Source organism: Argiope bruennichi, chromosome 5, assembly GCF_947563725.1.
Source record: "Argiope bruennichi chromosome 5, qqArgBrue1.1, whole genome shotgun sequence".
NCBI lineage: Eukaryota > Metazoa > Arthropoda > Arachnida > Araneae > Araneidae > Argiope > Argiope bruennichi.
Genome location: NC_079155.1, coordinates 91,376,087 through 91,664,444, shown reverse-complemented (window position 1 = coordinate 91,664,444; position 288,358 = coordinate 91,376,087). Strand labels below are relative to the sequence as shown.

The following is a 288,358-nucleotide window of genomic DNA, read 5'->3' as shown; positions in this document are numbered from 1 at the left end:
TGTAGCAAGCACGGATAATGAATTTATTGCTATCGCACAATTTAATATTTATTGTAAAATAAATAATATTGTTACGAAATTTCCGGGGTTCGTTTGGATAGTGGGAGTTATATGGTGTGGAGAACGCTCAATCAGCAGGCGGCAGTAGAAAATAAAACAACGACCTTTATTTACACGAAGACAGACAGGACAGCACAAAGACGACAACTATATACAGCACAGAAGACGATTATCTTCAGCCGAGACGTGCAGCATACAACAAGACTCTACAGTAGCGCACAGCTTAGTTCAGCACTAGCTTGACTCCGTCGCTGAACTTGGAAGGCCAGTTCTTTACCGTCGATTCCGACTACGACGACTACTCAATTCACCACTGGTTCACGACTGCCCGGCAGCTTCGGCTGCTTCCTTTTATAGGTCTCAGGAGGCTGGGCTAGAAGCCTCTCAAACAATCAGAAACTTTCGAGGCGTAACTCGGTTCCTACTGGACGGATCGGGACAATTCTCGATGTTTCGGGTATAATCTATTTTGGGGCCAAAGTCGCCAAATTTGTCGCCAAGTCGCCAAGCTCTGGGACCTCCCATGGAACCAACTATGCTGGAAAGCCGCATCACAGATTCGTAACAATATCATGGTTACAAATATTGTGAAAATAATATACAAATATAGATTTGTTACAAAGTTTATATTATTGAAAAGTGTTGAAGTTTTTAAACAAATCCAAATGTTTGCATCAATTGGCAAAAACTAAAAACTTATATCTGTATTTTAAATATATTTGAAGAAATCGTCTTCAAATATTCATCTTCATAGATTTATTAACAATTTGAATTGCTAATTTATACTATTTTAGATGTCTATTATCGGTACAGAAAACTGTAAGTAAGTGAATCACTTTTTCACACGCCTATCTATAAAATTTTATAATATTTGCTAACACATACAACATATATGATTTAATATAACTTGTATATCCATTTCCACTTGAATGATTGGAGTCAAATTTGAATATTCTGATTCTGATATTAAAGTGAAAGAATGAAGAATAAATAATAATGCAGTTTCCCCCTTGCCCTATAAGCACAAGATTTTATATGATATTCCCACGATATTGTTCTATGTTCTGAATACCTGCCAATGTAGGGAAGATATCTAACAATGTCCTTCGGTATTTTGTGCTAATAGGGTGAAAATCAAATTAGAGCAGGAAACAAACGTACATTAAAAAATTCCAGACAAATAATAAATTGCAATTAAATAATAACTTAATGACACTACGATACTGTTACGAACCTGTGATGCTGCTTCCCAGCATAGTTGGTTCCATAGGAGATCCCAGAGCTTGGCGACCATTTGGCGACTTGGTAACGAATTTGGCGACTTTGGTGCCAAAATAGATTACACCCGAAACATCGAGAATTTTCCCGATCCGTCCAGTAGGAACCGAGTTACGCCTCAAACGTTCCTGATTGGTTGAGAGGCTTCTAGCCCCGCCTCCTGAGACCTATAAAAAGAAGCAGCCGCAGCTGCGAGAGGAGAGTCGTCGTGGTGAATCGAATACTGGTAGTCGAAGAGTCGTGAATTGAGTCGTGGACCAGTGGAGTCGTCGTAGTCGGAACCGACGGTAAAGAACTGGCCTTCCAGAGATTAGCGGAGCAGCGACGGAGTGAAGCTAATGCTGAACTAAGCTGTGTGCTACTGTCTGCAGTAGAGTCTGTTGTATGCTGCTGTTTATGCCGTTTTGTATGCTGTTGTATGCTGCACGTCTCGGCTGAAGATAATCGTCTTTTGTGCTGTATATAGTTGTCTTTGTGCTGTCCTGTGTGTCTTCGTGTAAATAAACGTCGTTGTTTTATTTTCTACTGCCGCCTGGTGATTGAGCGTTCTTCACACCATATAACCTCCACTATCTAAACGAACTCCGGAAATTTCGTAACAATACGTTGGAACTCTTCTTAACTAGGCAAGATTTGCCTTTTAATGAGAGAATCCTGAATATTTGAGTTTTAATTGAAATTAAACGCAACTAATATTCCCGGCGAATTTATTTTTTTAGATCCCCCCTTTATGTCAACAGATTTTTAAGCATGAAAATTATTACAATTTGTTATCCATATTTCAGGCCAACATATCATTTATTTTTGTTTGGTGTTTGCAATTTATAAATGAAATTCAACAATAAACTTCGTTTCAAAAAAATAAATTCAACTTCTCTTCAAAAAAAAAGACAGTTTTCTTTATCAGCACTATCTTTTCATACTTGGTGTAAAAATGTTATGAAATATTAAAATTTTAAAGAATAAGCTATTCCTTTGGAAAGATCTAGACTGTATGAAAAGTATACATGGGTACATTTTAACAAAGAAAGTCGTTTCATATTTGAAAATAAAATGTGATAGTATAGCTCCTGCGCACCAATGGTACACGCGAACATCCCCGGGCACTCTGCTGTAAATCAAATGTGACCTTAGCTCCCAGATTGCTCTGGCTAGACTAAAAAGGGGCCACCTTAAGTGCCTTTCCTTTGAAATTAGTGGAAAAATCCATCCCTCTTGTAAAACCATCCAGCTTTACCGGATCACATTGTGGGTTGCATTGGGGTTTCTAAGGGAGACTTAACACCCCTTATTATTATAGATTTCTTGGCTGTCAACAACCTACTGAAGCAGATATGAAATATGTCAGATCTTTTGAGGTTAAGCAACAGCAACAACAGGAGATTAAGTTTCATGAACACCAGTAGATAAACTTTGTGGACTTAAAAATAATTTTCTCCTTCATCAGTAATTACACGAAATATCTTTGCTTCTTTTTATGCTTGTAAGGTAGCAACCTGGAGAAGAAAGAGTGTCTTTCCAGTGAAAACATAAAGAAATGCCCCTCCTGAATCTTTATTGAAAGAGATAAAGTTCTGTTGTCACTGTGGAAAATAAAGTTAGAGTTACTGAAAAATTTTGATCTAGATTTTTGAAAATTCGGATCCTTGCTTTGGATACATGGAGAGGAAATTACTGGCTTTCTGAAGAGGAACGCTTCAAGCCGGATATTTCGATATCCCTCAATTCATAAACGACTTGATCTTGGAATTCATTTGTTGCAAGAACTTTCTGAGAAATAACAAGATTGAAAATTCTGTGGATTTATTTGACATAATATTACTCCATCCTGTTTCCCTGGTGCCTATAACACTGAGTTATCTAACCAGTTGGATCAGCACAAGATGGAAGGAGGTAAAAAAGAGGAGAAAAGAAAGAAGCAGCAAACAATCCAGGGATCTCCAAAAAGAATCCCATTCGTGTCAAATCCTACATGACTATATTTAATGTTTTGGCTAAGTAATAACTAAATGGAGGGAACAAGAATGCCTAAAAACAAATGGTGACAATGTGTTGAACTTACAGGGAAATGAGATGAGAATTGAAAAGAGAAAAAAATGATAAACAACATTGTAAACATCTATATAATATGTATAAACATATAAACAAACATTGTAGAATCAGAAATCTGTAGCGTCCGTCTGGGTCCTGTGATTTTAATTTCCTTCTCGAAAACGTGGTTCGTTGGTTCTGTAGGGTATTGCACTTATGAGGTAATAATTTCGAATGATTTTGACGAGTGACATTTTAGTCTTAGCTGTTGTGTGGTCTTGAAGAGGTCTTGGTATTTATGAATATGATTTACTATAGAGTGAATCTTGCCGCGTGAAAGGGTATTCGATGCTCACCTGTAACATTCTTCCTCGAGATTTGTTTCTGGCATTCTTATGTGCCATGAGAGAGTCAAAAAGCAGCCGGTGGCATAGTGAACTGGGAATCCTATCTCCCCCCACAGCTACAGCAAGGAAACTTGGCCAGATGGAATCTATGTAGGTATGCCAGGAATGGGCCGTGTCCACTGAAGAACAGGACATCCACTTTGTTCCAGTTGGCAGCGCGGAGAGAAACTTTTAGTATTATGTTGAATGTGGACCGGCCTGTTTTGTCTTCTTCCCATTCCTTTTGCCATTTGATTAACTCGACAGCATCCTTATCAGATACAGTAACCTTGATTGTAACATGAATATGCATATTCATTATTTACACTGTGCAATGTACTTATAAAGAAAAAAAAAAGAAAAAGATTCTGTTTTTTTTAATTATTATTTTCTGAGAAGTTAAAACTTTAAAAACAATCTTATTTAGTTTAATGCCCTTTCATTGTAGAGGGAAATTACCAAAAGGCATAAATTAGATCGAAGCAAACACACACATAGAGTGAATGAAAACGACAAATCCTGAATTGCAAGAGAATAAGACTATAACAAATTATAAAAAGAAGAAGAAATGATCATTATAAAGTCTGCTAATGTGGAGTTTCAGGAGCCAAAATAATTGCAGAAACTGCGACGGGTTGCATAAAAAATAGAAGGAATTCTTAATGAGAACGATTTATCTCACATACATATATATGCGAATAATTTTAAATTATTTTACTATGAATTCTAAATATTACATTTTTACAGTTAAAACATCATTAAAATACATTATAATTAAGAATAATGAAACTGTGTTTATAAAATTAATATTTTACTCATAAAATTACGTGTTTAATAAAAGTGAATTACAAAAGTAATTCATAAATCATTCATAAACTAAAAATATAATTTGATATGTGTATTAATAATAGAATAATAGTTACAATTAGAGATTTACGTTTCATTTGTTTACATATTTTGAGCAATTTTATTAATAATCTCAGCTTTTTTGCTTGGATATTACTTTTGATTAATTACTGAGAAATTGAATTCTGAGAAGAGCAGTTAAAAAGAATTCCGGCAACCAAATTTAAAGTATTTTAATATGTTATGTTTTAACATTTAAATTAAATCAATAAAGCTGAAATTATAATTCATCTATGCTTGTCATTTCATTTGATTCAATTGTTTTATAAAAACAGAAATATCAATTTTCTTCACATTAACGTATTCTCTTATTTCAATAATTAAAATAACCATTTATGTATTGCCATTTTAATTTTTTATCATTTAATTAAAACATAGTTAATTAAGCATAATAAATCATCATGTCATAAAGCATGACAAATTCCTTTTTTCATTCTAGAAAAAAAAGAAACTATTAAATTATACTCGAATTTATCATGTTAGAGAAAAATTGCAAACTTATTGTAGCATTTGAAAATAAAAAAATCTCTCGGGATTTGCATGACAGAAAAAAACACACATTTGAACAGGATAAATAATTAAGTTCTCGAAACTAGTATGCAAAATATTATAAAAACGAACACAAAAAAGCATAAATTTCGCGGGAAAAACTGAGTTATTCCATAAATAATCCATTCTTCATTCGAATTAATTGGTTTTTGTAGTCGCTATTTGTTGATAGCTGATTCAGTGACGGAAATAAGTGTTTTTTTCCTAGCCCAGATGGAATTTGATGGTGTTAAAAAATGTTTTCTGCCAAGAAAAATTTGCAAACAATTTGCTTACTACCATTTGTCGTCATATGACATTCCATGAAACATCAGATCGTTTTTTAACTATCATTAATCAAGTTAAAATATTTTTTAAATTTCTAATTTCCATTAGACCTTTTTTAAGGAAAATAATAACTTCTTTTGTTGTCTGTGATAAAAAATAAACTTGGTGGACAGATTTAGATTTAAATACTTTGACATTTGAGCGTTATGTTCTTAAATTAATAAACTATTTAAATGCTCAAAAAATATTTGTAACGTTACTTACAAAAAAGTATACTATGCAGAAGAGTTTTTCAAAAAATAAAAATAATATTTGGAAGAATGATATATTTGAAATACATTAATACACAAATAAAAATGTAATACGCATTTTTAAAAACTAAAAAAAGATTTCTCATTTCATTTAGAAAGAATACATAACGATTCTTTATCTTATAATTTTAAACGAGAAATTCTTGCATATATATAAATTTATTTCATGTATTTCGGCAACGGCTCCAACGATTTGGATCAAATTTAATATTTAGATAGGGTTTTGTATTTTAACTTTATCTATATAGGTGTCTTTCTTGAAAAAATGCAATTTTACACAAAATAAAAAAAATAAAAAATTTAAATTTTTTTATAACTAATTATTAGAGCCATTTTTTATCTGCTCTCGTGCTGACAATGTCATTTGGCGCCATATTGTAAATTTTTGTGATACTTGCATTGTTGCCATACGATGATAACCTAATTATATTTCAAAATTTAATGAGATGGCGTTACATGACATTATCCGAATACAAATGCGTTCGTCTCACATCCAATAGCAACAATGCAATTATTGGGTTAAAGAATTTGAATAACATGCTAAACTAAGTGCATTCACGATTTTTTTTTATTTAAATGACCAGTTCAAATGTAGGAAAGGTTGAAAAATATTCATATGTAATCAGTACGTGATTCGTACTTGTATATTTTTTCCAAAAAAAAAAAAACGATTTTGCAAAACAAACAAACAAAAAAAAACTTGCTAGTCTCCTAGATATGTAATATAAATATTATGAGAAATATGTTGTTTCATTAAAACGTCGAAGTTTTTCCTCTCTTCAGTCAGTTAATCTGAAGGATCTTTAATAACCATACAATCATCAAATATCAGAATGAATCAATTTCAGAATTTCAACACTCTTCTATTTGCAGTTTTTAACTATAAAATCGACCATAAGACATTTTAATGCATCTTTACTTTAATTTAGGAATAATTTGAGAATCGAGATAGAAATATCATTTTCTATTTTCTTGGATATAAAAAACTTTCATCACAAACTTTGTTTTCAAAAATAATAATTCAGTTTTTAATTGGCTATGAAATGCTTCTTTCTTTCGTAATTTGTTAAAGCAAAAAAACGGATTAACCTGATTTTTGTTGCTTTAACCCGTGTCATGACGAATTAATTGAGACATTTTGCCCAGTGACATCTATCAAATGCTTGATATATCAAAGAATATGTAGGGAATAACAAAAAATATACTGTCGCGGAAATATACTCTCGCGAAGCGAAATGAGAAGATGTGCAGTTTTTTACTTCTTCATTCCATCTCAGACAATCTGTTTTCAAATTCAACAAAAGGAATAGGAAGAACGCGAAAAATGTATTTATGTTGTTTCTGAAGAAATGTTTTTCTTAAGTATATGAAACTTGAATAATAAAAAGAGATCTACAAATGAGCAAAGTATAAATTTTCTGAGGTATTCTCCAAAGTATAAAGAGACTGCATAATTATATTTTCGTTTTTTAGTTGTTGGTTCTTTTTTTTTTTTTTTTTTTCTATGGCCTCGAATATCTTTGGCACATGCGCATTTTGCATACCTCTGCTAATAAATTTATCTTGTATAAAGTAATTACTGCTTTTAAACCATTCGCTATGAATATGCATCAAAGAAAAATTAGAAAATAGTTAAAACACATTCAAACATCGGGGAAGATTTAGTAATGCTATTCAGACGAATGGTAAAGCATATATCTTAGATAATGAAAGCACTTAAATTAACTGATTGTCCAATTAGATTAACTACAAAAGAGTATATTTACTTAACGGACCATTTAGCAGCTAAATTGTCAGTTAGTTAAAAACTTGTTAAATGCCTGCTAATTTAAAGGAACTATTACAGTTGAATTGCTTTCTTTTTATGCTAAAGTTGATGAATATGTCTTCATTCTTGCAATTAGGTCTTCCGACTGAGATTTTCTGCTTTAAAACGTTTGACTTTATCATTGGGTTACAGTGAATATTTAACGTCACATTACTTAAACATTTTATGAGTGGAAAATATAGAGTTAGATTCATGGACAATAAAATGTAAAATTTTAAATAGCGTAGAGTTAATTATCACAGAGTCTTGCACACAGAAATTTTGTTCTTACTTTGTGCTTATTCACAAACTAATATTATTCTACTGCATATTCAACTGGAAATGCAATTCATTCCGCAGACGAACAAAATGTTAAATAAGGTGAACGAAAAGTCAGATCGAATCAGCAGTTATTGAATTTTATCAAACATCTGTCGTCAGCCTATTTAATCCAACATAAATTTTAATTTACATGTTATTGTGGCGAATTGGCGATAAGCGAGGATAGAACCTGGGACCTTGTGGTTCGCAGCCCAGTAACATGACCATAATACAAAAACAAATATTCGTGTAGCGTCGCTGTTAACTGGCTTATAAGCTTTCACCACATACTCTTCCTGCAGTGAATCGGAGGTGAGACGAACGATATGGCTGTTGAGTGGTGATGTATTATTTATTAGCTGTTTAGTCTAATGCGCATTTACCCATTTGAGTAGCGCCAAGTATTATGGTGAGCGTGTGTGGGTGAGTAGTTGCTGTTGCGTCAAGTGAGTCTAACGACTTTTGGATTGCTGTGGGTAGATGGCGCCACAACAACTGTACGAAGGTTGAAGGTTCATCGCCCGGGTCACCAATGTGGGGAATTGGTATGAGCAAGGATAGAACCTGAGACCTTGTGGTTCGCAGCCGAGTAACATGACCACAATACAAAAGCAACTGCTCGTGTAGCGTAGCTGTTAACTGGCTATTAAGCGTTCACTACATTATCTCTTGAAGGTTAAATTCGTTATTTTGATACTTATACCATTTGATGAGAATGAAATTTTTGCATTTACTCTACCTAATATATTGAAAATCAGGTTTAAAACCATCACCAAACCATTCAGATTTAATATATTCAAATTTTATCAGAAACTTCAAACATGCAAATATACTATTTAGTTTTAAATTTCTATAAATGAATATTTTTTTAAAAATACTTTTGCAAATAAAATAGAATATGATTAATAATATCATTAAACAATAGTATATATCCTTTACTTTCAGAAATAGACAATGAATGAACAATACACAACTTTCAGAAACACACAAAGAGGTTGGAAAATTTATGAAGTACTTAAAATTTATTATCTAAGACAAAATTAAATCTTTTTAGAGAAACTTTTTTCAGCCGTCAAAATAAGTTTCAAGTGCAAAAACACAAATAGCATGAGAAATTTTAAGAGTTTTAATTATATTGCCATTTAGGAACATTGCTTAAAGGGATAAAACGTACCTAGTTAACAAATTTTAAACTATTTCCATGAAATAAAACATTTAAAACTACATTCGTCTTTTCCCATACTTTAAAACAGAAAATCAACCGGTATTTTTCTTGAAAGAAAAAACAAAGCATATCTCGGAATTCCAAGTTTTAAGAATATTTAACTTGATTAATGACGGACAGATTTAAAAAAAACTGCTAATGCTTCATAAGGTGTCATATGACGAAAAATGATAATAAGCAAATTCTTGTGGATTTTTCTTGAGACATTTTTTAACCACCCTCAAACGCCACTTGGGACAGAAAAAAAAATACTCATTTCCATCGCTGAAATAATCAACTCCAAAACAGAGCAACAAATACTGGATAGTTCAGGCTGAAAGATGGATTACTTATGAAATAACTCACTTTTTCGCCCGAACTTTGTGCTTTCATAAATTCGTTTTTATTTTGCATACGGAAGTGTAAATTTAATTACTAATTCATATCAAATATATTTTCGTTGCAACAAGAAATTCTCTTGACTGTTTTCTTGTTTTTAATTGCTAAATTTTACCATTTTTCGCTTGTAAGAGGAATTTATGCACAAGTTTGATTTTCTTCTTTTAAATGAAAAAAAAATTATTATTAAACTTTATATCATTGTGATGTATTTTTTCTAAATTAAGATTCTTTATTAAATGATGACAAAGAAAATAAGATAAAATGTTTTCAAAAATATAAATACCTTTGTTTGCACATTGTTTTTTTTTAAATCATATAATCTTGAAGTCAATTATCTTCGTTTTCATACGAAATACTATTTTTCTCTCATGGTTTTACATGATAAATAGTGTGAACTTCAAAGAGTTCACTTGTATGTCTATTCCAAACAGGATAAGAGTCATATGAAGTCTTGAGACAGTGATATGATATTAATTCTTCGATAATTGAAACTTGTTATGTCATGAAAAACTCGTTTCAATTCTGTATGGAGTTTGTTAGGAGTGGAAGGTATGAAACATATCCTTAATATGCTCCACACGTTCAGATAAGATTCAGATCAGTTGAGTGAATAAGTATGTCTATGCTTGATATTTTCTTAGAAAGAAATCGACGATCGAGCTCGGATGGTGACACTGAAAGTTTATATTCTTAACTATAAAGGCAGTGCTGATAGCATTTCGAAATAGATGCACTTAAGCATCTAGAAGTTCATCTCCGTAACTTTTAGCAGTCACAGAAAGGGTTGTGCCGATTTTCGATTTATCAAAGAAAAAAAAATCGATATTTTTCGATACCAGTTTTTGAAAAATATCGATATATTGAAATCATAATCATGAATAATAGTTCACGATAAATCGCGATATAATAAATCGATATTCACAATTAATTTACGATTTCGGTTTGGTTATCGGTTAGTGTTTATTTTCGTTGCTTTTTATTTATTTATTTTTTATCTTCATACATAATTTTTTGTTTATATTTCTATAAATGCTGTGATATTCTAGTATATAAAAATACTTGTTTAAAACATGTTATTTTGGAATAAACTGTTTTCTGTGCCCTAACTAAATTATACTATTATGGAAAAATAATTGCGGTTGTCAGATGGCTGTTGACTGTCCTTTGTTTAATCGGTAAATATTCGTCTTCAGAAATAAAAGCAAAAATGATCAATTCAGATTGAATTCACAATTTCATTCGTAGCTCGCATTTTTATACTTAAGCGTACTAGCATAAATAAAAGAAATTCCGTTATACTTCCACTTTAGCCTAGCGGCTCATGATCAATTGCGATACAATAAATCGATATTCACAATTAATTTACGTTTTCGATTTCGGTTTGGTTATCGGTTAGTGTTAATTTTTGTTGCTCTTCGTTCTTATTGTCCTTCATACAGAATTTTTGTTAATATTTATATAAATGCTGTCATATTCTAATATATAAAAATACTTGTTTTAAACGCAATGTTATAAATTATAACATGCAGACATTGTTTTGGCATTGACATACTTTAAAGGGGTTTTAACAAAATTATATTCTAACTATTTTTATTCAAAAGAAAACGAATATTTTCATTATATAAATTGAAATTTATTTTTGTTTGGAGTCGTTCTGATCAGTCTATATGTTAAGAGATGCAATTTATAATCTCTAATTGCTATAAATAAATATGATATCACGATATATAAAAAATATCGATACTTGTTGGACGATATATCGCGATGATGAAGTTTGGTCATCACCCAGCCCTAGTCACAGACACAGGCCCCATCTGAAAGATTTAGAGATCGATTTAATGCCTATTCTCAATATGATATACTTCTTGACAAAAAAACTATATTTTTTCTTGACATTTCACAGATGAAAACGGGTTTCACTTTCTCACCATATCTTTGGTTGATGACTGTCAGTGTTAAGACGAAACTAAGATTCATCATTAAAACTCTCTCTAGCCCACTGCTCCAAACTTCAGTATTGATGTTACGGTTTCCAGTTTAAATGAGAGTGTTCATGCATAGGTATGATAAGTATGCCCCCTATTGATCATCTGTCATTGAGGCCAAAATGATACAGTCTCCAGTAAACATTTTGTCCAGAAATTCGTAGTTATGTTGCAGCTGTAAGACCTGAATTCAATGAATATAATATTGATTAATATATAATCGATTAAATTATTATTAATATAATCAATTAATTAATTTTTATTAACTGTACCCGATTCCTATTCCAGTCATTAGGTTAATCTCTGGTTTTGTTCCAATTTATAGTTATCTCTCTTCCACGTCCATCCACTCGGGTGTTACGTGGTCTTTTAATCGTAACTGGTTACGATTGTGACTATTTTTAATCACAGTAAAAATTCAAATGTTTGTGGTAGACTTATCAATCGCAATCATTCGCTATTATTGTGATTGACTAGTTATAATTTCAGCTAAGGAAAAACGTACTTAAAAAATTTGTTCGCTACTAACTTTCAAAGAGTCGGCAAATAAGCAATGTTATATTAGAATTCAGATCATAAAAGTTGTTATACCATCAGTATGCAAGATAAACTGTTACTAAAAAGAATAAATTTTAAAAATGAAATCTGCGATGGCAAATTTTAAGTTATCATGTGAAAATATTATTATTTTTTAAATCATTATTTGCTTAACTAATTCAAGTCATTAACCAGTTTAAACGGGTTTGAATCAATCAAGAGACTTCTCTATCGGTCTCTATCCCTCTCTCTCTCTATATATATACAGTGGCTCAAAAAATTGAGAGTACACCTTGCGTTTACTTGATAAATGCGACTTTCATTATAAATAACACATTAACGGGAAGTGTAAACTTGTTTTTATTTTTACACATAACAAATGGTTTAATTTAGAGTAAAAATAAAGAAAAATCAACGAAAAATTTCTAAATTGAAAATTTTCAGAAGCATTTTAAATAAACTTACGCAGAATTTTGCCTCAAAAAATTAAGAACACACCAATGAAATTTTTGCAATATCACGCATAGAAACAAAGTGTCACTATTAAATTGCATGTCTTTTGGCTCTTATAATGGCCTCTAAACGTCATGGTACCGATTCGACCCATTTTTGGTGGTATCTGAAGATATTTTACCCCATTCATCTTGCACCACTTGTTTTAAATGGGTTTTGTTTCTAATTTTTTATTTTTGAACCATTTTTTCGAGTATCCCCCACTAATATTCAATGGCATTAATGTCAGGGTACTGTGGTGGTGCTTGTAACTGTTGTTTACAATGAAAAAGGCATCATATTTTGACGTTACGTGCATTCTGTTTGGGGTCGTTGTCCTGCTGGAAAATGGAATTTCCACCTAAACCCAAATTTTTAACACTTTCCTTTAGATTGTTTCTACCATATGGTTCATCCAACTTGTTGCAGAAACTTTTCAAATCATAGGCAGAAGTGTAAGTGCTGAAACTGTGCTAAATGCCATTAAACAAGCTGGATATAAAAGTAGCATTGTTAGAGAGAAACCGTTCACCAACTTGCAAATTCAGAAAAAGCATTTGAAGTTTTAAAAAAACTCATCAATTGAAGACCAATAACCTTTGGAAGAAATCTATATTTAGTAATGAAAGAAACCTCAACATTTTTAGCAGTGACAACCATTTTACTGTATGGAGAAAGCCTAATACTGCTTTGTATCCAAAAAATTTACGTCCTACAGTTAAACATGATGGTGACTACGTGATGATTTGAGGTTACATGGCTTCATTCGGGGTAGGAAATTTAATTTTTATATGTGGCATTATAAATGATACGGTTTACTTGGATATACTTCGCAGTAATCTAAAGGAAAGTACTAAAAATTTGGGTTTAGATGGAAATTTCATTTTCCAGTAAGACAACGACCCCAAACAGATTACACGTAACTTCAAAATATGGTGTCTTTTTCATTGTAAATAGCAGTTACACACACCACCACAGTACCCCGACATCAATGCCATTGAATATTCGTGGGCCATACCCAAAAAAGAGGTTCAAAGACACAAAATTAGAAACAAAACCCATTTAAAACAAGTGGTGCAAGAAGAATGGGGTAAAATATCTTCAAATACCACCAAAAATTGGTCAAATCGGTACCATGACGTTTAGAGGCCATTATAAGAGCCAAATGACATACAATTTAACAGTAACACTTTGTTTCTATGCGAGATAATGCAAAAATTTCATTGGTGTATTCTCAATTTTTTGAGGCAAAAATCTGAGTATGTTGATTTAAAATGCTTCTGAAAATTTTTCGTTGATTTTTCTTTATTGTTACTCTAAATTAAATCATTTGTTATGTGTAAGAATAAAATCATGTTTGCACTTCCCGTTAATGTGTTATTTATATTGAAAGTCGGATTTATGAAGTAAAAGTAAGGTGTACTCTCAATTTTTTGAGCCACTGTATATATAAAGGTAATTTTTTTAAACTTTCATTTTCAATTTTTCTAGCTGAGAAACAAAGTTTTGGAGCTCGACCGATTTTGAGATGAAAAGAACCCATCGTTTTTCTAAATAAAGACGCATGCATAATCTGAAAACTGGTAAATGACTTAAATTAATTAATACAATTCGTAAGAATTCAGAGAATAAATAATTTGAAAATCAAGTTGTAACTTTAGTGGCGCTAAGTCGCCAAATGTGAAAACCTTTTGCATTATTTTCTAATAACCCTAAAAGCGAAAAATTGATGCCTCAAAAGCGATAAATAGCCAATTTGTTGCATACGCATTTTGAGGCTTCAAAAACTTCAAACCAAAACAACATCATGTTCTCATATGATAAAAAAACCCCATGAATTTCAGTTTATCTTGTAATGATTTTATTTAAAGGAATGTGTTCCAGACAATTTTTATATTTTTTACTGATGTCTTACGATTAATTGACTTATAATCCAAGTACCACTGTCATTATTTTCAGTTGCTTTAATTTCGAGTTAATAATTTATAAACACAATAAAACCAAAGGTTTTTTTTTTTTTTTTTTCTTAAATGAACTTATACTAAGTAATTCACCTAAATACGGATATTACAACTTCAAGTCGAATGCATACGAGTGAATTAGGATTTCAAAATTGGAGATTAAATCGGGATAAAGTCATCCGAATTCACATTCAACCGATTCTAAAAAGCGATTAAACATAGATACTACTCATTCACCAAATAATAGCAACAGAATAATTCCAAAAAGGTTAAATATAATGAATGATTTTTGCTTTCTTTGATACGATGAATATCTCGATTTCCATAAAAATTTACACAATCAACAAAAAACGAGTAGGAGGGGTCTTCCAAAACTTTTTCGCAATAAAAGTGTTATTCCGAATACATCTTGAATAGCTTTGACACACAATAGTTATGAAATATTAATCTTGGGCGGGAATTTAGCTTTTTTTACTAAATCTATTGTGTCATCCTTGGCGAGTTATTTGGCGATTAATCTCTGGAATGAGGTTAGTATCCGAAAATGAATTTGTGTTTTAGATACTGTTACGAAATTTCCCGGGGTCCGTTTGGATAGTGGGGGTTATATGGTGTGAAGAACGCTCAATCACCAGGCGGCAGTAGAAAATAAAACAACGACGTTTATTTACACGAAGACACACAGGACAGCACAAAGACGACAACTATATACAGCACAGAAGACGATTATCTTCGGCCGAGACGTGCAGCATACAAAACAATATAAACAGCAGCATACAACAGACTCTACTGCAGACAGTAGGACACAGCTTAGTTCAGCACTAGCTTCACTCTGTCGCTGCTCCGCTTATCTCTGGACGGCCAGTTCTTTACCGTCGGTTCCGACTACTCTCTCCGATCTAGTTCACGACCCTCGTCTCTGTCGCTTCCGACTAGGAATCAATTCACGACTACTCGGCAGCTGCTGGCTGCTCCTTTTATAGGTCTCAGGAGGCGGGGATAGAAGCCTCTTAACCAATCAGGAACGTTCGAGGCGTATCTCGGTTCCTACTGGACGGAGCGGGAAAATTCTCGATGTTTCGGGTATAATCTATTTTGGCGCCAAAGTCGCCAAGTTTGTCGCCAGGCTCCGGGACCTCCTATGTGGGGAAGCCGCATCACAGATTCGTAACAATACGTTTCCCCCACCAAATTGAAGCAAAAATATGTCCCAAAACTACACTTGTAGTCACAAAATACCATACCAAATTCGATGCATCTAAATAGCCCTGTGTTTGAGCTATCACGTTTACATATTTCTAAAAGTATAGACTGACAGACAATCAAGTCCTTGGTGAATTTGGCTCAAAATTCGATAGATGTCTGAACTATAAATGTTAATTCTACGCACTGAATTTTATCTATCTAGATTTCTTCGTTTTGTCGTTATCGTGTTAACTTCTATTTCGAACAGCCGGTCTTCCTCTGAACGGAAAATTTGAATTTGATAGAAATATACAAACGCGGTATAAAGACAGTATACCAAATTTCATTCGCCTAGCTCAAAGCGTTTATGATTTATCTTTGTCACAGGCAGACAGACATTTTCCAAAAATGTGTTTTTCGAACTCAGAAAAGTCTAATAAATGAAAAATTCGTCAAAATCGCGAGCTCGTATTTATTGAAGATTACTATACTTTCTCTATACCATATTATATATATATATATAACGATTAGTTTGGTTTTGTTATATTAACGTCCCGTTTGAAGCAACACTAGGGCTATTTTGGGACGGACCTCGTAATTTTGAACCTCGGTCAGATGACGAGGACGACACCTGAGCTGGCACCCCCCCTCTCTCCACACCACACCAGCGGGAGGACGTTTGGTCATGACAGATTTAACGTGCAACAGACCCCCTTGCACGACGGTTCTTCGGTGGAATCGGGTCTGGAACCTGAAACCCTCCGGTTCCAAAGCCCAGACCTTACCACCAGGCCACCGCGGCCTCATATATAACGATTAAGCCTCCACATTATTTTTTTCTCTGGTTCTCTTTTAACTATCACAATAGCAAATTATCACTTACAGTAATTTAATGAAGTTTTTCTAAAAGATTTAAATAAATTTGCAGTTGCTTATGAAACGTTCAGTTCTTTTTTTATCAATTAAGAAAAATCGGAATTGTTCACAAATTTGAGAAAAAAGTAAAAGATATTTTTTTCCTTTTTAACCCATGTCATGACATGTCAGACGATACATTTATTTTTAAGTCTAATGACATCTACTAAACAGCAAAAATCAACAAATACGGAAGAAAATGCGAAATAACAAGATATAATGCCACATTGAAGAAGCGAAACGGAACGAGGTGCCGTTTATTACTTCTTTGCGTCATCACTAAAAATCTTAATTTTTTTAATTACGAGGAGGCAAAAAAGAAAATGGAAGAACGAAAAAAATGTATTTAAGATGTTTTTAAAGAGATATTTATCTTAACTATATGAAACTTGAATAATTAAACGGGATAAACAAATGAATAACGCATACATTTTCTGAGGTATTCTTTAGAGTATAAAGAAACAGCATAATAATAATTTCATGTTTTAGTTATTCGCTCATGATTTTTTTTCTATGAACGCGTATATCTTTGGCACATGCGCATTTCGTAAACCTCTGCTATTAAATCACTCTTGAATAAAATAACTACTGCTTTCAAACCAATTGCTATGAACATGCACCAACGAAAAATTTAGAATAGTTAAAACACATTTAAACATCGGAAAAGATTTAGTAATATTACTCAGACGAATGGTGAAACATCTATCTTAGAAAATAAAAGCACTTAAATTAACTGATTGTCCAATTAGATTAACTACAAAAGAGTATATTTACTTAAAGGACCATTTAGCAGCTAAATTGCTAGTTACTTAAAAACTTGTTAATTGCTTGCTAATTTAAAAGAACCATTGCAGTTGAATTTCTTACTTTTAAAGCTGAAATTGATGATGAATATGTCTTCTTTGGTACAATTAAGTCTTCCGTCTGCAATTTTCTGCTTTCAAGGTTTCATCTCACCAACGGGTTACAGTGAAAACTTTCCACTACTAAAAATCTTTGTTTTCTAACTACGAGCAAACACAATGAGGAATGGAAAAAAAGAAAATAAGCATATTTAAGAAGCTTTCAAAAATATATTTATCTTAAGTATATGAAACTTGAATAATCAAAGGGGATCGACAAATGAGTCAGGTATAAATTTTCAAAAATATTATCAGGAGATTAAATGAACCAAATAGTTATATTTTAGTTTCCAAATTGTTGCTTTATGATGTGTGTGTGTGTGTTTTCCCTGCAATTCCGGGATATTTTTATTTTTTTTTAGTTTATATGCATTTTGTACTCTTTCGATAAATTGCTCTTGTATAAAATAAATACTTTTTTCTTACTATGAATATGCCTCAACTAAAAGCTGGGAGTTGTTAAAACTTGATTCAAACAGCCGAAAAGAAGCTTTAGCTAATATTATTGAGACGAGTGGCACAACATCTATCTAAAATAACGAGAGCACTTAAATGAACTAATTGCTTGATTAAGTTAACAACAAAAGATCAGCTTTCTTAACGATCTTAACTAATTGACAATTTAACAGCTAAATACTTAATTAGATATAACATGCTAAGTGACCATTAGTTTAAAAATCTTTTAGAGTTAAATTTCTTACCTTAGATGAGTATAATAATTCCTTTTATTTCTGTCGAATTTTATACGTGCGATTTTCCTATGTCAAAGCCTTGACTTCTTCATTGATTTGCTGTGAATCTTCAACTTCAGAGTAATTTATTACATTATATACGTGGGCAAATAAAGATGGGAATCCATGGACAATAACACATACGCTTATTGAAAAACGGTGTAGAAATAATTGCCACTTAGGATTAGATACAGAAATATCGTTGATGCTCTAAGCCTATTATCAAACATACTGTTACGAATCTGTGATGCTGCTTCCCAGCACAGTTGGTTCCATCATCAGAAAGACTGTTTTACAGTCATCTGTACTTGACGGAGTCCGGGTGTCGCGTCGGAGGTCCCAGAGCTTGGCGATGAATTTGGCGAAATAGATTATACCCGAAACATCGAGAATTTTCCCGATCCGTCCATTGGGAACCGAGATACGCCTCGAAGGTTCCTGATTGGTTGCGAGGCTTCTAGCCCTGCCTCCTGAGACCTATAAAAGGAGGCAGTCTTCAGCTGCCGGAGTGGTATCGGAATCGACGGTAAACAACGGGTCTTCCAGAGATTAGCAGAGCAGCGACGGAGTCAGGCTAGTGCTGAACTAAGCTGTGCGCTACTGTCTGCAGTAGAGTCTTGTTGTGTGCACGTCTCTGCTGAAGATAATTGTCTTCTCTATGCTGTATATAGTTGTCGTCTTTGTGCTGTCCTGTGTGTCGTAGTGTCAATAAACGTGTTGTGTGTTCGTCTACTGAAAGGACTGATCATTGTGTTGTGTTATCTTCATACCATATACAATCACTAAATACACACAAATAAACGAACCCGACGGATTGATAGTGACAGAGGGAAATCCGTAACAATACAAATAGTACAAAATTGTATTATTCATTCACTCGACTGAAATTGTCATTCGTTCTGCAGAGATACAGAGTTGAATACTAGCGAGAGTAATGACAGCACCAAACAACGGTGGCTGAATTTGTACAAAATTTTGATCATTCACCAACGCTTATTTATACCATATTGAGTTCAACCTTACATTACCTTAATTTACAAAGATCTGTTGGTGTTAAGATTCATTATTTTGAAACCTTTGTTAAATAGTGAGAATGAAATATAAGCATTTTTTTTTTCTTCCTAAAATTTAAAATTAGGTTTAATCTCAAAAGGCAAGCGAATATAATTTTTACTTTTTCGAATGCAAAGAGAAAGTAGTGAAAAAAATTACAACAGAGATAATAATAATAATAATAATGCCGATTCACTATCTTGTACATTGAGAAAATTAACATATTAGAAGGTTTCATGTAAGACAAGGTGGTTTGTAAAATCATGTTCCACTATAATTTTAATTCATTTTGATGCCTTCTACCAACACGTTGAATTTGACCGTATATAATACCCTGCATATACCCTTCTTAAAGAAATTGAACCTTCTCAAAGAATCTAAATTTCCAAAGAATATATCAAATTTCATTCATATAGCTAAAAGGCTTCCAGCCTATAATACAAATAGTATTCTGGGTGGATCAGTTAAGTAACATTACTTATGGCGGAACGCATTAAATATAACGGATTTAAATGAATGAACTAAATGAACAAATATTTTATATAAATTTTTTTATCTGACTTCCAGAGTAAATCAAAATTACAATATTCCGAAAGCAGTGATCGAAGAAATGAGTGTTAAAGCAATTAGAAAATTTAATGACTTTCAAGAAAACAAAATTGGCAAGAAAAAATCTATCCATTTTTGTGTGCATTAATAACACAATTGCAATAATCTTGACATAGTGACAGATGTATAATTATGACTATCTTCATTTGAACCTCATTTCATAAAACTCGACATCATGAAAAGGCTCTTGTACTGAAATTGTCTTCTTTCAAAATAGCAGATAATGAAGATCAGAAATTGCTAACTTTCATCGTAAGCTTATTTGAAAGTATTTCAATGCTGGGTTTTCTTTAACTTTTTCATCGACGAAATACAACAATAGGTATTGTAAGCATCAAAGGGGGGAAAAAAGACCGATTTCAAAATTTTGATGGATTTTCTTTTTTCTAACTTCAAAGAGTTTAAAAAATGCATTGTAGGAATTAAGTTTACCCGTCTATAAAACAATAAGTCAGAAACACAATGAAAACATGATGAAATTTGGAATATCGACCCAACACCGAATTCGCATGAAAACAGTGGAAGATAAGTTTGTCCATCGGTATGCGAATGAACACTTTAATTCAAAAAATGCAAAGAATTATGTAGATAAGTTTGTTATGCAGGCTTAGCATTATAATTGTAAATCTTTATAAAACTACGAACCAAATATTTTTAAAATGCATCTCTTGTTTGTCTGCATATTAGCATGCATATGAAAGCAATATCTATAAAAAATTTAATTATTTAAATAAATAAAATTTGACATGCGATTTTGCGGCAAAATTGTAAATACGTGTCAGATTTCGTGTGGAATCGATGGAGAAAACAAAGCATGCAAAATGCTTACTTAGCTTTCTTTATTATATAACTAGCCGCCTTTGGCGACCAGCCGGTTCGCCAATCTTAATATTCGTTAAAATTTTAATAATTAAATATTTTATGCAATTCCAACTTTAATAGATTCTTCAGCAAAATATTTTAAAACTTAAAATTTTGATAGTCATATAATTCACTCATAATACAGGGTGTTTATAAAGTCCCGGACCCATTTTGATGTTTAATAACTCATAAAATAATAAAGATATAAACACACTTATGGCATTTATTGATGGAATAACTCATATATTTTCCTTTTCAGGTTTGAATATTTTTACTTTTGTAAATATCGTCTGCGGGTGTGGTTAATTTCAGATAATTTCATTTTCCAGTCTAAATATCTGTACTTTTCTAAATATTGTCTGCTTATTAATTGCATTTTTCTCTCTTTTGTTTTTGGCAACTATTGCAATGTTATGTTTACTTTTGATGTGTTTGTTCTATATAGTACTTTTGTATGTGATGTTTTATTCGAGCGGATATTAAGGAGAATGCATACACCACAAGAGAAAGCACAGATTTTATGGTGGTTCATAGAAATGAAATCGATAGTGCAAGCACAGAGAAATTTCAGAAGAATTTACCAAAAAGATCATCCATCCAAAAACAGCATCTTGCGGTGGAAAAAGAATTTTCTAGAAATTGGAAGTATCGAAGATAAGAAACGTTCCAGACGTCCTTGCACAAGTGATTTTGATGTTGAGCGTGTCAGAGAGACATTTTTACACAATCCTAGAATATCTGTGAGATCAGCGGCAACAGAATTGGATATGCCAATTTCGACGGTGTACAAGGTTATTAAGAAAAAATTAAGACTGCATGCATACAAAGTTCAAATTGTTCAAGTTTTGGAACCGAACGATAGACCTAGGAGGATGGCCTTTGCAACAGATATGCTAAGGAGGATAGAAGATGCTGCTGATTTTCTGAAGAGCATAATGTTCTCCGATGAAGCATCCTTTCATATTTCTGGCATTGTTAATCGCCATAAAGTGCGCAAATGGCTCTGTGGATGCCGACATGCTTGTCGCTACCTGGCGTGAAATTGACTATCGACTTGATATTCTCCTTGCGACGAAGGGGGCACACGTGGAAGTTCATTGACAAGGGTCATGAAACTTTTTGAGTCTATTTAACCATTTATGTTATTAATTTAAATCTATCTTTATTATTTTATGAGTTATTAAACATCAAAATGGGTCCGGGACTTTATAAACACACTGTATTATAAAGGCCTTCAGTCATAACGTGATATGTATCTCTCTCATTTTCCGTTACCCCTCGTAGAATTTATGCTTTAAATTAAAGGGTAAATGATTAATCTGCAATTAATATAATAATATTTTTTACTGAAACAAAGCATTTTTTTTAATAATATGATTACTGATAATAGAGTCACTGAGCGTTTAAACTTTATGGGCACTAAAGAATATCTTTCTTAATTTATGTAATATCTCAAATATTTGTCAACAAAATTTTCTCAGATTCATCATGAACAGATCGATTAATGAACAATGTTTCATTTTAAATGCATTAAACACTAAGAAAATAAAATGAATCGTTTAAAATAATCGGTCTAAAACCGGTTTAAAAAAACTACTTAAAAAACGATGTACAACTATAAGCATATACAAAAAAATATATAACTAACATAAATACAATTTAATTACAAAAGCATGCAACTAACCTAAAAATAATTTAAATCATTGAAAACAGGTTAAAAAAACTACTTAAAAAACGATGTACTTAAAACTATAAGCATATACAAAAAATATATAACTAACATAAATACAATTTACTTACAAAAGCATGCAACTAACCTAAAAATAATTTAAATCATCCGTTGAAAGTGGTTGTCATGGCAACAATCAGAACAATGCGAATGCGTGAATTTTTCTACGCCAGTTGGGGTAACGCTATGCAGATTATACATTTTTAATTTCCTTTATTCTGTGTTATTTTAATTCAAAAGTACTTCAGAATGAATCTGAAACATGGATTAATTAACAATGTTTCATTTTAAATGCATAAAACATTAAGAAAATAAACAGAATCGTTTAAAATAATCCGCCGAAAAATATTAACCCTAGCCTCATTACTGTTGGGAGAAAAAAGAAACTGAAGCTTTACTCATTTGGCGGTGGGGAAAATGGAAGGTTTTTTTGGCGGGAAAGTTAGTTTTTAATTAATAATTAAAATTTCAAAAGACGGGACCCCAGGTGCACATTCCCGACCTCTAAGGTATACATGTACCAAATTTGATAGCTGTATGTCAAATGACCTGGCCTGTAGAGCGCCAACACACACACACACATTGAGTTTTATTATAAGTATAGAAGAAGCAAAACTTGCATCTTTATATACTGGAATCGGTGAGGGGAAGGACTACAATGACTTTCGCCACTTCTCTCCTATTCGTTTAAGGGATGCAGAGAATAGAAGAAGAGTAAAGAAAGGTGATAATTTTCTAAGAATAAGAGAAATCAAAGGGGTAACAATCCAGCTGATTATTTTATTCTTTTGTTGGGACATAAAACTAATACTATTAAAAAAATTGAGTAAAATATAAAAACAAAAGTAAATCCAACAACCGTTGGATTACATTAATTGGTGTCATTTGATTCTTAAAATAATCTAAAATCTTAGCATCATTAATAAAAATTTTATTAGATGTTTGTCAGTTGTTAAAAATAGAAATTATTATCAAGAAAATCGGCAAGAAATTTGGTATTCCTGATGTAGGTTCTTGTTATTTTGAATTATCGTAATCAGATAACACGTGGATTATAGATCAACTTATAGTTGATCCCAACTTTTCATGGAAAAGAAATCATTTGCAAGTTTTCTATTCATCTAATGCCTTCCGCTTTTAAGTTCATGTGTAGACAAAATATTGAAAACGGTTTTTTGTTAACACCGGACGGTTTAAAATGTAGAGGTCGATTAACACTTCGAGATTCAAAACTTTATTGATGCCAATACTGTTTTTCTATTTATATTTGATATACGAGAAAATGGCAAAAATTAAATAACAATTGAGAATATATATAATTTAAACTGTAAATCAATATTCAAAGGCAAAAACAGAATGTGAAGTTTGCACACAACACATTCATTGGCTCATCAGGGGAAGAAATCAATGCGGATCACAAAAGGAATTATAGTATTTTCAGCAGACAGTATTAGACAATTAAATGAAGTGATATTGTCTTCACTTCGAATGTTATAAAAGACCAAAACTATAGAAATGGGAAAGCGATATAAATTTGTGATACAAAAAAATCATACAAAATAAATAAATAATAAAATAAAATACAAAACAAATAAAGAATAAAACAATAATACAAACGTAAGTATACATTATAACAAGAACTTTTGTTAGTTCCGGTTTAACTTCGTTTTTCATTTTACTTGTTACTTTTGTTCTTATGTTTTGTTTTTACTTTTCATTTTCTGCTTCTTTTTTTTTTTTTATTTTGCTTTGACATACCAAAAATATTTTATCATTTAACAAAAATTAACTTGTCATATTTCCTTGCATATTTGAAATGGCATTTTATTAAGAATTTCGAACATGCTAAAAAATAATATAACATTATTTTCTCCAGCCGGCTATATATATATATATATAGGGTGTTCATTAATTATTGTCGGGGTTTCCGTACCTCGTAACTTTCGAATAAAAAATATTACGCAAATCCAGTTACGTATTCGTAAATTACAACTCAAAGAATTGCCTTCAGCTGAATACCTACAAAGTGCAAATTGTGCAAGCTTTACACTTTAATATTATTAATAAAATTCTTTGAGTTGTACTTTACGAATACATAATTATTTGAGTTGTAATTTACGTATTCATAATTCTTCGAGTTGTAATTTACGTATTCATAATTCTTCGAGTTGTAATTTACGTATTCATAATTCTTCCGAGTTGTAATTTACGTATTCATAATTCTTCGAGTTGTAATTTACGTATTCATAATTCTTTGGGTTGTAATTTACGTATTCATAATTCTTTGAGTTGTAATTTACGTATTCATAATTCTTTGGGTTGTAATTTACGTATTCATAATTCTTTGAGTTGTAATTTACGTATTCATAATTCTTTGAGTTGTAATTTACGTATTCATAATTCTTCGAGTTGTAATTTACGTATTCATAATTCTTTGAGTTGTAATTTACGTATTCATAATTCTTCGAGTTGTAATTTACGTATTCATAATTCTTTGGGTTGTAATTTACGTATTCATAATTCTTTGAGTTGTAATTTACGTATTCATAATTCTTTGAGTTGTAATTTACGTATTCATAATTCTTTGGGTTGTAATTTACGTATTCATAATTCTTTGGGTTGTAATTTACGTATTCATAATTCTTTGAGTTGTAATTTACGTATTCATAATTCTTCGAGTTGTAATTTACGTATTCATAATTCTTCGAGTTGTAATTTACGTATTCATAATTCTTTGGGTTGTAATTTACGTATTCATAATTCTTTGAGTTGTAATTTACGTATTCATAATTCTTTGGGTTGTAATTTACGTATTCATAATTCTTTGAGTTGTAATTTACGTATTCATAATTCTTTGAGTTGTAATTTACGAATACATAATTATTTGAGTTGTAATTTACGTATTCATAATTCTTCGAGTTGTAATTTACGTATTCATAATTCTTTGGGTTGTAATTTACGTATTCATAATTCTTTGAGTTGTAATTTACGTATTCATAATTCTTTGGGTTGTAATTTACGTATTCATAATTCTTTGAGTTGTAATTTACGTATTCATAATTCTTTGAGTTGTAATTTACGAATACGTAATCGGTTTTTGCGTAATATTTTTTATTCGGTACGGAAACCCCGACAATAATTAATGAACACCCTGTATATTAATATTTACTTATATAAAAACAATATTTTTGTAGACAGAAATAATTATTAATTGCATCATAAAAAACGTTCCTTTCTTTTATTTTTAGAAATGCTTAACCAAAGGAGATTTCAACAATTTATGAAATATTTAAAATTTACTATTCAAGGTAAAATTAATCTTTTCTGAAAAACTTTTTGCACTCGACAAATCCTTTTCATTCTCTTCTAGTGGAAAAACACGAAGAATAAGAATACTTTTTAAGCGTTTTAATTAGTTTTTTCCATTCTAAAATGTCTCTTACAATAAAAAAAAAAAAAAAAAAACTATCTAATTTGTTAACTTTAAACTATTTCTATTAAATAACAAGGTATTTAAAACCAAATTCATCCTCCTAAACCTTCCTCATAATTTACAATAGAAAACAACATGTTATTTTACTTTAAAGGGAAAAAAAAAATCTTGTAATTCGAGTTTTAAAAATATTTAGCTTGATTAATGACAGAGAGGGGGGAAAAAAACTGCTAATGCCTCATAAAGTGTCATATGACGACAAATGATAGTAAGCAAATTCTTTCTGTATTTTTCTTGACTTAAGATATTTTTTTATCCGCTTTCAGATGCCACTTGGGACAAAATAATAAAAAATAATAATAAAAACTCGCTTCGTTCGTTAAATTAACTATTACTAACTCTAGAAACAAATACCAGTTAGTTCAAGCGAAAAGATGAAATAAATATTTATGAAATAACTCAGTTTTTCACATACACTTGGTGCTTTCATAAATTCGTTTTTATTTTGCATACCAGCTTGGCAATTTAATTACTATTCCATATCAAATGTATTTTCTTTGTGTCATCAAATTCCCTAAGCTGTTTCCATAATGTTTCTTCTATTGCTAGAGTATAGCATTTTTCTTTCACAGATGGATTCAAGCGTAAATTTATTAAAGTTACTTCTTTATGATAGAAAAAAAAAATATTTAAAGTTGATATTATAGTGCATTATTCTTAATTACGGCTATTTTATTAAATAAGCAGTATAAAAATTAAATGCAATAATGGATTATTTAAGGTGCTTGAACAAATACAAACTTTATAATAGAGATATTGGTTTTTCCCCAAGCGCATTATTAGGTAGATTCCAATAGGGAGACAGGCCGCGGTGGCCTGGTGGTAAGGTCTCGGCTTGTGAGCCGTAGGGTTGCAGGTTCGAGACCCGATTCCACCGAAGAACCGCCGTGTAAGGGGGTCTGTTGCACGTTAAATCCGTCATGCCAAATGTCCTTCCGCTGGTGTGGTGTGGAGAGGGGGGGGGGATGCCAGCTCAGGTGTCGTCCTTGTCTTCTGACAGCGGTTCAAAATTACGAGGTCCGTCCCGAAAATAGCTCTAGTGTTGCTTTACCACGGAACGTTAATATAACTAAACTAAACTAAAACCTATAGGGAGACTATTTATTGCAATGGTTGGCATGACAAGAGTTCGGGAAAATTTCTTCAGTTCTTTACCGATCATGGACCCTAGAAACCAAATCCATCGTTCGTTCAAGGTTGTAACTCTTTGTTCATGTTATCTCGTAAGCAGGATAATTATAGTAATTTTGTTTTGATTTTAACTGATTTGGAATATGTAGTTAAAAATGAAGAAACCTCAGACGAGTTTGCAAACGGCCCATTTCGTTCAAAGGGAATTGAAATTTTCATTTCGCTAACTTTTTAATATTGAAGATAGAAAAATAAATCCAATTAGCTAAATTAGCGCCTCATTAAGACAAACAACTTTTGTATTTAAAGTTTTTCGATAACTGAAAATTTTAGAAGTTAGGGGGTGGTAAATGATTTTCAAGCCCTAATTTTGACTGTTTCTAACAACAACAATTTATGTTCCCAGATAGTAACTCAGATGTAAAAGAATCTACCTTTGCCGTCCACCTTGCAGCGAGATGGATTTTTTTCACCCCCTATCGGACACTCTTGATATTTCTTCGTATTCTCACTAAATATTTTTCTTTTATGATTTATATGTCATGTAGCATAATTTTCAACTAATCCACTTACATCTAAGTTTGATTTGGTTTGGTTATATTAACGTCCCCTTTGAAGCAACACTAGGGCTATTTTGGGGCGGACCTCGTGATTTTGAACCACGGTCAGATGACGAGGACGACACCTGAGCTGGCACTCCCCTATCCACACCAGCGGGAGGACGTTTGGTCATGACGGATTTAACGTGCAACAGACCCCCTTACACGACGGTTCTTCGGTGGAATCGAGTCACGAACCTGCAACCCTCCGGTTCCTAAGCCGAGACCTTACCACCAGGCCACCGCGGCCCTACTTATATCCAGGCTAAATTGAGTAGACTGAAACTTGGACAGTGATATCATGCTAACTTTTTCATTACTGAAACAGCCTTTCTTTGCTTTTAAAAGACGAGCATCTAAACTGCAAGGCTTGTCATTATTGAATTAAACTGAAACAATATAGAACGGAAAGTTATATGGGTTTTTTTTTATAAATGGTTTCTAATTGCCTTAACTTAAAATTCTCTTTACAAAAATATGTCGCTAATAGCTCATCCAACGGTTAAGTGTTAATTTAAATATAAATAAAACAAGGCAAATCGGTACCAATAAAACGATTGGAATAAAATATTTGTCAAAGGCGACTGACATTAAGTTAGATGAGATTCTTGAATTTATTACTTATTTTATCACAAAATGGATAAAAGTTTGGCTTTTCAGGCTTAGAATGTCTATTTAAATTTCCAGCGGTCACGCCCTCTATTTAATCACAAACTGACTACTCCGGCCCGTCGGAAGGCACATGGAAAAACTTGAATGACCGGACTGCCGCAACAGCAACACTGGCGGGACCTGTGGGTGAGTGATAAGCGACATCACCAGCCACGGTACAACCCTTCCCTAAAGAAGTGCATCCCGTCCTCGATGGAAGAAGCCAGACCCCCACCTGTTCGTGCACCCAATAGAGTGGCAAGCATTAACCACCTTACGGTAAGTTTCTCATCCTCAATTACAAGGTGTCCCCGCCCCGTGGGACGTACCCTCTATATAAAGAAGATCCAAGAAAGATCCCGTGAATTAATAAATACGCTATTATAAATTTCTAAGAGTTTAATTATTAAAATTAGATTGCAATTGAGCAAAACTGATGTATTTGAGTTTTTTACTTGATGACACTTCGTTCACCTTTTTAAAATCTAGTTATTTCCTTTTCAACTTTTTTAGTATTAGATAGCTTTGTAAAAAAAAGTAAAGTAAAATTCGTTCAATATATTAATTCGTAAGAACGTTTGCCAGCTTTCATTGACATTTCCGTTAAATAGCTTTTCTTTATAATTTGTTGAATAAGTAATGCAGACGTTGATTTCAGCGTTATTATTTTTAAAACAGAGAAAAAAAGGTATAACAAAAACTTACATCAATGGTCAGGCGTGTCTTTGAAAAACAAATAGGAGATTCAAAAATCATACTTTCATAGCTCCTTGTGGTATAAAGATATAAAATGAGATCCTTCTCATGTGTATCGTTTATACGCGAAAGGTAAAAATTAATTGCAAAGCTTCCTTGCATTCATCAAAATACATTATGTGCTTCACTGTGTTCAAATATATAAACCAAATAAATAAATTACAGGATAAAGAGAAACTAAATGACAATATATACGAATGTTACATTATTTGCACTAACATTTCAAATGACAGCAGAGAAAAATGCACGAGTGTTAAGAATAAGTCCTAAAACTACAAAATCAAGATGGAGTCTTAATGAAAGTAGAAATATCTGAATGCATATGTTACTGTGAAAGACCAAAATCTGGAGAATGTCGACTTTCACCAGTAATGTCCACATTCGCATAGTCGCTTAGTGTATGTCCTAAATATTTGCTAAATATCTTTACTTTTCACATACACTGGCAAATATCGATATTCACCATGCACTAATGGAAAATGTTGAATATTTAGAAGATTTGCTTTTTCTTTTCCGTATTTCAGGCGCGATAAAACGTCACAACGGTGACGTAACTTCTTCACCTCTCCTTGCTGAGAGGATTGACCAATCAGGAGAGGGCATGGGTTCGTCACTCTATAGAGAAGTTCCCATTGCAGACTAATTAAAGAATTTAAATGCCGCGGTAGATATAAAAGGCAGCCAGGTTTTTTTTTTGGTTTTTTTTTTACATGGAACTTTAGATTTTAGCGAAAGAAGAAGGGATGCTCAATGTTACTTGCTTTTTAATAATGACAGCAGTTGCACTTGGATAAATGTTAAAAATTATAATTTAAGTTTAGCCAACAAAGAACTCAGCATTCATACCATAGTGGACTTTTTGCTATAACTGCTCGATAAAGATTCACAGAGAAATAATGTACACAAAATAAAAATACTGTTGCGAAGTTTTTAAAACATATTTTATTATTAAGGGGTCCGATAACCCATATATATATATATATATATATATATATATATATTACTCACTTTTTTTTAAATTCAAACATACACAATAGTTAAGCATAATTGAAAATGCTTTGACAGAAAAAAAAAAAAAGATTAATATGAAACTTAATATATTTCTTTTCTAATTTAAGACAGGGAATGCTAATTATTGCTGCCTTGCCTTTATAGGTGTAAAGACCAGTTTAGATTGGTAAAAAACATCGGATTTAACTATAAGGGATTTAAGGAACAAAAATTACACTGCAGAAATTAATGCTACTTTATATCTATAAAAAAAAACATTTTCAAAAGTTTAAGGGGTTTTTTTTTTTTTTTTTTATTCATCAAGGTTACGGAATAATAGGAATATACAAACCACAGAAAATACACTATGTATATTCTCAGAAAATGAGACAATCTAAATCAACACCTTTATTTAAACATTTTAAATATTCTACAGACCAATTCCACACATTATTACACATTTCATATGAACAATTCAAAAAGCTTTCTTTCTGATTATTTATTGTGAGATCATGACATAATGCAATTTGATAATTTCATTAAGCAAACCAATTATAAACTGAGTATTTTTTTAAAAAATTTTTTATTTAATCACTTACAGTTATAAATCAAGCATCAAAGCTTACTTTTTAAAGAGGTGCACATGAAGAGAGAAAAAAAAAAAACTTTTTTTTTTTTAATCTACATAATAAATTTAAATTATTCAACCTTTATGAAAAAATAATAAAAACAATTATTCATAAAATACCGCAGAGAATGTGTGCATTTTAAATGAGGAATTCTCATTCTCCCCCCCCCCTTTAAAGTTTGGATAATTTAGATTCTAATATGCCTTATGGAAATATCATCAACAAGAATAGGAAAACAACAAGAATTAGAAAAGGAGAATTGCACATTTCTGCTACATTTAGAAAAGAAAAATGTAAAAGTAATTATAATAATGTAGGAGTATATTTTAAATTTGAAATGAATATAAAACAAGCTGTTCTTTAATCATAAGCAGTTGCATTACTGAAAAAAAATTAAATGTGAAAAGAATACTATTAGATACACAAATTTTGCAAATTGACCCACAGATACTAAGTATATAACACGGCCTCATGTGAACAGAATGCTAGTAGAAACATGCTTAAAAATGAAAAAATAAAAAAAACACGACTGTAAAAAAGATTTTTTTAAAAATTTATTCCAGGATAAAACTATAATCCACATACCTACAATAGTTAACCTACCTCCACAAACTTTTAACAAAACTCTTAAATTGCTTTATTACAATACAGCAGTTGTTTACTTTTAAATAAAAAGGGGAGGAATACAATTTTTCCTTTTCTTTCCTTTCATTTATTAATGTTTATTATTGATCCATAGCCTGATAACCAATTTTTAAAAAAAATATTTACTGCAAAATTTTTAAATTTCAGAATAATTTTATTTTACAATATGAGAAGTATTTATAATTTATAATGTACACAGAATTAATTTAATGTAATATATTACATAATTTTTTGATACTTCACAGCTTATTTAAATTAGTTGTCTATATAATAACTTCTACCTTTACTATAATATGCTGGCGATATCGCTGTTATTCATATCACCAAAAGCATAAATATTTCAAGTGCTAGCACAACAACCACCTTTAAAAAAGCACTGCAAAATAAAAATATTAACAAACAACTACTTGGAACATCACAAGAATATATAATAAATAAAGGGAATTTAAAATTCTTTGTAAAAAAAGTGAGGGAAAATAAAAAAAGGATTCAAATTTTTAAAAAAAGAAAGCAGCGGAAATGTTGCAGTTTAATACTTATAAAGCTTGCATCCCAAGTTTAAGTCAACAACTGCTAGATAATAAGAAATATAGTTCAATTATATAATAAAACAAGAACTTAACCACTCTACAACAATGCACAGTTCCAAAATTGCAAAAAAAAAAAAACAAGAAAACAGAGTAGAAATGTCAGTTTTGCGATAAAAATGATGATGAGAATGCATTTTATAACAATGTGAGGTCAGTTTGGTGGTCACATCAAGTCTATTTACATCGAATACAGAATACATTTTGATTCCAGTGTTGTAGTCACAGGTTCAAAATGCCACTTTTGGATGAGTATTTTAACAAAACTGCAATAAAAAAAAAAGAGGGCATTTAATTTTTGAGGTTTTTAAATCACAACTTACACATGCTAATCAATTACATGATATAGTATAAATATTATTTATTTAATATAAGTGTTTTAGAAATATTTAAAAAAAAAAGTTTTCCAAAAAAAAATGCTTAAGTTTTTTTGTTTTTTTTTTATTGCAATGCTACTTAAAAATGTAATGAAGAAATGGTAGATGATTGAATTAATATTTTGAAATGGTATTTTAAGTTATTTCTTCTTCTGAACATATTAAGAATGTCACATGAAAAGGGGCATATATTAATGGCAAGGATCAAACGATAAATAAAGAATGCTATATTAATTATTCAATTTATTTTTATTATTTTTAAATGAGGACTAAATGAAATTAGATATGCAGTTTAATAAGAAATTATTGACTACATTTTTCAGAAGTCCACAAAGCTAATAGGAATAGACAATCTATGGCAATGAAAACTAACATTACATTAAAAAAAATTGTAGATACATAAAAAAGCAATGTTTTAAATAACAAGTAATCAGAAGATATAATTAAGTCACATACAGAATCCTGCTTGTATCTCAACAATCATTTGTATTTAATGCTTATTTATTGATAATTTTTTTCTTTCAAATTAAAAAAGGAACTTTAAAAAATATAATTCATCAATTCATCAAAAAAAAAAAAAAAGAGGTTTTTCAATAAACATTATGGTTTTCATATGGCAAAACTAGGGAGAAGTATTTCAATAATATATGAGCACAAATACCAACATAGCTAGGAACAGGCTACTAAAGAAATGTAATATGCATTACAGCAAGAAATACTGAAAATTTCTTCAGGACAGATGATAATAGCCTCAGCAGAGCAACAACATGTCACTGTGATTAAGGGGATTTTGGAAGCATAAAACATTGTTGCACTGTATAATGAGAAGGTAAATAAGAAACAGAAAAACAAATGTTTTTAGACATGTTTTGTAAAAAAAAATATATATATTTATTAGATTTATTTGTGTATTTTTTTTTAATGGGCTGCATTATTCTATCTGATATTAATCTCATAGAAAAAAACTGCTTCAATTCATTGAACAAGTGTTAGGCATTGTGTGTTGTTACCTTCAGAAACAAGTTATGTTAATTAAGCAAGTAAATCTGTATATAAAAGTAAGTTTTGCACACATATTCTAACATTTTTTTTTTATCAGCTGATAATTAGAATGGGGGAAGGGGCAAGTAAAACCCAAAAATTAAAGAAAAAAATCTCATTCTAACTATTCAAAGATAAATTCAGTTCTATGAACTAGAAACAATTCTAGTTTTGAAAGAAGATGCATATTATTAAGTGTAGATTTAATAACTCTTTATTTAATAACAAGTGATAGCAAGAATTATTTTTCCTGCCTGCAGCATTAGGTTCTGATTGCCTAGGTTTAGCAGTTTACAGCCAAAAACCGAGTCAATGTAAAAGAAAAATTGGAGAAAATGATGGAAATTGCAAGACTGAAATGACAGAAAAACAAAAGTAAACTTACTTTCCACCTATGCCCACACTCATTACAAAACACAAAGGTAGTCATAGGTTCATCAGCACTCCTAGTTTGTACCTGTATTAAAAATACATTCAAATTACTATAAAATTTTCAACACATTTTTTTAACCTTAAAGCTAACAAATGAGCAACATAAATCTGCGATGGCTTAATACATTATCAAGCAGAAATAATGAATCTGGTTTTACGAAATATTCCTAAAATAGTTCTTGCGTGTTTCAGAATAAATCAAACCAGAAACTTGAAAGAATTTTTAAAATATGATTAATAATTTTGAACAATATAAATATTTAAAAAGAAAACTTACTTGATTGTATGTACAATTACTCTTTTTGCACTTTCCACATTTGAGTAAATCCGTTTTCGTTCCTCCTGTGACGGCCATCTGATGATCATTAATAGCTTCCTTGGTAAATTTCTGTCTCAGTCCTTTCATTTCATCACTTGCCATTTCCTTTAAAAATATTTAAGTACAAACATTCAGAGTAGTGATAAATTGGTAACAAAATAAAACAGAACTGTTTATAAATTTTTTTAAATACATATGTCATAGTTAATGTATGTAAATCATTTCAAAAATTGCAGTTTTCTTCTTTTCTGAAATAATGACATTAAACACAAGGCATAATTAAACAATCATAAAGTCAAAATAAAATTACATTAAAAAGAGAATGAAATCTGATTACAGAAGATTACAATAATACTCACATCAGCAGTCATAACGGCAATCTTCTCAGGTGGGATAATACCTTTCAGAACATTAATCCGAAGTTCAGGATTTTTAGTATCCTTTAAATTAGCAACCCTGCTGCGGACTCTGTTTTTGTACTTCATATTTGTATCACCAAATTCTTCAAATATACGTAGTAATGTTAAGGTAATGTTTAATAAAAATACAACTGTTTATCGCCAGTCACAGATATTAAGCATTAAATGAAAATTACAACATAATAATATATAAAATATAGGCCAATAAACATACTTCAATTGAAGGACTTATTAAATAACAATTTAAACATTCAAATTTCAATAAGTTTCATAAAGTGATTACATGTTCATTTTTCCCAAAAGGATATAATCTTCAATTTTAGCTCCAAGTTCATCAGGATTTTGAAAATCATCCTCGACTTCTGAAAGAAAAATATAATTTTTATCTAAATGCAAAACTGCAATGCGCATAATAAGCCTGATTTTAAGCAAGCTACCTTCATGAGAATGATAACTAATTCCATCAGAAAAATAGGGGGGGAAAAACCGAAACTGTTTGCCATAGCAACTTTTCTGTATTTAAAACAAGATTTCTTTAATATATTAAGATGAATTTTCATTAATATGTTTTAACAACAAACGTTGCTTATATATATTCCAGAAGCTAGGAAATTTCAAATTCTTAAAAATTATCTAATCTAATTAATAAAAACAAATTATTATTATTATTTTTTAAATATATTCAAACAAAACTTACGATCCAATTTTAATGAAGATGATATCAATTCTCTACACTTCAGTCTCACAGCATTTGTAGTATCAGCAGGAAATGAAGTTTGTTTTGGAGCTGAAAGTTTGGATGAAGAATCCTTTTTGGATGATGAATCTTTAGATCCATCACCTTTGGAAAATTCTTTGGATGTTGTGCTGCCATTGGAATTTTCTCCTTTAGAATCCTTACCATTCCCATTACCATCACCTTTTGAATTTGGAGTCTCTGAAATAAAAATATTGAATTTGATCAAGAAAAGAAATGCAAGTGCTGATATATTAAAAGTGGAATCCAGATGGATATTTAGCATAAATTAGGTTGAGTTTTAGTTTATTTGCCCAAGAGTCATTCATTGATTATATTGCACCACTAAATATCAAATCTCAAATAGTCTAAAATAAAATTTAAATGAATGCAAGATAGAAGAAATATTAATTTTTAAGTATAATATTAAACAAATGCAAAACTGATTCAAATCAGAAAATGAAATTCAATTGATTAAAAAAAAAACAATATTACATGTGATTTTTAATGATTAGAGCAAACAGTATACCTGAAGTTGTCAGAAATAAATGCTAATAGTGTGTGAAATGAAGAATAAACATTATCAGATTTTGAAAGACATGTGAGGTACAATCAGTTTTCTTAATAATAAATACTGATGTGCAAATGGCATATGGTTAATAAGCAAATGTATTAAAATAATAATATTTTCCTCCACAGTAAAAGAATTCTAACCATTTATATCAGGTTAACAGCATGAAGTTTATTATGCTTTTCAATATTCCCTTGTGTAGGCCAATTTAGAAAGAAAATATTTTTTATCTTCTGTGTTAGTTTATTTTAAGATCACTTGCAGATATGGCTGCAACCAGGGATAGAAACTATTTAAATTCTCATTATATTAATCTGCTTATTCCTAATTTCACCAACATTTGCTAGAATAAAGCAAGATACAATAGTAAATCTTTAAGTGTAAAGTTTATCATAAAAAATCAAACCAGCTAAAATCTATGCAAGGGTGTGATAATACATCGATCTCAATGATTGTAAAACACTCAAAAAGTCAATACATATGACAACATTTAGAAGGTATCTTTCACATCTTTTCCAATAGTATCAAGGCAGAATTGATTTCTGTAGTAAAAATTAAGCACAATGAATAAAGCTTAAAATAGCATGTTACTTAGAGAGGGGGGGGGATATGTTTGGATAGTAAATTTGGATTTATCAGTGTAATGAGGGACAATGCTAGGATAATGAAATCAGTATTCAGAAGTAAGTCTTTGGAGATTATAACTACAGTGTCAGATTTAGAGACATTTGCATAGATTTAGGAAATAAAAACTATCATCTTTTCATGGAAGAAAAATGTTTGTAGATTATGGAATGATAAACAAGTAATTGAAATTAAAATTTTTAAAAAAAGTTTTGCTGAAGAATAGTGGCATGTTTTTGTTGCTTTTTGTAAATGAAAGGAGAAGGTTTGTGAAGTTAGAAAATAGATGGAATAAATAATAAATGAAGTAAATATGATGCAATCTTTAAAAAATAATTCAGAGAGATAATATCTATTATCTCATATCTTGAGCAGGCTTGCATGTACGTGTTTAACTAGTGAAGTCCTACAGTCTACATAATAACTACATAATGTAAAGAGACCAAATTTTTGTAAGGTGCTTTCTTCTGGTAGAACCACAGACCATATATTCATAATCTATTGTAAGACAGATTGAAAACTGATGGATTCAAATCATAGACAGCCATCTATATTCTAAATTGCTGTCTATAAAAACGTCAGAATGTTAAAAACTCTGTTCACTTCTTTTTTAAGGCCATTAATTGAGAAAGAAATATCTTTTTTAAAAATAAAAATGGAAAAGACAAATCCTCCATCAGCATATAGACTGATTGAATTACTGCCAGCTCAGTTACGGTTCTTGATAAATCGACTGCATGTAGACTAATACTTAAATCAAAAACTAAAGGAAAAATTCATAAACAACAGTTAGTTTTAGGAAATATAACAATACTTAAAAAAAAAAAACTATTTTAAAGAATGTATTAATAAATGTAAAGAAAATAAATAAATAATATCACTGCAATTTCTTTGGATATAACAGATGCAGTTAACTCTACAGAATGTTTAAATAACATTTACAAGAGGATAAAGTATGATTATATTTGCAATATATAGCTATAAATTTTCCTAGGAATAGAAGGATTGCCAATAGTAAAAAACAATATAGGTTTCTATCATTCTAAGAACATTCAAGAATCAATCTTAAGGTTAGTCATAGCAGGTAAAATTATTAGAAAAATTGAGTTGTCGCCAAATTGCCCAATCACAATGTTAGCTGATGATGCTATCATCCAAGAACCTTTCTTCAAATTTACTGAGATTTTAAAACAGTCAATTACAGAAAATTGTAAGGAGAATTATTAAAGATTTTATTAATCTTGATTTTTTAAATATGAAGCAAGGATTCATTATGGATACAAATCAATAGATTAAGGAAACAATTAAAAAAAAATTGTTGTCAATCTTTTTTATATATATTATGCTGATAATAAACTAATATATGCTGATATATCAACCAATCACATACTCGACGGTTAACTGACTCATTTTCCATATCCACAAGCTGACACACATATATGAAAGTCTGAAGACATTTAAATATTCTAAAGAGCTTATATGCAGATACAACATTCTATACATAGCCACCATTGATAGATGACATTTTGTTTTTCATACAATTTTTAGTACCCCTTTGTTTAGCAGATTTGGTCAAAATAATTCAAAGTTAAAATTTAATGTAAATTCCTTTTGAAAGAATTTTGCCATAACATTGAAGTCTACTCATATTCTGGGAAATCACATTTCTCCCGAGTAAATTCAGAATCTACATATTAAAAAAAAAAAAAAAAAAAAAAAAGCATTTTTTTTTTATTCCAGTTTTTCAAACTATCATTTAAAAAACATTTTGAATTAACTTTAGAAATGGCTAATTATTTTCATTCAATAAATTAAAAACTCTAAAAAATCACCCTTTAAAGAGAGTGAAAAACTTTTTTATATTTGATCAGATCTTAAAAGTATTTCATCCAGAGAATGTTTAAGAAAAGTTACAAGTTAAAAGTTATAATATGGATAGTCAGTTGTAGAATTCAATAAATAGAAAAGCCAGTTTAGTCCTTTAGTAGGTTAATTAATTCCACTAAAACTTTAATTTCATACCATCTATGCTGTAATCGAAATGCTGACCTCTAAACCTAGCTATACCATTTAAAATATATTCTTATTCATATATTCTGAACCTCTAAGTGCAAAATATATTTCCCATGTACTGTACATATTATTCTTTTTAAAAAAGAAGAAGAGAAAGGAAATTCAGGAATAAGGATAATTTATACATCTTAAGAAAAATTCAAACTACGTATTTAAAATAAACAATATTAAGCTTAATTTTTTTAAATCTATTCTACTAAGGACACAGTTTAATCATTAAGAATGTAACCTATATAACATTTATTCATGTAATTCATTAAATATTTTTTAAATAATTTTCTACTTATTAACCAAAAGTTAATTCTAAATATATATATAAAAAAAAATCAACAGTAGATAATTTTAAATTACAAAAAGGTTTTTAAATTTCACCTAAAGTATAACTTCTTTTCTTTTAATTATTAACATAAAAATACCTGGGAGTAGTTTCTTCCAAGCCTTAATTAAACTCTTGGCTAAAGTTATGACTTCATCATCAGTTGAAGATTTTCTCAAAGAATTGACAGTCATGCCAATTCTTGTTTTCTAAAAGGAGGAGGAACACCATTGTTATGTCACAAAGAAAAAATAGTAAAGGGTATAATAAAATTTAGGCTGTGAAAATCAAGGAATTTAGTATTCTTACTTGGAGTATATCCAATGTTATCGGTAAATCTCGCAAAGCCTTTAATAAATCCAAAGCTTGCTCCTGTAAGAAATATAATTTAATTAATTTCTACAGTTCATAATTACGAACAAACAGTTTTACTGACAATCATATAATATTAAAATAAGAAGCCCATAAATGATATAAAATTCATAAAGTTGAAAAAATCTAATTATTTTCTCAGAATCGCTATTTGATATTATACAAGTAAAAGTCAACTAATGAATTTTTGGAATGAAAACTTAGTTTTCTGAGACAAAATTCTTTGAAATAAATAGAAATTTCTTTGGCTGTTGATCACCCTTTTCAGTTAAATAGGAAAAAAGATTGATATTTCCATCTTTCCAAATCCCAAAGACAAATTATTCAAATATGATTAATTATAGTTGCATGTGTTTCTCCTACAAAAGAGGAATGAAGATCCCATTAATAACTTTTCACAGATTTAAAAAAAAAAAAAAAGCCTAATTCAAAGTTCTAAATAATTAATTTATTCTTTCAATGTACTGTTGATTAATTAAAAAAATCAAACAAAATATAAATGATATTCAATTGATTTGAAGGAATTTTTATAAAATGTAATGTTTCTTCAAAAAGACAATACTCTATGCTTTAATATTTGTTATTCCTGTTAAAAATGCTCCACAAACATTAATAAAAATATTATCAATAGTCATAATTTAGAAATAACAAAAGCAAAATTATTAAATATATAATGTTTGCAATTAGCTTGGTCAAATTGTAGAGATCGTGTTTTCAGTTTTAATGTAAAGTAATAATGAAATCAATCTGATACACAATGCTGCAGTAAAAGGCTATAATTAATTCAAAGAATCTTGTAAATTAATCACAAGATAAAAGTAGTAGTGTATTAACCACATGCAGCAATTAATCACCAAAGACTGTATATTAATAAGCTCTTTCGTAACTAATATTCCTCCTTGGTATGCACTTAATATTAAAGATTGCCAACAGCTTACAGTTAATATGCAAGTAGCCTTAATCTTCTTAGTAGTGGAAATAGCTCTTTAAATTTTAAATGACGAGTTCAAAAGCAGATATTTTATGTTTACATACATATTCTCTGAAGCATTCATGGATTCAATATTCTTAAGAATTTAGTGTTTTGATTGAATACAATAAATGTATTCAGCTTAAAAGCTTTTTATAACCTGAAAATTATATGATGTAAATAATTATATATTTGAGGAATTAAATATGTCGGAGTAATTCTTGCATACCAGCCAATCATACAAGAAATTTTCCTCATTTTTCTGTTAAAAATATTGTTCCACATTTTTTTTTTTTTCTTCCTTCAGTGCTTATTGCTACCATATAATATGGGAAGAAGAAAAAAAGTGTCCTCATTATTAGAATGTTTTTCTCTCTAAACTAAAATAGATAACATTATGATAAGCATTCAATTCGACAATCTTCTGCAAATCATCAAAATTCGAAATTATTCATTTATTCTTTTAGTATGTTGTTGCTGAATCACAAAATGAAGCAAAATATAGGTGGTAAAGAATTTTAAGAAACATTTATAAAATGCTCGACAGTTAAAAAAAAAGAAAAAAGGATACTTTATGTTTTTGTTTTTAAGTATCTCTCTTTGCAATGAAGGCATTTAATACGGTACTCCACCCCAACACCGTGCACGAAGCACATCGTTGGCTTGCAATGAAGGCAGATGGCATTATCATGAACATTTTTAAATTTTTAATGCAGCTATTGCTTTTAATTTTGTGATTTTTCAAGCACTACAGTTTTAGATGTAACAGAAATTAAACATGAAATTAAATATATTAGCATATTCTAAATGAAATGCTTAGATATGTTGTTGAAGTAAAAAAATACAGATTACTCTTTATTAAATGATAATATAATAAGATTAATTTCTAAGATTTCTGATATTTCCAGAACATTGCATATTATCAAGTGAAACAGATTATTGAATTGTGATAATTTAGAACTAACGTAATTTAGTGAAAAACAAAAAGAGTCATAATCCTGACAAATGAAAAGTACTCAAACACTGCAGTAAATCTTTCATCAAAAATAATATGCAGATAAATCTTTACAAATTGAGCTCTTATTCGATTTACTAAAAAAAATCAGTAACAGGAAGTTTTACAAATACATTTTTCCATTGATGAAATGACTGTGTATTATTACAGTTACCATTCTTAGAAGCAAGTTATAAAGTCTAAGTAAACTATAAATATAAATTGAGTAAAAAAAATTATTAAAATTCTTTTCTCTATAAAGGGTAAAACAACATCAAAGATTGATAAATCTTTCACAATTGGTATTTATATATTATTTATTAATAATTATTCCTCAAATCATATGGTAACTTTTAATAATTTTTCGGAGTTATAAGTAACAATGATAAAACATGGTTTTCATGTCTGTGTCACTATAATGAAATAATAAAATGGTTAGATGCTCTCGAAAATCTCAAAAGAAATTAGAATAAGGCTAAAGAGATTTATTTATTTTTGGCTATTGATTAAATAAGTAAAATAAATAAATATATATATATATATATATATATATATATATATATATGGGTCATTTTCAAAATTCGGTGCCATTTGTTGTCCATCTGAAACACATTTTTTTTACAAGATGTTATAAAGTTTAAATGATTTTTCTTTTTACCATGCTTTTTAGCAGGCAATTTCCAGTGAAGAAACAATAAAATTAAAATAATTCATCTGATTTTTTATTTTTTTTTTATAATAAAGAAGTTGAGAGGAAACAAACATTCAGCTGTCCAAATCATAAAACTCAAAATGTTTTTTGCTGCATTACTTTCCAAAAATTAAAATTTTTATTCTGACATATTTTTTTATTGTGAAATATACTTTTAATTATGTTATAAAGAAGGTTTTAATAACCTTTTAAGAAGAATAGATGATTTTTACCAATTAAATACAGCTGTCCAGACATTAAGTCATGTCTGTTACCATACAATATTTTCAACATTTTAAGCAACAAGATTGAAATTTTGAAATGACAACACTTGTATACCAGTGAAACATGTTCTAATAAAGAAATACAAGCAGCCATCTTGAATGTTTGATGTTTGATTGAAGAAGCTGAAGCCTTTTTGTGTTAAGTATTTTTATTGCATGTCATTTCTGTTACCTTAATATTTTGTATAAACTATATTTATTTATTAATTTATTCAACTGATTAATTTATATTTTTAGGTTTTTAATTTTAATTAAAATTTATTTTCATGTTTTTATGGAAATATTTAGTTTCCTTAATTTTTGTACTTTGAAATGTCATGTCTGTTACTGGTCATGTCTGTTACTCTATATAGTAACAGACATGTCAAGTCTGTTACAATCTTGGTAACAGACTTGACATGTTTCAAGATTTGAAATATGGTTCAATTTTTGGGTTTGTTTTGTTTAAATTTTAGTTAATATTTTAGGAAGAATTTTTTAAGGGTGGGGGAGGAGGGAATAAATGTCAGTTCTTACTTTTTAAAAGTGCATGTTTGTTTTTCATTTTTCTCTTATCTTCTTTGTTTTTTATTATCACATTGTATTTACTGAATTGATTAATGTTTGCAATGTTATCAAATCATTTGCTTTATTAAACTTTATTTCCGAAAATTACGTGTGCAAACATGCTACAGAAGTGCAGGCATTTAATTTCGGGGGATCGAGAAAGCAGGCAACTCTGCATACTGGCGTTTTATATCTAAGAAACCAGCATGAACCAATTTCATTCTGCACAGTTTCCGAATGTTACGACCATGGTCCTGCAGCAATTTGGGCTCACCTTCAGCCAATATTCAACGAGCTTAAGAGAATTTCCCCCGAAGTTGAAATTATCCACTTTTTTTCTGATGGCCCTACCAAGCAATATCGGCAGAAGAAAAATTTCTTCCTTTTGAATGAGCATATAGCAAATAATGGTTATAAGTATGGATCATGGTCTTTTTTTGAGGCTGGTCACGGCAAGGGTGCTGCTGATGGAATAGGGGTAGCCATTAAGAGAGCTGCTGACAAAATAGTTGCACAGGGGACAGATATACCCGATGCAAAAACTGTTTAATGTTTTAATAAATAAAAGAAACATTCAGCTTCATTATATCTGTGAAACAGATGTAGAAATGTTTAAAAAAATAATTCCATCTGATATTCCGGTTTTAAAAGGAACGATGAGCGTACATCAAATTTTTTCTTTTGGGAATGACTCAATGTTTTTTAGGGATTTAAGCTGTTTCTGCAGACAGAAAAATGTCTGTGACTGTTTTACAGTTAATGTATTTACATTAAAAGAAAATGAACAAGAAAGCACAGCCATGACAATAAATAACGCAGAAAATAATTGTAAATCTTTTTCTTCTCCTTTATCCAACAATTTTCAACAAGATATTCAAGAAGGAAGATTCGTACTTGTAAAATTGGAGGGTAAACGATCGATAAAATATTTCGTGTCAGAAATAATCAACATCCAGGACAACAATTTTACAGTTAAGTATTTAAAAAAAGTCAGGAATCATGCAAAGTTCTCCTGAGAGGATGATAAAGAATATAATATTGAAGCAGAGGATATTGTAATGAAACTTCCAAATCCAAATCTAACTGGATGCTCTTTTCGCCAATTATAATATTTGATGTGGATCTCTCCAAATATGATGTTGAATAAATAGCATTGTAACTCAAGAAAATACTAAAAAATAAAATGTGTACACATGTTCCAATTCTGTATCTGTGAATTTCAAATAATATATACATATTTTTTTTAATTTTATAGTAAAAAGTTATGTACTAAAAGAGAAACACATTTTAGCTTAATTCTATCTTTCAAGCTTTACATCAAAATTTGGCTCCTGAATTTATGTCATGTCTGTTACTCAGTGTCACGTCTGTTACTTTGTGTCATGTCTGTTACCATTTCAAAATTTTCCTTAAAAAGTTTAAATTGACATAATATTGCTACAATTAGAGTTACATATTAATTGACTCTGCCTAGTATATATAAGAATGACAAACATTTTGCATTAATTGTTTTTTTATAGTATTTTATATTAAAAAAATCCTTGTAAGAATTCTATATTAGTAACAGACATGACAAACAAAAATATAAAAATACCATAAGAAATATTTTTTTATTCAAAAGTCTTTATTATATGGGTAAAATGACTCTATAGTTATATTAAATATAGCTTTACATTATTGTACACTGAACTTAAATACTAAAATTACAAGAAAAATGTCCGGTAACAGACATGACAATTTTAATCATATCTGACCAAAAAAACATCAATTAAAAATATACAAAAGAAAAAAATGTATCAAAAATATTCAAATAATATACAGAAATAATGTCTGTTTAATAATATTAAAAAAAAATTTACTAATTAAATTTTTTTTTATTTTTGTCTTTTCAATTTCCAAATGGCACCGAATTTTGAAAATGACCCATATATATATATATATATATATATATATATATAAAATTAACTATGAAATTCAAGAACAAAAACTTTGCCAACAGCAAGGAATTTTTAAAAAACAATTCAATTGGGTAAATACTTAATTAGTATCAAAGAACAAATCCTTGTTTTCCAACCAAAAATAATTATCAATAAAGATGTGGAATATGTTGATCAACATGTTGGTATCTGAAAAAACATCCAATAATTCACAGAAACGTTTTTTTTAAAATTTAGTATTATAGTTTATTAACCAAAATGACTAATAATATCAGTTGTTTAAACACGTATATTGTATAAAAATATTTAATAAAAAGATTATTAGAAAATAACTGCAAAATCTTTGAAAAAGTAATAATTTAAAAAAAAGTATCTAATCACAAAATTATCTTTTGCAGCAGTTTTTAGTGATATCTAATTTAATCCATAGAAAGCATTATTTCCCATAGAGGCAAGCAAAAACAATAAATATCAAATGTGAAATTGAGAATAAAAAATGCAAGCATTTTATGAAAAGCTTGATATAATAAAATGCATTTCATATTTTCTAAAATATTACACTAAATTTAAGTAAGTAAATTAAGCTAGTAGCATATTTCAATTTTTTTTCTTTTTTGTATTTCCATGTTTTTAAAAATATTTCATTAATAAGGTTTTTTTTTTTTTTTTTTTTTTTTTTTTTGGAAGTACTGTGCACACATTTTCAGTTATTTTCTAAAAAATGGCTCAGTTAATTATTTTTAACACAAAACTAAAACAGTAATGCTTAAAAACACAAGCTATATTCTATATTTTTACATAAATATTAGATAATTAAATCAATCTATTTCAACAATTCAATAAAATATTTTACTTAAACCTTTGTTAAAATTTCTGCATGTTAGAAAATTCATCGATTTCATTAAACTTTTATCAATGAAACGCATATTGTGTCAATAAGAATAGGCTATAATTTTCAAACTAAATATAACAACTATTTTTGAAAAACCACCTATTTTTAAAAAATGTGGGATGCAACAAAAAAAAAAAAAAAAAAAAAGACTGATTGCCAATTTTGCGGAAATTGCAGCTGCAGGGTTAACAATGGCATTAAACATGGGTACATAGAATATCCCTCCCCCCCTCCAACTACACCCAAGTCCACTGCCTCTTATTCCGCAATCTTAGAGCACCCAAGCTAAATCGGAGTTAAAAATGACTTTAAAGAATATTATAGTCTGGGTATTTTCTATAGGCGTTCAAGGTCACATTTTCTACCTCGTTATTCGTTGTCTGGTACCAGTAACACGGTAGAAAATGTGACCGTGAACCGCCTACAGTAAATATACAGGCTATAGCATGGTTTTTATATCCAAACTTCTTATCTATGCTTTATTTATTCCAACAGATTTTACACACTGGCAACAAATTTGAGAGTGCTAGTGAATCTCCAGGTTAAGGTTATTCACACTGAATAGCCTACAATAATTGAGAACTAAAATATTTATGAACGTATATTCAGCAAAACTAATTCAAGTACTAAAAAATTAAATTGTTTAGATTCCTTTTCATTAAATGCCAAACACTGAGACAAATCAGAAATGCAAACTTTTAAAATAATATCGAATCACCAATCCTATTCAAATTAAATCTTTCTCCTCATGATATTTATTCTTCTGAATCTTCAACTTATATTTATTACCTAGAACTATCTTGCACAGGCCTCATTTTGGGAAAGGTAGCTCTTTAGCTTGCAATATTATTACAATTACATTTATCTAACAAGAAATCTTTTTATATATAATGCTTCAATAGGAAAGATAATAAAATCAGAGTAAATGAGGTTTCTATCAAAATGAAATAATTTTACATAAAGGCATCATTAACATTTCATAAAATCCATTTGCTAAACATAAAACAAACACTATGGTAGCAAAATTATCACTAAATTACACATCAGCCATATTTTTTTTAACATTTAATCGGTCATACAAACTATCACATAATGATAGATGTTACCATAATTTTGTCAGAATAGAAATCAGAAACATCTGCTCGAACATTTTAAATTTTTTTGTCTTTATTTCAGTTTTTTACTTTAACATTCTCATAGAATTCATCGAGATTTTTTTTCGTGGGTTTTCTGTAATTATTCAATAAATCTGTGTGTTTTCAATAATCCAATGTCTGATACTGTAGTTGTAATTTGGGATAATCAGAAAAATTATGAGGGATATTGTAGTTGAAAATTTAATGTCTACATTTCGAAATATATGTGGTGCTCGACAGAACAATGTTCACTTCAATAAAAAAGTCTGTTTTGTTTTTGTATGATCCCCCCCCCCTTTATGGAAATAGGTCCCCACTTAAAAAAAAGTCATTGAATTGAGCAAGTATATTTATTCCATCAGACTTCTTCTTAAGAAAAGCATCGCCACCTTCATTTCTTCTTGCGCTGTTCTTGTTATTCTCAAAATCTCTCAGTTTAATGAGGTAGTAAAGTTCACACTTCCAGAAAAGTCAAGTAATTTTTTTTTTTTAAAGTTAAAAATAATCTGCCCAGTGCCTTCTTTAGATGCCAAAGGCATCACATGTTTCAATTTTATTATCTAAAGTATATAATGGCTTAGCCAGTTTGCAAAAGTTCTTTATTTCAGAATTCAAAGGGGATTCAGCAATTGTGACTGATTAAAGTTTAGAAAAAAATGGTCTTATATAAAAATAAATACCATAATTTTAATATTAATTATGGGTAACTGTTTCACAGTACTGTTTATATGGTCTTATACCATAATTGGTGACTTTTTACTGTTGGCATCCTTGGCAAAATAAGGAGCACACTAAGTTAGGATTTTACCAAACAAACTATTACTTTTTTTTATATCCTTTGAAATAATGCATTGAATACTTTCAGTATATATAATCATCTACTGCCATCTGTAATTCTGAGTTCAGTATAGAAAGAATACCTCATTGCAAAGAAACTAAAACTATAATGTTATTATATACTTACAAATAAAAAGTACTGAAAATATTTATTTTTAATATAATTATTATTTCTTAAATAATCTACCAATGCGTGTCACATTTTTATTACAATAATTTTTATAAGTGACAATCTCATCAGCTATATTGTTAAAAAGATGACAGCCATCTAAACAAGCACATCGTTTAGCAATATAAGAATAGCAACAACAAATGAATTCAGTTTTCTAAAACCATTAATCAACAAATGAAACATTTGTATTTGTTAATTCTTGCAGAGGACAAGGCAACTCAATTTTTGGTTTCACTTCCAACTCATAAATATGTTGTTTAATATTTTTCAAAACTTCAGTTTATGTGAAAACAGTTTCAGTGAAAAAAAATTACTTCTTTGCTAAAATATATTTTATAAATTAGTTTCTGAAAATCCTGCAACCAAACTTCTATTATATGCAAAACATAGTCATCTTAGAGACCACTATAGCAAATATCACTGTGAACCACAATTTAAAAATTGATTTTTAAAAACTAAAGAATTTTTTTAATGCATGTAAACTAAAAAGTAATTTTTCGCATGAGTAAAATCTGGATAAAAGGAAAAAGACACTCTAACATGAAATTATAGAAAACATTTCAAACAATCACAATACAATAAGTTAGTGATGAGTTCTCTAAACATCTTCTAAGAAACCTCTAGAATCGAAAGTTTTAAATATGTATAGCAAATAAATAATATGGATCAATAAATGAAGAAAATAAGTAATAAAAAGATTAAGAAAATATATTATGCTTTTATACTGTTTTCATGTGTTAATTTTCTCCCCATTATTTAACTATTTTAATATACATAAGATTGGATTTATTTGAACCCGATTGAATATGTTCTGCTCTTCCTTCCAGATTGAAATCCTGAGAACCAGGATATTTTAGATTTTAGTATCATTTACAAGGCCCAATGTTTAATATATTAATAAAACAAGAATCATTTTGTTAAATATCATGAAGTACAAAACTGTGCAAAGTTTGTACTTATCCCTTTCACCAAGACATATATATATATATGAGTATCTAAAAACAAAATAATTTCACACATATTAATCATTAACTTATCTATTGTAAAAGAAAAGATGAAAAAAATCAAATGATTACATTTGAATTTCATTCAATTTAAAATTTCCATATATATATATATATATATATTAAATAGGCTAAATTTTAACTTTTAAAGATAACTAAAGAAAAAAAACAAATATGAATATTAAAAAAATTTATGTTTTAAGTTTCTTTTTCCAGTGATTTAAATAAATTTTGATAAATAATATTTTAAACCAAAATGAAAAGTTTTAATTTTTAATAACCAAGATTTTGATTAAAAATATTTTCATTCACCCAATGCAATTTTAATATTCACACTAAAATTAGTTATAGAAAAAAAGATTTTTGAAAATATATAAAAAAAATGCGATTTTAAAAAGTTGGAATCTTTTATCGGATAGTTTTATCTTCGCAATTTTAAAATATAATAAAAAATATATAGCTAATTACAATGCATATTGATCAAAGCAAAGCAATAAAAAAAATTATTTTCCAACATTGCATTCATTGCTCTGATTATAATTTAAATTATTTTCGCCCATTTACATATCACGTTTCCAAAGCAGAAAGAATTTTCTTTGTTTTTTTTAGTGTCAAAACTATATGTCAAATTAGTTTCTTTTTCTTCTAAACACACGTGATTAAACATACGTAAATTGACGGAAACAAAACTTCAACTACACAAATTTCAAAATGTTGCAAAGGTAATAAACTTTTACATATTGGGAGAAAAGCACTAACGGAAAGTTATCTAACGCAAAAAGATGCATCATATTTCACAAAATCATTGATGGCTACCTTGATAACATAGGCGGGAAAAGCAGTATTTCGCTAAAAGTAAATACAGGAAATATTTCTTAGTTTGAATAACTGAATGCAACTCAAATTGTGTAACTGAATTAATAACTAAATGTGATTTTTGCCCAGTTTCATAAGAAATGATATTTCGTTTCATTACCGGTAAATTGCCTTAATTACTACAACTAATCACCAGAGAACATATTGTACATTTCCCTTCACAGTGAATCCACATTTAGCCAAATAACATCGAAAAATACAAATGCTTATATATTTACATGAAGAATTACAAAATACATGAAAACAGATTTTATAGCAATGCAGTGTTATCATAAAACAACATTACTTACAAGAGCGCCATTTGCAATCATTTTATCAAGCTTTTTGGCAATTTTAAAAACATCTTCTTCACAGCCCATCGTATATAAGATGATCCACAAGCAAAATATATGCTAATATATCAGATGCAAAAGAAAAGTAACAACAATAATAGAAGATCAGAGGTCAGCAAATTTAAACAACAGAACAGCACACCAAGCCACACGCGGAGTATTCGATACAAACACCTTAGTTCATAATGTTTACACTTAGCAGCGCCCCCTTTGCCGTGTTTAACCTGTAATAGAATTCATCTCATATCGATTATGAAATTCGTATAACTGTCCAACTAGAGCTAGAAAGTTCTGGGCGTTTCTTTTCTTTTATTTCTCCGTCTTTTTTTCTTTCCGTTTTTTGCTCCCATCTAGAAATGAGAGAAATAATTACCTGTTATCATTAGATTCAAATTATTTTTTAATCTTTCCTAAAACAAAATTTTATATGGTAGTTAAATATTTATACTTTTTTTATGAGAATGTTCTCGATTCAAAGCAATTTATATTATTTTTATAAGATCCGATATTTAACGTAATGACTGATCACTTCAAAAGGAATTAAATAATTCAGATTTTTATTTTTATTTTCTTTATTTTTATCTTTGGATACCATTATTCGAATTTTTTAATTTTTCTGCTTTGATTCCATTGAAGTAATGTGTGCAAACAATTCATACAAATTTCAAGTCAATTTTTCGAAATTTTAAACTGAAGGAAAACGGATGTGATGACGCATCACGACAAGGTCTAATTTACGCTAGATTTCAGATGACAGGCACTATTCTCTAAATTTTGGGACTCTGATGGCCATAATATCCATTATTTTATCTGTGACATATCCCAAATCATACAATAACTTAAAATCTGGAAAAGCAATTTTCTATAATATTTCCCTAACATTGAAACGATGTAAAATCTAAGGATTTTATGATATTATAAAATATTTTCTTCATTAAATTGAGTATTCTTATGTTCAGCGTGCTGTATAATATTAATCAACGTGCTGTTCAGTGATGTATAATATTATACCGTATAGAATAAAGTTATAAAGTATTGTGTAATACAAAACAGTATTATTAAATATTAAGTATAATTGCTACTGATTATTTATAATATACTTTTAGGGCGTAGGAATTGAGTTGGCATCTATCTAGGTATCTCGTATTAATCATGCGATATTTTCTTATCGAATCTCTCGTTTCAATCATTTGCCATTTACCTTATGTCTCGAACTGGGGATTTATGGTTATGGTTTAGTTAATTGGAGTCATATCCATTGGAATAGCGAAACTTTGAACAAAATTGGTAAATTATGGTAATGTAGTATCACTGAAGGAATTTTATTCCAAATGAAATAGTATGCAATTATTAAATCTAATTCTATTCCAGTTTTAGTTAAATAAAACCTTTATACTTTTTGGTTCATAACATAATATAAAATAAAAAGAAACATTTTTTTGTTCGAAACTATATGATTTGCTATCCAAGTGAATCAAAGAAATATTTACAAAAGTCACTACTTTTAAAGGCAACTTATTAACTTCGTAAGCATTTACGACATTTTTAGTTTGATTTATTTTATCAACAAAGAATTTTTAACATTAAGTAAACAGTTAATGAGTTTTATGCAAAATAAGGGTTGCTGATCATATCTACTAATGTTAAAATAGAAAAAAACTGAGAGTGTTTAATAATTTCTGAACTTTATAACATGATAATCTCAGGCATAGGTCAATTTTACTGCGCTTTCAATGATTTACTAGATATCTATTTATAATATTTTTCCTGTATTGAAATTGAAAGTCAGCTATTAATAATTATTTTTTAAAAACTAAATATTTATAAATTTTTAAGAAAAATAGTGAAACTTTTCGAAATCTAAACGAAAAGTTATTTCTAAAAGCGAACTTCTTCTTACCAACAAAGGTTAATAACTTATCACATTGTACAATAAAATAAAAAAAAATATAATAATTTCGACATTTATTAATGTTGACCGATATGCTAACTATCTATGAATACAGAATTTATAATATTGTTTTATTAGGTATTGCACAATGACGTAATAAAACGTACCTTGGTGCAAAATCGCCAGGTGGATTTTTTAATTATAATAACCCAAATAACGCAATAGCCTGAATTAAAATTAATATTTTTATTAATTTAACTTTGTGAGGCAATTAAAATAATACTTTTGATAATATTTTTGAAAATTTAGAGTTTTGGTTATATCGTTACTTTTTTAAAAATGCTTGAAGTAGTATATAGTATCGCCTGGCAATCATAATTTTATATAATTGTAAGCAATTACTTTAAAACACTTATGTGCATCTGGAGATTGAGAGATATTTAATGTTAATAATGTGAAAAAATGACGAGGGCAACAATGAACCAACCATTAAAGAAGTATTAAGTAGTATTTGAATATGTATAAGATTTGCTTTCTTATCAAAGAAGCAGCTAAATACTACAAAATTATCGAATTATGAAATACCATATTTTCTCATTTCTACATGCGACAAATTTTTTTAATTACAGATCAAAATTTGTTTAAACAATTTTATTAAACAAATAGATCAATTGATAGAAATTTAAAATCCTTTTTTTTTTCAGCCAAATTCAAATTATTTTATTAATATTTTTCATTTATTGATTTTGAAACTATTCATCCAAACTTTTGTATAACTTTATATATAAAATTTTAATAGTTTTGTATGTATATATACACTATTGTACAGTTAAAAAACATCATCCCATAATATAACTTTAAAATATTCAAACAATGTAAAATACATGATTTTTGTTGCATTGTTAAATATCCCTTTCAAATATTTTCTAACATTGTGTTTCCGAATACATTATAGAAACATAGAAGGCAGGTACAGAACAAGGATATAAATAATATTCATATAAAAATTCCAGGTTGCAATTCATTTCTTTAGCCATAAATACATGTTGTCATATATTTATCTAAAACAAGTTGTTTAGTTTTAACTTTTACATTAGTATCGGCGCAAGTGACGTAGTGAGGCGCAAACACAGGAAAATATATCAAAGGAAAGAGAAATGAAGCTTCTGCTTTTTTTCGTCATTAAACACTTAATCTTTCTTTTCAAATCTTATTTGCGTCACTTCCGTATATACATTCCTGATCCAACAAATTATTGTTTTACATAAAAGCACCACTATTGAAAATTTGTAAAGTAATATCATCCTGTACAGTACTGAAAATTATATAACGCTTTTCCCAATATTGTAAGTATTCTCAATTAAACTAAATTTCCTTAAAGAACATGGGAAAATTTTTGATTTTCCGCTGTCGTATAACACTACTCTTTAATCAAAGATTGATACTATACAATTATCTCATTTTCTCTCCACTTCATACGCCTCTCAGATTCGAACCCGGGACATTTATCATTTATTCGGTGTCTCGGCCATTCGATTAACGTGCCCAATAGGTATAATTTTTGTATATTGTGTCAATTAAGGAGCTCGAATACGTCGTTTTTCACATTCAGTTTTGAATTGTCTATTCAGTTAATTTTTTTTTTTTTTTTTTTTTTTTTTGCAATTTCGAGATATGAAGGCAATTTGAGTTAAAAAAAAAATGCACTTATAACTAAAATTTGTTATTGGAATGAATTTTAGAATTTAAGTGCAAAACTAATCACTTAAAAATATGGAATATTAAGACAATTTTTATTTTTCCAAAAACATTTATTATTTATCATATTTTTGGATTTAATTACGTTTAAAAACAAAAAAAAAATATTGTTAAATATTGAATAACATTTTTCATATTTCATTTGGTCTTTAGTATTGTTAATATTGTTACAAATTTCTCCCAAAATATTTTATAATAAAGTAGTGCTAGTGGAACTTAGCAAGCGTCTATTGAAAGCTTTTGTTAATTGAAATTTTTGAAGGAGAAAGTTATATATATGCACAAAATGTTATGTAATTGTGTAATTATGTTCAAAATATGTTTTGTTTCAAAATTATTTCATAGTTTTGGGATAAAAAGTATAACATAATCAATAAAATAATTACCCCTTCCCCCCGCAAAAAAAAGACCAAGTAAGTAACAACAAAGTATCTATAACTTCGAAATTATATATTTATGCATGGTGTTTCATTATAATATAAAAATAAAACCAAAAATATAAAGCTTCAAATATGACAATTCTGTTTCGTTCAATTTACAGACGAATTTCATGTTTGTCCCCTTGTTGTAAAGAAATGAAGCACACAATACATACTGCTACACAAAATATTGACTGATATACATATAATGAAACTAAGCTGTCAGGTATATCAAATATATTTTTGATACCGAATGGTACGGAAAATTTCAAAACCCCAAAATGGGAATGAAGCTAATGGGACACTAATGCGTTAATAAACGAATGACTTTCAACATAAATAGAAAAAAAATGCTTTTAAGAATAACTAGATAAATTAACATTCTTTATAAAATTCTGTATTATTTTGAACCATTCATCACAAACGACCAGCTGGTTCGCTAAAAATATTGGTTAGATTTAGTCTAACTTAAGTTATCCAGGTATAATTTCATGTTCATGATTCATACAAATTGACTGATTCATTCAGGACTGACGCTAACAACTCACATGCACACGACTCACCGACATATATGGAAAAACATAAAAATACGGATTTCTAAATTAATCTAAGGGAAACATTTCAAGGGTAACTTTTATCATGCACAATGGACATCATCCATCTTCTCTGTCGTTTTCTTGACACTTAATTCAAGGGGTAGCTGCAACTAATTTTGTACTTACACCAAATATACAGATTTCTATCAAATTTTGATTCAATTCTGTTCAAAGAAGTTTGAGGTGGTAACATTATAAGCCAGTTAACAACTTCCGGAGAAGAGTGTGCACTTTTGTCTAGGGGCTTTGTTACTCGGCTATAAACCCTAACGTTGCAAGTTCGAACCTCAACCTGCACAAGTTCATCTGTCCAACTGTTAGAATATAGTACAATAACTAAAAAATGAATAAAACTAGGTAGATGAGATTTGTCACACAGATTAAACATTCATAATGCAAACATCTATCAAATTTTGAGCCAAATCCAATGAGTTGATTTTCTGTTGGTCTCGATTTCCAGAAAGAATATAAGCGTGATAATTTATAAAAAGCAATATCTTAAATATATCAAATTTGGTACGGGATTTCGTGTTTACAAATACAGCTTTGTCTCCAATCATTGTTTCAACTGGTTGAGAAAGGATGACACGATAGAATCAGTAAAAATGCTAAATTCACTTCAAAAGTTAGTATTTCGTAACTATTGCATGCCGATTCCATGCAAGACTTCTCTAACATGACAAATTTATTAGACAGTATGCGAGAAAGCTTTAGGAAAGCATTTTTTTTTTCAAATATAGCAAAGTTAGAAGAATTACAAGTGCAATAATGCATGCACACAGACGCACACATTGCTGTTCACGCAAAAATATGTAATAATTTTATTATGGGCTATGATAACTTAAGACAGAGAATGAGTTTAAAGGGCAAGGAATTCAGGTTTGCAGTTTGATTTCACAGAAAGTCAGTTCTGGGTTCAATCTATTGCGCTTATACGTCTGTTGTTGTTGTTTCCGATGGCACTTGTCATAGACAAGCCCGCTTTCACTAAGTTAGCGAATTCTGTCAACATTTTTACGTCTCTTGTCTTGGCCCTAGTTGGCGCTGCTATAAAAAATAAGAGACGTCCCCCTCAGGCTTAAATCGCTGTCTTCGTAACAGCGGTCTTGTCAGTGGCAAGTGCCATAAGAAACAAACAAACAAAACAAACGTCTCTTGTTTTTCAGTAGCACCATCTAGGGCCAAGAGTACGATTTTAGCTACTGATGCGTCACCCCTTTTTTGCGGGGCGGACTTCATTCATGTAATTCATTCATTCAAATACAGATCGTAATTCAGACTTGAACCAGACAACGATCACCTCTGATCCAATACCCCAAGTGGTATTACTCTTGATATGGAGGACTTTGTGACGACGACAGATTCCCTTAACTGGGGAGGTGAAGTTTTAGGACTTAACTGGGGAGGTGCGGTATACGAGACCACATTTCATTTACACTCAAATTAAAATTTCTAATGAATGTATTAGTATGAAAAACTGCCAATATATTTTGCAGATATTTTTCTTGATATATAGATATGTTTTAGAAATTTTCTAAAATATATTATCATTGAAAAAAGTAAATGCGTTGGAACATACATTTTCTTCTCAAATTACATGTTACAATAAATAATATTCTTGAAAATGCATATTACTTTTTACTTTTTAAATCATATTTATTTTTACAGTATATGAAGGTATACAGAAGACAATATAATGTAAAATTCAACAATGAAAAATAAAAATAAAATAAAAAATGACAATGGGTCAAATTGGCCCTTTTTTTTATCGGCTTGTGTGACTTTCATAGCACTTTTTTCTAGGGCATTTTAAATATACAGGTTAAGAACTAGTATAAAAATCAACCTATAAATTCTGTATATATATTTCTTGGTATATTAATATATTTTATGAATTTTTCAAAATATATTATCACTAGAAAAATTAATTATGTTTGAACATACATATCAAAATCAGTTGAATGTGAACTCTCATCGAAAAACTCTTCTGTACAGTTATTCTTACCACTAAAATTACTTTATTCTTCATTTAAAAGTGTCTGGAGCACTGATTCATAAAAGAATTAGTAAACTGGATGATATTTAGGGGCCCAAGTTTTAGCGCCATCTGCTAAGCCTTGTTTATCACTGGGACACTTACAGGGAGTTGCGGTCTTAGAGACCGCGCTCAAAGAAAGAACTGGATTATTTTAAAAAACATCTGCTGAAATCGGTTGAAAAAGTGCACGTGTATTCAAGGTCATAAAACAGGAAGCTGCAGGGTCAATCCATTCAAGTGAGCTAAAAATAGAATAGGGGTGACAGAAAATCCATCGCTAGCAGTCTCATAGACCGCACGTCCCCAGTTAGGGGTTTTATGTGCGTCAGACACCAACGCACACGGAGAGTCTGCGGCTCGTGGGTTCGAACTCACAACCCAAGGGATGTGATCCAGCGTCCTACTAACCAGGCTATCCAGGCCACTTTATACAGCTTCTTACTTGCATGATGTGATAAACTGGAACGAAGTTTCTATATAAGGTATCGTCATGGTCATTTGACTACACTGGCCTTTGAAGCTACACAAAATGGGACACTAAAGTATCAGAATTAAATTCATTTTTACCGTTGTTGTATTTACCAAAAAAGACGAAAGTTTTGATAAATTAAATTAAAAAATAATATTGTCAGATATAATCAAGAAGGAAGCATATAACCAAAGGTGAAACGAGCATTTCATACATTATAAAAAGCTCCCAACGTAAAAAACAAAGCCTCAAATCTTATTTTCCCAATTTAGGATTAGTGAACATAAAAAAAAAAAAAAAATGTTTTCTCCATATAGTACGGAAATTGAATTTAAAATTAATCTGTTTCATCTTAAGGAAATAAAACATGTTCTGCTGTCAGAGCGAATAAAATCAGATTGCTTTTCTCTACTTAAATATTGCGACGTTGTTTCAAGCTTTACCGTTTTGGAACGAGATAGACATTGTTAACGGATCAGATCCAATTTCCGATTTTGCTGCCCAAGCAGGTGGTGAGATCTCAAAATAACTTGATTGCTCAAAATTCAATTTTCGATTTTCTATGGTTTTTTTTTTTTTTTTTTTTTGTGTGTGTGTGTGTGTGTGAAACTGCATACAAATCTTCTCGATTTGATTTGATTCAATGTTTAATTTAAATATTTATAAGATGAATATTGATCATGAATTCGAATGTATCTGACAGATGGAAAAAGCCATCAACGTAGAAAATGAAATTTTACTAAAACAGTATATTTACAGAAAGAAAGTTTAATATATTTAAATTTAGGTTTTTAACTGCATGCTCTTATTTGTTTTTCAAGAGATGAAAATTTAAACTTGATTTAGAAGAATCTTGCAACGACATATCATTTCAAACTATCCTGAATAATTAGAACACCTTTTTAATTATTTTATTAAAATATCTTTTAACTGCACGAGAGAAAATAATTTGTGCCAAAAATATAGAAAAATTTGAAAGCAACGCAAGATTAAACAAGAATGCTTTATCGTGAATTTTTCGTGACTAACAAAAGATCCAAAATTAAAGCAGAAAAATAATTAAAATATGCTATAGCAAATTTCAAGTTATTATGTGAAAACCTTATTTTTTTTAAGGTGTACGTACACACTAGAAGATTTTTTTTTTTAAATTTTAACTTTAAAAATCCAGTTTTTTTACAGTAGGTCATTAATATATGTTTAAACTCATTTCAGTGAGAAAAAACCATATTACACTAATTATTAATTAATTAAATCATATTTAATGAGCTAATTAGCATATTTTTTTAAACATGGTATCTTAAATTCTAATTTGTACAGACACACAATTCTAGTTGGAAATTATGCCTAATATTAGTCTTCATGTTGTCTGCCTCAATTAAATTATAAAAATATATAGTTTTTTTAACAATTTTTTTATGAATGATGAAAAGAAAAAGCGAGATTTTTTCTGTAATTTTAACTTTTAAATAGCTATAAAAAATTTATTTCTATAAAAAACAACTTTGATTGAGGCACAAAACATCCGCTATTTCATACAGATTATTTTTATATATAAATAATTGTATTTGTTTAATTCCTTGTTGAGTTATGATTGTTTGAATGAAGCAACATAGTGGGAAAATATCATTCTTCATAAAATGATTTTTAAAAAAACCGTAACTAAAGTTTTCAATGAAAGCACCTCAAGAAAAATAGTTATAACTCGAGAAATATTTCGAATATTAACAACATCTTGGTATCGTTTGAAAGCTAAAGGATCAGAGAACATTATTAAGCAATAAAAAAAAATTCGGTATTTTGAACGATTTTCGAAGTTTCAAGTGTGTACGTACACCTTAAGTCACTTGGTATCAATCCGACAGAAATCCGATTGAAACATAAGACTTAATTGAATTAGTTTACTGCAGAATAAAAAGTATCGTCGTTGTTGTTGTTTCTAATGGCACTCATAGACAAGCCAACGACTTTAGAAGTCAGTGATTTTAAGCCAAGGCTGCGTCTTTTGCCTTTTCAGTAGCGCCATCTAGGGCCAATAATACACACACGACACAACCGTTTTTACGGGGCTGACTTCATTCATGCATTTCATTCACTCATCCACAGATCGTAATTTAGACCGGAATCAGAGAACGATCACCTCTGCTCCAGTACCCCCCAGTGGTATTACTCTCGACATGGATGACTTTGTGACAAAGACAGATTTATACGTACGCCAGCTGCCACACACACACACGGATAGTCTTCGATCGCCGCGGTTCGAACTCGCAATCCTAGGGACGCGAATCCAATGCCCTACCAGCCAGTCTATCACGGCCCATTTAAAAAGCGTATAGATTATGAATTAAAATCGGTGGAAAAATCCTACAAATGAATTAATGATTGGTGAAAACACGTAAATGAATATTTTGATAGATGGCTCCATAGCATTTAAAAAGATTATTTCAGATAGTGTATCAAATTGAATTAAAATATTATTAAAGTCAAGTGAAAGCTTTATAGATATGAAATGGATTTCATTAAAAAGGTATTTTTGGCGTTTTAAAATATTACAAAGCCTATTTGTTGGAAAATAATTGTTTTGGAAGATATGAATATCAATTTCCGTAATGAAGTCATAAAGATTACAACTATTTTTAAGATTAATGTATAGTCTCCAAATTTGATATATTTGGAGGATTTCTCAGCAAATGTAATCGTAAAAATTTTTTAATGCAACCTTTTGTTCTCATTTCTGGTATCTATCCGGATGGCAATCTTTAGGCTAGTTTTGGCACAGTTGGCAAAGATTGGCACAATTTTGATGCGTTGTCCAGATGGGAGAACCGGGTACATGGCGGACATTTGCACCAAGTTTTAACTTTTTGCTGGTGATAAGTCACCAATGTTACAAACTTCTTGATCATTTTGTAATAACCCTAAAAGCGAAAAATCGATGCCAAATAAGCGATAAATCTGCTATTTTCTGTCCATTCATTTTGAGGCTTCAAAAAACCCAAACCGAAACAACATGATGTTCTCACAAGATAAAAATACACAGGAATTCCTATTTAATAATATACTTATTCCTAACATTTGATTTTGAAGTTTGAGTTTTGGTTTAGCAGATTTTCTTTTGATGTGTAAGAACATTTATATCGATTTCTAATCCGTAAACAGCTTAATATGTTCCCCCAGAAAATGTAGAAAGAAAAAAGATACAAGAATGGAAACAGTTTATTATAGATCGTATAAAATTGCAACTGAAGTTAAGTACACTTGAGTTCTGTAACCAATTGAATTGGAGAACTGAAGAACATCGATGTTTTCTTATCCTACATTGTTCTTACCTGAAAGCGAAAGTATCCTGTTCTTTTTAAACATGTAGTAACTTTCAATAAATTGCAATGCCTTAAGGATGTCTTTCTTTTTAAACCTATCTTAAGAGTTTCCTGCTGTATTTTAATTTTTAATTCTTTATTAATCTATCAATTATCTTCCGTTTGAGGAATATTTCTTTATTCTTCGATTACTAGACATTCTATTCTTTCATTTCCACACTGAATGATCAAGTTATTCACCTGATCATTCAAGTGAATGAGTAACTTGAGTACCATTTTCTGCATGTAGTTGCTATTTTTCTACTTTAACTAAATCACTGCGCATTTCATTTGTTTCAAACAAAAGGGGAAACAATGTTTTTATGCGTTGGCTTAGCGATGCCTGTTTTTTGAAACACACAAGCACGCACACACACACACTGCTCAGTTTTAATAGATTGTGAATATTATTTACTAATTGGTATGATTTAAATGTATTTATAAGGATTTTGATTAATTAAATATGTGTATTTATTTTAGCCAATCAAATAATTTTACACATTTCGTAATATATAGGAGATGGAAATATCTCAAATAATCGCACAGATGAAATTAAGAAATTTTCAAGCGAATATAAGTAAATTCATTTCAAATAAATTCGCATTTATTTAATTTTTTGATAATATTTTTATGTGGGCAATCAAATAATTTCATACATTTCGTAATATAAAATATTGTAACAGTTTGAGATATCTCAAATAATCGCTTTAAAATTAAGACGTTTGCTTGCGAATATAATAAGTGAATTTGCATTTATTTTATTTTCTTATAAATTTTTTTTGTGGGCAATCAAATAATTTTACACATTTTGTAATAACAAACATTGTAACAGGTTGAGATATCTCAAGTAATCCCTTTGAAATTAAGACATTTGCTTGAGAATAAAATAAATGAATTTGCATTTATTTTATTTATTTATAAAATTTTTCACAAATTAATTTCGATGATTTTAAATATGTTGGTCCGATTTTATTTTGTTATGTAGTGTGCGTGAAATGAAGCAATGTTACACTTTTTGGGCACGGATATTTTTAGAAGACATATGAAAAATAATAGAAAAAAAAACTAGTGTAGCTTATGTAATGGGAATAATATAATTTAGAGCTTGATTGCTTTTAACTCTACTATCTATATATGTGGTTGTTGTTTCTTATAGCACTTGTCATAGACAAGCCCGCTGACAAAATCAGTGATGTTAAGCCGAGAGCGCGTCTCTTGTTTCAGTAGCATCATCTAGGGCTAGTACGTCTTAGCTACTCATACATCACATTCGCTTGCACAACCCCTTTTTACAGGGGGGCGCATTCACACACCTCACAGATAGAACACAGACGAAGAACAACCATGCCCGAACCGGGATTCGAACTCGGGACGCCCAGATCACGGGCTACCCGATCTGGGTAGCCCGTGATCTACCCCTATGCTAGGACGCCGGCCAGTTTAGTACTAATTGTAACAGTCAAATATAAATAAATCATACGGATTTCAGATTGCTTCATTCATTAAACATGTTTATAGCTGTACTAAATCAAACGCGTTGCTTAACTAATTAATGGAGCTGCAAAATATTATTAGATGTGTTCTGAAGAGAGTTCGCCATGTCGCCAAAGAGTGTATTCAGTCAGAGGGAAAAAGATATAAAAAAAATCAAGACATAGGCTTCAAACAAAAAGTTCAACCAAGAGCAAATATAAGCTTCGTAATCCTTCACATAAGTAATCGTAGTTGGACTTAAGATTAATGTGCGATTTCTCGCCAAGTACATCAAAATTGTGCCAAAAGTCCAAAAACTCTCTAAAAATCTGCAATCCTGAATACATACCGGAAATGCTAATAAATGACTTTTAAAATTGCAATAAAAATTTTTCACGTTCATATTTGGAAAGCAATCGCTCTAAAATGTTCCAGTTTTGGTGCCCGTATATTAATCTCAAGTCTAGCCGTAATTCAATATGACTTGCCTGCAGAATTTGATACGCATATCTTTTAAAACAATTATCTTATAAAAATATGTTTTGGCTAAAAAAATTACCTTTTTAATTATATAAATTTCATTTTCGTACAATTTTTCATTTCACTTTGATAATTCGAAACACTATTTGAAATTTGTTTCAAATAGTCTATGTAATGTTTTTAAAGGTTATGATGGAATTCAAACTCTTCATCAAAACATTCAAGCACGTGCAATCTTCAATCGTTAAATCAGTAGTAAATTTTTTCAATTCCGTTTTTATTTTATAATATATACACTTTTTAACTTGTAGTAAACTACTTTAATTGAATTCTTGTGTATTAGTCGAATCAAATTACAAGGAAAAATGTTTTTTTTTTTAAAGAAATACAACCCATATTAATAATTAACAGCTTAAACACCTATTAATATTGGCGAGCCAATTGGTCCCCAAAGCCGGCTAGTATGGAATAATTTTCCATTTGTATGCCACGAAAAATTTTTATTGTAAAGGAAATTCAAGAAAAACAAAGATAATGACTGCAGATATTGATATTTTGGTTAAAAAAAATCCATCCAAATTTAGGTCGCAGACAGGCAATATAAAATTACTCGGAGATTGAAGAATAAGCGTATATATACCTCTTCTCTTGAGCCATTTACTTCGTAAGTTTTGATCATAGACTGGTCTCCAGAATCCATTGAAGAATGCTGTATAGAATGTATTGGAGTTTTTCTTTTCTTTTTTTTTCGGACATCACCTGCGATGCAATCCACAAATAAACCTGCAAACAAATGTTTTTCGCATTCTGTGAAGTTTTCCATCACTTTCAGAACAAAGAGTGCGATTCGAGCATCAGGATTCCTAAGTTCTCATTTTTGGCGTTCCTTCAACTCCGATGATAGAACATTTGTGTGATCAATGGCGGGAAATGATGGGAATGTGAAAGATAAAGGGGGAAAAGAAGAATCGGGCGATTTAATGAAAATACCTCCCAGAAATGTTTTCCCATCATTCCATTGAATGCTATCTCTTCTCTTGATTGGATTTGAACATTCTACTCTAATTGTTATTTGGTTGGAGAGCAATTTAAAATTTAAAGTATGAATTTTAGTTTTGATTGTCTTTTGATGAATTTCCAAAGTTTTTTTGCCTTTCTATCTATGTAGTTTACATGAAAGAAGTACGTATTCTATTTTTCAAAAATTTGGCTACAATGTTTTGATATCCTTCCACGGTCCTCTTGAACTCGAAAAACTATTTCGGTATGTGAATGTATCTATTCAACTTTAAAGTACCAGTATTTGAATTTCTGATTCGCGTGTCAATCAAAAGCACAAAACCGAGATGAATGAAATTATATGGAAGCTGCCAGTCTAAAACTATAGTTCTTTGCCAAGGTTTGATCCGAATTCATCAAATAGTTAGTTAGGAACTGACTCATTTTCCAAATACATTCTCTGATGGTCCTACATAAAAAACAATAAAAATGTGATATTTGCAAAGTTATACAACTTTAGCATGCACATTGCATTTTCACATCCAAGAATGATCATTTTTAGTTATTGCATTTATATAGAACTTGCATTTCATTTTCATGCAATGCAAATATTTAGTATATTTGCATGTATAAATTTCAAATGTGTGCATTATAGAAGTCATGATGAAAAAATGAATTTTAAAAATTGCTAACTTGTAGCTTGTCAAAAATAGTGTGGAAATCAAGCTAGAATCACTGATAATCTCTCTTTCTATATATATATATATCTTTAACTTTAAGATTATGCAATAATAGTTTGCTTTGGATTAGTTTTCTGAACTATAGCTGAAAAAATGGAATGTAATAACAAAATATTAGTTTTGGATAACTTTTATGAAGATCACATGAAAAAGTTTGCTGTAAGGCAACTTTGTAAGTTTTTTTTTTTTACCGAAAAGTGATATTCTACAGTAGTAGATTAAAGGTAAATCAAGAGGAGAATTTTTCTTTATAATAAACAACTCTTTTTATCATATGTACAAGTTTCAATCATTGTTATTTTTCTCTTCAATATTTATCAGCAATTCAGGTCTAATTGCTTTACAATATATTGCCACATTGAAAAGAGGCAGTCGACTCTCCATGGCCGAATGGTCATAGCACTGTTCTCATAATCAAGAGATCGTAAATTTCCGAATCCCACTAGAGACAATGCGATTAATTGTTTGTGTAAATATTTAATTCCTTGATTTTATGTTTTCCTTTATTTCATGTTCAAGCAGATTCTGGAACTCTCTTTAGTTTACCAGATAAGTGCTCTGGATTTTTCTTACGGTCTCCAGAAAAGTATTCTGGAACTTTCCCTGCTAGTATAAAAGCAGAAGATCTGTCAGTCACTGTGTCCTGAGTTCAGAGTTGAGTTAATATATTGGTTTAGCTCGACTTCTTGTGTGTGTCACTGAGTTCCACACTAAAGTACCTATTTGACAATATAATATGCTTGCAGCTACTTATATTTTAACTGTAAAATACATATGAATGGAAACATTTTAAACCTTACCAGCAAATCATTTTTAATACTCAAAAAGAAAATTCGATAGTTAAGACTTATTCAAAAGTTAGGAGATGCGCCTGTCTAATGGGCTGCTAACCTGTTAACAATATTTCAGATATGATTGTCACAGATTAACAAACGAAATTTGTAACAAAAAATCTCATGCATAATGCTAGAATAATGACTGTTTCTTAAGAAATTTAAAAAAAAAATTGTGGAATGCTTTAGATATAAATATGATATAAAAGTCTTGTTTCCAGGAAGTGGCATATTCTTTATTCATAATGTTCATTAACACTGAAACTCAAAGCCATCGTTAAAATCTTATCAAAACAAATATTGATTCTCAAGGATATTCTTTATACATTATTTTCACAAACATTGAAATAAAATTAAAAATTAAAGTCCGACTGAAGAAAATATTGATCCAGCGACAGAAACAAAAATGCAAATAAAAAAAATAATAAAAAAATTAAGTGAAATTATTAGCAATAAACACCAACTGAATTGAGAATATAATGCAACGAAACAAATATTAAATAAAAGAAGATATTTTAGAATTCAATCCAACATAAAAATGTAAATAAATAATGAGTCTAACGATCCCACAATAAATTTTTATTCCTGTTTAGCTTGATTAACATACATAAAGAAAAATATTTGAATTGCTTGAAACTAGAAAAGTAATTTGGGTTTGAACATCCGATAATAACGCAGATAAATGGGGGGGGGTATTTTTAACTCTTCCCCTCCTTACATTCATTGCTGATTTTTTATATTATAGATATAAGAATTTTTCAAGGGACATTCACATAAGCAAAATGATTTAAATTTTTGCAACTCAAATGGGTTTTTGGATTTATAAACTTATTTTTTTTTCAAAAAATATTATAAGATCAAGTTTCAACCTTGTACTATAAAATCAAGTACATTAGTGTATGTGACAGAAGGTTACTTTTCATTAGCAGTTAGGGATGGAAAATACGGTTATTTTATATAAAACATCTATACTTATATAAAGCTCAATGTGTGAGTGTGTGTGCGCGTGTGTACGTTGGCGCTCTACAGATCAGACCGTTCGACCTACAGCTACCAAATGTGGCACATGTATACCTTGGAAGTCGGGAATGTGCACCTGGGGTCCCTTTTTTTGAATTTTTAATTATTAATTAAAAACTAACTTTCCCGCCAAAAAATCTTTTCATTTCCCCACCGCTAAATGAGTAAGGCTTCAGTTTTTTTTACCACGCTAAAGAAGATAGGCTTAAGAAATTTTCGGCAGATTATTTCAAAGGATTCCGTTTATTTTCTTAGTGTTTGATGCATTTAAATTTAAACATTATTAGTCGATCTTGCAGATTCATTCTGAAGTAGTTTTGAATAAAAATAAAACAGAATAAAGGAAATTAAAAATTTCTAATCTGCGTAGCGTTACCCCAACTGGCGTAGAAAATTCACGCATTTGCGTTACCATAATTGGCGTTGAAAATTCACGTATGCGCATTGTGTTCTGATTGTTGACAACTCTATTTTCAACGGATACGATTATCTACTCTATTTTCAATGGTTTTGAAGTTTTAACATTTTTTCGAGCGATTATTTCAAACGATTCTGTTTGTTTTCTTAGAGTTCCATGCATTTAAAACCATACATTGTCAATTAATTGATCTGTTCATGATGAATCTGAGAAAATTTTGTAGGAAACTTCTTGAGATATTACATAATATAAGAAAGATATTCTTTAGTGCCCATAAAGTTTAAATACTCTGCGACTCTGTTTTCAGGACTGAAATTTAAAAAAAATGCTTCGTTTCAGTTAAAGAAATGTTCTTATATTAATTGCAATTTAACCATTTCTACTTTAATTTAAAGAATAAATTCTATGGAATCTAACAGAAAATTAGAGAGATACATATTACGTTATGGCTGAAGGCTTTTATAATATTATGAATGAATTATATGACTCTCAAAATTTGAAGCTTTAAAATATTTTGATGAAGAAGCTATTAAAATAGGATTTTCCTAAAATATTTAATTATTAAAATTTTAACGAGCATTAAGATTGGCGAACCGGCTGGTCACCAAAGGCGGCTAGTAGACTATAAGATTTAAAATAAAATTTGATAAAAATATAGCTAAAAACATAAAGATTATATTTGACATTATTAAACTGGGTGTAATGGAAAATCTTGGAGCTAACTATATTTGAAAATCTTGAATTATCTCGGTAAAAAGGAAATATGTTTTTATTCATTAATTTCATTGATGTTTGTAAAATTTTTAGAAATTTATTTTATTAATACTTACCTAAGATGAAAACCATTGCATTATCGTTATATTGCCACTAACATGAAATACAAATGCTTTTATTTTACCTCATAAATGTCAAATATGATAAACTACCAATATCTAAAATTGCACCAAGTCTAGACACTTCTCTTGTTTTGAATCGCATTGAAAGGAAAAATAGACTTCGAAACTATCGATAAAATAAATAAAATGAAGTGTGGAAAATTTTGCTATAATTCCCAATTTCCTCTTTTTTTTTATTATTTTTAACTCACCTGTTTTACTCAAAGAAAGTTTTCATAATCATTATTGGGTATAATATTTTTTAAGTTTGAATTTTCTAAATGCAACTATTAGGATTTTTCATTGATTTCGGCTTATGGTATTGGTATGCATTGTAATTGCATGAAATATTAAAAATACAGGTAATTTCTTGATTAAATATTGAGGTGAGATGTAGGAATTCCTCTTAATATTCTCACACTCTCGCAAGCACGCACGCGCGCACACACACACACACACACACACACACACACACACACACACACACACACACACACACACACACACACACACACACAATTATTATTTAATATATCTGAACGATACAAAACAGTGAGCAGAATCATACTTTAAATATAATTTAAAATATTTTTTGTGAGATTTCCTTTTTTTTGTTAGTTTATGCATAAAAATATTGATTAGTTTGAACTGTGTATTTTCTTTGGAACACATGGTAATTATTCGATATACGTAATAAAAAACAGCATTTTTGGAATTTGTATTTAAAATATTTGATTCCTAAAAGTCTATGAGTTGAATTGAAATCCTTTTTTTACCAAATATATTGATCCACAAATTATCGATCATTTTAATCTTTAAATTCAAGGATCCATCTATATGGAAATTTATGTTGATTTTTTTTAAGGGGTAAAGTTGTAGAATATATATTATATCTTAAGAAGGGCGGTAAAAATTGAAGACTGTGTGCAATTTAATCAAAAAAATATGAAGTATACATTTTTAACATTTGGGTCCAATTAATACAAAATGTATTCTAAATTAGCACATCTTACAGAAAATCCTTTTTTGTACTGATTTCTATAAACGAATTCTTTGTTCAGAAGTAATAAATCTAACAAAAAAACATTTAATGAATTTCTCATTTTAATATAACGTGTTAATAAATCGTTTTCAACAAAATGCCTCTTTTTTAGTTCTTTAACAAACGAAAAATATCTTTTATTAAAATAGTGCCAATGTATGAATTTAGCATAAATACATTTTTATTTGAAATTACCCTGCGGTTTTAGAAAATTAAAATGTTTCCATGGCAACACTTAAAAGCAGCTGACTCAAAATGATTCCATTCTTTCATTTATTCGAAGTGTCTCTAGCAGACATGTTTTTCTTGGTAATCTCGATGATTTGTTTGCAGAAATTCAAGCATTAATGTACATTTAATTACTTCTAATCTAAAATTTTAAAAAAATTGTTGGAAATTGATATGAAACCTAAAGAATAAATGAAAAATAAAATGCAGAAAATTTTGCAGATGAGAGAGATAGTAAATCCTTTAATTTGTTTTTCATTTTAGGGAGCTAATCTTCTTATAAGCTGGATATATTAGCTGCGATGATTAAATTTCAGACAAATTGGAGAATGATATGGCAAAGAATGGAATATTTATCATATTTTAATGCTTAAAAATAGCTTTTATAAAATTAATTAGGGCAAATATTTTTAAATTTTTCTATTCGTAGTTGTTTGTAGACTATAAGTTTTACGATTGCCTCAAAATCTTTAAATAAATTAGTGGAAAGAGGTAAATCACAAAAGTCTAAATTAAAAACAAAATAAAAGTACACAAATATGATTTTTCTTACAATTCTAATTTTATGAAAAGCAAAACACAAGAAAAGTAAAATAATATTAAGACGGAAATATAAGTATACAAAAAAGGGCAAATTTTAAAGTCTAGTACAAGTAAAGAAAAGAAAATCTGAGGCAAAAATATAAATATGCAAAAAGTCTAAATTTTACAAAACACAAGTCTGATTCAAAAATATTTAATTTGTATGTCTAATAATACAAGAAAGTTCAATAAAATATATACGTATAATTTTTCATATATATCAATTTCATATATATAGATATAAGCATTGAATTTAAGAGAATTACTTTAGATTTGTTTAAATTTGAAAGGATTTAAAAAAAGTGTATTCGTCAAAACATAAAGCTGTATTACACAACTTTAGAATTTCAGAGTACTAGTCAAAACATAAAGCTTTATTATTTCAATTTCAGAATATCAGAATACTTGTCAAAGCATGAAGCTTTATTACCTCCATTTTAGAATTTCAGAGCACTCATTAAAGCATAAGGATTTATTACCTCAATTTTAGAATTTCAGAGTACTCGTCAAAACATAAAGCTTTATTACCTCAATTTTAGAATTTCAGAGTACTCGTCAAAATATAAAACTTTATTACCTCAATTTTAGAATTTCAGAGTACTTGTCAAAACATAAAGCTTTATTATCTCATTTTCGGAATTTCAGAGCACTCGTCAAAATATAAAGCTTCATTATCTTATTTTCGGAATTTCAGAGCACTCATCAAAGCATAAAGCTTTATTACCTCAATTTTAGAATTTCAGAGAATTTGTCAAAACATAAAGCTTGATTATCACAATTTTAGAATTTCAGAGTACTTGTCAAAACATAAAGCTTTATTACCTCAATTTTAGAATATGAGAGCACTCGTCAAAACATAAAGCTTGATTATCTATAAGTATGAAAGGAATGAAATTTCACGAATCTATCCTAGCATGAAGTTAATAAAAAATGAAATTTTTGGAGATTAATACTTGGAAGGAGGTTAATACAAAATTACCCGAAAATCGAAAGCATATTTTAAACGCCTATTTTCCAACCGATTGAAATCAAAATTTGGCATAGAATTACAATTGCAAACTATCACACAACATTTCAATGATTTAAGGTATTAAGTTTCTGAGTTATCTCATTTAAAAGCAGGCAAATCTGTGGACCCTTTGACAGATTGCGTTCCAAATTTGTTAAGGATATATATTTTAGATACTTAACACGCATTCTAAATTTTATTTATCTAGCTCGTTACATTTTGTAATTATCTTGCTCACTTGAAAAACTGGACAGACAGACTTCCTCCAAATAGATTTCTTTCAAAATCTGATTGAATTTCGCAAATTTTCTTTTTAATTCTTTAAATGCGTTTTCGTTGATCCATAATGTACATGTTATAGTGAATTAAAGTACATTTCTGAATATTAGATAAAAAAATAAAGACACCGGATAAACATCTTGGTTGACTGAATGTTTACTAATTTTTTTACTTTTCTATATAAAGAAAGTTATACAAAGAGAGAGAGAGTACTGTAATCTTTAATAAATAAATAAATAGATAAAAAAGGGGCTTTCGAGATTTTAACGAAGTAAGCACTGTAATTAATGCAGAAATTCTGATTTTATAGACGATTTGTATCGAAATAGTGATAGTGAAAAAAAATATTACAAGTGTTTTTTGTTTCATGAATTCAAATCTGCCAATACTGTTCAAAGTCAAATTTGGAGTTACATGAAAGTTTGCAACGCCAGTTGAAGATAGTGATATACTAAAAATTAGAATACAACAAAAACAATATGTATAATCAAAGTTACTTTGTATACGAAAAATCCAAAATAGTAATGAAAAGGAGGTGATAAAATTAAATCATTTATAATAATTTTTCCATTTTACCTAAATAGCTCAGAATTCTAAACTTCAATTTCTTTATAAGATTTTTTGATATTAAAAAAAGCCTATATAGGATAAAATCTATAATTTCATAATCGAATACTGGAATAATATTTAGATATTCAGCTTTCAATACAAAACAATAATTTAGTAATTTTAATATTTTTTTACAAAGCGAATCAAAATTTTTCTGAACAATAATTTGAATATGACTTTGTCAAAATTGTTGTAGTCATGAAATAAGCTTCACTTTTTCATCATAAGTTTACTATAGACGAATAAATGTGTCCAAACATAATTATAGGGAGAAAAATGCTTTGACAGGCTTTTGAACTCAGGATAAATTCATTTGTTATGCCGATATAGAATTTAATTACTTTAAATTAATGCATTTTAGCCATCAAATAATAAGTATTAAGTGCTTTTGTATAAACAATAAACTTATTTATAAAATGATTTTTTTCTTAAATTTGTTGGAATCGAATTTTATCCAGAATCCTATTTATACACCCGCCCCCAGGTTTTGTAAATTATGTCTTTCAAGGTACTGATCTGCCAAGAAACTTAGGAAAATTACGTGAGAACAGTTCAATAAAATTAAATCACTCAAAACAATTCACATATACTTATATCTTCTGGAATAATTCAGATACCATTTGGAAACGACGGATAGCAGTGAAAAGCTATTCACTCCATTATTTGTCCAACGGAATCTTGAATAAAAGTATATAAGTTATCGAAACTTGTTGGAATTAGTATCTTATCAACTTCCGCGTTCCGCCAGGCACAATAATAGATTATCTGAGTTGTACTATTCTACAGATTACCGTACAATGACTGCTGAGAATAATATAAAAATACAAAGCGAAATGCCAGGAAACCTCTGTTTAATCTCATCCTCTATGTACATAAATATTAGAAAGAATAAATGAAAACAATACAATGTAACATTTTAGTAGGCATTTTCTTGTTCAGTCAATGAAGTAAATGGTTGGGAGAGGCTCTCTTAGGACACTGTAACCGTCGTTAATTTTTACTTAGTCGTTATACGGGAGGGGGAGATAATATTTTCATCAGAGTATATGTCAGAAAGGCGTTTTAAAGAGGAGGACATGCCATTAAGTAAGTTTCCAGATTTCCTGGAAACTGTAAAAACTGAGCACTAACTAGCTGCCAGGGGATGGCCGAGACGGTAAGTCGAAAAACTGGACATAAATAAAGTTTATAACAAAATAAAGTTTATAACATTCAAAAACTGTAAAAAAATAAAACAGGAACGATGAAGGAACATTAATCAAGTGATGTACTAATTATAATTAACTAATTGTTAAAGTGCTGTACTAATTATAATAACTAATTGTAAAGAAGCTGTACTAATTATAATTAACTAATTGTTAAAGTGCTGTACTAATTATAATAACTAATTGTAGAGAAGCTGTACTAATTATAATTAACTAATTGTTAAAAATTATTAAGGTGCTATCTAATTACAATTAACTAATTATTAAGGTGCTATCTAATTACAATTAACTAATTATTAAGGTGCTATCTAATTACAATTAACTCATTGTTAAAGTGCTGTACTAATTACAATTAACTAATTATTAAGGTGCTATCTAATTACAATTAACTCATTGTTAAAGTGCTATCTAATTACAATTAACTAATTATTAAGGTGCTATCTAATTACAATTAACTCATTGTTAAAGTGCTGTACTAATTACAATTAACTCATTGTTAAAGTGCTATCTAATTACAATTAACTAATTATTAAGGTGCTATCTAATTACAATTAACTAATTATTAAGGTGCTATCTAATTACAATTAACTAATTATTAAGGCGCTCTACTGCTTTTTTTCACGTCGATTCAACTTCATTGCTTATTATGTTTATTATGAAATTCATTGTTTATTAACAACTTCATAGTTTTCCACATAGTATGAAAAGTAAAAATTGGAAATTTTAATATAGTTTGTCCGCGACTGAATGTAAATCCAGGAACTAGAACAATGAGATGTATTGTTGCAAAAATAATTAAAAATATTTTTAAAAGTTGTTAAAAATTAGAGTAAAGAAGCACTTGGAGAAAATTAGTGTCATTGAAAATTTTATATTAAAAATTTAAAAAAGGCGGAAAATAACTTTTATGAAATAATGCACCAAGAAACTATTCAGGAAATACTTTAACATTTTAACTATCTTTAACTAAAAAATTCAATTAATATTTAAAAATATTTCTTAGTGAATGCCATCTATTAAATAATTACGTATCATATTTTAAACCTCTAGGACATACGGCATAAAGAAAATTTAATGACTTTTTTTGTCATGAATGTGGAATGTAAACAGTTTAAAATAGTACGCCAGTCTATGAACATTGTCATTTTATTGAGAGACTAGCCGCCTTTGGTGACCAGCCGGTTCGCCAATCTTAATGTTAGTTTAAATTTTAATAATTAAATAGGCTGAGCCGGAGTTTAAGCCCCTTCTTCGCCAAGTTGCGATAACGCGCCAAAGCTGGCAATCTTTATTATAGACTATAATTGAACATCTGCTCCTTTGCTTTTGAACATTTCGCAAGGCCGTTGTTGGCGATTTTTAAAAATTGCGCCAAGCAGGGGATTAAACTCCGGTCGTACCATTAAATATTTTACGTAATTCCAACTTTAATAGATTTTTCAGCAAAATATTTTAAAACTTCAAATTTTGAGAGTCATATAATTCACTCATAATATTATAAAGGCCTTCAGTCATAACGTGATATGTATCTCTCTCATTTTCTGTTACCCTTCGTCGAATTTATGCTTTAAATTAAAGTGTAAATGATTAATCTGCAATTAATATAATAATATTTTTTACTGAAACAAAGCATTTTTTTAATAATATGATTACTGATAATAGAGTCACTGAGCGTTTAAACTTTATGGGCACTAAAGAATATTTTTCTTAATTTATGTAATATCTCAAGAATTTGTTAACAAAATTTTCTCAGATTCCTCATGAACAGATCGATTCATTAACAATGTTTAATTTTAAATGCATCAAACACTAAGAAAATAAAATGATGATGAAAATAAAATAATCGGTCGAAAACAGGTTTAAAAAAAACTACTTAAAAAACGATGTACTTAAAACTATAAGCGTATACAAAAAAATATATTACTAACATAAATACAATTTAATTACAAAAGCATGCAACTAACCTAAAAATAATTTAAATCATCCGTTGATAATGGTTGTCATGGCAACAATCAGAAAACAATGCGCATGCGTGAATTTTCTTCGCCAGTTACTTTAACTCAAATGTGTGAATTTTTCTACGCCAGTTGGGGTAACGCTATGCAGATTATACATTTTTAATTTCCTTTATTCTGTGTTATTTTAATTCAAAAGTACTTCAGAATGAATCTGAAACATGGATTAATTAACAATGTTTAATTTTAAATGCATAAAACATTAAGAAAATAAACAGAATCGTTTCAAATAATCCGCCGGTAAATGTCAACCCTAGCCTCATTACTGTTGGGAGAAAAAAAAACTGAACCCTTACTCATTTGGCGGTTGGGAAAATGGAAGATTTTTTGGCGGAAAAGTTGGCGGTGGGGAAAATGGAAGATTTTTTTGGCGAGAAAGTTAGATTTTAATTAATAATTAAAATTCTAATTAAAATTTTTTTTAAAAAAAAGGGACCCCGAGGTGCACATTCCCGACCTCTAAGGTATACATGTACCAAATTTGGTAGCTGTATGTCAAATGACCTGACCTGTAGAGCGCCAACACACACACACACACACACACACACACACACACACACACACACACACACACACACACACACACACACACACACACACACACACACACACACACACACACACACACACACACACATTGAGCTTTATTATAAGTATAGATATAGATGGAAATCGTTTTCACTATAAGCAATGAAAAAAAAATAATCTAAATTTTGTATTTATGCTATTATTTACGAAAGAAGTTGAAGTAATACGCAAGAGTCAAATGCTTTCATTAGTTCTTTCCTTAGAAAAATATGTAAGGAACAAGCCGTATGGATGCATAAGAAGTTCAATTTATATACTAAGAAATATATTGTGTTCGTAAAATTTTTTGGATGGCAGTATTTTTGAGCTGTGATCCATCAATGAAAGCTCAGAAAATAATTTTTATTCATCGCAAGACGAAGGAATGTTGGATTGAAACAAATATATTTTCTCCAAATTAACTGAAGTTGTAAATTTTAAATTCAAATAAAAAAAGGAAAAACACAATTTTTCTCGTTATTTTTACATCATTTTGTATTTACAAAAACATTTTTTCAATACTAAAATTCTACTCATCGGATCCTAAACTAGATTATTATTGCAAGTTTAACAACGGAGATTTAATTATATTTCTTCAATATAAATCATTCACTCATATAGCATTGCAAAAATTTTACTCAAAATTAGACGACTTGAGAATTTTATATCTTTCTATTTTTCTACCAGAAATATTTAAGAATAAAGGAATGCAAAGAAATAACTCCAATCAGATAAATTATCAGAAAAGAAATTTCTTTTCTTTTTGGGCGCAGATGAAACATTATTCACAAGTATTAAACTAATAATTAACATATGGGGAAATAAAACATTCTGTGGTGATTCTATACATACATTCATGACTATTCAGAACCAAATTGATTTGAGATGGTTGCTCTACAATTCAAAGGGTTTGACCTGCAGCTAGCACATTCGGCTCATATATATTTTAAAAGGTAGTTAAGTCAGCCATCTGACTATCCGACCTGCCACGAAGGCACATGGATTTAAACCATAAAACTGAATGACCGGACCGCCGCAACAGCAACACTGGCAAGAACTGTGGTTGAGACCTAAGGGCCATCACCGGCAACGGTACAACCCTCCCCGAAGGAAGTACGTCCCGTCATCGATGGGAGGAGTCAGATCTCCCAAATATTTGTGCACCCTCCAGGGTGGCGAGATACAACCACCATGCCGGAAGCATCTCATCCTCATTTCCAGGTGCCCCCCCGGGGGTTTAAAAGGTAGTAAATGTGTACTTCGGACTGATTTTTTTTTGAAATCTTAAATAGAATTTTAAGGAATTACAAATTAAATTGAAGTTTGACGTTTTTTCTTCCCTAATTTTCGAAAATGTTATTACATAAAAATAAATTTTACACCATTTCAAAATTTAAGAATCTTTCTTTTTAATAATACAAAAATCGTGTAACCCTTTCTTAAATTTCAGTAATTTTCTAAAAAAATTTATTTTTGTCTAATTTTCAACATTAGCTTACATTCTTGCCCTGAAATTTAAATCATTTTCGTTGCTTCATTAAATACTTTATAGCATGCATTTCTTTCATTGTTAAAAACTAAAGAAGAAGTGTTCTGAAAATCTGTGAAGTTAATGAGACAAGTAAAAAAGTAGAGCTATAGATCATCAAAATTTAGATGATACATAATTCACTTAGTTTCGTTTTAAATAACCTGTAGTGATATGCTATTGGTATCAATAAGAAACATTAATATATTCACATTAATGGGTGACAAACTGTTCATAAAAAATGATGAGTGAAAACAAATAAGCCTAACGTTTAAAGACATAGTATTAATGAATAATTTCTTCCTTGACTTCTCACTTATTTCTGCTATTATAATAATAAAGACGAAGGCATGTGAGTATGGATTTTTTTGTTCTGTAAATCAGACCATTAGACCTATAGTTACAAAAACAGGAACATGCATAACTTGGAGGGTGGAAGCGTGCACCTCGAATCACGTTTGTTGATTTTTTTCAGAATTTTTTATTAGTTAATTTTCAGTTGGATTTTGAGGTTTTTTTTGGTGATAAATTCAAAAAAAAAATATATTGCATAAAAATAATTTTTGCATAATATCAAAATTTTCAAAATTTATTTCTTTAAAAATGTCATTTTAACAGTCGCGCAAATTTTTTATGGTTTGTGACAATTTAAAAAAAATTTTTTTTTTGTACAATTTCCGGCATTGTTAACCTAAATTTTAAATAATTTTCTTTGCTTATCAAATACTTAATTGTGTGAATTGAAATATTTTCTTCCATTGTTGAAAGCTAAGGAAGAAAGATTCTGTTTAATATTTGGGTAGCGTACAAGATAAGTAAAAAAGTGAATTCTCAATACATAGAAAGTTGGAAAACACATTGATTGAAAATTATATTTAATGATGTCATGGAAATATTCTCCATTAGGTAAGTCCACATACACAATAGAAGAAGATATATAAGGTTATTAAAATAACATGGTTTTGATTTCTAAAAATTAGACGAAATCATGGACATAAAATTCAGTCCAAACGATTTAACTGAAATCAAATTTAAACTACATTTTAAACTAACCAGCTGGTCACCAAGGGCCGCTAATTTATAATATTAGGAAAGTAGAAACATTTGGTAGTATATGTAGTTTCTTTCTTTTCCGTCATTCAACTGAGAAATGAAAAAAAGGCAGATATTCGAACTATTACGTGTTATAAACTGCGCAGAAATTAGTTTGGACCATCAAGCTGAATCTACGCAGAAAAACAAAAAAGAATGAGAATATATATTTTTAGCGAATAATGTGTCGTGTGTCATTAAAATACTAAATATCTCTGAAATGAAGAGTTATATGTATCCGGGAAATGTTCGTGCTTTTATGAGCAGCTGTTCAAACTATATTTACTATGTGACAGTTGAATAAATATAAATAGAACAACGAGTTGATGCTCATTTCTATTGCCATTTTTTTCTTCTATAGTATTTCCTTATTCCACTATAGTAAATGATGTAATGGATACATTTTTTTTAGTTTTATTAGCGCGGGAAATGCGATGTCAGAATGAAAAAATTATCTTATAAATTAATATAGTTTAATTTTGATTATAAAATAGCAAATTTTAAGGTTACAAACTTTTTTGTTCTCCAGTTATTATAAAAGAAATTTACAGATATTTTGATGTAGTTAATTTATTGTCGGATAAACTGTTTTAGAATGCAGTCAATTTTTGGCGTTGTAGCAGTTATCAATGAATTATATAACGCAACAAGTTTTTCAGTCTTCTTGACATCAAACCCTTTGTCTTAGAAGTAACAGTGAAACACGCTAATATTTTGTTTTATTTTTGATTAATTAAAATTCTATTAATATTTAAAAAATCGATATTATCTAAATATGCTTTACCAAATTTGGCCAAAGCATATTTAGGCCAAATTTGGAAACTCTAGGTAACGATTTAGTCTGCAGAGCGCCGACGACTCCCGCTTACGTATGCACATACACATACAGAAATATTAATGAAAAAAAGTCATTAATAATTTAATCATTCTTCCTTTTGACTTTAATTGAATATTTTGATATGCAATATAATAATTTCCTATTTACTTTTTCAATCTAACTTCTTATTAATTCTCTTATCTTATACAATGTAATCATTTTTTTCTTTTTAAAGCTTTTGAAAATTGTCTACAACGAAATGTCGATTTCAGTTGTGAAATAATGACAAAGAGTTTAATTATTTCCTTGTAATGTAATGAAAAGAAGGATACATTTATGAAAAAAAAAACTAGTTTATATTAAAAATGTATTCTTAATATTTAATTTTTATGAAATAAGTATTTTTTTCAAAGATCAACTCACTTAGGCATATTTTAAAACAAACTGATTGTTAACAATTGATTGTTATCTGTAAAACAGAAATAAACTTTGTACAAAAATAATGAATGTTATTATCAAATCAAAACAAACCAAACCAATAAAAAAATTTTGAAAATAGATTTCAAAGCATTTATTTCAAGGAGAAGTGGAAGAGATTGATAAAAGCTTTGATTTATAATTTTAAAATTAATTATTTTTATTTTATAACATTTTATTTTGTTACTTTATGCATAATTTTAGAAAATGCATTGGATTTTCTTTTGCATCTTTTCCTGCTCTATTTATTTAATAATATTTGTTATTAAGTCTTACAATTTATGATGCACTGTTTCTATCAAAAGAAAATCTAATGATTGATCGCGATTTTTAATAATTAAAATACTCTAATAACAAAGGATAGAAAAAAACTATAAAAATATAATTACATTAAAAAGGAAACATTCTGATTATTGTTGTCATCATGACGATTAATTTTAATGCAGAAATATATACTAATGAATAGAAAGTGTTCGAAAAGTTAAAAAAAATATCATGCTGATTTCAAATTATTATTTTGAAGCCCTACTATAAAAGAAAGTTGGATATCTTTTCTTACCATGCATCAACAGGATAACGCTTCGATGTGTAAAATTATTATGCAGATTCTCTAAAAACTTGTGGTGAAATCTTATAAGCCAGTTAACAGCTAAGCAACCAGAGCAATTGCGTTTGTATTGTGGCCATGTTACTCGGCTGCAAACCATAAGATCCCAGGTTCTTTCCTCGCTCATTATAATTTGCTACATTGGTGACCCGGACGTGATCCTTCAACCTTCATATAGCTGCTGTGTCGCCATCTACCCACAGCAAACCAAAGTCGTCAGATCCACTTGACGCAGCAACAGCATCAGCAACCACTCTCCCACTCACTCTCGCCATAACGCTTGGCGATGCTCAAATGGGTACGAGCGCATTAGAATCAACAGCTACTACATCACCACTCAACAGCCATATCGTTCGACTCACAGAGGGAGAGTCTGTGGTGAAAGCTTATAAGCCAGTGAACAGCTACGCCACCAGAGCAATTGCTTTTGTATTGTGGCCATGTTACTCGACTGCGAACCATAAGGTTCCAAGTTCTATCCTCGCTCAATTTTCAATTCGCCACAAACTCAGTAAAATAGTTCCTATGACATGCCTTTCAAATCATTTTGGAGCGCAATTGAATACATTATATTCTGTTTGTTTGTTTCTTATGGCACTTGCCACTGACAAGCCCGCTGTTACGAAGACAGCGATTTAAGCCTGAGGGGGAACGTCTCTTATTTTTTATAGCAGCGCCAACTAGGGCCAAGAGTACGACTTTGCCACTCACGCATCACTCATTCGCTTGCACAACCCCTTTTTACAGGAGGGCATATTCACACATCTCACAGATAGAACAACAGAAGAACAACCATGCCCAAACCGGGACTCGAACCCGGGACGCCCAGATCACGGGGAAGACGCACTACCCCTATGCCAGGACGCCGGCACATTATATTCTAATTTCAAAAATCATTGAGATGATACTTGACGGAATATAAGAAATAGCATGCAGTTAGAAGAGTGAAAGCAAAGCAGACACTGACTCTATTTCAATGAATTTTTATATTGTTACGTGGGTCCATAAAAAGTAACCAAAAGTGTCAAGAATCAAGAAATTGTTTCAAAATACGCTCACAGTCAAGTCGCGAATGAAAAAATGTTACAATCAAGTTTCAGAACCGTTATTACTTTTTCGTATGCAAAGCGTACAAAGAATAGAGATTGTAATCTTAAAAAGCTCTAGGAAGTTTGAAAAATTTCCATGTTTCAGATCTCATTGAGTCCGAAAAACACATTTCTGTATGTTTTCGTCAGTTTATCTGAATATGATAACTCGAACTAGAATGAATGCTGTGAACTAGATGATAGTATTTTATATATGGAACTTTATATGAAATTTTGAACGAAATTCATTCAGGGGGAGTCTTATTGTCTGAGTACAAGTGAACATGATTAACTATGAGATGTCAAGAGCTACATAAATAAAAGTTAGTATACAGGGTTTAAAGTATATAACCATATAATTTTTAAGTCTGTCAATCTGTAATTTCGCATGGAGGTAAACGCAATGGCAAATAAATGAAATTGCATATGATTTCATTGGAATAAATGAAAGAATAATGATTACAATTACATTTCTATGTTTAATTTTTTTTTCAATCGGTTGAAAAAACTTGTACAAAATACAAAATTTTATTTTATGGTATTTATGCATTTGCCACAAGATGGCAATTAATCGTCACGAAAAATCGTCAAAAAATTCGCCAAAGATAGGATGTTATATGCAGTAAAAACACTAGATTCGCGGACAAGACATTCATTTTGTAACTGTTGTTTATCAATGCCATGTGAAGGATTCACAGTTTTTCAAAAGGTCCACAATTTTATACTGTGGCTATCAACTTTTTATTAGTCATCATGAGAGAAAGTTTTAGGGGTTTACTCTTGTTAATTCGGTGACTTCTGCTATAAATAATAAATGTCTGCTGTTCACCCAGATTGAAAGAAGTTTGCTATACTTTCGAAAACTTATCTATCCTGTCAGGCATTAAGTGACTAGCTACGTAAAAGAGGGTTATTTGCGACATAGCCCTTCATTTGCCTTCTCTAACAGTGAAATGCGCCTTCTGAAGAAGTGTGGAGATAAAACGGATTAGAATAGTTTTCTCTTAACACCGTTTTTGATTAGGAAGCGATTAGAAATCCACTACAAGCTGAAGGGAATGAAATGGCAGAAAGAAAGCTTAAAAAATATTCGTGAAAGGTATCTATGTATATGTGTTTAGTTTAGATTAGTTATATTAACGTCCCGTTTAAAGCAACACTAGGGCTATTTTGGGACGGACCTCGTAATTTTGAACAGTGGTCAGATGACGAGGACAACACGTGAGCTGACACCTCCCTCTCCACACCACACCAAAGGGAGGACGTTTGGCCCTGACGGATTTATCGTGCAAAGACACCCCCTTACACGGAGGTTCTTCGGTGGAATAGGGTCTCGAACCTGAAAACCTACGGCTCAAAAGCCGAGACCTTACCACCAGGCCACCACGGCCTTCGATGTATATGTGATAAAATCTTGGTATGAGTGTCATTATATTAAATAGCCGTACTGACCACCATATTTTTATCAGTGCAATCTAAATATTGAAGTAAACGAATCTTTAAATCAAGTTGATTAAGTGTATAATTTGTTAAGCTTTGCGGCTTCACTGTAGGAAGACGTTATTTGTTTAGTAATATATGCTCTGCATTAATAATAACATTAAGGAAAGAGGAAGTAAGTAAGAGGAAAGCAACAAAAGAAGTAGCAAGTATATCTTCGAGTATAAATCTGGTTGAACATGTGTGGAACGAACTTGGGATAGCGAGTACTCTTTTTATAATGCTTCACATAGCACTCACCTGAAATTTATGAGACAATTCATCGTTATTACATTTATTATTATTAGCATTCCTGGATAATCTTATGTAACTCATTGAAAATCTCAGATAAATTTGCATTTTATTCAGGGAAGACAAGACACTTTATAAATGTTATTGAAACTTTCCCTAGAACATCTTACATCATGTTTTTTATATAATTTTACAATTTATATTTTTGCAGGCACAAGGGATTCTGGTTTTTGAAAATATGACAGCCGCAACAAAATAAATGCGTTGTAATAAATCGAATGTTCTTAATTGCTAAATATATTAAATTATATGAATTTTTATATCTCTTTAAATTTACGACGTCAGATGAGTTTAAGAATTTCCTATTCCACACTTTTATAGTTGTTTCCCATTATTTTTTGATAAGGACACAGCAATATATATATATATATATATATATATATATATATATATATATATATATATATATATATATATATATATTAATTTCAATTTAATTAATTTCCAAGATTTTATCTTAATTTAGAACATTGTAATTTCATTCTGAAATATTCTCTTATTTCTTGATACAATTCCATTTTCTGTTTAATTAATTCCTTTGTAAAAATAATGCGCCATCAGTACTACGTATCGAGTGAAAGTGATACCTCCGTTACCCTTCTCAAGGTCAACACATGAATTCCATTCACACGTGGCCAGAAATCCCATGTTATATAAGATTAGTGATTATTTATTTCGTTCCTTCTTTCTTACTTCTGCTTTTGTGTCGCGCCGCGTCTGCTTGTAATAAAATTGCTTTCACGAGATGGATATAAAAGGGGATTAAAAATACAATGTCTCTTCAACGTCTTCGAACCTGCTTCAACCAAAATAATCCATTATATATATATAGTGGATATGGAACAAGTGATTCGAATCTGAATATCAGCAGCCTTTCTGACGATCTAGTTTGGAATCTTCTGTTCGCAACTCTCTCAGGTTCCATGTATGGGCGTTTATAGTGAAGACTGAAGAGACTCTCCCTTTTTCTATCAGGCAGCTCTCATTTTCCTTGAGCTTTGGCTTCGGATTTCTTCTCCTGGCAACAGAGGTCGGCAGAGTTTTTTGGTATCCAATGTATACGCATGTACATCATAATCTGTAGGATCTCCATATCGAGAGGTCAGTATGACTTAGATCTTGCAATTTTTTAAATTAAATTAATTGTTTCTGTTTGTAAATAAATATTTTATTTATTATCCAGCTGCATCTACTGATTATAAGAGAGTCAGATCATACAAAACACTTTCAGCAGCATAGTTTTGCTATTCTTGTCTTCCCAAGGCATTGCAAAAGTTAATTGCTTTTGCCTGAGGATTGCAGATAATAACTAACTTGAATCAGGATAAAAATGAATTAGCTCGAGGCCTGCTAAAAGTATTATCTTTACTTACAGCTAGTTTAACTTGAAATTTTATTATTATTTATTATTTAAATTAACTTGGAAATTTATTGTAGTTGGGTACGTGGGTTTTTATTCAATGAACAATTCTTGGCTACAGTTTGCTTATTTATTTTTGCAATTCGACATCACACAAACACACGCGCGCGCGAAACATGAATGAAAATCACATAATATTTAGGATAACACATAGCATTTTACATTTAATATTTCAGCTAACAACGAACAAGCTTTGCCTAAGCGAGTTCGCAAATTGGACAGACTAAGTCTATGGCAAAGAATACCGAGGTGCTCTGATTGGTCGATTTCTTTCGCACAGATTTTCTATGCTGTAGCTGCTGTAACTCTGTTGCGTTAGTTGATGGGAAAGTAACAAACGTTCAGCAACAAGTTTCAATGACTGCATAAAATATCGAATAAAGGCACGAAAATCATAGAAAAATAAGAATTACTTAATTGCTGCATAATATGTTGAGTAATTACGTTCATATAGTTTGTATACTTCCGTGCATAAACAACATTAGTTACTTTTATTACTAGTTTCATTAATTAGAAATAGAAACGTTTCTCACGATTGAAATAGTTTTCTATTTGGTTTGAAATAATGTTTCATTAAAAATAAATATTTAGAGAAAATTATATCAATAAAAATTAGATCGTGTTGATATTCACTCGTATCTTCCATAAAACTAATGAAATGTACAAGGTTTGAGCCAAATAAGCGATAACTACACTATTATGAGTGCAAAACCTTGCCAAAAAGATGCCAAGGCTTAAACCAATCAGAACACGTCGGTATCCTTTGCCATAGACTTAGTCTGTACAATTTGCGAACTCGCTGTGCCTAATTGCACTAGTTTAGTCCAAAACAGACACGGGAGTGAAACGCAAATGCTAGCCATTCACTCTCAAACTATACAATTCAGAGCGCCATCTATTAACAATATTAGTTAATAAATTTAGTATATGGATAATAATGCAATAAAAATAATAATTACAAATAACAAAATTACATAAACAACTAGTAGACACTTGTTTAAATTCAATGAATTCCACGTCCACTACATGAGTGGAGAACTCCTTCATTGTTATTTTTGATTTTTTTTAAACGCGTGAATAATATGGTTGCGATTTCATCAGCAAAATATATTGACAAATTTTGACCAAAATTTTCCAGCTTTTTTAAATTTTTTATTTAATGCTGTATACATAGAAACGGGTAATGGATACTTAGCCAGCTATTAGTGCAGTGTATTCAGAACATTATTTCATTTGATCAATATGACGATTGACGGATTTGTGCTTTAGAATCCATGACACTTTTATCATAAATATATATAAAACATTTCTTGATATTTACAAATAAATATACATTATAAAATAGTAATTTCATGAATTAATCAATTTAATTGAATTCATCTGTATAATTATTAGTTATTTAGGTTGGAAACACTAATTTCTGGAAACTGTTTTTTGACTTTTCATTGTAGATCATATCTTTCTTTCCCTAAAACAGATTTTCATTTTTTCTCATTGTTGCAAAAGACAATATGCAATTTGAAATAAATTACCAAAGCACTTAAGAGAGAAAAAAAAACATTGTGATATCACGAAGCTCGACTCCATAAAATGGCTCATGTATATAATAAATAAATATATAGAACAGATATAAGGCTGAAATAACATGGAAAATGTTTGTGGCAATTTAACTCATAAAAATACTTTATTGAGGAGATCATGGACTCATTATAAATAAGAGATTTAATTGAAATCATTAACAAGAGATATACTTGGCAAACCAACTGGGCCGCGGTGGTAAGGTCTCGGCTCTCGGATCCGTAGGGTTTCAGGTTCGAGATCCGATTCCACCGAAGAATCGTCGTGTAAGAGGGTCTGTTGCACGTTAAATCCGTCAAGGCCAAACGTCCTCCGTTGGTGTGGAGATGGGGTGCCAGCTCAGGTGTCGTCCTCATCATCTGACCGCGATTCAAAATTACGAGGACCGACCCTAAAATAGCCCTAGTGTTTCTAATAACGGGATGTTAATATAACTAACTAACTGCAAACCAATTAGTCACTAAACGTGGTTCGTTAATAACAGAAGAAAGCATATGTGTGATTTGTTATCACTTTTGGCGCTCTACGGGTAAGTCCATTCAGTCTATATTCCTAAAATTTATCACAAATATACTTTTTTAAGAATAAATGTAAATCTCATAATGTTTTGTAAAATTTTAAGATTTTGAAATTTACATAAAATTTCAAAGTAAAATCCAAAATTTTAAGAATCCAATCTAACCTAAAATAAATTGATACTATTCGAACTATGATTATTTCAAATTTTAAATAAAATTGGAAAAATATAGTTTGAACAGTATTAATTAATTTCCACAAAATTTTGTTTCTAGTTTTAATTAATTTTTTATAAACTTTTAAAGTATATTTCACTAGATTTTCACATATGAAATGAATTTAAAATCATTACCATTTTTGATACAAATATTTCTTCCTGGAGTTTTCCTCCATTGTTGATGAACAAGTTAAAAAGATTCGGTATATTTTGAATATTAAATAGATTTTTATTTAAGGCATGTTTTAAATAAAATTTAAAAAAATTGATGTCCTTCTGTTTAATGTTTTATTTTGAGAAATAAGCACTGACCAAAAATTCTTGGAGTTCTCCCAATTTAAAAACTCTTTCTTCTTGTGACACATCTGTCTCTATAAAAATCTATTATCACGATTAATTTGAAATTTTTGCATTTTTATTGTTATATACGCTAAATGTTTCTAATAAATGTAAAAAAAAAAATCCCTTTCAGCATTATTGAAATTTTGAAACATATTCGTTAGTACATGCAAAATTTCAATATTGAACCCTCTATTTTCATGATGTTTCGATTCAGCTAGTAAATTACTTGTTTAATTAGTTTGAACATTTGCTAATTCAATATAAAGTTGAAATTTTGCACAGGATAATGAAAAATTTAGAAGCCCTCTCCCCCCCCCAAAAAAAAAATGGACATAACAATATAAGGTTCCAAAATAACATGAGTTAAATGTATGATAAAATTTGAATTTTAAAAATACTTTGCTAGTAAAGTTATTTAGAATAATTTACATATAAAGGATTTAGTTGGAAATCACTAATTTTTCCGAGTGATGCCATCATATACGATTAATTGTATAATTATACTCTAATATATTGTATATGTGTTTTAACTGTTTAATTGTTTGTTCGATTTCTAATCATATGATTTCGAAAACCAAATTCGAGTAAGAATAAATGTTTATGCAAAGTCGAAAAATGATAACAATGATATGAAATTAATAATCATATTTAATAAATAATGTTTGGTACAACATATTTATAAATATATTAAATAATGAATAATTATTTAAACAAAATTTGCAGACTTCGTGTAGGATAAATCCCTCCACACAATTGCTCTCAGTATCTTATATATTAATTGAATAGCTGTTAGTATCATGAATTAAACTTTGTACGCTTTCTTGTATACTTTATCCTTTCTTTATACTTTTTTTTATACTTTCTTGTATACTTTATTTATCCTTTCTTTATACTTTTTTTATACTTTCTTGTATACTTGATCCTTTCTTTATACTTTTTTATACTTTCTTGTATACTTTATTTATCCTTTCTTTATACTTTTTTTATACTTTCTTGTATACTTTATCCTTTCTTTATACTTTTTTTATACTTTCTTGTATACTTTATTTATCCTTTCTTTATACTTTCTTGTATATGTATTATAGAGAAAGTATTATAATCGTTAAAAATAACAAATTTGAGATCTACACGTTTCAGGTATCTGTCCGTTTAATAAACATTTCTTTGGAAATTATGTCTGTCTGTCTGTGAATACGATTACTAAAAAGCACTTTGAGCTGGGCGGATGAATTTTGGTATATGGTTGAAAATTTGTAGATATTTACTGCATTCTAACAAAATCCATTCAGATGAAGTCTGGTTGGCCGGTTGTTCAAATATAAATTAACTCGATAATTATAAAATACAAAGAACTAGATAGATAAAATTTGGTGCACACCAGTGTAAGTATTGTAAACCTTCAAAAATAGTTTCAAATCATAATTGTAAAGATATAATCGATATATATCAGAATTGAAACCGCACAAACATAAGAACACGCAATTTTCACATTCAGAATAGAGTATTATTGAGATTAGTTAAAGATTCATCAAAACAATTTTTAATGAGATAAAACCTCTGATTGTCATCATTTTATTTGAGAAAGCTGTACAAGAAAACTCTTTTGATTTTCTCAGATATGTCAGCTTTTTTGAAGTAAAAACTCTAATTCGATTGGTTAAAAAGCGGGGAAAAAATAAAGTAACACCAACGGAGAAACAAAATGCAATGTGTGTGAAGAATAACATCTGTTCTCACTAAGTTAGTGAGTTGAGGAGAAAAAGATGAAAAGAGAAAGTTAAATATATATATATATACAGGTAAAAACTCAAAGGAGCAAAATAAGTGCACCATTTCAATTATAAAAAAAAATGTTTATTTTTTTAAATGGATAGTTTAAAAAATGATTTGATTGATCATGACCCACCTAAAATAAAGTTCTATGTAATGAAAGACAAAAAGAATAAAGGTTTAGCTAATTTTATTAAATTTAAATTTAAAAATTTCAGAACAGAAAAAAAAAATTGACTGGTTTTTACTTTTTCGTATACATAATATACAAATAAACAGTATCATATTTGTAAAAAATTTGAACTTGAGCTTTTGACGAATCTCCAAATTTCAGTCCTCCTTAAAATCGAAAAAGAAATCGGAATTATATTTGTCTATATATGAATACAAAAACTTAAAACCATTTATTGTTCTATGGATATAATTTTGTATATAGTCTCTACCTAAATTGTAGATTTCTATCAAATGTTTATAAAATTTATCGAAATTCATTCAGATGAAGTCTGTCTGTCCAGCTGTACGAATACAAGTTAATATAATCACATTAAAACAAAAATAACGAGATAGATGAAATTTGGTGTACATATTTACTATCGAAGAAAAGTTCCTTACCAAATTTGAAGAAATCTGATGAGGAACTGACTGTCTGTCGGTCTATTATTTTACATGCATATGAATGCATAAGCCAGAGACGCGATTACTTAGGCAAATGAAATTTTGTGTGAAGCTTCAGCATCTAAATTCCATTAGATGCTATCTTTATTGGATTTTTAATCAATGCCTCTAAAGGTTGATTGTCTATTGGCCTACACGCACGCACACACACGCACGCACACACACGCACGCACGCACACACACACACGCACGCACATATACGGGATATCTCAAAACCACAATTATTTAAATAAGTGAAATTTAATATTTCACCTTGTCATTACAATTTTGTTTTGATTGGTTGGAAAAAAATGCATTCACAATATGCAATCAATTTCCTGGTGCGTTTGTATTAACCGTATTCCAGCGATTAATCGCCAACTATTGGACTCAAATAGGCGTATTCGTAAAGGCGTAGTGGCGTAATATCTCTTCTCGAAAGGCGTAGTGGCGTATTCGTAATAGGCGTAGTGGTAAACAATATACATGTGCCGCTTTTCTCTAGAACACTACATAGTACTTTCATGAGCAGGACATGGGAAATAAAAATCTGAGCATTTCCTCACAGCTTTATCTGAGATCTACATTTTAAGCGGGAGATCCAAAATTTTAAGCAGTTGGAGAGAGGGATGCTATCTTTGTTAGAGAATATGCAAGAATTTTTTTTTCAAGGGAAGGGAAGGAATTTAGCTGTTTTTCATTTGTAATTGCTTTTCTCAGGTTACTGACTTACCCTTTTGTATCTATCCATGTAATAATAAGTTCCTTTTCATTAAATACTTATAATCTACTTAAAATAAAGGTCTTTCCTGACGGTACTTGCAAAGATACGAAAAGTAAAGTTCACATGATAAGCAGTAATGGATAATTAAAGATGGAAGTTACATTCTTTGAATCATTGATTGAATTAATTAAAGATATTTTTTTATTTCCTTGGTTTACTCTTTCTCAATACTTATCTAAATGATGCGAAATGCTTTTTAAAATGTTACTCTTGGAAATTATTATGAGATTTTAAGGGATCGAAACACCTTATTCGTGATGCAGTTTTAGAAGAGATTTTAGAATTTTTTAAGAGACATTTTAGTTTTAGAACGCTTTTTATAAGGATCAAGAAATTATAATATCTTTCTCTCTATGATTTATGGATTATTTTCCTATTCTGTTACTGGTCAGATTATCTGATTAGCAATAGCTTAGGGGCCCTGCAACTTTGTCGAATTTCGAAGTTTCAATTACTTGGCATTATTTTTAACGTGATTTAATTTTATGTCTTCCTCTGATTTGCTAGAATAATTTAATCAAATAAAATCCAATTATCATTTAAAAACATTAGTTTTAAAATTTATTTATCATTACTTGTTTCATATTATCACATTCGCTTGCAAATGAATCTTTCTTCATATGTTTTGAAATTGTTTATTCGATTTTTGAATTAGTAGTAACTATATGTAGTAACTATATGTTAGAATATTTGTTGTTGTTGTTTCTAATGGCACTTGTCAGACAAGTCCACTGACTTTAGAAGTCAGTAATTTTAAGCCAAGGGTGCGTCTCTTTTTTCAGTAGCGCCATCTAGGGACAAGAGTACGACTTAGCTACACACACGTCACAACCCTTTTTACGGAGCGGACTTCATACCTGCATTTCATTCACTCATCCACAGATCGTAATTTAGACCAGAATCAGAGAACGATCACCCTTGATCTAGTACACCCAGTGGTATTACTCACACCATGCAGGACTTTGTGACTACTACATATTTATACGTGCGCCAGCCACCACGCATACGGAGAGTCTTCGGCTTCGGGGTTCGAACTCGCAACCCAAGGGACGAAATCCAACTCCCTACCACCGAGTTATCCCGGCCCTTGTTAGAATATTTAGATTGTATTAATGTTTTGACTTGTTTTTTTTTTACTATTCTATTTGAAATTACTTAAAAATTTAACTTTTTTTTATACCTGGGCTACTGAATACTTGAGAATGATCTCTAATTAAATGCATTATTATTTTTTCAGTTTCTTAGAATATGTATATTGATAATAAATTGAAATAAATTAAAAATCTGATATTGGGGGCGGGGCAGTAGAAAGCTGAAGTTTGCATTGTATATAGACCCTTACATGCCTTAATCCAATCATGAATCTACTACCTTCTTTTGTAATTTGTAGTTCAATACTTACCTCCATCTTTAAAACGAAAAATAATATTCTAAAACAAACATTAAAAATAAAGTCATTTCATCGAACGTTCGTTCGTTCGCACCGTTTCACAGCCAGCAAGAACAACAACTACTGACAGGCATATCAACGTTAAAGGAAAAACACGACTGCAAAAGGACAAAAAAGAATGAATCCTGAAACAGAAACCTAAAAGAAAGTTATTCGTCGCGTCTCGGTCCAATCTCAACCGTATCGGCGGAAAATGAAAATATGAGGGGTTAGGAAAGGACCCGGGCAAGTGAGAGATGAGAAAAAAAGGAGGAACTAAAATAATCTATTGTGGAAACTGTCACGTGCACCAGACAGCATTCAATACTCCTCTCTTTTTCGCCTTCTAAGCCTCAAATAGGAAAAAGGAGAAGCAGAAGAAAGAGAAGAAATGATCGAATGTTTTCAGTTGTCTTCCAGAACCCGAAACACTAGGTGAGGTCACCACCAAACAACCGTAAGAAGATTGACTTTCGATCGATTGAGACTCGAACGATTGCCGATAGATGGCGGTATCTGTCAGCAAAGCGGATTGGCCAGTCGGTTTCCGCGCCGGAGTTTTCAGAGTTGTAATTCACATGGAGCGCGACTGGCCGACGCGAAGATTCAGGGACCGGTAGCTATGCTTGGGATGCTTGTCGCTTTCTGTCTCTGGATAATCTTTGGAGAAGGTATTTGGAGCATTTTCTTAAAATAGAAATTAAGCGCTCTTTTTTTTTAAAAACATGCCATTTTATAATACTAAATTAATAAATTTAGAAAGAGAAAAAATCATGTTTACCATTTTAAGTAACTCGAAAATCTTGCATAAAGATATTTGCGTTTTCACAAATAAACGTATAATGATATATTTGAATATAATAATAATTTTCACATAAAGCGTTTGGTTGCATTTTTTCGTTTCGCTACATTTTATTGTTTTATAATTGATAAGTTAGAATTAAGTAAGCAATTTTATAACAAAAATCGTTTGCTTAAAATAATTAATAAAAATATGCATATTTTATTATTGATTATTTATTTTATAAATAATTTATAAATAATTATTCACTTGATAGAACAAGAGAATTTTTTTAATGAATTTTTTCCACTATTTTATTTGGCTGACCAAACGCTTTGTGGTTTCATACGCTTTGTGAAAAAAAAAAAAATGACATTTTAGTTGAGGAAATTTTCTTACTTGTCATCATTAAATCACTAAAGTAAAATATAGAAACATAATTTATAAAATAATTTCGCGAGAATACGATTTTAAAAATGATGTTAATAGGTAAATTAATTCCTTTAAAGCTAGGTATCTAAAAACTTTTTTTTAAAATCAGAAAGCCAGTTAGACATCAGCAGGTATAACGACTTTTGCATTTTATATAAGTATATGTTTGAAATACTTCACCGAAAAATCTTTTTTTTTTAATCTTTAAAAGAATTTTTTTTTTCATTTTTTATACGATGCCTTATATACTATTTTAAACGTGATAAGGTATGAATCCGAAATTCTTTTTGGACAAATGCTGCTATTTTATATTCCATCAATTTTAAAACGTGCTTGAAAGAAATGAAGGAAGGTTGTATAGTAGAGCCCATACAATAAATGTTTCAATCTACATTTATAGAAACGTTTCATAAAAAAGTAATTTAAAAATTAGACATATAGTTTTCTTTTTTTTTCCTCACTTCAATTCGAACGACAGAAACACAAAGAAAAACATATTTTCTTAAAACGTATGAAAAAAAAAAAAAAAAAAAAAGACGCAAACTTAATATAACACGAATCAATTTATATAAATACACAGGATATAAAATGTTTTCTACTTCTAAAGTAGACATTGACTTTTAATCGCTTAGTTATAGAAGAAAGCAGATTTGTTGATAGATAGTACTAATGGCCATTGCAGTCAAATGTGCAGTGAAAAATTTTTGCATGCTAATTAGAAAACAATTAAAAGAAATTATAAGCAAAATGTTAAGAAATTATAAGCAATTATAAATTTTATACTTAACATCTGACGATTTTATCTGTAAATTCTTTTCTTTAAATTTATCAAAGTTGGTTACCAGATATACATTGGATGATATTCGTTTTGAATTTCTAGATAAGCTTTGAGGAATATATAGGATTTTTTTTTATTCCCCGAAAAAAGCATTCCTTGGCATAATTCCACTTTTTATTTCACTTCCGTCATTTCCAATCATCATTTTTAATTTAAAAAATTAAAATAAAATTATTCAAATTTTGAAAATAAAAATTATTTATTTTTAAAAATCAAACAAGTTAGAAAATTTTCTTTCTTAATTTAAAAATAAACTTTTTCTAAAGGTTTTACTTAATCTGTGTCTAACTTCTGAATATATCTATATTAAATGCAATTTTTTATTGTATTTATTTCTTATGATGTTTTATTAAACTAATCAAAAGATGATATTTTTATTGAATAATAATCGTTTGTTTAAGAAAGTTTGAAAAAGAATGGAATATAAAGATTCTTGTATCAAATGAAATTTTAGAAGTGAAAATTATTCTTCCTGAGAAAACGATTTTAACATATTTTTGTTTTTGTTAATAGAGAGAATTAATGTTTAGTTACGGAATCTTTGAGTTACAAAAGAGATAGTCCTATTATAAAACTTAATACCAATTCTGAGAATATTATTTATTTAAACAGCATTTTGTCATTTAAATAGAAAGATCACTGATTCAAACAGAAAATAAATGCATTAATTAGCAAAATAAACTAAAAATATTTGATTACTTTAATGGAAAACAAGCAAAATACGATATTAATTTCAGTTTCAAATTTGCAGCAATAGCTTTTAAAGTTATTTTATTGTGAATCATATTATTTTTTAAGAGTGAAAATCATTCTTCCAGGAAAAAGCAAATTTAACTTATTTTTGTTTTCTTAATAGAGAGAGTTAATGAACTCTAGTGGAATTTTTGAGCTGAAAAAAAAACCGCATTTATTTTAGTAATTATAAATATGATTTTATAAAGAATCGTGAAAATTCTATTTAATAAAACAACATTTTGCCATTGAAATGAAATCAGCACTAATTGAAAGAGAAAATAAATGCGTATTAATTTATTATATTAATTAAAAATTTTGAAATATTGAATCAAGAATAAAAGAAATATGACATGAATTTCAGTTTTAAATTTGTTGCAGTATCAACTTTTCTTTTAGTTATTTGATGTTAGTTCTTAAAGTTATCATATATTATTTTTTTAACTACAGATTTTTAAATTTTCTTTTTAATGTATTCCATAAACTTTCCTTTTTATTTTCATGGAAATATAAGATTTCATTTTTCACGAACTACAAGTGATTTTCATTTCCATAAAATATTTTCTCATCAAAATTATTTCATATTTACATTTAATGCGTGGCATTAAAATATATTTGCATTATTTTAGAATATCTTAAATTTAAGCCATGAACATTTTCTTTCATTTCATTTCTTTTCATTCATTTTCTTCCTTCAGATATTTCTTTTTAATAGTAAATTAAATTATAATCATATAAATTTTGAATTTAATATGTTCGCTTACGTGAAAATTTAAGAATGTAATAAAAAAAGGAGAAGAAAAATAAAGCAAAAATTTTAAACCATTAAAATAAAGCAAAATAAATAAATTTGTAAATATACCACTTACTAGGTAATATATAATTTTTTTACGAGATTTGTCCTAATAAACATAACTGCTTATATATTTATGATTTCGAAGTTTAATGACGAAAATGCAATATTCGTAATTAATGTAAAATTATAAGAATATTTATTATGAATTTGCTGATAAATACTTAAATATAGTTTTGCTAACTTAATTTAGTTTCTTTCGCATGATAACTTATTTTGAGGAAAAATTTAATTTGAAAACAATATAACTCTTTCTTTGTAGCATTATATTAAAAAGAAGTTTATTCTGTTCTATCATTTATTCACGAAATGATTGCTAAGAAACAAGACGAGATATTTTTAAAAAAGAAATTTTAGAAAACATTTAATGAAGAATAATACAACTCAAATACAAATTCAATCGATAATTGGGTTTATTCTTTTGATTTTTTTTCTCTCAAAAGATGGCTAATAAAATATATGAAATGAGTTTATTTCCGAAAGAAAATTTCAATTGTTAATCAAATTACTTTATGAGCCGAGAATAAATTGTGACGAATTTTTGTAAGAATATTGTAAAATATATAGTTCTAATAAAATTAATGAACTACTAAGAGCTGATTGTTCATTACTTTTGATTTTCTCATTGAAATTAAATTCAATGTTCCTTGATTTTAACTGAGCATTTGTAAAGATTTCTTTTCCAGTTATTATTCGCTCATAAAATGGTTGAACTTTGCATGTCATTTGAGTATGTTATTAAATGTCGAGCTTTTGTGATTCCAAGAATATTCCTTTTATTTAAAATCTAACCTTTTTTTTATTATTTTCCGATAACGTTTTGAGCAGAAAAAGTGCTTTTAATGTATTTAGCAAAACAAAAGGGAAAAAAATGCAAAATGCGAAAAAGATGATAATTGTCATATGAAAATTCCTTTCAAGTTTTCATAATACCTCGCTAAAAAGAATGGGAACATTAGAAAGGAAATTTTTAAATATACAAATTATAGCGTTCTTTTAAACATAAAAATTATCGAATTCGCTTGTGTTTATATTTCTAACTTATTTATGAAAATGGAAAAAATAGAAAAAAAAAACGTCTGATAATAATTTAAAGTATTCATTTAAAAGTTAATTCAATTTAGACCAGAGCTCTGTATTTAAAAGTACTCAAGAATTCAATTGATTTAGAAGAAAATGGTGGATCATATTAAATAAAATAGATTCCTTTTAAGAAAAACAACAAAAACATTAAAGCCAAAGGAAAGATACAGAGTCATATTATATTAAAGAAAATCTGAAGCAAACATATGAAAATATTTATTTGATATAACAACAACAACAACAAAAAAAAAGAACTGATCTTAAGATTATATTTAATAGCCCAATATTTTTTTGACAAAACAATTAAGAAAATAGGCAGCGGAACATCAAATCGCTAATAGTAATCGTTTAACAAATTAACTATTCCGTTGGACGACTTTCAACCATTAAGTATATTTTCAATGAAACTTTCAGTTTTTGATATTATTATCACAATTTAGTGTTATTTTTTTATAATATGAAAACCCATGTTATTGGTAAAAATGAAAAACACGAGACAAATCAGAGAACTTTCGAGACTTAACCTTTAACAAAACTGAATATTGAATGTCATTTTTCATGATACTGTTGAAATAAATTTTTTTCTAAAGTATTTCTTTAAAAAAATCTTTGGCATGATTTCTGAAAGGTGACAATGAGCTTCGATAAAAGAATTGCTTTGATACAATCAGATGTAAGCCAGGAAACTTCGCTTCAATTGTTTTCTTGATTTTTAAGCGCTGCCTGTCAAAAATTTATCTTTGTCTGGCGCAGCAACTGAGATAAAACCTAAATAAGATTAATTAACACCTTTTTTTGAAACTCTATTAACATTCAGTGCTTGATTATTAGTTTATCTTGATTCAAGCGTGTTCTGCTTGAGATTATTTTGACTTCTAAATTTTAAGAACTCTCAGTCAAAATATTATTTTTCGCATAGTGAATGAGATAAACCTGAAAAAGATAAAATACCAACTTTCATTAATATTGGCTCATCATGACGTGCTTGCTATTTTTACTCTCTTGAGTAAAGTGTGTTGTGTAAGTGAGTATCTTCTTTATTAATTATACTGTATTGTTTATTCATTCATCACTAATAAATATTTTCTTTATGAATGCAACTTTTAAATGAGCAAAATTTATTTCCACTCATGAAATTTTTCGAGTATTTTTATATGTTAGTTGATAGTTCATAGAAAATTTCCTATACAGACGAAAGCCACCAAGAAACTGTATTAAGAATGTGAAAATAAAGCATTTGTCTTACTAGCTTTTATGTAATATTGTATACATATTTTTTTTAACGTATATACTATATGAATGTGAACAAATATTCGTGCTTCCTAATTTTCTTATACTCGTATTCGTTTCTATATTCGTATAAAAATATTCGTATTCCTAAAGCTTTGAAAGACTTTCTTGCACTTACTTAACACTATTTTTAAATCTCTTTTATTGCAATTTTAATGCATTTTTTTATGCTTTTAGGTAGGTAGCTATATTGAAAAGTCGATTTCTGGTAATATTATCGATGATTCTTAAGTATGATATTCTTAATTTCTGAACAGTTCTCTTTATTTAATGAATTTTGTTTCTGCGTTTATTCTGTGGAATGTTACATTTTTTCACATTTGCATAATTAGCATCTTAATGCTATTTAACTTTTTTTAAATGCTATTTTTTCAAATTCTAAGTTTGGTAAAAAAATTTTACGAAAACCTTTGTAAACCGAAATGTATTGCATATTTTTTTTTTCGAATTTGGTTTTAATAATTTCTCTCTATGTTTAAAATAAGCAATTCGTTCATTTATAAAAATTTTATAATTGTTTGAATATTTCATAACTGGACAAAAAAGTTGAACATTTCTTATTATTTATCAGCCAGACAACAATAATAGTATTTAAAAATTAGATAGAAATATAACTTATTCACGAGTTTACGATTTGAATAATAAGTTATCTGTGAGAGTTTGTGAAAATTATTTAATGAAATTCGAAACTAAACCGCTTTACCTTATACTTCTTTTTTGAGAAACAAAATAAATATTTCTTTCTATTTTTAAACAATTTTGGCTTTTAACTGATGTATATATTTTTTCATATATGTTTTATATGAAAAAAAAAAACATTTTAAAAATATTTTTTTGCCAAACAAAGTCACATATTTTTAGTTAAAATTTTACTTAATAGAATTTAGTTTAAGTGTTAAACACGAGAACTTTTATAATCTTCTATCGACTCATTTATTTCTTAAACAATTCAAATCTTACACATAATCCTTATCAGATATTGATAATCTATATATACATATATTAATTTAAACAAGTGAATGCTTAAAAGATTAGAGGCTTACAGTTTATTTCTACAATGTTGACAATCATTAACTTGCATATTTCTGAAACTAATTGCTCTGTATAATGTAACACGAGGTATGGAATTTTAAGTTGATACTGGAATTAAAATAACAAATCCATTTTAATAAATTTTAATAATGTAACATGCATCATTCGTTGCATTAAAGTAAAGAATCAACGGGTATTTTAAGCTGATTCGCTTTAAACATAAGCTTCTATTCCTTAACTGATTTTATGATCATTAAAATAAGGCTGTAATGGAATTCTGGTTTATGAGCGCTTCGAGCGAGATTGCGTTTTAAATATTTAAATAATCATGATTTCCTGCTGTTCCATGCAATAATAAGATTGTACTGTGTTATACGTATTTAGTTAATCAAGAAGAATTTTGATAATCTAATCTTTGAGAAATCTAAGGTTCTGAATTTTATATTTAGTTTTAAAAAAGTTGCTTAGTTCATTTTTGCATACAGTTATTACAGAAAAATAGAATAAAATGAGCAAAGGACTATTTTATATAACATATTTTCAAAATTGTTAATTTTCATATAACTATTGCTTCTTTACTATTTATTTACTAGTTATAGTTAAAATCCTGGCGATAAGTATACAGATAACTTATTCTAGACGGATTTGACCAAACTGCTTCAAGTGTGTGTTTTTTACTTGTTAAATTTATCGTCGGATGGTAAAAATGGTTGCATATTGGTATGACATGGGGGTTGTATGTGTTGGAAGCTAATTTAGGTGCTATCCATTTGAAATAATGAATTTAGTGGGTTATATTAGAAAGCTATGAGCTTGTAAATTTCAGGCGGAATTATTTGATAATTAATGGTACATATATGAGAATTTATCAAATAAACTTTGTTATTTATTCTTATTTTTTTTCCTTTCTGTAATTGGAATGATATAGATAAAGATAGAAAAACAAAGATATGTTTATAGTCATTTAAATAATGAGCGGGAGTGGTCTCTCAGATATTTTCTCGCATATTCTCTAGTAATATATTTGTGTATTATAACTGCATGCTAATGGTGTATAATAGTTACAAAAAAGCCTATAAGCATGCGATCTTGGCGATTAATCGTTGGAAAGCAGTTCATACAAAACTTCCAGAAAATCGAATTTAGAATTCCGACCAATTGAAACCAAACCAAAATTAGCAATAGAATTACTATTGCAGTCACATACAAAGTTTCATAAATTTAAATCATTGGTTACTGAGTTATCGCGTTTGCATTCTTCTGAAAGTACAGACAAACTGACACCCTTTGAACCATTTGAAAGATGTGGTTCTAAATTTAATAAGATTGACACTTTAGATGCTAAATTGTGAAACAAATTTTCACAATTTCAAATATATTTACATTTTTGAATCATTACATTTATATGCGACAAAAGTTCAAACCAACAAATGTCCAACCCTTTGACGAATTTAATTCCAAATTTTTATGTACATCTATACTTTAAAAAACAAATTTGTGTACCAAATATTACTCTCTTAACTCGCTTGATTTTGTATTTTGTAGTTAATCGTGTGAAATATATTCATTCAGTCGGGAAGATAGGCTTCCTCTTAAAGAATTTCATTTAAAATTTGATAGAAATATATAAAATTGTTGGACCACATACCAAATTTCATCTTTCTAGTTTATAAAGCAGCTTTGAGCTATCGTGTTTAAAGACAGACAGATAGAGCGACAGGCAGATGTAATTCTATCCAACCGAACTAGTTTCTTGGAAATTTTCTCGAATTTCTCCAAAAAAGGTCTTTTTCCTCCTACCCCCTCTCATCATAAAACCTTGAATAGGGCTTCGAATACCTTGAATTGCATTGAGAAGATTGTGATTACCTTTCGAAGCTACATTCTCTCAAAGATAATTTTATGTAAAAATTAAAATAATAATCTGTAAAAATGTCTGTAGATTGTTTTCTAATGTAATATATATTTTGATACAATGGTGTTGTTATGTTAAATTTACAGCATTTAATTGCAACATATGGATTTCTGCTGTAAACAAATTTGCATGGTTGTGTATAACTGCTGATAATGATTATTTTCACTAACTTAATAACACATGACAACAACCCATTTTTTCTGCATTAATGGTTGCCAAAAAATATATTATATGTAGTATGGCATGTTTAACTTACTGTATGACAAAAAAATGAGAGATTTATAAAAATGCCTTGTCGAAATCTGTCACAAATGGAAAGTCAGAACCTTTCAATGATACTCTGTAAGTTCAATTGAACGATCCTGTCTTTAACAAAAGAAAATAGACGATTTTTTTAATGAAAAAAAATGAAATGGGAAAGTTGAAAATTCTAGCTTGAAAAACATCAGTTTTATTTACAATAATCCAGGAAAATGATTTTACAAACAGTGACAATTGTTAACAAAAACATTTCTAAAAAAAATATTGTTTAACCATCAGTTAAAAAAAAAATTGTCGAACGCCCACATATTTTAACACCTGTAGATTCTTGTTCAAGAGGAATTCCAAAATTATTTTAATAATAATCTTCATTGTCAATGAATGGAAATTTTAAAAAGTTTATTGTTTAACTCTTCAATTTTGAAAGTAAAAATAAATTCAAATGCTATGCGAGTTTATATTGATTGGATGATGATAGTTTATTATCGATATATCATTATAGCATTACTTTTCAATCGATATTTTGAGATGTGAATTTATGTTTTATTGATTCATGTTATTTATTCCTTTTTAAATTGTAATTTTATTTCATTCTTAGTATTGCGCTTAGTAACGAAATGTTTTGTTATTAAGAATGGACCAGCAGGAGTATCTCGCAGGTTCTCCAATAGAAATTTTACATCCACCCTTCCCATGCAGAAAATTGTGGACTTTGGGCAATTCTGTGAATGCATTTACTGCTCAGATTTTTATTTTCATACTTGAGAAATGAGTGCTTCATAGAATAGTAAAGAAAACTAGCACTTGTGTATTAACTGCATGGCGCCAGCAAACAATAATTATGAAACATAGACCTCTGGCGTGAATCTGGCATTTTTACCGACCATGGAGTGTAATGTTTGGCGATAAATCGTCGGTATGCGGTAAATACAGAAGTATCAGAAAGTCGTATTTTAGACTTCTTTTTCCGAATGACTAAAACCACAGTCTACTTTGGAATTACAATTATATTTATAAGATCGCACATTGAATTTCATTTATTCCCCTCATTGTGTTTACATGTTTACAAGAATACAAACCGACAGATTTCATTCCAGAATTCATTCCATCAAATTAATCACCTAAAATTAACATTTTAGATGATTAATCATGTGCACTATTTAGCTCTTTACATTTTATAGTTATCCTGTTCCCTTGTATTCTGACAGTCGAATAGACAGACTTTTTCTGCATCAGTTTCATTTAAATTAGATCAAAATCTACAAATTTGGTCTACAGTCCATATACTAAATTTCATTCACCTAAATCAAATCATTTTTTATTTATCGTGTTTGCAGTCAATATACTAAATTTCATTCACCTAAATCAAATCATTTTTGAGTTTTCGTGTTTACAGTCCACATACTAAATTTCATTCACCTAAATCAAATCATTTTTGAGTTTTCGTGTTTACAGTCCATATACTAAATTTCATTCACCTAAATCAAATAATTTTTGAGTTATCCTGTTTACAGTCAATATACTAAATTTCATTCACCTAAATCAAATCATTTTTGAGTTATAGTGTTTACAGAACACAGAAATAACGTCGAAAATGTGTTCTCTGAACTCAAGGAGGTCTGAAGCGTAGAGTTCAATCAAGATTTCGAATTCGAATTGTTTGATGATTACAATACTTTCTCTGTATATTTCAATGCGAGAAATACCCTACTTGAGTATTACTGTTTGCTGCGACATTTTTGAGTACACTTTGTCGGTGTTATTTCACCTGTGTTTCATGCAGAATAGAGAATAATTATTCATCACTGAACCAGTGGGACTTTTTATCGTCCGGATTGTTTTCGGATATTTTCTGTAACAATATTATGTTTAATTCAAGTATTCTAAAATGCTTTTGGAGAAAGTTCGCGGAATTCTTATTTCAGAATCTCAACTTCGCAACTGAAGGACAAGTGTTCTGCAAGTTCTCAATACCTGCCTTATTTGAGAAAAACATGATATTAAATTCATCATAGATCAAATATATTTCCATTGGCATGACTTGGAACCTTGTAGTGCTGGCTCAGATTGCCTCCTTGACGTCTGATCACATTTCAAATATCAGCACGGTGATTAAGAAAATTCCAATGTATTGATTTCAAACCCTAAGAGAACTAAGGAACTGCTGCATTACTGCTTTAAGGAAGGAGGATACAATTTTTATTGAGTATTTTCAGAAACGTTAAGCAACTTCTGCTTGGTTACCAAAGTACAAAAAATGAATAAAAAAACTCCTTAATGCATATAAATATAATTTAAATGCTTTTATCGATTATCTTTTTATGTTAATTTAGTGATGTTCGTACTGAGATTAATAAAAAAGTGCAATTTTAATTAATGTTTTGATCCCTAAGTGATGAATTCAGCAGAGATATTTTAGTCCTTTTAACATATATTTTTTTAACATATAAATGTATTTTAATAATTAGTCATATGAGAATTTTGAAAGAAAGTCATTAACATTGTTTAAAAATGAAAAGCATAAATTTAAAGAAATAATTAATTTTATTTTCCTAAGAGCTTAAAATGTTTGTGAAGCAACAAAACAATTCTATTAAATTAATGAATATGATAGAAATGTTTTGCAACGTCCACAACTAAGTATGCAGTTTTCAATTTTAAAAAAAATCATTAATTTACCTAACATCTTTTTATATTTAAATCTAAAACATTGTATTTTTATTAATTAAACAGTAACTTTTATTTGTTACAGTGTTCCAACTCATTTTTCAATTGCATATTTAACTCGCAAATCTAAATAAAAGTTAAAAGCTATAAATAATACCAGTTTCAATTATTTCCCGAAATGATTAATTGTCTCGGAATTTGTCATGAAAAACGTTAAAGTATGAATTGATTATTCTTGCATGGGAGATAAGAATCAAAACGAAATGGAAAAATGTATAAAAGCATTTTCCATTTCCATCAAACATTTCTTTTTATTCTGGGACCTGGTAATTAAAATGATCTGGAATTCGAGCTTTTCGGTATCTGCGTTTGTTAAAAAGCGCCGCGAGTTTTTCCTACGTGCTGCTGCTGTTTGTAATTTTATTGGTAACTTAAGAATTCTTCTCTTCGAAGAATACACAAAAAGAATGCGCCTTGTTAGAATATTTTCATGAGGCCACTTTAAATAGTTTACAGGCAATTTTTCAAAATGTTTTGGCACTTGGAAAGCGAAATAAAATATTCTTATGACAAAAAATAACAAAGGCGAAAAGAGGACAAGAACGACAACAAAAATGCCAACTTTTCCCACATTTTTAACAATGTTAAGGTTCTCGTTTCATTTTTTATGCTTTTTCCTTCCCAAAACAGGAGAAAATATTGAAGCAATTTTTTTTTCATAATTTTTTTGTGTGTTTATTTTATACATTTCCTTTGTCTAAAAGCGAGCAAAAATGCGGACTGAGTGTTGCTTATTGGAGAAAAGAAAGCACTGACAATGAATTCTTTGCATCAAAAATATTTTTATCATTTTTTTTTGTGTGTGTGTGTGTGTGCTTAGTTTTCCACCCCAATTGCTGGAAACGTTTTAGCAGAATTTTGAAAAATAAAACCACGCAAAAATTGTAACAGTTTTCTGAAGAAAATACGTCGTGGTTTAGGCGGAAGAATAACCACCCGAGTATTTCACGCTATATTGATTTTATTGCCTGTTTCGCTGGGAAAAACTTACCCAGGCATTATTTCGGGATTCCAGTGAATTGGAGTGAACTTAGAAAGGACCAGCTGTAATCCACCTAAAAAGCTTGACAAATATTGCCTTAATTCTTGATGAAGTTTTGGCCGCAGTAGCAGAATCATTACCACAAAGAAGAGAAACAGTATTGTTGCAGCAAATATTAAGGTGTACGTACACACTTGAAGTTTTTTTTTTTAATTTTAACTTTAAAAATCCAGTTTTTTTACAGTAGGTTATTAATATATGTTTAAACTCATTTCACTGAGAAAAAACACATATTACACTAATTATTAATTAATTAATTAATATTTAATGAGCTATTTAGCTTATTTTTTGAAACATGATATCTTAAATTATAATTTATACAGATACACAATTCTAGTTGGAAATTATGCCTAATGTTAGTCTTCATGTTGTCTGCCTCAAACAAATTATAAAAATGTATAGTTTTTTTTAAACAAATTTTTCATCAACAATGAATAGAAAAAGCGAGATTTTTTTCTGTAATTTTAACATTTAAACAGCTATTAAAAATTTATTTCTATAAATATAACTTTGATTGAGGCACAAAACATCCGCTATCTCATACATATTATTTTGATATATAAATAACTGTATTTGGATAATTTCTTGATGAGTTATGATTGTTTGAATGAAGCAACATAGTGGAAAAATATCATTCTTCATAAAATGAATTTTAAAAACACCGTAACTAGAGTTTTTAATGAAAGCACCTCAAGAAAAATAATTATAACTCGAGAAATATTTCGAATACTGAGAACATCTTGGTACCGTTTGAAAGCTAAAGGACCGGAGAACATTATTAAGCAATAAAAAAAATATTCGATATTTTGAACGATTTTCGAAGTTTTAAGTGTGTGCATACACCTTAAAATGAAAGACTATTTTTAGATTTTCAAAAATATTAAAAAATTATGCATATATTATTTGGTTTTTTAACCCTTTCTTTATTAACCTTTATTATCTTGCCAGTTTCTAATTCATACGAGGGGCTTAGAATATGAAACAAAGTTATTTTGGTGATAACTCGCTTTACATCCTGTATTCCTCGTTTGAAATAGAAACTGGTCCGCTATTACAGACTTTGTCTGACAGGTTGGGCTGGATCTGTATTGAAAGGATTAAAGATAATTCAGAAAATAATTTGTTAGTAATTATTATAGGATCTGTATTGAAAGGATTAAAGATAATTCAGAAAATAATTTGTTAGTAATTATTATATTTTGCTCATTGAAATAAAAGGCGGATGTTTAGCTTTCTAATATAAAGTTAAGGAATCTTCACCTTTTAAAAAAGATGAAATTCTGTTTCTTTTCGAAAGTTAAAAGCTCAAATTCTACTTAAAAAAGCTGAATCCATAAATAGTGATTGATAATGAATTGTTATAGATTAAATTTTTTTGATGAAATTTTCAATCACTGTAATCTAGACAGAACCAAAACAATAAATAATGCAAGAAAAGATCAAAAGGAAATAATGATCCAGTGACTACACTGATTTATACAAAAAGAAAGTGATTTATACAAGGTAGTTATATATAACTAGGGAGTGCAATATCGGACCAAAAGTTCAATACCAGTATTCGGTATTTTTTAGATCTTAATACCGAAATACTGGTTTTAATACCGATAGTATAAATTTTAGAAAAAGAAAGAAAACACAGGTGTTTCTTTGTTTTATTTGCCAGTTTTATTATAGAGTGTAAATATCGCAAAAAATAATTTGTAACTTATAAATTTTAACAGTATATAAAGAATCACAAAAACGTAAAGGAACATCTTATTTAAATCACAAAAAAGTGTAAATATGACTATTCAGTCTGTGGTACTATTACAAATTTCTGAAATGTGATCTTAAGAAACATAATGCATCAATTATACTGTCATTAAGCCTGGAACGTAATTTTGTGCAAAAATTACCAGCAGTCGAAAACGCTCTTTCGGCATCTACGCTAGTCAGTGGTACTGTTAGCAATGCGCGATATACTTTTTCCAAGTATTTACCTCTAAATCCCTCATCTTCAAATAAATCGATTTCTCGTCGGATGATTTTGGATACAGCTGATTTCTGTATTGTATTTTGGTTCTTTGAAATTTTTTTATTTATCGCTAATTCTAATTTTTGTATTCTAAGCTATGTAGAACCTGTTTTGGTTGATACATTTCATTGAAAATTGCTTAATATGTTATATGAACTAATTGTAAAAAGATATTTGGAATAAAAAAAGTAGTTTCAATTCCGACTGCCAAATTGCACGTTGTATTCAAATTGGACATTTTGTACATTGGATAAGCTTTACTGTTTGGCACTGGGATTCAAGAAAAATGCATAGAGAAACGAATATCTGAGTTAACCAAGATACGCTTAAAAAGGCCAGTATTTATTAACCACAAATTATTAATCATTGCGTTGCCATTTTTTTTAATCAAAGATGCAGCAACACGAGGAAAACGACTATGAAAAGGCAAACGAAAAGTATCTTTATTGGAAAAAAACAGTTTTTGAAAAGAAGATTGTTAAATTTGAAGAGATTGGAAATTCAAAGGAAATTGCGTAAGAAATCGCTTTTGTTTTGGTTGGAAAAATTCTCTGCCTATTATATTTCTTGACAAGTGCTTGAGCGATGTTATGTGAATTCTCTCTCTCTCTCTTTTTGTTAACAGCAATAAAATGTCTGATGTTTGTTTTAAACTGATCTGCTTGTATTTGTACGATAATTTTTAAATATTTGTAAGACCTTCTTGTGTGCAAAAATTACACCCCTTAGGTATTACAAGGGCAATGATTTTACTTGTAGGTATTTTTGATAAGAATAGCCCTTAAAAATCATGGTGTTGGGAAAGTTTTTGGTCAGATGAGATTTATTTTTACCTAGATGGAAGAGTAAAAAGCCAGAATTGTTGCATATAAAGTACTGTAAGTTGTACCGTATTATTGCGCATGAGCAGACCATGCTTTGTAATTAAGTGATGGTGCTGGATGGAAGTACTTCTAACTTCTTTCAGTGTTCTTTTCTAATTGGAGAGACCACTCTTCAAAGTCCTAAAAGCTAATACGTCGCGAGCGTACTTTACTGTAAGCTTTATCAGGAATAAGAAATTTGTGCCGAATGCGGATGTTTAGATGTTGCCGAATTTTTAGAGAAATTGCTTTTAAAATAATAGTACCAGTATTGTTCGCAGGAAAGTTCCAACGTGCCATTTTTCCATTAATTAAAAAATCCCCCTCCCATGGTATAAATTTATAGATTTTAATATATATTTGTACACGTTTTGAGGACTCCAGGTAAAAACCAACTATTCTTTAAGTGTGTCATTCATACTTCTGAATAGTTAAGAAAAGAAATAATAACACAAAAAGTCTTTTGTGTTGTTATTTTTTTTTCATTTCCAGTGATCGTGAAATAGCTTATTTACACGCACAGAGCGCATGCACATGCACAGAAACACACAAAAATCGAGGGTGAGACAGAGACGGATAGACATAACTAAATGCCTAGCATATGAGCAAAAAGTTTTCCAAAATTCAGAAATTACAAATCATTCCAAGTTTCCAAACGGAGGAAATATTATTATTTTTATTTGGCTATAAGTTACACTTAGATTATAAATGTACAAATAGAATTTCACAACAATAGCACAAATTCTTATTATATTTATCTAAGTGTTAAAGAAATGACTTAGAAATAAAAAAAAAACTTTTAGAAAAATTTCCTGATGTGTTTGGGCATTTATAACAACTATGGAGATTCTTGCGAACGCTTCCAGCATTTTACTATGGCGTTCATTAACTATTTGACTTCTTAAAATGCAACCAGAAATCAAAATTCTTACTAGAATTCTAGTACAAAGAAGGAAAACAGTGCCCTCTGTCTCATCCGGCTGGTGTTTCTAACCATATTTTTCTATGTGAATTGGATTTTTTTTTGTATTTCCTAATTACTTGAAATAATTTGTATATTGAATTGTAAATCACTCTTTTTATCTTATATTATTTTTTTTCAAATATGTATCTTTCAGTGCACAGAAAAAAAAAGGAAGAATAATCATAATTTTTTTCACATAATTTCGTAGGAAACATTTGTTAGTTACTCATTTAAAAGCAAAAGATATGTATTTTAATCAGAAAATGAAACTTGTGCTCTGAGAAGTTGAATTTAAATTCAGCGAATGATTTTAAGAAAATAAAAATATCAATATTTTAGAACTAATTTTTATCTTGTAAATAAAAGATCATAATTCAGCTTTTATTAATTACAGCGTGATTAATATTAAAAGCATTTCGAAAACATTTCTCCAAAACACTTTTTAACCTTAAATTAAAGTTAAATAAGATGTAAAAATATAATTATTTTTTGTTATTGTTTAACTGCTCTAGAGCAAATTAATATCATATTATATATAAATAAAAAAAACCCTGAGTGATATCCTATTTTTATGTATTTTATTCTGTTATTTTATAAAATACCCTCCTTATTCGATCAACAAGGAAAGTGAATTAAATATTGATTTGATAAATCTATAGCTACAAATAAATAATTCTAAGCAATATCAAAAACAGATTACATTTTCAAACGCGGAATAAAAGTGAATTATTTTATTTATCGGAAGAAAAATAAATTAATTTTCAAGCTATAAAAAACCCCCACTAATATGTTTTCATTCAAATGTATGATTATTTTCGATATTTCAATTTTCCAGTATATTATTTTTATTTTATTATTTCCTTTTTCGTTTTCAATGATCGTGAAATAGCACATTTTGAAAATGAAATGGTTGATTCTTTTTTGCATCTAAATTCAGTTTTACACCATTTTAAGAAGAAAGAAAATATTTTGACAAATTACTTCATGCAAATTAAATATATTTCAAAGACTAGATAATTTCAAATTATCTTGCAAATTAATTATTTATTTATTGCATATAGATACTTAACTTTTTATTTGTTATCTGAATTTCTCAGTAAATAAATAATCTTTATTAATAATAAATAGCACTATAAATAGTTTTTATTGTAATTTAATTACAATTCAAATTAAGAGTAATAATTCAGCGAATTTTTTGTAATGTAGTTGAACAAGTTTGTCAATATATTATTTTTATAAAATATTTACGAATATTTGGTTATCATAAATGTAAGCCTATTTAATTTTTCTATTTACTCTACATAAACACACGCAGACGCAGACGCACGCACGCACGCACGCACACACACACACACACACACACACACACACACACACACACACACACACACACACACACAGTAACATAATAAATTTATCATAAAGGGGGAATTTGTAATTAAACTTTAAATTGTTCCTTAATTTGTTAAATTGTTCTAATCCAATCGCCCCCTTCCTTCTTTTTTAATTTTGTCTTTCATCTTTTTAGAATCTGGCAATTACTTATTTTAGAATTTCACCTCTTGAGTTTCATTTATGTATTGTCGAGCGATTTGCGCTTATGTAATTGTCTTCTAGTAGCTTTAGAGTCTATACTAAAAGTTTTATAACATCCTGTGTACAGCATTACCAGAGAGAAGGTTAATTACATTTTTAAAGGAAATTCAACTGGAAATTTTTCACAGATTTTCTTAAGGAAGAGCAAATTTAAAAGCCTCTTAATTAATATGCATTTTTTTCAATTTCTGAGAAAAAAGAGGCGATTCTTCTTGTATCAAAAAGAAGAAGGCTTATGGTTTTTTCTACAAATTTTCGCTAGGACTGAAGATATAATGTATGTTTCATCTAAACATTAAAAAAAACAACTGAAACTTGGATTGAACCATTAGTTCACAACCATTAAATTTGCAACAAAAATAAAATCTAGCGTTATCAATTAATTAAGTATGATAACATTTTCTGTGACACTTTATGTAATACATCCTGCATTTTCTACATGATCATCCCTATCTTTTTCAGTATCGTTCACTTAATTATTGCTGACTAAATATGCAAATCTAAATAAGGGAAACAGTAGTCTAATGCTCAGTTTAATGCTTGGAGAGTCGCGGATTGCAGATGCAGTTTCATAAAAAACCTTCTGAATCGACCCTCATCATATATGCATCATAATCAATGCTAAATCTATTGAGAATTAAATGTCCTCCTATTGGTTCTGTAGATTTAGAGGAAGAAGTGCTCGGGTATAGTCTAAAAATCATCTTGACTATCTCATAATAGATCTTTTGTAGCTTTTTAAAATATGCATTAATTCCCACAAATTAAACCTTTAATGGAATTATCTGTAAGAAAACAGATGACTATCTTGTAAATCTGGTATAAAACTATCTGTAATCAAACAAAAGACTTTATCTGGTAAATCTAACGTGACACTATCTGTAACTAAATAGGTGACTTTACCTGATAAACCTGGTATAAAACTATCTATAATCAAACAGATGGCTCTATCTGATAAATCTAGCATGAAACTATCCGTAACTAGACAGGTGACTTTATCTGATAAATATGGTATAAAACTATCTGTTATCGAACAGAAACTCTATCTGATAAATCTAGCATGAAACTATCAGTAACTGAGCAAGTGACTTTATCTGATAAATCTGGTATAAAAATATCTGGTATCAAACAAATGACTCATTTTGGTAAATCTAGCATGAAACTATCTGTGACTACTCAGACGACTTTATCTGATAAATCTGATACAAAACTATCTATGATTAAACATATGACTCTATCTGGTAAATTTAGCTTGACACTATCTGTAACTAAACAGATAACTTTATCTTATAAATATGGTATAAAACTATCTGTAATCAAACAAATGACTCATTCTGGTAAATCTAGCATGAAACTATCTGTAACTAAACAAATGACTTTATCTGATAAATCTGGTATAAAACTATCTGTAATCAAACAGATGACTCATTCTGGTAAATCTAGCATGAAACTATCTTTAACTACTCAGACAACTTTATCTGATAAATCTGATACAAAAATATCTATGATTAAACAAATGACTCTACCTGACAAATTTAGCTTGACACTGTCTATAACTAAACAGATAAATTTATCTTATAAATATGGTATAAAACTATCTGTAATCAAACAAATGACTCATTCTGGTAAATCTAGCATGAAACTATCTGTAACTAAACAAGTGACTTTATCTGATAAATCTGGTATAAAACTATCTGTAATCAAACAAATGACTCATTCTGGTAAATCTAGCATGAAACTATCTGTAACTACACAGACTACTTTATCTGATAAATCTAGGATAAAACTATCTGTAATCAAACAGATGACTCTATCCGGTAAAATTATTTTGACACTATCTATAACTAAACAGATAACTTTATTTTATAAATATGGTATAAAACTATCTATAATCAAACAAATAACTCTTAGCATGACACTATCTATAACTAAATAGATGATCTTATCTGATAAATCTGGTATAAAATTATCTGGTAATCTTGACAAAAATAAATAGATATATTTGTTTCATTAAGTGAGCTTGACGACGGAAGTGCAAAAGTGTATGAAATATTCCATTTTATATTTATAAAAGAAATTCCTTTTTTTTTTACTGATTTGAAATTTTTTTTCCTACTATTTATCACTTTTTAGTATTATAGGATATTTTAATTTTCTGATAAACAATAATTTGAATATGTTCTTTTCTAATTATATGTTAAGTATTAAATTATATTTTAACATTGATGCCATCGTTGCTAAATCAATTGATTTTATTGATTTGCTCCGTTTTCCCATCACTATATGCAAAGATTTAATTCTCTAAACATATTATTCAAATATTTGCCAATTGTCAGTTATTTAGCAGAAGCCCATTTTGAACAAATAAGATAAATTAAGTCTTCATTTATGAAAAGTGCTATCGGTAAATACTAAGAATTTACAGTCAAACACAGTAATAATTTACAGCTAAACACAGAAAACAATGCGAATCAAGTTTAACATTTAAAGTCAACAGCAAACAGATATTCACTACTATTTAGAAAATTTCGCTGTAAATATTTATTTATTATTCCAGGTTTCAAAAAGTTTCTCTTTTAACTGCCAAAATGAATATCGTTTGACAATTCAGTAATATTAATTAGTTCTGTAGAAAGCGTATCAGTTTACATTTTTAGCGAAGTCACAGATATTCATAATCAAAGTTACGCGACAAATAAATATAATTAGCAATGCGAATGCAAAAGCTAATTTGCTTCAAAAGACTAATTAACTGTATTACATCAAATTATTAATTAACATAAGGGAATAAAAGTAGGAAAGTGAGCGACATTGCTTTTGAGTTTAGCAGAAATCATAAGTATATATTTCCATTCATAATTGAAATTTTAATTTGTCTACAGTTGTGTTCATTTTGGATTCTGTCTGTACAAAAACGTATGGCAGTATATGAAATTCGCCGTTAATGTTAAATATTGTTAAATGAATTATTTGTGCAAACACAAAATGTCATGAAACAATGAGTTTTGCTATGAAAGAATATTTTGCGATTGTCAAAATAAATTTAAATAAAATCAAGGTTTAAAGCTGCATAAAGGAGGGTGTTGCTCCTTTGACCGCTTGTATCTTTAACCTCTTCTATCTGAAGTGGTAAATGGTGACGAAGTTGAAAAAAGTTTTGTTTAGTACATATATTAATCGCCAATTACGTAATTTAAGTTGTTACTATTGTGCAAGGTTAAGGTTCGAACCTGCAACGTTAGGGTTCATAGCCGAGAAACAAAGCCACTAGACAAAAGTGTACACTCGTGTCCGGAAGTTGTTATCTGGCTTATGAAGTTACCACCACAATACTCTCCCACCAGTGAGTCGGTAGAGTTAATCGCGCCAGTTATGGGAGCGACGAATGTGATTATCGAGCCAGGCGTTATGGCTGGCGACGAACGTTGTTATCACGCCAAGCGTTATGGCGGGCGACGGCGAGCGTGTGTGAGGGGTTGCTGCCGGTAGATGGAGTCACGACGAATGCGGTGGTTCAGAACCAGGTTCATGCGGTTGTTCAGAAGGATGCGGTTGTTCAGAACCAGGGTCACCAATTTGCAAGGTTAAGGTTCATAGCCGAGTAACAAAGCCACTAGACAAAAGTGTACACTCGTGTCCGGAAGTTGTTATCTGGCTTATGAAGTTACCACCACGCTATTTTAAACAAATGCTTAACTTGACGAATAAAAGTATTTATTTGATTACTAAATTCTTATTACTAAAGTATTTATCTGATTACTGATTCTTAATATTAAAAAGCAAGTAATATAAATATTACATTTTGTCTCATAACATGTTTTGATATAATTAAACATGACATTAGTATATGCATACTACAGATAGACTAATACTTTAATTTTGAACGAATGCTGGCTTTTTCTTTCACCTAACCAAAAAGGTTTCATAGAAGTTTAAATATGAAACTATACCATGTTGTATCTTTGACCATCATATAGCATTCATTATTTCTTTGCCCAGATAATAGATACAGTATTTATTATTACTTGAGATACTTCATCCAATATCATTTCTACATGTAAACTGACAGATGTCAATTTATGTGCGTCATTTCTATTTGATGGTTGGTTATACAGCCTATCGTAAGAGATTTTCCATTCCTATCCGAAGCAGCATTGTAACGGCGGATGGATAAATATATTTTGGGATTAAATTTTCTCTTTTTGTTGTTCTCTGGGTGGAAAGTTTACTCTATGAGGAATGATTAATTATTATATCAATGAGTTTCAAGCGTGCATCAAACTATAATTTGATATATGATATTGGCCAATTTCATAATTCTAAGTGATTTAATATTGGAATTACCTTCCGTCTGCAATTTTTTCCTTTCTTCTTTTCATTTTTTAGTAGTTTGTAAAATTTATTTTCAGCAATTACTCAAGAATTTTATCGATCATAATCTACCAAGTTCTTTTAAACTTTCACTGTTACTCCTTGACAAATACGAAACTCCATAATGATTCTGTTATTGAGATGACAAAAATTAGTGTGAGTGTCTTCTTTCTCTCTCTTCACAATAATCACCTACTACATATTCCCAAAAAATCACCGAATGAATCACAGAACATTCTCGTTTGACATTTTTTTTGTAATTTATTCACTGCTTTCTATATGAAATACCTTAGCAACAATATGTGGCCTATTGTTTCAGTATGATGAGTATTTGAGCTCTCCTGCATATGGAATAATCCGAATTCTGGATTGAATTTGGAATTGTGGCTACCACGATTGCCAGATCTGACACCTTTAGATTTCTTCTTATGAACTCATCTGAAAGAATCGGTCTATCTAGATATAGACTTAGTTGCTTATCTCCATGCTGCGCGTATATTTGTGGACACCACGCAGCTGTAACGTGCATAGTTAGCCATTCAATGGTGTGCGCACATACTCTGATATGTGCAATCACCTATGTTTATGTTGTCGATAAATTTTATATCATACACCGGTTGTGACACCATACTGTTCTGCATTTTCTCAAAATCTATGGGTCGTAAATGCATTGAACTGTGAGCAGTTTTTATGTATTCAAGGTGAGGAATCTGTTTGCGCAGAGTTTAGACTGGCTTAATCGACATATTGAAAGATATTGTTAATTGCTTGACTGACTCTATGATTCAATTCAATGGAAAGTTTTAATGTTATACGTTTGTTCTCTTTAACAAGAATGGCTATTGATGGATAGTTTCTGCTTTCATCTATATCTGGCAGGCCAAAAATTCTTCAAGATCTCGTTAATATAGATTCACACCCAAAATTCTCTCAATTTAAACATACCATCCATCTCTTCATTTGTATTACATGAGACGTTAATGTTTTTGCCTTTCCCTAAGGCATAGCGAGGAATTGAAAAATTGAAACAAATGTAAAAAAAGATCGAAAGTTAAATCATAAATTAGCACGGGCAATCTTGAAAAATTAGTTTTACAGACATTGAAATCAAATGTAGCTCCCCAAACTAAAAACAAAACAAAACATGGGACAATTGAAAAGAAATTCTACTCTATTATTAATAAAGGCTAAGAAAAAGACGAATTCAGAAAGTAGTAACGCTTATTTTTTAAACATATTTTCATGTGTTAAAACGTTGAATAATGAATATATTTTAAATAGAGTATACTAGTTAAAAATTATTGCAATTAATTTATTTTGATTCATAAAATTGGGAATTTAATCAAAAATGAATCATTTATATCAAAGTCAATTATTCATTTACATTTGTCTTCATAAATTCAAGTTAAAGGTACAACACATGTAGAAACACTGACCATCATGCAAAAACTTGTAAAAGTTGTATTAAAAGTGAAAATTTTGTATTTTTGAAATATATAACAAATGCGAAACCAAGAAGAGTCAAGATCATCATTCACAAAAGAGCAGTGAACTTACTTATGAAACAATTAAAAAATTAATATCGAAAATTAGTCAAAGGTATAATATTTTGAAATATGAATAAATGGGAATATTGGAGCTTTTGTATTTGAATCTGCTAATCAAATATTCGAAAAAAAAATCAAAATCCCATTTTTTTTTAAAAATGAAAATATATACTATGGGGAGGTTATGAAATGTTATAGAAAGTTTTTTTATAATCATAAAATTAACTTTTTTTTATATCAAAAGAAATTTTAAGTAAATTCTGAAAAATTTTCTCTACTAATAACGTATTTGGGTTAAAATAATTATAGAATAATTCAAAATGCTTCATTATGATTTATTCAAAAACTTTTAACTTTCAGGCAATCGAAAGTAATATTTCTCTTTGCTCTTTTATGTATGCATGTATGTATTTAAAAGATCTTAAATATTCTATTTTTAATGCAAAACTTTTTCAATTCAAAACCGAATTTTCCTAAAAATGCTATTTTAAAATAATTCTTTAGACTAGGCTTAAACTAATATTGAGCTAAATATTTCGAGCAGTTTTATAAAAGTAGATACACAAAAAAATTCTTATGGAAAACTTTTTGTTGATTAACGTTCTTAAACAAGTCTAATGGAAAAGCACCCAATGGAAAATAAACAATTTTTATTTTATTAAGCTAAATTACATTAAATTTTTTGTAGTTATTTTATTAGGTTTTATCTGCGTATTATTTCTAAACTCATATTCTTTTTTTTAATATTATTTATATATTTGTTTTTTAAAACATTACTCTTTCTATATTTTCCTTCTTTTTGTTTATTATTTACTTCTTTATTATATTAGATATAGTATAATAATTTTTAAAATTTATTAAGTATATTGTAATGCATATGAAAATTTGAAACTAATTTCTAATTTAATTAACTAATTTCTAAACTAACCAATTTTTCTAACTTTAAAAATTCTGACCTTATCTTAAAATAAGAAGCACTATTTAAAAACTCATACATCTTGAATTATCCGTTTTTTAAAAATCTGTCATTTTTAGTAAAGCAATAAAGTTTGACATTTTTGTAACCCAAAACAACACAAGATAATTAAGCTGCTCAAAGAAAGCAAGCCAAACGTGAAGTCACTTCACTTCACCTATCTTTTCTCAGCCATGGAATTTTATGATCCGTGACATATTTAGAAACGATGTAATCGTAACTCGCGCCAGGAAAAATAGTGACATTACACTTAATTTAATCAACACAGAGGAAAGAGAGGGACCTCTAAAACTCAATTAAATAACCATTAAAAAGAAGCTGGAACGATGCAGTGAATCAAAAAATTCCGCCAGTAAGTGATTTTGCTATTTGGAGTTTATTCCATGGAGTTTACTGAATTAAATGTTGGAATCAGATAGATAAATCAGCAGTACATAACTAGCTGTTTAAACTCCACTCAAATCTGATTTTTATTGAGTAACTAATCCCACGTGATTTATAAAGCCTGTGATAAGCATTTTATTAACTGTACAACGATAATAGGGACTTGATTTTAACCTTCCGTTGGAAATTAAAATTCTGAATTTCTATGGAATCTGATAATTAATGAGTTATTAATTTTAAAAATAAATGAAACTTATTTTAGCCAAAATTTAAATTATTATTTATCAAATAAATTGTATAATGCTTTATTAATTTTTTTTTATTTAACTGATTTATAAACACTTCAAAAATTGCGAAGCTATGAGCAAATAATGATTATATTATGTATTAATTTAACCTAAATGATGCAATAATTATTTTACGAATCGAAAAATAAATATGCTTTCCAAATTCGACTAGTTGTTAATGAGCAAATAATAAAGAGAAAGAATCAGTTATTGTGGGGTAAATTTGTAATCATATAATATAAACAGTGAGATGTTTTCTGTTTTTTGAAATGTTTGTAAAAATTTAATTTTGCTATCGATTGCTTTACTTAAGATGTTAATTCTCTTCTTAATGAGCTGGAGGCATGAAATTGTATACTTAGGTGTGCTCTTGCTCTATACTAAGTGTAATGTTTTCCGAACTAAATTATCTATTTATTCATTATTTTTAATTAACTTTCCATAAATGATGCAATTTAGAAGAGAATTTGAGAGAAACAATTAATTTATTTGAAAAATTATAATTCTAATATTTATAACATGAATGAGGAAATGTATTACAAAATAAAAATAGAAAATAAATAATATTAAGATGAAAAATGGTAAGTAATTTTTATTTTTACTGGGAAACTAAAAAGCAAAAAAATAAATTTTTATGAAACATCTAGATACGAAAACAACAACATAAAATCGTGAGGTTAAAATAAAAATTCTTACACATTCATTAACATTAAAATATAACCTAAGAGTTATTAAAATTCCTGTTTATTTAGCATTTCCTTCAATTCTCAATACTTCTACTGCTTTTGTGTTGACCCTCAGAGTTTCAATATATTATTATTTTCTACTTATCAGAACATTAATTAAAGGCGTGTTTTTTAAAGGAAACAATTTAATAGTTTTATTTATTATTTAATGGGATAAACTTATGAATCGTCTGCGTTTTTCCTCTTTTTTTTCATAAGCTTGAAATAAATATTTTTATTGACTGAAAAGATTTCTGTATAAATTTGGATGATTTTATAATTATTATTTCTGCGAACAACTACGACTTTGACCTATTCTGGAAATTGGGTTTCAGTGAAATGACAGAATGGTATTACTGCAAAGTTTTGTAATGCTAATTTGAACATGAAAAATACCAATTTATATTTTAAGAGGAGAATATTAAATTTTTATTTTACTGCAGCATTTTTAGCTAACAATTTCATTATTTTTGAGCAGGCTTTATTAAAATTTTATGATTGATTTTATTCATAAAACCAATTTGTATCCGAAGAAAAGTGGCTCGAAAAATAAAAATCAATTTTCATCTGCCAAATTAATGTCAAGTAATAAAAATCTTAATTTTATAAATAAATTCATTAATTCTTTATATAGGATAACTTATATACAAATTGACTAATTTTCTAAACTCCCCCCATCCATATTATTCTGTTTTAAAAGTATTACTTTAAATATAACAACTACTTTGTTTTCATAAAGTTAACAAGAGAAGCCTTCGGCATCTAAGACATCTGTCCCTTTGTTACTACTCTATTTTTCAAGTTAATGGATTTAATATAAGAAGAAATTAAAATACTTAAATTTAGATTCTATTTTCTTAAATGATTTTTTCAAATACTTGCATATGAATCTTGGGGTTTTAATTCATTAATCTATCAAGAAATTTGGCTATATATTAGAATAAATGACATCATGAGAAAAAGGGTCTTATTTGGTTTCCTTATTATATTTTTCTTAGAAATTAAACTAAATACACAAGCAGTTTCGATTTACACCTCAAGAAAAGGCGCCCAAGGTATCTTTGTTCTTTCTCCATATCCAATACACCAGTGTTTTATAGAAATTAAATTTAATTAAATAGCAATTACTTCCTGTTCGGAATGATTTCTTTAACATGATTAATCTGTTTTCATTCACATGGAATGGTGTATAAGATAGCAAAGTTATTTAACTCCGGATCCAGTTATTAATCTTTCAAGCAGAATTTGATATTTTCTCATTTTCATTATAAGATAATGGGTTGATTGATTATTTATTTAAGACTTCTGATTTTTTTCTTAGAGAAACCAAATAATGTTTGACAATGGATTAAACAAAGGTTATTTATAATGAAAATATTTCTCTGAATTTGTAATATTGCTTCCCTTCCCAGTTAGGCTTCTGCTAAGGAAGAGAGATTTAGATAGCTCTGATGAATACTAAATGGATTCCTGGTCAATGATTACATGCCTTGATGACAAATTTGGTGAAAAAAAAAGGAGATATCCAGAATATTTGAGAATTTTGATGATAATTCTATCAGGACTCGAGTTCCAGCGTTTTATCTAGTATATTCGATGCCCTATCACAGGAGGTAAAAAAAAAGAGGGAAAAAATGGAGCCGAATAGAGTCGATAGTAATAGAATTAAGAAACATGGGTAATGGATTGAATTCTGCTTTGAAGTTTTGTGCTCTTATGATTTTTAGAAACGATTTGCCGATTATTTTTTTATTGATTTCTTCAAGTGTTGTTTTGATACGCTTCGTGTGCGTTTTTGTTATTTCTTCGTATTAACATGTAGAATAAAGTCCCGTTATCCATCACTAAGCCTATTGGAGTTTTCACCATACACCTACAAAAGAAAATTATCCATAATATTAAAATTTTACTAATATTCAGAGAACTTTCGTATGAATTTGTTAGAAACCTGAAGGAGAGGTTCTTATTTATTAGCAATGGAGTAGAGAAACTGGCGAACAAGAAAACAAGGCCCTACTTCTTCAGTGTGTGGGAGGGGAGAGCGGATGGTGAGTCGAGTTATCATCATTCCCCTCATGGAAGGTACTTCATATGGATATAGATTAGGCCTTAACCGGTGGTCACAACGACTATAATCCAATTTATTCGAATCTAAGTAGTGTGAGGATAGCCTCTTATTGGTTATGTTTAAATTTATTAAAAAGCGTGCAACATAATAAAATTGTGAAGCACATGTACCATTCGATTGATGAGTGCAAATATAAATTGCATTCACCATTCCATTGATGAGTGCAAATATAAATTGCATTCACCATTCGATTGATGAGTGCAAATATAAATGGCATTCACCATTCGATTGAGGAGTGCAAATATAAATTGCATATCATAAATATGTTTTTATAGAACCAAGCTAATATCTTTTGTGAAGAATACAATAAATTGCATTCACCATTCGATTGAGGAGTGCAAATATAAATGGCATTCACCATTCGATTGATGAGTGCAAATATAAATTGCATTCACCATTCGAGTGAGGAGTGCAAATATAAATTGCATTCACCATTCGATTGATGAGTGCAAATATAAATTGCATATCATAAATATGTTTTTATAGAACCAAGCTAATATCTTTTGTGAAGAAGTGATGAACGCGAAGAAATATTACTATTATACCATAACTTTTGAAATTGCATTCTTTATGTATAAAAAGTTAAGAGATTGTTAAAATTAGAGAGCATTCACTATATATATATACTGTAATTATTACTATTAAATTTATTCATACAATAATTTGAAAATAAAAATACACGTGATAGTGCATCTTAAATGGTGGTATAGGAATTTCTGAGTGGTTGAGGGTGGGGAATCATTGTGCCTTATTATTATTAACAGGTATTAAAAAGAAAATGAATGCAACGTCATCTTGAATGTTTTCAATACAATTTGTTAATAAAGTTGTACTGAAAATTAATTAACGATATATTAAATCTATTATCAATTAATGTCAAATAACTTACAAAAGTTTTGCGGAAAACATAATTTTTTGGAAAAATATGGGAGTGCGATTGTAGAAATTTAAGATACAATATTTCATAAAGAGGCTAGTTTACAACTTTCCTTCCGTTGAAATAGGTAAATTTTAAATTTATTGTAACTGAAAAATTTATTGATATTTCAATTTTTTTAAAACATTCATATCAATGTGATATTTGTAAATCAAATTTTTCCTGCCTGATTTTTCCCATATTTTCAAATTTCTGCTGGAACTAAATATTTGATCAATGAAGCATCAATTATATAATTTATTACTTAATAATTTCGGAAGTAATAAAAATCTTATATCTATTTTTTTTGGCTCTAAATTATAAACCAAATTCTCTACTTCATTAAGCTATTTATCCCTTTAAGTTTAAAAAAAGGAATTACAAATATTTTCCTTTTACCTACACAATTTAAAAATCAAAGAAAAACTTTTCATTCAGAAAAATGCGCAAAAGACAGAATTTTCTCCTTTTCAGTAATAATGTTTATATGCTTTAGCTAAATTCAAAGGAAACTTTACGAATTCCTTTTGAACTCATTTTAAGTAATATTTTTAGAATTATTAATGAAAAATCGGAATTGATTACAGAAAAGCGAAGGACAAAAATCTATCTCTTTCGGAAAAAGATAAAAGGAACGGAAAATGTAACAAGGATTTTCAAATCCACATTTAGCAAAACAAGATTTAAAAACTTTGAAGGAAGAGGACTCGAAAAATAGAATAATCATCAAAGCAGGTGTTCAAAGAAGCAAACGATACTTCATCGCTGCTACCAAACGATATTTTATTTGCTTCTCGTACAAAACGAACGCTTCGACGGAACTAGAAAGTAAGAAAAGAGACAAAAAGCGTCTCAATTTACAAACTACCTCGCTTCAGAAATTTGTAGAGTAGAATCTGACGGTACCAAATGAAAGCCTCTGTTCCCAGAAGAGAGATATCTGCCTTCAAGTCAATTGGTTCGAATGGAGAATAAAGTTTTTCTCGGATTGGTGGTGTGATTTAAATCGAAGGAGAAAAAAAAACATCGAAAGTCTAGACGAAACATTTATTCCTTATTCTTTTTAGTCGATTTTTTTTTCCATTGATAAGGCGTATTTCCACCTGAAAAGGGTGATTCAAAAGCATTTCCAACTCATAAATGGTTTTATTTTACCGCTGTTTCTGTCAAAAGTGGTTTTTTGTGAGAAAAAGTTCCGAAAACTGAATGAAGAATGGTTTTGGTTGCGAAAATGTGCCGATTTCAATCATACGAGAGAAAAGTTTGAATGCTAGGACGCTTCAAATAGCTAGCCTTTTGTTGGGATGACGAAAGTTTTCAAAAATAATTTATTAGTTTATGAACAGTTTCAAAAATGAATTGAGTGCCTTAATGGAATATATTACAGAAATTTTCTGTCTCTTTTGATCATAAAAACAAGGAATCAGAGATATTTGTTTTGAAATGCAGATTTGAATATTTCTTGCAACATATCTGTTATGGCGAAAAGCAATTCATAAAATATCATTTTAATATTTGTAATTGCATGTTCAATAGAAATCCGTTTGATTAATAAAATGCATTTTTCGTTCCTTTTATTAAAATGCATTTTTTATATGGATGTTTATATTAAACTAAATATTAAGATTATGAATTGAAAAGCAAAAACTTTATTGAAAATTTAAATGATTTCTTTCAGTAAAATTAATATTCCTAAACTGTTAAAATTTAGATTGGTTTATTTTTTCTAAATTCAAAAATTCTGAGGAAAAATGGAATATTTATTTTCAGATTTATAATTGCTATCCTCCGCTCCAATAAATGAACAAATAAACCGTCTTATGGTATATCTAACCAACGAATTCAATAGTATTAAGCTTTCATTTTAAAAATAAACATTGATTAAATAAAACTGAGATATTAATATTACTGAAGAAATATATTATACTGAAAAGTTTCCGTAAATGATTTAACTAATAAGAGTTAACGTCGAAAAAAATATTATATTCATTCTTACTATGGAAGATTACTAATTGTTACACATAATGTGATGAAATATTAATAATTACAAAGTTTGACTGGATGTCTGCGTAAAACCATTTTAATCAAACTCTGTCAAAAGATTATCTGCAAAATGTAATCTTTGTACAGGATTATGTTGCATTAATTTAATAAACAACACTTTCAAAAGACTTAGATTTGAATAATTTGGATTATTTATAAATATAATTAAAATTAAAATTAATTGTAAATTAATAGTGTAAAAAATATGGAATAAATATTTAGGAATTGAAATGAAATATGAGAGAATAATTTCCGACTTTCAATAATCGAAAGATAGGTTTCTCTATCATATAAAAATGAATACTAAAACTGAAGGCAAAATCTCCGGTCTTGAATTTTTTCGATGTTTACAATAATTTTTCTTTGTTCACTTCTATACGAGAAAGTAAAAAATGCGGTAGTGTTTAATAGATACCAAATAGAAAAGAACTGAGAAATTATCAGGAATTGTTGACATATATATATACATCTTCTTAATGTGAAAAGTTCGAAAATTTATCTTTTAAACCAAAAATACATACCTCCATTTCGGATACTGATCTGTTGTTTTTTGACATTAGCTATATAAATAATAGAAAATTATCTTTGAGCTGGAGTAAGATATTTTCCCCCATGTTTCAGAAAAATAATTTACGAACTCAAAAATCCACTTTTTTGGCACTACTTTTTGTAGTTATAACAACAATGGCATACAAATGGTTTTTACGTTATGTTATCGTACCATTTTTATAGAATAGGGTGATAAGATTCATAGGATTCTAAAAAGATTTTAATCAAAATAAAAAATATTTTAATCAAAGTAAAAAAAAAGTGAATAAAAAAACAGCATAACGTATTCTAGAATTAGAATCAGGTGTCCAAAATTAGAATTTAAGGTGTAGAAATGTATGAAATGCAGTTCGGCGTTAAGTATTTTCCTAACATTTTATTCCATTCATGCTGTGACAACTTACAATGACTATAATGCAGTTAGAGTTGATCCATTTTTATAGTTATTGCAAAAAGAAGATTAAATTTTGCTACACTCTTTATTTAACCCTTATGTTCATTTTGTGTAGTATACCATACATACAACTTTATAAAAATATACTACCACTATAAAATAATTTTTAACTTAGTTTTATTAAACACATGACATTTCTAGACATTTATTTATACTTCAAAAATAAAAATAATAGTTTATCTGTCATAATTTTAAATCAGATGTGAAAAATAACCGTCAAGATGCACCGCTCAGGTTTATCTAAAGTAAGTTTTATTTTATTTTTATGTTTGTACCCCTAAATATATATGTTTATTATAAAATACACATGCCTAAATGTTTGTTCTTACACATTATTATTTATAAATATCTATGTACATTTTTTTTTTTTTTGCTTTTCTTCAAAAAAGCAATCTTGCCACGATAAGGGTTAATATAAAATTTCGGTTTCCATTTCCATTGAATACTTTGCAAACAGCTTTTGTTGCCATATTGAGAGTACATGATTCTCAGAATTTCGGGATATTTTTTAATACATTCTTTCATCCTCTAAAGTTATTATTGCCCTATTTCATAATTTCAAATGCATATACAAAAAAATGATCTTCCATAAATATATTTACATAAAAAAACTAGTCTTGAAAAATATTTGTACACTTTTATTACAGAAAAGTATCAACATGATTAAGAATAATTCCATTCAGCATAGAGATGATTATATTTAATCGTTAATGAAATTAAGAATTGAAATAGTCGCCTTGATGAGCTTAATTTCAGTAATAGTTACCGTATTAGTTTAAGTCGACAAAATTCTTTTTCTTATAGTTAGGAATATTGTTTGAACAAATTTCTTTAGTCGTCACGAAATTAGCATTCAAATCCAAAAGCACTATTATTGTTTAAAATAGTGGCTTAACAGAGATATCTAGACGATGTTTATGTCAACTTTATCTTTTCAGAACAAAAGCATTTTGAATTGTTTGACAAAAGTCATTTATAGCTAAACATTTTATTCTCATTGCAAAAATATCAGGATTTATTCCTAATTTATTAGAAACTTTTCATTTAGTTCCCAATTTTTAAATCCTTTACATTCATTAAATCAGATTTATAACAATACATTTAAAAGGTATCCTAAATAGATGTACAACACTTCAATAGTTGTTTACTTGTAGTTTTATTTAATATATTTATATGAGAACAAAATTTCCTATTTATCTATTGATGAGATTCGTCTTTCAAATACAAAGAATTTATTTCCTATATGTATTAATAGGCAGTTGAATATTAGTATACAACTTACATTAATTTATTTATTAATGTTGACATTTTAGTATCTGCATATTGTTTAGAAAACAGATAATTACGCTTAGTATACTTAATTATGTTTTAATTATAACATTTGATTCAAAGCTTAGAAATATTTGACAATTTTAGTTTGCAAGGCAATTTATATTAGGGCATGATATGTCAGGAGATAACTGTATATAATTTATATTTATACAATAATTATTCAACTTAATTTTAAATTAAAATGTAAAAAAAAAACATTTCCACCTTTTAAATTTTGCCCCTTCCCATGCCCAAATATTGCTCAATTTAAAGATAAATTTCTTAAATTGAAATCTACGTTAATGTACACTTTGAAATCGCCAAGAATCTAACAAATTCCATGTAACTCGAGTAAGAAATGAAGATGACTGTAGGTAAACAATAAAAATCTAATCCTCTTCATTTTTGGGTTGCCATATTGGCGGGAATATTAAGAGGCAAATTAAATAAGTATTAACGTATAACTTAAATTTCATTTATTCAAAAAAAAATATTTAAACTTTTTTCACATTTTTCACTTCATATTTAAACTTATTTAAACTTTTTTCACTTTTTATTGGTAACAGATCACACAACTCCAAAATTTTAAGCCTTGCATAAAATAGTCAAAATTCCTAGTTTTCTGTTTTTTGAAAACTCAAGAAAAATAAATAGTTCTTCATTTTCTAAGGGAAAAATATTTTAATATGCTAAAGCTTGTAAGCTGGATACTATCTATAAGTTTCAAAATACATAATACAAAAAAAAATAATTCAAAATTTTTTATATAGATGACTATTGTGTCTTGAGCTCCAAAGTTAGCAGCCAAAGGCTTCCTGGGTAGTAGGTACTTATACAGAAAATGTCAAAACAAATTTGATTTTTAAATAGAAATTAATCAAAAATTTAGTGTTTTACTTAAGTAATGTTCATCTTCTAATATAACTATTGAGCATATTATATACAAAAGAAATTTCTCACTATATTGAAATTCAAAATAAAAGAAAAATTGGCATTTAGCAGCACCACTTTTATTTTTGACAGTTTTTAGTTATTTTGATTAATATTTCTAAATGTGTTTACAAGAATAGTCTTATTTGTTTTAGTTACCGCGTTTGAGAAACTCATGTTACAATCTTTATAATACTTATTTCGTGCACATACAGTGGCTCAAAAAATTGAGAGTACACCTTATTTTTACTTCATAAATCCGACTTTCAATATAAATAACACATTACCGGGAAGTGCAAACATGATTTTATTTTTACACATAACAAATGGTTTAATTTAAGTAAAAATAAAAAAAAAATGAACAAAAAATTTCTAAATTGAAAATTTTCAGAAGCATTTTAAATAAACATACGCAGAATTTTGCCTAAAAAAATTGAGAATACACCAATGAAATTTTTGCAATATCACGCATAGAATTAAGTATCACTATTAAATTGCATGTCTTTTGGCTCTTATAATGGCCTCTAAACGTCATGTACCGATTTGACCCATTTTTGGTGGTATCTGAAGATATTGTTCTAATTTTGTGGTTTTGAACCACGTTTTCGGGTATGGCCCACGAATATTCAATGGCATTGATGTCGGGGTACTGTGGTGGTGGGTGTAACTGCTATTTACAATGAAAAGGACACCATATTTTGAAGTTACGTGTATTCTGTTTGGGGTCGTTGTCTTACTGGAAAATGAAATTTCCATCTAAACCCAAATTTTTAGCACTTTTCTTTAGATTGTTGCGAAGTATATCAAAGTAAACCGTATCATTTATTATGCCATCTATAAAAATTAAATTTCCTACCCCGGATGAAACCACGTAACCTCAAATCATCACGGAGTCATCATTATGTTTAACTGTAGGATGTAAATTTTTTGGATACAAAGCAGTATTAGGTTTTCTCCATACAGTAAGATGGTTGTCACTGCCAAAAATGTTGAGGTTTCTTTCATTACTAAATATAGATTTCACCCAAAGGTTATTGGTCTTCAATTGATGAGTTTTTGCAAACTTCAAATGCTTTTTCTGAATTTGCAAACTGAAGAACGGTTTCTCTCTAACAATACTACTTTTATATCAAACTTGTCTAATGGCATTTAGCATAGTTTCAGCACTTACACTTCTGCCTATGATTTGAAAAGTTTCTGCAACAAGTTGGATGAACCATATGGTAGCAGCAATCTAAAGGAAAGTGGTAAAAATTTGGGTTTAGATGGAAATTCCATTTTCCAGCAAGACAACGACCCCAAACAGAATGCAAGTAACGTCAAAATATGATGTCTTTTTCATTGTAAACAACAGTTACACACACCACCACAGTACCTTGACATCAATGCCATTAAATATTCGTGGGCCATACTCAAAAAAGTGGTTCAAAAAAAAAATTAGAAACAAAACCCATTTAAAACAAGTGGTGCAAGAAGAATGGGGTAAAATATCTTCAGATACCACCAAAAATTGGTCGAATCGGTACCATGACGTTTAGAGACCATTATAAGAGCCAAAAGACATGCAATTTTATAGTGATACTTTGTTTCTATGCGTGATATTGCAAAAATTTCTTTGGTGTATTCTCAATTTTTTGAGGCAAAATTCCGCGTATGTTTATTTAAAATGCTTCTGAAAATTTTCAATTTAGAAATTTTTCGTTGATTTTTCTTTATTTTTACTCTAAATTAAACCATTTGTTATGCGTAAAAATTAAAACAAGTTTGCACTTCCTGGTAATGTGTAATTTATATTGAAAGTTGCATTTATCAAGTAAACGTAAGGTGTACTCTCAATTTTTTGAGCCACTGTATATCAACTTAACAATGAAAGAAAGATTAAATTTTTTAAACAAAATAGAAAAGCAAGGCAATCAAGTCTGAAACATTAACATGTTATAATTTTTCTAATTAGATTCAAATCTCGTAACTTTTTTTATTATGCTGAGTAGTACAATAGCTAAATAATCACGAGTTTTTTGTATTTGCAACAATAATAGATCCGTGTCAAAGAAAGTAGCATATTCTTATTTAGAGCAAACGATTGTATAAAAATATTGAATATTATTAAAAAAACTCAGATGCATGTTAATCTTTATTATTGAAGCAAGCGAAAAATCAGTCTGATCAAAGCTAATAATTAATAATCTTTTCCTCAAATGACAATAAACACTGCAATATTAAGAATTTCTAGATATGTTTTATGTGCTTTTAATTTTTCTTTCCCTCCATTCAAAATCAGTCATTAAAATTATATTTCTAGAAATGCAAATATTTTTATAAAATATTCTTAGAATTCTCTTATTCTAATTTTAATATCTAAAAAGAAATTTATCTATCGTATGAATGAATTATTCATAAAGCTCGATAAACAATATCTTTTAATTTAAAAATATGTTCCAACAGTCTTTAGACGAGTAACTTTTTTTCCTTACTTTTAATGAATATTAAATGCATTTTGAATAAGTAATTAGGAGTCCTCAAAATTACCAAACGATTTTTTTTCCTATTTCAAGTAAGCCACGAGTTTTTTTAAATCTTTTTAATAAACTCACGGGACGAAAATCAATATTACTTCTTTTAAAATCGTCTGACACAATTTAAAGAAACATAGCCTGCCATAAATCAATTTTCTTGTACTTTTATTTGTTTATAAGTATTGAATCTATCAAAGGATCCTTTCAACATTAATTTCACGAATAAATAAACCATCTATCATCCGATGTCTTTTAACTTTTTTTGTATTTTCTTCCTTTCTGTTCTAAGTGGAATTTTGCTTTATTTATTATTCGTATCAACATTTTATTCAGTTATATAATCTAAGGATTTTTCTACGAATGCAACATCAATCTTTGGTGCAAGAAAATCACTTTTCATATATGCACTGTTCTTTTTGTCTGAATATTTATGTCTTTCATATCAAGAAAAAAAAATTAGGTACATAAAGGAATTAATAGAAGACTGATATTGGGTATCTGAGCTGGCAGCGCAGTTTCTTCAGTTTGCTCATTATTAAACGGCTGCATACTATTTTTCATTTTGATGGCAAGCATTTTTCCTGTTTCTAGAGTTGTATTTTTAGATTTTTGAAATTATTTCTTTTTGCAATTTCATGAATATTATTTTGTTTGTCATAGAATAATCTGCTTTTTTTATTTAAATCAAGAAGAAATTCTATGCAATTGAAAATCTTTTTATTTCAAGTAACAAACGATATAATATCTGTTTATTTATAAATTAACAAAAGAAGCGTTTTACTTTCGATTCTCATATCCTTAAACAATATGATATTTTTTGAGTTTATGTTTGTAGTAAAGTCAGAAAAGCCAAGTAAATCTTTGAGACCTCTATTTTTGCTGCTAAGGTATAAAATATAACAGGAACACATAATTTTAAAACATAATCGCTCATTCTGTATCAAAAAATAAAGCTAGTTCGTTTGTTTATTGGTAATTCTGACCATTTTTTCCACTGACAAAAACCAGCCCATGGATGGATTCGCTCGAAAATTTGACACATATTTATAATTTTAGTTTTAAAAGAACAAGAAATATTTCGCCTTTCTAAATTGTTGTGTTTTTGACCTATCGGATTCGTATTCGCACGAACAGTCTGTAGAATTGAGAGAAAGACATAATTCTAAAAATGACTTTTCCGAAATCGAGCATGAACGTCAAAACTGTGAAGGTTCTTTTGATGATTAAAAAGTATCTTTTTATATGTTACAATAAAGAAAAATCAATTTTTTTTAAAAAATTAAATTCTTTGTGATTGATATTATTATGTATTTATCTATAATCACTTCATTGCTCAGAAAAAAAAAAAAATGTCACATTTTTGTTCAATGGTGTGTGGAGTAAGAGCAAATGTTTTGAAAGTCATATAAGTAATATAAAATATATATATACTTGAAATGAGAGGTAAGGGTTTATTAGGTATATTTATGTAAATTGTATTAATTTTTACTAATAATCATCTTTACGGCCTTGTCATTTCCTATTATTTTTTTAAAAAAATATTTGAAAAAGGCAATTATGCAACAGTAAAAATTTGGCAGCAATCATGCTTTTGACGACGAAAAAAGAATTGAAAAAAAATAATTTTGAAGTGTCCTTTTAATATTCGGTGATTTCAAAGGAAATTAAATAATAGAATGTGTAAAAGAAAGAGAATTCCCTGAAAGGAGAAAATAAATAAATAAGCAACTTCGTGGTATTTTTTTAAAAATAAAAGTTTCACAAGGCTGTTTATATCAAAGAATAAAAGCCAGCTGAAATATAACTTAAATGATTTTGACTGATATTTTTTCCTAATAAAATGTTTATTCGTGGTAAGCGAAATACATTTTAAATCTTTCATTCTAGGATATATTTAGAAGAGTACAATTAAATCTATTTTTAATCAGAATTATTTTTTTCTGTAATATAAATTGTCCAGTATCATAAATAACAAAATAATCTTTATAACAAGATTAAAAATAGACTAGAAATTAGAATTTTGAATATATTAATTTGTTAAACACTTCAAATAGTTTATTGAAGAATTATTAAATAAAAACCAACCAAAATGTCACAAGTTATTTTACAAGAACATTAGATTTAAAATCAGCTGTATTCAAAATCTTCTAACAATAAACAAGTAATATATAAAAAAAATTAAGTCAATTCCTACTTTCGCAAGAATTGAACTCACATTCTTCACCTTCACGTGAAAAATACTGAAATCCTTCCATTTTACCGATTGAGCTACTATCTGTTGATTTCAATTTTCACTACAGACTGCTAAAACTCTATTTAAAGTATTAAAAATTATAAATTTAATAATTAACGAATTAATTTTTGACAAACTGTTTTAACATCAAGTGTCATCCACTGCAAGTTTAAAAAAATGTATTTGAATTTGAGTGGATAAATAAAAATTATTTTATTAACGATTGAAAATTTGAACAATATATATAAATATACATAGGGAGAGTGTGAACTAATACTAGGAATCGAAAAAGAAAATGTATGTAGGTGCTCCAGAAGCCAAAAGGTTTCATTTAGGGATAATAAAAATGGTAATATGCAAAAGTAATTGGAAATATTCTTTCTGGAACAATTTTTTTGAAATTGTAATTAGAGTATTTATGAATTAAAAACCAATCGAGATTTTGCCGTTTATTTGAGGTAAATTCTAAAAGTATTATTTTTCAGAAACAGTTTAAGCGTCATATTAAAATTAAATTTTTATTGATATCAAATTTACTTCAGTACTATTCTTTCCACAATTTTAAGATATTTTTGAAAATTGTTTTATGCAAAGTTAGAAATGTTACTTTTCATTGTTGCAATAAAATTTCAAACGTTTTCTTTGTTAACTGAATATTCAATCGCACGAATATCTTCCATTGTTAATAACTAAGAAATGAAAATTCTGTTTCTGCTGCCAATGTCATAAAGACTTTCTACTTGCTTTTTTGGAATATATAAATACAGCTCAGTAAGCAGTGAAGTATACTAGAAAACAAATCCTACATGCTGAACATGGTATTCTTTAACTTTTTATATATATGGTTCAATTCAATTAAGATACTGTTAAGCGAGTTTAATTGATACATGCTATTTGAATTGCACTAATTTAATTTTGGAATAAACAACACATTAAGAATATGCACATGAAAGACAACATGCAATTATATGTTCTATAATGCAGATAATTTCCTTTATAGAAAGATTCTGACAGAAATAGGCATAATACAGAGCATAACAAGAATAATACTGTTATTTGTCGGAGTATAAATATAATTGGTCAGTTATTTAAAATAGTGCTTAAATATAGATTGAATGGTATTTAAATTCATATCTGAATCTGAAATCTAAAACTGTTTGATAAAAAAACCCCATAAATATAAAAATATGCATAAAAGAGTTTATCGAAATCAAACACAGTCACTAGGTGAACCAGCAGTTCGTCAGTGGCGGTTAATCTAAAAATTGATACAGATAAGATAAGACCTTCTATAATGATACATATAAGAACCTTCTATAATGATGAACTTTCTTCCTTTTTCAAATTTATGATATTATTTAAAATTTTTTGATTTATAGTTTTGCATACCATTATTAATGATAAGTCGTATGAAAAAATATTATTCATTTTTGATAAATATGATCATTAAAAAATTGTTCTTTATTTTAAACAGAATATTTCTTTCCAAGTGAATATAAAAGAGTAAAAGATGGTTTGAGTCACAATTTAATTTACCATAAAAGCAAAGAAAATCAGAATTTTCAACATGCAACACTACAAAGTAAAAACTAAAACACCAGATTAATTGATATTTTCGTCCTGGTGTGGAAAGCAAATGCATTATATATACGATAATAAATTTCTTCTAACTGCATTTCTTCAATGATCATACAGACATAATCGAATAATAATAACAATAAATAAAATCTGGTTATTTTGCTCTTACATTTTTTTAAAGAATAAGAAATAAGGTCAAAAGAATTCTATAATTCAAAAATCGTTTCTTTCCTAAACGGAAAGAACAAAAAGATGAAAAAAAAATATTCTAGAAAGTATAAAGAATAAAGTGAACGCAATCTATTTTTGCCGCGTTAGTTGGTTACATGATTTTTGAGCATAATAATCATTAGCTGGTATTAATTGCTGTCTTTTTTAAACATCAGAAAGAAAGCAAATAAAATACCATCAGCTTTCAGTTTTATCGAATTAGCTCGAAGAAAGAGACCAGTAACAATTTTTTTTGATATGGAAGAAGAGATTTTTCTAATCAACTTTTTATTTCTTCTTTTACTTTGTATTTTTTTACGTATATAATTATAGATACCTGATTGGAAGTTTTTAGTACAATGAAAGAGCTGATACTATATATATAATTCTTTTTCTATTTAATTTGATATATTTTCTGCTTTAATTTTTTATTTTTAGAGCCTCTTTATAAAAAGACTATGGAAAAGCAATTAAGATTTTCCGACACTTAAATTTCTAGATTGTCGCTGAATAAGTGATTATATTAAAGAAAGATTTGTACAAGCTTGTCTAAAAGAATAAAAAGCGACATAAAAATTAGTTTCTCATATCATTTTTCCATTATAATAAAATTAGTTTAGGGTTGGCTTGTTTGGTATTTAAATAGGCACGTTAGAATAAAGTTTTATTTTCCACAAAAATAAAATAAAATAAATTATCTGTAATTGTATTTTCTTACATTTTTTCCGATAGTTTTATGTTTTATTTTGAAACGAGAAACGAGAGTTATTCATTTTCAAGAATGTCAAAAAATAAATAATGTGTAACTGTACCTTTTATTTTATATTATTTCCGATAGTTTCATGTTTCATTTTGAAAAGGGAAATGAGCATTACAAAAATTCAGAAAATTATTTTGTTTGATTTGGAAAAGAAAACGATTTTTAACATTTCGAACAATAGCAATTAATGACAAATATAATTTTTTATGCATAAGATATGGATGAATTGATTTTTAAGAGCTGCTTTTACCTTTATTCAAAAAGAATATCTTGTTAATTGTTATTTACAATGAATTTAATATTTTTTGAAATAGTAATTATCCAATTACAGATATTCAAAACTTACGAAAAAGCGAAGGAGACATTTTATTAAAATGCATAATCAAACATGAAGGTGAAAATACAATGAGAATTTTTTAACTCTTTTATTTCGCAAAAAATTAACATAATTTATAAAGCACCTTTTTTATTTATTTATTTTGGATGAAAAATGTATGAACACATTTAAACGCTTATGAATATTCTTGTGACGTACTTGAAGATCATTCATTGCTTATAATTCTTTTTTATTTTAGAATAAAAAGAAATACGGCAACATAATTATTAAAAAATAACTTATTACTATCAACTACTTTCTTAGAAAAACAGCTTAAAGATATGGAAATTTGCTATTTAACTACATTAATGGAAATTCAAAACTTGTATGATGAAACTTAAATTATTTAAGACTCTTTATTGTTATAAGTATTCATCAGAATGCTAATTAATTTGGAATGTGCTTATAAAGAGTTGGTAAACATATATAATATTAAAAATATGTTGCAGAGTTTCTCTCCAGGGAGCTCATAATCAAATCAAGCAATGCAAATTTTGCAAAGTACTTATGTCTGCTTTCAGAAGATAAAACTGTGCAATAAAAACTTTCTTTTTAGTGCTTTTATTAATGGAAAATTAACATAAATTTCACAATATTTAGCTTTAAAATATAATTAGTCTACCATAATGGCGATTTTGGGCCGAATCTTTGGCGAATATTTTGAAAAGGTTTAATTATAACCAAATGATTAGTAGCTAAGGGCAAACTCACAATCTTTTCTATTCTGGAAATATCCGATAGATGCTTGTCCTATTCACGAACCAAATATCCTCAGAGTACACATTCTATGCAAAGTTGCCAGATATTATATAGATTAAAAGACGGTATTTATTTGGTGATACATTTTACTTCCATTGTATTCATTATATATTCAAATAGATCAAGTTGCAGATAATTGGTAAAATAATACCCGAATATTCAATATTTAAACATATTTTTGGCGCATTTTTGAAGAGAGTATATAAATTGCTAATAACTTTCTGATGCACGAAATTTGTGTAAAGAAACTAGACCGCTTTATATTTTTATTTGAAACGAAAGAAAGAAATATCTTTTTATAGCAACCATTTTAATTTTTCATAATTTCTTTATTATTGAATTTTTATAGTAATCTGACTGGAATCTTCCTATTTGAGAAATTTCATGCTAATTATATACCTTCATTCCATTTTTATGATAGAAGTTCATAATTTTTAATGGTTTTATTTTTAATATCAGAATAATTTTATTAAATAATAGCGGAAAACAATAAACATTAAATTAGCAATTGAGTTAACAACCGATATTGAATTTCATGATTATAATTAAATCAAACGATTAATTTATAGAAAATATTCTTGCTGTAATTATTATAATAAAAAAATCAGGAAACCTATGAGTTAAAAGGTTATTAATATACTTTGATAAATGTTTAAATATGCATTTTACAACACAAGCAAGATATCTCTGGTATATATTGGTGTATCATTCATTCAATCAATTTTTTCAATGAAATTCCTGAAATATATTTGGAAAAGGAAAAAAAAATGTTAAATAATGTTAAAAAGGAAAATATGAGAAATAAATGTTTGTCATTTTTAAAAAGAAAACATGCTATACCATTTTTAAACATGAGGAATAAATTTAAAAATGTAATTACATTGATCTTTAAATGCAGTTGAGTTTTTTAAATGTAGGTGAAATTTTATGAACATTCTGCATTAACTAATTTAACTTTTCAAATTACTGTAATTTTGATTTTTTATCTTTCTCTTAAACATTAAAAAACAATTACAAATGGCAGATTTTTAATATTTATAAAAAAAAGAGATATAATTTTTTTTTAATATAATATACGATTATTTTTCATATCATAAAATTTAATAAATAGTGGTAAAAATAATAAATTAGTTATCTTTTGTAAAATATTCGAGTAATTCAAAATACATCATTGCATTTATTTAAAAAAGCAGTTTGGTGATTGGAACTGTAATTTAAAACATTACATTTTTTGTCTATATATGTTTGATTAATCAATGCATATGTTATCAATAATTACTATACTAAAAGTACACGGATACAATAGCAATTGCTCAAAAATGAATACCATTTCTTTCATAATTTTTCTTTCTTATTTAAAACGGGAAGAAATATCTTTCAAATTTTTTCGGAAGCACACAAATGCAAAATCTACAATTATGTTTGTTTGCAAACGTAGTTAAGAAAATAATAGATAAAGCAAAATCTAAAAATGGAAAAAAAGGGAAAAACTTAATAAATTCTTTGTTTTTGCTTGACATGTTTCTTTCTATATTTATAGCGTGACACAAAACATTCCAATGGAAGACACTTGCTTTATTTTAACTCAAACGCCGTTTAACCGTTTATTAGACATACAATATTTTATTTTATGAAAACAAATAGAGTTATTTTCAAAGATTTATTCTTATGTCTGATATGTGAATTAGTGCATATTGCAAGAGGAATGACACCGCGAACTTATTTTACTTGATAAATGGGAATAAAAGGAATTTAATTAACAAGAAATGTATGAACAAATAATTTAAATAGTTGACATTTTAATCTTACAAATGAGAACCCTTGTTATTTTCTCAGTAATAAATTCCTACATTTTAGACTGTCCAAAATTATGTAGACGCATAATTTAAAAACACACTCCTGTCTTTCTGCAGTTGAAGAGGTAAAAGAATGTTTGAAAATTGTAAAAACATTATCTTATCAATGCATTTGGTTTTTGAAAATAAAAAAATAAAATGAATACAGAAAATGAAAAGAAAAGACATTTGGACACAGTACTTTATTTTAACTGAAATACTTTTCAGTTAAGGTAAAATATATGGTAAAAGATCATTCAGTTTAAACAAATAACGTTATTTGCAAAGATTTATCATTATGCTGGAGGAACAAATCTTAAAAGTAAACATGCAGAAATTAAAAAAAAAATGGCTTAAACATAAACCTAATTTATCATAAAAGTAAATAAAGTCAAAATCTTTAACACGTAACCTACAAAAAATTGTAGATAAAATAATTCTTATTTTAATCTTGTGTGCGAGAAGGAACGCTATTTACTTAGTAGTAAAGTATAATTAACCTCATTTTTACATTGACCAAATAGATTTGGGGGATGGATATCATTATTAAGTGTTTAAATTTTTTATTAAAAAAGACATTAAATGAAGTTAATTATGTCATTTCAAGAACATGTTCCGTTAGCACAAAAAAGAATACGTAAAAGAAAAAAAATCTTTAAAAAAAGGAAAAAAGAATTGGAATGAAATGTAATTTATTTTTGCTGGATCACCCAGTAGCACAACTTTCCTGCTTATTTATAACAACCTTGTATTAATAAAAAGTTATTAGTTTTACAGAGATAATGCAATGAAATAGATTTGTAATTTTTAGAAAAAAAAAGTATATGTCAAATCTCATTTCTTTATTTTTACATTTGTTTACTTATTATTTTCATAATTATAAATTGGAATTTTCCTAACTGATATAAAAACTAGACATTATTTATCTACCTTTTTGTTTTATAATTTCATTACCTTTGCTTAAAACGTAGGAATGCAGCTTTTATGAGAAATAAATTTCTTGTTTGTTGCTGAATTCAAACATAATCTGTGGAAATTTAATTAAAGAATGATATGATGAAAATAACTTCAATAACAATTGCTCCAGTAAAATCATTTTTTTTCTTGAAATACGATTTTAAATAATACTGCAATTGTTTTCCGTTTAAATTTTAAACAAGCTTTATCAGAACAGAGTTTAATTATCATAAATGAGCAATCAAATAAAAGAAAACCGATGGATGCTTACATTTATTTTAAATGAAATCAAGAGTTTACTTGAAAAAGAGAAATTTTTTAAATATTCAGAAACTATTTAAAATAATTTATTTTGAAAGCAAAAAGATTATTTTTCTCTATTATTTTATCTGCAATTTAATTTAATAATATTCTTTAGAAAATGCATTGCTTTAAAGTACTATTTATATATTGTTTTAGGAAGTTATTATTTTGTTCTTTATACTGTCTGTTTTTTACGTTATATTCGATGTAAAATTGTCTAATTTTACATTTAACTTTTGATATTTACAGACCACTAGCTGTAAAGGAATTAAAATATTACTTTTTATAAAATATAAAAAGATGAAACATTTAGAAATTTTAGTCAAGAATAATTGTCAGTTGTAAGAATTCAGTACACTTATATTTCGATTAAAATAAAATGCCCAATGATATTCAGACTATCAAATGACATATATACATTGCTATATGGTCTATAAATCACATCAGACACTTGCACACTTTCTTTTACATGTAATGTTTACACACCAAGACTAGAATTCCACAAAACTTTTCCTAAAAATTGGAAGGTCGAAAATAAGTCTGCAGTTGGAATTGCATTTTTGGAGTCTGCATTTTTTTGCTCCTAAAACTCATTTAACCAATGAAAATGTCATCCCCTCAAAGGAAAGTGTTTTGCTTTAAATCATGTTGCTACATACAAACATCATAATACACATGCATGAACTTAATTCATTTAACCCTTTCTAGGGCCGTGGGAAGTATGCTTTCAACCAAATTTATCAATCATTGTATGAGATTATGTAGGTTGGCATAAGTTCTGACAAATTTTTTTAGTAAAACAGGAACTAAGATGCTTTGGTTCTTTATCTCACACAAAATGATGTGTCTTGATTTGTTACTTAATTATTAATTAACCAAATTAATTAATTAATTCAAATTAAATGTATTTAATAAGCTAAATGAATCTCTTTTCTTATTCTAATTTCAAGCCTAAAAATATTTTAACATAATATGACTTGAAAAAAATAGCCCTTTAAAGGGTTAAAGTAACAAAGCCATTTTGAAAGATTTATCTTTTTGCTGGAACAGCAAGTAAGCCTAAAGTATACTTACAAATGTGAAAAATAACTTAAACATTGTTTATTATAAGAGAAAAAGGAATCAGAAAATATTTAACATATAATGTATGAAAAAACAAACTAAAGTGATTGATTTTAATTATAAGGGAGAAAAATAAACCTATTTACTTAGGACTAAGTTTTCTTTTATCCCCATTTTTATGCTTTACAAACAGATTTTGTCAAGAAAGTATAATAAAAAATGATTATTCTTCGTTTAGCTTTTTTAAGAGGACTAAAAGATGTTAATAAAATCACCTGAATAATGCGTTTCCATCGTAAAAAGTTAAATATGAAGACAGAAAAAAAAATCCACAAAAGAATAAAGAATAAATTGAAATTCAGTATGTTTTTGCTTTATTAGTCTATTACATAATGTTTGAGTCCAATATTCATTAGATGGCATTAATTGAACGTTTTTTTATGTATTAAAGTGAAAGATGAAACTATCCTCAGCTTTCTTCTGCATAAAGTTTATTTTAAGAAAAGAAATCAATAATAATTTCTTCATAGAAATTTTTTTTTATAATCATGTTTTCTCAATTTTTCGTCTTTGCTTTTCTTATTAATAATGCAAAGAAAAGAGCTTAAATAGAATTTTCTTTTGCGATATAAATAGTTGGCACTATTCATCAATTTTTACACATATCTTTCAAAAAAATGTTGCTTATTTTTATACGTCTTCTATCTTTTACATATATCTACAAAAAAGAGTACTTTGTGGGAAGCTGCCGGATTTTCTAGTCTTCAAATTCATGTACTGAATGGAATACTGATAATACTGAGTAAAAAATGATTTTTCACTCTTATCGACAGAATTTAACAATTAGAAAAAAATTAACTGACTTGTTAATACCATCGATTTAAGAAAAATAGAAGAGTTGTATGTCAAACATTTATTTCGATTAATAAAAAAAAATCCATGCTTGAACAACGTAAATTTTCAATCGAAAAAAAAAGCAATGCGTAGGTGTGTCAATTCCATTAACTTTCTTTCAATTAATTTTAACTCTTAATATTTAAAGAGAAAAAACATCATTTCAGATACAGTAATATCTGATGTTATTTTTATTATCAAATGAAATTAAATTTATCATTTACAATGATTGTATTCAGTTATGTATTTAATTCAATAAGTAAGTAGCATTAACATGAAGATGTTGCAATTTCCTTTTTGTAACCTCCCTTTTTTAAATTTATGATTACCTTTAGATAATAAGTTTATTAAAATAATAAATAAGAAATACTAATGCATATAAACGAATACTGAAAACTATTTATTCAACTGAACTCAAAGATACTTATTCAAAATAAAAAAGGTGTCAAGATATAAAAATTGTTCTAAAAATTGTTAACAATCGTAGTGATTTATTTTACAAAACTATCCATCTTTGACGACCAGGATGTTCGTTCTGATCGTTGGTTTCTTACGCTGTTGATCAATTAATCTGGAACGTATTAAAAAATTGTTTTATTATTTGCACGATTGAAAAACATGTAGCTAATAATTTGTCCCTAATTTATATAGATAAATAAGACCATTTGGTATCTGGCAATGGTTAAGCCTATTTTTGCTTTCAATTAAATTTGTTGTTTGAAGTCGATTTCTTGATTTTTTTCATATTTTCTATCGTTTGATTAAATTTAATTCTTGATGATATAATGATTCCTTTCCAGATTTTTGCTAGTATATTTCGAAGCTTCACTAAGCAGCGAAGTGTTAAATTTAATGAAGCTGAAAACGTTCAATAAAGTAGTCTGAATCGTTCGTATGACGATTTGTTTACATTTGATTGCTACCATTTAACAATTAATAACAATATTTTTTAACAATTCTATGATTGGCTTAAAAGTATATTGATTTTATATGTTATAATTCTTTTTGTTGATTTATTTATAAAGGTAAAATGCGCTTAGTACAATTGTTATGAAATTGCACGCTTTTTATTTTCCAGAACAGCGCTTGAAAATTTGACTTTAATGACTAATGACTTTCAGTGATTATTTGACTAATTAAAAACTATACGAAGCAAGCATTTTTAAACTAATGTAAATCTTGGGTAAAAATTAAAATGCTATTACGGACTATTTAAACTAATGTGAATTTTGGTTGAAAATTAGGATAATTTAATATACAACATGTAACCTGTCAAAAATATAGAAATGATTAATTATTTTTCATGCTGATTACTTTTTCTAGGAAAAAAAACATACTATGTAACAAACATTATTTCAAGTTTTAAAATTAAAGAAATTAAATTAAACTACAACAGGAACTCACAAATATAGCCGAGGGAAACATGTCAAGAAAATTGAAATCTCCAAATCATCTCCAAATCACCTATTCAATTTTGAAAATTGAAATCAATATTGAAATCTCCAAATCACGAAAATCAAAAATTTCAATCATGATATATTTGTTTTTACTCTCCTTCTTTTATTATTATGGCATTGCTTAAAATTTTAAATTTGATTAAAATATTTAATTTTAAGTGACATTTTGCTACAAATAGGATCTATCGTGGCAATATTTACTCATACAAATAAAGCCAAATCTAAATTTAGAAACTGCAATTCTTTTCAGCAAGAACATAGAAGTGATTAGGATGAATTGAATTTCAATATAATTTATTAAAATAAATAAATAACTAAAAGAAATAAAGACAAAAAATTATTTAACCAATCGTATGCTTGAAATTATGCTAATTAACTCATATATTATTAATAGCAACGTATTTTATTAAAAAAAATTTATATTGCAGAAACTTAATTATTCAATAAAAATGCTGAAACATTCAGATTGTTCTACGTTTAAATTTTTGAAGAGCAAGGGAAACAATGAAAAAAAAATTAGATCATCTAAAGAAAGTATTTTATTCGTAAAGAATATCAAAATGACAAAAATAAAATGAACCACAATTTATTTATTTTTGCTGTGTCAGTCAGTTATACGATTTTTGCGCATAATAATCATTAACCAACCCATTACTAATCAACCCATTTTTTTCTGATATCAAGAGAAAAAAATACCATCAGTTTTCTGCTTCACAGTATAAGCGAGAAGAAACAATTGGCGCGATTTTTTTTGCACCAGAAGAAAAAAAAAATCTTTTCTAATCACTTTTTAATTTTTCGCCGTCGCTTCGATGTTATTTATGCAATTATAGGAACCTGATTGAAATTTTCCTGTGCAATATAAAAAGTTTATCCAATTCATTTACCTTTATTTTTCGTTTACGTTTAAGTTAATAATTTCTATTCTTATTATTTTTATTTGCAAAATCTTTTTATGCAATGGATATACAATAGAAAGTAAGATTTTCCGACATTTAACTTTCGTTATTGTTGTTGAAGCACGTAATTAAATTAAATAAAGATTTTTGCAAGCTTGCCTATATAAATTAAAAATGAAACATGCAATAAATAGTGCCAGGTATATTTTGAGTTAATGAAACAAAATGAATAAAAGGAATAATGAATCAGAGGCTGATACATTTATTTTAATTAAAGATAACGTAAAATTATTTGAATATTTTTTTGAAATGCGATTAAATAAAAAATAGAATTTGCGTACTTGTATCATTCATTTCAATATCCTTTAAATTAATTCCGTGATTTTATTTGAAATGAATTAATGTTTTTAAATATACAGCAATTGGTAACTTTGTATTAATTTGCAATGATAGTTATTTTTATTTTTCATAAATGTTGCATTCAAATACGAATCAAATTTTAATATACGGAACAGGTAGTATATTAAAAAAGCGCAGTTTTTTTTATTTCGTGCAGAAGCTATTTCTCGTTTAAATTCCTATGAATATGGAGTTTATTAAAATAATAGGAACTGATGTTTAACACATTCAGAATTTACAAAAGAACATGCAGCAAACGATTTCTTGATGCACAGATGTCTTCCTTATTAGATATTTTTTGGTATATAGATTTTTTTATATGTATTTATTAATACAAGAAGTCATTGATTTAAATCTTTTTTTATTTTTGGGATTTTTTTTCTTTGTAGAATAAAATATTTATTATGTTGATTTTTGTTTATTCCCTTTTATGTTTGATTTGCTAAATATTGCGAACATTCATTTGCTGTAACATTTTATAAACGCGTAAGATATCAAGCAAGATTTTCCATCAGCCATATTTCTTGATAATAATTGAAGCAAATAATTGAATCAGAAAATAATTTCAGCATGCATTTTTAAAGATTTTTGGGATTAAGCCCAAAAACTATTTCAGCATTAATTATTCCAGCAAAATAAAATTAGTTTGGGAAATAATTACTTAAAAGATGCTATATTTATTTTAATAAATGTGTAAATTTGTGCATTTAGAGTATTTATGGAGTAAAAAGAATGTGATGGTAATTTTCATATTTGATATAAGTAATAGGTATTAATTAACTATAATTATTCAGTTTTCGATCATTAATTAATAATTTTTAGGCTCTTTTCCATTAGTATAATTGCTTTATATAATGATACAGCTACAGTTTTTAGGATACAAAGCCTTTGAAATTTCAAGATTACTGCTTATAAAAACGATTGAAAAAAGAGAGATTTCAGTCAGCTTGCTTATAGAAATTTCCTACTTAATAATAATATGGTTAATTAAATGCTTAATTGTTTGTTTTATCAATAAATTACTTGTTAATAATGATAATAGAGTTTTCCAATGCAGTTATTTAATTCTGTGTAATAAAATTGGAAAAATAGTAGATATAAAGCTACTTTTAATTACAATCTAAATATATGTATGTACAATATCTTATTACAAGAATGAAGTAAAGAAAAGGAAATTAAATCATAGGCATGTGTATTAATTATTTCAACATTCCTCCAATTAACTATTATGAATTATTTTGAAAACAAAATCACACTCTTAAATGTACAGAGATTTCTAATATTATTTCAATTAGAATAGATTTTTTGCCATTTAAAAAAAAAAACTTACATTGTGACTGAAATATCTTGAAAAGCGTTGTTAAAAATGTATTGCGTTGATGATTCTTTACTTTTTGAGGGCTGGAATTTCGGATGCCAAATTAATTTGTTAAACTAATTGGTATATGCTTATAATATATTTATTAAATAGAAATATTTTAGAGAAAACAATTTACTTGGTAAACATGATTATTTTTTGAAAAAATATTGATCATTATTATAGATTCGACCTTAAAATATATATTGCATGGATGTGTAAATTACTTAAATTAATTTCAATGGAAAGACAAATTACGTACTATGCTTAAAGTGCTAATAAAGGAAAAGAATTCGTTCAAGGCAATATCTAGTTATTAAAAGCTTAAAACTTTTTTATTTGCTATAAAACTTTTTCCATAAAAAAATAAATAAATCGCAATTTAGATTTTTAGGTACTCATAAACTTCTGTTTGATTGTAAAACAATAAAGCTATTTTTAAATAAAACATCTCTGGTTACGCTTACAGCTTTTCTTTTTCATCATCCTGCCGAAATTTCAATTCTGTAAGAAAAAAACATTCAATGGTTCATTCATGGCTTTCTTATATTAAGGTCATAAAGCCGTTTTGCATGAGAAAATATATATGAATTAGGAAGCAAAAAATTTCATTTTATAAAGAATTAATTATTTTTAGATATTAAAGGTTTAATCGCGAATTCAGAATGTCAAAATCACGAATCTGATAAAAGCTGAAGATAGTAAAAATTTATACTGTATTGTTTCGCAATTATTTATTTAATAGCAATTCAATTATTTTTTATCTTATAATTTCTGTTTCGTGAAGTTGAGGTTGTTTTTTTTTCAATTCGGGTTACGTAAGGCTTTTGTGCTTTTTATTTTTTACAGAATTTCCCACACTTTTCCATTATAAAATTTTAAAATTACAAAAAATACTTAGAGAAATAAAATGCAACTAAATATGATCATCCATATATGCCTAAGACTCTGTTTAATGAAACGGAATATTTCGGGTAGTTAAACAATCAAGAAAAACAAATTACTTTAAGACGTTTTTTTTCACAAGATGAAGTAAATTTTTGAGAAAAGTTTAGGTTATTTTAATGAAAAAAAACCCGGATTGTTTTTTTAAAGCAAAAGTGGGTGCAAAAAACTATTTTTTCCGTCATGAATCCTTTAAATTGAAGAATTGCTTTTTCTTTAGAAGTTCACTTATAATTTCTTTTGCAATTAGCATTCGAAATCATTCTTAGTTTCCGGAAAGGCAGTTTCCGCGACCGAAAACTCATAAGTAGAAGACAGTTAGAGAAAGAAACGCAATAGCAGCAAATAAAGTACCTTTCGGTAACCGTATTTTAATTTTGGACTTTCAAATTTTAATATAAGAGGCAACGAATTTAAAACTGTGCTTCCGGTAAAGGGGGAAAAGGTAAAAAGAAAAAAAAAAATCAATATCCCGACGTTGTATGAAGGTATTAAAATAGAGTTTTCTTGTTGTTTTTAGAATTGCATAACTTAATTTGAAATTAGTGTTTGTAAAAGAGAGGAATTTGAATTAGTTCGATATGTGTACTTATTTTAATAAATTAAAACTCTGAAATTATTTAGTTCAACATTTCTTCTTAGGTCAAAAACACTCAAATTGATTATTTAACTATTTATTTAATGAAGAAATATGTAGTAGCAATCTCTTTCGAATTTCAAATGATCAATTACACCATAAGGTATTTATTTCTTATTTCACCTTTATCAAAAGTTTATAATAAAATATGTCAAAATATATAAGTTAATTTGCCCAAACTTGCTATCTAATTAAATATTTCTGTTTATAAGTGGAAGGTAGATTATATATATATATATATATATATATATATATATATATATATATATATATATATATATATATATATATATATATATATATACACACACACACTATTCTCAGCTTGGGGAATATTATTAATCGGAATTCATACACTGGCTTTTAAAAACTTAAGCAACAATGCAAATTTTAGTAAGGGGTTATTGCGTTCGGAACAATAAACAAGCAATTCATTAGAAAGGCGATGCCTATGCAAATGTCAGGAACAAAATGTTATAAGTGACGTAAATGTACGCAAATGTACGTGTAGTCAGGGCGCGCAGCTCTAGAAAGAAAGAATGAAAGCGCAACTAAAGACATTCTCTGCAAGTGCAAGTGAGTTCTTTCGTGAAATATGGCTAGAAGAAATCACCTGGACAACTTTACATGTGGAAGAATGATCGGAAAGTTGGAGGAGAGGAGTAGTTTGACAAGTGTAGCTAAAGAGTTCTGAATCAACAAAAGTATCATTTCGCGCCTTTGGAAAGCTTTCTAAACCATAGGTACAACTGCTAGAAAGGTTGATGGTTGCTGCCCTAGGAAACAAATGCAGTGGATGACTGATATATATCGTCCTGTAGGCGAAAAGAGCCCGGAACCAGTCAGGAAGTCCTATTGCCTAATAACTGTGTACAGCAACAGGGCGACAAGTGTCGCCGTTTACTGTGGCCATTTGCCTTCACAAAGCCTTCGAACACTGCATCCCTTTCAAATTTGGCCATCGACGGCATAGTTTTGAGTGGTGTAAAGAGCAAAAAAACTGTACATCTCATTAATGGAGTCGTGTCCTCTTTACTAATGACAGTCGTTTCAGTACCAAAAGCGATTCTCAACGCCAATTGATTTGGAGAGAGCTCCGGACACGGTTTCATCCCTGTAACATGACGGAAAGAGACCGTTGCGATGGTCCTGGAGTTGTAGTCTGAAGAGGCATTATTTTGAACGGGTGGACTAAGCCCCACGTTTCCGCAAAAGGTTCTATAACCGAAGATCGCTATTGTAAGGAGATGATCTATTCCGACCTGCTATTGGATCAGACTTCGTTTTTATGGATGACAACGCGCGACCACACCGGACTGCTGATGTTCAGCAGCTACTAGAAAGTGAAGATATCACTAGAATGGATTGGCCAGTCTTCTCTACTGATTTAAATCCCATAGAACATGTGTGGGATGCTTAGGGGAGATGTCTTGAGGCACGATTACATCCTCCGGGGAACATCCAAAAAATGAAACAGATACTGACTGAAGAATGGACACTCTTACCTCAAGAACTGATGGAAAATCTGGTGCTGTGTATGGTAAGAAGCAACCACTGCAATAAAGGGAGGGCATATTCCATACTAAGAAACATCTGTTTTTTGTTCTTCCTCTTGGAACAGACAATCTTGTATAACGATACTATGAGTTCAATAAAGCATTTTTGTGTTTAATTCCATACTATATGCATCGATTCAATTTTTTGCAACTCTGCTTTCGTCATCGTCAAAAGTACAAAATGCTGTCTGCAACATGGCGTTATTTAAAAGAAAGATAAACATATTTTCAGATTTTTAATAGCGCTGTGATGTTATGGCACTGTGTCCAGTAGAAAAGTTCAAGTAGACAATAAACAGACAATAAGTGAATGAAAATAGCTCGTATTTAATGCCAGACAATTTGACGCAATCATGGATATAAAGCTGTATTTAATGATTTATCTAAAATTAAATAGAACTAATATTCCGAGATCATCTGAGGTGGTTAATGTTTTACAACTGTTGGCATTAACAATTCGCCTTATTTCCATTAGCTAGTTCGAGCTCTATAATTATTGGAATATAATAATATTAATTCTGGGTATTATTTTGCGAATAATCAGGAAATGTTTGAAATTGAAGAACATGGTAAGTCTGTAAATTAATGATTTATTGTTTGTTTTATCCAATATTATTTTACATTATACTGATCCATCCCACCAGAGGACAACTCAGAAATAAGGACGAAAACCTTCCGGTATGATGGTCGTTACTCGGCACCCTAGTAGATATAGAAATGTTAGGGGTCGGCTACCTCCTATCGATAAAGAGACGTACTTCTCACTGGAGGGGTGTACCGTGGTCGGTGATGGCCCTTTGGACTCAATCATAGTTCCCGCCAATGTTGCTATCGCGACCATCTGGTCATTCGGAATTATCCGTGGACCTTCGGGCGGGTCGGATTAATCGGTTATGGTTTAATATGGTTCAAGGAATGAAAATCAAAATTCGAATAATTTTTCATATTTTATTGTTTAGTAAGTTTTAAATGGTTTGGTTAAAAAACGTGAATACCGTGAATCTATAATTTAGCTCAGTTCTTTATTTTTGTTTTAAGATGTTTTAAGATAAAGAGAGTAAATTAAAATTTAAATTTCCGCTTCCATTAATATGATAATTTCTCAACAGTTTTGCACAATCATATAAAAACAATCATTTTCAAAGAAAAATTCTGAGAAAAGTCTAGACTATTTTAATGAGGGAAAAGTCCGTTCCTTTAAACGCAACACAGGTTGAAAAAAAATTATTTCTTCATCATAAATTTACAAAATTGAAGAATTGCTTTTTTCTTCTACGGGAATTCACTCCCAATTCCATTCTGCAATTAGCATTTGGAATCATTCGTAGTCGCTCAGAAAACAGCTTTGTCGACAGAAAACTCATAAATAGAAGGAAGTGGAAGAAACTTAATAGCAGCAAATAAAGTACCTTTCACTAAACCGCATTTTAATTTCGGACTTTCAAACTTTAATATATGAGGCAACGATTTTAAAACTGTACGCCTGGTGAGGGAGAAAAAGGTAAAATGCCTAAGATCTTGTGAAGCACTCAAAAATTTCAATATCCAAGCGCGGCTCAGGGCATGGGGTTATTAAAAAGCTTTTTCTTACTTTCCCAGTTGCATAATTTAGTTGAAATTAGCATTTGTAAAGCAGGGGATTTTGAACGCTGGTTTTACTTACTTACCTAAATCAGTCGAAGCTTTCCTATTGAACATGTAATGATATATTTGAAGAAGTAATCTGATACTAGATAGGCGATCGAATTTAAAATGGCCTCTGTAGAATAAGATATTTATTATTTATAGGTATGCTATGACTTATTTTAAATTTTTTTCTAAGATTTTCGAATTAATAACAAGAATTTTGAAGGAAATATTGATGTGAAATTTTATTTTTTAATAAAGGAAATGTATTTGTAAAAAGGCGCAATGGCTTTAATAAACTTCAAATTGTCTTATATGAACGGTATTTTCAATTTTTAAGAGCCCAAAATCTTTCATCATTAATTTCAAAATGTTTTTGCTTTAGAAGCGGTTGTCATGATAGAAGCGAAAAATGAGAAGGCGTCATCTATTTTTTGGCGTCAGAATTTTAAGAAACATTTGCTTTGTCTGAACAATTTATTTTGTAAATAAAATTTAAATAACTTTAATTAAATTATTTCTATAAAACGAAATGGTAGTTCTGTAGACTGTTGAAATAAGAATGCTATGTTCTATAGGTTTTATCGTGAAATAAAATTTCAATTCATTTTACTGCGTAAACCTATTATTATAGTTATAATTCTATAATCAAGCAACTTTTTTATTTATGTATGACAACTGTGTGTATCTGTATTATTATATATTCTCTCATATTTTAATATTCCCCCATATATTATATTCTGATAGACATATTGGATTTTCCATCTTCATTTTACGTATGACCTTTAACAAATACTTTAAAAAAACTTATCTCGGTTTCGATAAAGTTGCTGCAGCTGTACATGCTATGTATATCTATTAATTTGAAAATAAAGAAATTTATATAAAGATAAAACTATTTTTAAATTACTAAAAAAGTAAATATATTTTCTCACATTATTATGCATATTTTATCAGAGAAAAAAATCTTTAAGTATTACAAATTAAGGCATTCTAATTGAAGTATATAAATATTTACTACAAACAAGTTTTTTAAATTAATGTACGCTATAAACTTCCAAAATATCCTTTATAACTTCTTCGAAGCGATGGAAATCCAATTTTTATTTTTTTGGCTATGCCTTTAAACAATAATTCTCCTGACTTTAATTCGCAGACGTCGCTACCTTTTAAAATAAAACATTCTTTCCATACCTCAACTATACCTCTCCGAAACCGTTTAATAAATCCGAGATCTTTTAACATTGACAAACCAACAATATTCAGGTTTTTAATTCATAGACCGAATGACCTCTTAAAATAAAACATTCTTTCCTGACAATAACTGTACCACCTTACCACCTCCAAAACCTTTCAGATCAATCTAGCAGTACATAGAATGCATGTACTGCTAAGTCAGTATAAGTTAACATCGTATACTCAGATTTTTAAGGATCTCTGATGTCTCTGTAGATAGTTTTATGATGTGTCCTCTTGTATTATCAGATACCGATGGACAAGATTTAAATCTAATGAAGGAAAATAGGAAATAGCAATTTCACGAACGGCTGTTTTAGAGAGATATTTAGACTTCGAGTAACTACATAAATAGGTAAAAATCTTTCTTATATTCTTCTCATATTCTTATTTCATGGAAATATTTTATCTTTTAACTTAATTTTGTCCTTAATATATAGATTAAAAAGCGGATAGTAGTAGATAGTAAAATTTAACTTAATTATCGAGTCATTACTTAAAGCTATAATCGATATGTGATATTGACACCTAAGTAGTGACTTAGATGAAGTTTTTAATAGTTGATATGATTTCAAAGTTCAAGATAGCGAACAAATATTCATTTGAAAATCAACGTTTATGATATTTACTTAATTCCCAAGAAAATGTCAAATGTAATTCTCATTTATAATACAACAAATACAAAATCTGAAGGGTATTAATTCATCATGATAAAATTAATTTTCTTTTCCTGAACTAAAATGTTGCTTTTCCAAAGCAACATTTTAACATTTCCAAATGTTCCATTTTAACATTTCCAAATGTTCCATTTTAACATTTTCAAATGTTCCATTTTAACATTTTCAAATGTTCCGTTTTAACATTTCTAAATGTTCCATTTTAACATTTTCCAAATGTTAGATATCTTATTATTCAATACAAATTAAATTTTAATGTTCAAAAACAAAAAAAGATTTCGAAACATACATGCTCTTTAAATACTTGAAAGTAACGCGGATCATTTGTTCAATAGTAACTCAAGATTAAGACAGCAGTTTACTGCTAGAACTTATAAAAAACAAAGAACGTAACACATACAACTTTAGTTGAAATAAAATAGCATGATAAATGAAACTGCAAACTCCTTGAATAATTCATCTATGTCAAACTAGAAGCTCAGTTAAAACCTTCTGCAAGCTGAAACGCCAAATATTTGTATAGGATTTAGATTGCTTGGTGTTTGGTATTATGGCTTTTGTATATTCGATAGCAGGGAAAATCCGAAAACAGTCGTCACAATGTCGGGATGTAAGCTAAGGTTTTGAATATTTCGACAACAAAACTGCGCATCTTTAGAAAATAGTCGTATGAATTCAATTTGTAATCCCCGACGTGAGTGCCATACATTTGTAATTTTGCATTAATCCTTCGATAAGATTTATCACATTCGAATATCTTTTCTCAAAATGATTGTAAACTTAATGTTGTTTAGAGTTATTTAAGATGTAGTTTCTTGTTATACCGTGTTTAACATTTTATTAAATGAAAAATATCATTTCTATAAATTTAAGTAATGTGATTTGATTTAAATTTATTTCTTGTATTCCGTTCTGGAGGCTTTTTATCAGAGCTCATGAGAATTATAGTTTCGTTTGGAATAATATCCTGTAAAGATAATATTTGCGACACAAATTAAACAAATAAAGAAATATAATGTAGGATTTTAAGTTTTATGAAAGCTAATTAATAAAGCAAATATTTTAATTGTCATCTTGTACAAAAATGTACTAACTTGAGCTGATTATAATCAAGGATACAATACACTATACAAGATTATTCAAAATTAAAAAACAGATTTAAATAATTATTTCTAATGAAGAGATTAGATGGAGATAAATAAAATACATCTGTGGTTTGAAGAAAATTAAATGTCTTATCTTTTACAATCTGATAATCCCCGTAAAGGGTGCAATGATTTAAGTTTACAAGAAAATTGTGATTACCCAGGAGCAATCGTTTTGTATGCTGCAGTATACAAAGAATGAATAAATTGTTTCTTTTCTTTGCAATTTCAACAAAGAACCGCCTCCTTATAAACACGTAAATAGATGGGACAAGAAATTCGTAGAAAATGATTAGGGGGAGGGTCCTTGTCCTCACATGTTAGAGGAAAATGTTGAGCTTATCCGAACTGCTTCGGTGCGTAATCACAAAAAAAAAAAAAAAAAAAAAAAAAAAAAATCCCCTAGAAAAGAATTAAGCAAACACAATCTTAGAGAATTTAAAACCTGCTTCCGTCAGAGAACGATCACCTCTGAACCAGCAACCTCAGTGGCATTACTCCCGACATGGAGGACTTTGGGATCACGACAGATTTATACGTGCGCCAGCCACCACACACATGGAGAGTCTTCGCCCGGTGGAGTTTGAACTCACAACCCAAGGGATCCGAATCCAACGCTCTACCAATCAGGCTATTCCGGCACTAGGTTTATAGTTTTCGATGAGCTAACTTCTTGATTAATATTCTAATAGCTTGACAATTCATTGTGTCTCTTAATTTAAAGTATTTATGATTTATACTATACCAGTGATATTTAAGATAGATTTTGTGCGTCATATCTTATACGTCAACAAATTTCTTTTCCTAATTTTTATATTGAAAAGGGCATCTTACAATAAAATTTTTTATATAGTTTATACTAGAGACTTTTTTTAATATATAATTGAGAATATTTTAATTTATATAAGATGTTTATCAAAATTCCACAGTCAGTCATGAATTAAAATAAATTTGGGATAATATATTGTTGAAATAATATTATATCGTAACACTATATAGATGCACTCAATAACTTGGAAATGAATATATCATAACGATGCATGCCAAAAGAGAACGTTATGAAACAGGCTGAAATCAAAATGTTTACGGAATGAACCATTATACCACATACCGTTATATCATATACCACAAAATAAATAAAATTCGTTGTCTTGATACTTATTTTATTCTAATATAAAATTTAATAAATAACATTATGGAAAAATATCTGTTACATGAATAGAGACATTTTGCACTAATTGTTAGTAGCACAGTAGGAGTCAAAAATGTTATAAACACCCAAAATATAATTGGGGATACTTTACCTTAAGAAACGTTTTAAAGTCAATAAATTTATATAAAGTTTCCTTTTCCACATACTGGGTTTTAAATATTAAAATCTGATTTTGAATGTTAAGTGTACTTACTATCCATAATATATTATATAAAATAGCATAAATAATTTTAAACGTTTAATTTCCGTTCATTTCAAAGAACGATTTGCTTTGAACGTATCAGATGTTTAATAAGATAAGGAATATACATTTCTTTTTTTCAAAGAATATATTCTTGCAACAAATATTTATCTAATTTGAATTTAATGCATAAAACGCTCTTTTTACTTTTCGAATGATATGTCAACCTTCTTTGACTTTACGCATTGGATGAACTAAAGATTCCGAAAGCATCGCTGATTATAAAGAAAAAAATCGGATTGTAGACTTGGAATTAAAATGAAACTTCATTGACGAAAACAAATTAAAAAGAACGTATTTATTTGAAGTGCTCTCAGTAAACTTTGCTTTAACTATTTGCTTATCGATGTTACCTGAGATCAGTCAAGAAATCTACAATTTTCTTCAGATTTGCTTTAAAAAAACGCTAATGAAACTCGCAAAAGCAAATCTAATTGAATATTCAACTTTTCAACTAAATTTATCTGTCAAAATGTATTTTGTATTCCTTTAATTTCCTATAACGTTTTACACGAATAAATATCCAAAAACATGTTTACACTGAGAAAACTCTATTGAAACTGAATGGCTTCTGAAAATGAAAAACTTTAAAATATAAAGTGCATTTGGATAAAGAACGCTTTTTTTAAATTATTGTTTCACGATTCTTTGATCATCTTTGCTTTGTAAACACGCGCAAAACAACAACAACAAAAAAAGCACAATAATTAGTGAATGAAATTTTAATTTGAAAGCTGTAGTTATTCGTAAAAAGGTGGAAATTATCTAGAATAAAGCTACAATACTATTTTGACTTAAAAACTTAAAAGATGATACGAACTATCAACAAAATAAATCTTAAATAGCATTTATAGAAATTTTATTTCCAACGTCATATAAAATAAAGTAAGCCGCAATGATCGCATGACATAAAAAAAAAAAACTTCGAAGATGAGGCAAGCTATAAACAAAAGACATCTGAAACAGGAGAAAATGAAACTTTATTTCCGATGGTATTTGAACCGAAAGAATGTTTCTCAATGCGTTAGTTGACTGATTTTGTGTTAGTGGTGCAACGTATACATATTAATTGGAAAAATCACTACTGTGTTTCCTTTTTGGAAATATAGAGGTCAATTTAATACTTATTCTAAGATTAGTTTATTTTGGAAATATTGAAATATTTTATGTGGACAGGAAATAAAAAAATTTTTTATTAAAACAATTTTATCATAAGTTTATGTTTATTTTAAATTGCATTAATAAATACTACATCATTCACTCGCTGTGACGCGAAGAAAAGAAATGTTCGCGAAATAGTTGTCAAATATGACAATCATATTTGACTTCTCTTTGTTATTTCATCTAATTTTCTGAATGGAAAAAATTTGTTGGTGACTTTCGGGTGTTGTCAGTATTTTTGTTTTTATTTGACTCATATGGTTCGAAAAGTTACCTTTAAAAATCGATCCAGCATCATTTACAAAATTTGGCATCTAGTCCTCACTTGACTAAAGATTTGTAGATAATATAACTAGAATGGTGTATTTTTCTTTCTTTAGTAGCAGGGAATTCGCCATGATAGTCGCCATGACTTCACGCTTCTGCTGTAGAAAATATAAAAAAAGCAAGGAAGGAAAATGGAAGATTCCATTAAATATAATTGAAATACAATTAACAATTTTTGTTTGTAAAATTTTCATTGGAAATGTTTGTTTTTGATTGAATTTTTCAATCATTTCTACGGTTCAATAATATAAATAAATTCCCTTCAGTAACTGGAAAACGAATTTAGATTTATTTTTATTTAAGATTATTAAATTAACTGAAATCATCATATACAAGCAAAAAATTAATGGAATACATTTGACAAGATAAGAGGCATCTAAACTTATTTGAGTAATGTGATGCTCTTATCTTCAATTAGAGAAAAATAACCCATTTTAATAAGAAAATATGTATACATTCATTAAAGAGAAAAATAAGTTATTAATAATTATAGAAATTGAATGATTTTCCTGTGAAAGTATATGGAACTTATATTAGATCCTTGATTTTATAAAGCCACATGCGAAAATGTCTCAAATTTCTGCAGCCATTATTTTAATACATTTATTATTCATTCTGAATTGTTAATCTCAAGCACAAGAAAAATGCTCTGCTATTTATGCTGCCATTTCTATGTATTTAAATTTAATTATATGCAAAGTTTATCAGTCATAAAAATCGCAACAACAGTTATTTGAAAGAACAGAAAAATTTAGGCATATTTAATAATATGCAGTTATAATAATATCATTTCAAATTAAATAGTAGGACAAGTTTAAAGAAAATTTAAATTAATGATGTGTTTCTATATATTTATAGTAATATTAGTCTAAGTAAATGAAGAAGTTTTTGTTTTGTATACTGTTACCAAAACAATTTTTTTTTCTGAAGTAATTACTACTCATCATAATAGTACTTTTTTTCTGAATAGTCTTGTAAAAATTTCTTTAATGTACAGGATATTTTGTTAAAAATCTTTAATGTACAGGATATTTTGTTAAAAATCTTTAATGTACAGGATTTACCAAAATCTGAGAAAATTGTAGGCAGGCATCAAAAAGAACTAAAATTGCAATGGAAAATGGTGTTGACGATGACAAACGACGCTGAGATGAGGAAAATCTCAAAAAATTGAGTGGAGGCTTTTAAGTTCATAAAGTATTGTTAACAGATTTTCTGCCGGCGTCCTGGCATAGGGGAAGCGCGTCTTCCTCCTGATCTGGGCTTCCCGGGTTCGAGTCTCGGTTAGGGCATGGTTGTTCTCCATCTGTGTTCTATCTGTGAAGTGTTTGAAAAAGTCATTCTGTAAAAAGGGGTTGTGCAAGCGAGTGTGTGAGTGTCATCTTCATATTAGCTAGAAGTCAGACTTCTGCCCTTGGGTGCTCAGGGGTCTTTACCCCAGAAGCTACTGCAACACCTTTCCGTGGTATCGCGGACACGACATCACCATCATCAACAACAGATTTCTGCACTCATTTGGGTGACGAATAATCAATTTGCTAGAGTACCGCAGAAATCTCAACAAAAATTCAATGCCAACGAATGAGCAGGAATCCTCGGCGATTATATTTTAGGGTCACACTTACTATTCGAGTACCTGAATGGGGCAATATAACCTATTTTTCTGCAACGCGACTTTTTGGAAATGATGCAGAATTCCCGCCGCAATGCTACGAGGCATTATGGGATATCTTCATATTTTCTCGAGAAGTGCATTATCACCTAGATGTTACATACTCAAAGAGGTTGACTGGAATCGTAGAATCTATTGCTTGGCTTCAGTTTGCCGGATCCCAATGCGCATGACTTTTCCAATATGGTTGCTTTAAATCATTCGTTTATGCAACGACTATGGACTCACATGAGCGTAGATTGTAATTGCAGTGACATATTTCATAACTTTACCTGGCGCGTTGGGAAATCGTAATTGAGTCTTTATAAATTGCGCAATGACGTCAGTAATCTCAGCTTCCAATAACTCTGTAATAATTAATAAAGTGATTTTTTTTACAGTTACATTGTATGCATACATAGTATGCATTTTCCGCGTTTTTCACTTTCTCAACGTGATATAAGACATCATGTTTCCGTGCACTTTTTGTTCCTATTGATTTCTATAAACAACCCTCTGAATCTATTTGTTCATTAACAGAACACACGGTATACACTTGTTTAGTTAACAACCGTTAAATATAAACATCGTAAAATCTTAAGTTATTAAATAGACTTTCATAAAATAAAATTGATTAGAAAAAGTTATTAATTTGAATAAAGAATAAAAAAAAAATAGCTACATAGTATCAAATTTTTATGTCATATAAAAAAAATCACGCTTTAGTAATAAACAACTAATAAACCTTTCAAATCAATCTTTTGTAATAATACAAATAAAAAGTAAAGTAAATTTTAAAAAAAAATTAAAAAGCTGACCAGAAAAAAATATTTCTATGTCTCAAAAGTTATTACTAATCCATTTTTCACTTAAAATTTCTGAGAGAAATTTTGATGGAACTAAAATTTTTTTCTTTTTAATGTAACGAAAAACTTCCAATTAATATCTTATGATGAATATTATGTTAGAAAATTACGTAATCGATTGATGTATCAAAATAGGTTGGGTTTTGTTTCAACTTTCCTTTCCTTTGGTTTCAACTTTCTTTTGAACATTTTTTTTAAAAAAAAATCTTTGTATTCTTTTTATTCAAGAAGGAAATATATTCTTTAGATCATATTATTCCCTTCTTTTATTCCTTCTTTTAGTTTTTGTAAATCAAAAATAGAATAATCAGATCTTTCTTCTAATTTGGTTTACTTAGAAAAAAATGCGGTTAAAAGACAATTTATTGCTGAGCAAATAATGTTACTTTTCACGCAAAAGATTAAAGTAAAAATTATTTTCAGCTACCATTTTTCGCAAGTTACGTGTTAAACAATTTGATTTTGTTTACTTTTATGATAAATTAAGTTAACGTTGAGCCTGTTTCCCGCTTTCGCGTGTTTACTCAGAAGAATTTGTTCATCGACCATAAAGATAAATCTTTGCAAATGGCGTTATTTGTTTTAACTGAATGATGCTTTACACTATGTCTTGTCAGTAACTAAACGGCATTTGAGTTAAAATAAAGCTCTTTAATGCATCAAAGAATCTTAAGCAATTTCATGAATATGGAAAATGGAAATGTGAAGGTAAAGCGGAAACAAAGATGACTGTAATTTCTTAATTTTTGACAAAATTTATTCTAGCTTAATTTTTGATTTTGATATTTTGGGGTGAGTGAGTGTGTTGGATTGTGAGCGGGTGTGTGTGTAGAGTGTGAGTGTGCGTTGTGTGTGTGTGTGTGTGTGTGTGTGGAAAGAGAGTGAGTGAGAATACGCGCACGCGCGCGCGCGCGTGTGTGTGTGTGTGTAAAAATATTTCAGCTGAAACTCTTGAAATTTTATCTTAGATTTATTTCATTATGAGAGCCATAACTTGTCCAAAGAGAGGCGATGATAAGCTCGCATCTATTTATATCGACAAATAAGAGCAAAGTGACAGAAATGTTTCCCTTCAGTGATTTTACTAAGAGATTTTCATAGAATTTTCCTTAACAAGTGTAGGCTCAGGAAAGGTATTCTTAGGTATTTTTAAAAGAATATTGTACGCATTTGGAAATTTTACCCCTTCGTCCGGAACACGAGAAAATTAGTTTTCCAGAGCACGTGTTATAGATAATTAAAGGCAGTAAGATAACATTTTAGAATGAACTTATTATGGGATAAATTAAGATAAAAATTAAAATTTAAATTAGGTTTAAAATATGATTATATATATATATATATATATATATATATATATATATATATATATATATATATATATATATATATCTGTGTGTGTGTGTGTGTGTGTTATTGTTGATGTTACTTATGCACTTGTCATAGAAAAGCCCACTGACAAATTCAGCGATTTAAGCTGATTTTACGCAATAGTTTCAGAGGGTAAAGACCCCTGAGAAGCCGGGGGGGGGGCAGAAGTATGGTATAGGCCGAGCAAGTTATGGCTATTAAGCACATGACTTTACAATTTAACGCTTCCTAATATTTTGTTCAGGAAATAATAAACATAAATCCTGTATAAGATAAATTTATTATATATAATTATAACATATTTAATTGGATATATTTACAATTATTATATATACAATTGGATAATATATATAAAATTATTAATATTCCCAGCAAACAAATGTTTATTATATATACAATTGGATAAGAATAACCAATATCCCCAGCAAGCAAAAATGTCACTGAATTATATTATGTCGAATATTTTACAATAATTTTTCGTCCGTATAAATCTTAAGAATTACAATAATTTTTAAATAGTTATCCACAGAGATCTGCTTAATTTTTCAATTTCATAAAACTAAAGAAAAATAACATCTAAAATTTCTCACCATATGAAGAATCGAATCATTTTGAATCTACTATTATTCCTAATTCTAATTTCCCTATGCGACTTCATTAAAAATAACAGCGGTTAAATCTCAGATATTAGATTAAAATTTCTTACAGCATAAATTTGAATCTCTAAACAACTGAATATTTTAAAGGATAAAATTAAAATAAAATTATTTAAATCTAAATATATTCAACATTACATATCTACCCACGCATAGCTTTGCATACCAAAACTTCCACAAGACAGATATAACTATAAATAGGAGCCGCCTAATTATTGAAGTTTCCAGCCGAAACTACCGAGTTTGCATTAGCACTTCAAAACCCTCTCATAACCAGCTCATTCCAATAGGAATCCATCCTGTTGGCTACAGATAGTCCTCCAAGAATGTACACACTTCTCATAGTTGCAAGGGCATTCTGCCTTATACCTAATTACAGTAACTAGCTTCATGATAGTAATGTACTTACTACTGTGTCCTGATGAACGGTCACTAACAGCCCATGGCCACTTAGCATAATAGGCAGACAATGAGCGGAGCCGGCTCAGGAACGCTTTTCGCTCTCCAGCCCTCCCTCGTGAGAGTCAAAAGGAAGGGCTGGTCCACGATGAAACAACTCGATTTGTCAACTGTACTTGAATTCAATTGAATGTGGGATTGCACTTAAAGCAATCAATACATCCTTCTTGAATGTTTGGGGCTTGAAGGGGATGGGGGAGAGGGGGGTTAGGACAGATGGAATGAGATAGTTAGATAGAAATTTCTAGAGTAATTAAATGGGAATCTGCTGCCGTGGTTTTGGAAAGATTTTTTTTTTCGTATTTAATGGGAATTTAGGAATAATTTGATAATTTCCAGATTAAGGCTAAAATGAAATCAATATTTTGGAAATTAGAGATTTCTTTAAAGAAATGTGCAAATGATTGCTTTTTGATGGTTAAGTTTTGTTAAAGTTCAAAATTCATTCGTTATGTTTACCATTGATTTCAATGTCTGAATAATGATGAAAATATGCTAAAAATACTTATTTTTAAGGCTAAAAGGAAATCAAGATTTAGGAAATTAGAGATTTTATTGAAGAAATGTTCAATTGATTACCTTTTGATGTTTAAATTTTGTTAAAACTTGAAACTCATTGGCTATGATTACCATTGATTTTAATGTCGGAATAATGAGAAAATATGCTAAAAATATTTAATTTTTGAACTAAAAATATTTAATTTTTGAATTAAAATATTTAGTTTTTAAGGCTAAAATGAAATCAATATTTTAGAAATTAGAGATTCGTTTGAAGAAATGTTCAAGTGATTGCTTTTTATGGTTAAGTTTTGTTGAAATTCAAAATTTATTGGCTATGATTATCATTAATTTCAGTGTCAGAATAATGAGAAAATATGCTAAAAATATTTATTTTTTGAACTAAAAATATTTATTTTTTGAACTAAAAATATTTATTTTTTTAAGGCTAAAATGAAATGAAAATTTATAAAATTACAAATTTATTTGAAAAAATATTCAAATGATTGCTTTTGGATGGTTAGGTTTTGTTAAAGCTCAAAATTCATTGGTTATGATTATCATTAATTCAATGCCAGAATAATCAGAAGATATGTTGAAAATATTTTTTAACAAGATTGGAATGAAATTATCTGTTTATTTTTCTTATTAATAAGATATTATCCATTTAATTAACATATTCATGCCAAGACTCATGTTTGGTATCCAGACTATATGTATAATTAGATGATCAATTAGAGAAGAGGTCATCTAATGATATAGATAGATCAACGCAATTAGATAATAGATATGATCCTAGGGCGAGTGGTATGGTAGTGAACATGTTAATTGTTATAAAACTTCATTAAAACCTAATTTATGCTTTAATACTTGTGAACAAAATCATACATTAATTATTTATACTATTTCTGAAAGCTGCCTAGTGTTTCAAACCTCTGAAATTCAAATTATTATTTGTTATTAATAAAACAATTCAGAATTATATTATATTTTAAATTATTATTTTCTCTAGATTATTATAATTATCCGTTCATTATTCATTTGCGTTTTTGAAGATAATATAAGCGCAATTTATGAAATTTGCTAATTATTGAGGCATATTATAGACATTACTGGCAGGAAAATGTTAAAGAGTAAGATATACGAAAAAAAATCGTCTGAAAAGATGTAACGTTGCTGAATATGGAAGCAAATTATGTTTTCAGTAATTGATCTTGTAAGTAAAGCCAAGATTTTAGATCCAAAATATGAAATCAACATACAAAAGTTTTTTTAAAGTACATGAATTGTTTTGAATACTTGAAATATAATATCAAGTTTCCTAAGCAATTCTTACATTTCAAAATTGCAGAACATGGACATTATTTCTATAACTTCCATTATCTCCCTAAATTGCAGCATTCCAAAGATATTAGCGCAAAGGAACTGCACCATTACACGTCATTTTCAAATATATTTTAGCCAAAAATGCTTGAATCCAAAAACAATTTTGTGGCAGGCACGATAAAATTTAAGAAAAAAGAAGCATCGCCTGGTAATCTCAAACAGTTGTTAGAACTTTATTCCTGAAGACGCCTCTCGTTTATCTCTCTCTGTCATAAATTACTTTTGTCCTAACTTCTCCAAATAAAACTTTTTGTTTTCCGTTCAATTTGCCATATAAGTTGGCGGAATGCATTCAGAAAAAGACTTTTTTTTTGTTTTCCAAACAATAAAAAAGCGAAACAAGTTATAAAAATAACCGTCGTCTCCCTTCTTCTACCCACCCACGATTCACTTCTGTCTCTATTGATATTTATTTTACAATTGAAACATCTGTCCCTGCGACAGGAAACAAAAATTCGTAAAGTCAACTTTTCCCTCCTTCAATTAATCAGTGTCAAAGTTGAAATGAAAAAAAGGGAGAGCGAAATAAATAAAGCAAATATAGATATTTTTCTGTTTTCTGTTGCTTTTATGTATAGACCTTTTCCAGAAATGTCTTCAAATTCCTCTGGAGGCCCTTTCCAATTTTTCTGCTTCCAGAATTTTTTTTTATGGAAGAATTCTGTAGTGTGTATGATAGAGCAGCATGCCTAATGCGATGGCAATTTCTGCCCCTTGGGGAATAGAAACGCTCGAAGAAGAAAAAGTATTATTGTTATTATTTCAGTTTTATCTCCATTTTTTGACGTATGTACTGCTACACAATATTTCATAATTCAGACGTAACTTGAAACAGTCAGTTTATGTTTTAAAGCAAGAAAAATATACATCAAACAAAGAATGAATCTTAAAGGTTGAAGGTTATAAAGACATTTTGGTAATTTCCTCGAATGCTGCTTTCTTGAATTGTTCACTTATAGCTAATGTTATATCATAAATCTTAAACATCTGAGGTTTCTGTTATTGTCAAAAATTTATATAATTATTATCTCGCAAAAAATTTGAAACAGTTAGACGTGCTATAAGCCTTTTAAAAAATTTGTTCTTCATCCTATGAGAAGAGGTGTAACTATATATATATATATATATATATATATATATATATATATATATATATATATATATATATATATATATATATATATATATATATATATATATATACTGTAAAGTATAAGAGTCTTATGATGCTTTTAATGTAAGTAGGTGACTATGAATGAGGAATTAAGGTAGAAAAATTACGTAGGAAAATCAATGAATTTTTATAGAAAAGCTCTAAAAACATCTGAGCTTTAATTACGTAGAGATCTATGTCATAATTTTTACTATTATTGTTTTGTTATTTGATCAAGAAAAATATTCTTTCAATCATAATATAAAAGCTAATCCTACATTCTAAAGAGCTAACAAATATTGACTTATAAGAAGAAAAGACTGATATTAAATCATTTTTCATTCATTAGAATATATATATATATATATATATATATATATATATATATATATATATATATATATATATATATATATATATATATATATATATGTTATTTTTTATACAAATAACATAGTTTTCATGTTTATTTTAGAATGTTATAGTTTCTTGGTTGAAGAAAGATGCTTTAAAAATAAACATCTGTTAATATATATATATATGATTTTTAATTTTCCTTTCGATTTAATGATTTTTGTTTTTTATTAAGCGTTGAATAAAATGGAAAATATTTAAGAAGCAAATTTTTGATTCGTAAAAAAATCCCCTTATGTTGGCCTAAAATACATCTTCTGAGTTTATATTACCATATAGAAATAAGAAGGAAAAATGATTGCATGTAAAGGATTTTTTTTTAGAAGATTCACTTAAAGGAAGTAAAGCAAGCAAAAGAGAGAAAAACTTTAAAATGAAAATCAACTTTCAGAATTGTTGATGACTTATGGGAAGACTAGTCTACAATTCAATCCAATCAGTTTAGAAACACTAAGGAATTCTGGGATGATAGAAGATTACTCTGCCATCCAATCAGTTTCTTTCTCTTAAAATGGAATTGCTTATATCTACTCTAATGAAAATTTTGTTTAATATTTATTTGTTTTTATCAAAAAATACATTAAAAATATATTATGGGTTTGAACTTCTAGAAATATTATAAGCCATGATAATATCATCTCCTTCAAACTTAAATTATTATATAAATTTTTACTTTTCCTTGTTTTTTGAGCAATTTTCAAATAAATTCTAAATAGATAAATTTTGAAATTCCACTCAATGAAAAATAAAGCACCGTTTCAGAATCCTGCTGGTTTTACTTAAAATTTTCAGACAACTGTTATTATTAAACAAAATATATTTACTTTCTAATATATCCTTTTTATATAGCTTACTTTAAAAAAAGAATTATTTTGATTAAGTAATTAAATATTATGTTTTTTTTCTCAATAACTTTTCTTACTTAAGTAAAGAAATTCTTTACTTGCTATTACTTCTCTATATTCAGTTTGTAATCTCCGACAAATCAAAAACCATCTGAAGTTTCGATATATCTTACTTATTGACATTTATTCTATGAGATTTCCAAAGTATTATAATATGAACATTTCATATTCCAGATCCACTATCACAATTGGTCTAACAATTTTTATATTGCTTAGCAGATGATTTTTTAGGTTTTTTAAACAAGTTTTAAGATTACAAACAAATAATTTACATTAAAATTTCACAAGGTAACAAAATTACTTTCATCGTAGCTTCAAAATTCATTACATTGTTACTATGAAGTAAAAACAAACAAGATAGTTTCTTCCATGAATACACTATACACGGCTAGCTCTATTTCCTTATCAACTATCATTTAACAGGAAAAAATGAAATTATAAATATACATTTAAAATTTGCCCTTTTCTAATAACTTCCTTTTATTAACCTCTCTGCCATCTTGCCATAGCAAATGATTTTTTTGAAAACAAAATGTTTTAGAAATTAATGATTCACCGGTTTAAAACTAAAAGTGACTGAGACAAATAAAAATAGAAAAAAAAAGTTTTAAGAGTTCGTTCTCTATTTCCTTAAATATCATCTCTGTAATAATAGAAAAAAATAAGTATATAAATTTATCTGCAGCGTATATTATGCTTAAGATATATTACATAAGCGATTTTTTTCTATTATTGAAATTACATTTTAAAATAACTTGGATAATTTTAATAATAACATAATTTTTTCTTTTCTTTTGATCTGATTTTCAGCTGGAAATTGCTACAAAATCATTGCTGCAAGTGTAAAAATTTATATATATATATATATATATTAGCTAATATTTTCCTGCATTACTATGAGAAAAAAATAATTAAATATAATTTAATAAACGGGTGGAGATATATTGATGACCTACTTTTGATTAACTTCGACAATACTAATATTATTACTAATTGCTATCCAAAAGATTTAATTCTAAAAGATACAAATATAAATCAACTTGAGGCTACCTTTCTGGATTTAAAAATCGAAATTGCTAATGATAAAACAATAGTTGGTATATACGATAAAAGGGATGATTTCAACTTTAAAATAACAAAACTATGTAACTACCATTCCAATCTAAACTCTAAAATTTTCAAAAATCTAATTTTCTCACAAGTTAACAGGATCAAAAGGGTTTGCAATAATAAAAATTCTTATATTGAAGCATCAAATATCCTCCTTAAAAATTTAATTAAAAATGATTTTCCTAGAAATTACTGTAATGTCAATTTTTTAATTAAACAAGGTATGGTTTGGGATCAATCTTTTGGCTTAAATAAAAATAGAACTTTACTTGCATATTGGATCACTCAATAGATGGCGCTGGGTGCCTACCTCTGTTTACATAATTTACCGTTAACTTTTAAAAACAGGAAATCACAATCGATTGTTTAAAGTTTCCTTCACTGTTGAATGGTATGTTCTGGCCTTTTCGTTTTTAATTTTAATTTTAATGCTGTTTTAGTTTTTATTGTTATTGTTTTTATTGTATTTTTACTTTGTGGTTTTTTTCTAATTTGTTATTTTGTATTTCCTTTCTGTTAAAATGGTATGTCTCTTGAGCATAATTTCAGGGGATTTTCGGGTCACGAGGAATCATTATTAGACTTATGTCTGTATGTCCTCACAGAAAAAATCCCTTTATTTGAATCCCTGCCTGAGGGTGACCCTTGAAAAAGTCTTCAGGCCGGATTCTTTTTTAATTTTTTTAATAATTTTTTTGGTTTAATTTTTATTTGATTTTTGTTTTTCCTATTAACTTGATTCTAATACTTTTGTGTGTATATATATATATATATATATATATATATATATATATATATATATATATATATGGTGAAACTATATTTTAGATTCATATAATAAAATTTCTGAATTAAATTAAAAGCAAGCATATTTCAACAATTGACATAATATCTTATTTAGAAACTCTGTTGAAATATACTATGGGTAACTCTATTTCTTATTCAAATACAGAATTATTCAGGTATATTTGTTGTAATCATTATTTAAGCAACACTTTTCAAAAACTAATCACATAATTTTCAAATAAATAATTCTTGCTAGAAATTATCAGCATATTATTGAATCCAATATAAAATTAAAAAAAGACCTATGAAAGTAATTTCCAAACAGAATAATGCAGACATAATTTAGATTTTGAAAAATATTGTGGAGTGTTTTAGTAGTATAACGAAACATAGGAAAGATCTGTTTCAAATTTAATGCATATTGCTTGATACTAAACAGTGAAAAGAAACAAAATATAATTTTAATGAAAATTATTAAAAGATGCAAAACAAAGAATAAACTCAATTATAAACGGAGATTTCTCTTATGAAATAATTCAAATTGTTCTTACTTTAGCTTTAAAAGTTAATAAGTATATATGGCATATTTGTTTCTCAATAATGCGCTTCACTGGATCCCAAAATAATCTCTTTTGATTATTTAAGCAAATATGGAAAACACACAAATGTCATTAAAATTTCATCTTATTTATCCTTATGGAAAATATGAATTTCGAAGGCTTATTTAAATGCCATTCTTAATCTTTTCATAACATCATTGCCCTCTTAAAATTCCAACGTATCATCTGAGACACAAAAATAAATGATATAAACCCATCCTATTTTCTCCTTCTAGGAATGAAGCAGATTAAAAGGCATAGGGCTGAATCAGCGTCTTTAATGCAGCATAAGAGAATGGAAAATTCAAAATTCATAAATAAGCCTTTACGTTTTCGAGAAATATGTCTAAGTGAAGTAATGCACATTGTAATAATATTCGTAGAATCTTAAATACAGAAAGACATAGATTAAAGCATTGTAAAGAAAAGAACAAATTGTACTCACGAATCTAAACAGCAAAGGGGGGTACCATTTCAATTTATTCCTTAATAAACAGCTTATTTGTTTTTGCTATATGTCTTTGTTATTCGTAAATCTTACCTACAAAAAAGTATTGGGATACACTATAAGTTCACAGATTTTATCATAATATTTTACTTAAATATACAAATGAAACCAAAACAAGAAGTAAATATTATTTTTATATACACAAATCATAATAATTCAAACAAAACTCTCATATTAATGTAATTATTGGTATAATTAAAAATAAAAGAAATCAAGTGAAAACAAGTGCTCAAAAAATATTGGGATAATTCCCTAGAAATTAAGAAAAAAAAATTAAAAATTAATATCTGGTTGGGCCGCCCTTTTTATGACATCTGGTAGTCTATTTGGCAAGAATTGGAACAATTTTTTGTAAAATAATCCATAGATTTTGGCCCACTCTTGGAACAAATATTTTCTTAAATCCTTCTTGTTAAAAATTTGATTTTCAAACAGTTTTTGCATAAATAATACCACACATGCTCAATGGGATAAAGGTCTGGACTTTGTGTAGGAGTCTTAATAAAACTAGGACAGTGGCAGAAGACCCATAACTTGTAAATATCAGCATAATTTATAAATATGTTTCAAGTCATTATCTTGGTCTGTCTTAAAATGTCTTGAGATTTTTAGTTTGCTCGCACTTTGCTTTAAATTTCGCTTGAGAATGTCAATATAGACACATTTATTTGTTGTTATATTAATAAAATGTAAGTACTGGAAGCAGTGCTTGCCATAGAACCCCAGACTATTTGATTGCCACCTCCATATTTGACAGTTAAGCAGTAAATTTTTGACATGCATTGCTGTATTTGATTTCCAACAAACTTTTTGCTTGCCATCCGCTTCGAAAGTGTTTTATTTGCTTTCATGAACCAAAATTACATTTTTCCAAAACGTTTTTGGCTGCTTTACATACTTTTAGCAAATGCCAGCCTAGCTTGTATATTATCTTTGCTAATGTAGGGCTTCCTTTGAGGTACTCTGCCATGGTATTTATGTTTTCTTAAAACTTTTCTGACAGTTTAAGGATTTACAGATTTTACGTTTATAATGCAGACTCAATTTTACTGCACTAGTTTTTGGATTAAAGTGAATTTGTTTCGCAATCCACCTCTCTTCCCGTTCATTAAATGTCCTTGGAAACCCTGATCTTTGCTTATTTTTAAACATTTGTTTTTTTGAACCTTGAATAATGTTAAAATTAATAGACTTATTTAAGATATGTATTCAACGAATACAACTAACTGTATTTCCATACAACGAAATGATTTTCCATTTAATGTTAAAAACTATAGACTTACTCAAGATATGTATTCAACGAATACAACAAACTGATACAACGAAATGATTTTCCATTTAATGTTAAAATTATAGACTTAATCAAGATATGTATTCAACGAATGCAACAAACTGATACAACGAACTGTATTTCCATACAACGAAATGATTTCCATTCTTCCAATGACTTATTGTAAGATTTCGCACATTAATCGATATATCCTTGTTTCTATACTTTTTTCTATAAGTAATCTTATTTGTTGAAGTTTTAAATTATAATCTAAAAAAAGGATAGTAAATTCAGTTTTTCATTGATGTGCTATATATTTGTTGAGTTTCTCATTTCAAAAGTGTCCAAATACTTTTTTGACTCCTATTTGCTTTAAAATTATATTTGAAAAGCTATAACAAATTATAATTCTAAAATACCAATTAAATATTCCTTACAAACTGTACACCAAATGTTACAATATTTCTTGATTCACTTTGTTTTTATTTTAGTGTCATAAACAGTTTTATAAATAGCTTTGCAGCTATTCAAGCCGAGTGTCCCAATACTTTTTTAAGTGATTGTATATCTGTGAATCTACACATGGACTTTCTACTAAGCCACGTTGAGATAGGAAGTCAATATGGCTTAGTAGAAAGAACATATTAAGCATTTATGAGTAAAACTCCATTCTTTAATGAAAATGAATTAATTTCTGAAAAGGATTTTCTGCAGCATTATGATAGGGATAAGTCTCTGGAGTTGATTGTTGCTATAGTGGCACAAATTAGTTGTCAAGTTATATTAATTACAATAGAACTTTTCTTTTCAATGGATGGAGTGAATTTGTCAAGAGACCGTTAGTACTGATATTAAAATAAATTAGTGATTGGAATTACGAAATTAATATGGCAGTGATTATTGAATCTTTCATATTAGAGAAGGGAAATTGTTCTCTAGCATAAAATATTTAAATTTTGATCCTTCAGTGAATTTTAAATAAATGTGCATTATTTCTCATTCAGTAGGAAATACAAATTCTAAGAGTAAGTGTCAATTTCTCAAATAAATTATATAAGAAAAATGAAAAAAAAAAAATGTAAGATTACGAAAAATTTATAAGCTTGAGGATGAAACTTATTTAGAAAGTTATTTTTTTTTAATTATCGAAATAAGCACAATTTACAAATGTACAATTTTTAAAACCATTATTTTTTTTTTGTAAAAAAAAAAATCTTTTGTTTGTGGCTATATAGTAAGGTCAATGATTTTCTGTTTTGCAACACCTAGCCTTAAATCTAGCCAAAGGAAGCAGAAATTAGAAATATAAAGGCGTCTTCTTTTTCATCGTTTCGGAGTGATACGTTTTTATTAAAAATAGAAACTTTTGAAATTCATTCAAAATGTTACAGTTTATATAATTGATAACATAAATAAAAAAAATTATTTGCTGTAATTTAGAATTTCTTAATGACAATTTCCTTGCTTTCGTTCTCAGGATATCTGAATTAAAAATTGATATAGTTAAAATATAGCAACTTAAAAGTTTATCAGAATTTTGTTACAATATTGTAATATTTATATCAATGAATATATTTATTTTACAGTTGACCATTGCTGTATTATTGCACTATAAATAATTACACAGTAACAAAACCACTACAAATATGATAATTATACAAGACGTTTCTAAGATCATGGGGCAATAATAAGTTAATTCAAGCTTACAGATAATTCAATTCAAGTTATTTCTTAAACAAGACATGGTTCAAAGGACAGCAGATACAGGGTGTTTATCACCAATAAAGGAATAAAAGAGCGCACCGAACAAAATTTACAATACATGATTTGGTTTACTCACTCAAATATAATTTTACAATAAAGCGCCAACCTTAATACTTGAAGGATTTCATTAAATGTCTATATTACATTTTAGATACAATAATTGTAATTAGGAAGTAGTATCAGCAACATATTTTTGGAATACTTATAGTGAGCGAGTTGTTATTGTTACTAATCCCAGTGAATCTATGAATCCAACCCCTTCAAAAGTTGGAAAAGAATGATTCGTGATTGCGAGAGAGAAGCCGCAATTGGACCGGAGACCTAGACGGTGAAGGTTGACTTAGTTCAAGTGACTGCTCGGCTTAGTTTGGCAAAGTGCAATAATTGCCGCATCTTGAAGGACCCTACCATGAGTATACACTCCTGAAGTTCTTAATCCATTAAGTTACGACATAATCCATTAAGTTAAGCCGACATAAGTTACACACGCTTTACTCCCTTTTTTTTTTTCGTGCGAGTGGATTGTTATGTTGTTTTGTAAATTTGTATTATATTAATAGTATATTGTACAATTTATTTGGTTAGTCCTTTTACCATTAATTATTCGCTGGCTTAGTTCCTTTTGCGAGCCATCTTCAATTAAAATATAATTTATTTTGGAAGCTCGTTCTATGATTTCAATATATGTCCTACATACCAACTTTACAGATAATTCTAGACTATTGTAGAAAAGTTTGCCTACTACTAAAAATAAATGTACTTGTTTATTTTTACTCCCCCACTGCTATAAATAGCCAAAAATTCAAACTGCTCTCATTGAAGTCGCTAACCACCTTAACGAAATGTTGGCATCTTATGCATAATGCAGGTTAATGAGCTTGGCTTTATCTCATGGCGTCAAGTCAAAAAAATGCCCCCCAAAAAATTCACATTGTGCCTGTATTGCCAAGCTGCATGTAAATACTTAAAATGCTGAAAACTGCAAAGAAAATATCTAAAATCAATTAGGTTATTCTTGAAAGCTTATTTAACGAGCAAATATTTAATTAATTCCATCATGCTTTGGTAAAGTAATCTTTGTGACAATATATTGAAACTATTTACGTTGCTTCACTCTAATAAGAGTAATTTATTGAGTTCCCAACAATTTAAAAATAGAAAAAAAAGAGAGATTATTTCAAGGTATATAGCTAGAAACCTTTAAAATTAAGAAAACTGAGAAATAGTCAGAAACTAATTAGGAAATGTGAGAAATTAAACTAGATTATTCACTCTGTTTGAAAGTCATTTAAAACTAATTCTTTTCCAATTTAAATATTTAAAATAGACCAATGAGAACAGTTAACAATAACAATGATTTAAATTAAAGTGAGTATTAAATTAATTTCTATTTTATTATATAACAGCTTGCGAAATTTCTGGAAAGTAGGCTGAGAATTTTATTTTTTGGTTATACTATAAAGTGTTGTGGTGGTGGGAAACTTTTCTTGTGATGGTCGGGACGACGTACCTTTCGTTTCCTCACAAATTCTTTTCCGTTGGGCCCCACGTTGGGCACCAATGTGGTGGTATGTAGATTATTATGATCCATGCAGGAGGCAACAGGACGAATGTTTTTTGGAACATTTCTTTTAATAATCACATTCACACACTAAACAAACACAAAGACAAGACATTCACGCGCGCGGCTTCACATTTCAGCATCACATCTCATTCTAATTACAATCGCAATGCACTATGGGATGACATATGGGATGGCCTAATCAGGCATCGCCAGCTAGTATTCAAAAGAGAAGATAAGAGTAATGCAACTGCTACAGTGTTTAATTGAATGAAGGAATTTTTATATTGAAAAATGAAAAAAAGTGTAATATTTACAAAAGAAACGAAATAAGTTCGTCGCTTATTTTGTGCGCTTTACTGAGGGAATATTTTCATCAACATATTCTTACAACAATCTTACTTTAAAATACCAGAACAAAGAATTGAAAAAAAGAAAAGAACATAATAACGATAATTCATTTGTAATATTATTTAAATTTTGATACAACCGAAAGCTATTGCACATATATTAATTTACATCAAGATATTTTATATGCATTAAAGATTTCCCAGTATTTAATTCACGTGAAAAATTTCCGTTATATTAAATTGATAAAATTAAAAAAATTTAATCAATTTTAATTGTAGGACTTTTTAATTCTTTACAGGTACAGAATATTAAACCTATTATTTCATTTATGTTCCTTTTGAAAATTTTTTCCCTATTTCTATAAAAACATATTTTTTAAAAATATTTTCTAGATTTTTTATTAACATTTTAAACTAAAAAAATCTTATATAAAGACAGTTAATTTTTCTTTATTTATTAAATAGAGAAACAGAAGTGGTTCACTTGGTAATTTATCTAAACAAAGATTCTTTATGAGAAAAAAACTTAAATATTCTATGAAATTCTATTAAAATGTTTCGAAAAAATTAATTCTCTCTAGTTCTTGATACGTTTTATTTCAAGCAATAGTCCTGCGTCAGATTAAAGTATCCTTAATCAGAATTTTAAATTAAAATTAATTACTTAATTAAATTTAAAAAACCCTTGAAAGTACTTACTTTAATATGTTATTCGAAACCATCTGCTATATTTCAGTATTCATTTTACAGTTTATCTATCTTAACTTATATTTTTGATCTTACACTCAGTTTTACCATATTTCTTTACCATTGTCATCATGAGAGCAGATAAAAAAAAAAGGCTTTATTAGTTATAAAAAAAGTGTGTGTGTGTGTGTGTGTGTGTATGTAAAATCTTGCTTTTTCATGAAAGACACCTTCATAGATAAACTTAAAAAGCAAAACCTTATCTAAATATAAAATTTTATCCAAATTATTAGAACAGTTTCCGACATACACGAAATAAATTTTTATATATATATACAAAAATTGCTCGTTTAAAGATTCACTAAGTTTTAAGAAGGTTCTTTTTTTTTGTTCTTAAAAATTGAAATTCTTACAATATCCCATAAAGCAGTAAGATCACCATTCTTTTATAATGGCACAATCCTTCCACTAATATATTCCATTCTTTTCATACGCATAATCCTACAAGAATTCAAACAAAACCTAATGGAATGATCTTTCTCCTTTAAAACACTTATGTCTACCAGAACAAAGAGGCCTTTCTTCTCCAGCAGCAACAAACCTTCGTCTCCAGCCATCATCATCATATCAGTGGCAATTTGCGTGCACACGTCGAAAAGTCCTCCCCCATAGAGTTTTGACTCGCATTAAGAATGAGGGATCAAAGGAAACTGAGATGAATAATGCAGCACGGCAATACAATGGGAAGGCTTTCACCGGGCAAAATTTAGGATCCTTCTCTTTTACCCTGAATATCCTTTTGCCTGGGGAAGAATCCCGGGGGATTCTTCCCCAGGCCTGTAGTACTTGGTTCCGTCGAGAGAGACAGACATAGTTATGAAACTATGACGAAAATGTTGCCACTTGGCAAAGTAGAAAGTTGGGAAGGCCTGGTTTGAAGACGCTTATGGCGTGAATTATTGTGTCGAAGGAAGGAATCTCCAATGGGATGGATCGTTCAAAAGCATCGTTTAGGGCTTGGAATATATATGAGGAACTGCTATCGATATTTTATGGTATTCACCGTAAACGAATGAGATAAGTAATGAGGAATGGCTTTGAAGAGTTAAAAGCTCTGAAACACTTTCCAAGAAGTAATGTTTCAAGACAAAGTGCAGTTCTGTGTAAGTGACAGTTGCATTTGAGCCCTCTATTTTGTCTTTAACAAGACCTCTGTTTACTGATATTTACTAAATTATCTTTTTAATGCTTTTTACGGTTTCGTCATTTAGGATAATTGTTCCAGTAATATTTGCTAAATAAGCAAAGAAACATAGCTTAAGAAATTATCTGAAAAGTGATGCTAAGTACAGTATAGCATAGGAATTACTACTTGCCAATTGAGGAAACAGATATAATTTCTATCTCGATATTTTTTCAGAGAAGAACGTTCTATTTTTATCCAATTTGCAGCATTTATCAGTAATTTCATGTGAAGAAGAATTCATTTTAAAATGCAATATTCATGTGAATTCATTTGCCAAAGCAGATTCTTTAGAAATCAGTTTTTATTATTTAATCAACTTTGTAAAATATATTGAAATATATTTTGTTAAGCTTAATTTCCTGTATTTACAAAAATAATGCAAGAATTATGCTTTACATGGCATGATTTTTATGAAGTATCTGCTGAATTCTGGCACTGAATTTATAATCTGCCTATTGCCCTAAGCTTTCTTAATTGGTAACTTTAATCTGTAAGTCATTTATTGATTATTTCATTTACAAATGTTGTTAAAAATGCCTTAAACTATTTCATTTAATAATTCAAAAACTCCATATTTTCTTAAACCTACTGATTGTTTCCTTCTTTAAAAAAAAAGCGATCTATGTGTATCAGTAGTTTATTACACGTTTCTGCTTATTCCATTACACAAGAAAATGCATAATGAAAACAAATTACCTTAATTTAATGCGCTTCTTAATTCTTTCTCGTGCACTTTAACCACCGCAGTCCCTGGGCTCGAAGAAAGCAGTTAAAAAGGCGCTTTCAAGAAAATAAACTTAGTTCTGTTATCTAATTTTAGAACGCCCGCAACTATCTAATCTTGCTTTGTTTCAAGCAACTGGCTACTCATTTAATTGTAATAATACTTCAGCTGCAAATATGCAATAAATTTAATTAGAGCCAGCGAAAGTAATGCCCTCAATGGCCTGCGGTTGATTTAATTTTTGCCGCTTTCTTCTCTCCCGCTGCGGTGCTTTTCCCGAGGCAAAAACAGCAAGAACAAAACCGGAAATTGCCCCTGGAGTTATATGAATTGCGAGTGGTGCATCCTTTAGTTAATAACAAGGAAGTGAATTCCCCCTACAACATCTTTTTTTACTCCATGGCGCGCTTTTTTTTATTTTTTGGCTTGATTGGCGACAATAAAAACACCAGGTGTACTTCATTCGATGTTATCTGTTTTTCGTTGGTACTTCCCCTCTTTTTTTGAGATGATGCCAGAAGAAGAAGAAAAAAAATATGCTAACGTTTATCTAAATGGCTGCAATTAATTCAGGAATTCTGCCTTTGATGCTAACTGCATATTAGATATAATTTTCCTTTTTCTCATGTTAGTTTTTGGCTTTACGAATCTTTGTTATCCTCTTCTACTTTTGATTGAAATTATTGCTTTATCCTTCTTTATTTTCCTCGCAGCTTCTTGAGATATCTGTAATTAATTTTAGATAAATAATAATAAAAAAAAATGCTACAATTATATATAAATCCTTCCTCCCAAAATTGGAATTACTATTTTACGTTTTTCTTAAAATGTGAATGATAATATACCGATTTAAAAAAAAAAAAGATTTTCACCGTAATTATAGAACTTTACAATGTATGGTTTTATTAAAACAATTCCTGACTGCTTTATCTTGTCAATATTCGTAAATCATTTAAATGTAAAAATTTTAATGGAAATAGTTACAATAATATTGCATATATTATTTATCCACTCTAACTGTAGTCCAAAGGCTAATTTCTAAATTGTTTTAGATAGATGTATACTTCCTGTTTGAGAATTGTTTTAAATCTTGTAAAGAATTTTATTTTAAGACATTTAAGTAATAATATGTGTTATTGAGATAATTGTACAAAATCTTTTTTTTTTTTTTTTTTTTTTTTTTTTACATTTTCCTAATTCTATTAGTAATATATCCTAAAATATTCTTGACGCACTTACATTTTAACCCTTTCTAGGGCCGTGGGAAGTATGCTTCCCGCCAAATTTATCAATCTTTGTATGAAATTATGTAGGTTGGCATAAGTTCTGACAAATTTTTTTAGTAAGTGAGAAACTTAGATTCTTCTGTTCTTTATCTCAGACAAAATGATGTGTCTTGAGTTTTTAATTAATTATTAATTAATCAAATTAAATTTATCTAATAAGCTAAATGAATCCCTTTCTTATTCTAATTTCAAGCCTAAAATATTTTGACATAATATGACTAGAAAAAAAATGGCCCTTTAAAGGGTTAAATAAAGCATAATAAATAATAATAATAATAGTAATTCCTTTCTTCTGTGAATACAGCCGATCAAATAATGAATTGTTATTTCAGACGATTTCAGCAAACGCTTTTAGAAAAAAATCCTCCATAATAATGTTACATAAGAGGATAATGTTACCTCCAGATACTGATTGAAATAATGGAATTCAAAGCAAAATAACTCGGTCAGTTTTGATTTCAGAATAGCAGAAAATTTTAAGAATATTAGAGTTCAAGAATATTTCGATAAATATGTTAACTATATAAGAGTAGGAAATAACATAAAAATTTAGACTCTACAATTATTTTTGTATCCCATTTATTATTTCAAACAACAAAGTATTTTATTATTCATATTATTCAAAGCAATTTCCAATTAGAGAATTATGTTTCCTTAATTGTTTAGAAACGAGACACGATTACAGTATGTGCATTTTGAAATCAGTTATTATTTTTGAAATAAAATCTATAGAAATGAATTGTTTTCAATACATTTGAAAAAAAAAATGTTAAAATTTAAGTAAAAATTGAGTTATATGCAAAAGAAACGCATGAAATATTTAAAAATTTCATATGAAGTTTTCAATCTCATCCAGTATATTTCGAGGAATTAAAAATGAAAATTTCATTTTGTACAAAAATTCAAACTTCTTATTTTGAATAAAAAAAATTAAAATGAAAAAAGCTGTTTATTAAATTTAATGTTGAAATGTTTGCACTGAAAGTAAAGTTTGCGAAATATTTGCATAAATTTTTCTCTACTGTAAACAAAATATTATGCATTGAAGAATACGGTATCCAGCTTCTTTTTTAAAAAAAAATGTAGCAAAGTTAAAAAATACTTAACACAAAAATTCTTTCAATGTAGACAGATGTTTTAAATGAAAATGTCTGAAGCGACTGTGTTGTGTAATATTTTCATATGTATCTTAGTAAGATTTTCAAGACATTGTTCTATGTGTTCTTCTAAAGGTGAAACATAAAAAAAAATTATCTGAAAAATTTGATGTTTTGAGAATGTATTTCTATCTCTGAAAGTTTATTTTAAAAATAACTTCCATTCTGTTTAGAGAAGTCTGCCAGGCAGTTCGTGATAAAAATTCTGGAAAATACAACATTTCTTAAAAAATACAAAGCTTTGAAACAACCGATGAATGTTGTATTTTCTGTTACTTTCTGTGGTACACTTATTCCCACCTGATATAAAAAATATAAAAATAATTTAACTTTCAGATGCTCCAGGTATGCACCATATTTTTTACATGTGTCTGTTATTTTAGTGTATTTTTTTTTCTATACTTCATAGAATTTATGGTATAAAGTAAATATTTTCTTCTAAAACTTCAACATCTTCTCTCTTTGTACACTGTTTTGTTACTATATGGTATATAAAGTATACATTATACAGTATAAAGAAAATATTCTAATATCCAAAACCTAAACTCCAAGGTTTTGATGAAATTCAAGTTTTATATACCTTTAAATCAAAAGATTTTCAATGGAATTATACCCATTTCTCTGTAAGACGATGCGTTTCGGAAGAAAAACTTTTACGATATGCTAACAAATAATTAGAAGCTTTTAATATCTCGTAATGTATGAAGTTCGGAATTTTTTCAGAATACCTTGTCAAAGCATGGGATGCTATTTTTAATTTGAAAATTTTACAAAATTCTGAATTTTTTTGTATAAAATGCTTGCTATTATCAGGATAATAATTAGTAATTATTTTCAAAGCAGAGGTTGGTTAGAATTAAGGATTTCTGCTATCAAGCTCTGATGAGGAAAATCAAAAAAAATATTCGTTAAAAAAATCACATTTTTAGGCATTTGAAACGTGGTTATATGAAAAAATATACACAAAAATTCCGATGAAAATAACAAAATTTCTATTTTAAAAATTCTTTTAATTATAAAGATATATGAGGTATTGTAGTCTGTTACTAAGTTTTCAGATCCGAAACCTGGTTTAGGGTATTCGATAGCAGAAATGAGTCTCATTGTAGTTGCGTTGAGGGTACAGATATCCTTCTTCTGATGTAATGTGAATGTTTCGAAAGCATGACATCCTCTATGGTATTTTTCTCTATTATCTAACCAGGATTTAAAATTATGAGTTCCAAAATACTTGATGATGATGTCGTCTCCACGTTATTACGGGAAGTGGGTGCAGTTGCTTATGAGGGCACAGACCCCTGAGTACCCAAGGGCAGAAGTCTGACTTCTAGCTCATATGAAGATGAAACTCACGCATTCGCTTTCACAACCCCTTTATACAGGGGGACCACGAGGAAGATGCGCTACCCCTATGCAAGGACGGCGGCTCCAAAATACTTATCACACTAGTTAAAACATAGTTGAACTGTAACTAATCTATAGATGTTACTTTAGTTTTTTTATGTTTTTTTTTGCTATAGTATAATGAATGTAAGTAGCATCTGAAGTAAAATATATATTTCGCATTTAGCCATCAATAGTATATTAAATGGATAAATGGGGTTGTGGATTAGATATAATACTTTGGAATCCCTTTATATTTGGATTTAAAAATTAATATAAACTCACTGATATTTTGTTTCTATGACTTGCACTTGGGATATATATACCATCCGGTTTCTACGCTCCTGCTTTTGGGTATTCATGATGTATATTGATATTATTACAAATTGGTATTACTGCTACCTTGCGTCTACGCTAAGGAAGCTATTATACGAAAATTAGAATCTTTACTACATGAAGATTGATGAATAATTTCTTATTTTAGAGTTTTTTTCTTCTGCCTTACCATTTCCTTTTTGAAACTTATTCCTCTTAAATTCAAACACTTAACCGTTGGCTAGACTCCGTGAGTTTCAACAATTTGTGCGAAAGGTATTGAAGTAAAAAAGGATCAAGATTTTACCAAAAAATTGGATTACAATGTCTGAACTTCTATACTTTCAGTAAAATGTTGTATTATTTTAGCTATACCATATTAAAAAAACAAAGCATATATAACAGCTTCTATATATTATTTTACATTAGGTGATGAGGGTATTATCTCATAATATTAGAATAAAAATAACATATTTCAGTAAAACGGCTAATGCAATTGACTTATCTCTATACGTTATTGAAAGATGAACCTTCGATATAAATTAGGAAATGATTACGGTTTGCATTTTAAGAAACATAATAAATTATAGCAATAATATAAATTATAGTTCTTGAAATGAGTCGAATAAGTATAATATAAAGGATGAAATACAAGTAACAATTATAATATTTTACAAAACAATGAATTATGCAAAACCTGTCTCGCCGCTAACAAAATAATGAAATAAATATGAGAACCCAATTTAATTTAATTATTGGCAAAAATTTCATTGATGTTATCATTAGTTTTGATAAACAATCTATTTTGGTTAAAGCAAATTCAATTAGAAAAATAATGAAGCATAAATTTGAATGCTTAGCCACATGTTCAAAACAAAGGAACATTCATTATCCTATTGAAATGTTTTTATAACAAAGATTTTTTAAATAAAAATATGAAGTTTAAATAGAGCTAATTCTTTTTCAAAACAGCTTATTACTGATGTAAATAATTATCTTATTTATCTTAAAATCATATTACAGCAAATTAAAAATGAAAAATAATTTGCGACATATATATTCAAAGAATGATATTATGAATTAAGCCAAATATGGTGATTATATGCATAGATTTTTTTTAGTTTATATAACACGAAACAGAAGCATAAAAAAAATGAGCATTTATTGTAAAACTGTTTCCAATTTCTTCTTGCTACACTAATTATTACAAAATTCATTTTTTTCTTTATAGTAATTTTAATTTACTATTCTTTAGTGCTTTAATATAGATATTCTTTCTATTTTTATCATCTCGTAGACGAAATATAGAAAAAGTGTTGTAATAGCTGAAGAAAATTCGAACTCGAAATTTTGATGAATCTTTACTTTTCAGATCTTTTTGCTATTATGTCTTTCCATCTGTCTGCCTGTAAAATTTGATGTAAGGAATTAGATCAAATTTGTGGATTTCTGTCAAATTTTGAACGAAATCCTTACTAATTTTTGTCTGTTCAAATTCAAATGAACTCGATAACTGTAAAACCTGAATATATAAATGAACGAAATTTGATAAACAGGTTTAATATCTAGAACGCAGATTCGAATTAAATTTTGAGTCAGATTTATCCAAAGATTACCGTCTGTCAGTCCGTTCAAAGAGTTCACCAATATTTAACTACTGAATTATCTGAACTCATTATCAACCTGTTTAAGCATGCAGGTATACTGATATTACTTCTAGCTATAATAGAGTTTGAAGATCATATCAAAATACTTCCTAAAGCTTCGAGTAAATCTTCAGGTGGGACATTATCAGTTTCCGTCATCCCTTAATTTAACCCTTGCAATTGACATCGTTATTTCCCTCCTGAAATGTATTAGTAAAAGACACAAACAATTATCTAAATGGTTTCTTTTCTTTTTTTTACGATTAAATATATATTCAAAATCAACTTCAAAAAATACTTTTCTTAAACAATGTATTTTTTGAAGTTGATTTTGAGCATATATTTAAAGACTTTACCTTTAAAATTTAATACTATTACCAGAATATATTTTTATCAAAATTAGTAACAAATATTTAAGAAATAATTTCTATAATTAAAGTGCCATTACGATGAAACTGGCTTTAATGTCAATGTTTCTACCGAAAATTTCTGTCTTTAAAAACAAACACAATCAAAACAAGTTGGAGTTTTATTGATCAATAAAAGAATTCACCAATATTGGAAGAACTCATCATCAGGATTTCTAAGCATGCAGATCCTGATATTTCCTCCTAGCTATAATAGAGTTTGAAGATCATATCAAAATACTTCCTAAAGCCCCGAGAAAATCTTCATGTGGGACATTATAAGTTTCACTCATTAAATTTAAACCATGAAATTGACATTGTTATTTCCTTCCCAAAATGTATTTGTCAATTCCACAAACAATTACCTAAATGTTTTTTTTTTTTTACGATTTAATATATATTCAAAATCAACTTCAAAAACTACTTTTCTTAAATAATGTAATCTTTGAAGTTGATTTTAAGCATACAAAGACTTTACAGTTAAAATTCAATACTATTACCAGAATGTATTTCATCAAAATTAGTAACAAATATTTAAGATATAATTTCTATAATTAAAGTACCATTAGGGCGAAATTGGCTTTAATGTCAATGTTTCTACAGAAAATTCCTATTTTTAAAAACCTACACAATCAAAACAAGTTGGAACTTTATTGATGAATAAAAGAATTCACAAATATTGGCAGAACTCATCATGAGGCTGTTTAAGCATGCATATCCTGATATTTCCCCCTAGCTATAATAGAGTTTGAAGATCATATCAAAATACTTCCTAAAGCCTCGAGTAAATCTTCAGGTGGGACATTATCAGTTTCCCTCATTAAATTTAACCCATGCAATTGACATCGTTATTTTTCCTCCCAAAATATACTCTCCAATACCACCTTAAGGAATGTTCTTTGACAAACGCCCACACCTCATTAAAGCATACGGGTCTTAAAAAGCACTAATCCTGCCACATAGAACCGGTTTCAGAATGATTCCATAAAAAAAGTTTTTTCTTTTTTCTCTCTAGATAAGGTAGGATTTAGCAAGCAGTTTGGCCAGTGAACGGCAGTTTTATGAAAGCGCCGTAAAAAAGAAAGGTTGGCGTCAACTGAAAATGATTTTCCTTTGTGTGTCGATGGTTTATGGATCAAGATAATGTCTCCTATTAGGGGTCGGAGCGTAAAAAGTCTTGTTTCGGTAGGGGCATCTTTGAGTTATGAGCTGTGTTTAGATGTCGATGGCGCTGAGTAAATATTTGTTGATGCTGGCTTTACTCAGGGATTGAATGGTAAACTCTAGCTTCGAGCAATATCGGCATTCGGGAGTTATTTGTATTGTTTATCTTTGCGCGTATGATGAGAAAAGATTTTATTTTGTTTATAGCTTTGCAATCCATTACTTTTGATACGAATCAGAAAATGCGTTCTCGTAATAATCATAACAAAAGAAAAAAAGGGAGTTATCGAAGATGGCTGTTGATGGTGGGATAGGCTGTAAAAGCATTAATGAATGAAATATATTCGTTTGTTATGGTTCTGATGCTTTCAAATATGGCTAATTTGGTTTTTGTTGTTATGTTAAAAGAAAAATAAAGTGGCAGATGGTTATTGTTACTTTGCAGCTGGGCTTTGTAACTCATTTTGATTAATCTGTTTTAAGGACAGAGCTATTTGTTAGAAATTTATGATAAACTGTAATTTTTTTTCTCTTTCAGGAAAATATAACTTAAACTAATAAATGTTGCATATTTATAATTAAAACACTTTACATTTTTCTAATGCTATTCGTTTATTGTGTTTATATATCTATTTTTTGAAATTGTAAAATCCAGTGAAAATGACTGAAAATTTCAATAAATTATTATATTTTTTAAAAGACATACCCACAAATCTATTATGGAGTTTAGATTTTCGTTCACGATTTTATGATATGGAAGATCCTAATATTTAACAAATCTTAATGTTGAATAAAAATTTTTGAACAAATTTCTTACGGATTCTAGTATACTAAATCTATGTAACATTTTAAAAATCGATCATTATGAACGATTTTTGAAAATACAAATATGTTATTTTTACAAACAAATATGAAGAAATTGGTTTTATGTTTAAAACCATTCATTGATAATTCTCATTACGTACATTTTTATCCTACTTTTAGATTTTTCTAAAATTCTTTCGGTATTAGTATCATCATAATTAGAAGTTAAATTTTAAAAAAAATAATTGTTTTTTAACGTTTAAAATTTTAAAACTGTGTCCATACAATTATAAGAATCATATTTGAATACAAAATTTATAAACTTTTCACCGTGAGGTTTTAGCTGATATAAAAAAAATAAAAATGTTAAAATATAACAATTGTTATGATAATGCATTTTGTCTTATTGGATATTGTAAAGAAGATAAAACTCTCTAATATTTACATTGTAGTATATTGGAAACAATTTACATTTTCTGAATAAATTGTAAGTAACACAGCTGCAGAAAAACCCAAATAAAAATTCTCTTTTCTAAAAGATATAGAAAGTTTCGCTTTCAAGTACTTTAAAATGCACAGATTACTGTCAATATCCAATAGTTTCTCATGTATTGTGTATTTATACTATCATTTACTAGTCGAAGATTTAAAAGTTTTTCAATTCGTAAAAAGGAAGCGCTTTTCTTCTGTATCGCAAGAATGGAAGGAAAAGGCTGAAAAGCGTCTATTGTAGTAGCAATGCATTCTGATTCAGTGTATGCATTTTATGCATGAATTCCACTAACATATGCAACACGTTACCGGGCTTCCTGGGATATCCATCGATTATATCGATTGAAGTTATTCATCATATCGGACCAAATGAAACTTCAGTGCTTGGTCTTGAATAAATTCTATTTATGCGATTGAGTATATCACACACTGCAACACCGGGGAAAGTCTCAAACATCATTCGCCTTTCTAAATTCACCCTTTCTCTAAAGAAATCGGAAGAAAAATTTCATAGATATTTCTTGCTTCGCGGAGCTCTCATAATTCATTACGTTTCCTGACTGTGATTTCAATCTTTCTCACACATATTGGAATAAGTATAGATTTCATTTTTTTCTTCTTTTTCTTTACCATTTTCTTTATTTTTTTTTCTTACCCCTTTTCCGTCATTTTCCATTTGCTCTGTCGAGATTTTTCTTTCAAATTTCTTTTCTGTTTTTTTTGTTCGTATTATTTTTTCATCAAACTTTCTGAACCACGCATTGGGTTTCGGGTCGATATAGTCAAAAAGGCCCGCTCGCCTCTACTGTCTCAGTTTTCGAAATTTCACTACTGTGTTAAAAAGTTTCGATTCAAAAAAAGAACTATAAAATGAAATAAATGAAAGAAAAAATAAAATACGGTCGGAAGGAATTTTTTCTGAAAGTTTTGTTTATCGTATATTATTTCTGTAGTTATTATTTTGTTATCTTTATCAACCTTTCCATGGGACTCTCACACACACTCTCTCTCTCTCAATTTTTTTTTCTATCCATCCGTTTTTTGCTTCTCGACAAGTTCTACAATCTACGAATCCCTTTCTACAATCTACGAAAGAGCTTCTACTAAGTAGAGAACTTGATAAAAAAGAGTTTGGCGAAAAATATTTCAAATGAAAAGGTTCTTTCAATGATAGAAATTGAATAAGAAGCGCAGTTTCGAATTTTCCAATTATTGCGTAAAGATTAAAGGACTGAATTTGCGCGCATAAAATAAGTGCCGGAAAAATTTTCTACATGAAAAAAATTAATATTCATTTAATTCAAAAGTATTTGTAATTTATTCAAAGGAATATCTAATGATGATTTTATTTATTTGTCGTTTTAATTTGAAGAAAAAATATATTTAAATCTTAAAACTTATTATTTTTGTTACACTTAGGAATTTTTCAGATTTTTTTAAGTCATAAAAAATTGGAAAGATCGCTTAACTTTTTGAAGCACTCTTTTTTTTGGGGAAAAAATAATAATAATAAAAAAATGACAACATATTTGCCAACCATCTTCACAATGCCGAAAAGTAACAATGAGTAAAAATAAATTAAATATAATAACAATAAATAAATAAAATAATAATGAATATAAATAATTTGAATATAGTTACAACAATTAAATAATATAATAACTAAATATAATAAACAATAATTAAATAGAATAGTAATGAATTAAAATAATATAATAACTAATTATAATAAACAATAACTAAATAGAATAGTAATGAATAAAAATAATATAATAATTTAAATAATTTAATATAATAACCATTTTTAAATAAGATAATAATAAATAAAAATAACTTAAGAGTAGTTTCTGACAAATTTGAATAAGGTTTTTGAACCAATTATTTCTTTCATTTCAAGATTTGTTTTAATTTCTTTTTGAATTGATGAAATACCAAATGAAGAGTGTTTGTAAAATTCTCAAATTCATATTATTAATTCCAATTTTTTAAAACCTGCTGCGAAAAATAAGAAATTCTGTGTAAATTAAAATTTCATGCTATAGATAAGATTATCACAATTTTAATTATATATAGATTGTGAGGCAAAATTAAAAAAAAATGTATACTGCCAAACAGATGTTAGTTAATAAGCCAAATGTTTTGAGCAATTTTTCAGAACAATAAGCAATTTTTAAGTATCCTATTTAGTAAATAATCAGCTGAATTGAACCGAATTTATGAATCATACCCTCTGATTCTGCTCTGACTGGTAAATTTCGTTTTAATTTGATTGAGTATCTCAAGTAAGATGAAATATCTTTTTAAGGAAAATTGCATAAACAAATTTTACCAACCACGTCAAACAAAAAACGTGCATTCTAAAATCATCAATAATGTGATTTTACTATTTGATTTTAATTTTGCTTAGTTGCAAAAACCAGATTCATTTTTTGGAAAAATATTGATGTGAAATGGATCAATATTGGGAAGAAATGGCATGGATTTATCATTTAAAGAGCAAAATTGGATAATGAATCCAATATCTTTTAGATAATGGTCGTTTGATTCATTAAATAAAAATGATATGATATCAGAGGTGTATGAGGTGGGAAGTCAGCCATCTAACTCTCCGACCCGCCACGAAATCACACTGATTTAAACCATAAAAACTGAATAACCGGACCGCCGCAACAGCAACACTGGTGGGAACTGTGGTTGAATCCTAAAGTCCATCACCGGTCACGGTACAACCCTCCCCGAAGGAAGTACGTCCCGTCATTGATGGGAGGAGTCCCCCACTTATTTGTGTACCCTCCAGGGTGGCGAGATCCAATTACCATGCCGGAAGCATCTCATCCTCATTTCGAGGTGCCCCCCGGGGGTTTATATGAGGAGGGAAAATTAAAATTAAACATATGAGTAATTTTTCTCATGACAATTTTTATGATCTTCCTCAATTAATTCTCCATATTAATAATTAAATGCAAAGAAAATATTTGAGAGATATTTAAAAATATTTTTTCATAAAGCAAAATGCGTGATTTAAGGTTTAATTCAAAGTATTTTTGAAAGCTTGTTAGCATTAAATAAAGTGTTACACATAGCACTTTATAAATTTTTTTTTATATCTAAATCAGAGGAAGTGATTTTCCCAAAACTTTCTAGCATACTCTGTAATAAACATGTCATGCCAGGAATTCGACTTTCATGGCATCGGTATACAATGGCTACGAATAATCAATCATTGGCGAACTTTGGCGATTATATTCTGACATTCGCCAATAGTATTCAAAAATCCAATTTGTATTTTAGATACATTTTTTTCAACCAATTGAAACAAAAATTTGACACACAACTTCACTTGCAGTCATAAATTCATATACCAAATTTGATATATTTAAGTCATTACGTTTTTGAGTTATCGCTTTTACATGTTTCTGAAAGTACAGTTTTACAGACGGTCAAAATCTTGTTGGATTTCGCACGAAATTTGCTAGGCGTCTATACCAAAAATGTTAGATCAGTGTACCTAATTTCATCTATCTAGATCTGCCTATTTAGTTATTTTCGTGTTAACTTATATGTCTAACAGCCGGACTTTCTCTGAACAGATTCTACTCAAAATTTGATAGAAATCTGCAAATTTGATATACAGAGCGTGCACCAAATTTCATTTGCCTAGCTCAAAGCCTTTTCGAATTATATTTGTCTCGGACAGATGGATATTTTCCAAAAATGTGTTTTTCGAACTCTGAACGTGATCCAAAACGTGGTGATTCGTTAAAATTTTGTATTCGAATTTTTTGACGATTACTGTACTTTCACTATACCACGTATACGAAAAAGTAAAAATTATAATATTAAAATTAAAATTTAAAAAATTATGTATTTTTTTTTATTCATCAGTTATAATTCTACTCTTTTCTTCTTTTTTAAATTTTTATTGCAACTTAATCAACTTTTCTGACAGGCAATCCTATCATGTAAGAAATCATTTTATTCAAATAGTAAAGAAAAAAAAAGCTCACAGTAATTAATAGTTCTTATTGGATGTTAGAAAATAAATTAAAATGCTTTAAAGATATTGTCATTTTTTTCTAGTACAATAATTTCTTTTTACTTCAAAAATGGCAAAGGATTGTTTTACGACACCAAATTAATAAAACATTCAACTTTCCTTTCATTTTCTGCCAAAGTCTTATCCCCCTGTTTACGAAAGTAATACTCAAATTTTATTGAAAACAAGTTTAGTAAGAAAGAATTTTTTTTTACTTAAAAAAAAAACAAACACCACATACTCTTTGACAAGACTTCATGCATGTATTATCAAATATCTGCAAATTACCTTCTAAAACAAATCCCAGCCATCTATTAAAAAAAAAGTACTTGGACACGCACAGGTTAAAACCATAAATCGATTACCATTGTACGTATAACAAATGTCTCGCCTTTTATTTGAATTCATTACCAAAAATGTCTCGCAAAGTCTTGTCGTTGGTTTCTATCAGTCATTTAATGAATAGCAAAGCATTTACTGTCATCGAAGCTGCTTTGGCAGCAAAAAGAACCATTCCATTCTTCAAACATTTCATTTCTTTTGATAAGTTCATGCGTCTTCCTTTGTGTCTGTTTGATGCGATCAAACTATTTGTACGTTCCAGTGACAATACATCTTCTTCAAGTCTAGAAATAGAAGTGTTGTCATCTTTATTAAAAGAACTTCATCGGTTGCTTGCTTCTGCGTGTTGAATATTAATAAAAAGACTGATTGTCATTTTGCAAATGGGGCATATTCAGGAAATTTTTTTGAAAGGCAACTGGAAAAACTGTTTGACAAGAAGTGCTAATTGATGAGAGTTTTTGCGTGGATTGGACATCTCGTCATTCCGGACGCATTTAAGAAAATGACAGTAAAAAAAGAATTGATTGTTAAATTAAACGACGTTAATAACTTGATAAACATTTACATTAAATCATTTTTTTATATTTTCATTGTTTTGCATGTTTACCTAAAGTTTGAATTTTGCATTCATGTTCGAAACATGTACTACTTTCGTTTTTTAATTGAAAATTAATTAATTTACTATTTAAATCATAATCAGTTTTGTTAGATTATTAAAAAGTTTTACCATACACTTATCTTAAAATGTAATTTTTTTCCCTGCATAGCATTCGTACTAACGTTTCAGTTTCTTTCGAGAAATCAATTTGTAATTTGATTTTGCTAATTATTTTCTCAGCCACCTTATTACTGTTGCCAAAACTAATGGGGTCAATTCATGTAATTAAACCCATATTATTTAAAGTTCCGAATCAATTATCCAAATAATAATTGTTATTTGCAATGCATAAAGAAATTTTAGCTGATTGAAATAATTTATTGTTTAATTTGTGTTTATTGACATAATATTTATTCCTTTTTTTATGAATTTTTGATAGCATAATTTTAGTTATTATTTTAAAATTTTACTTAAGTTTTTCTTAACCTTTTAATTTTATCTAATTATAATCGATTTTTGAATTTTATAAAAATGGTACGTATTTTACAGCATCAATCCAGTATATTTAATTTAATGACACTGACTCTTTAAAATTATTAGTTGTTCACTTTTTCGATTAATTTTATTGTTCAAACTTAAGTGAACAATATATATATTGATATATTTTTCAAATTTATACAATAAAAATTTATACTAACATATTGTTTAATTATATATACCAGGAGAGGAGGTGCATCTTTAAGCATAAAATGTTATTAAATCTTACGATATATATTTAGAATTTTCCCTTGGAACTTTGAAAGCCGATGATTTTAATAATTCAAGATTTCTTTACTCAAGTTGTGCAATCCATTTCAGAAATAAATCGTTTTTCCCTTTCAAATTATAACATCCAAAAGCTAATTATTAATCCTCTGGCTGCGTAATTCTTTAAAATCACTATTTTGCCGCGATGTTTGGAAATAAGTTCTAATAATTTTCAAAGAAAGGGAACTGATACTATATGTTACACGATAATAATATAATATAATAAAAATCTGTAATCGTAAAAATAAACTCTCTAAACCAAACGAAAAACACGGGATCCAATAGAAAAAATGGACTGATTGCCAACCCACGGAAATCGCGGGATATGCAGCTGGAGAGTTCATGCATCTTTTTCATTTTAACAATTGCTAAAAATGTAAACAGAGGACGAACCATAATGCAGCACAAAATTATTGGAAGTACTCGTATGCGGACAGTGCAACAATCAGCTACTTGCAGCGACGGCATACTTACGGTGGTATGCTGTTACGAATCTGTCATATTTTTTCCCTCTGCAGTCTTTCTCTGTAAGGAAAAATATGTACTACTAACGGATGCTGAATAGATATAGGTCAACGACCCCGGCCATGGATACGAATACGGCGACTTTGGAAAGAAAAAAATTGATGGTTCTTGAATATGAAGAAATCTCTAGACTCTTAAATCTTTTAAGATCCAGCATACGGGATCAGCCTATATTTTTCGATGTTCCGTAATGAGAGCTATAAAAACGGAGGCGCACATATGAATCGTCTCATGAACAATAGTGATTTCTCTAATTGAAGTATTGATATTCAACAAAATACTTTTCAAATGCTTTGTATTGCTAGACTTACTGAACAAAGATCTGCTATTGCGCTGTTGATATCTGCTAATGCTCTCTTTGTTTTCATTTCAGTTGGATTTTTCTTTTGTATTTATGTATTCTTTCGAACTGTATTTATGTATTCTTTTTATTTTCTTATTATTTTGCTTGTTGTATTTTTGATCGTACACTCAGCAGGCGGGTTTTCTGTAAAAATATTATATAACTGCATCGTCACCTCAATTCGTTTCTTTGATAGAGGATGACGTCAAAGATGACCACTAGCGAGTGGAGATAACAATTGAGAGATTTAAGTTTTGAGCACTTTGAAATTAAGCAGGAATTCTTTGTTTCTTTGTCCAATACTTTATTTTCAGAGCACGTCTGAGATTTTGTACAGCTCTTGATCTCTATATAGAATAAAAATGAAAGTATGTTATGCATTGGTACGATACAGTCCATACTTTTTGACTTCGAACTACCAAATATGACTCATATATATTTCGAAGGGTGCCAATATGTACATCGAAGATATTTAAAATTTTAATTAATTAAAAATAAAGTGGATTTTTGGCGCTTTTCTCGATAAAACTTTATAAAATATTACTGCATAAAAATCGTTTGACACTATTTTAAAATTAAAAAAATAGTTTTAGTGATACTGATTTAATTTCTTCTACGGTTTGCGAATTTTTTTAGATTTTTGGAAATTTTTTAAAAATATTTTTGTTTTCAAATTTCCACAATAAATTATAATGTTGCCCTAAAATTTTAACCACATTTATTGCTTCATCAAATATTCAATCTCTTAATTTTCTTCCAGGCTTGAAAATTAAAGAGGGAGAATTCTATTTAATACTTGTATGTTTACAAAAGAAATAAAAAAGAAATGAAACTAAAACATCACAAAATTTAGAAGTTAGATTAATTGGATATTAATGATTTTAATAGAGCTATAAAGTTGTGGAACTGTTTCCATCAAACAGATTGAAATACGCAATAAACAGAACTCAAATAAGACAATTAAAATTACGCAGCGTTAATGACAGATTTAATACAGGAATTACGGATATGAATTTATATGTAAACGATTTATCTGAAATCAAATATAATCAATATATTCAGTGAACTAACTTTTCACTTGAAGCGATTCATATTAAAATAAGATTGAATTAAATGATTTTTCTACACTTTTGCATTCCTTAAAACATTCTTAAAAATATATATTGAAAGAAGGCACAAAGATTATACACTTCAATCCATAAATTTAATGGTGGGATTATGTTGAAAGCGATGAAAAATCACATTTGAGATTTCAGTATCGGCTTTTTTAATAAGTCAGAAGTTTTTATAAATCATTTTAGAACAATCCAAAAGTTAGAAAAATTCATAAAATTCAGGACAAAGATTTAAATAATTATTGCTTTTTCAAGACTTTTTTGTATGCTTTATAAATTGATATCTGAATGCATAGAATTTAACAAAATGAACAAAATTGAATATCCGAATTCGATTATTTACTATTCATCCTATAATTGATAAAATTATTTTTATGACATATTCAATGAATTACTTTATAGCCACTTATATCTTAAATAGCTTCATGAAGATAATTTATTTGCTTTTCGTTTCAATCAACAGAAACCAAAATATTCTGTTTTCATAACACAGTACTTGGAAATGAAAATTTAATTGGTTAAATTACTTTCCTAAAAACTGAATACCATTTTATAAACATAATAGATCTAACTCATGAAATAAAGTTTAGATCAATTACAAAACATTTTGAATTAACAAAACCATGCAAAACCAAATCTACATTTAAAACCAATGTCTTTTTCTGCCTATTGCATAAAAACTTGAAAGTTGTACTAATGAAGGCAGGGATTTATTTAAAACATTTTAACTTAAATTATTTCCACAAATAAATAAAATAATTTCAACGAAATACATATTTTTAAGGCACAAATAAAAAGTAGAAACAAATTGGATTGGCATTAATATTTACAATTTGAATGGCATTTTATTACCTTTTCGTTTTTGTTTGATTTAAAATAAATATCCTTTATACTAGAAAACTACTTAATTATAACATTGAAAAAGAACTACTTTTATTATACCTTTATATTTAAAAAACAAATGTGTAATAAAGACTCATTAAAGCGTAATTTTAATAACTATTCAAAGAGTTTGAAGCAATTTCTGTGGAAATAAAATCTCTAACTTTAATCTCATTTCCATATTTCATCTTTTTTTCAAACTTTAGAAGTTGTAATTTTTGTGTATAATACTTATATTAAATTCAATTTTTCCACTTATGATTGGAATGATTTAAAAATTCTAAAAAGTTTTATTCCTTAATTTAATTTTTTTTCTTTCTTTAAAGTTTATTCATTTTAAATAATACTAGGTACGTTTAAAAAATTAATATTTTTAATGCGTGCTGACTTTTTATTGCTATATATTTAATGAACATTAAAGCATTCCTAATTTGAGAATGTCGAAATTTAAACATAAAAAATTCAAAACTATTTAAATTTTCTAAATTTAATACATTTCTATTTCTATTTTAATAAAAATATATTTAATCTCCTAATACTAAGCCTTTTAAATCAACTCTTCATTTGAATTGAAATGTGTATAAACCGAAATATGTAGATTTTTTCTCTTTTTTTTTCAACTTTTGAAAATAGTATTTTGAAAATTTACTTATAGGTATTATACTAGCAACAAGAAATAAATTAATCATTAGAAAGAAAGTCTTGCCTTTTATTTCTGTATATTTTAAAATTTGTTCTATTTTGTTTATTTTATAGAAATTAGTAATTTATATTTTCTGTAATATAATTATCTATTTTTTTTGGTTACATCGGATCATAATATATATATGTATTAACTCTATTTCATTATGCATTTATTTGTTAACATTTTTTAAAAAAAAGACTACATTAAAAAGTAAATTAGCTCAATAAAAAGTAAAAAAAGTACAATAAAAAAGGCAAACTAGTTCTTTAAAAAAATAAATGATATTATAAATATATATAGTACCTGATAAAGAGTGTTGTAGTTCTATTTTCAGTAACCTTTCTCTTGTTGGTTAAAGTACAGTACACTCCCGATTATCCGCGGAATTGGGTGGCGCGGCAGCCGCGGATAACAAAAATCGCGGATAATCCGAAAAACGCTCAATAAACGTAAAATAAACAGCAGAAAATATTTAATTAACGTTTAATATTTTAGTATATCACTCAAATCTAACCTAAAATGCATTTTGTTAATGAAAACAGAAAAATGTTTTGTACTTACGAGAGGCGTGAAGGATACACAAAAAAATGAATACATATGTACTGTTTTAATACTGTAATGTATTATGTAATTACAAAATCATAACTGTAAAACTGCACCTTTTTGAAGAAATCAGTCAAAAAAAAAAAAAAAAAACTTTGTGAGGCAGGCGCGGATAATCCGCACCGCGGATAATCCGCACCGCGGATAACCCGCCCGCGGATAATCGGGAGTCTACTGTATAATAAAATTTACTAATACTTTCTAATGTAAAAAAAAATACTCTTTGATATTTTTTAATTGGTACTTTCAAGAATTTATTCCATTTTATAGAAATTATAAAAATATGAGTAGTCATGAAATATGAGTCCAATAGTCATTGATAATTTTTTGACTTTCCGTCGTTTAGCATTTTTATTAATTCCTATATTATTCATAACAGATTTAGTTCATTATAATTCTGACTATTTCTGAATGTCCTTTTTTTAATTCAGCTATAATAATTTTCAATAATATGTAAGGTATTTAAATTACTATTGGCATTATGAATAATCTTCTTTGAGAGCTTTCATCAGAAATACCTGATAATTCATGTATAAAGACGAATAATATAATCTGGAATGAATCTCAACCATACCTTGTGATAATCGATATTCAATAATACCTTAATACTTATATAAAACCACTATCAGATGAAACACAAACTGATAACATATTAACTAATTTTGATTTCTATCGGAATAAAGTTCGATGCTGAGGGAACTGATAATTAAGGAATCGTATACCATTATTTGACCGTTGTATAATCGTGATCAAAAGTTCAATATACATCCTGAAAGGATGCCTGGATTATTTATCACACTTTTGCATCATGTCTTATAAAAACCAGAACATTTAAGATAAATTTATTTCACATGTAGTTCATATATACGGAAAAATATTTGATTAAATCCTGCATAGATCCTACTAATCTTTAATTTTAGGATTTCATTTACTAACATAACACGTCTTCACTGTTTCAAATGGTAATGTTCATTTTTATTAGTAAAAAAGGAACATTTGTATTTGCTCGCGCTCTTTAGGTGAGATTGTTTGACATGGCGATACAAAATTTTGAACAAATATATTTTTAGGAGTAAAAATACACACCCTGGGGATAATCTTTTAGATCTTAATTAGTTAAAGATTTTTATACTTTTCCGCGATAACTTCTTAAGATGTTTAAATCTAAATATAATTTTAATATAATTTTTTATTTTAAAAATATCCTTCTTAATGATAATAATTTAGTCTTCATAAAATATTTTGTTAAATTTTAATAACTTATAAAAAACATGCTTTTTAGATAAATTTCAATAATTATTGCACAAGGATTCAAACTGTTTGCACTGTTTTATGAAATGTTTAATTCTTCCATTATTGAAGCTATTATTTTCTGTGTAGATTGCTTTCTATTCAGAAAAAGTTAAATTATCTCGAAAAACTTACTGTATATTTTTGTTGATATTGTTTTTAATCCCAGATGCTATGACTTTCTAAACCATTTATAAGAATCTCAGAACTCTAAAAAGTCGATGAATAAAATGTATACATATTACATGAAATATTGTGACATTCATACGATTTCAGATATATTATGGAATAAAATTTTCAATGACACTATGGCATCATGAAACTCGATTCCCTTAAAAGAATGCATGTGCAATATAATTAACATAATTATTATATTATAATTAGTATTACATATATTAGTAATTGACTGGTATAAAGTTGCTAAACACATGGCTGTAATGTAATGAGGGAATAATGAACATTTAATGACTCATGTGAGATGTAATTGGGTCTAAGCAAAATCAATATTGCCAGAAAAAGTAGCAATTTACGCAAGTTCCTAATTTAATGAAATTACAATAATAGTATGCCCATTAAATCTTATTTTCCTTCTGGCTGGTTATATGTCTAAATAAACAAGTTTCCAAATGTTTAAGTTTTATAGTAGAGACACTAATGATGAATCAAAAGAATATTATTATATGGTCACGGAGTAGGGCCGTTAATGCATCAGATAAAATAGTTTCTAAATGTTCGAGATGAAACAGATGTTATATCAGAAGAATACCTCTGAAAGAACTTTATAAGTTCAACTATGTTCCATATAGTTATATTAAGTCATTAAGATTTCGTTCCTTTTTAGCATCAATTAGTTTGTAATGGCTAAATTTATTATTAATTAGCTGGTACCCTGCGTCCTGCTGCTGCAGGAGAAATACTTTTGGGCATATTGCTTGAAATTTGAAATAGCTATCTTGCTTAATTAGAAATGATGGAAAGAATGAAATTTACTTACTTGTTGACAATGAATGCATACATCAAAAATGGAGGATATATAAAGTAAAAGTATAAATAATATTTATTCTATTTTTTGTCTTTATATATAATAATTGCACGTTTGCGCAAGTGCAAGCAATAAGTTAGCAAAGTTTTACCTCAATCGGTTGAACGATAAAGCAGCGCATAAAGTAAGAATGAGCAAAAATTCATTTTTATAAATTAGATAAAGGAAATCAAGAACGGCTAATAAAAGAATTGGGCATACATACATTGGAATTCTAGCAATAAATGGGTGATCGAAATGTTAAATATATTATGAATTTACTATATATTTTTTTGATTTGTTAAAGAGAAAAATAATTTTCTAATGCATCGAAAACCCTTTTCAAAATATTTTTTTTTCAAATTTAACCAACGTAGTCTCTAGATTAAAAGTGAATTTACCACCCAATAAGCTTACCGAAAAAAATAGGAAGAAAAAATATTTTACAAGATAAGAATCAAATACATCCACCTCAAACTAACAGAAACAAATAATTTAAAACCATTTTAATGGGCATTTCGGTACAATCCCATGATGATTCAGAATATTCGGTGAACATAGTAACAGATAAAAGCATAATAGAGGCAGTCCAGCACGCCAAACCTTCAGTCTCACGACTTGCATAAAATTGCATAAATGTATCCTGTAACAGATCTCCACGCTGGCCAGAGCCTGCATTTTCGCGCTTGGCTGTTCCGCCGCTTCAAGGAGCATAACTACTTGGAGCGAATCAGTGCTATATCAGTTTAATATCCGTGCAGCTGTTTACACTCTGTCGGTAATGTTTCCATTTAAGCTTAAATTACTGGAGTGGAACGTTTGTCCATGAGCGCATATGATATGCGATCTCCGAGACAGCCCAGATCTGCGGGGATATCTTGGAATTAAGGATGGCCCTGCAACCCTCTGAATTTCAAATTTCTGATCTCAATGACGGTTCAGACGTGATACGAAGGGAATTACTGTGGGCTCTATTTATTCATGGACAGGAGATGGTCCGTTTAACATAGCCGTCATGCCAGAAATCGGATGGACTAAACTTGCCATGACAGGGGGATTCGTCAAACAGTTTGCGTTAGAGGGCAAAATAATGATGTCTGTCAAGGAAACCTACCCATGCCAGGTTTGATGTAAGTTATACATACTAAAAAAATCCGATATATATTTTAATTATCAGAAGTGCTTAATATAAGATTAAATGCTGAAATAATTAGATTTAATCTGGTTATTTTAATGTATTTGCAAACATTTAATATGTTAACATTACTAAGATTACAATCGCATTTCAGTCACAGAATGTTTTTTATATAGCACCAATAATTACTTATTTCTGTTATTTCATCGTTTTAAAATTTTATGATATTTCTATACCCTAAATAAAATTATTATTTTAAAATTAAATATAAGTTTTATACTTTATATTTGAATTCTTATACTCTATAACCGACAGAGATATTATAAACTTAAATGACTAGAGAAATATTAAATGTGTTTTTAATTTATAATTTCAAAAATATGATGTAATCTGTGATAAAAATACATTTTAATTAACTGTGAGTAATTTTATATGATTATATTTATTCGTATTATATAGAAATATTCTTCATATGATAACATTTTAAAAATGTGTATTAAATTATACAATTCTTGAAATCAATTTACTGGAATGTATTGCAATTATTTTAAAATAATTCTATAAGCTTCAACCATCAGAGTGAAAGATATGTATATATCGTTAAGTTCTTATTCTTATTTTTTTTCACATGTTTTTCTTGTTTGCCATCAATTGGTATTTAATTAATTAAAGTGTAATTATTCAACTTCTGATACTTCAACACATTAAGTATGCATTTTATTGCTATTTCTTTTCTAAAAAGTTTGAATTTAAATTTTAGTCCAATATTCCTATTTTAAATAATTTGTGGTTATACAGAAATTTAATTCAGTCTCACGAAATATTTTAATTTTATAATTTTTTGATAAACTTTTATACTTTAATTCATCTATTCAGTTTGAAACCATTGACATTTTTTCTTTGTTGCAATATATAATTTTACGAAACTTTCATCAACTAAAACTGTCATTTAATTTTTACAAACCTGCAAAGGTAAATTTCTTAATTTACATAGAAGCATTGTTATTAACAACTTTGAAATGTTCTGTCTGTTCAAATTGTTTTGAAATCACAATCATTACTATATATATATTCTAATGTTATATTAATGTAAGCTCCAAATTTTTTCGAAACTTAAAAAAAAAAAAAAAATGCTAGATACACAATTGAAATTAAATCCAATTACTATAATTAATTTAATTTTGTTGTCAATTATTGACAATACAATCAAATTATTATACAATATTAATTTTTCACTATCTCAAAATTAATATGTTTATCTATGTAGCCGTGTTAATTGAACCATTTTTATTAAAAAAAAAAGACAAGCAATTGTATTCAAACGCATACATACACACACTTGCGCGAGCACACACACCCAAACACAAAATTTTTACAGACAGAATTCACAATATTTGATAAAGCGCAAGCACGTTATACAAATATGAAATTACAGATGGAATAATTATTACAGACGAGAAAAGGAAGTGAAATTTAATTAACTTCGGTAGCTTTCAAGGAACAGTAAGGCATGTGACACTAATAATGTGCGTTAGGCATGTGACATTTTTTTTGTCTTGTAACGGCATATTTATGTAAAAACTACTACAATAATCTATGAACTGAAAATTAATCATTATGCATTTTTGCATTTTTCGAATTTAAAAAAAGGAAACTACAGACATGAACTTGTTTCTGAAAAATGTATACAATTTACTCAATAATGCTTCTCAAAAATGTAATAATCGTTTAATAGTGATAATAATTATTATATTTCTTTTATTTCTTGATAAATGTCAAGTGGTAACTAAGTTAAAATTTTTTAGTCATTTGTTCTTAACACGAATAATGTATTACTCATATTAAACTTTTAATAAAATGATTTAGGTTATTAGTAATTTTTTAATAGTAGATATGATATAATTATAGATATAATTATGATATAATAATAGATATAATGATAGATATAATTTTTCTTTATAATTTGAAATATATTTTTCATATGAAAAATAGCAAACATTTATATTTTTGCAACATATGCAATGTGTTTACTAAAAAAATATTTACTAGAGACTTTAATTCAATATATATATATTGTCCATTACTTACTTTATCCCGCAACTTATGCGTAATTTGATATTATTTCTATATTCTCGTTTGCATCTTTTGTCTTTGCAAAAGAAATAATCACAACTTGATCATTGCTAAATTTGATAATTATTAAAAAAATAATTAGCTGAAGAATATATAAATTTTACACGGTTGTTAATTCAATAGTTTAAATGCCACTTTTAATTCAATAGTTTAAGTATATGAAAAATTATATGAAGAAAAGCAATAAGAAGTACATTAGGATTATCTAAGAATTTGCATATTTTGTTTGGAAACATTAAGTTTTCAGGATGAATCTATTCCGTTCGTCCCCATTCATTAGCATATTCACCTGGAACGCCGAAGACAAATAAAATCCCCGTGATAAAACAAAGTATTGATCTATCTACAAGCAACCGAAATCACGCCCGTACAAAACCCATTTATGACTAATAATAAAATTTGCATGTCTGGAGAAGAAAAGCTTGTTAGCGATTTTCCGAAAGAAATAATAGAAATATCGGAACGACGTCAACTGAAAGTACAATATGTGATTTCTTTATTCAAAGGAAAAATGTCGAAAAATTCCTTCTGGAAGACAAACAGCAGTAACGCAATCTCCATCTCAAACAAAAAAAAATGTACTTATATAGTTTTCTTGGGCTTTATCCTTCCCCTATGAATATTCAAAGTAAGTCAACATCCAATTTCTAAAAAAGCGAAACACAGAATAAACACTTTCAATAAACGAGAAAGCCTTTTTTTCCCTCCATCCGTTGAAGAGCAAAGACGGCGAACGGCAGGAAAAAAAATGTTAAAGGGGTGGTTGATTTTTGAATTATTTATACCGTCACCGAGAGTTTGAATTTTTGAAGAACCATTTCCAAAATCTCTTCTTGGGGAAATAAAGTATTTTACCTCTCTGGATCCAGCAGACAAGTGCGCAAATCAATCAAGTGAGTACCGAGACACTTTAGGAAAAAATTCAATCTTGAGGTTAGTCTTTTGTGAAATGTCGACTTTGTCGTAGTTACGAGTCACTCATATTTGTATTCCATATCTTTTGCGTGGAGGTTCATAAATCTCGAGACGTTTTGGCTCAAATGCTGACTAATAAATTGGATTATTTCATACACTTTTTTAAATGTATAGCATTAAAATCTATACGAAATCTTACATATATTGATGATTGTTTCTAATTATTAAACATTAAATTGCTATGCCTGTAGTAAATACTGTTACACACTTTGAATAATGAAATCATTTTAACTTCTTGGCGAGGTTACTTTGTAACTAATTCCGAGAAGAGATGAAAATTTCATGACATCTTTGGCGATATATTTGGCGACTTAAAGTCATGAAATTTTTACAGTTTTTTCAAAAACGAGAATTGATGTTAATATAGAAATGGCTGCAATTTCTGATGTAGGAACAGTTGCAACTGAGTAAGGCTGGCACGTAATCGTCGTTGTTTCTGACCTTGGTGAAACTGCTGAACTTGACCGAGAATATATGCTGATTAGACACGTAACATCTTCAGTATTTCCCATGCTCTGTGAGTGAACTAGTGATTTGCAGTTGGATTGTTTGTATTTTATCAATATTACGTATTGCTGTTAATCAGTACATATCTGATTAACAGTACAGCAAATAATTACTGTAAGTAAATTTTCGTTTGCTCCATTTTAATTAAAGTCCAATGAATTTACGAACTCGATCAATACACATCAAAATATTTCTAAAATTGAGTTTTTTTTCTTCCGATCTTGGATTATTTCACATAAGCTCATCATGAATTAAAAATCATAAATTGATAACTTTTAAACTGTTTTAACTTAGAGGGTATTTGCTTCGTTTTCTTTTTAGAGTGGAAAAGTCAGATAGTTCTTTAATTTATGGGTACCTGTAGCTTATATAGATTAACTTAAAAAGAGGTCAAATTTTGCGAGGTTAAACTAGAACATATGCTATTATAGCAGTATTGAAGTGTTTTAACAGTAAAATAGAGCTCCTTGTATAAGCATTAGTCTGCCACTGGGATAAACTGATAACCAAATAATAAACATCTGTAATAAATAAATAGAATGAGTAATTTCCTACCATCTGTACAAAAAACATTTTATTGATATCAATTGAAACCGTTGGTAGAAAGCTTGTTTATTCAAACTCAAATCTAATATCTTCTTGTTATATTCGAATAGTTCTAGAAATTATAAACACTGTATTAGGCATAGAATTAATTGAATAATTTTTCGTGGAAACACATAGTAATCTAAGCAAACAAAAAAAGTTTGTTTGCAATTCATATGCAAAGTAACAATAGTACTTTAATCACGATAGTTAAGTAACTATTAGTTTAGTTTTAGTGATAGTTTAATAAAGATATACTATATTATAAATTTATTTAATACATACAATATTGACTTCACTTCTAAGGCCAGTCGTGAATGTAATTCAGATTTTATTCCTAAGTAGGCTTCATTGAGTCTAAAGTGTTAATATTTCATAATTTTCTTCTTACTATAAAGGCGTTTCTAATGGCGAAGACCTGCCAGAGTTTTGAACCCTTTCTATGGCGCAGCATAGTGTGTCTTTAACGACAAAGCACCCAATTAATCTATTAGCTGAAATGATCCGCATTTGGGGATTTTGGAATTTTAAGTAAACTACTTGGTACCAAAAAGTATTTGCTACACCTGGCGATTTTATTTTATTCTATATATATATCAGTCAATATTTTGTGCACCAGTGTGTATTCTGTGTTTTGTTTTTTTATAGCAAGCAAAAATATTTGAAATTCTGTTGTAAATTGAACGGAAAAGTATTGTCATATTTGAAACATTACATTTTTTGTTTGGTTTTTGTATTATAATGAAATGCCCCATATAAATATATAATTTAGAGGTTATAGTAACGATCAGTTACTTACTGAGTCTTTTATTTTTTAATTGAAATTATTTTATTGATCATTTTATAACGATATCCTCTTTTAAAAATATAATAATATCAAATATTTTCAAAACAAAGCATAATTTGAATGTAATTATCTTGTAACAAAACTTTTTGTGCATATATATAATTTATCCAACCGCACATTTTAGCAGTTTATGGGTTAATAATTGATAAGAATTTTGGATTCGATTGCCAGATAAGGTCTTGGATGTTTTATTTGAACCAAATTTCGATAGCCAAGCGACTTTTTACAAAGTGAAACAGCACTTTCTTCTTTATGTAACATAGAAGTCTTCTTGATGTTTATATATTTATCTTTCTTCAATCATTTATCATATAAAAGTTTGTTAGTATTCATAATGATCAACAACGACATTTTCTAAGAAGACATTTCTGAACTTATCTAAATTTCGAAACATATCAGATGGTGATATTTAATATATGATTTGAAATCAAAACGCTCATTTAAATGTTATTAGTTATTCATTTTGAATAGTTATTCGGATTTTTTCAAATATTGATATAAAAAAGCATTATAAAACGATAGTTAACATTTTGTTCCTATTGTTGAAATTTACATATAATAATAATAAATTTTCAAATTTAATCTTCAACAGCTATGTAGAAATCTCAACATAGCAAAAGGAATATTTTAATCATAAGTTTTAACATGAATTTTCATTGAATTGTAAGACTACATTTGATTTGCATTTCAGACATAAAAACAGTGAGACTAGTAATTTTCTTTTCTCAATATCAGAAAAACGAGTTTTAGATATTTCAATTATATCATATGATACGTATGTGATCTCTTCTAAGAAATTTTAAAGAGAATTGAGAAATGCGTCTGTATTTAAACTGTACTGATTATTATAATTAATCTTTTTCAAAAATCCTTTATTTCTGCAAGAAATTTTAGTCAGAAACTTTAATCTTTGGAAATGAAATTTTAATTTTTGAGATTAAAACTTTAAATTTTAATCTCCAACAAGTCTTGGTGGAGATTGAGATATAAAAGAATTTGTTCTTAATCTAAATATTTTGCAGATTCAGATCGAGTGTTATTATATAGGAAATCGCAAGCTTTTTATGTTTTTAACATAATGAAAATCTTATCGCTAAATAGCGTCAAGTATAGTTTCAAAAACAAATTATAATTTTTTGATTCTGCATATTTCTACGATAGCGTACACTTAGTCATTATATTTTTAATGCTAAGATTAATCTTTCATATTCAAGCAAATTACTTATTATAATTGTTCATTTTATAATGAATTAAATGTTTCTCCCTTAAATGCGAATTCATCTTTAAAGAATATTGCTATTGATGTCACCTATAATTAATTAATAATACATAAAATTAATATCAATGATTGACAGGATTAATTCATATTAATGATTGTCAGGATTAATTCCAATCAATGGTTGTCAATGTTAATTAATATCACTTGAAGATTCAGTTATAAAAAATCACAAAACTAAAAATATATATTTCTAATGTTCTTTTGTTTATTTCTATTATATATCAAACGGTATTCTACATTGTGTAATACACAGTTCACATTGTACTTTTGATATACACAGATTGAATACATATATGTGATTATAGACTAAATACTATACTATAGACTAAATACTATGAAGTTTTTTTCCTGTTCCTTTTTTGGTTTTAGTTTGAATAGGAAATAGTTTTTAGTTACGATTTCGAAACTGTTTTGTTTCGTTTTCATTTTAGTTTCGTTTTCAAACTATTTCTTACTTTAGATTGGTTATATGTGATTATAGAGCTACAGGACAGACCGTTAGATTTAGAGCTGCTAAAATTGGCACTATTATATTTTACAGTTTGGGAATATGCAACTCGGAGGGAAATTTTTAAAAACTTTTCATTAATTAAAGATTAAACAGAATTTTGATATTGGGTTGTCCATAATTTCAAGAAATCTTATAACACAATGATGTTTTTTACATCGCATTGAATTAAAAAAAATATCTTTGGAAAGATAAGATGAACAGATATGTCATACGTTTTTTGCTATAATTTTAAAAAACGTTTGAAAAATATCTTTATGCATAATTTACATGTATAGCTTCCATTGCTGCTCTGAAATTCAAACTGTTCTTATTGTATTTACAAATATTTGATTGCAAGACGAGAGTTTTCTTTCTCGTATTAAAAGTTAATATGATATGCCATGTGTTTTTTTATTTCATTAATATTTCAGCAAAATCTGCAAACAAATTCATCTGAGATATTAAATATTTAATAAATATATCTAGTAAGCATAAAAACTATACTGTAGTTCTGAATTATTTAAACAACACGTTTTAATTCTATTAACATGAGCTCTGCCATTTTTAACTTGGCTGTCCTGCTTCTGGACATAAATTCTCCTTTTCATTTTCTTCCCAATTTCATTATAGGCTGCGGTGGCCTGGTGGTAAGGTCTCGGCTTCGGAACCGGTGGGTTTCAGGTTCGAGACCCGATCTCACCGAAGAACCGTCGTGTAAGAGGACCTGTTGCACGTTAAATCCATCAAGGCCAAACGTCCTCCCGTTGGTGTGGAGAGGGTGTGCCAGCTCAGGTGCCGTCCTCGTCATCTCACCTCGGTTCAAAATTACGAGATCCGTCCCAAAATAGCCCAAGTGTTGCTTCAAACGGGACGTTAACATAACTAAACCAAACCAAACCCAATGTCATTATCCACTGGGAAGATTATAATGTAAAGGAAAATTGGAAATATGATGAAAACAACGGCTAAATAACCATCAAAAATTAAAAAATTAAAATTACTTTATCAGAGGAACAATGAATATCAAATTAATGCATTAAGGATTTGATTAAAAGTATATAAAATCCATATTTCAGGTGAGAAAGCTAATCATTGAAAGAGAATAATAAAATTAATAAATCTAAAAAAGCGAAGTAAACATAAAACGATAATTAATCTAAAGATAAAATTTATGAAATCGATTAGTACAAAATCTTTTTATGGCAATCTGTACCGATTTTTTTTTATATATATTCCTATTTTAGGATTTTTCATGTATTTTTGCTATATTCTTTCAGATTTTTCTTTAATATGCAAAACGCTCATAGTGTATTTATTTAGATTATTTTCTTTTATCATTGCTTTCTCTAATTCAACGCCCGTTTCGTTTCTCAAATGACCAAGATGCGCCTTGATCTATCGGGTTTTTTTGCTTTGCTATTTATTAAGTTTCTGAGTTTCTCGTGCTAATACTTGTTGAAATAGTGAGATCTTTATCGGCTGGATTTTTGAAAGGCTTTCTAAACATATTTTTATTAGATGCATATTTATTTTGAGATGATGAATTGCTTCCCTTATTCTGTCAGTTCAGCTTAAAAAAGAGTTTTCAGAGCTGACATTCAAAAATTCTCCGGAGTGAAATTTTCGTCTCCGTTGTTGAAGATGCAGTAAATTCCACTAGTACTCTTGTCTGGTTTGGAGTCAATTGTAAAATTTTTTATATAATTAACTTACTTATCAATTAATTTTGACTTCGTAAGAAAAATTCAGATGTGATATTTTTTGTTCGGTTAATTGAAAATCATATTAATTTCCTAACCTTCTGTTATTATTGGTTTTCTCTTTATTTGAGGGAATTCTATTATCACAGGATATTTTACAACATCTCCATGATATTGCTGATTATTTTGAATGGCATAAAATACCATGCTAATATTATTTTTCTTTTCGCCTCATAATGTTCCTGAACTGAGAATATCTAGGATTCCCTGTCAGTTGAATAGATATACATGGAAGGATTTAATATGAAAAAATAGTAGTAAAGTTTACATAAAGCACACAAAATAACTACACAGCAATTATACACAATACAATAATTAAAAAAAAAGAGTGTTTGGTAGGAAATATGGGTTCAAAAATGTGACAATGTTAATATCTCTTAGAGATGGACTTGATTGAGGAAACTGCAGAAGATTTCTAGTTTTGATTTCGGAATTTCGTTTCCCATAATGTCCACCAGACTCGTTAGAGGTCGTGGGTGGGTTTTCTAAGATGAAAAGATGTGGTGAGAGTGCATTCTTTTTTGTGATTCATTCATTATTAAGCATAATGAAGTGGATCGCTCAATTCACCATAACCACAGTGATCCGATCCTTTTAATATGGAACCATTTGAAGTAAGAAGGGAAAGGGCCATGGCCGATTGCAAACATTTTTGCTGATAGCGAATTCGTCCGTTTATTTTTTTTTCCCCTCGCTTTTCGCAAGAATATGAAGGTCGTCTTGATATTGAATTTTCTAGCAAAGAGGTGAAAATCCCTTTAATATGTTAGATACTTCTATATATTTCAGTAATTTTCGTAGGGAATTTCCTTTGCATGGAGGATATTTTTTTTCCATTCTTGTTTTTGATTAGGACTCCTATATCTAGATTTATTTTAATGATGTCTGTAAACAGAGTAAATTTTAGTCCTGTTCTTTATAGCTGCCTTTCTCTATAAAACTCTTGCCTTATCACGCACATTATAGAGTTCACTTGCTATTAAAAGGATAGAGTATGCCGAATTTGTATCAAGATGCATACTTTTGTATTACGAAATCTTACGTCTTAGTTCTCTTTATACGATGTCCTTAAACGAAGTAAATTTTAATCCTGATCTTAATTACATTTCGCTATAAAAATCTTGCTTTTCCCCGCATATTATAGTCACTTGCTCTTAAATAGGGAGAAAATATCGAATTTGTGTCGAGATGCCTACTTTTATATTAGGATACATATCAGGCTACTTAAGGCCTTTCAATAATTGAACACTTATTTTCCCATTTAGTTACCTATATTCTTCTTAACTTTCGTAAATTAATATGTTAGTTTTCTTATTATTATAAAAAGACTTAAGCTATGATTATTTGTGTAATAATATAATTTCGTGTGGATATATCTAAACTTTCCATTCTTTAGCATAATTATTAACGGGGTGATACAATTTTCAGCAAATGTTAGTATGTGAACTTCAGCTATTTTGAAATATTTTATACAAAGATTACTATTGCATGAACACTGAATATTACTTTTTAATAGAATTCCTGGATTTTCCCCTTATTTATATTGCAACTTCTCGAAAAACTAATTTGTTTTCTCTTTCAGGAAACGGATTGCTGCTAAAATATTAAGTTCTAGAAAAATAAATCTATATGCAATGTTTCATGTAGGTATTTTCAATTTCGATAATTAAAACAAATTTTAAAATATTCCGAAATCGATATTGCTAAGCTTAGTTAAAGTAGAATAAGCTAGAAATGTACAATATTAAGACAAATCTACTTCTTAAAATTATAATTTTCTAACATGATATACTTTGATTACATCGAAATTAATTTCATTGTAAGAATACTGAATAGAGTGACATTTGTAATATTCATCTAAATTCATTATCCAGATTATAACAATCATTAAAAGAAAGGCTTAATGCAAACAAATAAATGTAAACTATTTTATGTAGAAATATAGATTTATGAAAAGTCACACAAATAATAATTTTTTCAAAACCAGGATAAAAGCACAGCTATTATGTATGTCCCAACAATATTACAAAGAATAAAGTAAAAACATTAGAAAATCTGCAAAATGCATCATCCACTTAAAACTCTTTTAAAAATGTGCAATAATAGGAAAACAAATCAAAAAGGGGCTCTATTCAAATTTTAAGTCTGTTATATGATCTAAACAAAAGATCAGACATTTTTAAATATAATTTTACAATTTTCATGCTTAGTAAGTTTAAATATTTGCTATTTAAAAATGCTTTTCAATATAATGCTTCGAGCTAAACACTGAGAAAACAACATCGCTTCAAATACAAATAGAAGATCAATTCAATTCTTATTTTACGATAACATACTCTTTGCCATCTGGTTTATTCAGCAGACAAATACAATAAGTCGAAAACAATGCCATTTATGAATACAAACTGTTACGATTATAAAGGCCTTTTCCTTAATTGAAAGAATAAATATTATTCAAAACAATGTAACACTTCGACGCTTTGTAAGCCAGTCCTTTCAAACTTGGAAGATAAATTCAGATTAATTTCAAGTGCTCCGTTTCGTATCTCTAGATTACAATCCGCAGACGAAACTTTATCATTCGGAAATCTTTTGTTTTTCGCCGGCTGACAACATGGAACGTTTGACTCTGCTTTAATACAGGAGCAAGGTGTCACAGATTACACTTTCTGTCGTTCCATTCCGCAGAAAAGACCATTATCGCTTGAACTGCATCGCAAATATTTAATTACATTCGAGATTATCGCTTTCAAATGAATCTAATTAAGTCGCTGAAGCTTTTAATTCGCGGTTTAACTTCCGGACAGAACAGTTCTGCTTGAATCAGCAGTCGACTGACTGCTAGAGGGCGCTGCTGGATGTTTACGCTTTCACAAAAGCGCTGCTGGTTGGAAATTTCTAATTCGAAAAGGCTGAGAAATATTGTTATGGGTTTGTTTAGTTCGTAAATCTTTGAGAAGTTAATCTTTGGGATGGCATGTCAGCATCGTAAAGTGTTTAACTTTTCAATATTCTTAGCGCAGTTGTCGCCATCTATCTTGGAATTTCTAAGACCGTGTCTTGGCTGACAACACGGGATTCTGAAGTTATAGAAATGTAGTGTAATTATAAGGATACAATCTAAGTTGGGGAAAATAACAAATTAGATATTCCAAATTGGGATTAGATGGTAATTTATGCTAAAGTTTGAATAGTTAACATGCACTAGTATGCTTCTCTTGAATAAAAAATGATTTTACATGCGGCTGTTGTGAATTCTACAACTTCTGTACATGGAATTATCAAGAATGTTATTTAAGATATTTATTATTGCCATATATATTAAAGATATATATAGTTAAAGTTAAGTGTAACTTTTCATGTTTATGTATTTCTGAAACAAATACAATTTAAAATTCCTTTCATAAACCAATACTGCATTTGGCATTTCAGTTGTATTTAACTGTACGTATCCCCAATCTTTTCAAAGAATTTAAAGACACGAAGTGTTTTGAGTCTTTATATTTCATGTGAATTTAGAAATTCTTTAGAATCAGCTAACTTGTTATAGTTTTTTTTCTTTCAATTAACCTGGCGCCAAATATGGCTCTTGCGCCAAAAAAAATCCTAAACCAAACTGAACTTTCAATTAACCTGTAATTTTGAAAAAAATTTGAATAAAGAATTTAATACTTTCTAGAAATTACGTATGTTTTAAATTATTTGAGTTTATATTATAAACGCTAAGGCATTGTGTGATTATAGTAAGAGAGGAATTATTCTTGACATTGAGATCGCTTGACTAAAGAACAAAGAGAAGACTCTGATTAAAGGATGTTCTAACTGCCTGCCTCTGATATCCTCTGGGTTAGTTGTACCAGCAATGATGGATGTTTATTGCATGGACTTAATCATCATTCAGATAGGGATAAGGTGCTTTAGCAGTGTCAATCTTGAACAAAAGCTATTGAAAAGACTAGACTCCTTTTTTTTCATTAGTTTTTGGTGAAGGATTCATATACAAAAAAGTATATGTCATGCTAAAAGACTATCATGTTAAAATATATGTCATGCTAAAAGACTATCATGTTAAAATATATGTCATGTTAAAAGACTATCATTCAAATTCATTTATTTCAAGTAAGGCAGAAAAAGATTTAAACTCAAAAAGATTAAAAAATAAATAAATAAATAAAAATAAAAGCATGGTAAATTTAGACAGCAGTCTTGTCCTTCAGAGATTATTTGACTTAAAGACCACGGAATATTCGTGTAATATTAACGTTTAAGTTCCAATTCAAAGCTCAAATTTACAACTGCTTTATTTCCAAATTATATTAAATCTTAGTTTATTTTTCTGCACTATTTTAGCGATTTGGTCTAATTTAATTTGTTTCAGTTAAGACATTTCAGTTTGTTATATAATTAGTTTCAGATCAGTGTTAAGGATCTGACATATCTGAATCATAGTTGATGATACAGTTGAAACTTAAGATGGCATATTTCTTTGCAAGATTCCGTACTACACCAGGAAGGACCCCCGATGATTTCACATGGACTGAGTTAAAATAAATGACATATCTTTAGATCTCTAAACGAAAACTTCTACCTTGTTATGTTTTATAACAGCAGATAAAGTATTTTTTGTAAAATTTATATTTTAAATATCTATTTAACATCTTTTAATGCTATATTATTCACTATGTTGTGAATATTAGTTGAAAAATAGATTAACAGCTGAACTTTCGCTTATTTTACTGGAAAATTAATTATTTTTTTTAATTTGATATATGATGATATTTTTTTAGTAAACCAATATTTGAAGACTAACGCGATTTTCGAAAAAAAAAAAAAAAAAAAAACAATGATACGGAAACACAAATTAATAATGATTCTGTCCTAACATAGTTCAATCCAAAGTGTATGTTAAATGTTAGAAATGAGGAATTGCTTATGCTATTGCTGAATTATGACATAGATATAGACATGAATCTAAGACATCTGAAACGAAGGAGCAAAAAAAAAAGATTCTGGGTTCTCTCCTCTGTAGTACAACTATAATACATTATTCAAACTGATATAAATTTTAGCAACTGATATAAATTGTCAAACTGATATAAATTTTAGCAACTCGAGGGTGTTCAAAGATTTTTTAGATTTTAAGCGAAACAGAAGTGGGTCATAATATCATTTTCAACTGATATTCTTCCAGAAAGGCACCGTAACCCACATAACGGAGTCAAATTAGATTTTTATTTAAGGGAACACATAAGTATTTTAAGGTCACCTTGATGAGAAGATCTCACACTTGTTTCTAATAATAACTTATTTTTTTATATCTGTCGCAATGCCATCCTTAATTTACTAGATCAAATGCGATTAGTAACATCATCATTGTTTTTTCAAGTGCTGAAAGTTATGAAATGCTTAATATTAAACTTCAGTCGAATATTAAAGTCTTTTTGTACCAAAAATGTACAGAAACTAACTATAAACGCTCAGGAATCGTAAAAACTTGTATCGATTGATGTTAAATGTAATTTCAGTCCCTTATTTCTTTATATTTCGAGACATTAAAAGTAATTTTTGATAAGTTCATGTCTCAGTAATTTAATACATATGAAGTCATAACAGCGTTTAATTCACTCTATATCCTCAACCTGATGAAATGCCCTTAAAGTCAACAATTTAAAATGATCAGCGTCAAATTACTTAAAAAATAAATATAAAAAAACTACTCCTTTCTAATACGTCAACAGAAATATATGACTCCCTTAAATATTCCTCGCCACGAACAATAAATCTTGTCTCACTTAGATATAAAACGGATGCAAAAACAACAAAATCGCAATACAAATTATTAGAAATAAAAACTTTTTAGTGTCGGGCATCAATTTTACATTTACTGTTTTAATTTTCGCTTGCGTTTACAATTTCTCCGCTACGAGCAGGTTAGCCGAAATTTCATATTTGAGTGTGCTTCGAAGTTGCGGAATAAGTGAATGAAATAAAAGTTTGATTTACGCGGGTGTAAAATTTTAGAGCCGCATCGTAAAGTGGAACGTGGAATTCCACCACTCTTGGGAAAGGGGCGAATGATACTTCCCAAGAACTAAAAAGTCGATGTTTTCGCCTCGCACTGGATCAATGTATCGTATCGAAATGTATAAAGCTGAAGATGAGTTTCCAGAAGTAGGGATTGGGTTCTTTTGCCGAGACTTGCACCTTGGCTGGGGCTTCCGGGCTTTGATTTCATTAGGGGATTGCATGTGTCTTGTGTATTTCCACTTTGGGGAGCAATACAGCGAAACTCATGGAAGACGGTCTGTAGTATTTTAAAAAAAATGTTCTTTTGAATATCTTTTAGTAAGCTTTATATTTTGGGATTTTAGAAGGCATTCAACATGAGGCAAATGTTATCACTTTATTCAAGTTTTCCCACTCAAACTGCGATATATAAAAATATTTATCTTACCAAATTTTATAACGATTAAAAGGCATATTTTATATCAGGCACAATGTTATTAACGCTTCAACTACAGAAGTTTTAAAATCAACATTTAAATGTAACGTACAGAAACAGAAACATGAGAAATAAATTTAAGTGCTTTTTATAGGTCGTCTATAATAATAATGCATTTTAAAGCTATTCTGATAGGAGTATTATACGTTGGAATATGCTTCATGGGAACAGCGAAATGATGCAGAAAAATAGGTTAACTTCTAAATCTTGTAAATCACAGGATCGTGAATTGAATATGTTGGACAAATAAGAAAAACATGAGTATTCCTCATATAGCATGAAGTTTCATGCAATACGTCTTTAATTATGCTTAGTTAATCTTCATTTATCACTTGAAGATAGAGAATGATCTTAATAGAAGACGGCGTTATGATTGTAAGATTTCATTAAAATGCTATTCAAATATGTCGGTTTCCTTATCAGAAAATAAATTCTTGAAAATTTATAATTCATTAAGTTATTTAATAATCATTTTTAAATTATCGTTTATCAATTGAAGATATTGTTTGTTTTTCTGTCAAACTACGCCATGATAAAACAGAGAAAAAATTCGTCACAACCTGCAGCACGGATTCATGACAACATAGCTTTTACTTTACAAGACCAACTTGAGCATTCCTCATTTTCTGTGACACATCATTAATTCTGTTGATCTCATAAATTTTCATTTATCACTTGATGATGTAGATGAATTTACTACAGCATGGCATGCGATTGTACGGTTTGGATACACCGTTATCTAAACATGCCAAGATCCCTGTAAGAAATACTATTCTTGAGATTATTCCTACAGTTATGTAATGACCAAATTTAAATCTTCATTTATCAGCCGAATGCACCGTTGATCTAACTACATCATGGCATTAGGATAATAGGGTATAAATATCGTCACTTTCAGCATACAACATCATAACAATATGAGTTTCACATTATAAGACATACTTGAGCATTCCTCATTCAGCATTAAGTTTTCTGTGATACATAATCTGTTCTATTAAGCTTATTAATCGTCATTTATCAGTTGATGATGTAGATGAAACTATTAAAGCAAGGCATGCGATTGTACAGTTTCAATATAACATTATATAAACATGCCAAATCAATTCAAAGAAATCCTATCATTGAGAATGTATTATTCACTCAGTTATGTAGTTATCAAATTTAAAATTTTATTTATCAGCTGAAGATATCATCGATCCCCCTGCCTCCTGATATTATAATAACAGTATATTAACCCTTTAAAGGGCCATTTTTTTCTAGTCATATTATGTTAAAATATTTTTAGGATGGAAATTAGAATAAGAAAAGAGATTCATTTAGCTTATTAAATAAATTTAATTTGAATTAATTAATTTGGTTAATTAATAATTAAGTAACAAATCAAGAAACATTTTGAGTGAGATAAAGAACTGAAGCATCTAAGTTTCTGTTTTATTAAAAAAAATTGTCAGAATTTATGCCAACCTACATAATTTCATACAAATATTGATAAATTTGGTGGAAAATATCCCACGGCTCTAGAAAAGGTTGACTTGTAATATACTGTATATAACAGTATATAACTTGGTATAAATAAGTAATTGATAATAATAAATTGGTAATAAATTAAATAACAGTATATAACTTGGTGTTATAATGTAAATATTCATCACGTTCCATATAATAGCATCATAACAACTTGGCTCTTACATTCCAAATCTAATTTGAGCATTCCTCGTAATTCATACATTTGAAGTTTTATATGCTAAATCTGATTTTCATAGGCTTATTAGATTCAGTTCCTATACAAAAGAAAATTTGGATTGGAATCGAAATACAATTTTAATTCAACAAAGAACTAGATTGCTCTGCTCATTTTGGAGGATTGAGTGCTCTAACCAAAATTACTAAGACTTTTTATCTGAATCTGCTACTATTTTCTTAATTGCTAGAGACCACAACTCACATTAAAAAGAACATTTTAATGTCTTATTTACCCGTACAAAAGTGTTCACTTAAAAACTCAAGACGATCGAGAAACGAGAACGAAAGACCAAATACACTCCTTCTCTCTTTTCTCCAACTCTAAAATCTAATTTCTTCCCAACATTAAAGAAAACTTTTCATCCCGAAAAATAAAACCCTTTACCAGGCATTTAAGGAGATCGAAGTCAATTTTTCTATCCGGGGTCATTTTATTTATCGCTATTGCATGCAGAGATTAAACAGGGTGTATTTTTTTCTTTCCCGCGCAGCATCCAGACAAGCATGTTTGGCAAACCTCCAGGCTGAGAAGTTGGTTTTTCCTGCAAATATAGTATAAATCCTAGTTTTCCGTGTTCAAGCCAAATATATCGACTTCTCGTTCGAGATGAAAAAGAATAAATAATAAAAAAAGGTTAAATACCCTTCTATAAGTACTTGAAGATAACGTATTATTTATTTACTCCAACCAAAAGACGGAGAGAGAGGTCAATCAATAACAACGTGATCGTTTTATCAATAACTTCGCTTCTTATCTTGGAAAATCGCACGTTCGGCATTAGTCAAGTTATAATTTAGGCAGTGACTCTCCTGAAATCTGGTTTTAATGAGGAATGAGTGTTTACTCTCTGAAAACAAAGAAATTTAAACCCACGTTCGATAAAAACAAATGGATTCGGATATTTAACTATAGTGACTATTCGGAAGTTTGTAGTTGGAGAATGCTATTATTTTTTTAATATCGTATTATTTTGTATTCGCATTTATTCATTAAAGAATCGTTTTAGTTTGGTCATTAAGTCCCTTTATTTATTTGGCTTAGTGGTTAAATTTATATATTTTTCGTTTAATGTTCGATAACTCCTTAAAATCTATAAAGCAGGCACAAAAATCATTTAAGCTAGAATATTAGTAAAATAGTTTTGGACCCTTTTTATAAATTAAATTCCTTAAGGAATTCTAAGGGCTTGGATATATATGCTCACTTTTGATTCTAATCGTTTTCTTCTGTTCTACAAAAAGTGTTCTTATATGAATCTTATCATATTTATGCATATAAATATATCTATTGATACATAATTAAAATTGCAATAATTAATTGAGATATATTAATTATTGCAAATAAATTATTGAGGTATAAAAGGATTATCATTAAATTTTTAAAACTATTTAATTAGTTATTAATTGATATACCCGGATTTGCAAAGGATCAAAATCCTTTCAAATACAATATTTTTAACAAAAATTACTTTTGCAAAAAATATTACAATGATCAGATTATTTTATCGTCTGAAAGGTTTTTTTAATGAATATTAGAAATCATTTGATTATTTTAAAAATACGTTGATTGGTAATATCTTTTTTTTCTTGTTATTTGCTATATTAGCACAAAAAAATGTAGTTCAAAATTATTAAAGTATAAAAAAGGTTGTATTTTCTTGAACTATTAATCATGTATACAAACATGATTAAATAACTAATTTAAGAACAAATAAAACCATTCCCAAAAGACGTATTAAAATAAAAAGATAAATGTACTACTCTACCTTTATTATTTTAAAAAGTGTAAAAAACACCTATTTTTTGTTAATCTCTAATTAATTTAATATTGAATCAATTTTTGTACTTTGAAAATTAGCATAGTTAGTTGTATTTTGTTATAGAAGTTTTCAAAATTTGGTTGAAACGATCCAGTTATTACATATTTTATCATACATACGTAGTTAAATGTCTTTTACTTATATTAAGATAAAATTCAAATTTGAAGACAAATATAGTATTTTTTCATGATAGCAAAAACAATTATTTCTTTAAAGTGACATACACTTTTTATAGCGTCTTTTACTAATTCTTTTTTATATTCGAATATTTTTTAATAGAATACGCATCCACGCGCACGTGTACGCACACAGGAATGCTACCTTTTTTTAAAGCATAGAATGATCAGTAACACTTGCAATGGCTTAAGTTTATCATTCGGATCATCTATCTAATTAAATCACCTCTTCTTTACTGCTACTTATCTATTTAAAAAAAGCGAAACATCTAATTAGAGAGTATGTGTGAGCTAATTTCATAATATGTGCTAATTACAGGCCAGTCACATTGCAGCCAAACACATTTTGAAGAAGAATTATTGCAAGTACTTAAAATTGATAAATAAAATATCACTGAAAATAAGATTTTTCTAAAAAAGAATACTTTTTTTTTTGCTTTACTAACTTCTGAATATTTCGTGTTCAAGAGTTTGTTGAATCTCCAGTATTTATGCACCACTGAGTTCAGAAGAATTTTAATTTGAATTATATCTGTTCGTATACATGATAACGCAAAATAGAGTGACTTAAACAAATGATTTTCCATATGTAGCTATTTATACCAACTTTTGATCGAATTTTGTGAAAAGAAATCTGCCCATACACGTACATCTGAACACAACAATTGAAAAAATACTACATGATCGAAATTTAACATAATAATTTTATCAACAGATTTTTATTTTTCTTAAAATTTGATCCGATCTATTCTGTTTGTTTCTCATGCGTATGTGAAGACGATAACTTAATATTTACTCAAAAAAATTTAGATCGATATCTGAATTTAAGAATATCTTGGAAAGGAAATGCTTCATGTCCGTTTGTTGGTTCTTATTCGTATGAACATAGGTAATATTTAAAATGTACTACATATATTGGTATTAAATTGTTTATCATTAATTATTAAATTGTTATTGATAGGTATTTAAAGAAATAAATTCTTTATCATTAATTATTAAATTGTTATTGTTAGGTATTTAATGAAATAAATTCTTTATCATTAATTATTAAATTGTTATTGTTAAGTATTTAAAGAAATAAATTCTTTATCATTAATTATTAAATTGTTATTGTTAGGTATTTAATGAAATAAATTATTTATCATTAATTATTAAATTGCTATTGTTAGGTATTTAATGAAATAAATTATTTATCATTAATTATTAAATTGCTATTGTTAAGTATTTAATGAAATAAATTATTTATCATTAATTATTAAATTACTATTGTTAAGTATTTAATGAAATAAATTATTTATCATTAATTATTAAATTGTTATTGTTAGGTATTTAAAGAAATAAATAGTTTTTCAAGTTTTAGATCGAATCGGTCAGCATCTAAACGTTTAAAACATATTCTCAATTCTTTTTTTTTATGTATCAGATTCTGGATCAGGTCGAGTAGTATTAAGGAGTTCAAATTAAATTTTAGATTCTTTTCGTTATATATCGCATTATGGATCAAGAATGTTAAAATGCACTCGATTCCTTTCATTATGTATCAAATGCTGGACAAAGTCAGGTATCTTTAAGAGATTCAAAATATGTAATTTATACCTTTCATTATATGATAAATTAAATCATCATATTGTTTTTCCGTAATATTTCATATCTTATTATTATCAATGTATATTTGGTTTCATTAATTCAATAATAATAATAATTTACAAACTAAATACTTTTTCATTTTAATAATTCTAAGTAATAAAAGCAATTTAATCAATTTAAGTAACATGGCCTGAATTGAAAATAATTTGCTAAAGCATTTATATAAAATGCATCCAATTTAAACTTATCTTCAAAGACGAAGTTATTAAATTAATAAAACACTTTTATTTACAATATGCTTAAAAAAAAGTTTTATTTTAATTTAATATATCTTACAACTCATTTCGTAAATATATTAGATTGGAGCTAGAAGAAATGGCAACATTTTATTTTCATCCCATTTTTGGCGAAAGAAACAAAATAAATATCGAGTCACTTATTTTAACCTATATCCAGTTTTAGGAAAAATAAATGAAATTATTTAAATAAAATTACTATAAAATTATTTAAATTAGATTTCTCTTTTCATGAAGTGCAGAAAATTTTTACAAACAGAGAAATTTTTCAAAAAAAAAAAAAAAAAAAGTGTAGCAGGACTTTAAAATAATTTTTTAAACTATTTTATTAAATTTTATGTAATTTAAATTTATTCTTAGAAATGAAATTATTAAATTAGTGAGGCTCTTTTCTCTACTATATTATCTCTAAAACGTATTTTTAATTTAATATTACAACTAGCTCCGTAAATATTTTGGATGATATAGCTATAAGAAATGGTAGCACTTTATTCATCGCTTTATTGGCAAACAAAACGAAAGAAATAAATATTGGATTACTTATTTCTACCTATAACCAGGTTCTGGAAGAATCAATATCTACTGTAAATTCAAAATGAAATTATTTAATTATGCAATTATTTAAATTAGGGTCCTTTTTTTTAACTATGTCGCATCAGTATACTTCTAATAAATAAGTATACTTCTAATAAATAAAATTTAAAATATGTATGAATACTATATATTCTTATTAAATAAAGTGATTGATACAAAAATAAAACCAAGCAGCTATAATAACAAAGTTTAATAATATAGGACATTTTTTAAAGTACTTAAAATAGAATCTTAAGATAAAGTTGGATTATTTGGCCTTTTGCATTATTTTAGTTTAATATTCCTGTTTATAAATTGAACTTACACAATGTTGTTATTTGCGAATAATCTTACTATGAAATTGTATTATGTTTATGTTGGAAAAATAATTTAAATAAGTTTAAGTTTTTACTTTATGCTAACTTTTCAAATTTTATTAGCTCATTATATCTACAGACATATTGTGTTTTCATAGATTAAAGGAAATTTTAAGTGATTTTTCTACTCTAATTATAGAGGAGCCTCTAGAATAAAGAATAAAAAAAATCTGTTTAATTCTAGTCTCAATTATATTATTAGTGAGAAAACCATTAAATATTTTAACGTTTACATAGAACTTCATTGAAATACTAAGATAAATCTGGAAGTTAGGCCTTAAACTCTTTAAAAACGTATAGAAATTAATAAAAAATAATTGATTTTAGAACCACATTTCATTTAATTTTGCATTAAAAAGTATTCTAACTTGCAAAACCGAATCTATCAAGTCAAATAATTTACCATCAGTTTAAAAGTGTTGAAAGTGTCAGTGAGTATTCATTTAAACTGTGCATTTACTTTGAAAAAGATTAAATAAAAAAAAAAAGAATCAATACTCCCTCTGGAATTGGACGGGAAGCAAAATTAGAGCTTAAGTAAACGGATTTAAACTTCATTAAATACCTGTTTAATAATTTCTTATACGAGGATAATCATTTAAAATTCTAATTAAGTAAATCTTGGAAGTACAAGGTATACTTAATAAGATATTTATCATATCAGAAAGAGGAAAAATAGTGAATGCTGACTTTACATTTGGAAGAATGAATTAAGATTTCACTTAAACAAACGAAAGTTTAATACAGAAATGTTTAAAGAAAGATTAATGGTTGAAGAGGATTTAAGATATTTGTGTCTTTATTAGGGATATTTATATAGTTCAATACATATTCCTTCAGTTAATTAATTTCCCATGAATTATTGCATAATGATACATGTAAAAGCCTTTATTTATTTAATTCTTATTCATCTCCCATAAAAGTAACATTTGTTCTTATGCAGTATTGCTTTTTTTATTTTGTAAATTGTTTACATGTTTTCAAATTAATGATAGTGGCTCAAAAAAAAGTAAAATGGCTAGGAATTTCCGTCCTCATTAGTCTACTTTCTTCAGAAATATGTCCAAGGACAAGTGCTTCTAAAACAGTTTATTGTTAAATTATTCTAATTAAATTCTTCGACAATATTATTTTTTCAAAACGCCATTGTATGTGTCTGTATGTTTAATAGTTAGCGTTTACATAGAAGGACAACTTAACAGAATAACGAGCGAGCACGGATATAATCACAGTTTCTTTCACATTTCTTTCAAAACTTAATGACATTGTATCTATTTTTATTTTATTTTCGACAAATTGTTACAGAAAAACACACACATTAAAACAGCTAGAGATCATTAATGAAATAACGTTGTTTAGTATCCCGTGCTGTTTACAGGAATAATGCATATAAATATTTCTTATGCTCTGAAATTTCTTTTAGCTAATGAACACTCATAAAAAGTACCTTAAATAATTAGACAAAATCTTAATCTTAAACATGAGAAAAGGACAACGATCGCAGCTCAGCATTTTTAAATATTACTTTCGTTATTTTCTATAATTTATTTTAAAATAATGGTGAAATCTTTTTCACCATTCTCATGTTAAACTAATTTTTGTGGAGGGAAAACGAATGATTTTCAATAGTTAATTATTTAAAATGAGGAAATATTTGTTCAGAATACATAATTTCATTTTTTTAAAATAAAATTACGCTGTAAAACCCAGCTTATTCCGAATAATTTCAACTCAACATTGCCGCAGGAGTTAGATCCTTCAGAAAATTCTGAAATAAAAATTTCAATGGAAAAAATGAACACTGCATAAGAGGTTAATTTTTGAGTTTCCTGCGGTTTTAAAGATTCCTCAATTCTTCAAATAATTTCGTTTATTTTTTCCGAATATCTAATCAATTAGATGTTTACGTTCCATAAATCAAAAATTTTATGTATATTACTTTCCCACTTTGATTTTTTTCAGAATGAATTTCTATTAATATTGTTTTGTAAAATCAAAAATAAATGAAAATACATTTGTCTACGAAGTATTAGATTAAAAGATATATAATATTAAACTTATTTATTTTATTTGGATGCAGACGAAGATGAATTTTTTTGCATAACATTGCTTCTACTTTGCCTATATTCTTGTTCTGTTTTTATCTCTATATCTATTGTTTGCTGAGTTATATCCTCTTTCCAGAAGTATATGGACAGTTATTATGTTATGTTATATTTACGAAATTTGTTTCACAATGCTTTTTAAGGTGCATGAAAATACATGAAAATATTTTTGTCAGTGGATAATTTTTCAAAACATACATTATCTACATTTATATATGCAGAATCCATTAGTGAGCTATAATGTTGAAGTATATCTGGGCAATATGAACAGGAAGAAGAAGCTATGGGTTTTATACTTTATATTTTAAATTATTACCATTACCAAACTGATGCATTAACGTTTTAACGAGGTGGGTTTTAGCAACAATAGGTTTTAGCCCTGAGGATGATTTGTATGATGGAAACTTTCTTGGTTTTCGTTTAAGTAAAAAGCGATGAGGGAAAGCAGTTTCTATGGGAAGATATCGATAAAAAATAAAATAACTTTATACATCGAAATTGATTTAAATTTTTTACTCTATTGATATCTACTTCATGTGTTCTTTGTCTGACATGATACACCAATTTCCATCATGAGTCTTTTATTCGCAGATTTTATTTAATGTACTCGAACAGGTGCCATCGGAAGCTTTACTACATATCGGGAAAAAAAAAATATAGGGAATACCGGACCATGCATACTTTCTTTCTGGTAGCTTATGTGAAACGTAAAACTAATATTAAGAGAAAAGCTATGCATCAGAAACCACCAAGAACGAATAAAATATTTTTCATTCTACCCAACTTGAATTCTTTTGATTGGATTATGAGATGTGTTCTCTTCTCTTTTGGTTGGGTTATGAGATGTGTTCTCTTCTCTATTGGTTGGGTTATGAGATATGTTGCGTTGTCTTCTCTTTTGGTTGGGTTATGAGATGTGTTCTCTTCTCTATTGGTTGGGTTATGAGATGTGTTGTGTTGTCTTCTCTTTTGGTCGGGTTATGAGATGTGTTCTTTTCTCTATTGGTTGGGTTATGGGATGTGTTCTCTTCTTTATTGGTTATATTATGAGATATGTTCACTTCTCTTTTTGTTTGGTTATGAGATGTGCTTCTATCTTCAAGAGATAATCAACTGGTGTATATCATGTTCTTTTAGTATGGATCTGCTCCTCATAAGAGGTTTTGTAGAGTTCTATTCAATGGAATCATTAATGGAGATCGTTTTTATCGAACAATTTCATACTTATGTGTTTATGATTCTATATATTACTTCGTTATGTAGTTTTAAAAAGGTAGCATGATATGTCAACATTTCGAATTTCGAACATATGGGGGACATCAGAATCATTAATCACACAAAGGCAAAATGAATATCAACTTTAAAATTTAAATAACTTTCGTATATTCTATTCTTTTAATATGGATCTTCTAATAACGTGAATTTGGTAGATTTTAGATTTCGATTGAAGGGATTATTCAACGATCTTTTCATTGAAAAATTTCGCACTTATGTACTTACGCTTCCGTATGTTACTTCTATACGTACTTTTAGAAAGGAACATCAGTTGTCAAAATTTCGAATTTCGAAAATATTCTCATAATCATTAATTACACAAACTGTAGATTGGAAATCTACATAAAAAAAATTAAAGATTCTAGTGGTTTCTCTGAATATAATTTTGTATGAGGTTAAAAACACAATGCAAAACATGGGCTATTAATTGCTAAAATAACGAGTTCATGATTAAAAGTTTTACTTCCACACGTAGTTTTAGAAAGGTAACATGAGATGTCAACATTTCGAATTTCGAAAATCTGCTGAACAAAAAATTATGAGAGTCATTAATTATACAAACGCAAAGTGCATATCAGCTTAACATTATTGATTGGAAATCTACATCTAAAATGAATTGCAGATTCCAGTGAATTCTCTGAATATAATTTTGTTTGAAATTAAAAGAATGATGTAAAGCATTCGTTATTACTTGCTAAAATAATGAGTTCATGATTAAAATTCTTATTTCCATATATAGTTTTAGAATGGTAACATGAAATGTCAACATTTCGAATTTCGAAAATATACTGGACAGATAATTATGACAATCATTAAAGACACAGACGCAAAGTGCATATCAGCTCAGAAATTGTGAATTAACCCTTTCTAGAGCCGTGGGAAGTATGCTTCCCACCAAATTTATCAATCTTTGTATGAAATTTTGTAGGTTGGCATAAGTTCTGACAATTTTTTTTAGAAAGATAGAAATTTAGATGCCTCAGTTCTTTATCTCAATCAAAATGATGTGTCTTGATTTGTTACTTAATTATTAATTAACCAAATTAATTAATAAATCAAATTAAATTTATCTAATAAGCTAAATGAATCTCTTTTCTTATTCTAATTTCAAGCTTAAAAATATTTTAACGTAATATGACTAGAAGAAAATGACCCTTTAAAGGATTAAACTGAAAGGTATCAACCGACAACTCTTTATTTTTCTAATAAAACTAATTTTAAATATGTGCTGCCAACTGTGGAACTAAAATATTATATATAATATCGTTCCCAACAAAAATTCCTACACTATTGATTTGAAATCTATATCACAAAATAATTAGAGATTCCAGTGAATTACCTGAATCTAATTTTGTATGAAGTTAAAAATATGATTAAAAAATATACATTATTGCCTTCTAATAAATAAATTTGTGAATTATATATTTAAAAAAAAATCTCATATGAAAGAGGTTAGCTTTATCAATTTAAAGATGGTAATTCTTTTAAAGAAACAAAATTATTTCTTACCTATTGTTTCTTATCATTTTCAAAAAGTTATAAATTTTCTTTGTTTACATGCGAACAGCATAGATCTGAAGGGATAATACATTAAGAATACTTCATTATAGGCATATATATTCAGGTTCTTAATCATTAAGCATGGAACTAAATATGCAAACATATTAGACGAGAAAATTACGATTGGGCTTAAGCCAGGCTCAAACCTCTAAATGTATGACAAGATTTGGAGAGCGCTGATTAAATCAGTTAATTATTCTTAATTCAAAGTATTCAGGTAATTTAGGTAATGTTTTAACATGAATAATTGTTCTATATATCTAGATAAATATTCAGTAAAGCCTAGTAAATTCAGATCAGTGAATGTAGATTGTCATGTTAATTCATAATATGAATGATTATCTACTACCATAAGATAAGTGTCTTCAATAACTTAATTACTTAAGCTTTCGCACTTCGTGTGAAATGAATAATAATTGTTGGGAGTTCTTCAAAGAGAATAAATTAATAGCAGGGTACATTGGTAAAATATTTTACACTTAATTCTGTATATACACAGGATTCAAAATGCATTATTAATGAGTCTAAAGGTTGTCCAATACAATCGCAGTTCAATAGCTAATTCCTAAACATTAAGAGAGATGCAAGATTACAAGTTAGAAAAATATTTTAATTAACATAAATAATTATATTTTACGTAGTTAAGTAAAGAAAAAGCCTGTTAAAAAAACTGCAAAATAAAAACTGTTTTCTGAAAATTCTCCACAACCGCATTATTTATCCTTAGTAAAATATTGATATAATAACATTTTTAATAAAATAGAATCTATTCTTCTGCGACCAAAACGACGGACTTCTTGACATTTTTTTGCATGTTTTCAGTAAAATATGCTTAAAATTTTAATATTCTAAAGGGACTGAAAGCGCTTGACACCGAAAATTATCGAAATTTGATTCATATACAAATTTAAATATCTAACCGTGTTGTTATTGTATTTGATGTAAAATATAACATATATAGAAACAAAGAAAACTACTTTTAATTATTTGATTTTTTTTTAACTAATTACCAAACTGAAAATGAATTGATGTGATCTTAAAACCGGTAAAGAATTCTGCATAAAATCGCTCTAAAATTGTTATAGTACTTGGGTGTAGGTTCAAAAATTATAATTTATTAATTTCATCTTAATGTGCTTAAAATAAAATTTTAAAATGAAATTGAATGCCATGTAACTTAAAAATCAGAAAAAAGAAATATTATTTTTAATAAAAATACCTACTTAAAATATATTACGGTTCAGAAAGAGAAAAAAAATAGACTTGAGAGATGCACAATACCTGAAATTTCCATAATATAAAATTTGTATGAATCCATTAAAATAATTATGCATATATATTCAGCCAAAGTTGAAAAAAATACATGTATTTCGAAAAATACTGAAAATTTGTTATCATAAAATTTCAGTCTAGTTATATTTTAAAAGGTAATTAATAATCTTAATATTTCCAAATCTGGAAATATAAATTTCCGTCATTGCTGAGATGTCCATATTTAATGAGGCTAAAGATGTAAAATGAAGGTACAAGCTGTTCTCCAAATCAAAATCTTACATTCTTCTGTGATTAAATTTGAACGTGTTATCTGACATTTGAATATCACCATTTTAAACAATTACGACGAAGAAGTTTCACCAAATAATGCTCACATTTTTCAGCAGATTGTCGTCGAATGGTCTTTGTTCAATTTTTTCTCCAATTTTAAAAAGCATTTAAAATATTTTTAATGTATTTTATTATTATTTTTTACCTTACTCCTTTTATATTCAAGCTTGTTGTAATGATCTTAGAATTGGTTTTCAATGCCAGTTATTGTTGCCATAGTTAAAAGTGAATTTTAAAGGTTATATTAAAAGAGATGAACCGATCCTACAAGATTATAATATTATGATACTTAGGGTAAGGGTTCTGAATCTGATTTCAGCCTTTATATATAGGCAGCCATGTTGAAAAGATTTATAGGCTTCTCATATTTCTCGATTTCACTATCATCTGAAAATTCTGTATTCCTCGTCGTTTTACTGGAACTTCGTTGTTATCAGAATCATTAATATAAATATTTTGAAGACAACCATTATCACTTTTCATATTGCAATTAATGTTCAAAGTGTTAAAATCAAATTCTCATGGCTACTTTCAACTTTTCACGATAACATTTTTTTTCGTTAACACTCTTTCTGCCATTTTAGAATATTATGAAATATTTTTTATGAAGTGAAAATGCGTAATCATGCTTAAACACAATATATAAGTTATTTTTATTTATATGTATCTCAGAAGCTTGTTGAATGATAATATAAGCAAGCTCTTAATTGCACCAAATATTCAACGATATTATTAATATATCTACGATATTTCCCAGCATTCAGAAAATCGAATAACATCGTGCAATGTTGTACAATATCATCTGATAATAGGAGTAGGCTGAGAGCAAATGTATGATTGGAACGGTGAGCAAAGTAATTGAGAATATGTTGTTGTTTCTTATGGCACTTGCCATGGACAAGACCGCTGTTACGAAGACAGCGATTTAAGCCTGTGGGGGAGCATCTCTCGTTTTTTAGTAGCACCAACTAGGGCCAAGATTACGACTTTGCTACTCACGCATCACTCATTCGCTTTCACAACCCCCTTTTTACAGGAGGGCACATCTCACAGATAGAACAACGAAGAACAACCATGCCCAAACCAGGACTCGAACCCAGGACGTCCAGATCACGGGGAAGACGCGCTACCCTTATGGCAGGACAACGGCGGTTGAGAATATACATGAGATTGGAAAGGAAAAAAAATACGTTAGGCATATGATCGCAAAAATTATTTTTTAGAATTGCCATTTTTGACATTTGTTATTTTTTTAGATATTTAATTAAGTTGAAAAAATATTAACACAAATTTAGATCTCTCAAACACCTTGTTTTCTTTAAATTACAGTTAGCCTGAGCCTAGCGGCTATCCGTATGTTGATGATGGATGTACCGAGTCCAACAAACCAGGGAGAATCCGTCGAGTTGATCTGCAGCTACGAACTGGACGAAGACAAACTCTATTCCGTCAAGTGGTACAAGGACGATGTTGAGTTTTACAGATACGTCCCAAACGATTGGCCACCTGGGCAATTCTTGCCTCTTCAAGGCGTGCGTGTGGATGTAAGTAACATTTTTTTATTCTTTCATTCTTTCCTATCTTCTTCGCCATTCTTTATTTTTATACTGTTTGTTTACATTTTGACGCTTTGTTCCATACTGATTTAATAAAGTATTAGCCTTATTAAACCGGTAGAGATTTAAACTTGTTTGTTTATTTTAATCAATATTTACACATTTATTGAAAAATTCACTGCACGAATGGTGGCAAATTCAAATCTTACATTATTTTTTAGGCACCTTTTACATATAGTTCTTTTATGCAGTTTTATTGGTTTGTCGCTAACACGATGAATTTAATAGGCAGCACGTTTTGTGAATTGTCGTCTACAGCTTCATTGCCTCACGATTGCTTTTTACGTCTAGTGTTCAGACGTGTAGCGTTAAACACGTTTATCTTTTTACGTCTTGTGTTCAGACGTGTAGAGTTAAACACGTTTATCTTTTTTTGGGGTGAAGGGGGTTGTCTTTCTAAACGCTTTTTGTGACATTCCTTTAAAAAGCAGTATTTGATCCTTCCTTCGTTGTATATAGTTAATTATGTAATTCCACGTACTCTTTCATTTTTATTTATTATATGCCTTCGCTTTTTTTAGCATTTTTTTTTCCTTCTGAAGATCCTTCAAAGTGTTTTTTCATAGCTGCTATCCGAAATATCTTTATTACTTTCTCGTATACATATTACAGAGAAATTATACTATAATCGTCTCAAAATTCTAACTCACTATTTTGACAAATCTCCACGTTTCTCCCTGAGATCGAATAGCAAATTTTCGGTAAATGTCCGTCTGTCTGTGACAAAGATAATTCAACAACGCTTTGAGCTAGATGGTTCAAATTTGTTATACTTTATTTATACCAAATTTACAGATTTTTTAAAATCAAATTTTGATTAAAATCTGCACGGGGAAACTGAGTCTCCCCGGCTGTCCGAAGACATGTTTATATGATAATTACAAGACGAAGAGAGCTAGATAGATAAAATTCGGTACACAGATTTAACATAATATAATATAGAATATAATATAGACATAATTTAATAACTATAGTATAGACGCATGTGAAATTTTGAGACAAATCCAATGACGGGATGACTGTCTGTCGATCTGTACTGTCAAATTTGGTATGGGATTTTATGAATAAAAGTGCAGTTTTGAGCAAAATTTTTGTTTCAATCGGTTAAGAAAAACATGTCTAAAACACAAATTAGCCTTTTGAATATTATTAATTAGGAGAGTCCAGGAATTAAACGGCAAGGATGACTCGCCAGATTCAGTGAAAATACTTAATTCTCGCCAAAGGTTAACATTTCACTACGATTGTACGCCAATGCTACGACAATAATTAAAGCCTTTATTTTAGATTATGCGAGGACGTTTTGAGGGGACCACGTCCGCTGGCTTTTACTTTGGACAACTTTGTGCTCTATATCGTAATATATACAAAAATTTCGGGTACATTTGAAAATGAATTTTATTTTTGAATTTATTTGCGTCGTTTAATATCTTAATAAATAGTTTCTTTTGATTGTTCAAAGACAATTGTTGGATGAGAAATAAGTTCTAAAATGTCATATTCAGATTTTATGTTATTACTTTTCATATGTTAAGAGTACGATCCCATTCAACGTTATAGAATAATGACAATATTCATATTATTTCAATCTTGGTAAAATGAATCAATTTATATATTTTCTTTAAAAAGCAGTTTTTATAAAAGTAAAAACATGGATGATTAAATACTTACCGTTACAAAGAATGATCAGTAAATGATATTTTATTGTTTCTTTTGTATTACAAGGACAAAATGCTCTATTTTTAAAAGAAAAATTAACCTTTATCACCTGAAAATATTAGTCAATAAAGATGTACTGGAAGAAAAATATTATTTTTTAAGATTTTTTTTTTAGTTTTGAAGAGTAATAGTAATTAAATTCTGGAGCATTTTGTACATTGATAATGAAACAAAAGCCACGAAAAAATGTTAAATAATTGCTAGATCAAAATAATGAAATCGCGAGTGATGAGGATTGCAAAATTGCAAATAATACAAATTAGCAAATAAAAAGAATAAAGGTTCCTGTCCATTTTTCACAAGTGTAGCTAACTGTTAAAAGCAAAATAACAATGACGAAAGACTAAAAAGTGAAAAAAATAAAAGTCTATTCGCTTTATGTTTAATATTCTTCAATTGAAAAAATCATAAACATAAAGCAAATGCGCAAAATAAATGCGATCAATAAGGATTGTTCCTGTCTATTTTTGAGAGGAACATAGGAACAATCTGACACAGATCATTGTTTACCTATAAAATTGTTACTGTTGTTTACCCATATTAAAATTATATAATTCATCATACAATAACTGTACAAATTTCAGATATAATTTATTTTCAAAAACTGCCTATTTTTTTCGAAAATGACGAATGTGTAAAGATAGTGTTTGGAGATGATGCTGAAGTCAGGAAAGAAATTTTGATCAAAATGTTAATTCAGAGTTTGTTATATGGCAGCTTTATTTACAAAAAAAAAAAAAAAAAAAAAAAAATCTGAATACCTATTAAGTTTCTACATAACATTTCACAAATATCTATCTTTCAGATTTCTATAAAAACAATACAGAAATCTTTTAATGCATTTCTACGATTTTTTGAGCTAAAAGAATACGGTTGTGAACAAGATGTGACATATTATCTCTACATCTTTTTCCCAAATACCAAGAAGTGAACTTCCGTTAATGATACTATCAACTAATAAAAAAATCCATAATTTGATTCTATTAGGGCAAAGTTCTGCCTAAAACGTTATACTTTTTCTCTATCACCCCATAATACAAATAACTAATTCTTTATTTATTTTCTGTTGTGTAATATTTCGAATGTTGCCCGGTTATCGGATACTTTCAGTTAATATCTTCATATTTCACGTGCATCGCCATTAATCTTCTATAAGAAGAAACGGAAAGCACTCAGATAATTAATTTATTGACTTAAAGAAATGGAGTGAAGTTCCTCTTACAAAATATATTATCAAGAAAAAGAAGCAAAGTACCCTGTCCACTTCATAATTAATCCCTCTCTAGGCAATCTATAAATTTTAAATGCTGTTAGAAGGTGCGCGACGATGATTAATCTTTTACGTTGTAGAACAATTTATTTGGAATTTTGAGCCATTTATCAGTGCCCATGGTTGTGCGTATCATTTGTTTAACATTCAGTAAAATTCCCTTATCTTCAATTAAATTTATTGAACAGGAATTATTCTTTGCATATCACTTATAAATTTTGCACATTTACATTTATATATAACTATTTTGAAGTTCGTTATATGCACATAAGCAATACAATCATGAGTTTTTACCTTTTTAGAAATTCGTGTAACAGCTCTGCAATTAATTAAACAACGCTCTTACATATGATTAGATTGCATACTAAGTGTACGGAACTAGTTATTATTTAATTCTTCACAGTATCTATGAATTACATCAAATGTTTTTAGTACATAAAGGATTTAAATAATGAATTATTACTCTATAAATAATTTAAATTTAGTTTATTAATTTAGCAACATCAATTCTTAAAAATGCATTTTCCTAAGCTTATTAAAAAAGTAGAAATTTTTTAAAACTACATCAAATTAACATGTAACATTAACCGAATGTTTAAAATAATACTGCAAAATATCTCTAAAAATGTTAAATCTTTATTTAATATATTATTGTAATAAAATTATAGCTGTCGTTTATTGATAAAGATCACTTACGCTATAATTACCTGAATGAAAAAAAAAAACTTTGGTATCTAAGTGCCTTTAATATTGAATTATAGCTTCTATAAACAATTTAAGTTTAATTTATTAATTTAATAAAACCAATTTTTAAAAACACATTTTTCTTAGTTTATTAATAATATTAATTTTTAAAAATTAAATTAATATGCAAATTTATTATTATATTCTACAAATATTAGAATGAGGTATCCTCACGACAATGCACAAGTGAACGAAATTAAAAAGCCTGCTTAACAGGTTAATGAGATAAAATTTGAGAACAAAATTCAATTTTTGCAAATATTAAACAGATTAAATTAAGGGGAGTATATTAGGAAATGCGCGATAACAGAATATTTGAAATAAAAGCTGCAAAATATCACCAAAATATTTAAATCTTTCTTTAATATATTATAGCAATATAATTATAGTTTATCAATAAGGATCGCTTACGCAATAAATATCTAAAAGGGGGGAAAAAACCTTGCGTATATGAAATGCAGCAAGAAGTGAATTTTTATTATTCCGTTTGTTATTGACATTTTGACATTTCACCTTTATATTTGAAGTCCATTTGAACGCCTGCAGATAATAGCTATCTAACGCACTTGAACTTCAATCTATACTTTTTATAGCTACATCGTAGTTTAACTTAAAATTTATTGTAGATATAGAATAAAAAGTATATGCCATTCACTTCTGCTGTGTATCGAGATAAAATAACATCATAACTGTGCATCGTGATTATAATTAAATTTCCTCTACAAACAGCACCCTACAACTCAAACGGGTGAACGGATTGAAACGACATTTGTTTTATAAACTATACACGAAATGCGCTCACGGAATTTCAAAAAAAAAGTTCAAAATGTCGACCAGAGGGTGCCTTTTCCAGAAAAACATAAAATTTAACACAATAAACGACCAAAATGGAATATAGAAAGAATATTAACATTTATTGACTAGTTTTTGATCACCTTGTCATTGAACCGCATTACGTAAAAGTAAGGAAAAAATAAGAGTACGCTGCTTGAGCGAAAAAAAAAAAACCAGTTCAGTCTGCAGAAACAAGAACAAATTAGGACGGAATTGTACAAGAGGAGCAATTGCTAATCGTATACAGGAAGATGTAGGGAAATGTGCTTCATGTGACCACCCTCATTCACCTGCAAAATTTCAAGTTGATGGACATTGTGTTCGACAGTAGATCGTAACTGATCAGTTGCGATGCTTCGCACATGAATACTTTAAGTTATTCAACGTCACGACTTCTCGACGATACACCAGACATTTAAGTGGCCCCAAAGCCAGAAGTCGCACGGATTTAGAGCCGGCGAACGTGGTAGTCATTAATTACGAAAGAGGCGACTGATAGCCTGTTCGTCTGTGGAGTAATGGCACCTTGGTGGACTCATGGATATGTGGGTGGCCCACCATCCTGCATGAAAATGGTTGATGTAAGGACCTGCCCTTGCATTAACGACCCATGTGATAGGATCACGTGCAGTTATTTCCTCAAAGAAGAATGATCCAAGCATGAACGTCGCTGTAGATCCACACCATATAGTCACCTTTGGTGACTATAGAGGAGCATCAGTGTGCATCCGCAGATTTTCCTTACCCCAAATGCAGCAATTCTGTGTATAGACTGTCCCATTGAGGTAGAAATGAGCCTCATTGCTCCACAGAATATTCCAAGGCCTGCGATGGAGAGACGTTGCTCCACTGCGATGGAAAAGACGTTGTGGCTTGTCCCTATCAAGAAGCTCTTAGGTATGGTGGATCTTGTATGGGTAGACGTGCATTATGTTTCTGAGCACTTTTCAGACGTTGCTATAAGAATAGCCTGTCTGTAGAGAAACTGCACGTCCACTCCTGCCCCCAAACTCTGATGTCAATGCGGTGACAGCTGCCTTGACGGCGTCAACAAGTACCGGTGGGACAGGTATATGGCATTTTTCAAGTTGAATTACTAATGTCCACATAGCTTCAAATCTCTTAATCATCACCTGGCTACCTTTAATAGATACTGGCCCACACCTTAGGTTCTTTACACGACAAAATTCACGAACTGCAGCAGAAACATTCCCCTGGTTTTTGTACCAATAATGAAAGATGTCGTCATCATTACAGCCGGAAACATCGACATAAAACATGACAACGACTGCAAACGTTTCTTCTTTCCCTAACCTGTTTTGCACAAAGCTTCCTCTTCTTCGCAAGCATGTAAATCTCGACATTTGTTTTCCTAAAACGGACAGCTTTTTTCGGTTTTACATTTTATTACTCATAATTCTTGTTCAGGATTATTTAATATTGTTTCTGTATTCCGTTTTGATCCTTTATTGTATTAAATTTAATGTTTTTCCAGAAAAGATGCTTTCTGGTGGACATTTTGGAATTAATTTTTTTTTTTAATTTTACATCTTGTTTGTAGTCTATATAACAAATTTTGCTGCAATCCGTTCACCCGTTTTATGTTGTAGGTTGCTTTTTATAGGAAAAGTTTAACTATACCCACCCTGCACGTTAATTTCCTACTCTAAAACCAAGTCTCAATGAATGAGATTCTTTCTTTTTTTAACCCGTCCTGGACTGGAAATGTGACATGAAAGATTTCAAAATACAGAGATGGACAATTATTCTAACATCGGAACTCACACCTACCGCTAATCATTTCTTTAAATGTTAATCGATGTGTCTTACTGTCTTTTATTCAGAATTATTGAAAACTTAAAAGACAACTTGTCCATTATTTTATAAGATAAATCATAAGTTTTAAAGCCAGAACGTTATTTTTAGATAATTATTATCGCATTTAAGAGCTTATGTACATAAAAATTGCGAAAAAAAAATAATAATAATTTCTAAAAACATTGTTTTTTTATCTTTTACATTTCAAGTTTTTTTTATTGATTTCATAAAAAAGAATTTACTTACCTTCTGGATTTTGGCTCATTATTTCGGCAACATTTCTTGAATCCAAAGGGTTATAAGCCTTTAAAAAGAAAAAAAATGTATATATTAACCAGATTATTTTTGAAATATATACTAAATAAAATAATAGTCAAACAGTCTTTTCTCAGAAGAAAATAAATCATATGTTATTTTCTTGAGAACACATGTAAAAGGTTTTAAAGAAATTCATTGAATAACGCAACAATTCCAAAATTCCAAATATTTTTGCATAAATGATAAAATAATTTGATTTTTTTTTTATTTTTTAATTAATATGAAAAATTTATAAAATAGTATACGAAAGACAACATAGAACTTGAAAAATTCAAAATACAATTTTTAATTTTTAATTCTGAAATACAATTCCATCTATTTTGTACAATAAAAATGCTATGACTAATTAAATGACTCATTTTCTCTATTAAATATTAAGATAATAGCGTCTATATAAAAATGTTTTGCATTTAGATTTAAATATGAATCCATAGATTATTAGAGATATTAATGGATTCCGAAAGATTTTTCTAAACTATCATACTTGGCTTAGTTGTTGTTTAAAAGTATAAATAGTAGATAAATCGATACACGTGCAGCAACTGGTAAACTGGTCAAAGGGCTCAATTAGAAAGTATGGATCACAGTTTCAATAAATGTACTCATTTCCTTAGGTCTCAGTAAAAATTTTGAAACTAAACACTTTAAAACGAACAGAAATGTTTTTCCAAAAACTTTCTTGCAATAAAATATTATTCAATTAATTTCTCTAATAACTTTGTTAAGGCGAGATATGCTTTGCATCATTTGGTAAACAAGTTATGAAATATAGATTTTTTTTTTGCTTGAATAACATTTTTATTCAACCCAGAGAGCGATCTTGGCGAATTTTTGTTCTTTGGCGATTAATTGCTGACATGCAGTTAATACACAAGGACTTCAACATTGAAAATTTTTTATCCGACTTATTAAAATAAAAAATTTAACATAGAATGTTATTGTAGTTGCAAGATCACATATCAATTTTCATTTATTTAACTCACGGCTTTTGCATGCATCCGAAACTGTGGATCTACAGATGTCAATTCTCTAACAGATTTGTTTTAGAATTTGATTAGAAAATCTGCTTTTATAGATGCTACAAATAAGAACCAAAATTCATTTATCTAGCATTTATTGTTTTGTGGTCATCATAGTAACGTATGAAGATATTCCCAAACTACTAAGATATTGTAGTTGTCGAAAAACTTTAAAAACCAAAGTTGCTCGTCTTAATGCAGATCTAATTTCTCTCTCTCTCTCTCTCTATATATATATATATATATATATATATACTTCTGAATGAAGAGAGGGGTCGTTTTATGTTTTCTAAGGACCGCCATCGACGAAGAACTTATGAAATATTCCCGAAAACTCCTCATGAGAACCATTGCAATACCTAGTCTTCGTATAAGAATCTACCTAAAATATGTTTTCGGAGAAGCCTGGAAAGTCAAGATTCGTCAAAATTTCGAGTTGGAATATTTGGAGAATATCTTTCTTCTATATGCTTCGAATATAAGACAGTAAAAAAAGAAGATATGATAAATTGTATCTGAGATACTCCTGTATATTGATATGCGGATCTACTTAAATAATTGTAGATACATTTTCTTATAATGTTTATGAATAAAGAAGTTAGTCTGTTTCATTTTATTCAAAACCGTCGATTTTAAAATATTTTCAATGATTTACGTTGTACACATTCAGATAGTTATATAGAATTTAAAGTATAAGTTAATTATGTGTCCGAAGATAGATTTTTCTTTCGTGTTTTCACCAACTATTCTCCAAAAATATAAAATTAAAAAGGCAAAAGACATCTAATCTAAATTAATTAGGGAACTCTTCACCATTAAAGGAATGAGATGAGATATTGAATGATATGCTCTATTTTATTCAAATACGGAATTTATGCATACAAAACGATAAAAAAGAGGTTGGTTTCTCTTGTGCCGATGGCAGCGATCAGTTTGTTTACATTACACATTTCTTTATACAACTTCTTTCTTTTAGCTTGCATAAAATTGTATAAAATTTATATATAATCTTGTATAAAATTTAGCAGACATAATCTCCTAGAACATAGGTTATTCAATGAATAATTATCATAATGAATGAAAAGTAAGTTACCAGCACTTAAAATTTTTATGGTCTTTCTCAACATATTCCCCAAACATACAAATTGTTTTCATTTCACATTTTTTTTCTCTGCCTTTAAACATATGCTGGAAGGAACATTTTGATAACTTCTTTAAAATGACCTATGTAGCCTCTAACGATGAAACATTCTTACCCCGAAATGTTTCTACAAATTCGTGAAAAGAAAAAAAATATATTATCTTTCTAAATAAGGTCTATATATAAAAAAAATAATTAGGAATTCTATACATTTGAAGAATTAGGAAACCATGTGACACTAATTTTCGGAATAAAATGATGCGTTATATAGGAATCCTTCGAGCACAGATATATGCCGTTTGATGCTTTATTATGAATAGTGTCAAAGCGGATACAATGAAATATTATTTTTATAATAAGTGTCTTGATAGTTTCGATCGACGATCTTTCTTCGCTATTCCAAAAGCGGTATTGATATTTATTTCTATTAGAGCAGTCACTCATCATCACCTCCACTTATCTTTGAAATTGATCATTTATCATCTCAAAATATTTAAATATTTTCTTATAATTGTGCTATACGGAAGAGACTCTCTCCCTACATTTTCTACAGAATACAGTTGGCAATATTTTAAGCACCAAATAGACTTCTGTTGATAACATTTTAAGGTGAAGCAAAATTTAAATACGATTTTCGGGTGCCGCATCCACTTTTGTTGTAAGCGAAAATGATACAATATAAACTTTGTTGGCAATGGCGTCACAACCATGAAAAAATTATTTTGTACCACCTATTTTATACTATACATATACTATGAATTTAACTTTTATTGAATTTTTAGTCACTATTAAAATCTTTTGATTCTTTTTCTTTATTGAATAGGATTTGCACATTCATTTTAGTGCAAATAAAATGTTTCAATATAAATATGAGATAATGACAAAGTTTTGACACTTTTTCTGTCAATAAATGATGAAGAGAACAGATTGCAACTGAAACTTTGGAAGGAAATGATTAAAAAGAGATTATAATACAATTATAAATGAAGCAATTAGGCTTATATATGGCCGAGAACATATTCATGGTAGTAAACACTCATTAAGTAAGTGAAGTGCAAGATCATATTAATTTACACACTAAATAGAACATATCTGTGAAACAAATAATTGAGGCATGCGATTTTTTTTATTTACCTTTTTTTTAAAGGGTTATGAATTAAAATGAAATGAAATACTCGCATCATCGTAAAGGTCTAAAGATCTGTACATTTATGGGTGAGATGTTATAATTTGTAATTTGCAAAGTAGTATTGTTAAAGAAAGATAAAAATATCCAAAATTAGCGAAATATTTACCGTACTTTGAGTATTACATATTGTATAGTGTAACACTTTAATATAAGAAGTTCCCTATTTATTAACTTTGTATATGTCTATAAACAAAACACAGGGTTAAACGTTCAAAAATATTTGACTTAATTAGTCAAAATTAATTTTTTTGACATGGCTAATCTTTTACCCTATTAGCAGAAGATATTGTGGAATATTATACATAATATTGTCCGATATTGCATATGCCGTCTAACATCATTTATATATTTTAACAATGCTGTCTGGCATTTTGTGCGAATTGAGGTATGCGGGTTTTCAAGAATAAGATTCTTTTGATTCTGTTACTGATTTTCTTCAAAGTTTTTCATACAAAATTGTGTATACAGGAAATTTATGTGCTTCTAATTTAAAAGATAACTAATTTTATAACTAATAATAGTCAATATTTTTTATAATACGTGTGTATTTTGAAATTTCAAAGAACATTTTATGGTAGTTTTATTTATTTATAATGCTGAACTACATAAAATATGCTATCCGTAACATTGTATATTGTCTGATTATGTCTGTACTTGGTCATGGCAGAAACAAATAATTTATCAGAGCCCTCTAAAATTTGACAACTTTTCTTAATCCTGAATTAAAAGAATTCCAGCTAACGACTATTTTCACCTTTCTCGAAAATTCCGTTTCAAACGTATAATAAAATATGAACACAATCACTATATTTATGAAAGTTGTGCTATATTACCAAGGAAGAATAAGAAACAGGAGCAATTAACTGAAGCTATTTCTATAAATATTTTCATACAAACATAACTAAACTTCAGCGTGAAGGATGCTTGCTCTCGAATTTATTATGTTTTAAGAATTCCAGTGGAGGCACAGACAAAGGTAATTCTAGTTACAGACGGAATTATTTTATATTTTAAATTGCGTTTGTGCATTCTAGCAGTAAACTTTATCTCTTAACAAATATAACAACTGTGAACCATAAATTGGTACTAAAATCATTTCAAAATGTTTATCATTTTTCGGACAGAAGATTTAGTCTAATATTTGTTAGTTCTAGTAAGGGAAAAGTCTATTATTTGATAATTTAAGATTTCAACAAATATTTAAATATTTTTCAAATCTGCACTATTTTTTTTTGTCTGTGACAAGTTATAGATGCAAATACCTAAAAAAGGGGGAAATATAGCATTTTTCATTATTTTTATTATTTGTAATCACAAATTCAGAAAGATCCATAAATGGAATTTTTTTAGATTTGGAATCCTTGAAATAGAACAGAAGCTACAAGAAAAACTGAATCGAAATTCGAATATTTATTCCCAAATATATTAGCATGATATTTTTTTTTTCTATATTTATTTTATTTCCAAAATTTGCTTCAGATCATATAGTTGAGAGATATTGCATAAAAAAATGTGTACTTAATACCCTTAATCTAATGTATAAAAATGAATTTTTGTTTGTCCGTACCTTATACGCTGCCGTCCCGTTCAACCGATTACGATGAAACTTGGTCAACTATTGTTTACACCTGCGCGATGGTTATAGGCATAGTACAATTATCTAATATTTAAATTTTTTTCGGATCTATTAACCGCATTTATTAACCAAGGATTCATCTACAAATAACACACCTAGGAGACACAACAGATCCAGTAGAAATGCTAAATTCAAGTTAAAGGTTAATACTTCGTTGTTATTGTATGCAAATACCATGCAAGTCGTTCTCTGATTTAACTTTATTACAGAGTATGCGAGAAAGTTTCGAGGAGACCAATCCTGCATGTTTGAAATTTTAATTAAAAATTTAATAACAGTTTAGCGTTTTTAGCAGAAATTTCCGAAAATATTATAGTATAAATAATGTTGCACCATTTTGATTTTTAAAAAATTATCTTTTTAACTATATCAATGATTTTACGGATAAATATAATTTCTATGTTTAATCCATTTTAAAAGAAAATATTTTAATCACATTTGCTAACATTAAACTAGAAAATTCTGAACGAATATTAAACAAATAACGAAATATACAAATAATAGCTTCTTGCACTCTGAAAGAACACCAAACAATACAATTCTAAAAGAATACACAAATCTAATATAAAACAAGTAATATATATAAAAAATTAAGCCAATTCTTATTTATTTTCTTATATTATTTATATATCTCTTTTATTATTTATGATCTAATGCCGTGTCAGTAATCTCAGAGCTTGGATACAAATTTGACGACCATTTGGCAACGCGACGACGGATTTGGCGACTTTGGAGACCAAATAGAAATTACTGGACACATTTGATTAATTAATTAATTAATTGAAAAAAAACTGTATTAACATCAAGTGTCATCCACTACAGGTTTAAAAAATGTATTTGAACTTGAGTGGATGAATAAAAAGTACTTTATTAGCAACTGGAAATTTGAACATTTGTATATATATATACAAAAGTATTAAAATCAAATTAATAGGAAAATCAAATAAACCAAATAAAAACGAATCCGGCCTGAAGACTTTTTCAAGGGTCACCCTCAGGCAGGGATTCAAAGAAAGGGATTTTTTTCTGTGAAGGAAATCCAGACAAAGGTCCAATAATGATTCCTCGTGACTAGGGATTGCAATACCGGACCAAAATTTCAATACCGGTATTCGGTATTTCTTAAATCTTAATACCGGTATTAGAAATTTTAGAGAAAGAAAGAAAACAGAGGTGTTTCTTTGTTTTATTTGCCAGTTTTGTTAGAGAGTGTAAATATCACAAAAAATAATTTGTAACTTATAAATTATAGCAGTATATAACCACAAAAAAGTAAAGGAAAATCTTATTTAAATCACAAAAAAAGTGTAAATATCACGATTCAGTCTGTGGTACTATTACAAATTTTTGAAATGGGATCTTCAAAAACATAATGCATCAATTGTACTGTCATTAAGCCTGAAAATTATTTTTGTGTAAAAATTACCAGCTGTAGAAACTCTCTTTCGGCATCTACGCTAGTTGGTGATACTGTTAACAATGTGCGATATACCTTTTCCAAGTATTTACCTCTAAATCCCTCATCTTCAAATAAATCGATTTCTCGTCGGATAGTTTTGGATATAGCTGATTTCTGTATTGTATTTTGGTTCCTTGAAATTTTTTTTATTTATCGCTAATTCTAATTTTTGTTCAAGAGACAATTCCTTTTCACTATCGACAGTAGTGACATCATAATCTTCGATAATTGAACCGAATTCTTCTGAATGTGGATAGGTTTGTGGGTAAAAAATGTTGAAAAAATTTACTCTAAACTTAATCAGATTTGAACAGGTTGTTTTCTTTTCTTCTTTTCCATCTTCATTTTTAAAATGATTATAATTATGTAAATACCATAAGACATTTTCTATTTCGGTATGCCTTTCTTCTGTTCGATTTTTCAATGTAATATATAATTCTTTAGATAATGATCTGTGCCGTTCTTTCAGTGACTGCAACATGAAATTTATTGTTGCATTAGCTGTTATTAGAATCTCTCCGACATAATGCCTCAATAGTCAGTTTTATTGGAAGTACAGCTGATATAGTTCTGGATATTAAGTCGAATTCACTATCTGAAAAAATAATTTACAGGTTTAAGTCGATTATTGCTTTTTGGATTGGATTTCTCAGTTTCAAAAACTGTTCCATCAATAGCAGTAAACTTTTCCAACGTGTTTTAGAATCTAATATTAACATATATTCTGTTTTATTTTCAGTTAGTATATATTTTAGTAAAATATCCTTTTTATAGGGGAACGTTTAAATATCTTAACAATTTTTCCGAACTTTATAAATTATAGGAAGCAATTCTTGATAGACCAATATTTCATCGTCATTAGCAGTATCTTCTTCAACAATTACATTGTCATTATCTTCATTGTCAATATCACTCTCACTTTTACTCGCTTCAAAGTTGGAATCCGAAGTTTTTATATCCACTGTATTTGGATTCTTCTGTTCTTTATTTTTTTGGTATAATACATTTATTACTCCTAATTGAATTCCATGTGCATAGCACAACTGATGATTTACACCAATCAACTTTCCAACTTTTTTCATAATTGTTGCTCCATTATTCGTTATGGATACAATATTTTCTTTCATGGATAATCCATGTTTCGCTAATTTAGATATTATCAATTAATTAAGCCATTAATTAACTAATTAATTTCGCCCGTTAAGGAGGCATAAAAACAAAAATGTATACTATTTTGCTATGTTCGCGATCCCTGAACATATAGTGGTGACAATTTAAAAAATTTCTAGTAAATACCGAAAAACCGGTATTTAAACTTGTGAATACCGGTATTACAAAATTGTACAAATGGCACAAAATACCGGTATTCGGTATCCCGGTATTGCAATCTCTACTCGTGACCCGAAAATTCCTTGAAATTAGGCCCAAGAGATATACCATTTTAACAGGATGGAAAATACAAAGCAACAAATTAGAAGAAAATAACCACTACAAAGTAAAAATACAATAACAAAAATAACAATATAAACAAAAATATCATAATTTTTAGTTGCGATTTCGAAACTGTTTTATTTCGTTTTCAAACTATTTCTTACTTTAGATTGGTTATCTATATATATATATAGGGAGAGTGTGAACTAATAGTAGATATTGAAAAATGACTATTTGTTTTTTCGTATTTTATGCACTGTCGTACCATTCATACTATTTCAATAAAACATTGTGTAATTATTGATTGCACTTTGGCGAAGGTTATAGATTTAATCCAATTATTTCATTCAGAATTTATCTCACACGCTCAAAATAGAATTATTATTATCAATGACGAATAAGTGATATGCAAGGAAAATTTCCCAATGCAAACAGTAATTTTTCTATTTATTCAATGAATAGTCAAACCATATTTTGGTTATAAAAGCGTATATCGTGTTAATTACTTCGTCAAAAAATATGCCTTTAAAACGTCCATCACTTAGTAGATCTACCAGCGCAGTACGTGGAAACAAGCAAATTTGAGTTTCGCAAACAAACGATGAACGACAAGCGAGCAATGTTTCGTTTACGAATTGTACGAATTCGTTTAAGAAGGAATCAAGAACGTTTACGAATTGTAATTGTTTCAGAATCTCAGGATCAATGTGTGGCAAGAACAAAAGACAATGTTCTTAGTGCTACCCGATCACACATACCAGAAACGGAAGACCAACATGCGGCAAGAATCAACAGAGAACATTTACGTTATACCAGATCTCAACGAATAGTATATGTTGATATGAATCTTGATGCATTTTCATATGATATTAACTGCGATTACAATTTGCACCCCAGTGTAAAAATATCGGCAAAATGGATAAGGTCTCTGGGCATTGCAGTTCATTTAAATTCAACAATGAAACAACAGGAATGTGCTGCACGAACGGCAAAGTTAAATTGCCGATATTGCATCCACAACCTCATCCATTGGTGTCATTGTTTTCAGGCGCCTCATCTAATTCCAAACATTTTTTGCAGAACATTCACAAATACAATTCAGCGCCCCAAACAGCATCTTTCGAAATTGACAAAGCTTTTCAAGATCAATACATGTTAAGTTTCGAAATTCATGGACAAATATATCACCGTGTTGGCTCATTTCTACCAGTTTCGGACGCTGTACATACATTTTTACGAATATATTGTTACGAAATTTCCGGGGTTCATTTGGATAGTGGAAGTTATATGGTGTGAAGAACGCTCAATCACTAGGCGGCAGTAGAAAATAAAACAACGTCGTTTATTTACACGAAGACACACAGGACAGCTCAAAGACGACAACTTTATACAGCACAAAAGACGATTACCTTCAGCCGAGACGTGCAGCATACAACAGTATACACAGCAGCTCTACTCCGTCGCTGCTTCGCTAGTCCCTGGAAGACGAGTTCTTCACCGTCGCTTCCGACTATTCTTCGACTCCACTGGTCCACGACTCCAATTCACAACGACCGGGCAGCGGCAGGACTGCTTCCTTTTATAGGTCTCAGGGGCGGGGCTAGAAGCCTCTCAACCAATCAGGAACGTTCGAGGCGTAACTCGGTTCCTACGGGACGGAACGGGAAAATTCTCGATGTTTCGGGTATAATCTATTTTGGCGCCAAAGTCGCCAAATAGTCGCCAAGTTTGTCGTCAAGGGATCTCCTATTGAACCCAATATGCTGGGAAGCCGCATCAAGGATTCGTAACAATATTTTATGGGTGACGATGATGCATAAGTTGTCTAACGCTGCGATACAGTTCTAAGCACCGAACGCCACATTATATTACAAACATTTTTATACTAATGTATTTCATTGATAAAATTATTACAAAACTTCAATCGACAACTTACCGGCGAATAACTACACAATTCAAATAGAGCCGACAAAATACCACTCTTATAGTATCCCCGAAGCTAAAACGCTCTTGCCATCAATGTTGTGACTGTCATTGTTGACGAAGGACGTGATACACGTGATATAACTCTTCAGCGACGGAATAATACAATTCAACGTGTCTCTGAATCATATCGATGCACTGCAGAATCCCATAATTTTATGGGAAGAGCAAGACGGATATCATTTTAATATTATGCAAACTAATCCAATTACAGGTAACTGTAATATACTATTTCCTAATAATTAATAACTGGATACCCTTATTTTTTTCAAATGAATATAAAACTTTTTATTATCCGTAAATGTAGTTTGCGTTCTCATATCTTTCGTTTTCTTTATTCTCACATGCGAACTATGCAATACATTTATGCTCATCAACAGAAACGTATCAGCGATTAGTTATTAATCATACCACATAATGATACCTCAAAATGGAACAAATCATGTTCTACAATGCCATCAACTATTCCATCAATACGTGGACATTTATGCCAAAATTGAATCCGAACGTTTGCTAATCATTCGATTAAATCAAAAATCATTGCTTTCAGAAGAAAATATTCATGTACGCGATGCAACTGCAAACGATGGAAATGTTTCAGACATTGGAAAAATGGTCATACTTCCAGCAACGTTATTGTATACCATACCATACCATACTGTAGCCCACGGCATATGCATGAACATGCACAAGATGCCATGACATATGTACATTCAAATAGCTGGCCCGACTTTATTACATTTACATGAATTGCATTTTTTCATTATAATTATGTTGCTTCATTATTCTCTTGCGGAACATTTATCCACCCAGATTCTGTAATGGAACAAGACACGCTTTAAAGAAATTGATGCCGAATGTCACCGAGGCAACTATTCTTAACGGAAACTCGAATGGGGAAAATGTGCTCATTCCAGTATTCCCATTATACCCACCGACATGCCTTTTGATTTCAAACGACTGCAGTTCCCCTTTCGACTTGCATTCTTTATGACCATCAGCAAGGAGCAAAGTGAATCACTTCATGTGTGCGGATTGACCTAGAAGATCCGTGTTTTCCAGACGGCGAGTTGTATGTTGTATGTTCACGAGTCGGTCATCAAAGAAATTTGTTTTTGCTGAAGACGGGAAAACAAAAAATATCGTCTATCCTAAACCACTTGAATAAGAAATTTAAAAAATAGAATAAATATTATTTATACTTCTTTATACATCATTCAATTTCAATGAATGTATTCATAGCCGATAAGAAAATAAATATCATTTTTCCTATCATTCCTAACTAAACAAAATAAGTATTTCAAATTCCAAATGATATTTCCAAAATTATTTCTCCTGCGGCAGCAACGCGCCGGGTACCAGCTTGTCAATTAATAAAAATACAAACCAACTCGGAATATCATAGCGCTATTAAAATCACAAATATACAACTTATTTAAGATCCAAGGTGTTGTTACTTCACTTTTTTATTCGTCATTAATTAGACACCTATTAAACAGAAACATCCTTTTTTTAAGCTTTCAACCATTAAAAAAAGTTACGTGTTAAAATATTTGATGAAACAATAGAAACAATTTGAATTTTTTGGAACAATGTAATCTACTGTTAAAAATTAAGCATAAAACATTTTTGGGAAATTGCCGAAATTCCAAAAAATTGGCATCAATAAAAAAATGTTAAATTCAAAATTTTTACATAATAATATTAATAATAGTTTAAGGAAGTTTTTGAGGGGGAGCGCGGAAATTCCGATTAATTTTTAATTAAATAAAACTACAAAAAATTTATTATCAGATACATATTCTCACTTCCCTAGTATTTATGTAAGAAATATAGTATTTGTGGGTCAGATGGTTTGGTCAATACAAGCTTTTTAAGAATTTGCTTATATTTGTGCTATTAAATGCCAATTTTCGAAAATTATGAATGTTTATTTCAAATATTGATTTTCTATTGCTTTATCTTCTATCTTTAATAGTCTTAAATCTAGAGATATGGTTAATGTATATCTACACCAAGTTTTTCTATAAAAGTGCTCCAAACGTGTTCGGATAATGATTTTGATTTGCATTAAAAATGTATCCACTACTGTAATTATAAAAGAAAACAAAGAGTCTTGAGAGAATAAAAGTTTTCGATTCTGAGAAATAGTAAAAAAAGACATTAACTATAAACTTTTCGAAAGACTATGTCGGAAAAATATATAGATATGAAAAAAATAATTTAATGCAATCATTTCACATCACATTAACTAATTGTATATTTATTTTTAGGAAATGATATCTTTTTAAACAATCAAAATTATAGGATAAGGGAAGTACAGAGAAAAAAGAATAATAATTTCAATTTTCAACAGCATTTTTATTAATAGAATAAAACGATTTTCCACTATAATAAATTCTATTTTTCCATCAGAATTTAATCTTCTTCATTCTCAAAAACAGAATATTAAAATAATTTTTCTGTTATTCTATTCCGCTTTCAATTTAAAACGCATAATTTGAAAGGACATTATTTTATTATTAACAAAACCAAAGCCAATATTTCGTAGACTTTTTTTATGTATCACAATTTATTAAAGTTTGGTAGAAAAATATATTAGAATATTTTATCTTTCAACAATGTTTGTTTGTGAAATAAAACTATAGATTTCAAGTTTGTTTATTTTATACTTTTCTATTAACTGTGAGTTTTTCTAGAAAATTTCGAATGTTCGAACATAGATATCTGAATATGACTGAATATTGTAATTTTAAAACGGGGCACTTCATAGAAGAATTTTACGGGTAGATTTTATAAAAATTGAAAGGAACTGTTTTTATGGTATTATCGTTTGAATGCCTTCGTTATCATTTTAATCATTTAATCATTTAATCATTATCACTCATCTATTAATGTTTTCTTTTATACCATTTCGTGGAAATTTCAAATTTCCCTTCAAATTTTGATAAGTCATTAATATTTCCTCTATTTTTATTTTCTGTTTTTCGATCAGCTGATTTTGAAAATTGGAGCATTTGTTTTACATTTTGTAGTAGCTTTAAAAACAAACAAACGATAACCCGATAAGAAAACAGAGATGAAAACATTTACTCGTTGAGTTTGCGATGTTTAACTTATGATTTGTGAAATGAGATAGGATATTTTTAGGGGCTTTTTACATTTTTGACTCGCCAGGATTATTGCATCATTATCACAACTATCTTCATTCCCTTGAAGTATTGCGCAAAGTATACCTTTATGAAGACTGCAGTACAAGTTTGGAGAAAGAACTACTTGCTGTTTCACATTTTTTTTTCAAAACAGAATCTCATCTAAAATAGATTTATTTCTCGGAAATGCAAGCTTATTGTTAACATATACAGGGTGTGGCCGAATCTGACTGAGAAATTCGGAAGGGTGATAGTAGGCATCAAGAGGATAAAGAATCACCATAAAACATGAGTTGCAAACGATAGGTAGCGTTTAGGTAGGTAGGTAGGTAGGTAACGTTTTGCAATGAAAATCGCAAATCGGGTGGAGTTCGCGAGCTGGATACTTGGTTCCACACAGGAAGATGCACACTTTTCTGCTAGAGTTTTATTCTCAGATGAAGCCTGCTTTATGACAGAAGGTGTCTTCAATGCGGATATTTGTCATTTGAAAATCCTCACGTCGCTATCTCATCGAACGTACAACACAAGTTTGATACTAACATCTGGGCAGAGTCATCTATGGGGACCTATTTTCTGCTCGAACGCCTCAACAGCACGATGTACTGGTTTTCGTTCAACACTTTCATCCGGATTTACTGCAGGGAACACCGACAAATGTGCGCCGGAACATTTTGTTAATGCATGATGGAGCACCAGCTGCACCAGTTGTACACTGCACTGCTGTACCAGCTTTTGGAATATTTTCAAAGCCTGTGGAATAGCATTTTTATCAACGAACTCTCTGAGATCACTTGGGGAAAGCGCTCATTGTCCAGTTTTCCAATCATCCTGATTTGTAAAGACGTTTTGATAGCTTATTATAACTATTTTGAATATAGGATGTCACTTTCGTTTGAAGAGAATGTTTAGAAATGCAAATTTCCTGCTTCTTTTTAGGCTTTATTGACTTACGCTATTTGAGCATTCTCGCATCACCCACAATGTCATAGTTTTGATATTTCTATATGCAACACATTTCTGACAAATTGGCTTTTTTTGTAATGATTGTGATGATTAATGACTAATTTTTTATTAAAATATATGAATGTAAATTGTTACTTCAGTATTAAATGTAATTGCTATAACTAATAACGGTGAAATAAATTTTCGTTCTTTCTATTATTCATTTTTTATGGTGATGTATAGGAAATATAAAATCCATCTTTGATTGCTGCTGATTTAATCAGTATACTCAAATACATTTGTATTCACTTGCTTTTTGATTGAACTTTATATAAATATCTTTTTCTAGGTAATAGTTGCTGCTAAACAACTTTGCAATCGATTTCCCCTAAGATTTCTTGATAAGTTCGCCAAATTCCTCATTACATCGTTAAGGGATTTTAAATGGTTTTCATGCGTCTCGCATAAACACAAGTTATCTACCTGCAATTTTATACTTCTAGAAAATACACGCTTTGTATTCCATACGAAAAGTATAGATATAGTTTCGTATGGAATATTTTATAACATACAGACATTTCTTACTTTGTAATAAATTCAAAAGTTAGGCTTTCAAAAGTTAGATTTGATAACAAAACATTTTAAATTTCTTCATTCTTAAAAAAAAAAACGAAATAAATCGACTGGATTGTAAATTATTTTTTCTTTTCGTTTTAGAATCAGATAGAGCAAACACTTTATGAGCGAATTGCTTTTACTATCTGGAAGCAATATATCGAAGAAAAATAAAAGAATACAAATGACGATTGTATGTAAAAATTCAATCCAACCAATTTTCCTTATATGCGATTTTTAAGTATAAATATCATACAAAAAAAGAAGCATATTCTCAAACAAAACCTTTCAGTATCGAAATTCCAAGTAGGATTCAAACATAATCTCATACACTCAAAAAAAAAAAAAATACTCTTCAGTTTTCTCAATAGATTCAAGTTTATTCACTTTCTTCAGACACAATATTTGTTTCAATTTGCATATTTTAGAAATTCATAACGAAAAAAAAAGATTTATACTTTCCATTCAGGTAAAGCAATAAAAGAAATACTTAGATCATAATATGAAAGGCAAGACAATGAAATACGCATTTGCAAAAAGAGAAAGAAAATCCATGGATTTGTTCTTTTCATTTTTTGAAACACAATTCAAAAATTTTTCCTCAGTCTCTGCATCTGTTTCAACTGCAGCACGTTTCGAATTGTTCAAGGGGAAATTTGAAACGATCCTAAAATATAGGTTGTAGGGAGGGAGGGGAGGGGGTGTAGGAGGGAGGAAGTCAATATTTTTTTCTTCTGGGGCGACAGCTACTAAAGCTGTATACGCGTGACTTGGCCAGCTTGGACCAGCGTGTGCCATTTCGCGGCCAGCTCTAAAAGCGTGTCACGATCAGAGCATTTGAAATTTATCCCCAAAAGGATCCAAAAAAAGTAAAGAACCTTGCCAAAAAATACGATGGAAGACAAAAGAACAAGAGTAAGAAAAAGAATCAGTTGTGCTTCTAAGGGATTGCGTCAGGTTGATTCTGCGCCGTCATGTTTGTAAAGGATTTGTAACTTTCTTTCCTTTTACTTCTCCACCTCCTCCCCCTTAAAAACAGTCGAAAATCGCAACCTATTCAAAACCTCTGGGACTTTTCGGAATAGGTTTGTTGTTCAGTAACTCAGTATGAAAGGCATCGTATTTTCTTTCTCCTGCAGACTTCTTTTCCCTTGCCGAACGCACGTTCCGGCACAAGGATTGCTTTCTTGAATCCCAAATAAAGTAAATTGCGCAAAAAAGTATTTGCTTCACCGTTATTATCCTCTCGTTCAGTGTGTGCATTGGAAGAGTGGAGTCAACATTCTCAACAATTTCGAATTAAACTTTTTTTTTTCTTCTTCTTTGCTGTGGTCGGTTGTCCTTTGTTGCTGAATGAATCCATGATGTGAAAAGGGTTAGTGGACTGTTCTACGCACCTCTTTGGGATGTTTTGAAAGAGCAGTTGTGACGAGATTAAGTGGATATATTTCTTTATGCTTGAATGCTCATTCATTGTTTTTCAAGTGTGGTTTGAAAAAATGTTGGATGATATTTGTTTTTGGTAGCTTTTGGTATTGCAGTTCTTCAAAGCTGCATAATTATTTTTTTGGAAAGGATACATATTAGCTGTATAGTTATTTTTTCGGAATTGAAGGATTTACAAAAATCTTCAATTTAATTTGCTTAAAACATCTATAACTGAGAATTACAATGAAATGAGAAACAATATATGAGAGGATACTGTAATTTTTACCTCTGTTATATCTAGAAATTTTTAATATTAACTAAGTACGGACTATAATATTATTTCGCTTTCGCTCTTTTAGAGGAGCCAAAGGAATAGTTATGTTAATTGTATTTATTAATTATAAGTTTTTTTGTGATAATGTATTAATTATTTCACAAATGCACATTATTAATATTATACAGTGTTTTGTACTTTTTCTGAGTATTTACCTGAAATAAACATTCATTGTCAGTGAATTACTGATTTTACTTCGTTTTTATAATTCTGTTTCTACACTGGTTTAGAGAAAGGTTGAAAGATATTGCCAATACGTTCTTTGATTTTTTTTTTTTTTTGTGCATAGCAAATCTTGAAAATAGCCCAAAATACAATAAATAATTATTCGTTGCATGAAATATCAAAATTTTAATTATTCCAGATAAAAAAAGCAATTACTGTTTTCTACCAATATATGTAATCTAAAGCAAATATCAACTTGTTCCTCATTCCATATGCATTCTATTTGTCTTCCAAGCTCATAAATATTATTGAAATTATGTTCATCGCCTTCAATTGAAACCATGGTTACTGAAAACATTCATGATTAATTACAACACGACTTTAATTTGAAATATTCGATGCGAATATTGTTGAACACATGCAATTTCATTAACTTGAGTATTGTATTAAAGTGTTATCTTAGGAAGCCTGAAAGTCTATTACTATATGTCATTTCAAAACGATAAAAAGGTACTTGTCATTTTATACACTATGTGACATTTGGCTCTAGTATATTTTCCCATTTATAAAGTTGGAAGAAGTTAGGAATCGATACATTCTGAACTATTTTTCTTGCATAAGTAGTACATTTAATTAATTCTTTGATAATTAATACAGTAGACTCCCGATTATCCACTGGAGGGTTATCCGCGCCTGCCGCACAAAGTTTTTTTTTTTATTTTTTTTTTACTGATTTTTTCAAAAAGGTGCAGTTTTTACAGTTATGCTTTTGTAATTACATAATACATTACAGTATTGTAACAATACATATGCATTCATTTTTCTGTGTATCCTTGACGCCTCTCGTAAATACAAAGCACTTTTCTGTTTTCATTAACAAAATGCATTTTAGGTTAGTTTTGAGTGATATACTAAAATATTAATCGTTAGTTAAACATTTCCTGCTGTTTATTTTACGTTTTATTGTACATAAAACGATTTTTCAAAGTTGGAATGATTGTTTTCTTTTTTGCTATACCCATTTTTAGCTTTTTTCGGATTATCCGCGATTTTTGTTATCCGCGGCGGCCGCGCCACCCAATTCCGCGGATAATCGGGAGTGTACTGTAAATGAAATGTTTTTAATTTACATTTAACGAAATAAAAAAAAATGTCTTTAAATACGGAATGAATATTGCTATCTTCGGCTACCATAACTAACAAAAAAATGTTAATTAATTAGTAAAAAAAAATAATCGTAAGAAAATAGTGCCTATAAAAGGCTTTAGACATGGCTATTGAATATTTTCTAAAATTAGCATTAAAATTAATTTAATGCTAATTTTTCTAAAATTAGCATTAAATTAGTATTTTTCTTAAAACTATTAAGAAAAATACTTTGCAATATATATTGATAATCTATTCGGAATTTCAAAAATCATAATAATTTACGTTTTTTAATATCTAATTGTGATCCCTCCGAGGGCACCTCGAACTGAGGATGAGATGCTTCCGGTATGTTGGTGGTTGGATCTCGCCACCCTGGAGGATGCACGAAAAGGTGTGGTCGGTCTCCTCCCATCGATGACGGGACGTACTTCCTTAGGGAAGGTTTGTACCGTGGCCGGTAATGACCCTTAGGACTCAACCACAGTTCCCAGCAGTGTTGCTGTTGTGGTGGTCCGGTCATTCATTAATTATCATTGTGCTTTCGGGCGGGTCGGAATGTCAGTGATATGACTATACCTAATTGTGTCCCACGGGAGGGGCACCTCGTAATTGAGGATGAGGAGCTTCCGGCATGGTGGTTGGTTCTCGCCATACCCTTGTGGGTACACAAAAGGTGGAGGTCTGGCTCCTCTCACCGATAATGGGAGCACTTCTTTAGAGAAAGGATGCACCTTGGCCGGTGATGGCTCTTAGGACTCAACAACAGTGTTGCTGTAGAGGGGGTCTAGTCATTCAGGTTTCTACGTGTGTCTTCCGGAGAGTCGGAGTAGTCCATTTTTGATATACCTAATTGCGCTTTTTGTTTACAATTTACATTCATTTTTGTCTTTCTGGATTAAGCTTTTGTTAATGAGCTATATTTAATTAATGCAATTTGTAAACTTATTTAGTCTATTTTATTGAAACAGATGTTTGACACAGTTTGATTCTTCTGCCTTTCTATTGCTCTGATCCATCCTGCCTTAAGAAATTATTTTCTGATAATGGTCAAGTTATACATACCTGTAATATCACCACATGTCTGATACAGCAAAAGAAAGCAAACACCATCTTCCTAATTCGTTAGAATCGATATATATATACTTAATGGGTTATCATGAAAATTACATTAATTCTTTTTGTATTCTTTGGGTATAATAAGCATAATCAGTGATAATTTTCACATCATGAAGATGACGTATTCTTATTTCAAGGTTTTTGCTCTGAATCATATTCTTCTGACATTATTTTTATGTAATTGTGTTGTAATAATTTTTTTTTTTTTTTGATCTTTGAAAGATTGAATTCTGACTGACTTCAAATCGACGCAACTTATTTTTTTCCGCATTCCATTAATTTTTTTCTCTGTGACTTGTCGCATTTTATTTGTACTTCCATAAATTACAGCTGATACCAATAAAATATGCATTATATCTACTTTAAATATTTTTTATAATATATAATCTTTAATAAAACCAGCGGCCGTGCTCTTCCCATAACCTTCTCGCATTTGGCGTATAATAGTTTTGGCGTGAATTTAGCATTTTTACTGAACTTATCGTTTCATCTTTGGCGAATTATTTGGCGATTAATTCTTGGCATACATTAACAGATGCCAAAAATCGAATTTGTGTTTTAGACATGTTTTTTCACGACCAATTGAAACAAAAATTTGACATAAGACTGAACTTGTAGTTACAAATTCCCATACCAAATTTTATATTTTTAAACCATGGCGTTTTTTAACTATCCCTTTTACATGTTTCTGAAAGTGCAGACTGACAGACAGTCAACTCATAGTTGTATTTGGTTCAAAGTTTGTCAGGTATTTTCACTATAGATGTTAAATCTGTGTACCGCATTTCATCTATCGAGCTCTCTTGTGTTATTATCGTGTTAACTTGTACTCGACAAACAAACTTTCTTTGAATATAATTTTCTCAAAATTTGATAGAAATCTAGAAATTGGTTTAAAGTACGTGAATTAAATTTTAACCATCTAGCTTAATGTGTTTTTTGAGTTATATTTGTCACAGAGAGACAGACAGACATTTTCCATAAATCATTTTTTTTGAAGCAGGGAGGTATAAAACATGGAGATTTATCGAAATCACGAATTCGAATTATTTGCTTATTATTATATTTCCTCTATACTACGTATATGAGAAAATAAATACGTTTTCCATTTTTGGATATATTAACTATAATGAAAATTCCCAGAAATTCCAATGCTGTAATTTATTATACAGCTGACCACAACTTCATAATGCAATGGCGTCGTAAAAACTGCAAACTTATTATATAACTCAGATTATTCCTTTTAACCCTTAACTGGGGACGTGCGGTCTGTGAGACCGCTAGCGATGGATTTTCTATCACCCCTATTCTGATTTTAGCTCAATTGAATGGATTGACCCTGTAGCTTCCTGTTTTATGACCTTGAATACACGTGCACTTTTTCAACCGATTTCAGCAGATGCTTTTTAAAATAATTCGGTTATTTCCTTTAGAGCGGTCTCTAATCTGTTAGCGGTTTCTAAGCTCCCTGTTAGTGTCCCAGTGATAAACAAGGCTTAGCAGATGGCGATAAAATGTGAGCCCCGAAATATCATCCAGTTTACTGATCCTATTATGAAGCAGTGCTCTTGACACTTTTAAATGAAGAATAAAGTGAATTTAGTGATAAGGATAATTGTACAGAAAAGTTTTTCGATGAAAGTTCGCATTCAACTGATTTTGATATGTATGTTCAAACATAATTAATTTTCCTAGTGATAATGCATTTTGAAAAATTTATAAAACATATTAATACACCAAGATATATATATATATACAGCCTTTATAGGTTGATTTTTATACTAGTTCTTTACTTATATGTTTAAAATGCGCTAGAAAATCGTTCTATGAAAGTCACACAAGCAGATAAAAAAAGCCCAATTTTAAGAATTGTCATTTTTTATTTTTATTTTCATATAATTGTTGAATTTTTCATTATACTGTCTTCTATATACCTTCATATACTGTAAAAATAAATATGATTTAAAAAGTAAAAAGTAATATGCTTTTTCAAGAATATTATTTATTGTAACATATAATTTGAGAAGAAAATTCATATTCCAACACATTTACTTTTTTCAATGATAATATATTTTCGAAAATTTCTAAAACATATCTATATATCAAGAAAAATATCTGCAAAATATATCGGCAGTTTTTCATACTAATGCATTCATTAGAAATTTTAATTTGAGTGTAAATGAAATGCGGTCTCGTAGACCGCACCTCCCCAGTTAAGTTCTAAAATTTCCCCTCCCCAGTTAAGGGTTAAAATGCATCTAGTTGTTTGGTGTTCTTGCCAATAAATCTTGAATTCCTCTTTTCCATTTTAAATCAACGACAATTATAACAAAATATTTTATTATATCTCTTATAGATATGCTTCATTGAACAATAATACATTTAGATGTTAACAATGCAAATATTAGGGTTAAATAAGAAAATATTCATAAAACATCTGCATAAAATCAGTCTCTGGCGGCAACCATTAAACCAGTATTCGAATATCGTTTTATCACCAAAGTCTCCTATTTTTCTAGCTGTATTTTTCATTTTTAAATAAAAATATGAAAAAAAAAAATCCAGTTGATTGATGCCCAACAATTCCAAGAAGCAATTCAAAGCTTGCCTCTGCTCCTATATAAACATATTGCGCTTTCTTGGAAGAATCGAACTAGAAAAGAGTCATTTCAAGGAATTTCTTGCAGAAGTTTTTACGTAAAAATATCTTCCCGAAAAAAAGAACAAGTGTTTCTATAATTTATGTTGGATTTTCCCCTGGAATATAGGAATTCAATGGAGACTTTACCATTACTTTCGAACGTAGGGTTTCGTACAGGAAGTTCAGATATTATTTATCTGCATCCTAACTTTCAATCCAGACGGTAGAAATCGATGATTTTCTGATAAAGCATTGTTCGCATTACCTTTGAACTCAACCGCATCGTAAAAAAAATGGATAGGTTCTTTTGTTCAAAGGTTTTATTTCTTTTTTTTAATAAACTTCTTTGCGCGGGGTTTGAATTGTTATGAAATGGTGACTTTATGTTTTTACGATTTATTTACTGAAATATTTCCAGTAAAAAACAAATAAAGTACTATCGTTTTGCTATTATTTTCACAAAAAGTAGAAGAAGAACAGAATTTTATCAGCGTTACACATTAATTTTTCTATATTATACTGGAATATTTAAGCATTAATTGTTCTTCTTAACCATTTTTTTACATTTGTATGCAATGTTTAGATGTTAATAATACTTTTTTCAACATTTATATGTAATATTTAAACAAGAACTGACATCTTATTGCCATACGTATGTTATAACAAAGAACTAAATAGGGTAAAGAATTACTTTTATGGATAATTTGTAAATTCCTCATCAGTATATTATTAAAAGTAAATAAGTCTAAGAGAAAATAAAACTATTCATTCATATTGCTCTATTGCCTCAAAGTATTATTTCAGAACAGAAGTATTCATATACATCAATCAATCTCTGTATACAATATATAATATATACAAATATTCAATTTGTACAATTGTATTGAATATACAATAATTCAATATTGTTTCCCTTGCGTAGTTAGTCTGATAGTATTCAAGAGAGATTTATAGATATTTTAATAGATGACAGGTCAGTGGTAATTGTGACCTTGGCCACCATTTTTCGATCTGGTAATTTGCATTATTAAAAAAGAGGATTCTAGAAAATACAAGAATAATGTCTATATTTCTATTAGCAGCCAAGATCCACATAGTATTCTAGAAAATATTTTGCCTATTTGAGAAACTATAAAAGAAGAAGCGGTAAATAGAGAGGAGTCATTTCTCCATTTGTAAAGTTACATATAGAGACCGATTTTTAACAGTACATCGAGCGTTGTTGTACTGTTGCGATTGGTTAATAGTGATTTGCTATTTCTTTATTTGTTATTGTTTTTGCAATCGCTGTCTCTTTGTATGGTTCGGATGTGTTTTGTGTTTTCTTCTTTTCTTTTTGTTGAATAAAGTATCGTTACATTTTATTAAATTTATCGACTTTCTTATATGGCATACAACGACTAGATGATTTTTTGGAAATATCTACATTTCCAAAAAAGGTATAGAGAGATGTTTTCAGGTATAGAGAGATGGCTATTTACAGCATAAAGAACACAATTTTTTTTAATTTGCTTCCGATTTGGTACACAGTACCAGTTACTATTACCTGTTTTATCTGCATGCATTTATCCATTTCATCAAGACGAAAGACTTAACGATTTAAATTTTTAAACTCCTCTATAAGAATTAATGGAACGAAATTTTCACCTGATTTCTTGTTTATGTAATGATGATTATGAAATAAGTAAAATTTAAACCCCTAGATAGCTAATCTATAGGATATCTCATCACCTTATACATAGTTTCTCTCTCTTATTTTATGATTTTTTATGCAAAGGAAACAATTATTATTATTATGAGAAGATAAGGATATGCAGCACAAACAAAAAAAAATTAAAAAGACTGGAAATTCGACAAAATGTTAGTTTTTAAAATATACTTTCAGATTGCAAAAAAATCTCGATAAATATTTTCTTTTGAAGAAGCATTCTTATCCCATTTCAATTTCAATAATCAATTTTTTAAAACTGTGTCTTTTTCCAAGAATTCTTTCATTCTTAAGGAACCATATCTCACAGATTGAGAATCATCGTAATGAGGAATAAAATAATAAGCTCATAAGAGTTCCAGGAAGCTCAGAAATCTACTCTGTGCTTATCGTATTTGGACGAAGGAGTCTGTCTGATCAAAAAGAAGGGCTAAAGCTTTTCTCGTTCAGCCCTTTGTTCAAGAAGGTTTGTTTAATATCAACAGTAAGCGCGCAGCTGGACTTTCTCAGAATCTGATAAGAATGTGGATGTTGGGATTTTATATGCATCTGGTTTAGTATCTAATCTCAGAGAATTGTTCAAAGTGTACTAAAATAGATGCATATTTCGTAATTTTATTAATAATATCCAACATTTTTATGTGTTATTTATTTATATTTTTTCCGGAAAACCAACTATGCGAGTGCTTTAAGTTTCAAAAAGATGAGCATCTTTAGTCTTATTTAAAACTGAAAGGTAAATGAAGATGAATAAAGCAGCAGCATTGTGTTTTGTGATGATTTTTTTTTATTTTTAAATTATTTTGTTTTAGTAACCTACCAAAAGACAACTGAAGCGTAAATGATATTCGTAATAAATCACAATGCATAGTGACTTTAAATCAATGTTTATTACATTTTTGTATCATTGCCCATCGATACTCTTGTATTATTTGCAATATACCATAAGTTCACCCCATTATGCACATTTTATAGAGTGTTACTTTTCTCTAATACGCAGTGATGCCTTTCTGTACGTTTTAGTTTAAATTTCCTGTTTGTGACGACTGCATATTTTAGTCATTGTTTTCCCTCTTAGTTCGTAATGACTTTATTTTGTTGTGTGTTCTCGATGAAAATGCTATGCTTTTAATATCATTATAATCTAATTACCAATAATACCTTTATTTCAACTAAATTTATGTTTCAAACAAATGGTGCCATCTAGCAGAAAAAAATGAGAAAAAAATTGTGATAATTATTTACAAAACATTTTATGAGCTAAAATAAAGTGAACAATTAAAATTAACTATTTAAAAAAAACACATTTTTATATTCAAACAAATAAAAAATCATCATCTTATTTCACAAGCAAAATCTCCAATTATAAGGGAATTTTGACAATTTGCCTGAAAATTCGAAGGTTTGTAATATATTTAGCAAAAATATAAGTTTATTTGTAACAGAAAGCCTTTCAAAATTGAAATTTTCAGATAAAAAAAATCAAAGCATTACATTTGAAAATACTGAATAAGAATTAATAATCAAAATTTATGTTGATACCGCTGCACATTTTTTCATTTAATTTGACTTATTTTATGTTTCTAAGCATAATGCTTTAAAATCGATTTTCCACTTACATCCTCGCAGAGCTCTGAAATTACTTTCAGTGATATTTTCTTAATACAATGATTTGGTATTTTGAAAATTCAAGGCGATCTCAATATTCATGGTCTATACTTAAACACTGATAAAATGCGCAGATATGATTATTTACTATAAAAGGATGTATAGTAGCAAGATAGCACGGTACGATGCAAACTAAAAAGAAGAGATGAAATGAAAAATAAAGTATTTATTGACAGTCTCTTGAAAAGGGCAATGTTAAAAAAAAAGGTTCAAAATTGCGTTCATCTACTGTGATGTATGTCTGCAGAGTCGGTGGAATAATTTGTGAACACGTTCAAAAGATGCCAAGCATTACAAACCACACCTGCAGCAGCTACGAATATTCGAGCAACAAAATCTCCATCTGAATCGAGTCACATAAAAAAGGATCTTTAGAATCCCCATAAGAAATAATTGAGACTATGTAAATCAGGAGATCAAGGTGGCCATGGGATGCTTCTACAACGTATAATCCATAACCTTTTAGCCATCTCTGCTCTCTAGTGAAATGTAACCAAACTATAACTCTACTTCCTTTCGTTTGATCTTTCCCTTCCTTACTCTACCACTTGCATCTATAGATACCTATACAATAAATAATAGTTAGAATGCCCTGTACCATGAATTCAGGACTGCAGGGCATAATTATGAAGAAAATAATTACTTTTTGATAAATTTTGAGGCTACATGAAAAGCGTCATCATTAATGAATTTTAAGAAAAATAGTTATAAGTTTCTTTAGTATTCAAATTAATAAATTATCATTAATTATTTATTAATTAAACATATGAAGGGGTAATTTGTATAATATTCAAATTATTAAACAAAAAAATGAAACACGGTTTTATTTGTAGTAAAATGGTATATCAAATCTATAATTGCAATAGTATGAGACGCTGCAAATAGTAAGTAAAGAGAATGCATGTCATAGAAATTATTATGTTATTATTTGCATTGTTCAAAAATTAAAAAAAAGATTTTTCAAATGTAATTCAAATTCCATTTTACTTTGACTATGCTTAAGAGCAAGCATCTTTGGTCTTCCATATGTTTTTTAATAAAAATTTCCTTTTTTTGCTCATTACTAAATGTGTGTTTGCTAAAATTTTTATATTGTTAACAAACACCTTCTATATTTTTTTTGAAATTAATTATTTAAATCTGCATAATTAAAGATGGGGAAAAATATACCGCGCTCTGTAAAAAGTTAAATTTTATTGAAGGTCATTAATAGGCTTTGTGAAACAAATTGCTTTGAAATGTTACAAATATGTATATTTGCTAAAAATTTTATATTGTTAACAAACACTTTCTATATTTTTGTAAATTAATTATTTAGATCTGCATAGTTAAAGACGGGGAAAAATATACTGCGCTCTGTAAAAAGTTAAATTTTAATGTAGGTCATTAATAGGCTTTGTGAAACAAATTGCTTTGAAATGTTACAAATAACGAAATGTGAGTGAATGAACTTCAAAGGCTTGGAATTTATAAACTGAATTATCAAAGCAACTGAGACAGTTTATCCAATATAAATAAGTACTTGACAATATTTATCTTTGCAACGTTTCAGTTAAATTATAAATGTTTCCATATTTATTTGAAAAGTGAATAATATGCTCTTAAATTGAATAAGTTATATTATGTAATTAATATAAAAGGACAATTAAGAAGGAAATTGACTCTTTAGATATGTTGCCAAATGTTAAATATTCAAACATGTGAATAAGATAGATCGATCATTTCTTAAAAGATATGGATATTTAGTTTCTATCCCATTCTTCTTAATTTCCTTTTACGATTTGAATGCGAATGCGATTTGAAAGGAACAATGAATAATGCAAATAAAATATCACATTCTCTTACAAGAAAAATAATTCATGCCAATTAAACATGGAAATATTCCTTAAAGAAATCATTTTCCCTATCTCCCATGCCATCGCTTCTGGTGTTTATTAATGAAATGAGCATTGAAACTTTCGTTAAATCAATGGTCTGAAACTTTATTTAATGAAATAATTTACTCTGCTTTTGTTTTCTGGAAGAATTCCGGCGACTCTCCAATGATGTAATTAATCAGGAAAATGCTGATTAAGGTATCTCCGTCTTGTTGATTAAAAGTATCTTACACCCATGCGTCTCCGTCATTGGGTAACTTTAATCTACTTAAGACTAACGCCTTTGTAAACCAACTGAAGCCACCAAGATAGGAGATTGTGAAGGAATAATTTAATGCTAAACCCACGGCAAACAAACCGTACATAATGCTTATGTGTACGAAGCCATTGTGTTGTGCAAGATTTTTAAATCTTGATGGCTCAATTTATAGCAAAGGCATAGAGCAATTACTGGAGCGCTTTTCTTTAGCGGCCTCCTTAAAGTGGTAACGTTTAGCTAGATTGTTAAATATTTACCACTCAAGCCCCATTTGAATGGGTGGGACAACAAAGAAGGGGCGGAAATAATTAATGACCCAGCAAAATGAACCTGAGCAACCACTGGGGCAAATTTGTTCACCAGCCTTTGAACAAAGAACGAATTAATTGTTGTTTAAAAGATGGTCTCCAATACACCTTTTAAAAGAGTTTTGTTCGCTTAAGAGGATAAACTTTTCGTTTTTGTTCCAACTTAATTCGTTTATTTACGTTGCATGGGAAATTGATAGAGGCGGAAAGTAGTTTCTGGGCTCTTAATTTCAGTAAATAAATTTAGAGTGTCGCTCTAAACACAGGCTTTTGCGTCGGAGGGGGGAAACATTTCAATCTAATTGTTGGGAGAATTATTTTAGAAAGGGTCGGTCGTTTTAACTATCACTTGCAGTATAAATAAAAAGTACTGTAATTATAAATAATCTTCTCAAAACTGCCAGTTTGCGCTTGCTAAATACTTTCCAAGATGGACGGATGCTAATTTTAATTGGCATCTGTTTCAGAGTATTCAGAAAGGATACAGCTTTCAAGTGAATAATTTAGTTGTCTTTGCAGTAACAATTTTAAGTTTGTCAGTAATTTTACAGTGTGTTTATGGAAGAGTATTTATATTTCACTACATTGTTAGATGTGTTTATTATTATATATACACAATAGAATTTAATATGCTATTTTTATATGCTGCTAATTAACTATTTTCAATGCTTAATAAAAATCCAAGATAATATATATAGTTAACATTGGATTTTGTCAATAAAGTACCTTTCGTATGTATATAATAAAGCAAAGTTTTATCTCGATAACTAAATGCATGCATAATCACTGTATCAAGATTTGGCCTATGATTAGCTCAAATGAAATTTTACTAAAAAATGTATCTTTATTTAAATTAATGTCTCCGAATTATTTTTAATTTATTAAATTATTTTAACTCTATTCTCTTCTTGACTGTACAATTTTCTTCTTTTTATTTTTTACCAAATTGTTTTTGAATATTCCTAAGCCATTATCAACTATTATCTTTTTATTTTGTGTATTCTTTATTCCCTTATACGGGGAGACCACCTGCCTCTTCTTTCAAGATATATTTCTTTGTTGATTAAGTAGAAAGTACAAAATCATATCAAAGAGTGATTTAGATGTTTGATAGTATTTAGTTATGTATTTAGGAAAAAAAATCTTACAATGTGGCTACATTTGCCAAATGTCATCAAATCTATTTATTGAGACATTTTTTTAAAAAATAAATATTATATGAGAATTTCACCAATGGATTGAAACTATATCAATAACATGATTGATTGTAATTAATTGGAGAACTGCAACCAATTTTTCCACTTATTTGCATGTATTTAAGACTGGATTAGACGATTTTTTTTCTAGCTTATATTCTATTTTAAAAATTTAAATGTTAAATAATGTTTTCAAAAGGAAGTTATATAAGAGGAAAGGCATAGCAGGAATGATATAAACCAGCGAAAGTGGTCTTCTTACAACTATCTCGCATACTCTTTAATAAACTTGTTATGCCAGAGAACGTCTTACATGGCATTGGCGTACAATAGTTACAAAATATTAACTTTTGGCATAAATTTAATATTTTTACGAAATCTATCGTGTCATAATTGGCGAGTTATTTGGAGATTTATCCTTGGCATGCCTTGATAGTATTCAAAAATCGAATTTGTGTTTCAGACACGTTTTTCTCAATCCATTGAAATAAAAATTTGTCATACAACTGCACTTGTAATCATAAAATCTTATACCAAAATTGATAATCATCGAGTTTTTAAATTTTCGTATTTACATCTCTTTGAAAGTACAGATTGACAGACAGCCAACCTTTAGCTGGATTTGGTTCAAACAGTTATAGTGTCTACACTATAGATGTTAAATCTGTATACCGAATTTTACCTATCTAGCTCTCTTCATTTTGTGGTTATCGTGTTAAATTATATTTGAACAACTGGACAGACGGACTTTTTCCGAACGGATTTAACTGAAAATTTGATAGAAATCTACAAATTTGATGTTAATATTGTGTACCAAATTTCATCTATTTAGCTCAATATGTTTGGGTTTATCTTTGTCACAGACAAACAGACAGAAGGACGGACATTTACCAAAAATAATTTTTATTGAATTCAAGATGATCTAAAATGTGGAAATTCATCAAAATCTCGAATTCGAATTTTTTGACGATCATTATACTTTCTCTATACTCCATATACCAGAAAATATAAATTGCTCATTACTGTGGAAAAATGCAGTTTCTCTTTTGAAAGCTGTTTTTTTTAAATTGACAAATACTCGTGTTATATATATTTTTAAAACTTTACTTCATATTGATTTCTAGAAGAATTGAATAACTATTCGATGTCTTCAATTGTAAGCTACACAGCCAATAAATTCAAAATTTTCTGACTAATACATTTTTGCTATCCTTTATTTTCAGATGATCTTATAAAATTATTTTTTTCTTTGGTGAATTATTGATTTTTAAAGTTGCTCTGAATTACCAGAACATTCTGTATATTTTTTAAAGCAAAATATCACCATCCCTTCATATTTTCTACATCATCCCTATCTATTTCTATTGTTTTCAGCTGTCCAAATCAGGAAGTCAGAGCGTATATCTCCGTAATGTGGACTTAAACAGTGCAGGAATTTACAGATGTGAGGTATCTGCTGAAGCTCCGGAATTCCAGACTGTAGAGGCCGAAAAGGAAATGAAAGTATTAGGTAAGTTACCATAAGAGTTTAGAGTTGCTAAAAACTGAATTTTATTTCAAGTTTTAAATGTCTAACGAGCCGCCATTGGCGACCAATTTTTTCAGCGGGAATAGTGATTGTGCTTATTTCATCTTTAAGCTTAACTTGATGTCATGATTCTCGTAGTGAACAATTTTAATCATGAGATTTGTTAGAAATTTAAGATGCTTTTTTTAATAACCTAACACCCGTTCTGTTTATGGCGAGTAAGAACATCTCGAGCTGATTCGATTCCCATGATGCTACAGGGTCATTTCAAACATAGCTACTCAAGTGATGGTCAGTTTTCATATTGGAGGTTGTCTTTTGCAATAATGTAATAAAACTTTTTATTACTCATTTAAATCAGCAGAATTTAAATAGAAAATTCATTCCTTAACTCTTTTGACAGAGGAGGAATAACTACTAAATACATGAAAACGGAGTGAAAAGGTTCGAATTCTAATGCAAAAATTATAATTTTTATTGAAAATTATGAAAAAAATGAAACAATTAAAATTCTGGGAAAATGTTAAATTCAATACTATAATCAAATCAACATTGAAAAAAATTAAGCTTTTGAATATACTAAAATTTTTTAAAAATATTTTTTGCGCAATAATGTTTTTGTAAACCATCTCCGATAACTGGTAAAATCTCGTTTCTTTTTATATTAAATATCTGATAAAAATCTCCCACCCCACAAACAAAAAGAATTGCTCCAAGTTGTACCTTTCCTCCCTCTGAACTATTCTTTACCAAATTTGTAATAATAAATCAATCGTTCTATAATGTAGAACGAAAACAGAGACAATAATCATTAGAAATAATTCCAAATGGGCAACTCAAGATACCCTTTATCGAATCTATGATTTTTTTCTCTTCTTTTAAGAAACTGAAAAATATATTGCAGAAAAATAAAATGTTATATTGCAATGACTTTAGGATAAGAATGAATATATGAAAAAAAATGATAAGTGCAATTTTAATTATATGGATGAAATACAGTTATCCATCTTATAGGTTAATGAATCTAATATATAAATACTATTCTTATGTAACTCCTCATTATTCATTCATAAAAATGCATCTTATTGAATCGGTAGACCATTTAAACTTTTTTTAAATAGGTTAATCAGAAAATAAAAAAAAATATATTTCTCTTTATCTAAATATGCTTAAATTTATTTAACATTTAAATTTATTATTAACCCTTTATTTGGCACGGTTGCTCAGAAGCAATGTGTTTTCGTTTGCTCATATGTGAACTCCATATACTTTACATGAGTGCTATAAACATAGTTTCGTAGATAAACACCGGCATAATAATTAAAATAAATTAATTCACAGAAATTTTTAAGAAATAATTTATAAATAAAAAATCCAAATATCTCGTAAATATATCTATGCATAGGATAAAATGAAGTCTCCTGAAAGCATCTGTATGTTTGAAAGAGAAAACTCGATAAATACTTAACTGATATTGGAGATATTTGTACCATTTTGTAGGGAATTTATTGGGGAAGTTTTTAGTATATTGAAGATATATCAAAATAAAAAAGGGAGTTTTAAAATTGCTGCTTTAATTATTTTCCATCTACGATTCACGCATGAGTAAAACAGCAGTATCGGTGGTTTGCATTTATCCACCCATGTGCGAAAACCCATTATCCCCCCATTTGCGCATGCACAAATAGCAAGAGTTGTGGTATGCATATGCGATACATTTCTTTGTTTATATCTGATTTTAAGCATTATTTTGCCCCAATAAAGGAAATCCAGCCTTGGCCGGAGCATATTAAATGCCAAAACGTTTCGTTTGTTGCCCGATAATGAAAATGTAGAGTAAAGAAACGTTCGGTTATCGAATATCAGAGAAAAAAAAATGTCCACACTTAGCGAACGACAGTCTTCTGTTTAGTGAAGTAACCGTCTCTCTTTAAATCGAATGCGATTGAATCAGACTTAAATTTAAAGCTAATTTTTGCTCTTGGATGTTATGCCACGGGCAACACTGTGCGGGTACTGCTAGTTAATATATGCTACTTACTTATTACATCCACTTAATTTTTTAACCTAAATTTCATAATTTTATCCAATTTAAGAGATAGATATATTGAATGCAAGAATGATAACCAATCTAACATCAACTAAAGCAAAATTAAATTGGGTTATTCTCTGATAACTTAATATTTAAAATTATCTTTACAAATTATAAGAATGATAATCCTTCTAATTTAAAACAAAAAGTAATAGGATGAGTGTCTGATATTTAATAATAAAAACTGCAATTATTATTATTATTAATTGATCTTTAATACTAATATTGATAATTTTAACATAAAATAATATTTTTTATAAAAAAATGGATAGTTTTCTGGTATTAAAATTATCTTTAAGAAATTATTTTTATTGACAATGAATGCAAGACATATTACCATAATCAAAGAATGATTGACGTATTGTATTTTCACTAATAGTTTAATGCAAAGAGAATATTTTAGAATTTTAAATTCTTAATACTCTACAATTTAAGCACTAGATTATACATGATTTCTTATTTATTTATTTTCAATGGCAGTTTCTTTTTTTCAAGTAAATTTAAATAATTAAAAAGATACTAAGAGAGATTTTATCGAATATTTTTGCTCAATATGGGGAATTTTATAAAGGAATTTTAAATAATCTTCTTAATACATTTATTACATGGTATTCTGTTTCATTTTTTTTTAGTATTACTGAACCAATATTGAACATATTATAATGCTGTAGCAATAAATGGCAACTTTGGATATGAACGAAAAATATACAATATTCCTTTTGCGTTCATTCAACATAAAGTCTTAAACTCATTTCTTGGAAATAAAATTAAGTGCAACTAAACTGGATTTATCCCGAATATTGATTTCAGGTATTTTCTATTGCAAGTACAAGTTCGTAAAATAATCTAGAATACGTAACGGTTCACATTGGGAACGCTATTGCATTCACTATTCTTGCATCAAATATTTGAAAATAGCGTGCATTCTTGAAACTGAATGTTGATTCCCTGTAAACGAATTCTTTTGAAGAGCGGAGCTTTCCTCTTAATTCTGTAATTTTGAATAATTCAAAATAAGTTGTATGATAATATATAGAAAATGAATTCATAATGTAGTTAAATATTCAAAATCATAACGTAATTTTTAATACTTATCTAGGTACAACAGACAAAGGAGTTGATATTCAATTTAAAGATTTCAGGATTAATTATTCCTTATATATCAGAATTAATCAAAAGTCATATAAAGAATAATATTCTGATTTAAGTTACAAGTAACGGAAATTCCTTTTCAGAAAATGCAGAACTTTCAGTCTATAAATTTTAAATGTAATTAACTGTATCATTAAAATTTTAAAACTAGAATTATTTTTATAAAACAACTTTCTTTAATAAGAATAATTTAACTATTGGAAATTAGTGAAAAAAAAAGAATTCTTTTAAGTTTAAAAATGATATTGGAACTGATATTAAATACTGTAGATACAGTTTGCGAGTAGTTAATGGAATTACTATTTTCTGTCGATTCGAAAACGAAATTTTAATGATAATGCATTAAAATATAAAGGAAAAATTTTATTTTTCTATTCAGTGGCATCATTGAATTCATTAAAAAACAATGAGAAATTATCCTTCTGATGAGATCAAATGTTCGAGATAATGAAAAGGAAATAGCAAAAATTCCCCCCAAAATTATAGCTTATAATTTAATAATCAGTTTTAATTTACATTATTTCATTAAAAAGCTGAAAGCAATATGCGAATTTTTAATAATAATAATAATAATAATAATATAATGTCGCATGCATGAGCGATATTGATTTTGAGCATTTGGATGAAGATACTCTAATCAAGGTTAATTAAAACCCTTTTATGTTTGGGCTAACAGCACACGGAAACACCACATCACATGAATACTTATAAGAAATACATAAAAGGTATATTTCACACCAAACACACACAATAATTAGAGGAGGGAATTTTTTTATTAACATCAACGCCACACCAGGGGGAGTTAACAGTTCAGTTAAAGTTCAAGGGGACTGTCACAATAAGTTGAATTACTTTTTAAAAAAAAATCAGCCTATTAATTGAATTTTAAAAAGCATAATACGATTTATTGTTTAATACATGCTTCTACAATTTAAATTCTAAAAAAATAATTTAAATATATTTTTAGCCAATTCAATAAAAACCTTATTCTATTATTTATCTTCATTTACATCTAAAAGCAATTAAATGTTTGTCTTTTATTAATCCATAACTATAAGCGCTGATGTATTCAAATTTGTTTGTAGAGGAACTATCCTAAAATCTGAAATATTTAAATAAAATGGTAAGCACCTGGATTAATAAACTCATTATCTAAACATGTTTATATACTAAAAAATTGGTTTTTGCATTTACAAATTGAGGGCTAAAACTGATTTTTACGTGAATAAATTTTTATTCAAAGCATGTAAGAATAAACTAGGAAGCAAATAAATAAAATGTAAATATTTTTCACTCCTGAAAAATAATTAGATCCTCCAAACCAAAATGGAGACTTAAGATGCTGTTATAATTACAAATTCTTTACACGCGTTTTATATATTTGTGTTCAGATTTTCAATTAAATAAGAAAATTACTTTTTAATCTCTAATAGAAGAAATATGAAATAAACAGATTGTTCTTTTTATTTTTTTATTTTATTTATTCAAAGGCATCGACAGCCATATGTTTGAGATCCGAGTTTTTATTTTATAGTATAATTATCCTAATTTAAGATATTTTCCATAATTTACTATTATAAAAAAAAATGTGCTTCCCTGTAAAAAATGCAGCATTCATTGTGATGATGAATTAGAAACCTGAAACTTTGTATTAAATAACTAAAAAAATTAGCAAGGATTTTTCTGTAGTAAAAACTTACAATTACATCGATGCGAATAAATAAAGTCGATATTTTAATTTTAAATTCCTAAACATTATCAATTATTGATAATCAGTTTGTTCGCAATAAATGTTGGTGCTGTTTCCTTAAAATACACGCATTATTTGTATTTTGTGCTTAAAGATTTTTTTTTCAACAAACCAATACTAAAATTAAAAATAAGGATAATATACAACATGTACTATGTTAGAAAAATTACTCTTATTTGGTTTTTCTCTTTCATGATAATCTCGGATTTGTACAATTATTGCAGATCTTTCATATTCTAAAAATTAGAATAATGATACAAACGAGATATCAGTAAAATTTAATCTAATTCAGAACCGCGGTAGTTGAATTAATTTGTTCATTAAAATAAAAACAACAACCAAGAAGTAATGTCATGAAATATTAGGAGTTATTGGGAAAAATAGAATTTCTTCTAAATTTACTTAACTTTAACTTGCGTTTACGTAATATTTTAGATATGTTATTTACTACTTTATTACAAAATTAGGAAAAAAAAATGTTCCCAATTTCATGGAATAAAGGTACATTTTAAAGCTCCAAGCTATATAACAGGAATTTGTAATTAATAATAGAAAAAGATTAAACGTTAGAGCATTTTTAAAAAACTTGCGTTTTCAGGAGAAACTTCGATATTTAATAAAATACTCATTTAAAAAATTCAAATTTTATTTAATCTTAAAATGAAGGCTTCTCAATGTAAAAATATGCGTATGAATGTAGCATCTTCTATTCACTATTGGAAATAAAAAAAGGAAATTACATGTTTGTCGAAATGATGGGAAGAGTTTAAATTTCATTATAGAAACGAAATGTACTATAAAAATTCTAATTAAAATATTTTCAAAATCAAGAAACGATCAATATTATAAGCAAACCTTTAAAATAGAAATAGCAATCTTCTGAAGTTATTGTAAAAAAAATTGTTTGTATTTAATTTATTTCGAAGTTATTATTATTATTAAAACTGTTTTAATATATATTTAAAATATTCAAAATAAAAAAAGTTGAAAAATAAAAACTCACGCTGTTTATCGATCCTCGAAAGATTTTTTAAATAAATAATTTAGCAGAAAAATGTGTAGATGATGCCGATATTTATTGTAAACTTTTATTTTGACTATATTCTGAAAAAAAAAAATTAGTTTCACCTTAAATATTTGGATTGATGATGAATCAATATTACATCGAACGAATAAAATTGGCGCGTATATAATGCTTAATTTATTAAACATTAAATACATATATTTCAGAAAGAAATGTGATTTTAAAGTTAAAAGTATTTGATTAATTACTGTTATGTGTTTGATTAAATTATATGACTGATACTTAATTGCTGTAAAAATATATAGCTTTCAATCTAATGCACATTAATAAAAAACTATTAAATATTAATTATTATCCTGTTCCGTGTTCAACTATTTCGGTATATTTTTTTGCGTGAAAACCTCGCTATTTTTAATGCATGATTTCTGTATATATAAATTAACCTATTCATTTCTAGTAAACTGTAATTTCTGATATGAAATGAAATCGATTATATTCTGATTCTACAATCTTTTTAATCATTAATATTGTTCCCTTAATTATTTTAATATTAAAAAAAGAAATAATTATAATTTTCTCAAGCAAATAGTGATAAAAACACTAATCTCTGTAATAAAGGCGGTCGATTAACAAATTTAATTGTAATATGCGTGTTACGAGAGCATCAGAATGAAGTAATTGATAAATTATTTGAGCTATCTCCTACACTAAATACAGAGTAAATTATAATTATCTAATATATCAGTAATTGTTAGTATCGTCAGAAATTATTAGTTACAATATAATAGAATATAATCCCTGAGAAGATAGATCACTGATTAAACTGAATAAACTAGGCATATCTAAAAAGAATTATTCTCTAATTATGTTATGAAGATGTTTTTAATGAATCGATAAAAAGATTTATTGAATATAAAAGATGATGATGATATGGTATTATTCTTCTGTAAATGCTCTTTATTTTATAATATTTCCCTTTGGTGTCCAGCTGGTTTATTGGAATTAATTAAAATTTTCAATTATATATTTTGTTTAACTTGATTTTAACGGTATTTTTAGCTAAATATTTTTAATCTTTTAAACTTTGATACTCATATAACACACATTATTAGAAAAGCCTTACACCCTTTTATGCATTGTCATGCGCATTTTCTTTAATTTCTGTCGGTTTTCCTAAAATTTGATCTTGAATTTGAAAAGAATATATGCAGGAATACTTTAATACAGGAATTTGCAGTTAATCGGATATTTACTTCTATCTTTTTGCAAAATTCGCATTATTTTATGTGTTGATAAACATTACCTATTGTCTTTCCACATTGACATTTGTCTTCTTTACCAACTTTACTTGATGAGTTTTAATATTATGATATTCTATAATGATTTAATTGAGAAAAAAGGACGCCTTCTGTCAACATTTAGTAATTTTTTTTAAAAATATTCTTTTGTTTTCGGACCTTTTTTAGTATTATTCCAAGGGTATTGACATTCTTCTTTAAATCTATTTCTACCTTCTTTAATATGCATAGTAGATATCCTTTAGCGAATATCCATTTCATCTGATAGAAAAGCTGATTTGGTCAATGAATCTATTCTTTCATTTTTTATAATGACCTAAGTGAGCTATCATCCATAATAGTAGAAAATAACCCTATTTTTACACCTTGAAATTTTTATATTTGCCAATTGCTTTCCTAGTCTCATTCATCGAATTTAAAGCCACAAATGTTGAATGCGAATTTGAAATAATGCTAACGTCTTAAAATCTATTTTATTTAACCAAGTCATTTGCTTTTCAAACTGTCTTGGATGTATAACTATATGGATGTCTATATGGATGTATAACTATATGGATGTTTTCAAACTATATGGATGTCAACTTCATCCATATAGGATAGGCGATGGTAGGACGATGGATTCGCATCCCTTGGGTTGTGAGTAAATCCGTCGTTGCCACAAAGTCCTACAAGTTGAGACAACACCATTAGGGGTACTGGTTCAGCGGTGATCATTCTCTGATTCAGGTCTAAATTACGATCTGTGGATGAGTGAATGAAATGTATCCTAGCTGTGACGCATAAGTAGCTAAGACACACTCTTGGTCCTAGATGGCGCTACTGAAACAAGGGATGCTAAAACTCGGCTTAAAATCGCCAGCGGGCATGTCTATGACAAGTACCATAAAGAACAACAGACTCATTATATCAAAGATATAAAATACATAATAGATTGTTAATAAAAAGATAAACACAGAATATAACATATTGTGTATATTTTATAAACTTATGAATAATTATGCTGTGACTGTTGGCTAAACTTGTAAAGAGAACTCTCTTATTGATACTATTTTGTTTTCAACCTATTTCTAAAACATTTTTATTCATTATCAATTGCCATGTTTGATAATAAAACGCTCTACAGAGAAAATAAAAATAATATGCTACAGACAAACATTTTACTTATTATCAATTGCTATGTTAGGTAATAAACCGCTCTGAAGATCTGATATAATCTGTTACATAACACCGATCTCACGTCAATTTTCCCCCCGTAAGTACACACTTTCCCACCGAAACTATAAAAGTGCTGCAGACGTGGAATAGGAAAGGGAACGAGCATTCCTAGAAGTCTAACACTTTTTCATCCATCTGTTCTCGGAGCACGTCTGATTCCTGCATAATTTATGCCGCGTCACTTGTCACGAAGTATTGAGTATTCTTGAACTCTAAATAAGGAATAGCAACTAGGGAGATGTGGAATCGCATCGAGAATTCAGGACAACAGTCTAGCTGTGAAAGAAAACGCGCCTCTTCTCGTACGACTCCTAATTTTTAAAACTCCCCCTCATCTTAGATCTTTCGTCTTTTATGAACCTGTCTGAGACGATTTTGAGAAACATGTCATGGAAATAAGTTTCCATATAATTCCTGAAAATTCAGTTCGGTTATTTAGTAAAGAAAAAGTGCTTCGTACCATGACAATTTGCAGCTCGTTTCCTGTTTATTAGCATTCCGTTCTCGAAACTCAATAACTTTTTTTCTTAATCCAAAATGCGAATGATTTATTTATATATTTTACAATGATTAAAATGTTCCAGATCTTATCTTATTAAGAATGAATGAATGAATGCAAATGAAGTATGCCTATTTGGTGTTTTCTTTGTAGTAATTATCCTGAGCGATCATACGTTTCTGTCATGGCTCAAATAAATACGAATTACAAGCCTCCTTTTGCAATACATGTTTTCGGAATTTGAAGGATTTTGTCAATGAATCATATTCTTCATTCCTTTTTAAACATTTTCTGTGATGGAATGTTTTTTTAGATATATGATCAAGAACTACACGCATGCGCACGATGTATGGGGCCATAAATAATCTATTCTGACTATTTAATTGCATAATTGATTATCACATATTGCTGCAGACATTTTTTGTCCATAAATTGCATTTTTAATGAATAAGATTCAAAATATTTGAATTCATTGCTTTCAAAGAATGTGATTAAAAAAGTTAAGATCAGATTAGCATTTTCTAATGTTAATTTTTTATTTCTAATGATTCATATTGCTGTAGATGCAGCTACCATTTCAGGAGGAAAATTCGAATTCCAGATACCCTAATAAAGTTTTATGCTTACATATTTCGCTACAATATTGGCCAATATCACCACGATGTTATTCGATATTCTAAATACGTAACATTATAGTGAAGATATGGTAACACAGTTGGTGGGAATTTTGTATGAATAAAGTAATACATATGTATATATAAGTAATTATCAAGAATAAATATTGCAATATCATGCATGTAAGAAACAATGAATATTTATATACTTTTACAATACATTTTACACAATTCCATCTGTAACTTAATGATTTGTTTCAGTTTTGCCTACGGAAGGACCAAGAATCATTGGAGGTCTTCCTAAATACAGAGTAGGAGACACTGTATCAGTCAACTGCACATCATCCAGCTCTAAACCAGCTGCTACTCTAAACTGGTTCATAAATGATGAGATTATTACTGGGAAAAAAGAGGTACTATTGTTTTTTTCCCTTTATTGATTGTTTGCATTTGTTTTATTGTTTACTGTAATCGTTTTTAATCGTTTCGTTAATTGCAAATTTTTGCAATTGCAATTTCGTTAATTCCACTTAAAGAAATGAATCTATCATGATTTATAATTTTTTGTGATGAGAGATTTCAAATGATTTTATTAAAATTATCCGAATTAAAAGAAATTTTCTTTTAAATGAAACATTACAAATTGTATAAAGCGCTTCATATTACATTAAAATGCATTCTTCTACAAATTATGTTAAGTAATATGAAAAAATTGACTCATAATTGTTATTTCATCTTACTTAAATATCATATAAGATCTCTTTAAAAATTAAAGTGTCATTTCTGAATAATTTATAAACATTTTTCAAGTTGTTAATAGATATACTTTATGGAATTTTCTCGATAAACAATTATTTCCAAGATGTTCATTGATTTTGGTTTATCTCATTTTAATTAGTTATAATAAATACCAAAGATCTTTTGTGACTATAAACAAAAGAACATTTTAGAATTCCTTAAGATGTATTTTTTATTAAGACGAATGTTTTATTTTATATTTAATCACATTCTGATTAATGAAATTTGACAGATACAAGTAGAAATTTTCAAGTACTACCAAATCATTTGAAGGTTAAAGCAGTGAGCATTGTTTAATGTTCCAAGACGAGATTCCAATTATCTTTTGTTAATACACGACTGCAAGAATTATTCAAGTAAATATATTGTGAAAAAATACACAAATAGAATTAAATTACGCATTAATTAAGAAAAAGAAAATTAGAAAACAATTATGTAATTACTGAACCATTTCTACATCCTATAACAAAGTCAGATACTAAGTCATCAGGTAATAACAAAGGCAGAAAATACTTGAAAAATTTGCAAATATAATATATCATTTAAATATTTTGATAATTGTTTATATAATGAAAAAAATATGCAGATTAACAATAATCCAAATATAAAAGATATTCTTTACGAAATGTATTATTAACATTGAAATGAAAGTTCTTTGTGTTTTTAAATGTGAAGTAAACAGTATTGTTCTAGGAGTTTAAATAATAAGACTATTAAAATATATTACCGATAAATTATTCGTTGTTTTTCTGGCAATCCAATTATGAGATTAAATACTCATTAAATTCCAAGGAGACTTCTGATGAAAAATAAAACTAATTATATTTGCAAATGAATGATTTTGCTATTCCCCAAACAATACTTCTAAAGGAATAAGACGTCTCCAAAACCGAGTAATTGTAACTGAAAACCTAGTAATTGTAAAATTAATAAATTTCGAACGAAGTTTATTTACATTTTAGTAATTATTAGTCGCACTTGGAATAAAATATTTTAATCAGATAATGATATTTGTAATTTGTTCTGAACTCAAGGAACTTAATACAATAATTAAATTTTCCCATCAAAATATGAATTTATTCTTTTCGAAATCTTACTCTTCTTCTGCAAGATCAAATATAATAAAATAACTTATTCAGTTAAGCAGATAAATATATGATAGCTGTACCATAATCTCATAACGTAATTTACATACTATTATTGAAATAAATTCTCATTTACGTTTCAAACCTTCTTTCTTAAAGAAATAAAATAATAAATGTAATAAATTTTATTTTCATCTTAAAGTACCTTTCCAAATTAACAATAAATATTTTTGTCAAAAATTTCACTGTATGAATGCTTCGCTTATAAAAATAAATACATTTTAATTCGTATTTATTATATTTATAACTGATTCAAAGAGCATTCATTTGCATTATCAGAATTCATTTGGGAATAAGGGAACCTCCCCTTTTGAATAAATCGCTTTCCTCTGTTATTTTTTATTCATTTTTACTCACTTGATATCGAAAGGGACGATTGTCATTTATTTAATAACAAGTGATTTATATTCAGTAAATTACGTTTATTATGTTCCGACCGAAATGCCGTTAACGGTGGGGCTTTAGTGTACACTTGCCGTAAATAAGAATTTAGCTGAGTACATCGTAAAAGAAAATAACCCAATTCCGTCATAATTCGCCAAAACGACTCCGATTTGGCGATGGCGCTTAATTATTTGGCGAACGTAATCTTTATTGGCGGCGAAGGTGAGATAAATTGCTGCATTAATGTCAAAGAGAAAGAGGTAGCTATTATATAAGAAGATACAGAATAGGCTGTGAGGGTAATAAATACCGTAGCCTTATAAAAATGAAAGGTTTAATTTTTAAATAAAATGTAACTAAGGAAAGAGAGCTCAGTTTTTATTTTTTATAAAGCAAAATGAAGCAGATATTTTGATCAAAGTCATAAAGTATTTTGATATCTTAATGTAACACTGTTAATTTGGCCTTTTCTTGAATTCCTTACAAAATGAAAAAATATATATATATATTTAATTTTATTGCGTATATAAGTTTAAAAACTGGTATCTTAAATATTAATGTTATTGTTGCAAGTGAGGAAGAAATACTCAGAAATTTAGTGCGAATGCATTTTATTCAGAAATTTGTTTTTGCAGCTAAAATTATGTGTAATCAATAAATTACTGATCCCATAGTTGTGAAATACTTATATACCAAAAAGTTGAATTTGACCATGCGTGTTCTTATCTTGTCTATGGAGTAAGTGTTCACATTGTACTATCGGTGGCCAAAACAGGTATCATATGCATGAAACAACATCGAAGGTGTATAGTGAATATGAGAAAACAATTAAAAATTTATATCTTAATATGAAATATTTATAACTAACAAAGATTATCTAAGAATTCCCTCATAATACCCTTGCAGTGATAATACAGATTATAATTTTTTCTTGTAGTATTTTTACCAAACAAATTTGACCATAAAAGAGACTTCAGGAGATGGCATAAATCAAGAAATTCTTTCAATTTCTTACCAAGAAATTGCAACACATTTTATTCACTAGATAACGACTCAATCAGAAATATAAAGCATGTTTCTAATTGAAATCATGTTTATTTTTAATATACTTTCTGCAAATAAGAATTCTTCAATTTTATTTCAAAATTAAAAGAATTCAAATATAAATACATATAAATAATAGAAAAAAGATTTTTATATTAATTATTCGAAATTATAGAATTAATTTGAGTAATATGAAAAATCTTATTGATAAAAAAATAAAAGAAACTATGAAATTTAATTTTAGTTTTACTTTCTGTAAGACTGAGAATCGTTGCAACAAAGTTAAAAGATTCCAAAAACATTGTAATTGTAAAGCTTTATCTTAATATTTTTTTAAGTTTTTTGTGATTTCTTAATATACGTGTGTATAATCTTCCCGCTTTTTTTAATGTCGAACTTTTATGTTTATATATTTTAATGTTTCAGTAAACTTAGATCTTTGTTTATTAAATTAATTTCTAAATGATGTCAAAACCCAAATTAGAATAAATGAATGTTCCGATATCAAAATGCACTACACACATTTGAAGCATTAGGTATTCAATAAGAAAGTTCAATTAATTTACTGTCGAGAAAAATTATACACTGCATACAGCAAATTGATTGACAAGCATATCAAAACCGTACCAATTTTATTAAATTAAAAATACATATTTTTGAATTAATTTTCTTTAAGTTTCAGTAAAATGTATTGCATTTAATTTCAAGTACTTAATAATATCATTTCATATTTAAACTCTTCGAGTCTGCTTCTCAAATACATGACAATACGATGAATAACTTTCTGAAAATTATTTAACCTAAAAGTTTGTTAATCTCATACTCATACATTTTCTTTGTGAAATTGTTTTTTACATGATCACAAGGAACTTAAACTCTAAAATTATATTAATCAAAATTTCATCTTGCAACAAGTTATACAGAAACTTTCTTGAAATACATAATTAATTTCCTTATAAATCATTCTTCCCTCTTTGTAATTCTTTTAAGCCGCTCTTAATTACAAAATCCAAGAAAAAAAAAGCATCCACAGTCAAACAGATTAATTTCTGAAACTGTTCCTGCCAGTTCGAGAGAAGCCTTGCTGTTACGCTGTCGAACACTTTATGGGATTTTCTAATGAAGAGTGACATATTTATTTCTTTTTCCAAACTTTCCCCTTTCCTATGGAACGGTAGAACTAATACCACCTTAATCCCTTGAACTGTTCTTACCTTTAAACAACAGGGGGAATGTCAACGTTTATATGTTGATCATCGATCAAATTTGGGCCAAACTGTCAACTTCTGCGTTAACACAGGACAAATGACAAATTAATTGATGTTGTTTGGACTAGTGCATAAATTTAATAACGGAGCATATGTAAAGCATTTGTGCTGAAACTAGAGACAAGGAGATTGCAAGAGTTCGTGCAGCTATTTAAATTTCGTTACAATTTTCCAGCTGCAGATGTATGAAGTAATTAATGTTGGATCTGATCAATTTAATTTAGCGTAACCCTTTAGCGTAAAAATGGATCAGCAGTCATAGTTTTATCAAATAGTTCTTAACTGTTCTGAAACATACTTTTAATTTTTGAAAATTGAGATTGATAAAATCAGAAAAGTTGGATTTGTAAATCAATCTAAATGTTCATTAGTTGACGTTTTGATATGTGTTGAATTGTTTTTCTGTTACTCTTTTATCCTAGACAGTTTGGTGCGCTGTACAAATGATGGCATTAGGAATTTGTTCCAGATGCATTTAAACTATATAAAGAATGTGATATATAAAATTAATTTATGAAAATCTATTCATAGAAGCTTTTTACCATATTGAATAAATGTTAAGGTTTGTCACTACTTTTGGAATGAATTTATTAGAAAATCTTGTATGTAAATTTTTTGCGTCATATAAATTAAAAAAAAAAATGCCTATTATATTAGTTAGTGTTCTGAAAGACCAAGAAAAGACTTTTTCTCCTTAGAAATAAGTATAAAGTCTAAACTTTCTAGTTTAAACGTTTAACAAAGGATTTATTCAGCATTTTACGAATAATTTAAGGTGTACGTACACACTAGAAGATTTTTTTTTTAAATTTTAACTTTAAAAATCCAGTTTTTTCACAGTAGGTGATTTATATTTGTTTTTACTCATTTCAGTGAGAAAAAAACCATATTACACTAATTATTAATTATTAAATAATATTTAATGTGCTAATTAGCCTATTTTTTGAAACATGATATCTTAAATTCTAATTTGTACAGACACACAATACTAGTTGGAAATTATGCCTAATATTAGTCTTAATGTTGTATGCTTCAATCAAGTTATAAAAATATATAGTTTTTTTTAACAATTTTTTCATCAACGATGAATAGCAAAAGTGAGATTTTTTTCTGTAATTTTAACTTTTAAATAGATATTAAAATTTATTTCTATAAATATAACTTTGATTGAGGCACAAAACATCCGCTATTTCATACAGATTATTTGATATATAAATAATTGTATTTGATTATTTTTTTATTAATTTATGATTGTTTGAATGAAGCAACATAGTGGAAAAATATCATTCTTCATAAAATGAGTTTAAAAAAAACCGTAACTAGAGTTTTTAATGAAAGCACCTCAAGAAAAATAATTATAACTCGAGAAATATTCCAAATATTGACAACATCTTGGTGTCGCTTGAATGCTAGAGGGTCAGAGAACATTATTACGCAATGAAAAAAATATTCGATATTTTGAACGATTTTCGAAGTTTCAAGTGTATACATAGACCTTAAGAAATATATTACTGCGTTCTTGAACAAGGAAAAACGACTTGCATTTCTATTTAATTTCTATCTATTTAAATTCGGTAATAACATGATATTTTTAATTTTCTTCATTATAAAGCATTAAAACAATTGTAAAATCATTTGGAACCAATAAATTGCTTATTCTGTAGTTCAGGAAATATTGAATATGGTAAAAATTATTATAACCAAATTTGAATAAAAAATGTGAATTGGATTTTAATTTATCCGATTTTTTTGTAAGAATATTATTTTGAAATTCGAAATTTGTACGTAGAAAATAATATTTAAAAATGTAAATGGCAATAAAACCTCAATTATGAAGATATAAATATCAGTGAATTCAGTATATTCTCAACCAATCGAAACTTCTAAAATAACGAATGCAAAATAAAATTTAAACATTTATATACACATGAAAAGAAACTTTTAGAATTTAAGAATGTTCAAATTTCGCCAAAAGCCGAAATTCTAAACATAATTTACCTTAATGTTTAAATCCTGATGTTAAAATTTGGTTCACAGCTGCATCCTTTAATAATGATTAATGTCTACTTAACACCTTTAATTTAATGCCTTCAAATTGAAAGAAAAGAAAGTTTGATATTATTATATGGATGAAATAAGGGTAAAAAAATTTTTATGCACTTAAAATGCAGCAAATAGTATGTTAATTTACTTCCCATTATTTTATCCTTTAAAATATTTTAATGACATAATTAGTTATCTATATTTAGCTTATAAATACATGGTTTACGTTGTGGTGGCTTATATATGGTTCACGATAGACAACTCATTTACTTCTCACAACTTGAATTAAGAGTTAGCTAAATCCTAGAAACCTAAATCTTACCGGATAGTTAAAAGAATATTTAAGAGAATACAGAAATATAATTAATTCTACGTTTTCTCTTCAAGAGTGGCTACCAGACCGAGCACTTCACTATCCACCACTCGAATGGTCTCGAGTCATCCAGTCTGAGCTTGAAATTTGTCGTGAGAGAACATCATTTCAGAGGAGGCAACATGAAACTAAAGTGTACGGCCACCATATCCAGAGTGTACACAATGAGTAATGAGGAACTTGTCTTTCGACAACAGAATTCAGGGCTACACATATTGGAAAATGCGAGCCGTGGTAAGTGAAGTTTTATTCTGATTTTTTTAATGGAATAGACTTATAAGTTCACTGTGAAAAATATCTATAAATGGTAATTGCAATATTTTGTTTTCGTATAGTTAAAATTTATTGAATTTCGTTGTTTGCAAGTTATGTGATATTGAAAAGGGATTGACTATCAGCTATGAAATTTCAATAAATGTATAATGTGGGTGATGTGTTTATGAAAAATATAACGGAAGCGTTTAGGTAATATTGAAAATAAATTAACTAGATAATATATGAAATATTCATTCATTATATACAACAGCAGATTTAATTTAGGGAAAGTTTAAGGAGAAATATATAAAAATGAAACTTATATAAAATTAGAATTTTTTTTATTGAAACAAAATTAAGAATCAATCTATGAATATGATAAAAATTAAGAATTAAGAATCGAATTATTATTTTTATTAGCATTTGTATACAGCGAGAAAAATGTTTTCTTCTAATCTTGCAGATAAAACATTTGAAAGAAAGATAATACTATGGCCCTCGTTTAAGGAGTCTTTATTTACTATGCAATAAATAATTTTCTTTTGAAAATTAATAAATATTTTAAAATAATTTTTTAAATTAGATTTGATTTAATAAAACTTCCAAGAATTTAAAATAAATGACTCTTTTTATTGCAATAACAAGAGTCTATATTTTTTTTTACCTCCTGCTAAATGAATCTTATAAAAATATGTTTCTAGGTTACTATTTATTTATCTTATCTTCTTACGCTTGTTTTGTTACTTTAAAATCTGATGCACGGACAAAACAAATGTAGGTAAACACAATCTAACTAATTTCAAAATCAGACTTCATTTCCTAGTGTTGGTACACTAAAAATGTACAACTGGGCTTTTAGTTGTTCACATTTATTCACATTTTTTACTAAATTGTTGTCTAGGATTTAAATTAGAAGTAATAAAAGATATCCGTACCAGATTGAAGTTAGACTATAAAACAAGCTTTTCCAGTACACTGATCAAAACCAACATTTGAATCAACTGGTAGGAGTTAGAATTATCACCTAACCAAGATACAATGAAAGATTTTCCTAAAATGACACATAACAAGGTAAAAGGTCATGTAAAGTGACCTTTCTCTAGCGATGGAAACACATATTCGGCAAGAAGAAGTAACTAATATGGGACTAACATTGACACACAGCTATTCTTTAGGATGATCTTTCTTTCTAGAGACAATTTATAGTGGCGGTAATTCATTTCAAAAGACAACCGCTTCGTGGACGAGAATAAATAATAAAGGGACCTTTAACTCTTCGGTCTGTGTTGTTTGACAGTGTACACTTTGTCACCAGAATTCGAAAAAAGAAATAAAAGAACAGATGAGTTGATAACAGGGGAAAATTCTAAATCACCCATCCTATTTCCCTATTATGAATTTATGCGATTATTTATTTGATTCCAAAATTAAAAGAATCAATATATTATCTTGTCTTACTTATTATAGAAAACATTCTTTTTTTGATTTGCAGCACTCAATAGGCTTTATAATAATTTCTTCCAGCTAATTTATTCCTCCCAAATATAGTCAAATGTCACAAAAAGGCCGTGGCGTAGAAAAAGGCAAAAGGCAGCAATGTTGTAAAAAATATCGATGAAGAGTTTAGTTATATTTACGTCCCGGTTTAAAGCAACACTAGGGCTATTTTGGGACGAACCTCATAATTTGAACCGCTGTCAGATGACCAGGACGACACCTGATCTGCCAACCACTCCAATCTTCCGCACCACATCATTGGTTGAACTTTTGACTTAGATAAATTATCATGCACCAGACCCGCTTAAACAGCGGTTCTTCGGTGGAATCAGGTCTCAAACCTGAAACCCTCCGGTTCCGAAACCGAGACCTAGCAACCAAGGCCCTGTCTATGAAGAAATTATAATTTTAAGGGAACATACTTTACTCATAACCTTAAGGTATTTTTTTTATTTCAATACCAGATATGAAGTGTGTTGTATTTCGAAAAAAACTAAACAATTAGTATATCATATAAATTTCTTGTAGTTTGATCAAAAACAAAAATTTGGAAGTGATAATTAAATAAATAAAAAAATCACAACCTCTTCAATGCCCACTTCTATCTTCGCTCTACCAGTGCGATAATTCTCGTCAAAAAATCAATATCAATTAAGAGGCACATATGAAAAATTCATTGTTTCTCACATATAAATAATTAATAATAGTTTGTATCTTCGTATAAAAGCTTCTAATTTCCTTCGATATCCGAATTCAGTTTTACCACCAATGGTTTATTAACCTTTACAAATATTTTAAAGACAAGGATAAAGTACAAATAAACAAAGCAATTGATGCAAAGAATAGAGCAGTAATGCAAGAAAAAAAAAGAAAAAAATAAGAATAAAAAATCAATTATAAATAAAAATTAATTTAAAAATAAACAAGAAAAATAAAATAAAAACAAAAAAAGTGAAAAATAAATATAAAAAAAACCGAAAAACTAAACAAATGAAAAAAGAAAAATGAAAGAAATAGAATGCTACATACATCAGTTAAAAAGTAGCACAAAGGAGCAAAACGTTCATTTGAAAAATAAAGTTGACACTTGTTTATATGACCTATATATTCGTTGTCGCATATTACTGGCGTATAAAACAATTTCATATTTTCACGACAAAAAGAATTAATGAAATTTTTTAAAGTAAATTTTATACAATGCAAAAAAAAAAAAAAATACGGTTTGTTTATTTAGAAAATTTTGTAACGCTTCTAAAAGGCAATTAGAAATTACTTTCAAAATATTTGTGGTAGAAAAATTTGGGTGCTAAAAGAAACAAATAAATTTCGAAATTGTGTTCTTAAGAAAAGAAGAGAAAAAAATATTCATTGAAATGATTTTTGTTGAGAAAATAATTAATCTGCCATATGAAAAGACTAATTTCATTCCGGAACAACATTTTGAATGCAAGAATGAAACATTAGAACTCTCTGCTTTATTCCTTTGTTATTTGTAAATTAATTTACTTCTCCGCTTTAATGTAATGATTCCAAATTAACAATTTTTTATTAATTTTATTGTTTACTTTGTAAATCTAAAAATTCAGGCATTATGACCCTTTAGAATTATTTATTCTAAAATGCAAAGAAGACAAAGTCTTATTTTAAAGTTTAAAATGTTTTTAAATCAAGCAACTTTCACTAGCAAATAAAATATTTATTAAAGTTTTCTGTTATTATTTTATAGAAATTTCCACTTTTATCTTTCTTCTTTTTTTTAAATAATGAGAACTTAATTTTTCTTTTAGAAATTAGTCGCCTTTTTATTAGAAAATAAGTCTTTTTAATAAGTCGTTTTACTGCTTAAAAAATATGGATTGATTTGTGGAATCAAATTCTCCGAGCTAGTTTTTATCAAAGCCATAAAAATGAGGATTTTTTTTTCTTCAAATTTCTAATTATTAATTTTTTATACTCAATTTTAAATAAACTTATTTTTCCAAAAGAAAAATAAATTAGAATTTAAGGGGGGCAATGGATTTTATCAGGCATTCTTGCGAATTATTTACTTAGGGTTATAAAATCTTATATGTATTAATGCATAAATGTATCAAATATCTTCAAAAACGTTTTTAATGAAATATATTATTTTTAAAAAATAATATATGTATAGTTTCTTAAAATTTCAAAATATTTTAGGCGACTTAATTTTTTTGGTATTTTCTTTTTTTTCTTCTTTATTATCGTATAGAAGTTTATTTCGAACAAAACTGCACATGATTTTTTAATTGCAATTAAATGTTAATTTTATATAACTATTTTTATGCACACACTTTGAATTTACATAAGAATTTTATATTATTATGAAATGAAATTTATTTTTAAGTACCTAATACTTCAAGCAGAAAATACATACCCAGTTTTCTTTTAACCGAAATTTTTATTATGAATTTAATTTAATTTTCTCAAAAATTAGGACCCTGGAAAGTTTTAAAGACATTCTAATATAATAAGAATATTATTTTGCGAAAAGTCATCAAAATGCACTTTTTTCTTTATTACTTTTAAATATTCATTTTATTGAATAATACGTTTCAAAGTGCTATTTTAGCTTAATATAAATATTTATTTTGGTGCTGAAACAGTAAAAAAAGATTTTCATTTTTCCGTCTAGTTTTGCTTATTTCAAGGTCCACTGTTCTTTTAAAACGAATTACATGAGATGTACAAGGCAAATCTTTTATTGAGAAAAAATTCTTTAGTTTCACCTATAAATATATTGTTAACATCATCATTTCGTCATTACATTTGACAATTACAATATGAAAAAGATTTATTTCATGGAATTTTTAAAAATCAAAATCAAATCATATCCATTTCCTGAAAGCTGACTGCAGGGTTATTTCGTATGATACTGTTATCACATCTTCCCTGGCAATTCTTGCAAAACTCAGATCGAGAAAAAATACTGTAATTATTCCTCTTGGCTGGCTACTCCCTCATTTTCTGAGCATTTTCCAGCTGATGAAGGTCATTGGCTATGCTATAAATCGAATCATAGTTTCCCACTTCTTGCAAAGGAAATTTCATTAGCACTCCCAGCGATGCGGATCATGCTCTGCCGCGCCAAATAAAAAAATATGCCAAGTAAGAAGAAAAAGGTGGAAACTAGCTGTACGATCACGTTTCTTTGGCGAAACTCAGAACAGAACGCTCCAGAACACAGCCGTAGAACTCCAATTTTCTTCCGCCCGTAGAAATACGCCGGCGAAGCAACTAAGTAAGTAAAAAAATAAAGAACCACCAACACAAAGGAACACTTTCTTGCGTAAGTGTCCCACGTAAAGGTGGTTAAATCTGGTCGTTGGAAATTCCTGCAGCGGTGGCCCTGTTCATTGGGCAACACCGATTAGGGTCATTAATGGGCCAAAGAAGGACTAAGTCGCCGAAACGAGGATTTTATTACCAAAGTCCCATCAATCGCTATGTCATGAAAAAAGTAGTAAAGCGTCCGAGCAGTAAATGAAAGAAACGGTACATGACTTGTGGAGGTGTGTGAAATGTTCGGCTGTGTCATTACTACTACTTAAGTACTTGAACATCAAGAATGCTCGGATTTTGGAACGACCTATTTCTGATTTGCTCTATATGAATGGACTGTGCTCGTATATTTCGAATAATTAAGTTGGGAAAATAAATAGTTTAAGCCATTCTATGCGGAACGCTTTAATTTATTATATCCCCGCTTTACATCGAAAATGTGTAAGAATGCATACATATTCTGCATACATATACAAGACATATTCGAGCGAATGAGAATTCTTCGAACGAATTCATAGATCAGAGAGATCGCAGATTTCTCTTTGGAAACTCATTTAAGTTAGAAAATATATATTTATAAATGATTTTCTACACGATCTATTAGAAAAAAATAATTTAAAGTTTTTATTCCAAACAATTTTTGATCACTAATGCTTATAGTATGTAGGCGAAATTGTTCTTACTATAAAAGCCAAGATGTATAATATAAAAAATTTGGTTATAAATTAATCGTCTTGATTCGGTAAGTATATTTCTGTGCATATATCGTAGGAAGAGCATTTTTGTTCCCTTTACTCAATTGAATAATATTTATCTAATTATTGAATAATATTTTCTGGTTTGCTGATTGATTTTTGCTTCCGTTGTGAGCATAGTAATGATGTTGGTTCGGGCCACATCCACTCCGATGATCGAACATACCACGTATGATAGGGATTTTAACTTGACTGTGAAGATTATTAAGATTCTTTTTATTCATATTCTACTGCTGTTGAGACGATTGTCATTCAGAAAATCCATGTTTCATCCGAGGGGGTGGAAGTGGTAAGATTATTAAATAAGGGACGGAATCATTTTCTGCAGCATATCTAGTATAACTATTACTTAATTAAAAATTTCTGCCGAAAATAAACTAGTTATTTGTAAAGTATTTTTAAAAGTTTTCACACATAATGTTTAATAAAAATAAATATTTCCTCTTCTGTTAAACTTAAAACTCTATTTGGACAAAACGAAAGTCGAATGGAGCATGCGCAAGAGAGCGGAACATTTTCGACTCTGAAAGCAGAGAGTGCGTTTTTTCTACACTTTAGCAGGCTGTTAACTTTGATTGTAGAACAATGGCTAATTTCTAAGCCCTTAGAGTGAGACATACACTTCCATTGCCTAAATTATTTTTATATAGCGCCTTGGTACTGTTCGTCATGTTTTATCATTTATGAAATACTTTTACATAATATTTTAAACTACTTATTTATAAAAATCGAATTTAGTACTTCAGAATACTGGAACACCAGAGGTTATCTTCCAAAGATTAAACCAAATCCCTAACTCATACAGAAAAAGAAAAACCCACTTAGCTAGTAGCTGTAAACATGCGTCTCCGGTATTCCTTTTATTAAAAAGGAAAGGCTATTTCACAATGGAACTATGACATCTGCGTAAAGGACACTATTGTACCTGAGCCCAGGAGTCTCATATGTCATAGTTTCATTGAGCGGATGCTTGGAACTTTTCAGTATTAATACAGTTAAACAAAATCGCACTAAATGCCTTGAATACTACTATTTTATTTGCCACTTTGAGGAAAATACATGAAACAATAGATGGCGCTCTTTCGGGATGCCCGTCTAAAAATAACACACTCATCAATGTCACTAAAATCAGAGTTATGATATGACAATCTTTTATTCGTTATGCTGTAGCATATTTTATTATCAAAAAAATTCTTTGCTATTTTATCATATTTGCTTTTTTTTAATATTCATTTATTTGTCCTTACAGTGAGAAATTCATCTTCAAGACCATGCTGCAGCAATTTTGTGCCGATAATAGCAATTTATTTCCTGCTCAAAAAATTCACCGAAATATTGGCACATTCCCTTCGGACTAGCAAAACTGACAATCTGGCTGTCTGACAATAAATTGACTTCTATGGGAAACATAATTCCATAATCTGTGATACAACAATATGTGCATCTTCAATATGTCGGTGGATATCTGTAAGATCCTGCCCCCACAAATGTCATAGCATTGTTCCTGAATGTTTATTGTAACTTTAATATAAGCGAAAGCAAATATATCCTGCATTTTAAGTGGTGAATGTATGTTTATAGAGATTTGTATTTATTGATGTTAAATCCAGTGCATCAAAAAGCACGAACATTTTATAAAGGATGTGGCATGGTGTTTACTAAATAAATGTTAACTAAATGTTTCTTCTTGCGAAATGTAGAAGTGTGAGAAATATTATTTTTTAAAAAATACCATTCCTAAGTATTTGACAAAAGCTTATGAAGAAATTTTGCACTATTTCTTTTGATGTGATACTATAGCGTATTAGAAATGAATAATTTAGCTTATGCATTAGAAATGTAATACTATTTTTTTTCTTTTTTGGTTTTTGAAAAAAAATTAAATGGCGATTCAAATTTTGCTGATACGAGAGAACAAAGCTAATATACAATTCAAATCTTAATATAAATTTTAACATATTATTGTGGCTGTATATGTATGTTTATTCTACATTTCCTCCTAAACATTTGTGCCAAATTTAACCAAATTTGGAAGCTCATTATATAAAAAAGAGAAGGTGTACTGTAAATTCTTCAATATACAAAAGTCAACTAAGTATCCATTTAAATAAAAAATGTTCAAAATTTTATAGTTTTTCCTCAGTAAGCTCCAAACACATTATTCCATAAAAAATTCATGTTTTTTATTTTCATTGATATCAGTTTCATTTATCATTAACATTTCCCTCAAATTTATTCATGTTTCAAAATTTAACAAATAGTTATGTAGATGCAGATTATTTTGAAATAAGAAAATTTATAAATACTCCATCCCTAGACAACGATGAAGCTTCGAACTACTTTTCTTTTAATTTCTGATATTCATATTTTTAAGAAATATTTTTGATTATGCTTTTTATTGTTTATTGATTCATCATAAAAAAATTCCAAATAAATTAAATTTTAAGTAATCAAACCGTATTTCAATTCTGTTTGGGCATAATTTATCAGATTTAAAATTTTCATTTTATTTATTCCAAGGACATAATTCTTATTTACAAAATTATTAGCTTTAATAAATTCCTCTAGCATTTATGTTTCTGTTAACCGCCACAAATACATTAATTTTCATTTAATTCATTCGAAGAATCACAAGGTAAGAACTTTTGGTAAAACTGTATTCTAGCGATTAAACTCAAAAGACCAAAATGTATCAGGCTTCAAAATATGCACAGCAAAATGCCTACGAATTTCTGAAATGTCGAGATTTCGCTTAGTATAAAAGATAGTTGTTGTTCACAAAAGTACATTCGCAACAAATAAAGAGCTGAAAAAACTTCAGTCCAGTAGCATTCGGATTGGAAGAGGTGCTTGAGGAAAAAATAGCTTTCTAATATAAAAATACTTTAATATTAGACAGTAGGTGACCTCAAGCTGATAATTTTATGTTGTCAAAAAATATATAGCGGAAACTTACTAAAAAGCTAAAAACAAAGTTACCACCCACAATTTATCCTGCATTGTGTAAGAAATGTATATATTTCGTATAATTATTGTATTCTTTTGAAAAGTATACAA

The 288,358-nt window shown here is 28.6% G+C and overlaps 2 protein-coding genes across 2 annotated transcripts; one reads left to right on the top strand and one right to left on the bottom strand.

Annotated features, from left to right (window-relative positions):
- Nucleotides 1-30,497: 30,497 nt before the first annotated feature.
- Nucleotides 30,498-50,099, bottom strand: LOC129969443 (transcription elongation factor S-II-like). Its single transcript, XM_056084016.1, has 9 exons — nucleotides 49,873-50,099; nucleotides 39,181-39,243; nucleotides 38,972-39,080; nucleotides 35,249-35,488; nucleotides 34,860-34,913; nucleotides 34,492-34,646; nucleotides 34,091-34,237; nucleotides 33,767-33,838; nucleotides 30,498-32,229 (listed from the first exon to the last, which is right to left on the bottom strand). The coding sequence occupies exons 1-9, from the start codon at nucleotides 49,939-49,941 to the stop codon at nucleotides 32,221-32,223; spliced, it is 918 nt and encodes a 305-aa protein (XP_055939991.1). The 5' UTR covers nucleotides 49,942-50,099; the 3' UTR covers nucleotides 30,498-32,220.
- Nucleotides 50,100-91,531: 41,432 nt separating this feature from the next.
- Nucleotides 91,532-286,935, top strand: LOC129969147 (uncharacterized). The gene is made up of 6 exons (XM_056083574.1): nucleotides 91,532-91,599; nucleotides 225,859-226,073; nucleotides 262,642-262,777; nucleotides 272,701-272,852; nucleotides 279,509-279,728; nucleotides 286,551-286,935. The coding sequence occupies exons 1-6, from the start codon at nucleotides 91,551-91,553 to the stop codon at nucleotides 286,682-286,684; spliced, it is 906 nt and encodes a 301-aa protein (XP_055939549.1). The 5' UTR covers nucleotides 91,532-91,550; the 3' UTR covers nucleotides 286,685-286,935.
- The last annotated feature ends 1,423 nt before the right edge of the window (nucleotides 286,936-288,358 follow it).

Coding starts and splice junctions, on each gene's coding strand:
- LOC129969147 (XM_056083574.1), top strand. CDS start 91,551: ATGCTTGGGATGCTTGTCGCTTTCTGTCTCTGGATAATCTTTGGAGAA. Junction 91,600..225,858: donor CTGGATAATCTTTGGAGAAG/GTATTTGGAGCA, acceptor TTTAAATTACAG/TTAGCCTGAGCCTAGCGGCT. Junction 272,853..279,508: donor TTATTACTGGGAAAAAAGAG/GTACTATTGTTT, acceptor TTTCTCTTCAAG/AGTGGCTACCAGACCGAGCA.
- LOC129969443 (XM_056084016.1), bottom strand. CDS start 49,941: ATGGGCTGTGAAGAAGATGTTTTTAAAATTGCCAAAAAGCTTGATAAA. Junction 35,489..38,971: donor TTGGAAGAAACTACTCCCAG/GTATTTTTATGT, acceptor TTTTTATTTCAG/AGACTCCAAATTCAAAAGGT. Junction 34,647..34,859: donor TGGAGCTAAAATTGAAGATT/ATATCCTTTTGG, acceptor TAACATTACTAC/GTATATTTGAAGAATTTGGT.